This window comes from Ixodes scapularis, unplaced genomic scaffold, assembly GCF_016920785.2.
Source record: "Ixodes scapularis isolate PalLabHiFi unplaced genomic scaffold, ASM1692078v2 PGA_scaffold13__105_contigs__length_92229423, whole genome shotgun sequence".
NCBI lineage: Eukaryota > Metazoa > Arthropoda > Arachnida > Ixodida > Ixodidae > Ixodes > Ixodes scapularis.
Window position 1 is genome coordinate 66,733,634 of NW_024609839.1, and position 288,358 is coordinate 67,021,991.

General features: G+C 46.1%; 2 protein-coding genes, 1 long non-coding RNA gene and 1 other non-coding gene across 4 annotated transcripts; 1 reads left to right on the forward strand and 3 right to left on the reverse strand.

Annotated features, from left to right (window-relative positions):
- Positions 1-9,948: 9,948 nt before the first annotated feature.
- On the forward strand, positions 9,949-10,336 carry LOC120842621. The gene is made up of 3 exons (XR_005715966.1): positions 9,949-9,989; positions 10,104-10,182; positions 10,297-10,336. It is a non-coding gene; the product is annotated as an uncharacterized LOC120842621 (long non-coding RNA).
- A 10,019-nt stretch (positions 10,337-20,355) lies between these two features.
- LOC120849419 (uncharacterized protein K02A2.6-like) lies at positions 20,356-142,681 on the reverse strand. The gene is made up of 2 exons (XM_042289663.1): positions 141,832-142,681; positions 20,356-20,393 (listed from the first exon to the last, which is right to left on the reverse strand). The coding sequence occupies exons 1-2, from the start codon at positions 142,499-142,501 to the stop codon at positions 20,356-20,358; spliced, it is 708 nt and encodes a 235-aa protein (XP_042145597.1). The 5' UTR covers positions 142,502-142,681.
- A 56,798-nt stretch (positions 142,682-199,479) lies between these two features.
- On the reverse strand, positions 199,480-200,264 carry LOC120842655. The gene has a single exon (XM_040213808.1). It carries the CDS (start codon positions 200,262-200,264, stop codon positions 199,728-199,730), a length of 537 nt encoding a protein of 178 aa, XP_040069742.1. The 3' UTR covers positions 199,480-199,727.
- Positions 200,265-205,485: 5,221 nt separating this feature from the next.
- Positions 205,486-205,569, reverse strand: Trnak-cuu. The gene has a single exon. It is a non-coding gene; the product is annotated as a tRNA-Lys (tRNA).
- Between the last annotated feature and the right edge of the window lie 82,789 nt (positions 205,570-288,358).

Here is a 288,358-nt window from a genome sequence, read left to right on the forward strand (position 1 = left end):
TTTGAGCACTCCGCGATGTCCAGTTTATTTTTACGGTGCGGAACACAGGGTTCGGTTTCCTTGCTGACTCCCTGTACATCTTACACCTTGGCCAAAAGACAAGAGAAGACATCGTTTCACGCGTTATACAAAGATAAAAAGAAAAAAAAAAAGCGTGGCGACGCCAGATGTTTTGACGTTACCACCCAGAGTTAGGAGACGCGCACCCTAGCAGTGGTGACATGAGTCACGCACTTTCGATTGCTTTATGGCGTAGAATTGAGTGAAAATCGAAAATCAAGAGGCGTTTTTTTTTTTTTTTTTTGAGTTTTAGTATTACAAAAAAGGAAAAAATCTCAGTGAGAGCGCCGCATTTCGTGCGAAGCCCAATCAGGGGAGTTTGTTCTACCGAAAGAAGGGCGCCACAGTTTGTCCGAAGATTCAGCGCAGGAGGCCCATCGTAAGCGCCGGTCAGCTGCAAATACAGGCGCAGACGCCGCAGAGGCGTTCTTTCAAAATAAGTGTTAGAAATCTCAAACCCCATGTTTCGTTCGCGAAAGCGCGAGCGTTCGTTCCCGCCAGCTGTTACGTCCTCTACTCCGACTCAGCGTTCGTACTGACCGTGCTGAAATGTCCATGCACTCGCGAAGCTCATGAATGACTCAGCAATTTGTGTTCGTGGGAGGCTGGCTCTGTGCAGCTGCTGTTCTTTCGAGAAAACAGCAGAGACGCTCCGAAAGTGCATCGTCATTCGAGCCCAGATGTTTCATTTGGAGATGCGACGGCCAATGGGAATCGAGTGCTTGTTGTATCGCCCGGCATCAAAGCCAGCTCGTTTTTTTTTTCTCAATAGAGTTTCTGGAACGTCGGTCGGTTGTTCCGCTGCATCAGTTGGATACATGGAGCAGTTTAAAGAGCACATCAGCCGTCAGCGTGCAGTGAAACACTTTGACTACGCGGAATAGGCATTGTACTTCGGTTGGAACAACGTTTTTCTTCGTGTTTGTTTGTGACCTCTCGTGAAGACTTGCCAAGTGCCAGAGATTTGGGTTCTAGTGACTCTGAGCTCGATTCTCCGCGTATTCCTTGGTAGGCCTGCACCTTCGGCGGACATCTCGGGTGAGTTACTCCGTGAATCACCGCTAGGAAGCCAGGAAAGTGCCTTCACCGCCGAACCCCCGCGACGATGTTGACGATGCTATCCTCGCAATTACCGGTTGCTCTAGGTTCTTGATTTTGCTTTCTTTCTACGTCGTCTTTTCAGTTATGTTCGTTCGAAGCGGCTAAGATTGGTTGTAGGTTGCAACGACTGTATTTTGTTTCTCTGTAAGAGCGCAGCCGGAAGCTAGGCAGTCAAAAAGCGGACGCACAGAAAAATGACGAACGCCATAACGTAGCAGTTTTGGCGCTTTTCGGTTAACCCTATCGGCTCGCGGTTTCGGCTTCTCTCTTACTTAACAAAAGAAGAAAAAACACAGTATAAATATAATGTAAAGAAAGCGATAAAGAAGATCACGTGATATGTGACGATTTAACCTTATCAAACGTTAAAACTGCTTGTATGCAATGGAAAGCCAGACACTGGTTTTGCGAGGTAGAAAGCCGTTCCAATTGCAGAGACGAGACACGTGCCTTCTTTGTCACTGCCGTCCGTCTGTGATGCTGACCAGAGTTTCGGCAGTGTTTTCGAATGTGCGTATGGAAAGAACAATGCTTTATGTGTGTTGTGAGGCGACTATAGGATAAATTACACGGGGAAACGAAAGTTTCATATTTTCCCCTTTCCAACGGCCGAGTAACAGTGCGCTCCACAAAGACAATACTCCAGATCAGTAGTTCTGAAATGGGGCTCCGCGAAGCCCTGCCTCATCAGTCAAACGCGGCAATAAAAGTTGTCTTTTTTTTTTTTTATTGCGATGGAAAGTTCTATTATTTGGGTGAATTTTCTCGTGTGTATGTAAATAAGAGAAGCCTACTTCACATTAGCCCTTAGTTTTATTAATTTATTAAATTACCATAATTAACCTATTCCTTCCCCTCAACACGCACAGGGTCCTCCATCATTTCCTCCAGTCCACAAGGGGTCCGAGAAACATCTATGGTTGAGATTCACTACTGCAGATGGACGTTCAATTAACGAGCTCCTCGAAGGTAAGTCAAGCGATTACGCAGCTTTCGCTCTCTCTCTCTCTTTTTTTTTTTATACTACACGTCCGCATTGACAATGCGTCCGGCAAGAATATGTAATTTATAAACCGTTAGACTATTTTTGTATTCTCAAAAAGGTGTAGTACCTTCTTAACGCGATAGCGTTTAGGAGCTCGTGAAGCAAAAAATAAATCCGGCGTCGGTGGGACCGAGAAATCGTGATTGGTCGATAAGTAATTCAGTTGCCTTGAAAAGAAAAGTTCGAAGAATTTTAGGGGGAGCGAAATCGGACCCAGGACCCTTCGGTTGCGTGCCAGACCGGCTAGGTCACGCAAACACGCTTGCACGGCTTGGCGACGGACGAGGGTTTATATTTAGCTATCGCGTTCTAGCCTTACACGTATGTTTGTAAATCAATCTGACAAGAAAAAAAATTATTTTCGCGCAATATTTACGCCGTTAGACACAACTTAAGTACAGAAAGTGGAGGTCGCAGCGTTCTAAGCCCCACCACATGCTTACAAGCTGCTTACATATCTCATTGGTTAGAGAGATGATTGACGTGTGAAAGGTTGGCTGCAAATATGTATATCCCTGCCTTAATTATGATTTTAATCGACTATGCTTTATAAGTCTGAGAAGCAAACAATCAAGAAATAATCATTATTCATTTCAGATGTGTTCTGAGATTGCTTCTCTCACTTTGGATTGAAGCGTTAACAAACATGGCGGGCCGGCGACTGCGGAGAGTTGAACGAGCGATGCTCGTTGAGCTCGTCGATCTTTATGAGCGCGAGTGGTTTCGAATTCACAAAGGTGTTAAAAGGAAGATTTCCTCAACCGGCGTAGTTTGCAGCAAACAACAGCCGCAAGTGCGCGCCTTCGAAACCGCTGTGCGGATGTTTGTTCTTGTAGCGGGACTTACCTAAGCCTAGCGTCCCAGATCAAGTGTTTCGATCGATCTGGCTTGATTTCTTACTTTGAGCGTGTTGATGCTAAATAAAGATGTTAGTTCCCGTAAAAGCGGCCCTACTGCTCCATGAATTGTGAAAGCGTCATGATTGTAACCATGTTTCAATACCGAGCAGATACCTACAAAGGCAAGAATTCGCGAGCCATTTGGTCGGAAGTGATTGGAAGTTGGGCTCACATCAAGTTTGTCTAGGAATGTTCCCGTCACTGCGCCTCGAGAGGCAAGCTTTCAAGCTTTCCAGTGCACCTGGCATACCATAGCGAATAATTGTTCGTGGCATTTTAATTGTGCGTCATGACACTCACCCACCTTGCTCGCGGATGCCCCGTTAAAAACAAATAACAATAGCAGTGAAGCTAGCAAGACTGCATATTTATTTTGTTGATTTTTTTAGTTCTCTCTGTCGCTCATTATGCACATCAATATAGGCGCTGACAGACACTTGTATTGGACCGTGGCTCATGCGTGATAGAACGCTGGAACGCCTCTATCATGGTCACGTCTTCTGAGCGTTGCAGAAGTTCTTGCGCAGCGGATGATTAGCAGACGACAGACGGGGCCGAAAACGGACGCCCACGCGCTGCTTTCGTGTCCGCGTCTCACGGCATTTCAGAAGCCGATTGGCGACGAGATCTTTGGGTGGCGCCGCCTCGCGGATGCTTTCTGTAACCTAGTCAGTAGGATGCTAGCAGACGACGCTATATGTAATCGTATGAGACATTTCTGTTAGTTTACAGCAGGGACGATTGATAATTATTTTTAAAATTTTATGACGTGTCATGAGCTTTTGTGGGACTGAACGGCAGCCCCTCCTAAGCTCTCTTGATAGATACCAGCTTTAAGATGTTCGAGAGCAAGCCTAGAACTTGGTAGCGCGCGCGCAGTCCAACGCGGATGCGCGGTTGCGTTGGTAGTGCTTGCTGACTTTCTTTTGTTCTGGATTAAGCGTGTGGCGATTCTTTGTCTGTTAGTCCTGATTAGTTTAATTTAATTTTAATCTAGCAGCGTTAAGTTCGCATTCAGCAGGGCGTGAGGGGACAACTGTGCACGCGCGCGTTGTCGTTGTGGTGGTATGGAGCTCGCCGATACCGACGCTTCCGTCCAAGGTAAGGAATTAGCACGGCACTGGAGTTGTTTCCAAGCATTCGTACGGAACTGCGTGAACCAAGGGTACACGAAGTCACTTTCATCGAAGTGCTTACTACATACGCGAGAGCTTTTCGAGTTCGTCTTGCCCATTTTCAACTTGGTCAGCCACTCCTTTCTGACTTTCCTGTCGCGCGGATAATAATAAAAACTTGCGCCCGTCTCACCGTGGTAGGTGTTGCACTGCGGTACCGAGCAGTACACCACCATCTCGGCGCTTCGACAACGCGTGAAACAACCTTTGTCGCGTCTAGAAAACTTTAAAAGGAACGATCTCAACCACCCGAGCACCGAAGCGTAGCGCGGCCGACCTAGGAGGAGGCATCCACCAGTCCTACTGCTTACGTCACAAACGATGATGATGATAGCTGGAAAGCGCCCCCTATAGTTCGCACACGCCGCCAATATCCCTCTGGGAAGATAACCTCGCCTCTCTCCGCGGAGTGAAGCGAAATGCGGCCATCTTCGCCCGCATCACTGAATCCCTCAACTCGGCGGTGGCAAGCGCCGGCGTTCAGCCAGTCGAGCTTTTCACCGCGAAGCAAGTGAAGCTGAAGATAGAGAATCTTGGCCAAATCTACCGGTAGGTAAAACTTCTGACGCGAGCAAGTAAACTAGCGAGCATTTTAGCTCCTGGAAGGGTAATATTAATTTGTTGTTCCTTTTGCTTTCAGCAAACACGCGCGGGCGCTCACCACCGGCTCTGAGCCTGTCAAGTGTTTTTTTTTTCGCGGCCCTGCACAAGTTCCTGGGGTCACTGCCACTGAACGACGCGAGCCTCGTAGAGGAAAGTCTCGAGGTACGTTCATGTTCAGTTACACGCCGATTGTACGTAGTGCGTTTTTTGACGGCTTCATCTGAAGGTTTGAGGACGCGCGTTCTGCGAACGAAGTAAAATCTAAAGGGCATGCATGGGATTTGGTAAATGCACATTTTTTATTCCTCGATGTTACAAAGAGATGAATATCTTTACAAATGCCCAGTATGCAAATGTCCATACCAGCCAAGCTTGTGTTGCAGATTTCGATAAAACAATATCGAACGTTTTCATCCACTCTGCTCGACAGTGTCGATGAATTTTTCGTCCAGTCCCACAACCTGCAAAAGCACCCTAAAGTCACTTGTTTCCACTTTGGTCGCTTCAGTGATCTTTCCGAGAACCGATGGCAGCTTTCCCCAATAAGTTGCTGTCGCACTTCAGAGTGTTCCAACGGTGTTCCAAGGAACAGATTACTAAATGTATTCTGAACAATATTGGAGACACTTGCACTGGTGTCTGTAGAGGGCGTGATTGCCCACCCAACTATGGGGCACCCTCTAGATTGTAGATAAAAATTATTTGCTGGGAATAAACGGGTGCATTTCTGCCGGGGACTACAAGCGTCCATCTTTGGTCCGCTGCCCACGGGCTTCGTCATGCATCCTTGGCTGCCTCGGTTTGAACCCGCCCACTACATGGTGTCAGAAGTGGGATCCCTTGTTCCTGCCATTCGACATGGCTGCTAAGGATGCTCCAGTTCCTGCCGTTGCTGCTGCCAGTCTCCGGAGCCCAGCCCCGTTCTCCTTCGACGATGTCAGCGAGTGGCTTCCCTGGATGCAGCGATTCGAGGACTACTTCTTCGCTACCGGCATGCACGTGGCGCCGGGTGAGACAAGGGTTAGGACCCTCCTCTATTGCATGGGTCCACGGGCACGCATCGTCCTCAGTTCACTCATGTCCGACGAAGACGGGTACACCGGCGGCTCACAAGCTTCTTCGTGCACCCCATAAACGAGGTGTACGAGAGCTCCCGGTTCCACAAGCGGACACAACAGCCAGGCGAAACCGTCGACAGTTTCTTACGGCCCTTACGTGAAGTTGCCCGCACGCTACGCGGGCAACTTCATGTACACTGTAAAAAATTTACGTCAATTTGACGTGTCTTTCCCTCGTCAAAAAAGACGGGCACGCTCATCATTTCAAAATACGAGGATGCCCTCATTATTTATTTGGCGCGAGAGCCGAGCCTTCCAGAAAAGCCGAAATCCCAGGAGTGCAAGCATGCGCAGATGGCGAGGAGTTGAATGCCCCGCCGCGCAGCGCGCAGCCCCGCAGCTCTTTCGCGGCCCTCCTCTCTCGCAGAATGGCGGTGTTTGTTGGTGCGTTGTTGCGGTTGTTGCAACACCCATCTCTGTTGTTTTGCGGTTTTTCTCCGAGTGTCCGAGTCGTGCGCCCGTGCCGCGCAGGCGCAAGCAGAGGTTGCAGCAGCTATCGCCATGCTATCGCTCTTCGGGCGTTCGTCGAACTCGCCTCGGTGGCTGTTGACATCGTGGTCAGTGTAGTGTTCTGTGATGCGTCAGGGCCTCATCAGCTCATCGACGACTAAATCGCCCACTTCAAGGTATGCAATGTGACTTTATCCTTGCAATGTCTTGCTTACGTATTGTCATCGAATATTTCTCCATGTTCGCGGTTCGAGTGCTTTCGGTTGAAGACGGAAAGTGCTCGAGCGTGTTCGAAATCTGCGGTCTGAGAACACGGGCGTCTACCGACACATCGTGCTTTTGGTGTTTCTTTTTCAGCACGTTATGTTTCCGTTATAATATGCACGTGTTTATTTATCCGTGCTGCAGCGGCGGCGCCTTTACTCAGAGCCCTGCGCCTTATCTCTTTCTTAGAAGAACTCGCGAGTACGAGCTTTTATGGAAGCTTAGTTTCTGTGTTTGTTTTTGCAACAACATTCATGCAGCCAGACAACATAAGCGAGCGGCTAACGTCTTTGTAACGATGCAATGTCATTGAACGACGTTTTAGCGGCTTCGAAAACGGAAGTTTCCAGTGCACTCGATTCACGAGCCTCTAAGACGTGCACAAAATTATTGACCGCCCTCGTAATTTGACGGGAAATTTCTCAAGCAGTTTGGAGGGTTAATTGTTGTAAACATCCACTCCGCAGCTCGCTGCTGGCTCTGACTTTATATTTAACAGTGTGCTTATTTTTTATATCGTATTTTCCGGGCTATAGTCCAAGGTCTATACATCTTTAAAAGCTGAAATTTTAGGCTGTGCGGACTCTCTACGCGTGCGGACTATACACGAATTTTGTTTTTCAAGATCGTTCATTATGAGGAGATGTGACGGATTTTGTGAGTGAAAGAGTATGTTAATGATGATTTATGTATATTATACACAGGCACGTAGCCAGGGGGAGGCCGCCCCCCCCCCCCCCCCCCCCCCCCGAAATTTTGGCTACGTGCCTGATTGTAGGCTTCTTTGTGTGCTAAGAAAGCAGACATGTGTCAAGGTGTGCCGTCTATAGGAAGATTTTCGTGTCGACGAAGCACCAGGTGCCGACTATGCACGGCACGCGGACTATCTAAGTATCTAAGCAAGAACTTTTACTTTAGACCCCCAATTTGCCCCTGCGGACTATAGACCGGGTACGGACTATAGCCCGGAAAATACGGTACATATATTTTAGGTTTTTGCATGTCCTATATTCCGTTCACGCCTACGCTGACAGTGCGGTGCAAGCTACTTGTTCGCCAACTATAATTAAAGCCTCTTATCGCTTGACCTCGCTCTCCCCGCGTGAGTATGCGAGAGGCGGTGACCACGTTGTGCAGAATCGACAGTTGACTGGTCAAACGAACATGCAGCTTCCACCGCACTGTCTGTTTAGGGGTGAACATTTCGCAAAATCGTGATAATTGGCTCAGCATACCCAACGGCTGATCGGCTTCGCAGAAGTTTATATTTTATTTATTTTTCTGCGCTTTCTTGTTTTGTTTCTCATTGATGAGTACTGTTCATTCATTTGCACACCTGAGTCATTAGACAGCTGAAATGGTGTCGAAAGATTCTTGTGATATATCTTTTTTTTTTGTAATCTTTAACGGACTGTAAAGGAAAATGAAGGTGATATATATGTGGATGCCATCCTCACTGTATAATAGTAGGGCTCGGCGGACATTAAACAGGCGGATAAACGTCAAAATATGTTTACTAATTAACCGAAAATTGTAAAGTCACTGTTTAATTACATAGCTTTTTACTTTTCTTATTTCACTGTAGATTACACTTGTGCAGCTTCAGACACCCCGGCCGTGACACTTCCCCTTTGGACTTGGTTTAATGAATTTGTGTTTAGTATAGTTGCGTTATTTGTTTAGTATAGTTACGTTTATTATCATTAGTGCATGATTTTTTTTAACGAGGTTATAATTGCTTCCTCTTTTTTACAGTGGCTATTTTCAAACCTAACGTTGCATTTGCATATGTTGGTGTGCATGTGCATGGTGTGTGTCTGCATCTAACTGTGTCACATGGCACCTGTGACATCCTAATGACGTCTGCATATAGTTGTTTCACTTTGCACTCGGGCTCAAAGTATAGCTATGTTGGACTGTTAATTTCAGGGTGGCATATCCCACAAGCCTCATGTTGGCTGTGATGTGCCCGTCATGCTAACTGATGTGCGCTAGATACAATAAATGTATTATATTATTATTATTATTATTTAGCGGTTTAATGGGCCTCTCCGCAATTGCAATTTTAAAGAGAGTAATGTAACCCCATAACTCTAACCGGCGATTTCCGAAAAACATGGATTACCCAAAACTTGCTGCTTTTTCACAAAATTGTTTCATTTAGGTTGGGCTTTAATAATGTCTCCGTTTAAAATTGCAATCGCAGCATAGCCCATTATACCAATACTTAAGAAGGTAATTAACATATTTTGGTTAGTAAACATAATTTTATGTTTATTCTCTTCTCTAACATTTGTCATTGCTGTGGTATTGCTGGCTACTGCAGTGTGTGAAACAATTGTTATATGTTTGTTATAGGTACTTTGGCCAGATAAACCTCAAAAGAGGTACCAGGTGTGCACCATGCCATACCGCAAAGAGCGGCATTTATCCGAAAGTGCTCAGGCTCATCAAGGAAGGGAAATGAACCCGTAGGTACTATCCAAAGATTGCCAGCCGCTCTCTTCAAGCCGCATGGAGAGCTCTATGAGTTCAGCAAGTGTTCCTAGTGGTCCTTGGGATATTTCATGCTGGAGGCTTATGTAGTATTGGTCTTGTCTTTGTAACTTTGTGGGTATAAGGCAAGCTGTATTAAATTTATTGCAGGTTCCAGTTGCACCAAGCAGGTGCACTCACCCTCAGGTTGCAAGCCGCTCTCTTCAAGTCGCATGGGGTGCTTTATGAGGTGAGCAAGCATTTCTAGCAATCCTTGGGACATGTCGTGCTTTAGGCCTATGTATTACTGGCCTTGTCTTTGTTACATTGTGGTATATGGCAAGCTGTACTAAATTTATTGCAGGTCCCAGCTGCACCAAACAGGTGCATGCACCATTACAGATTGCAAGCCGTTCTCTTTAAGCCACATGGAATGTTCCATGAGGTGAGCGTGCATTTGTAGTGGTCCTTGGGACATGTGCTGTAGGCTTATGTATTATTGGCTTTGTCGTTGTGGTATACGCCAGGCTGTATTAAATATATTGCAGGTCCCAGCAACAAAAATTGCAAGCCGCTCTCTTCAAGCCGCGTGGAGTGCTCTCTGAGGTGAGCAATGATTTCTGGTGGTCCTTGGTACATGCCCTTCTGGGGGTTTATGTAATACTGACCTTGTCTTTGTTATTTTCTGGTATATGGCAAGCTGCATTAACTTTCTCGCAGTTCCCATCTACACCAAGCGGGTTGACCCACCGTCAGACCGCAAGCCGCTGTCTTCAAGCCGCACAAAGTGTTCTATGAGGTGAGCAATCATTTCTGGCTGTCTTTGGTGCATGCCATGCTGGGGGTTTATGTAATACTAGCCTTGTCTTTGTTACTTTCTGGTACATGGCAAGCTGCATTAACTTTCTCGCAGTTCTCATCTACACCAAACGGGTTGACCCACCTTCAGACCGCAAGCTGCTGTCTTCAAGCCGCACAAAGTGTTCTATGAGGTGAGCAATAATTTCTGGCTGTCTTTGGTGCATGCCATGCTGGGGGTTTATGTAATACTGACCTTGTCTTTGTTATTTTCTGGTATATGGCAAGCTGCATTAACTTTTTCGCAGTTCCCATCTACACCAAGCGGGTTGACCCACCGTCAGACCGCAAGCCGCTGTCTTCAAGCCGCACAAAGTGTTCAGTGAGGTGAGCAATCATTTCTGGCGGTCTTTGGTGCATGCCTGCTGGGGGTTTATGTAATACTGGCCTTGTCTTTGTTAGTTTCTGGTATATGGCAAGCTGCGTTAACTTTCTTGCAGGTCCCAGCTGCACCAAGCGGGTAGACCCACCGTCAAAGACTGCAAGCCGCTTTCTTCAAGCCGCACAGAGTGTTCTGAGGTGAGCAATCATTTCTGGCAGCCCTTGGTACATACCATGCTGGGGGTTTATGTAAAACTGGCCTTCTCCAGTTTGATCCAGTTTTACCTAAGGAAAAGGTGGACCTCTATAGTGGGATGGACATGCATTCAATATTTTTATATACATGTATACAAAGCTGTCTATTTTGATTCGAACGAAATTAAAAAAAAAAAAAAAAGAATGGCACGAGTTACTTAAATGATTCCCTCACTGTGTGTTTATGGGGCTCGGAGGACATTAGATAAGGGGATAACCGTTGCAGAATGTTAATCAAAACTAATGAACAAAATTTTTTTAATAATGTTTTTAATTAATTGTTTTATGGGATACATTTCAATTCTAGTTTCAAAGGCAGTAAATATTAGACTAACAGAATTTCTGTATAGCAACAAGGTTCAAGATATGGAATGCTAAAAATTTGCTTTTTTTGTCACCCGATTCGAAAATTGCGTACTCGGGGAAGATCTCGGGATGTTGTGCGGACGTGGTTACTTCGGACGCACCTTTTTTATCTTGGAAGTATGACGCGGATGCATCTACCAAGGACACACTGTCGAGATAGTGACGATGTGCCCAGTACGACTATGTCACTCTCCCACCCACCATTAACGGCACAAATTCTTGAGCTCCTGAGCGCGGTTTTTGCATCCGACATTAAAACACAAAAGTTGGACAATGAATATGTGGAAGCCGCTTGGCATTTCGTGAATTGTTTAAGTCGGGATAGCCTTTAATATTGGCTGGCTTTTAACACTGCTGTTGCAGCATGGCCGATAAAGCCATTAGTTACAAAGCTAACAAATTTTCGTCAATTAGTCAACATACTGCGACGGTTATCCCCTTTACTGATGTCCACAGAGTCCTACGAATGCGCAATGAAGAAGACATTCTGATAACTTTCGCGGCCTTTTTTGAAAATTCTGTTAGCTTTGATATAGAATGATGTGTATACATGTAAAACGACTTGTAGAATGTAATCATGCACATGATTGTGTTACAAGGCTTTGTTTTTCACCCAATTAAGTAGTGCATTTTTTATCGCAACCTTCCAAAAATAAGCAAAGCATCCAGTTTGGTATTCAAATTGTATTCTATTTCGGTAATAAATCAACGGACTACTACTTGGTTCGCCTTTGGCTTCATACTGAGAATAATAGGCATGTGTGAATCATGAATTTTGGGCTTAAAGTGTATAATGACTTGAGCTTATTAACTTTTCAGTTGAATATCACAGTGTCTGCACCTCTCTCCAAGCCTGTTACTTAGTGCCGTCACGCTAGCCTCAGCCATTTTGACAGTGTTGGTATCACTTGTTTAGCTGTAGGCTGCTTTGACTACTTTAGTACATATGTTTTCAAAATGCAGTAATATGTCAGTGAAGGAGCACAGGGGTGGAACGGCTGCGCCATTTGCGCCATTTTGCGCCAGACGCATTTGTCTGCGCCATCCTGCGCCATTTTGCGGAAACTGCGCCACAGCCAATACCTTGCGCCAATATGCACCAAATCGCACAACGTGCGCCAAAAAAAAAAAAAAAAAGAATTGTATTTTGTCTTGGTTTCGGATTATGTATCGACTCAATTGGCAACAATGAGCGCGTTTAGCTTGGTCGGACTTGCAATCCTTTCTTCTCTTTATTCTCCCTGTGTATCCCGAGTCGGAAGCACGCGAAAAAACTCGCCTGCGACTGGATTGTTATTCTTCAACCATAAGCTGTTAAGCAAGTCGGCCGAGGTGAGATCGAGCTCGTTAAGGTGTCGGATAGCCTGAGAATCTGTGGCCCGGGTTCTGGACATCAGCCAATTGAAAACACATCAGCGAAAAATTCCTTCTAGTGCTTCATCGTTGGAAGTTAAAACCGCATTCTTGCAAGATAAGTCATGATTTGATTGAACTGAAACGCTCTCCGATCCGAATCCTTTCCGGCCAGCAGCTCTCACGCGAGCGGTAGATCTGCTCGGCGCACTTTAACCTTGCTCCTGCTTATCGCTTCGAATACGATAACTTTCGATATTGAGTTGCACAATAGGATAAACTCGAAATTTGTTGCCCTGTTGCTCCGCGCAACTGCACGCCCGTTGCTTACGCACGTCACGCGGTTTGCACATGTAATTACTATGTCCAGCACGTCTGAGTTGTGCGATAAGCAGTGCTGGTTTGCATTTCGAGCAGCTGAAAGCCACTCAGAAAATATCGAGGACGCCATCTTCAGAAACATATGGTACTTGCTTTCTGGTTCTCATTAAGGCTCCCAAACTTTCAAGTTTTCGCCTCTGTTACACTGTTATCCCATCTACCTAGGTCCCTAACCACTCATGTTCATTTGTGCTGCTAAACACGATTGAAATTGCTCCCGTGCTCGTCTAAGACACAAGCTGAAGTCCAATGCAAACTGATCTGGGCTGCTCTTAGCCTGCTCCAGAATGGAGTTTTAACTGCTCCCAACCTGCTCCAAAACAGCGGTTTCAGCTGCTCCCGTGGCTGCTCCCAAATACATTTCATGAGTTCCACCCCTGGAGCATGATCGTGCACGAATAGTAACTTTAGGTATGGTACAAAAAAATACCTAATATCAGGGGCAGGTAGTCATCCACTGAAATAAAGTTAGAAGTGAATAATTTTGATTACCAAACTGAATGCTCTCTTAAAATTCTCAAGGATCTGCTTAAGCTGCACAGTTGTAATCGAGGCAGCAAGCAAAGCTTGTCATTTATTTATGCTTGTCAGCAGCATGCTGCATGGGCATATAGATTTATAAGTGTACATAATCAGCATGAGGGCAATACATATACTTTTTAAATGAAATTCTAATTGATCTCGTTATCATCGCCCCATTGCCAAAGCTCTGTTAGTTCTGATCCAAATTATGTATTGGCTCTGGCTATCATCAGGTCAAGGCCCACATAGAGGTTGTGAGTATAAATACACGATTTGATGGCCTAGATAAGCAGAAGGCCTCCGCACCGTCATCACAGCCAGATCGATTGAGGCCTGAGATTGGGCACGAGTGCTGCGTCAGTGTTCGGCCGGGGCTCGTGTTCCATCAGCGCGTCGAAGGTCGGACTCGGGCCCAGTAGCCGAGTTAGCGCCATCCGACTGTGATGACGTTTCATGAAGGGAGAGGAGGCGATGCCCAGGCTTTTATTATTCTATAGGTGGTGTTGGGTGTTGACGCGATTAATGCGATTGCGGAGTTTGCTCCATGGGTTTCGCTTCTCCGCAGCGCAGTGCACATGCGGAGAAGCGCACTGAACAAAGCCAATTCATTGCAATGGTGACTTTACGAGCGCTTTGAAATGGTCGACTGGCGTAAACGACTTTATTTTCGCGAGCTTGATATTTCATACATTTTGTGAAGTGTCAGTTTTGGAAATACTTTGTGGGAACAAAATTTCACAATGAGGAGTAATGTTCAATGTATTCGTAGCCATGGGGTTACTTATTTGCATGACCAATTTGAAGCAATTTCGATAAACTCGCAAACAGTAAGCCTTTGCAAAAATTAAGCCGTTTACAGTAGTACGATTAATGTTGAAACCAATATCAAATACCGTATAATACTAAACTGCTATAAGAAAATTTTAATATTAGCACAGCCCTGAAAAATGGCCATTTGCGGATGTTTTCGCTGTGGCCTTCATCAATTCATATGGGCTTCAAGTGTAGCAGCTGCAACCTTGAATCTGGAAAAGGCTATTGTTTGTCACACATTTTCTTTATGGTGCCTAAGGTTTGATGTAATAAATGTTGTGCCCTGCAGTGAAGACTATTACCTGTAGCATAGCCCTGGGCATGCAAAGAAGGCATACCAGCAATGTCTGACATATCAGACTTTCAGAAATGCTATTGTCCAATTTTCCTCACCCTTTTGTCAGGATGAAGCTGTTACTATCTTTCTTGCTTTCCTCTCATAGTCCTTTGAGCGAGTTATGTGACGTTATATCATAGGGTGGCATAGGGTAATTTTCTCTTCTCTTTTCCCGCAGGATGTAATGGCACACCATCATCACCAAGGAGAGTGTACAGTGAGGAAGCTCGGAAACTTGAATAAAGTGATAAGTAATCTTTCAATTTTTGTCTTTATAATTACGTGAAGAACACTGATCATAATGACTGTATGCTACACATACATACTTTCAGCTGAAAAATGCAATCCACCTTTTCTTTATGTTTTTCTCACACAGTTTCAGAACACGCTGGTACGTCATTTTCACGAGGACTGTTTGGAAATAGAGCTGCCAGAGATTTCCTCGTAATTTTCACGTACAAAGCCGCAAATAAAAATGACGACTTTCCTAGTCAATTTAGAAAAACGACAGTACGTTATTTTCACGGGGGAAGATTTGAAAACGATTCAATCGTCATTTTCACGTCTATGCTCGTAAACTAAGAATGCGGTGCCTCGTTTTTTTGACAACTTTTCCCATATAATTTAAAAAAAATGATTGTACGTTATTTTGACGGGAAATGTTTGGAAATAGAGCTGCCAGAACTTTCCTCGTAAATTTCACGACTCATTTTTAACAGTGTAAGCCTGTGCAGCGTGCACACGGACAGGACCTCAGGCGGGACTGTGGCAAATCTGTGTCACGTGACCTGCACGAGGGTTCTGGAACCAGCAAAAGCAACGTTCGAGAGGCTTCCAGAAGCAGCCAAGGTGGGCAGTGCCTCTTCTACGGTCATGAGATTCATTGACGGTCGGACTGCCCGGGTGTCAAAGCGGTCTGTAACCACTGCAAGAAGCAAGGCTACTTTTCGTTGGTATGTCACTCAAAGAAGCGCCTTGGATCTGTGGAGCTTCACTCTGTTGCGGCGGTGGCTCGGAACAGGTGGCACGTTGAGGTCCAGGTCAACGGGCACCCTTTCGCCTTTAAAGGGATGGTGAACCGAAATTTGGATTTCAGAAAACAACACAGGAGCTGTAGGCGGGACGCTACAATCCCTACAGCATTACTCGTAAGGCGCTATCTCAAATCGACGGCCGTATTTTGAAAAAAAGAAAAAGGCAAGATAAAACAAGGTCGACGAGGCACGTGACGTCAAAATATCTCGTTTCCTTCTCTCTTCGTTTCGCCCCCTGAAGGTGGCGAGGCGGAGAAGACGCAAGGCCGTTCCCTCTCCCTCTCAGAGAAACAAGACGTGAACATATCTGTCAAATGCGCCTCCTTTTTCTGAAAAATACGGTCATACGTTCGATATATCATTGTCTGAGTGATGTTTTGATGTTTGTAGCATCCCGTTGCACGCTTTTGCTGCCGTGCTTTGTGGAATCCAAATTTCGGTTTAGCATCCCTTTAAGGTAGACTCTGGCACCGACGTTTCTGTGGTTCCGCATTTGTTTCCTGGCTGCCCAGCCGTCGTCCACAAGCAGTGTGGCGAGGAATTTTTAGTACCGGCTAAACAATCCCTGAAGCTTCTCAGCACCTTTTCTGCGGCACTGTCCGGAGAGTCAGACACGTCAACAAGCACCTCTACGGCGCTGCAGGACAAGAGCTGCTCCTTCTTCTTGGCTATCCCACCATTGTCGCCCTTGGCGTTGTCAAGTTTGTCGGTGCAGTCACACCGGCTCGGACCGCTGCTCTACCGAACACAACACCTCCGGAAGTCCCTCCAGCCCTTTTCGCCTGCCTGGGCACGTTCCTGGACGAGTATACAATCCGCATCAAGCCTGACACAGTACAGTATTCCATCAACACAGCCCGGCGTATCTGGACATCCCTACGAGACATAGTCAAGAATGAGCTTGACAAGATGGAGCAAGAGGGTGTGATCCGACGCGTTGACGAACCGATGGACTGGTGTGCAGGCCTTGTCGTCGTACCGAAGCCAGCGGGGGGTTACCGCCTTTGCGTAGATTTGACCAAACTCAACCAGGTCGTTCTGCGTGAGCGCCCCATACTACCAACTGTCGACCGAAGTGGGATGCAACTTCAGGCTTCCACCAAGTCCGCTTGGCCTGTGACTCCCAGAAGTATACGACCTTCATCACTCCGTTTGGCGGTACTGCTATAATATGGGCATGGGTTTGGCCAAAGTGACAGTTATCTACGAGCTTCTGGAGTACCATGACACGGTCATTGACAGACAAACTTTTGTCTTTTCTTGGAAACGTATGCAATGATGGGAGTGTTGTGCCATTTGCACCAAATTGCGCCATGATGGGAAGTTTGCTACATCTTGCGCCGAAATGCCATTTTTGCTAAGAATTGCGCCACACTTGTGCCAAGATACGCTTAAAGCAAAAAAAAAAAAAGATTATTATTGGTCGACTCTATTATTTAGAGAGGTAGAAGGAAAGAAACATTTTACAAGTATTAATTTCACAGCATCTACGTGTATAGTTTGTTTCCTCTTAGATCAGAGTCCAGCCGAAGGCTCGAACACATACTACCACAAGCACACATGCTAAAAGTGGAAGTCACGGTACATTCACTTTATTTGACTGGTTTAGCCAATCAAATGAAGCACACCAACTTCAGTGTTTCAGCCTGTTCCATTTTACAAGTTGGGACACCTTTAGCGATGCGGGCAAGATATTGGACGCTGTGCGACACAGCTGATGCAAGCACAACAATATCACTTTATAAACTAAAATGGAAAATTGTGAAGCATAAAATTTTATTGCTTAGGTTGGTTCCCAGAATTACCAATATAACCTTTGAATTCTAAGAGGAAAAAAAAGATTGCACTAACTCGGTTGCGCTGCTGTACATTGCATACAATTTAAGCCGCAGAGTGCCCGCACAATTAAAAAAAAAAAGTATGCCATAGGACATAAATGTGTAACAAAAATTGGGGTCGCATTAATCAGCTTTTGAACCATGGGTCTAGATTGGTACCTTGTGCTCTGTTTAAAAGATGTGACTGCAGCATATATTGTGTTATTTAAGGTGGAGCTTGTGACAGAAGCCGCAGAGGATGCTGTGGTCGTGGCTGCAGCGGCTGAAGAGGCCCCTGGAGCTGCTGAAGAGAGCGAGGAGGAGAATGACCTGCCGTCCCAAAGGGTTAGGCTGCCCAATAGTAGTGGTGCTACCTCTCAGCCTGCCAAGCACTGCAAGCGTAAGAGGGATGGGCCGTCAGTGGCTATGCAACTTTTGCAGCTCCACAAACAAACGGATGAGCGTTGTGCAAAGCTGGCTAAAAAAGAGCTCAAATACACAAGGCGCGCTCTTCGTCTACAGGAAGAGTCAAATGAAATGCAAAGGGAGATGGTAGCTATGATGGCTGACTACTTTAAAAAAAAAAATCAAGCCGAATAGTGTATCTATTGTTTTTATTCCTATGTTACTTCCATCCTGCCCTATGATTGACTACAGTTAAAGCTACGGGTCATTGGGTACAATCACAAGACAGTTAAGAATAATGTTGCATATTTCTCTAGAGTGTGTTTCTTTGTGGGAATGTACAGGTGATGCCAGAATAAAACGGAACAGCAGAGAGGCAGCTGAACTGCATTGAAGTGCTGCCTATCAGCACTGGCTAGAACACAAAGGTACACTCTGCGCATGCACACGTGCCATCCACGATGGCCTCCGTCTTTTCTTTTTCAGTCCTCGCATTATCGGTGGCTTGAGCGTGATGAAACGCTTTTCGGAAGAACTCCGCCTGGTGCTCTGCTTTCAGGGGGCAATAACGCTGATCGCACCGTGGAGTGGACGGAGATGTCGTGCTGTTCAAGAGCGTCTCACTTTTCACTATCACGCGAAACCAAGCTTCGCTTGTCAGTACACGAGCAAAGCCAAAATTTCAATGTGAGAAAGCAAAACATTAAAATAAAACACAATATGAAAAGGGCCCTCCCTTGCTGCGAGGAATACGTTCAGTTGCATTTATGGAAGACGCATTGTGTATGGTTTGTTGTAAACCATATCGTCGCCTTAGAGGGGAATACGGCACCACATCGCCCGTTGACACGGCATCTTTCGTGTGCATGGAGGATTGAGATATGTGCCACCTATCAGTAATTTGAATTTGTGTTCTGGGACAAATAGCCTTACATAAAATGGGCGCCTCCAAATGCTTTCACCTCACAAGGCGAGACGCACGTTGACAATGCGAAATCACCCTTCACTGCGAGTTGTGATTATGATTATCACTTGTGAGAGCAGTGCACCTGGCGGTACCTCTTACAACAGCTTTCCGTTGCACTAGAGCTGCCGATAATGTGAGGAGTGACAAAGGAAAGACTGAGGCTAGTGCGAATAGCACATGCGCATGCGCAGAGAGCGCCTTTGTGTTCCAGCTGGCGCTCATAGGTAGCACGTCAATGTAGTTCAGCTACCGTTCCGCTGTTCCATTTTTTTTCTAGCATTGTCGGTACATTTGCGCTCGTCCCCTCCCATCGATGCCTCTCACTACCCGGCCCTCACATTGGAGTAATCTGTTAGAGGATATCTAACTGGCTCGTGACTGGGCCTAATGCCCTATATCTTTGGCAGTAGTCAATCATTGGACGAGACAAAGTTTAGACCTTTCCGTTCACTTCGTTGTTCTTCTGCTGCACCCCGAGGGTTGGTGTTCCTATGTTTAATTCCAATGAGCTCACATGTGTTGTTACTTTTTTTGTTTTTTAATCATGCTGCAAATGTTCTTGAGCACTCTCTATATATATAAGCACATTTGGGCATTTGTACACATAACCAACACGGCACCTGGCACCAGTGAAGGACCGAGGATTAATTTAGATTAGCTGAGGATCTTTTGACGTACAAACAAAAGCTCAGGTGCACAGTGCCTTCTCTGCAATAAGCCTCCATCATATTGCGGAGCCCCCACCATTTGTCAGTGATTGCTGTGACGTACAACTCTACTAGGGTTTAAAACGGCAGTTTCCAGACCAGATGCATGAAAGTACTGTGTTATTAACATTGAAACTGTGATATTTTTGTGTACTTATTATGTCTGTGATACAACAATGTAGTGAAAAAAAGCAGTGAGTTGAAAACAATGAAAATTGCAGTATCAAGTCTTTCATGCTATTCAATGTAGGCAGGGTATCCGGCATGCCGTTGTGAAGGACTGTGGATTTTTATTCCGTTTCAGGATCTTTATTGTGATACTAAAATGCAAGTTAGCCAGTTATGCCACAAAAATAATTGACACTATGTCCCAAGTGGAAATTGTCACCAAAGCAATAATAAAGCCTGTATTTTATGTGGAACACCTGTGCACACAGACGTTTATATTTAACACTTGCGTATATTAACCTTCCTAGTCCTCTGAAGGTAGAAGATAATATTTTGTGTACGCAGCATTTTGAGGACCCAGCAATTGCAATACCACTATTCTTCCAAATGTTTGTTTCTATCACAATACCTATTATTATGCAGGCCACACTGTCGAGAAGTAAGGTACAAAGTGTGTTTCTGTTTTAGTCGAGCTACATCACAGGTTATCTTGATGGTAACTATTATATTTTCAGTTCCATAGTCTGCGTGCTTATTGCGCGAGATCAGAAATGTTTTGTATTGTGCACCATGGTACTGTTGTGAGCAATATGAAAGAGAACACAGGAGCGCATGCCAAATAGCCTGTAACTCTATTTGTGGCGTTATGCGGCAGCGGCTCCTTGAAAGGTGGAGAAAGCGGCATGGTCCTGGTCACTACACTGCTCCATTCTCTTTCCAGACCGCCACGACATATCGCCACAATTAGGGTTCCAAGTAATTTGCCACGCGCTCCCGTGTTCTTGTTCATGTTGCTCCCGATGGCCTTTGTGTTATGTGAATGTTCAGTGCAAAATATGGGCTGGTGCAATATAAATATTTTTACTGCATTTGTGCATTAGAAGCTGGATTAGCAATATCTGGAGGTTTTGATTTTATGAAATGAGAAAGTAATCAATATTTGTGTTTCACTTCTGTACTTTCCTCATTTTCTGTCACATAATAAAAATGTTTGATCACCCAAATGCTCCGAGCTGGTGTGTGCTAGCCCACTCGGCCACCAATCCCCCCAACAAGATGTAAATAATATCTGTAAAGTGCACTTGCCCGCCGACTGACGATGAAAGAAAAGACGAGTCCTGTTGATATCGAGACCGTAACTTAAGCATGGGCTATATACGAAGGGATTATATGCAACGATTTCTTGCAGCCCCAGCTCCAACACTAAACCAGATGACTCAAGAGAACACCAGACGAGCAGACCTAATGTCAAACTGCCATGGATAGAGCTTGTAGATACGCCAGCTGAACGGAGGGAAGAAAAATGCAAAACAGAGTCGCAAGGAACATGCACACGCACTCCGCTGGACTAACAACCATTTACTGAATACCATCTTTTTCTTCGTCGACTTACATTTAATGGATAACTTCTTCTTCTTCGTCGATTTTAATTATTGCCTATATGAAATATTTGTCCCTCGTCTTCATCACATCAGTTTGAAAAACCTTGCATCCCCAGAGATAACGTCTCCAGTGGGCTCATGCCGGCTATTTTAAACACGGGGTGTTTCCTGCAAATACTTCTTTTCTTTTGCATGTACCACAATGGAGACAGTGCTTACGCAATCTCCCTTCTTCTCCTCAATGGCTAGGGATTCTAGAATTTCCCTTGCAATCTGTTTTTTGTGTCTAGCCATGATGATGTTTGAGAAAAAGGGGGCACATTGGCATTTATATGGAGATATTGAAGATCGGCAAATGTTTTGGGACCAGTTTCCGACTTCGGTTCACTTCTACCCAATCCTGCACCCAGTCGACAAGTTTAGATATTTGAACATGTATTTAGCTGGTAAAGCCGAGAAAAGTAATTTGTGTATCAAATGACACCTATGATGTTGCCTGTTAGCTACTAAAGGAAAGGTCCAGTCAACCCACCCTGATGCGCAGTGACCAGGGCTATGCACCTTGCACTTGAGAGTGATCAATCGACCCATGTAACCTTTTTTGTGCTCTTTTTGAAAGATTTTCGTAGATCTTTTTGAAAAGCCTGCCGACTAACAATGAAGATAATGACTGACGTCGGGTATCAAGGAAATGGAGTAGATTATCACTCCAGAGTATACCGAATTTAATCCGGATGCCCCACCAAACCCCGATATATTTGCTTTGCAAGTATTGTACATACACCCTTTCTTACTTCGCGAACGATTTATCAGAGGGGCCATGCCACGTTTTTCCCACTTTCACTAAATACTTTTTAAAACAAGTTTGTGAGATTCATAATGGTCGAAAATCACCCAAGCTTTCCTCTACACGAAACGAACAGCATTCACTTTTTCTACTTGCTGCCACAACGAGCGGTAGTGTGACCTGGAGCTGGTTTTGTGCCACCAATGTTCGTTGTAGCCAGACACTACGGTTGGCAATGTGGAGGACATACGCTGTGCCGAGGAATAGATCATTCTCGAGCAAAAGCCGAATGAAGATGCAGGGCTCGTGTCCAATACACGAGTTGCATTACGCTGAAGCGCTCGAGGGGTCGCCCTTTTGATTGTCGTATCTATAATCCCCATAACTACTTCAATGAGCTTCACAGAGGCAAGAAAGAAAGAAATAGTCTGCTTTTACTCTTGAAATTACATGGCAGTAGTGAAACTTGTGGCTCGGTAGTGCTACATACGAGCATAGCTTTGTTGCTCCTGTGTCTATGCTTGTTTTAAGCGCATACAGTTTGAACTTAAAATTGTTGCTTGCCCCATTCAGATGCATCTTCAAAATTTTAATAATTCATGCATGTCCACTTAGATTCTGAGGAAAGAACTAAATACTAGGTAAGCCAAACATTTTCGGAGAAACATTGCTAGTAAACCAGCCTCTCATTTATATGTCCAATTTGCCCTCCTTGGTATGCACTCGTGAGCGCACACTCATACCTCATATAGAACATAGCTTTATTTGAAGAAAATACATTTTTGAATGAACAATAGCAAGCCGGTGAAAGCCTCAAGGGCTTGTGGACCTGGCTCGGCAGGTGACGATACAAAAGAAGAAGACATTGTAGTAATCTACGTTCCAAAAAAGTGGAAAGAGTTACTTGACTTCCAAAATTTACATGTTCCCGGAATCACAAAATCAATTTGTGGGGCTAGAGAAAAAAAAAATTCTTGGTACACATGAAAAAAAAGCTTCACCTCAGAGCTCCAAATTCTTTAATGCTTTCCTGAGCTTTTGCCTCGAAGTTGTGGATTGAAAGGATACCGCTAGGCTATTAAATATTTGTGGAATGTAATACACTTACGCGCGCTCACCATACTTTGTTTTGATCCGCGGCCTATATGCTAAGTAACAGTGTCCCAGGTTACGTGGTAAGAACCTACGGTGACTTAAGCCTCAGAATATGCTCAGCAAGTGCCTCACGCACTTGTCCTCCAGAAGCACTTGCTCTATTTGTCACTCTAGCTGGTTGTGGGCGGCTTCTGTCATCCTCTGCCATACCGTCGTACCAATGTGCGCAGCATCTGTCCTGCATGTCCTCACAGATGTTGTGGAGTACGACGCAGGTTCGCACGATCTTGTTGGCATTTTCAATGGAGCATTCCAGGCCCTTGTGCACTATTCGGTAACGAGCCTTCATCCTTCCAAAGGCATTTTCAACTACTCGGCGGGCACCCGACAAACAACTATTGAAGGCCTGCTGCTTTTCGTCAACTGCTGAACTGTATGGGAAGGGCTTCATCAGGTGCGTGTCTAAAGGAAACGCCTGATCACACAGGATGATGGGACCCACGTCACAACCAGCAATCTGCTTGGTTCCGACCCTGAAGAGGTCGCTCGCTATTAATGCTGGCAGCATCGACTTGCGAAACACTGCGGAATCGTGGTTGCGTCCAGGTGATCCAACATTAACGTATAAAAACCTGTAATTGTGGTCGACGACTGCCAGGAGGATCATGCTGTACCAGCCCTTGTAATTGTGGTAGTCGGCTGCATATTCTTTTGGAGGGCATATTTCTATGTGACAACCGTCCAGTGCTCCGACTCCTTGTGGAAATCCGGTGACTGCAGTAAAACGCTGCATATGGTCTTCCAGTTGATCTGGCTTGGGGAATCTGACGAAGCGTGGCTCCAGCTCGCTGAGGATGACGTCGCAAAACTCTCTGAATATCATGCTTACAGACGAGCGGCTCACTCCGAAAAGGTTCCCAACGGTCCTATCTTCCGCAGAGGTAGCCAACCTATACATCCCAATGGCGACACGTTTGTGCAGCGGTATTGCTCGTCGCATGTTCGTGTCTTCCCGCTGCATTCTCGAGCACGCGCTCACGACGTACGAGAATGTCGCTCGTGAGACATGAAAGTTCGCCTTGAAGAAAGACTCCGGTAGGCTGGGAAGAGTGGTCTCATACCAAGAGGATGGTCGTGGGTACTCCCACACTTCTCTCTCGCGAGTCGCCGACAGCACCAGGAGTCTAATCTCGTCACATCTTTCCTCCGCGCGCTTCCTTTTTCGTCTTGCGTTGTCGATCTCCGCACGGACATGTGCCAACTCCAACTTTCGTTGAGCGAGTGTCGTCTGCAGCTGGGCGAAAGCGATCCAAAACTCGCCGTCGTCTTCGTCGCGCAAGGCAGGGTTCCTTGGTCGGCTGAGAGCCATACCGTCCTATTGATCCCCTCCGCAGTGTAAATATAGACGTAAATATAAGCTAATATTTAAATACAAAACAAGAAACATCGGGAACGAGGGAAAAAGTCGAGCGCCAAGCGAGGGAAAAAGTCGAGCATCAAGCGAAGAAACACGAATAGACATAGTTGTCCCCTTCTTAGTTTGAAACAGGCTGTGTGTAGCGCCATCTATACTATTGGGCTCAGACTAAACACAATGTTTTGGGGAGAGTTTCAGATTTCACTGTCTGCGTTGGTCTCGACCTCGTTCGTTTCCAGTTCCACTTTGAAACAAGCTTTTGTAATATTGTTTGCAATTTAAGCTCGCAAATACAATAAAATAGTGTGTTGACACTTTTTCATTTTGTAATACAGTCTTATCTTTCAAAATATGTTTTTATTTCGTGTGGGTCACGTGACGTGTATCCCAACTGGGTTCGGGAAGCCTATCAACGTGTAGCGCCGGACAACTCAGTTGGGTTGAATGACAGTTGAAAAGTTCTAACTGCCATTGACTCAATGACAGTTGAGAGCGCCCGTGTAACTAGGGTATTAGACTCCCAGGACTAGACGCACCGGATAAAGCGAAAGGGAGACATTACGCTTGTTAGCCTGTTCGGTCGAGCAGCCAAGCCAGTCCAGTAGTAATGGGCGAGGTCACTGATCTCTGGCGCGGGGATGAGAGCAGGCTGTGACCTCCACCTAAATTTCGTCCAAGGGCGTAAATATTGCGCAAAAAAGATTGGTTTCCTAAAACAGTTATTAAAGAAAGAAGTGTCTCATTTACGCCTTTTGTAAGAAAAACGTTTTTTGTTGCAGTGTCCGTTTTGTAAGGCTTGGCTTAAGCATCCTCCATTAATTTTTGGTAGTCATTCGCCGACCCAAGATTTTCAGTAAGTGCAGCCGACTTTTTTTAACTATAGTCGGTGACAGGTTAAGAAAGAAGTGGAAGCTCCTCCCACCTCTTTCCACTTTAGCAGAGCGAACGTTAGGGAGGAGGCGACATCCTACCCAGCGCTCGCTCTGCTACAGTGGAAAGAGGTTGGTGGAGCTTCCACTTCCTTCTTGACCTGTCACCGACTATAGTAGGACCAAGATTAAGTTCGACATCCCCAGAAAACGACGACAATGCGTCGAGAAAAATAAGGCAGCTATCTTGAGATACCGAAAGCGAATAATTGAATGCAGAAACAGAAAGGTTAAAAAAAAGGGTTAGTAAGCTCCTTTCTGTCGATGGGACACACCTCAAATAGCAATATTTTATTTGAACGTTTGCGTTTTGCATTTTTCAAATAACTGACCTGCGCTATGAAGCGTGTCAGCATCGGCGTGGTTGTGTCCTGCCCCGAAGCTTGCGTTGGAAGATGGTCCTTTTTTGGCAGCCCGTCGGCGGAAACGGAACCTTCCCTCGCATCACCATCGCGCGGTTGTTTACGATGTAGAACCACGTCGTCGATGAGACAGCAGGAGATTCCTTTTGCGTTGGCGAATCCAGGTTGAGTGCGTGCGTTAGTGGTCATGACGAGGGTCAGGCCACACTCTCGCCCGAGACAGTCGATGAAATCGTGAAGACCAACACCACCTGAGTTGTTGTTAGCAGAGTTTTTCCCCTAATCGTGGTCCACATCTAGCTCGCTTGTACTGTTTGTTATTTCTTATGAAGTAATATCTTTGTTGCTGTTTGAAACTGTAGGGATTCAATTCAGATTCAAGAAGTACCTCACCAATATTTTTCTTCAAATATAAAAAATAAATATTGCTGTCAAAAAAAAGTTATTCCATTAAACAAATATTGCATGCCCTCAAAATCCAACAGTCATGGTTATCTGAAGAAAGTATTCGATATAGTTTTAGTGTGCATCTATATTGCCTATGCAAAACAAAATAGAAAAGTAATGGTTATCTGTTTAGAGTAACTAATGGTTGTAACTTGTGTTGGTCAAAATAAATCACGCATGTCTAATATTTCCGGGGTTTTTTTCTTTACGTGGCGCTCGGCGACTTTCAATAGCGCACCAAATATAGTAACAGATAAAAATAAAGTAAAACGTTAATCGCCAAGTGTGGGATACAGCACCCCCTACCCTATAAAAAAAAAACTTCGTCTCAACTTAAGTCCACGCGCAGCCGTTGTTACAAGCGCGAGCATATGGTCCTGAAAAGTGCTTGCACTTGTAAGAACCCACATGCTTCACAAGGACGCTGAAAGCCCGGAGCGTACTCTCAAAGCTTCTGCTACGCTCACATTTAGTGTAAAACGGAGTGGCAGGCTTTGAACAGAAATGCATAGGCTTTGTGGCGTCATCTAGGATCGCTTTATAAACACCTATAGTCATCTTTTTTACTAAATGTAAGTTCTGTTATATAAAGAAGAAGAAAAGTTCCTTTGGGCTGAAGCATAGCCTCCTTTATTCTACAAAGCCTCTGAAGTCGTGCAAAAAATCGGACCTCTATAAAGAGGAAAGTGGGAGCATGGAAGAGGGAGCTCGCAGTGGCAACACACCGTTTACGACAGGGGGCCCGCTCAGGCGGAGCCAAAACTGCCACTGCTGTAAACTTTGAAAACACAGACGCGCTCCTCAAATTCAAACATTCTGCACCTTTAACGTTCGGCAATTAACGCCCCTCCCCCCCCCCCCCCCCCGCCCCCCGCGCTGTCTGCGCCTAGGGGTAGACTATAATCTCGCAGGCTATGCAAACATTCAAACGCAAGAAGTGTTTCGCGAAGAGGCCGGAGGCCGCCGCGTGGCGCTCAGTGAAGGGACACCCCACATATGGCTCTACGCTACCATATCGGCACTCATGGGCACGTTACCAGTAAGAAGTAAGTGTTGCAGTTACAGTTACCTAGGAGAGAAAATAACTCTGTTACAGTTACCGGCTTCAAAAAGTAACGTGTTACACTTACAGTTACTGCAAAAACAGTAACGCCGTTACTTTCTCGTTACAGTACAAAAATTGGACACTAGAAATCACAAACCAAAACAATATCATTTTATTTGTTTCACCATAGTGAGAAAAAAGGTAAACTGAAAAATCAGAAAAATTTAAACCGAAGGGTGTTTCTTTTTTGCGTCATTCGCCGTTTCAACATTTTGATGAGCCTAATTTATTTACAATAATTGTTACAACTTAGAATCAACCGTTTTTCAAAATCGTCATCATCCGGCGTCAGTGAACGTTTCGTTTATTTTTCACTCCAAAACGAATGAGGACAGAGATGGTCACATAATCACCTTATGCGATATATACTCAGAAGCAGGCCTAAACTTAGCAGGTCTAACAGCTTCCAAAGACACAAAGGGAGAATGAAGACAATTAGCTTCTGGTGCTTTACGAGTGTACGACGACCACCGCGGCGTCACTGTCCAAAACACCAACTGTGGCAGTTGTGTTCACTCGATCGTCTCAGAAGAGAAGAAATAAGCTAAACAAGCGCCGGCTTTCTGCACAATATGGGGGCGGCTTCCTTGAAAACTAATAGGGACGAGGAAACGGCGAAAGGCTGGGTGTAAAAACGACAGCACGGACATATCCCAGACACAGCCCAGACGGAATACTCGGGAGACATCGAACGACCACCGACACCCGGAGATTGTTCCCACGAGAGATGAGTGAGCCAAAGTCGATGAAACAGACATTGCTTGCCGCCCCTAAAACCGCGTGCGCCGCTTCCTTTATATCTCAGTTTCATGCTGACTCGTCTGTAGTCCATTCTCGGTCGTGGGCTAACCCAGGAAATTGTTTTTGTTTGTTTAAAGCGTGGCCACGCTTCTTTTTTTTTTTTTTTTTTTTGTCAGCGAGAAGTTTGGAGGGAAATACTTTGAGAATGGCAATTTCTCCATATCCGCGGCAGTGGGTTCTAATTTATATAGTAAAAAAAAAAGTAACTGTAACGGCGTAAACAGTATCAGTTACCCAATAAAAAGTAACAGTGCTGCAGTTACAAGTTACCAGTATTAAAGGGTAACGCGTTACAGGTAAAAGTTACCGGAAAAAGTAAGTAGTTACCGGTAACGCGTTACTAGTAACTGGTTACTGCCCAAGACTGCATATCGGTAGGATTGCGTTGTTCTGAGTTTATTCGTTGCCGAATTCGGAGGGTGTTTTTCTAAGTTAATTTTTTTTTTTTTAAATTCAGAGTTAATCAGTTGATTTTTTTTAGATTCCCAAGTCTCTAAAATCCGGGGCTGTAATGTTTTTGCATTGTTCTTTGTATTAAAGAAAAACAATATCTAAGTGTAAACGTCTGCTAGATCGAAAAGAACGAGCTTGTATCAATTAATATTTCTTCAGCTGGATTTGGTGTTGGCGCCATTATCATTGGCGATACTGATTTGTCCCACGACAAATGTTGCAGACAAGGGTTGACTGGATAAACATTGAAACGTTAAAATTGATAAACTCCTGGAGGATAAGGAGCTCGTATTCATCCCCCATCCTATCCATCAACCTACCCCGCGGCTTTGCTGGGAGGAGTGCGATTGGTAAAATATAGAAGCTTCAACTGCACGCGTCTTCTTTTCCCCCTTCTGTGAAATCTATATGGTTCACCAGTTTTCACTGTCCCAAAAAACACAGCCCCTCCTTCCTCTATGAAGCAGAAATCGTATGGGTCAAACAAGAAACCGGAAAAGAGACTTTTGTCCTGACTAGAACGACCTGTTATCCTGATGAAACTTGACGAGATAAGCCGTAAGATTACTTTCTTGTCAATGGATGGTTTGAGAGTGGAAAGAAACCTGGGGTGACATTTTCTCAAGACCACTTAACCTGTGCGCTCTTCAAACTTATTCGTGAAAGCATTGGCATTGCTACATCGAAAATTCGGTCGGAGTTTATAGGATAAATCCTAATAGAGAAAGATTTTACCGACGGAGTTTTTTCGGAATCATCCGAAGACGAAACAGAACCTTACATATCGGTATCCGTTCGGCGCTGCTCTTCGCCTTAGATGAGCGGCCGCCACGAGTCGGTCATGCACTGTGAGCACGTATCGGACACGAGCCCTTCAACAGCTTTCGGAGTGTACTCGGATCGAAACACATTGTACACGAGTGCTACGTGAGTTCTTGGCGCGAACAATCACGGGCTTCACGCTGGAAGCGATGCGACCAACTAATGGTGGCTGCGCATAATCTATGAATCATTTCCCGATTTCGGAAAGGGTCGATTATGAATGTTTGAAGCTTAAAGCAGGCTATTGGCGACGCGATCGGTCGAAAGTGTCGCTGTGGTCGGCCTGCCGCGTTTGGACGAATGCTGACTATGACGTCAGCCAAGGATTTCTCATCGACTAGGATAAGGGTAGTGTAAGAAGTTCAACTTTGACGACGTTAGCAGTGTTGATTTTAGAGCGCAATGATTTCAAGCTTCGATCCTGCCAAATACAAACATCATCGAACTAGTTGTTCGCAAGATAATCACGCCAGGAGAGGAAACCGCAGGAAGGCGCCACGAAAACATCAAGCCGCAAAAAGAGCCGAATTCCTGCGAACGCAGAACACGCCAGCCACTTCGTCAGTCACTGAGTTAATTTAATAATTTTATCAGGTCGCCAATTAAGCAAATAGTGCAGCAATAGATCAGTCGCTTGGACTTTTGAGTAATGAGAGCAGTTGAAAAGACGCGCTCTGTTTCAGGAGAAAGTAAACTTATTGTTTCCCGTATCTTGTCCACCTGGGTGACTTCCCCTAAATTACCTTATCTAAGTATTATATATAGCACCGAAAAAATTAATAAGGACGCGTTCTTATTTTGTGTGTGTGTGTGTGTGTGCGTATGTGTGCGTGTGTGTGTGTGTGTGTGTTTGTCCGTGAGAGTGATTTTTTTGTTTGGTTTCACAAGTAATCTTAATTACTTGCTATGAGCTGAACAAACGTCTGAGAAGTTTCCCAAGTTCATCGCTATCAGTGTTCGAGGAGCCAAGATGAACTTATCGGGAAAGACAGTGGTGCTTAAAAAACTCACACCCACACACACACAAAAAAAAAAAGAAACGCTGATAGGAGTTGACGTAATATTGGGGCGAATTAGAACCGCATTCGCAGCGGAGCAATTGAGAATGTAATATCGCCGATGTTGCCCAATAAAGTCATTTCCATATTTTTAATAACTTTTTTTATCAAGCAAGGGGGGGGGGGGAGCTTTGTTACTGCAGTACATGTCGACCATTTCTGAGCACTAGGTCATTGAATTGCTTCAGATCAGGCATAGACGGCATTTGTGAATTGTGTAGACAATTCCTTTTAGGTGCATAATTCTTAAATACGTGTTGCTACGCGCTTCTCCGAGCAAGCGCATCCGTAGCCGAATGGAAATCATGCTTGGCTCCTACGCAAAAGGCCAAGGTTCGATTCTTCGAAGCGAACGTGGCCGAATGGTTATCGTGCTTGGCTCCTCCAATAGGCCAAGGTTCGTCTCGTGGCAGCGAACGCATCTTTTTGTTAATTCAGTAAATGTCGCGTTCTGGTCAATTCAAGAACCATGTTGCTTGCTCGAGGTCCGAAAGTTCTACGCGTCGAAATTTCTACGCCGATTGTTCCAGAAGCCCACGCGTGTACTAAACGTCGAGACGGCCTGCGGGTCGCCACGCGCCCTGCGGCTCCGCGTGGCGAACCGCAGGCCGTCTCGATCTTGCCTTTGAACCTGCTGTTAAGCCGACTTCGACGCCCGCGAGGCTATGTAATCTTCTGTTTCTGTTTTGATTTCGGCAAAAGTTCGCCCCATTAAACGTATAGTTTTCTTCAGTGATTTGTCACCTCATCAATTATCATTCGTGACAATATATAATACCGCCTAACAAAGATCTCCGCCGTGAAAAGTAAGTTACACATCTAGCCGAATTCTTAACCCCCACCCCCCTTCGCACATCCAGGACATTGGAAGCAGCTTTAAACGATCACTAGACAAAAGTCCCATCCAGTAGGTCGTAAAAAAACGTAATATCACCCCAACGCTCGAGGCCATAGAGGAACATCCAATGTTGCTCCTTTTCGGACCAAACGGTCTTAATAGAACCACCTATGCGCGCAATCCCTGAGGTTCAGTGTATCTCTTGAAAGTTTAACGCGGCACTAAAATCCAGAATACCAATACACTGCACGGAATAATAGCTCAAGCTACAAAAAAAAAAATGCCAACCCAGTATAAACATTTAGCGGCTATAGGATCTGCTTTCGCGGCCAGTGCACGGTGTTTCCTTGCTGAATTAATTCCAGATTCGGGGTTAATCGACGAGCCTTTAGAAATTGCGGCGGTACAACCCGCTCAAGTTGGCCACACGGCAGTCATTACGGTCAGGAAATTTCCCAAATCGGTGAAATTACCTTCCACGTTGAAGCGTTATACACCTTTCCGAAAATTGCTCCTATGCCGCCGCCATGTTGCTGATACCGATGCGGATGCGGCTGGTGTGCCTCTCGCGCCCTCTATCAGCTAGAAATTTTCTGCCACTCTCTTGGACTGTGAAGGCCCGCTCAGCGCGGTTTTCTACCCACGTTTTTGCGGTTTTGCATTCGACGTTTTCTCGCCCCTCTTGAAAGTTTCCACTTAATATTTTTATGCGTGCTGCGTACCCTTTCTGTGTTATCTTCTATTGTGAGAAACAAGGCTGGTAAGTGCCTGCTATTCAAGTTTTTCTGCTTTACATTCACGGGAAACGAAGGAGGTGAAGGACGTCAAAATAGGAGCGATTTTGCGAACATTGTTCTCCGCCTTCTTACAGAGAATCCGCGTAAAATCTTCAGTCCTGTCCAAAAATTGTTGTCCGGGTTGGGGTGGGAAACGGGTCAGTCGCGTTCGTTCCTTTGCCTTGGTGCGGTTGTGAAAAAAGGAAGCTCTCCCCAAAACGTGCCCCGAAACGAAGTCATCTCGGATTCCGTCCGATCGTGAAGATATGACTGTCGACTCGGACTGTGTTATTTGAGATCTTTCTCAAATAAATTATTTTCGGATAACGCTGCATCGTGTGGTACGTACGATATGTTTTTCGAATATTAACACTTCATCAATTGTATGTCCGTGTCCTGTCCATCGGTAAACACGTTATTTGTGAGCCTGAAAAATGCATATCTTTCGGCCCTGTACCGTTGCAATTTATTTTTGACAGCAAAGCGCTTTGTCGTTTCAGAAGGCGAATCCCGCGGCGCCGTCAAAACTTATCGTAATAAAAAAAAAAACAAGTAACTAGAACTGTACATTCCAGTCGCATTCGTTCTATCGCGCGCGTACCCAACAAAAATTGTTTAGATTTTTTTTTTTTTTTGCTTTCTTAAATGTAGTACGATGCTTTCTCAATATCCTCGGAAAAAGACATGTACCATGAAACACAAGATATAGCGAGACAAGACGAGAATTTAGCCGCCAGCAGCGTTTGAAACTGCGCCTACGCAGGCTGCGCCTATAGGCAACCTGCAATGCTGTTTGGTTTGGCGCGACTGAAGCGACTGAAGCAAGAAATATTGGGTACCCCTGGGAGTGGCGGCTGCATTGTTCAAACGTGAGCTATTACTCTAATGGCGCCGCTGAGCCTAGTGTTTGAAGCAAGAAATACTGCGTATCCCAGGAAGCCGTGATCGCGTAACGTGCCAGCAGAGCGGAAGCTACGGCCCTGGCGGACCAATCGGAACGTGACTGCGTATCTACGGAGCGCAAGTCAACTCCGTACAAATATCAGGCTTTTCGCCGCGTCATGCTCCAATATGTGTTCGTTGCGCTCGTATACGTCGCACATTTCGAAGCCTTCGGCACGCAATGTGGGGCTTTCGTTTCTTTCGTTTCGTAACTTGGCAAACGGCGAACGAAATCGTTCGCCGTTTGCAAAGTTACAACGAGATAGGGTGTAACCGTGCACTCTCACCCTGCTGGCGCCGCCTGGCCGTTGCCGGCTGCCTATTGAAATCACAGTCCGCTCGGTTAGGGTTAGGAGGGACGCCGGTGAGAGTCTAGCCTCAAACTCAGTGACTGGGCTCGAAAGCGGTTTGTTGCCCCTGGAGTCAAGTGTTTTTTCGAAAGGTGTATACGGAGCGCAAATTCGTCTGCTACTTTTGCAGCGGTTGTGGTGACGTCAGAACGGCGAGCTCTGATTGGCTCTGATTGAAGGATAGTGGGTGGAGCTTACTGGTAGCTGCCTCGGAGTCTGCCCACTATCCTTCAATTCAATCACAGCCAATCGGAGCTCGGCGTTCTGACGTCACCCCAACCCCAGTAAAAGTAGCAGGCGAACTCCGTTCGACCGCGGCCGACGATCCGATGGAGGCAATCAAGCGGTTACCAAAAAGGGCATCGTCACGATGCTCCTTGCCTTCGAGGGGTTGCCATCACCGGCTAATCCCCTCGCGCCCAAGAAATAAGCTTAGGATCCGTCGCTTTTACGGCGCGTGTTTGGTTTATTGAAGAACACCAAATTCACGAAAACGAAGAGCGCGGTTACGGCGCACTTTTGTCCCGGCCTGATTGGCATCCTGGGATCGTAAGGGTGGCTGCGGTCGAAGTTGGAATGAAACGGAGTATAGCGGGTAATATGTAAAACGCGATCTCACCTGGCATTAGTGTCAACCTATGGAGATCATCTATATATATTTTAATTAGAGAATGATTTATGACTGAAAAATTTGTCCGCTCTCGTGTCCGCACATGCCCCTTTGTACCGTGACGTTTAATGCCTTCTAAACCCATTTAAAAAAAAATAGCTACTTAAGTACAGCATTCCATTGCAGCGGGGCTTTGAAGATTAATGTCGCTGTCAGTAGACCACTCTTTAAGCCCCTCGATACTTTTGTTTACAAGTAACGACAACCGATACAAATGAAAAAGCATATTCCTGCTTGAACAAAATGGCGTAATTCCGTTCAATCTTCTGCTGTGCGCGCCGCCATTCGCTTCCTATAGCGCTTCCACCGTCACGCAGTCGGCGCTTCAGAGAATCTCGCCAGTTGTCGAAAGCTCTCATTTAGGAGCTGTAATTATTCTCGGATGTGCGCGCCATCTATTGATAGCTTAACGAGCGCAGGGACTGTTGGGTCCCAGGCGTGTTAACATCGCCCAGCAGCCAATCAGCAGGCGGTATTAGCAGAGAAGAACGCCGAAAAACTAAGTCACGTGACAAGGATCGCGATCGTAGGGAAACGAAAGGCGTGGCGCCTTTTGTTTCCCTTTCTGGGTAACCCGACGGGCCGATGCAACCGATCAGACACCGCCAAACACGCACCCTCACAATGTTCATCGTGTTTCTGTACGGGTTCTATCATCACATGATCCAATCGAAAATAGACAAGACAGAGTGACTTGTGCTTTTGACGCTGCGTCATTGATCCTGTCTGCTCGGAGCGTAGGCTACGTGTGGAATGAAGCAGAAACGAAGTGTAGACCCATCCCCCTCTAATGTGTAAATATGTTTTTTTTTTCGTTTTGTAACATATATTTGCTCCGTCGCTAATGCTCTTTCACCCTTGCTGTCACGTCGGTCGTTGTGCAGCCTTTTAAAATAAGGAATTGTAAAGCACTTATTTTTCCTCAAATTTTCGTCGAGCAATTGTTTTATCATTTCATTATTTTGTATTGTATTGCGGGTGGACTGCTGTCGTTACTTCAATAAAACATTGGATTTAGTTAGTTCATTATAATATAAAAGGCGCAGAAATCGCGATGAAGAGAAGGACAAAGGGAGGTGAACGTACTGACGCGGACAATGTGAGCTGAAACACTTCATTATGCTTCTTTAGCGTACAGTTTTAAAAATAAATATGTGGTCCGAACTAGGAATGGAATGCCAAGTTGAGGTCAAATACTTAGAGCTTTTTTTTGACAAATTTAAAGGTAATAGAGCTTGTGTGGACCGCAGACGCAGAGAGAGAGGATGTTTCAGGTCATAGTGATCGTGATATTAGTACCCGCCAAACCTCTACAGAACACCGACAGGTTTGGCTCTTAAAGGGGTCTTTAAAGTCAAAACGGAGAGCGGGAAGCGTGCACATTTAGCGGAGAGTTTTCTCGACGCGTTCCGCTTCGTCCCCCTCTGTGATGGAGGTCACCCGGGTGGGGCCTTGGAATGCGTGCGTCTCGAAACCACTGGGCGCAACCAATCGGACGAGAGAAGTGGAGAGAAGGTAAAGGCCAAGGAGCAGAAGGACAGAGACATTTTCATTGGTCTGTCATAAGTGACATCTTTCTGGCTACTCCCTCGACGTCACGCTCACCCTCTCTACCCAATGTCCCCTTCTTGAGCTCCGACAAAAATCATGTCCAAACCAAAAAATGGAACGAACCATTACCGCTTCTCGTTTTTCGGCTTTAAGACTGCACGCTTTCTGAAACCAGGACAGTAGTTCTAGTGTCGGAACACGCTGCTTCCATTGCCGAAAAAAAAAAAGGGGGTGTGGGTATGCTTATACAGCATAAACAACACGCGACTTGTTTCTCAGCGGTAAATTATAAATTTAGCCAGTACAACAGAACTGCTAGCCTGGGGTCTTTAACATGCATCACACAGTACACGATCACACGCTAGTACAATGGTCATATAGATTCAAACGGGCAGGGGTGAAGGTTACACCCGGGATGCCTGGGTTCTGCAGCGTGAGCTTTCGCTCCACGTCCTCCGAGCTGGTGTGCGCTAGCCCACTCGGCCGCCGATTACAATCAATCAAGAAATGTGCATGTGATGATGCTAAAGAGTTTGGTCCTATATCCTGGAAGCGGCTGCTTCAAATGGAGTAATGTACGGTGTGAATGATATGATTTCCAAGTTTATAATCAGTACCCCATGAATAATACTCGCAGTAACATACACACCAAAATAAAACTTTCACATGGTGAGAGAAGCGATTACGAAATAAATACCTTTGTACATCTGTGCGAGAGATTACTCTAACATAGCGATAAATTACAATAAAAACACCCTGTTAAGTGCGTGTAGTGAGTATATATATGTATATATATAGTGGAGAAGAAAATGATCCCCGAAAAGGTACAATAAAATGATATAATAAGCCCAACGTATCGAGCGGGGACCACGTTTCGTCAGGGTGGTTAACTTCGTTGTTTGTTTTTTTAGGATTGATCCCGTCGTCTTCCATACTCTTGCTTCCATTGCAGAAAAAGTGTCCTTGGCGCGTTTTCACTTCCATCACCAAAACACTAAGGAAAAAATAATTAAAAATAAAAGATAAAAAAATCAACTGGAATTTAAAAAAAAAAGAAGAAGAAAAAAATAATATAAATGGTTAGCGGGTTTCTGCTGCTCGTTTTAGCCAAGTAAGTATCCGCGGTCTTCCATTAATCTCGTAGGTGATTTGAATTTGTGAATAAAATACGCCTGTCTTAGTTCTCTTTATATTTATTCACAAATTCAAATCACTTTCGGACGGGATTAATGGAAGTCCGGGCATACTTACTTAGCTAAAACGAGCAGCATAAACCCGCCAACCATTTATATATTTATTTTTATTTTTAATGTTTTAATTAATTTTTTATGTTTTATTTTTAATTATTTTGTTCTTAGCGTGTTGGGGATGGAAGTGAAGACGCTCCAAGGAAACTTCTGCAACGGCGGCAAGACTATAGAAGACGGTGGGATCAATCCTAGAGAAACAAAGAAGTTAATCACCCTGATCAAGAGCGGTCCCCGCTCGACACGTTGGGCTTAATATTATTTTATAATGCCCTTTCGTGGATCATTTTCTTCTGCATTATGTATACGTCTTGCCGGCCCGTCCCAACCCCTTTTTACGCAAGCAAGCACGCACACACACACACACACACACGCACGCACACCCACGCCCACGCGCACACGCACGCTCACGCGCACACGCACACGCACACGCACACCCACATACACATACACATACACACATACATACACATACACACATACACACAAATACACACGCATACATATATATATATATATATATATATATATATATATATATATATATATATATATATATATATACACACATACATACGCACATACATATACACACATACACACATACGCATACACACACATATACTCACATACACACACATACACGTACACCCACATGCACACCCACTCACACATACACAGACATACACACATACGCCACACATACACACCCATACACACATACACGTGCACACACGCACGCGCGCACACGCACACGCGCACACGCAACCATACATACACACCTACACACATATACACACATACATACATACAGATACACATGCATACACACATACACATACACATACTCACATACACACACATACATACATACATACATACATATATATGGCGACTATCGTTGTGTCAGTAAGAAAATTCCTTAGTAAAGTTGATGCCCTCTTTCGGCTTTTTAAGTCCGGCCAGGGACCTTTCGCCAAAGAAAACGAGGGATTGTCGAGTATGCTTAATCCCACTCTTAATCGAGTTCGCGACTGGTTGTATCTTGAACAGTCGATTATAATGTGCTCAACGTCCTCCACGGAATGGCCACACGTGCAGCTCCGTGTTTTCATCTGTTGAATAAGGCAAAGAAAGCTGCTGGCGTACGCGACATTCAGTCGATGAATAAATGTGTTTGAGACGTTGTGTTGTGTTTGTCCCCTTCTGTGTTCCTGAGTCTCGAGTTTTATTACCATGAATCATCACCAGCTCGCTTGTTTTTTTTAAGTATTATCTCAATAGGTGTACAAGAGTAATTATGGACTGGACACGGAGGGTCTGGATCAATTAAGGGGAGTAGACTGTCTTCCGAGATGCTCTTGAGCCGCGTGTCGTGGGACATTCTGTTTCGCAGACAGCTAATGTATCGCTTGGCATCGCATTTTGTAAAAGGTGTGAGGTGGACGTTGTTTCTTGTGTGCGCGTCCGGGACCAGTTGGTCAACTTTGGAGTTTCCTGAAACCTTGCACTCTCCAGGAACCCATTGAAGGTGTATCGTATGTACAAATCCTACTGCTTCCCCATTTCTTTACAAATTTTGTACATAAAAGACATTTTTTTCGGGGAATTTTCAGGGCGTTAATGGATTGTAGTGTATTTTTTGAGTCTGTACATACTACAGTGGAATTCACGGTCGAGCTGTTTTTGATGCACATTCCAGCCGCGAGTAAAGCATATAATTTTGCGATAGTTGAAGAAGTGTGATGTAGCAACCGAAAAGATTACCAATGGCTGAAACGGGGTACCACAAACGCTGATGTTGATACTTCATCCCTGGTTGACTTGACGCTATGCACGTAGATGCTGTAGTCATATTTTAGCTCTAGATGTGAAAACGTCAGTGTCCTTGCAACGTTTGTATTGATTGATACTTTTGTTTTCATGCCTGGAATATTCATTTTGATGTCTAGTGATGGTAGCTTCCATGATGGCTTACGAATGTCCTGAACTCAGTGTATTTGCTCAGGGATTAAAAGGAGCACGGAATTTAATGTTTATAGAAAGTTTTCTCCTTGAGAAAAATAATATAATTAAAAAGGGGCCCCAAACAAAACTTTCGACACACTTCCTGGATTCTTAGGTTAGTAACAGGGGTTCCTTGGTGGCAGCGAGTATAAGAGCACTGGATGTTGCTTGCGGAAGAACTAAGCATACTCTTAGACTCCTTGCAAAAATAAAAGTAAGGCGAGATTCGGATGTGTTGAAAAACTCTTGTAACATAGGTATAGAATATGCAATCGCTTGTCGCACTAGCCCGTGTGGAATGAGAGCATTGGGTCTATTGTGGCTCCCCATTTTGCGGCAGCGATGCTTCGGAAAACATTACTTACGCAATTAATTCTGCCCTCCAGCATATATATATATGTATGAACCAAGTCAGGGATTGATCCACTAAGACACCAAGATGTGATCAAACTCGCTGAATTTAGGCTCCATTTACAAAAAGTTCATAACCAGGAAGCTTTTTTCTGGTACATGGCATAAATGTCGATTTCGTGGCAGGTAGCTCCATTCCTCGCTCTCTTAAAAATTGTTCGTGCTGACCAAGTCTTTCTGTAACTGATTATATAAAATACCTGGGGACGAAACAGAGAGCGAGATTCAAATATCGTCCGCATATAAAGATATTCGCAAAGGTGGCTGGAGTTTCTCCGGCAAATGCACCATTACGACATTGAAAAAAGTAGGGCTCAACACGCTACCTTGGGGTACATAATGGTGCAGTTCGTGATGCATTCAGTCTCCATCATTTGTACACATTACAATGTGTCTGCATCGAAGAAACTCTTACATCCAGCAAACCATGAGTCCATGTACGCCAAGAAGCTGAATTGTTTCAAGAACATGAGCCCGACTAAACGTATCGAATGCTCAATCAATGTCTAGGAACACTGTCACTGTAAAGTTTCTGTTTTCTATTTCCTACTCTACACTGGTGGTGAGGTCTAGGATGCCATCCAATGTGCATCTTCGTGGACAAAATCCTGTCATCTCTTCGAGAAACGCTTACTGGTTTCCAACGACCACTGGAGTCGGGGATGTGTGATGTTCGGTCACCGATTTCCCCTTTCATTGCCTGAGACGAAATCGTTGTGTTTCGATCTTTCATTTCCTTTTTAATGGAGAAATTGGCCGCGTATCGTCATGATTTATAGATTTCTTGGATGCTTAGAGCCAGCAGAGTGAGTTATCGCCATATTTAGGCTATCTCAAAAACCTCCTCAGGGCACCTATATTTCGCCACCCCCTGTGTTCTTGAAGCCATCCGTGACAGACATTTTTTTTTTCAGTCGAATACTACACGCGCATATATAACAAAAGAAAAAGAGTATACCTGAAGGCGATTCCCAAAAAGCGGCATTCGATAATCGCTTCGCACTCTGTGTCGAAACAGAGACGAAGTTCATTTCAAATGGCCTTGGGGTTCGAACTCTACGATGATGCTTTTTCGTTAAAAACACGCTTGCTTATTTTTAATGGTTTCTTTTTGTCAGTCTAGCATTTCGTCTTGCGGTATTACGGTCACTAAACTGGAGAATGATTTTATTGCCCAATAGTTCCATTCCCTCTTCTAATCTCAAGTTCACAAAGTGCCCCCCCCCCTTCCTTCAGATTATTGCGAAACTGAGTTTTAAACAGGGTCTATCCCAACACTGGTATTATATTTGTGTCTAGCAAAAGCGGCCGCTCGACCGTGAAATTAAAATGGGACGTTCTTGTTCGGAATCGTAATTTCGTGCCGTGATATCTGCGGTTACTGAGATGCAAGGACTTTGAGTCGATTTAGCCTATTTAGATGTTGATGCCATCACCGAATTCGTTCAAACTTTTCACAAATTGCACTCGAAAAGTTTGGTCAGAAATTCCGGAATCACGTAATGAGGGGTTGTACGAAAACTTTTTGTTTTAGTTCTTCGGTGCTGCTATAACTTTATGTTACACAGCACATTCATGGAAGGGTAACTAGAGCTGCTTGTTTAGGATGGCACTATGATTTTCCGCACGTGGTGGCTCAAATACAAAGCAAAGCGAAGTGAAAACTCGTTTCACATGCGAATAGTTAGAATAAGAACGAAGAAAAACGCGCCGGTTCATTTGACGTCCAGTACAAAATTATGCTAAATTTCCTGGCCCATAGACTGAAAAAAATATAAATGAGTAAATGAACTTCTTTGTATTAATGTATTACTAGGGAAAAACAACCGTCAGAAACGCTGTTATCTGGAACCCAGTTTCGCACATCGTTCCTAAGAACACGCTCCACTTGAATAGTTTGGACGGGGATGCGCCTAGCGACGACAAAAGGAATTTGCACGTCAACACAGTGCCCATTCTTTATTTATTGATGCTGTAATCCCTGAAAGAGATTTTAGCAGGTGGGTACATTTGATTAACAAGACATGCAGGCATACAAAATAGCAAACAAGTCGCAGAAACAAAAGAACAAAAACCGGGCTGACTGAAAAAATTGAAACTCTAACGACGTTTCAATAAAAACAAAGTACCCTCGTTTCGGTACCAGCCCGGTCGCTTGGTCAGGGTAACTATGGGTTGGGCGAATCTTCTTCGTCGTCTTCATCTATATCATCTTAATAATTTTCAATTTCATCCTCATCAAGAATATCGAGCGCTGGAGCCTGGTTTGAACAGTTTAGACGCCACATTGGACGGGGTGTTTTTTTTATGATTATGTGGTTATTTTGGACACTCTTGGTCTTTCGCCTCTTTCAACTAGGCGACTAGTTCGCGACATGGTGTTTCTATATAAGTTGCTCAATTCTGTTTTTGATTCCCTAAGGTTCTTGAGTAGAATCTCAATTCATGGCACCCAGAGACAAAATTGGTCTACTCCTTTTTTTTTACCCATCTTATCTAGAGTCCAATCCTCCGCTGATACGGATGATGCTAATGTACAAGTTTTAGAGCGCAGCTCTTAGGGGCCCGTTTCCGGCTTGAGCGGCGTCGGCGTCGCCGTCGGCGTCGGCGTAACCGCGCGGTGCATCATGGGAAATGTCCCATAATGCACCGCGCGAGCCCCCCACCGGGGTCACGTGACCTCGGGGGGGGGGCACATGACCCCCCGAGGTCACGTGACCCCGGTGCATCATGGGAAATGTCCCATGATGCACCGCGCGAGCCCCCCACCGGGGTCACGTGACCTCGTGGGGGTGGCACGTGACCCCCCCAGGTCACGTGACTCCCCTGAGGTCACGTGACCCCCCGAGGTCACGTGACCCCCGCCGATGTCGCGTGACCCCCGATTACGTCATCGTCACTGATGACGTCACCGGCATCCACATCGTCATCGTCATCATCACTGATGACGTCATCATCAATGATGACGTCACCGGCATCCCCATCGTCATCGTCATCATCACTGATGACGTCACCGGCATCCACATCGTCATCGTCATCATCACTGATGACGTCACCGGCATCCGCATCGTCATCGTCATCATCACTGTGGACGTTACCGACATCCGCATCGTCATCGTCATCATCACTGATGACGTCATCAGTGACGTCACTGATGTCGTCAGCGGCATCCACATCGTCATCGTCATCATCACTGATGACGTCACCGGCATCCGCATCGTCATCGTCATCATCACTGATGACGTTACCGACATCCGCATCGTCATCGTCATCATCACTGATGACGACATCAGCGACGTCACTGATGACGTCACCGACATTCGCATCGTCATCGTCATCATCACTGGTGAAGTCATCAGTGAGGTCACTAATGACGTCATCGGTACCCGCATCGTCACCGTCACTGATGACGTCATCAGTGACGTCAGTGATGACATCATCGGCATTGGGGGTCACGCGACCCCCAAGGTCACGTGACCCCCCCTGGTTAGTTTAACCCCCCCCCCCCCAGTGCCCTTCCCTCCTCCTCCTCAAGAGCTGCGCTCTAATTCGGCGTTACAGGGCTTTCACTTTTTTAACCCTCACGTTGACTCTTTTTACAATTTAAATGTTCAAGAATAGTATAGTGGTCAGGATTGACGTGTAGTTTGTTTACTTCAGTGCTGTTTTATTATGTCGTGTAACCCTAAAAAAGGCCCCTAAAGTTGTTTGGGAAACACAATAAAGCCCTTTGATTGTTGATTAATTGATTGAAAAGTTGCGCCCCTGCTTTTCCGTAAAGCAACGAAGCCCTGAGACGTATACGCTTGGCAGAGTGCCCAATGATCTGTTGACATTTTGTTTTGTTGTTTGGATATACTAGGATTCCAGGTGCAGACGCCTACGCCAGTGTTTTTCCGTGGCCAGAATCTCGCTCTTGTCAAAGGGCACGCTCCGACCCAGTTTTTCGGCGTGTTCAGCGAGGGCACTGGCTTGGACGTCGTTCTTCTTCACGTCGTATTTGTGGCGGCGGTTGCGTTCCGGGAAATTCTTCGTTTCTCGCACGTAAGGAGCAGGGCAGTCCGCGCAGGGGGTGCAATCAATTCCCACATTTGGCGCCCAACGTGGGGAGCCAAATGTTGGATCTGGTAATTTTACCCCTAAAGCCCCTCATTGAGGTAAATACCCACCCCGCAGTCTGTTCTTTGCGCGGCTACGGCCGGGTCCGTCCATTGACTGCTTTTTTGGGCACCGGTGGTCGAGTGACAACACCAACACAGTGAGTCCGTTTTCGATGTGTATATTGACTCAAATGCCAACACGCTTCGCTCTTAGACAGGAAAAGTCTGGGCACTGGCTCAATAGCCATATCACCTGGTCGGTTTCCCGCGCTGCCGCAATAGTCAGATTCACAATGTCGGACGCCCACAAAGAAAAACCGAGCTCCGTAGAGCCAGGACCTCCGCCGACGAGAGTGCCCATATCTGGCCCAGAACCAAAATATGCGTTCTGGACCAGAGATGGGAAAATTACTTTTAAAATGTAATTAAATTGCATTGCTAATTATTTTCCTGAAAGCTGCAAAATATAATTGAATTACATTACCAGTTACCGCAGAGTAAAAGTAATTACATTACATTGCAATTACTTTCCAAAAGTAATGAAATTACTTTGACATTGCTTTTGAATTCTTTAAAGCAGTAATTCATGCCTAATTTATTAACGGTGTAGGTACAAAATCTTAGATCTTCCAGTTTACACCCCAACAGCCTTATGCGTCTCATGGTGAACCATACTGAACAAGGAAGAGAAGGTTAGGGCGCAAACGAGCCTTTCTTTTTCCAGTATCTAGGTGTGTTCACTATGTTTCTATTGAACAGTCGTTTTGCTGCGCACCCGACAACGAGGTGAATAGCTTCATTAGATGTCACTCAAAGGTAGTCGACTCACCGGTTTCACTGTTCATTCAACGGTGAAGGTCCTTACTAAAAGGGTGATATGTTTCCGTTTTTCCGATTTGGAAGAAGTTATAGTCCGTGCCAGCATTCTAGGTCGGGTCATGGGAGCTCTTTCTTACAAGGAGTCGTAGCGTGAAACGTCTACCTTGCGCCTCGGGTGCAATCTAATCCTCTTCTCCCAAGAACACTAGTTAACGTATTTCCCGTCATTCGTCTCTAGGAGCATTGTTCCCAAGCATGCGAAGAGCCCAAGTTTTTGCGCATTGTCACACAAAGGGACTGGATACTTGCTAAGCTGAAGCGTTGCCAGTTGAGGAAAGGAATGGAGCGAGCTTCCTAAATTGTGTTCTTTCCCAACGGAAAGGGTGGTGAAATCTGCTCCAAGGCTTATTCCCGAATAAACTTCCCAAGGGAAATCAGCGAGAAGTACCGCGAGCGGCACCAGCTTTGCTCGTGGACGTACGAAGCGTTCCGGGGCCTGGCATTCGGAATTTACTATTTAGTCAGCTCGTTTGTTGTTCACAATGGGCGAATCTTACGGTTTGACCTTGCTTGACGAAAGAACGACAAGGCTGGGGATCTGTTTGTCCTGTCCTCTCGGGTTTCTAAATTTGCTAACCTAATTGCTGATGAGCACTTCAACTTGTAGCCTATATCCCTAAGCTGATAGCGCGGTGGAAGCTACGTGCTCGTTGGAACATTCACACGTATACCTTTCGCCACGTAATTACACTCTCGTTCACACCCACGCGCAGAGAAGGGACGGGCCAGGTGATTAAAGGGAGGTGTTTGATTGGTTCTGGTTAGCTCGCAGCTCCCACCACGCTATCAGGTTAGGGATGAACGAAGTATAGAGTTGTTGTGATGATGTGACATCTTGAACTTGTCTTGCCTGGAGTTCGTAAGACGTGGCCTTCCAGCGATGTCTACACGTAAGCCTCCCTCCTTCGTCTTTCCAGCCCGCCGTTGTGCGTCTGTTCAGTGCTTCGCACGAGGCTTTGCACTCAGGGGCCGTCATTTATATGCGTTGATGTCTCATTCACAACATTTCACCATGCAAAATAATTTTGCTTTTGTTTAAAGCTTGCAAACGAAATTTGTAATTTGGGACAAGAGTAATTTGAAAAGTAATGAGTAATTTTCTTGAAGTTACTGCCTTAAAGTAATTCATTACATTACTCATTGCGACAAAAGGTAATTTAATTACTGTAATTTCATTAGAGTAATGTCATCACTGCCATCTCTGTTCTGGACACACCTATAGGAAGCGAGGAAGCCGGCCGTGTCGCGGCGGACGCCTATTGTTCGCCGCGACCTGGCGGTAGCCGCCGCAGGAGCATCGGGCAGCAATGGCGACGAACAGCACGGCGGACAGTGTCCCCGTCGTGATTACGACGGAATTTAAGGCAGTTACGAGTTCGGAAAGAATCATCGCGAAGTAATAGCAACGAACAGCACAGAGGATAGTGGGCGACTAAGAATCTGGAAAGCTTCTTTGGTAGCCGGTGCAGAATCATCGGGGGGAAGCAGTGGCGATTAGCAGCACAGCGGACAGTGTTCCCGGGGTGATTACGACGGAGTTTAAGGCGGTTACGAATCCAGAAAGCTTCTTCCATGGTGCCAATATGACGAAGAGAAAACTATTTCATGAATCTGGCCGCGTGTGCGACGTGAAGGAGGTCCGTTTCGACGGACAAGTGGATGTCACGGAGCGCCGTACTCTGCAAACAAAATTAAGCGCGCCCGCAAGAAAAATTTTTTTGGCGTTGAGTGGACTGCGGTAATCACGTACGTTTATTTCTGAATCAGCTTGACAATAACTGGGCGATTTTTTTTCGCGCCGTTCCGCGATTCTCTTTACTATCTGGCTGACGGAAACATCCAACGGTAGGTTTAGGAGGGCGACCGCATTCCGCTTCTCGATTCCGGTGAAGTATTTGCTGCATACTTTAGAGTTTGCCGTCGGTGTCGATGCTGTTCCATCGTCGCTAGAAGAGAAAAAAAGTTAATTGTATTATTCGTCAGCAGCTTAAACAAAACGCGAACTGGAAGGTAAGAAACACCACTAACCTGTATGGACGCACAAGTCGTACCCAGGTCGCGCAGTACTCCGCCTCGTACGGCTTCAAAGGGACGATGTAGGACCAGTAGTACTTCGTGCCGTGCGCGATCTTGCCGACCACGCAGCAATTGTTGCGGTTTTCTTGGTGCGGAATAGCCATCTCAGAAATTACAGCGCTAACCCACTACAACGCAACACCAACGCAGCGACTGGCAGAAGATGCCCGATGCAACGGACCCGTTTGCCGCTAGGGGCGCCCTGGTCGGGGCTTGAATTAGATCCGCACGGTTCCTATGGGGAAAGCTTGCGAAGCGTGGCTGGGACAAAAAATATATAAAAAATATTCTTCCTTGGCGGGCCGAAAACAAAATAAAAGTGTTTGGCTGAATTCGGCCAAAAGTAATTGCACGGCCAGATTGGAGGCGTCGTCACGGTTTTGGCGATCTTAGTAGATAGTTTTGGGGCACCGTTTTTGCAAACCCGATACGGTACGATGGGCCGCCGGTATGAACTGCGCATGCGCTACCGCAGCAGTCTAGCACATGCGCAGTTCGTACTGGAGGGCCCATCGTACCGTATCGGATGTGCAAAGACGGTTCCCTAATACGCCTTAGCGTTTCACGTACGGTTCCGGCCGCGAATGTGCGATGGAGGACGTACACGGTAAATTACAGATAAAGAATCTCTCCGTTCCACGAATGAGGGCAGGTTTCGTAGGCTACAGGTGTTCTCTTTGAGGAAATTAATGCAAGCGTATAAACAGCGCCCAAGATGACCGTCACGGTGTGCACGCATTGTCTGCGACGATTTTTTAAACTTTAATTACCTATGTACTTACTATGTCGGCCGCCAACATCAACACCTTTGTTATATTAAAGAAGACACAGTGAGTCGTTTCTAGGGGCACGTTTGAAATCCCCATGGTGGTATATAGCTACGTCACCAAAGCCGTGCAGATCTATTTATCTACAAATCTATTTTGTTTGAGCCTCTGGCTTGGGGTGATCTATTATTCCCATGACCGCACACTGGAAACGCTGATTTACTGCCCGGGATTCGACCTCAAACCTCGATTTCACTCTTGTTTTATAGGTTCGGGCAGCGCTCTTTGATTGGTTACCTCAATTTGATTTATGATTGATTAATCAAAGATATTTATTTTCTCCCTGGATGACTGACTATGTCTACAATTCCACCGCTAACGGCTGTCTAAAAGTGCCGTGGATTGTGTTAACGCCTAATTAATGGTCATTGTATTTAGTCCCGTGTCACACTTTTGTTTTAATTTGTTTTGCCACAGCTTACCTCGGCAGTAAAAAAACAACTTAATATCCTGATCGTAAATCAAATAAATGATTGAATAAGCCAAGGGCCAATAGTCGCTACCATACATGCCCGCTTGTGTAGAAATCATCCCCGTTGACTGGTTTGTCCTATAGTTTTCTTGGTCGAATTAATAGGTTGAAGAAGAAGAAGAAGCTGCCGTGCTCTACGAACGCTTTTTTTGTTAGTGCTCGGCAATTTTGCAAATAATTTTGCGTTTTGGGGTTTCTGAAAACATTTACCAACGAAAAGGACATCTTAGAAGCCTCCTCTACAGACCAAGGAGCTGTCAGAAGATCCCAAGTCTAAATATTTGGCTTCGAAACATCATCGGCCCCATGGACCCGATCATCTGCATCGTCTAGATTGCCACAACGCCGAATTTCCCTTTTCAAGAGCAACCCAGGGCCTGACCTACCACCCTCAACATTCATGAGTGAGCACCTTTCTAACGAGACGCAAGGACTGATAATGACCTCACCACTTCCACCGGCTACTACATCCCAAAGACAAGATGACCCACAACAAGCTATCGAGAAAAATACAACTTATGAAACAGAAACTGAAATATCAAGTTGCGAAGCTTCAACTGATGATGAAGGCGAATTTCTGCTCCCTAAAAGAAAGAAACGAGTCCGGAAAAGCTCTGGATCTAGTGCGAACACGACCATTCCTAACGGCACAGCACTAGGAAACGTCGTCATATTTACACCGCAAGATCCACAGATCAAAATAAAAACCCTTAATCCTGTCAAGCTAACCAGTGCTCTAAAAGCCAACTGCCCAGAAGGAATCATAAGCATTCGTCCTAACGCAAGACTAAATATCCTCGCCGTGGACGCACGTAACTTTGACACAACCACAACACTTCTGCGCATCACCACATTGTGTGGCATTCAAGTAAGAGCATATGAACCACGCACGAGCAGTATGGCAGTTGGTGTGATTCATGGTGTATCGGTTGACATCACCGAGAAGGAAATTCTCGAATGCGTAAAATCAGAACCCTCCGTCATAAGGGTACGCAGGCTGGGAATATCAGTGTCTGTAGCACTTACATTTTCAACTCCACATGCCCCAGATACTGTTCACATTGGCTTCGTACGCCACAAGGTAAACCAGTACTTAGAGAAGCCAACACAATGCAAGCTATGTGGACGACTAGGGCACGTCGCAGCAGCGTGCATATCACCTTTGTGCATACGATGCGGCACCAAGCACGAGGGTACCGATTGTGACGAGACACCGCATTGCGTCAATTGTGGACTTGAACATCCCTCTACCTCACGCCAGTGTCCTAAATGGCACGAAGAAAAGGCCGTTGCTGAATATCGTCGCTCCAATCATGCAGACTACCGCACGGCGAAGGCCGCTGTCAAAAAAGTGTCATCGTCTACTGCCTCTGAAGCACTTCGGGAAATACCTAGAAAACTACAAAACGTGATGCCACAGTCAACATCCAAAGAAGGCAGCAATAGACAATTGGTTGTTGCCCAGCGCAAGTTAAACCCCAAGAAACCAACCCCGGACAATGAAGTTCCTCTTAACGACACGGCAATGTTTCCTCCCCTCCCTAACAGGGCTGCCAATACAGACAAGGTCACGGAAACACCAACTAATCCCACGGCACCAGCTCCCACTGTCGAGAAATCCCAGCATAATTGCCAAAAACATCATTCGACTGAGTTCGTCAGGAAAGGAAATACTGAACCTGACCTCCATCAAGTCGATGCCGACAAGGAACAAGCGATGGACACGTCGAACGTCGAGAAATCTCCTGAGCCAAAAAGGCAAGCGTTGCCGGAAACCTCATCGAGACCTTCTCCATCGCTGAATATCGGTGACCTTTTACTGGCTGCAATCAATGCTCTCCGAGTCTTCTTTCAACAACTCTCATCACCATTTGCCAGCACTCTTACTAACATTATCGATACAGCCATCCCATTTATCCAAGGATGGTTCTCTCATTGAGGATCAAATTCAACGAGCTACCATCTTTTAATGGAATGCCAGGGGATTGAAAACACGTCTTTCCGACTTTCGTCAATTTATTCAAAAGTACCGTTTTCCTATATTAGCCATATGTGAATCTAAACTGGGTAGTGACTTCCGCCTTTCGGGGTATGAAGTATTTCACTCCGCACGGACATCAGGACCAGCAAGAGTGATGATTGCTGTGCGCAAAGAACTCACATATGTTTCTTACGACGTTCAACACCATCCGGATAATGAATATGTATGTGTAACCATCCAACATGGAAAGTGTAAGGTTTCCGTAATAGCATCATACATTCCACCCGGGGTCAGATTTGAAGAAAAAAGACTCGAAGACATTCTGAACAACTGTCCTCCTCCGCATATATTAACCGGCGATTTTAACGCACATCATCCAGTATGGGGAAGTCTGCACATGAATACACGAGGAAGACGCCTGGCTGACCTCGCTGCTGCACACCACCTATCAGTGTTAAACGACGGGAGCCCTACTTATCTACGCGGTACAACCTGCAGCAGCTGTCTGGACGTGACATTTATGACAAACACCATTCTCTCTTCTGCGGACTGGTTCACTGATATCGAGACGCGCGGAAGCGACCATATTCCTACCTACATAATAATCAAATCGTTCCAAGGCACATCAAATAGAAATACAGTTCAACAAACACACTGGGATACTTATAAAACCTCAATGGAACAGGCTTGCAAGAACACTGCAAGCTTGTCTACGTTCGAGAGCGACATTCTGAAATCGAGGAAAGCTGCTACCAAAACTTACAACCTTTCAAGTAACCAATCCACCATTGATTCAGAATATGAACGCTTGCGCGCAATTCGCCGTCGAGCAGAGCGCAAAGTAAGACGAACCAAAGACCCGAATGATTTGCGAGATGCCCGGAAGGCCCAAAGGCACACGAGGCGGCACCTACAGAAACTTGGTTGTCGACGCTGGAAATCTATATGCGCTTCAATGGACCCCAAAAAGCCATACACCAACATATGGAAAATTGCACGTGGTCTAAAAACACCCCCCCATCAACTGCGTCCATTTAAGGCATTAGCTTTGCATAAGCAATGCTCTGAGAAACGTATCGCCGAAGAATACTGCACTATGCTCACCAGCTCATCAAATAGCCAACAGCTGGGTTCCAAAGATATTGTTGCCATTCCTTCCACAACGAACGGGAAAATGAATGACCCGTTTAGTATGCAAGAAATGGAAGCTGCACTCGGTTCTACAAATGCGAAATCGTCACCCGGCCCTGACGGTGTGAGGTACTCAGACCTAATTTACCTGGGATCAGAGGCGAAGGCGCGGCTTCTAGCGTTTTTCAACATCTCGTGGGAAACCGGTGATGTACCTCTGACGTGGAAAAAAAGCAGGATAGTTCCTCTACTTAAACCAGGCAAGTCAATGCTTGATATATCCTCTTACCGCCCTATAGCTCTTGCGAGTTGTATTGGTAAACTGATGGAAAAAATGATCCTCTTTCGTATCGAATGGTATCTAGAGCAAAACGGGTATTAACCAAATATAATGTCCGGATTTCGGAGAGGCCGAAGCTCTATTGACAGCGTAATTGATCTCGTGACTTCAGTGGAACAATCTAAGTCGGAGGGGCGCATGTGTGCCGCTGTATTCTTAGATATCAAGAGCGCATTCGATTCTATCACTCATAGGGCCATTCTAAAATCCTTAGAAGAACTTGGACTGGGTGGTCATATATACCGCTGGATATCCAGCTATCTCGACAACAGATTTATTTACATCTCCACAAAATCAGGAAATACACGACTCTTTCGCGTAACCAAGGGAGTGCCACAAGGAGGAGTGCTGAGCCCAACACTTTTCCAACTACCGCTCATCAGTTAAGACACTTCCTAACACAGTTCATGCTTCGATTTATGCGGATGATATTTGTATTTGGGCGTCCGGAATTACGCGACTGCATATAAAAGCAAGAATTCAGAGAACATTGGATATCCTGCATCATTACTTAACATACCGGGGACTACATATATCCACATCAAAGTCTGCTGCAATCGCGTTCACACGCCGAAGCATGGACAAATACTCACTAACTATCTGCAAAGAAAAAATACCATTCGTAAAGAAACATCTCTTCTTGGGCGTCGTCGTTGATCGCGGTCTGACATGAACGCCCCATATTCAACATCTTAAGAAGAAGCTCTCGGCGTTTGTCCTACTAGCCCGGTTCATCAGTGGCACAACATGGGGAGCGACAGTTCCTGCTCTGCTACGTCTTTACCAAGCTATTTTTGTGGGCATCTTGCGCTACAGCCTCCCCGCTTTCAACGCCACGTGCAAAACAAATATGAAGATGCTACAGAGCCTACAGGCTCGAGCTCTGCGCTGTTGTCTTGGTCTCCCTCGGTCAGCCTCCACGCCAGGCACTATAGCCGAATCCCGACACTTCCCAGCATGTGTTCTTCAAATTCAAGAAACCTTAAGAATACATTTACGGCATCTAACCAGACATAAAAGACATTATCTAGCCGACATAATGTCGTCTAGACCATCGTCCAACTATGCTCGTGTTTTAGCACTGTACCAACAAGAATTTCCATCAAGGTTTCTAACACCAGAAATTGCAGCTACTCCACCTTGGACCATACCTACGCCGCTAATATCCCTCGACATTCCTGGGATACATACAAAACGCAACACTCCTCAGGCGGTGCTGTACCAACATACAATGACCGAACTCTATGGATCTCATATATCTCGCATACACGTTTTCACCGATGGTTCTACAAGTATAATGAGCTCAACAGCCGCTGCTGTGTTTCCTACCAGAAATATAACTATTAAGCACAAACTAAGTCACAAAACATCTTCAACAACAACCGAACTGATTGCCATTCAAGAAGCGGTGAAGTATATCGAGAAACAACAACCTCAAACATGGACAATCTTCACTGACTCCAAAGTGTCCTTGAAAATTCTACAATCGGCTATGGTACCTAGCGGATACCAAGAACTTGGTTTGAACATCATGCTACTTTTAGACCGCTGCCGAGTTAAAGGACATGATCTGCGCCTCCAGTGGATTCCAAGCCATAGTGGGATTTCTGGCAACGAGGCAGCAGATGCAGCGGCTAAATCTGCCCATAAAAATGTGCGCACCTTGAAAATTCCTTACTTCAAGTCAGAAGCTAACTCAACAGTGCGTAACGTAGCCAAACTCCTGACATCACATCTATGGGCTGATCCCGAATACCATCACTCCCGATTATACGCCCTCGATCCACATATGACATTTAGATATCCGTCTGGACTTCCACGCAGGTCCCAGGCAGTACTACACAGACTCCGACTGGGGGTGGCGTTTACCCGACACTTTCTACATCGAATAAAACGAAGAGACAGCCCTAACTGCCCAGTCTGCGATGTCCAGGAAACTGCAAATCACCTTATCTGTGAATGTGCCATCTACGCCGTGGAAAGAGAAGACCTTCACAGAACAATTCAGAGGCTAGACGACCGACCTTTCTCCTGTGACAAAGTGCTGGGCTCGTGGCAGTCCACGGAACATTCAATGAAAGCCACAAAAGCCCTGGTGCGATTTCTCGAAGACACCCGGTTGATGCAATCCCTGTAGGCAGAGACTGATATTTAACTATTCAACCCTTCATCCTTTCAGCCCTCTCTTCTCATATTCATTAAGCACCTCATCCCACCTTTTCATCCCGTAATCCTATCCCCTGTGCAGAGTAGCCAGCTAGGACAGAAGTCCAGGCTTACCTCTCTGCCTTTCACTCATCACTTTAATAAAAAAAAATAATAGGTTGACCTTTTTGAAAGTTTGTGTTCATCTAGTCTTAGAAAAGTTAAGATTTACGTGGGTTTGTCCTTGTGAGTCATTTGTTTTTTCTCTGTTTGCACTCGTTTTTTTATTTTTTATTTCTATAAAATTAAAGTTTTGTTCGTGGTGTGAATAGCCTTCTTCTCGCTATTTTTTTAGCGATCCTACTCAGACTCGGGGTGTTTGCGTAGACTCATAAGGATTCGGCCTCTTATCACCTCAGCTTCTGTATATAATCAGCTAATCTGAATATGAAGAATTGCCCCATGGCTTTCGCAGCATCTTTCATTGTACAAGGAATAAGAGGTACAGAGGTATCAGAGGTATGAACAATATCACGCCTATGCGATTGATACTGCTGCAAGCGAAGTCAGTGATAAGATAACATGACCAAAAGGGTACTACGCACACTCATTTATATTAAAGGGATTGTCCTGTGATATCCGGAGGTTACTAAGCATTTTGCGCTGGTCGTGTAGAGGTGTCCTGAATATATTCAGATGTAATATCAATAAAAGAGGTCCCAATATTCGTTTAGTCAATTATGAACATCGGTACGAATTCTCCCGCCAAATTTCGTGAGTGTGCATGGTACGTCACGTCAGGCGTGGCCACGTCAGAGTCGCGGGCGTTGGGTTATCCCCGGTTATGATCAACACGGTTCGTGGTGCGTACAAAATGATCGTCCAAGAATTGAGCTTCCTAAAATACCGTAAATCTCGTTTTTGTTAGAACGTAGTTATTTTACTGAGACGGCAGTCAAAAGCTGTCGTGTCTCTCTTCACAAGACGTTACACAGCGTTTTTGTTGTCAGCAGCTTTTGCTCTTGACATCGAACAGCGGATTACAATTTCGGATATTGTGCGAATGATATTCTTACAATTTCGGATATTGTGCGAATGATATTCTAAAAGCAACGACAATATAATTTAATTGTTTTCTGAACGACAAAATGTTACCGGATAATCCCCTAAAGCATCATAAATCAACAAAATGGCTCAAGAAACGCCAGTATCATAGCACGAATCACTCAGCGAAATTAATGTCGTTTTAATTAAGGAAGCGCAAATGTCGGTTTAGGTTTTTTCCACAAGAGTTTAAAACCTTTTTGTTTCTAAGATAATCGCAGATTTTTTTTTTTTTTTTTAAGGAGAGAGGCGGGTCGGAAAAAGGTATTATTTGCAAAAAAAAAACAAAAAACAAATATATATATATATATAATTTTGGGTTTTATGTTTTATTTTATTTGAATCTACATATATTATGCATGAAAATATAAGTGGCGGTAATGATCATAAAATGCGTCAAATAAGCCTTTCAAGGCCTCCTTGCAACGTAAACCGGCATCACTTTGAGCCATTCTTCTGTGCACAATCCTTCAAATTGTGACGTAGCATGCCATCACATATATGTCGAGGAGTAGACCTATCCACCTCCTCTCCATCGCAATCTTCTGTAACTTCGATTTCTCTCAGAAAGTTATTAATGTAATATTCTTTTTTCCTCCGCGAAAATGTATCGCTAACATCTACGGTAACATTCAAACGCGTTTTTTTTTTTTTTTTTTTGTTATTTTGGGGCATCTTCACAATTCGCGCACAAGAGTTTTCCGCAAATGTTCCGACGCCTTCTTCTCCTGGGGAGGAGAACGCCCTTCGTGTTATTTAACGCGATAGCATTAAGGAGCTCGTGTTGCGGAAAGGATTAAGCCCCGCTATCCTGGGAAAAGTGGCGCCATTCATTATTGTCGAAATGCACGAGATACGCGCCGCGCGCCACTTCTGGGAAGTACATGGCGTCAGAAATCTGGCTCAGTGCTACTGCGCTGTGCCGCCATGATCTTTACGAGGGCTGCACGTTGCACGTGCCTCGTGCATCGACGCGCCTCGCGCTACTTTTCAAACATGAAGGGCACCGCAGGTGGTTGGACAGGAGCCACTACCCGAGTGCCCGCCGAGGCATCGATTGTTACGAGCGGAAGTCGAGTCCTCACGCAATTCTCTTGGTCAATCCATGAGCCGCGCTCGACTGTTATCAGTCGTGTGATTTCGATCCCACAATGCGTCATCAAGCTTTGCGAAGGCACAGCCGAAAGAAATAGTCCCCTTTTATCCTCGCAATCTCACCGCGACCAACAACCGTGTGAGTTTGGGCCAGACTAGGGCCAGTACGGCACTGTAAAATCATGAACATTCCAAGTCGATATCGCTTCTGACGCATTTAAGCTTCCTCTAAGATTTTGTTTTTTTTTACTTTTACTCAGTTTCGCCCTTTCCAACTTCTTCGACGTCTTCCGTCATCTGCACAGTTATCAAACGCGGGTCCGTTTCAGAGTTGGGAAGCAATTTTGCTTTTTTGCGGCAGTAATTTGTAATGTGATTTCGTTACTAACGTTGGCAACGGATTACTTTAATTACTGGTTATATTTTTAAAATATGAACATAATCAAGGAATTGGAGCAATATGAGCAGGCAATATTAGAATGAAAATAGCAAGCTCAACAAATTTAAATGGAAAATATCGGGAAGAGATGAATAACCAAAACGAAAACCCGATCAACGAAGAAAATATTGAGTAGGCTCTGCTTCTTTCCATCGCCTTCCATCGTGTGTTCCCTCTTCCCATGGGCAGGAGAAAGCTCTTCGTGTTCATTTGTTTTTGAATTTTTCAATGCTTAAAAGGCCCGCTTCAAAAAAGAACTTTCGTAGATCGGTTCCTCACCTTCTATCTGCTAGCGGCGGCAGACGCTGCTACTGAGCCTGCGCACCGCTAGCTTTGCTTAGAGAATTCCAGGGATCATGGCCGGTCGCCGTAAGCTAGCGGGATGGCGGATATGGTTGCAGCTTTCGCTGATTTGTCAGCTTACGGGTAAACGGAGTGTACCTACAATTATTTTTCCTAAAAACAATATGTATATATATATATATATATATATATATATATATATATATATATATATATATATATATATATATATATTTACAATAAGTCCTACAATGCGGGCGCATGGCAAATGAAGGGAGCGTATGAAAAATGTTCTGCAAAGTGGTGGCAGTACATTTTTCGAAATATAACATTTGTTCCTATTGTTCTCTTGATAAGTGTACGAGAAAAGTAACGGAAAAGTATTTTGTAACGTAATTAGTAAAGTAATCCGTTACTTTTCAGCCTTTCTGAAACGTGGCTTTGCAATAGTTTACCAGACACTAATTACTTCAGTCCGAAATTCAATGTATATCGCCGAGATAGAGACTATTCTTGTACAGGGCAGAAGCTAGGCGGTGGTGTTTTGATTGCCTGTGAAGTCTCTGTTGCCTCGCATAGAAGGATTGACCTTGAATCTTACTCGGAATGTGTATGGGTGGAAATTAAGGCAAGTGACGGTTTTAATTATCTTTTGGGTACGTATTATTTTCCGCCTCTTTCTGACCAGACAGTTTTTATTGAGCATTTTGAGGCAATCAGAAAACAAATTAATTTCGATAAGTATCGTGTGCAAATATATGGAGACTTTAATTTACCAGGTGTTGACTGGGCACTTCAAAATGTGAATAGCAACAGCATCACAACTAACAAAGCATCTTCGTTATTATCTTTTATAAACTTCTGCGGGCTCGAACAGCACAATACGATAAAAAATAGCGTAGGAAATATTCTTGATCTTGCTCTTTCGAATATACCGATTTTAAACTTGAGTCCTGCCTTCGATCCCCTTGTACAGATCGATGTTTCTCATCCACCTTTTATTGTCCAGTTTTATCTTCCCTTCAGGTCACGAGTATCGTGTATGCCATCAAATTATTGCTTTTCGAAAGGTGATTATATGAGTGTTTATAGATCTATCGAGAATTTTGACTGGAGCAATGTTCTTGCTATGTCGGATGTTGATCGCGTTAGCGAGACGCTTACCTCAGTTACTAAAGATGCTATCGATAGCTTTGTGCCTAAAAACATAAACAAAATTTCCATCTATCCTAACTGCTTTTCGCAAGAACTTAAAATATACCTGCGCAAAAAAGAACATTTTCACAGACTCTTCAAAAATACTGGTTATACACTTTGGTACACCAAATTTAGCATATATCGTGCTTTAGCAAAAAAATTGTTCAAGCGTGATAACCGTTTTCACCTCGATAGCGTTGAGAATAGCTTGATTCGTCGACCAAAAGAGTTCTGGCAGTTTGTAAAACACCACACGCGCGATGCAAGTCGAGGCATCTGTTTACGTGATGATGTAGTGCACACACCGGCCTATCATTCGTCGCCTGATGACGTTGCAAATATTTTTGCCGATTATTTTAGCAAATGTTACACTAGCTGCCACGGGTCTTTCCAGCCTGGTGACGATAAGATAAGCTGTCATGACTTCTTGCATTCCGTACAAGTGGATGATGTCGAAATTGCGGAAGCGATAAGAAAATTAAAACCAAAGTTTTCAAGTGGTGTTGATGGTATACCGAGTTTTATAATCAAAGGATGCGGTGATTTGTTTATTCCCGTTTTAAAGCACATATTTAATCTTTCGCTTAGTTCTGGGGTCTTTCCATCTCTTTGGAAGAAATCAGTTATTGTTCCGATTTTAAAGAGTGGTGATGCCTCGGTTGTTACGAATTATCGTCCTGTTTCTCTGCTCTGCGGGTTTTCTAAGGTTTTCGAGATTGTTGTACATAGCCGGATGCTCTTTTATTTCCGTCAAAAATTAACACCTTTGCAGCATGGGTTCCTGAGTGGTAGGTCTGTCCAGACTAATTTGTGTACTTTTCTTGATTTTTGCGCTCCATTTGTTACAAATAGGGGGCAGGTAGACACAATATATACTTTGATATGACTAAAGCTTTTGATAAGGTCAGTCACAAATTACTCTTGCATAAATTATTTTTATATGGTCTATCCCCAGAGTTATGTCAGTGGTTCCAGAGTTACCTGTCACTCCGCTCGAACTCTGTTCGCGTTGTTGATAGTTATTCCCATAGTTACTTTTCAACGTCAGGTGTTCCACAGGGGTCAATCCTGGGCCCTCTCTTGTTTTTAATATTTATAAATGATATAGTATCTTGTGTCCAGAGTTCCCAGTTGTTACTTTTTGCTGATGATATCAAGTTGTTTAGAATGATTCACTCTCCTGCGGACTGCGAGATCCTACAGCGTGATGTGTCCCTCATTTTTCAGTGGTGTGAACAAAATCTATTATTGCTTAATCCTGCAAAAACAAAGGTCCTATCCTTGTGCCGACGCCATGTGCCTTTCAGTTTTACTTATCATCTTGATATCATGCCAATTGAACGTGTACTGTGTGTGAAGGATCTTGGCGTGTACGTTGATAGTGCCTTGTCTTTTAGAAATCATGTATCTTTTGTGGTAGGAAGTTCTATGAGAGTTCTGGGAATCATATCACGTTTGTCGAAGAATTTCAGGAGGCCTCATTGTTTGTTACATCTTTACAAATCTTTAGTTAGGTCACGTTTGGAATTTGCCTCGGTAATATGGAACTCAATATCTAGGGCACAGGCCTTGACCATCGAAAATGTTCAAAAAAGATTGATTCGTATTGTTTACGATAGGTACTTTGAAAGGCGCTGTTATTATGACTATGAATACATACTTAGGTCATTTTCGCTTACACTCTTGTCTGAAAGGCGAACGATTCATGATTTTGTATTTTTGCATAAGGTTGTGAATAGTGTAATTGATTCGCCATCAATGCTCAGCAAAGTTAATTTTCATGTTAACTTACGCCATACTAGACATCCTGTATGCTTTGATGTACGTTCACCTTGTTGTACTTCACCGCTTTCTCGGATTCAGACATTATACAACAGCATTGCTCCTAAGCACCTCGATTTCTGTACATCCATTTCATTGTACCGCCATCAGTTGAATAACCTTGTAATTTACTGATAACATTTTGTTTGTTTATTTGTTTTGGGTGATCGTAATATACCAACGTGTTTCTAGGAGTGAACAGGTGCACCAAAGTGAAGACCGCTGTGGTTGTTTTTGGGCACTGAAAATAAAGTCATTATAAAGTAATTTCTAACGGTAATGTATTACATTTGAGGTTCGGTAATTTGTAAGGGTAATCAATTACATGTTTCAAGTAACAGCTTCAAGTCGTTCTTTGATTCACATGGTGTGATTTACTATTGATTTTGTAGTTGCGGCGTCGCTGGCACCGCAAAAAAGAAGAAAGAAAGTAAAAAAAAAGGAAAGCGATCGGGGAGGCTTCGGTGTTCGACGTCGCAACTACGAATTCACACGCAAAATCGCACCGTGTGAATCGGGCTTGAGTGTGTCGCCATATACCCAACGTGTGCGCAATAACATGTTTTTTTTCTTCGATATGTTCATTGCATACATAACATAACAAAGAATTATATCAAATCTAACACCACGTGCAAAAAAAGAAGAATAAAGTAAATGACCAGTGAAAAATTCATTTAGTTAACAGAAATAATAGAAGAAGAAAAAAAGACTTTCCCCTGCCGCATGTTTCCCTTAAAAAATTTTGAGCAAATAAAAATATCAGTGTGGAAAGGGGAAGTGCCCCCTAGCTAAAACGAGAACCATTGAAACCTCACACAATTGTTCTTGCCATAAAAAGACAAGGGCAAGCGTGTACCGTTTCTATAGAGAGCGCTCAGCTTGATTACTATGTCGGGGATTAGTTCCTGAGTATATAAGCATGGAATGTTCGAACAGGAAGAGGCATTCATAGCGTTGCTTCCAGAGTTGGCTATTTTTAACATCGGGCAATTACCCTTCGGTGCTTGCGCGTTCGTAGAGTGCCGTGGCGGCTAATTGGGTCTTGTGAAAGGCTCTGAATATGAACGCCGTCCCCGGGCTGAACCCTGTCTGAAATGTTCTATTCAAACATGGATGAAATACAGTTTTGATTCAATTACACGCACAACCCAAATAATCGCCCACAATATGAGTCGTTCATAATAAGGAGAGAAAGAATGTATGTAGTCACTCAGTTCGTGCCTGGACATGTTGCTTTCCAGAGTGGGTTATTTTACCGGGATTCATTTTAACGAGGTGTGGTGTACTAATTTAACCCGTCATAGTTGCGGATAATCATCTTAAAAAAATGTAGCACCAATCTTAAGATATAAAATAATTATGGCAAATCGATAGGAGATCCACCCTTTGGCGAATATGTGCTGCCACCTAGACATGCAATTGAATTCGAAACTAAGTGGCTAGAAAACAACACGCGCGAGGCCACTGCCAGCCGTTCGACACCCAAAACGTCAGCCACATCCTGTTCGCCCATTGAGCCACTGTCACCTAGATACGGCTCCCCCAAACTCGGCTTTGTCCCCATCGTGGGTTACCTTCTGCACCGAATTCAACACAGAGGAACCATCTGCCCTCCCTGCTAGGCAAGAAGGAAGAGAGAGGGGGTACTAGAACCATTTATACTGGAACCGATGTTTCTACAAAATGTCCACTGTTCCGCATACGTGAAACGTTCTATTTATCACAAGGGTGATTTCAGATAAGATCGACCCAAAGGGTGGTTGGTCGACATTTTTTAATCAACTGCTGTTTTTTATGCCATTGTCTAGTGTCTTGTATAAACAAAGTCATAATTAGTTTTGACCAGAAAAAAAAAAATTGGAGACAGGAAAAGTCGTAAGGCGTGAAGAGCTGGACAGTTGCATTAACGCGCACTGATAGAGGGGGCGCGTTTGAAAGTGAATAACTAAAACGATAAAATGAGAAGAATTTTAATAGTTTTTAGAAACAAGCTATGAATGCAGCTTGCTTGTAATATATAGTAATTATATTTATTTAAATTATTTGTTTTTCTATAAAAATTGCCAAACATGCCTGCTCGAATGACAAATGGCAACATTTGGAGGCCTGTATCTCATGAAATAATTTAATCGCCATTATATACTTTTCAAACAGTATTGTACCTATATATGGCTATTATTTGAAATATATATCAGGTATCTGAGTGATACTATAGCCGTGATATATTTAGCCAAACATTGGGAAAAATCAAACAACAAAATATGCTAATGCGAATAAAAAATTTTAAAAAAGAAAAACACCTCCTTAGCTTTTTTTTTTAAATATGGGTAGCCTGATATGTTCTATTTCGGCATTCATTTATTTTCAAAAATACGTTTGAATATTTTTTTGAGACAGAAGGCATAACTCCCCAAAGTAGGGCCCTTTTTCAAAGCCTACGCTCAGCAATGCCCTATACAAGAGGTGACTCTGAGTTTCAGCTTCGGGAAACTAACACACATATTTCATATATTTTTATTCAGTTGAGGTCATTGACCACTAGAGCAATCGGTCACACATCAAAAGTGAGGAGAAACTCTATACAGCATTTTACATACAGCGTACCAAGAGGTATCATATTAGGGGCTTGTGATTCGAGAAAAGAGGATGCAGTGTGGAGTTTTACTTTCCGGTATATTTTATATTAAGAATAAAAGAAATAACTTTACTTCCACACAAGAAAAAAAAATAATAAAGATATGATACTAAGATTGTTTAGGTTAGCGATGTATCTCCGGGGACACACCATTTCAGGTGAAGGGTGCCACCGCGCCGGACTGTACCAGCTTCGATACTCTCGGTGTACGAATGGATCGTGGCAAGCCGAGATATTTTATTCTGCGCGAGGATAACCTTTTGTGATCCTGGTATGGTGATCAGATAAAGATTACAGACAATCACCAAGTAAAATAGTGGGTTAAATACCCCGCGAAGGAAACTGTGATAAATAATATGTCTGCATTCTATATTGGCAGTCTTTGGGGATCGAATTCGGCACTTTACGCTAAGGCTTTGCACGCTGTAGCTATTTATTAAAGTTTCTTCTAACCAGATCCGAGTGTCCGTGCTACATGTATGTCACGGGTCCCCTCTGTTGATGACTTGCACAGCCGCCACGCGTGCCAAGACTGAATGACAGGAAAGACGCGCCCGCCAGACAATCTTCTTTTATTGTTGTTGTTGACGATACCGAACATCGATCATTTTAGTCCAGATGCACAAGATGCACGCCTTTCAGTTTCTCGGATAAAACGCTCCCAATTGTCCTGGCCATCTGAATTGCGTTTATTCAACGTTCTCTCAGGTTGTTCAGCGTGGCCTGGTGCTTCACGAGTCTGCCCACTTCGTCGCATGCATTTTCCCATGTCCAGATGCAGAAACTAAACACTGCGCTCGTGGGCAATCGTTATGTGCAAACTGGTGAAGCTGGTAGCGATTCTTAAAATGACTGGCGGCTCAGTCACTTACCTACGTCACATGCGAGTATACCGAAACATCGTCTTCGCCCACTCTTTCACTGTTTCTAGAGCCAAGCACGTGTGAGCGGCGTCGTCACACAGGTCCTCACTGATGATAGCAAAGCTGTTTGTAGATTCTCTTGTGGTCACTTCAGATGTAAATATCGTAACTTTTTTTTGTTCAAGTGCTATGCTTGAACGCTGTCTCGAAGCACGATAGTTCAGTTTTCAGCAAAGTCGAAAAGAAAGACAATGCTCCCGCGTTGCATGTACTGCTTTTCATTGTAGATCGCTTTACCTTGCGTTTGTCGGAGATAGAGACCGAACGAGATCCACATATTATTCGCGTATCGGAAGAAAAAAAAAAAAGACAAGTTAGACGACGAAGGTTAAAAGGATAAGAAACATTGCGAATAAATGGTAAATTGTTCGTAATTTTGTTGTGTTTGAGAGAAAGAAAGATACAACAGATTGGTCTGACGGGCGAACCTGAACTATATATTGTGCCAATCTAAGAATCGGCGCGCTTTTCGAAGGGCAACAACCTATAGCTGAATTCTGCTGGTCGCCTCTCTGCTCTGACCTTAATTCAACAGAGCGCCCCATCCTCGCCGCCAGAGATACTAGGGGTCCTCTTCAGCCGACCAGAAACTGCTGGGCTCAAAGCGCTCTGGCACTCTCGGAGCAGTCACAGAGGTAGAACTTCTTGACGTGGCTAATGAATAGAAAACAATATATTTTACAGCGTACGATGGACGATTAAGCAAAATTTACGCACGCAACGTAATGAAATATCGGCTCTGGCGGACTGTAAACTGTTTACGCATCGGCATGTCAAAAAAAAAAAAAACAATTAGCAGCATGCGCATCGATCTTCGCAGAAGGGAACGAACGCCAATGTTTGGAAATAGTTGTCAACTCACCGCGTTATCGACAGTATGGTGCCTGGATCACGTCTTTGACTGGTGTGTTTACCGCGGCCAAAAAAGTGGTCCCTCGATTTCCGCCTGATGACGTCATAGAAGTGTCATGCTGTCGCCGGTCGCGACCCTGGTGGCGTCTCAACAGCTATGGTGTGTGTAGCAGATGCCTGTTCTGCTGCAGGTCGCTTTCCACTGTGACAGTTCACGGAAGCTAGTCCAGCCGGAAGTTGGGACGCCTAACGGGACGCCGTGACGACAGCGACACTCGCGTTCGCTCGTGCTTTTCGCCAGCAGTTCTACGGCCAACCGCCAGGATCGCGACAGGCAACAGCATGACACTCGCGTCATTTGTTGCCACATCGGGACCACTTTTGATGTATGGGCGGGATAGGACGCTAAACACACCAGTCGAAGACGCGATCCAGGCACCATATCGACAGTAAACGCGATGTGGCAGCGGTCATGCGTACGGCAAAGCAGGAAAATACGAAATGGTTAATAAACCGCATTTTTTCTCGGCGGAATATTGTTCAAGAATTACCCACAGGACATAGCACATATCGCCATGTGATACCAACAACAGTGCATTATATTCGGCTCTCCCTTTACTTTACAGCACAAACCTCTAAACGCACTTTGCTAAACCTGAAAATTCCTTCAAGCGTCCACAAAACCCGGTAAAACAGCGGCGAGCTCTGCGAGCTGTTTCTTTATCGTTTATGCTCGGGGGGTTCACCGCCGTGAGATGAACGATCTCGTAAAAGCACTGGGAATACTTTCCACGTCGAGTTTTCCTGTCATGGTCACAAGCGAATTTCGTCCTGTCCACTGTAGTCCTCACACCGTCGAACGCACAACAATCTTGTAGAACCAGATATACATCGCGGTCATGCCGGACCCCACACACCACCGCAGACCTCTGCCGGCCATCGTCAACAAAACCACGTGATCGTCGCCCAAGAACCACGCAACGCCTGTGCCGCTCCGCACTCCGACGGTTAGAGACGGAGTGCTAGGGAGCGCTCTGAGAGGGGGATGGGCGTCCTCGGAAAGAACCATCCGATCAGGGCACCGCACCGCCGTCCCCCTCCGCCCCTCCCTTCTCCACCACGTGATCTCGCGCGCTCTGAAAAGAGCGTTCAAGAGCGTGCAGAAAGAACCACGCGAATTCGCCAATAGAGAGCATGGCGGGAACGCGCAATAACAAGGCAGCCAAGCGCACTCTCGTGGTTGAAATCAGGGGGAAACAAAAGCACGGGAACGCCTTTGGCGGTTAAAGAAAAAATTCACGAGGTTTACAGAGAGATACCGAACTCGCACACCGTATACCCGAAATGAATCTCTGTGGCAGGGCGCGCCACTGCATTCAGTAGGAAAAAAAAAAAAAACGACTCGGCAAAGGTTTTTTTTTTTTTTTTTGTACGTGGAGAAATTATACGTTATATTGCACTGGCACTATACTCCATTTGTCCCTAAGCTGACTAAGCGGTGGAACCACATTCTCATAGAACCAATCTTGCGTCTCTCTTTTGCCAAGGGACCTAACTCCAACCCGTATCCACACGCAAACAAAGGGTGTTCAGGCGATCAAAAGGGAGGTTGTTGGCGAGTCAACTCATTCCAGACAACAGCACGTTGGCTTCTATGGTCGTCTTGTATTGTTCGGCACAATAATACGTGGCTAAAGATAATAAATACCCGACGAGGACATGCCACCGACTACAGCGGCCTAGGCCTGTAAGAAAAACGAAAGTACATCGGTAGAACGGACGGAAGCAGAACCAAAACAGGAGATAAATCAAAGCACTCGCTCAGATTTATCAAATTTAGTCCCGAAATATACGCGTAAATCTTTTCATTTTGCACAAAATCTGATATTAACATTTACCTTGCAAGGAGTAAAGGTTAAGTTAGCCGGACACCGGACTTAGTCAACTTTCGTTGTTGAGGCTTTTTTTTTTTCGGTGTCCCCGGCACAAATTTGATTATTAAAGTTCTTACTTCTCAGTTCAACTAGAATATATTCCACCTAACTTCTAAATAAGTGCAGTGGTACTGTGTAACATATTTCATATAATGGGGTCATGATTTAATTATTCTGCTAAGTGGAAGCTTCTACCACACTTCCAGATCAATTTCGTGAACGCAATATAACTCGTAGTTCGATTTTCCTTACGGGAATTGCTTTCAAAAGACGCTCCGAGTAAGTTAAGCTCCCGGAAGAAGCCGGGAGAAAGGGTACTGTGTCGGCCAAAAGAAAGCGGAAACTACGAGCCATTCCAGAACCTCGACAGGGAATAGCTCCCAGAATGAACATAGGGACGGGAGGGAAGAGACAAAGAGGATTTTGGCTCAGCAGGTGTATTTCCCGTGGGACGGAATAGACCAGTTGGAAGATATGACTCAGGACATCCTTCTGTTTTCTCGCGAATAACTTTTGTTTGCTTTACACATTGACTTTTTTGTAAGAAAAAGAAAGGAAGATTATTGGTTTGTAGACTACAAACACACGCACACACACACATACACACACACTCCCACGCACACATACGCACACGCGCGCGCGCACACGCACACGCAAACGAACGCGCACACCAGACACACTTGACTGCCAAAATGTGCCTGTGGTCTGCTTTGTTCACGGGTATCTTCTTGTGTCCAGAGGCAATTCTGCTGGTGATTGTGTAATGCTGGGGTGGGTTAAAGCTAAGCTTCGTGGGCCAGGGAGACGAAGACGCTACTGGTGCGTACACGTAAAACAATCTGGCTAAGTAAACGTATACGTGGTCTTTTTTCGTGCTGCGGTGCCATGTCTTCGAGACTTGTTTTTTATGCATCGAATTTCGCGAGATGATGTCGCCGGCATGCGCTTTCCCTCCGTCATCATCCGATTTCGATTAGTTTTCTCCGTGGAGACCTTGTGTATTTTATCGTGTGCGTGTGTGTGTATCTGCGTGCGTGCACATGTGTGTAAATTCGTGTGTGTAATTGTCTGTGTGTCTGCATGTGTGTGTCCGTATGGGGGGGGGGGGGGGGGTTGAGACCTGATTTTACCGCAGTCTTTGAGCTATGGTAAAACACTGCAGCTCAACTAAGGTAACATACCGTGCTGTGCTTAAAACGGTCTACGTGTTATGCCTCAAAAGAGGGAAAATAAATAATCTAAAAAATAAAGCGAGTTTTTTTTTCAGTTGGAGTGCCATCTTAAAAGACCAACACCTCTCCTTCCCTTCTTCCCCCCCCCCCCCCCCCCCAAGAAGAAAAAAGAAGAGAAAAAGATGTTTGGAGGGCAACCACACGACTTTCCCAGCTGCTACAAATCCTCTTGTCAAAAGGGTTGATGGCATTATGGGGCGGACATTTGACTCATCGTTCCAGTATATTCAATTCGATCGGATATCTCCAGGGAAGTTATGTCACCATGGAGTCGCAGTAAAAGAAGAAGCAGGAAAACGGTTGAAATAGGGTTTCGCACAACATTCGCAAAAAGTCAGCTCAAGAGGTATAGACACTAGAATTCAACAGGCGACATGCCAGGCAAAATCTGCAGCGGATCAACTTCGTTTATCTCTCAGTTGCCGGCGTTAATCTAGCCAAAGAGCATCAGTAGTTCTGTGGGTCAGAGAAAGGTCAAATTCCAGTGAAAAACGAATGCGCGACAAGGAAGCCGGAAGGCTCTTTGCCGTGCGATCGCGTATGAAGGAGCTGCTCCATCAGACTAAAAGCGTTAGAGAACGCTACAAGAAAGGGGACAAAAACAGTGAGTCGTGCGAAGTGTTTTGAGTGATACTCAAGTTTCAAGTGTAATAAAACATCAGTCGAAGACAAAAAAAAAAAAATGGGGGGCGAGAAACGTCGCTCTTTTTCTTCGTCTTCGGGTGTGGTGCTCTGCCATTTTTGAAGCGCGAGTGTCATTTAAAAAACATTTCGTACGACTCACTCGCTCTTTCGTCATAGCCTGTCGATTCACTTCAAATATCACTCCAGATTTGGCGAGTTTGGCAGAGAATTACCGCTCGCTCTTCATCCTGGTTTGTGTTGTGGTCCGTGCTAAAAATCGCCGATGTGCTGGTGCACCTGGTGACAAAAACAGGTGTAGCGCCGCTCCAAATGTTCAGAGAACGACGCCCTTCATCAGCTGCGTGTGCATCACCGTGTTGCTTTCTCTTTTTACGCTACAAAACTATTCACGACTCCAGCAAAACGAACGGAACCGAGCGGTAAAACATTGACCTGGGCGGAACAGGTCCTTTCGGAATTTCTGCTCGTGTCTTGGGGCTTCAGTGATGATATGTCGGTGGTCGGCGCGATGGAGTGCGGTTGTCCAGGTGACTCTGTCGTTTCTGTCGTATACCGGCGTGTTGCCCAGGGCGTTCTGAACACAACCTATACGCAACAGCGTAAAACAAACATTGCGCATTTATCAGCGTTCACCAGCAGCACAGAAGGACATTAGGCAGACCTTCCATCGCTTCCCCGAAGAAGCTCGATCCTCTGGAAACTCGCTTACGCCGTCACAGCGCCAACGGTGTGAAACGTGGTGAACAAGACCCTCTTGAGTCTAATATGCTTCATGCTTGCTTCCTGAAACCCGAGCGTTGTGCGTTTGGCTGCCACAAGACACGGCATGACCTGTTTTTGGCCGCCATATTTGCCCGATAGTGGTGACCCCCACGGGTCGCTGGAGGGCGAATAGTCACTGGCTGTATATCCCCGGAACATTTTCTTTTTTTATCGCAGCTTGGTTGCGGAGTGCAAGTTCGGCTGCTTCTTGAGCAAGGGTTGCGGTTACGTTAGAACGCCGAGATCTGACTAATTGACTCCGATTGGAAGGATAGTGGGTAGACCTCAAAGCAGCTATGAGGTCTACCCACTATCTTTTCAATCAAAGCCAATCATAGCTCGGCGTTGTGACGTCACCGCAACCCCCGTTCAAGAAGCAGACGAACTTGCGCTCCGCATAGGCAGGAGCTTCTGAATGTATAAGTTACTTCAGTACTACGGCCCAGTGAATGGCCCTGAACTTGTAGTTAACACGCTTGTATTGTATTGTAGTGCATTGCATTATCATGCATTGACTATAATGTATTGTCACTGGCAGGTTATGAAACGCAGGGCTGAGTGTCAAGCATCATTATTATCGTTTCGCGGCGATAGACCCGTAGCCCTCAAGGTTTGAGCAGCGTCCCTGGCGAGCAAAACTGCATATTATAGGTCGTGTTTTGGTTATGCGACGCGTTGCGTCTTTTCGATTGTCGTTAGTGCCCGTGGACGGACGCTGAGAGTCGCTATGGTCTCACGCCCTTGAATCGTGAAAGATGGGAGGATGTCGCTTTACGTCAGCATTAAATGGTTGCTTCTTGTGGACGGTACACAGCCGCCCCTTAGACGAGAAAAACAGGCCTGTACCAAAATCCGAGCGAATGTCGAAGCTCAGAAAGCAATCATACCGAAGAATGGCAATGTGCGCATGCGACAAGGAACGTGGCACTTTACTTGCTCATGTCTCTAGGCAGATCGCATTTTTCTATTTTTTTTTGTTATTGGTTAGAATAACTCTGGTTTTTGCCGTGATTAACTGCCTCCATGTTGTGCAGAAAAAGAAAAAACAACTCCCTTCGGTGTGGATTTTTGTTTTTTGTTTCCCAGAGTTAAAATATTTCTCAAATAAGAAACGGTGTTCCAATGTAAAAAAAAAAAAAAAAAAAAAGGCAGATGCATTGAAAGGCGTTGAAATCGTCGAGGTTAAAGGGGACATGAAACGATTTTGCTACTTCTTTCTCCTTAGCTTTAATCCTTAACGCAAAAGCGAATTAAGAATTCAGGTCGTCGTGACATGCTTGAGCACCGGTGCGATGACTCCTTGCTTCCACCGAGTGTTTTAAGCACACCATAAACCTTGTCATTCGCAAGTGACGATAAGTTCCGTCAGGGCGCTCGTTGGCCACGAACGCGAATCCAAATATCCGTCGACGGATTGATTGTTGACGAGCGGATACGTCCGAGTGACGCAGTTCTCGTATCCAATGCGTACGCTGGGGTCGGCCGACGTGTTTCTTTTTTTGGGGGTCGGCTAACGTGTTTTGGCATAGCTTCCCTTATACTCACGAAGCCTGGCAGGTCGCTACACGACGCTGCCGCCGAAAGTGAAAAGGTAGTGCGGCAGACAAAAGATGAGAGGAGAGGCATGTAACGGGTTCCCCGCTGCGTCGAGACCAGGGTGTAAGATAGACAGGTGGGGAAACGGCCCATAGAAGCCTACCGCAGCGCCGTGACCGGATTGTGTACTCGTCTGCTTGCGGGTACCGCCGATTTGCGACAGATGGCGCTGCGGCGACAAGAAAAAAATGGGAATCGGATTTGCATGGAACTCTATGGGAGAGTGCCCAAAATAAACCGAGAGCACGACCGTCCTCCATTGAAAATCCACGAAAAACCATCTCCGTCAGTTTAGCCGGACGCCACCGGTCACCCACCCGGAGTGAGAGTTCGCGGTGCTCCACATAGATGGCGCCACAGAAAAAGAGAAAACCGAGAGGGACACAATTCGGTCGCTCATTTGGCTCTCGTTTCCCCACCTGTCTGTCTTACACCCTGGTCGAGACGCCGAAACACACTTCCCCCGAGCGATGGAATGTCCGCTCGTGCTCCTCGCGTTCTTCGCACTACCACACCTTTTCTCGACGCGTTTGAAAACCATGTTTCGGGTTCTCGCCGCTACAGAAGCTATGCGCTGAATATCAGAAATGCTAAAGTAGCGCAATGTTCGTCGATGCACGAGGCACGTGCAACGTGCAGCCCTCGGGAAGATCATGGCGGGACAGCGTGGCACAAATACAGTGTTCTAGGGGGGGTTGTAGTGGCAAGAGCGGCGGCCGCTTTGCGAAGATTTTGCGCGTAGACGACACCATGGCGCTGCTGTTCTGTGCCCTAGGAGCGCGCCCCCGTCAGCCCCACCATCAGCGCTGTTAGGCGCTTATTACTATGGTTTCACTGGAGCTTTTCGCGGTTTGAAACAACTGCTAATGTTGTTCTGTATACTCTGTTTCACCTTATGATGTACCGCAGGAAAGGCTACAAGTGCGAGCTCTTTGCTCTGGGGCACATCTCGGCGGCACACGCTCTCTTGAATTAAGAGCAGCTGCCAACGCTATGAGCTCGCGCTTGTAGCCTTCGCTGCGGTACAACATAAGGTGAAACAAAGTATAGTAAATTGTAGTTCTGCCTTTGGACTAATGCCTCTAGAGTGTGTGCTATCCTCTACTTGAAATATTCCCGTGTTTTGAGGGAGATTATTTAATTAATATCGACTCCCCCCCAGTACTCACACATCGTTCAGCAAGGCTATCACTTGGGCTGCAGGCTTAATAACTGCAAAAGAAGTTCTACGGTGCTACATTTCGGAGAAGCGTACCGCGTCACCCTCGTTGTCTTCTTCGTTCATCGCACACGTGCCATTAATTCTCCTAGGGCACGGAACTCCAGCGCCACTCAAGGTATCTATATCGACCGTCTTCACGCGCTTCATTGTAAGCGGGCGCCGATCTTGCCACTACACCCTCTAGAACACTGTAGCACAAAGCTAGATTTCAAACGCCATGAATTTCCCAGAAGTGGCGCGCGGCACGTGCCTCAAGCATTTCTACAACAATGGCCATGTTCCAAATCTTACCCGGGTAACCTGACTCCTACGTCAGCGGGTAATACCACGTGACATCGCGAGTAAAGGATCCGCGACTCGATTTTGGAACGGCCAGGATAATCACCTGGATACTACGCGGATTGGCTTAGTCTTGGGCGACGGCAAAAAGAAAACACAGCAGCGATGGCAGAAACTAGCCGACAATCCTTTTGATCATGGAGAAAGCACCCGAAGAACGGTAATATTAATGACGACGCGTTGTTTTTTGAGGTGGATCCACCAGCTCCTTTTACTCATTTTCGTTTTGAGCTGTATATTGAGATCGAAATTATTTACTCCTTACAGCTAGACATAAAAAAGTGCGTTTTTATTAATCAGCGCGATCGCTGCAATTCTAGTCACGGTGCCCTAAACGTATATATTCCACGCATTGTAATTTGCACCAACTATGTTTTGCAGAAATATATTCCACACGGTGTAGCGGTCCAGCGCGAGGGTGCTTTCTCCAGAATGATATGAAACTCACGTTCGCTTTGACGCGAATGTGATTAGAGTGAAACTTTCGAAGCCTTCACTGCTTTACAAATGTTATCCTCTCATTACACACACTCTAGAGGAAACAAAAATACTACATTATCATATACTGAGTTCAAACATTTTCGGCATTGAACGTGAGAATACGGCATTCCCCCAACGCCGAGGACGAGGATGCGGAGAAGCTCCTGTTTACGCTCGCACTCAGATAATAACAAGTATACCTTCCCGGGGAAGGTGCACGGTCTGGATGTAATGCAGTCAATTCCTGCGTTGAAAACAGCAAATCACAATAACCACACATGCTGCAGCTAATTCTTTGTCATTTCGAACGTCCGCCACCAAAACCAACGGAGCAAGCGAGCTTTGACGGCTGTCGGCGCAGAAAGCAGACGACGAACAGATCACGTGACGTATTTACTCGATTTGACCCGACTTTACCCCCCGATCGAGGAGGGTAGCGCGAGTAATTACTCCGGAGTAAACAACCCGCTTCTGGAACGCGAGTTTTGTCGTCATCGAGTAAGCTCGAGTAAGTTTTGGAACGCCACGGTACGAAACTTTTACTCCGGAGTCGGATCGAGTAAATTTTGGAACACAGCCAATGTATGGCGCCACTTTTCCCAGGATAGAGGGGCTTTCGAAATGCTGGGGGGATCGGTGGCGGAGTGGTCTAGCGCACACCAGCTCGGAGCCCGCGGAGGTAAGCTCGCGTTGCAGAACCCAGGATCCTGGGCCGGTTTGCTCATCTTGCGGCCGCGGCCGCGGCTGCGGCCAAGAGGGATTTTTATGTCACGTGACCAACTCCATGGGGAGAAGGAAGTACCTAGCGTCCCTGCCTAATGGCGGAGAAATCCGTATCGCTTCAAGCACAAAAGCCTAATTTCGCTCGCAGAAACTGACTGCTGGAAATTTCAACTGGAGTCCCATTGACCTCCCTTTATACTGTAGCAGCGGCAGGCAGGGTTACGGCCAGGGAGGGTAAATATGAGCCAAAAGAAAGAAAAAAACACGAGATAAAAGCGGTGGCGGTATGCTTATATACCTCCACCTGCGCCGGCGGCTCGCACCTTCTGCTGGGGTCGAGAGGTTAGAGCGCCGGTACTTGTTCTCGTGGCGTGAAAGTTCCGGGTTCACGTCGCGCTAGGAACTTTTTTTTTTGTAGTTTGCGCGTGTCTGACTTTTTAACTGTGATCCTTTTTACGAATCATCGCTTGCACTACTGCGCCTTATGCGGTTTTTACCGTTAGTCCCACCTGTACAATCGAAACACCGGGAAAAAAAAGATCCAAGGCAAACTAACATGCTAATACAATCGTTTCATAATGTTCATTAAAAGGAAACCAAGGTAACAGCATTGGTATTGCTTTCACATAAACGGAGCCGAAACAAGCAACCTTTCTCCAGCAACTACAATTTGATGTGCTTTTAAATATACAACGCTCTTGCTACGACTCATTTCAATAACAGGAGACGCCTATTTATACTAATAAAAACTGCAGTTGTGACAATTTAAAAAAGGAAACTTCCACGAAATAAGCAAAAAGAAAAAAAGACTAGCAGCTGTGGATGCACTGATGGAGCGAAATCCTACAGGCAAGGCAGCAAGTCAAACGTCTGAGAAAGTAGTAAAACCGAAATAAAAGAGGTCATACTTTTACTTGCATGGAATGTGATAAAAGGTATATTTTTACTCCTTACATTTGGCTGTGGCAATCGTTTTGTAATATTAACAGATTATTTGTTGAATTTTAGTTACAATAGCAGACGATCACAACCGAATGCAAAAATGAATCAGTCGTCGACATCGCAAACCATTTCTCTAACGCAAACACCTAAAATGTCTTTGGATTAACAAATGGAATTAATTAGAGCAGTTGGAAAACGGAAACAACAAATTCTAGAGAAATTTAGCAGCACAGTTACCTGGCGAACGAAGAGACGGGCATGGGAAGATATTGTCAACTTTCCGCAGAGTGCACGTCAGATGCAGGAGGCGTGGCGGAAGTTGGTAAAGAAAGCCAGAGACATGTATTCGCTCTTCCGAGGTCATGAACAACGAACTGGTGAGTCAGAACTACTCGCCCAATGATTTTATAGAGCTCATAGGGCCTCGCCTACAGTCTTAGTGGGAGTGCAGTCAAATACAAGAAAGAAAAAAAAAGAGTTTTTGGCGCGATTTGAACCCGGGACTTTCACGCCGCGACGTCAAGTACCGGCGTTCTAACCTCTCGACCACAGCAGAAGGCGCGACCCGCCGGCGCTGGCGGATGTATACAAATATACTGACACCAATTTTATCTCGCGTCGTTTTTTCTTTATTTTGGCTCATATTTACCCACCCTGGCCTAACTTTACCTGCCGCTCCTACAGTATAAATGGGGGGTCAATTGGACTCCAGTTGAAAATCCCTGCAGTCAGTTTCTACGGGCAAAATTAGGCTTATGTGCTTGAAGCGATACAGATTTCTCCGCCATTAGGCAGGGACGCTAGGTACTTCCTTCTCCCCATGGAGCTGGTAACGTGACAAAAAAATCCCTTTTGGCCGCAGCCGCGGCCGCGTCCGCAAGATGAGCAAACCGGCCCAGGGCTCGATTCCCACCCCTACCCGTTTCGATCTGGATGAGCGTCATACCGGCGTGAGGTCGTGTATCACTACTGCGTGGTGCACGTGAAAGACCCCGGGTTAGCGGTTGTGCCGCACTGGCTAAATTGCTCATTTGCAGCTGAGACACCAGACGCTCGCTGAGGCAGACTAACTTCCGGCTGTATAAACATACACACAGCAATTTTTGCAGAAATGCTTTCTGCTGGCAGATCCTCGCGCTCAAAATTTGTGACCGGGCACTCTATGGCTCCGTCGTCAAACTGCCAGGCTTTGGGAGTATAGAAGAGGCTATAGCTTCGGGTACCGCGTAAGTATCACGGTGAAAGGGCGTGGAACGTTCGATGGAAATGAGGCACGAAATAGTCCGCAATCAAACGTCCGTACCAAAAAGCTTTTTTTTTTTTTACTTTGTGTCCCTTGTTTTTTTTTTTTTTGTTTTGTTTTGTTTTGTGTTTCCACTGAACGATACGTGGTTAGTGAATTCCCAATCTAAAATCATTTATCCCAGCCCGAAATTGACTTCATGGTCTCCCTTCAAAGGTTGTTTTGAGCATTGGAAGAGACGTCTCGACAAGTGCGTTTCATCATGTGGAGATTGCCTTGCAAGTAACTGTAATTAGAACGCGTACAAATAACCACACAATTTTGTAAATAATCAATTTTGGTTCTTTGTGGGTCACCTCTTCATATGTATGCTTCGAATATGTTTTGCAGACATTTTTGTGTACGACCAATGTGACAGCTGACCGTCATACAAGCAAGAAACACGCCTCAGACAGTAGGTATAGTTTAAGGGAACCGTCTTTGCACGCCCGATACGGTACGATGGGCACCTCCGGTACGAACTGCGCATGCGCGAGTCTTCTGCGGTAGCGCATGCGCAGTCGGTACCGGAGGGTACATCGCACCGTATCGGGTGTGCAAAAACGGTTCCCTAAAACTATGGTGCCTGGAACGCGTCTCCGACTGGTGTGTTTACCGCCCCCAAAAAAGTGGTCCCTCGATTTCCGCCTGATGACGTCATAGAAGTGTCATGCTGTCGCCGATCGCGATCCTGGCGGCGTCTGAACAGTTGTGGTGTAGATGGCAGACGCCTGTTCTGCTGTACATAGCTCTCCACTGTGACAGTCCATGGAAGTTAAAGCAGACGAAAGTTGACGACAGCGACACTCGCGTTCGCTCGTGCTTTCCGCCAACATTTCTAGGGCCAACCGCCAGGATCATTTGTTGCCACTTTGGGATCACTTTTGATATATGGGCGGGATAGGACGCTAAACACACCAGTTGAATACGCGCTCCAGGCACCATACTGAAACTCCCCACTCTCTGCTTACTGTCTTTTGTATGATGTGTTAGCCTATGTGACCGCGAGGTTGAAACAAACTTGCTGCGGACCCCAAAATTTCTTTCCTCACTTCCGAGTGAACGATTGGATAGCTCCGAATGAGAAAAGGTAGGGTATTGGACCAACACGACACAGGAACACGCGTGCGACGACAGCCGCCAGAACTGTGCGAAAAAAAAAGAATAAAACATCCACAGACACACACACACACAAGGGGAAATTCGAGGAAATGGAAGAAGTCCGCACTGCGCACACAGGGATTTACCAAGATACTCTTCCGCAAGAACACCTCCTCATTAAGTGTCCCAATGAGACAACGCTCTTCGTTGGAGAGCGTGCAGCTGTTTGTCGGGATGAAGTCGCAGTTTTGATTAGTTTTTTAAGCGGCGAAATAGAAGCAGTCTCACCGCTGGTTCTTTAGTTTGGCGGCAGTCTCGTGAAAGTACTGACAGCCGCGTAAGCATCCAGCATGCAAATGGTTAGCTTATCTCGCCCGCAGATGCTTTTTTGCTGAAAAAAAGGACATTATAACAAAGAGGAGTAAATAAAAAAAAAAAAACGCGGAAATGAGAAGAAAAAACAGAGTGCAGGCGAGCGAGTGCGCCTTAATTGGGATGCTTAAACCCTGATACTGGGAAGGAAACTTAAAGACAAAGTGAAAGAGACAGAAGAAAGTGGACAGACAGCGTCTCAAAGGACAGCGGAAAATGATTGAGTGGAGAGAAGAAAAAGGAGGAGTTAAGGATGTGAAGGAGGAGTTAAGGATACAACAGACATTTTGGATGTGACATACCGAATTGTGAAGTTCGGTTGGTTTTCCTTTACATGCCATTGACTAAAATCTTGGTCAAAATCAAGGTCTGTTATAAGTAGCTTAGACTATATATATATATATATATATATATATATATACTGTACACGATTTAATTTTCGCGGGCTCAAATTTTTGCGAATCGGACCAAAGCAGAAAATCTGAAATTATTCACGGGTTATAATTTTCGCGAATCGAGTGTAGCTACCGGAGCTTTCACATATTGCCCGAATTGTTCGCGGGACGTATCTTTAGCGAATTGTAGGCGATTCGTGAAATTCGCGAAAATTAGGTCCTCGCGAAAATTAAGTCGTTTACAGTATATAAATATATATAAGAGAGAGAACAAGAGAGAAAGTGAGCGAGAGAGATACCGGGGTTTCAGCAAAGATTTTCATAGTTTTGTATTGTCACGAATGACAATTGATGAGGCGACGAAATTGAAGCACACTGAACGTTTAACGGGGCGAACTTGTGCCCAAAACAAAATAGATAAAGGCTAGGGTCGCAGGCGTCGTTGGTGGCGATACAGGAGGATCGAACGCCGGGCGAGACTGACGCCGGCTCGCCACGCGGAGCACCTTTTGTAACCCCATGGGTTTCTGGAATATTCGGCGTAGAACTTTCGGCGTGTAGAACGTTCGTACCTCGATTAGACAACAATGTTCTCGAACTTACGAGAATGCCAAGTTGAAAGAATAAATAAATGAGAATTCCGCTCCGTGGAATCGAACCTGGAATCGAACCTGAAATCGAACCTGGCACCTCCATGCGACGGCCGTGCGCGATAACCTCCTGGCCACGAACACGCTCGCTCGGCGACGCGCGTGGCATTACTCCCCCTTTAAAAGAGCATCGTCTCGATCCACGGAAACAAAACAGAGGAAGCCAAAGAAAATATTGGGAAACTACGGAGGCTTGCAAAACACGGTCTTATCGAGCGTCGCACGGGATCACAGTTCACAGTCTTATCGTGCGTAGTACGGCTTGAGGTGCACGACGTGGACGACTTCGGGCCGTGTTGGTTGCGTGCTGATATTCTTGTTCCGTCGGGCATCACCGTCGGGTTCCGTCGGACTTCGTAGTGCAGGTCCCCGTGTGGGATCTATTCACCAAGGCGGTGAATAGATGTCAACACCAACACTCTGTCTCCGGGTTGAAAGTGGAAACGCGACGACGAAGGTTGTAGAGGCCAGCGTCGATGCTTTGCTGGTCTTGGATCAGGAGTCGGGCGAGCTGGCGGAGTTCTGCTCGTACGCAACCAGCGAGGCGTCGTCACTTCCGTCGCCAGCCGGCTCGTGAGGTAGCATGGCTCCCAGCATTGTGGTCACTGTGTTGTAGGCAAACGTCACATATGGCAGGACCTCGTCTTGTGTTCTACGTCGACGTAGATCGACACCTTGTCGGCGATGGTCTTGTTTAGGCTTTCCGTCAGCCCATTAGTCTGAGGATGGTACGCTGTGGTTCGCCGGTGGTCGGTGTGGCTGACATGGAGGATCTCTCGCATCAGCTCTGCCACGAACGACGACCCGCGATCTGTAATAAGAACTTCGGGAGCGCCGTGCAGGAGCACGACGCACTCGATGAAAAACTTGGCGACTTGCACAGCAGTTCCTCAACGAAGAGCTTTCGGTTTGGAGTACCGCGTGAGACAATCTGTGGCGACGATTATCCAGTGGTTTCCCGACGTTGATAGCGGAAAAGGGCCAATTAGATCCATTCCGATCTGCTGGAAAGATACAGTTGGTGGAGGAATTGGCTGCAGGAGACCAGCCGGCTTCGTCGGTGGTTTTTTGTGTCGGGACTCATGGCATGATCGTGTGTATATTTTCACGAATACGGGCCAGTGTCCGGCTGTAACCAAAATGTCTGAATGTCGGGTCGTCGTGGCAGGCTTGAAAGATCTCTCGAAGGTCGGTCGGGATTACGAGCAGCCACGGCGAGCTGTCTCCGAAGTTCTCTTTGTGGAGTACACCTTGTCGAATGGCGAAGGTTGGCAGGGCTCGTGAGAAAACAAGTGGCATGGTACTCCCGCGCCCTTCGAGGTGCTCTATTAGTGCACGCAGCTCAGGATCGTCTCTTTGATGTCGTGCCATGTCGTCGGTGTTTACTGTGCCTAGAAAGCACTCGTCGTCATCGTCGTCGCTTCTGCCGGAAGGTGTTTCAACAGGGGCTCTGGACAGGCAATCGGGGTCGCTGTGCTTGCGGCCTGACTTGTAGACCATAGTCATGTTGAACTCCTGCAGTCGGAGGCTCCATCGAGCAGGACGTCCTGAAGGGTCCTTTAAGTTCGCAAGTCAGCAGAGCGAGCGGTGGTCCGCGACAACGCAGAAAGGGTTCTTGTATAAGTACAGGCGAAACTTCGTGATTGCCCAGATGACCGCCAGGCATTCTTTTCCAGCCGTGGAGTGATTTTTTTCCGCTTTGGACAGTGTCCGACTTGCGTAGGCGATGACTCGCTCGGTGCCCTCTTGCACTTGAACCAGTACTGCTCCAAGTCTTGCGTTACTAGCGTCCGTGTGAATCTCGGTTTCCGCATACTAATCGAAGTGTCAAAGATGAGGGGGAATCTGGAGTCGTCGTTTCAGCTCGTCGTATGCCTGCTGCTACTCCTTGGCCCATTCGAACTTCTCGGCGTCCTTCGTGAGGTTTGTGAGCGGTGCGGAAATCCTTGCGAAATCCCGAACAAAGAGTCAATAGTAGGCGCCTAGTTCAAGACATTTTCGCACGGCTTTCTTGTCAGTCGGCGCTGGAAATTCCGCGACGGCGCGAGCTTCTCTGGGTCTGGGCGAACGCCATCATTGCTAGCCACGTGTCCTAGAGACTTCAGTTCGTCCTAGACGAACCGACACTTCGGTGGCTTAAGGGTGAGCCCGGCGGTCTGTATTGCCCGCAGAACAGCTCGGAGTCGTCGCAAGTGCTCGTCGAAGTCGCTTGAAAACACCACGACGTCGTCAAGGTAGACGAGACAGCTCTGCCATTTCAGCCCAGCCCGTACGGTGTCATGACACGCTGGAAAGTTACTGGCGCCGTGCATAGTCCAAAAGGCATCACCTTGGACTCATACAGTCCGTCTGGCGTGACGAAAGCTGTCGTTTTTCGGTACCGTTCGTCGACTTCGATCTGGAAGTAGCCGCTCTTCACGTCCATCGATGAGAAGTATCGAGAGTGGCGCAATCGGCCTACGTGTTGTCGATGCGGGGGAGCGGATAGACCTCTTTCTTTGTCACCGCGTTCAGCTGCCGGTAGACTACGCAGAACCTAAGCGTTTCGTCCTCCTTCTTAACCAGTACGACTGGAGATGCCGACGGAGTGTTCGAAGGCTGAGTTATGTCGTCGTTCAGCATCTCTTGCACTTGCTCCTGCATTACCTCCCCTTCATTTACGGAGACTCTGTACGGCGACCGATGCACAGGGAGCGCGTCCTCCTTGGTAACGTTGCGGTGCTTTGCAAAGGCGGTTTGGCGCACCTTCGACGACGTCGCAAAGCAGTTGCGCTATTCGGCGAGGAAATTAATCCGCTGCCGTCGTTTTTGGCCCGGAAGCTTAGGATCAATGTCGAGCTGCGCTGGCGACGCCTTGCTGAGATGGCGAGGAATCTTCAGCGATCGCGGTGGCCTCGGCGGAGTTCAGGAATTCCTTGGCGTGGCCCACACCTGAACCTTTTGTGAGGTGTTGCGTTTCTTTTCGGAAGTTCCTCACGAGGACCACAGTGCGCCAATCCTGAAACTAAGTTACTGCCCTTGTGGTGCCAATTACTTTTCCCAAGAGCAATTGAACGTTATCTTCCAGAACTAGTTCGCCGCAGGTAGCTGCATCGGTCTTGACGTGTACAAGAACAGTTGATCGTGGCGCCAGACCTACGCGGTCGGCAACGACTAGGACGGCGGCTGACGCTGTTTGGGGTTTTTCGGAAGGCGGAAAGTTGTCCGCAGCGTCAATCTGTTCTCTCCAAGGTCGGTGATGGCGCCGTTTTCACAAATATAGTCCATGCCCAGATTGACATCTGTGGCACAGTCTTGTAGAATGACAAATTTCACAGGATACTTCTCGCCGTGAATATCGACGCGAGCAGTGCACACTCCTACAGGCGTGATGAGGTGTCCTCCAGCGGTTGTGCGTTTCTTTCAGGAGGTCGCTCTACTAATAATCGCCGCCCGATCGGTATGCGCTCCGCCCGTCAACCAGGGAGTGACATAACACAACAAGAAGACAGCGAATGTGTTTACTGTACCTCCCGGTTGCCCGTCGTCGAGAGCCGGTAGTCCGGGCCCGCCGACCTCTGTTGTCGCCCGTCGTTCAGAGCTCGGTGTCGGAGTCCGTGTCCAGGCCTGCGTATCGTCCTTCCCACGCCAGCGCTGCATAGGCTGGCTGTCCAGGGCTATCACTGCCCGAGTCTCGCTGCGGAACCACCCCGGGATCGTCATAACCCAGGTCGGTATGGCCAGGGCTCGCCGTTTCCATCGGTCCGTCTCCAAACCTCGCTGGTAGACCGTTCCGGGGTTCGCCATGGGCCAGGCCAGGCAACCCGGCCCCGACGGTCCTGCCCAGCTCCAGCCTCGCTCAGCACGCACTGTCTTGCGCCAGCTCGTGTCTTCTCCGTCGACCGTCTGGCACGCACCCTCTGCCTCGTCTTTCACCCTCGGCTCCGACACGGTTCGTGTCTGCGGCCCATCCTACGGCGTCGCCACTTTTCGAAGCCGAGAGAGCCTTCACTCAAGACTGCTTCGGTGTTTACAAGTGCCGATGCGTCGGTGCCGTCGATAACAACGTTTAAGTTGTTGGACACCGTTGCAGGAGCGTCGTTGCGATGCGTGGCGTCGGGGGAGTGCGAGCGCTCCGGCGTTCGTGGATGCTCTACGTCGTTCGTCCACGGCAACGTCACCTCCGGGGGTTGCCGCGCTTAGTTTTTCCGATGGGAAATGGGGGGCAAGCCATCTCGACGGGGTCGGTGCATCAGCGAAGCTTGACGTCGTGGTGACGGCAACCGGGACACGCGGCGACCTGCAGACGGGAGGTACTGAGGTTGTCGGAGGTATTATTCGATATCCCGCGGTCGTTCACCGGCGTGGACGTGGGTCGTTCGGGTGGAAGCCACGCAGCCCTATTTGCCGGTAGGGGCAACGGCGGTAGATATGGTCGGCTTCCCCGCAGTGGTAGCACAACCGGCGTGGATCGGCACTCCTCCACACCTCGGTTTTCCTCGGAGAGAATCGTTCCGGGTGGACGTACTGGACTTCTTCTTCCGGGCGTCGAGGATACTGCGGCATCGGTATGTCTCGTCGGGGTGGCGCCGCGGCTTGGCGGTTAGCTTGTGGCGGCCACTGGATCATGGTGGCATAGCTGAACGTCGGTTCTTCCGGCGTCGTCATGTTGATGGGAATTTCAGGTTGGACCGCCCGTTGGACTTCCTCGCGCGCAACCTCGGCGATAGAGAGTGTCGCTGGATGACTCGAGGCTGGCAGCAACCTGCTGAGTTCCTCCTGGACGACGCCCCGGATAATTTCGCGGATGTCCGATTGCAATACTTCGTTTCAGCTTACCTCCAGACGCAAGCGACGCTACGAGGTAATGGGGCCAATCAAGAAGCGTCAAAAGCGCGGGACACCGGACCTTTTCGGTTTATGATTGGTTCAGCGATGATAGAACACGTGCAGAAACAGGACGAAAGCCATGATGGTGCGCTTTTGATACCTTTTGATTAGCCCCATCGGACCGTAGCGTCAGCTGCGTCTGAACTTCAGATGAAACAAGCTATACTTCTAATTTTTGTTTCCTAAAATAGCAACTACAACAACCTAAAATTATAAATCCCGTTTGAATGCGGATGCTGTATTCATATTTCGGCGAGTCTACAAACAAAATTCGCAGGCTGTCATGTTTCCAGCCTGTGTTGTCTGGTCATGATCCGGAATCTTATGCAGAGTTCAACAATCTACATACATTAAAATATTAAAAAAATATATTACAATTTTTTTCTGCTTTAAGCGTCTGAGGTTTTTTTGAACTTGCGTGGGAACAATGAGAATAGATGTGAAAATGTGTGTTTAATCTTCTATTAAGCTTGTGACGTGTCACTCTCTTGCCGAGTATTAAATGGTTAGGGCATTAGTCGCGTGAGGAATCTAAATTGAGACTTGGTTTACCGGCGACAAATCACAGCTAAGAACATAACCGTTTTTGCTTACCCAGCGTAGTCTGCGGTAGAACATGGCTAAAAGTTATATGCAGAGATGCTGCAATAACAATGCCCCGACCGTCCCTTCCAAAATTTTCAGGGTATCGTGACTCATTTCTTCGTCTGATTTCCCTGTATGTTGAAATGTGAAATATGAAAGACCCACTGGGAGCGCGTGGCCAACACGGTGGTTGGCGGGGGCACTGCGAGCGCTCTGGGCAATTCCATTCTGCTTCGAGGGGAGGACGCTCACCACAAACTGATAAGCGCGCGCTTTAGCAGAGCCCCGAGTGAGCGTCCTCCCCTCGAAGCAGAATGGAACTGCCCGGAGCGCTCGCAGCGCACCCGCCAGCCACCACCTCGGCCACGCGCTGCCAGTGGGCCTTTCATATTGCAGCGCACTGTACTTACTACATGTGTATTCCTTAACGGCGCTGACAAAATGTATGTGGGCAAAAAAAAAGTTCACTTGATGAAACAGTCAGATGTGAATAAACATGAGCTTGCTGTCTTAGAAGTACAACTGCCATTCTTTTGTTTCTTCTTTTCTTTTTGTTGTCACGGAGAAATTTTGTGTTGGATAGAGTTCAGCTACCCAAAAACAGTCTACAGGAATTGATCGTAACATGGCAGTCGCTTCAGTGTTCAAATAAAGTGTATAACAGTGCAAAAATTTTGTTCCACTTGTTTTTCGTGCTCTGCTGTTTTTAACATCAAATGCTTGTAAAATTACTTAGAAACGTGTTTTTTTAGAAGTCCGGAGAGAGTTGCATACATAATCCGTATAGGCATCTATAAAAAGCTAGGGGTTTGTTGTCTTTATACATGTATTTTTTTCTTTCTTTCTTAACACTAAAAGCCTTATAGTTTTTTGCAGAAATGAAAATGCATAAATCAACATCGAACGTGATTAATCACATACAGAGTTTCTGTAACGAAACATATAAAGAAAATTATACTCATGTAGAATAGTCGGTGTAAATATACGTATTTATAATATATGGCCACAGCAACAGAAATAAAAGGGGGGCGGGGGGTAAATAAGGCATAAAAATCGCACGTTTTGACTTGTAAATGTGGTTTGATATGCACATCATATAAACAAGCCACAAAGGCCGCAAGAGAATTGTTCGCGTTAAGCAAGCACTCACTCCCCCCCCCCCTCCCCCCCCCCCTCCTTTACCTTGTCTACTTCTGACGCGTAATGCAGGATTCCCTCGGAAACGACGGTTCCCAACCTCCCCCCCCCCATTCCCGCACCCCCCCCCCCCCCCAAAAAAAAAAAAAAAAAGTGCATATTACTATTACTATTACTACGGAAACGGCGGCGGTCAGATTCCAACAGTGAAAGGATGGGAGGCCAGACAGATGCTTAATAGATAGTTAAGATAGCAGTAAACCCGGTCTTCGGTACTTCGTTTTAAAGACCTCATCTTGTTCAAGATTGATACACCGCGTGGCGTGAAAACCTTGAACTAGGTCGCCGTGTCGCGGAAAGCTGACCATGCTCACCTGAAAGGTCGTCGTTCGGAATTTTATTATCAGTGCTATCAGTCAGTCTTGTTTACGTTCCATAGGGAGTGCCGTACAGCGGCTTTTTGACGGCTTTCGTATGGTGCATAACCGGAAGATTATGTACTTAAGCGGTTGGTTAACCTAGTCTTCCCAAAAAGAAAGGACAGGACAGGGAAACGGGGGCGAAGCGAATGGTTTTTTCTTTTTTTTCAAAAAATATCTTATAGTTTTAGTTCTACGGGCATCAAGTATGGAGTCAGCGCAGTATATAGGAATGATATAAAACTAAGTCCTTTAATCCAATTTCGTTCAGAAAAGACTAGTTGTAATAAAAAGCGCGGACAAAAGGAGGTCTATGGTGTATCTGGAGTGGTGTACAAAATTCCGTTTGATTGTGGTATGTGTAACATAGGACAAAAAACGTTGCCTAATTGACTGTATAACAGAACTTTAACGTAGTGTTAAGAACAAAGATTAGTACTGGGAGTTGTAGAAACACTTGAGTATCAGAATTGTGTACACATATGGCAATCCTCGACTGTGGTATTGTCCAAAAAAAGGGGTCATAAACAGTTCTTAAAAGAATCAATCGCGACGTTTTAGCACGGAAACGCGGTAAACAAACCCTCCCTCGGATTAGATATAGAGTTTAAAATGCTTCTGGATATTTAACCCTTTTAGGCTGTTCTGTTTCTCTTTTCTTTTTTTTCTTTTTTTGTAAGATTTGTTTTTGGTCTTTACGTTCCCGTCTTTTCTTACGGAAGTTCCACCCCCCCCCCCCCCCCCCCTTTTATTTTCTAGGACCTGTGGTAGTTATTCGTTCCTGTCATTGTTCGCACACGTAGGTTTGCGGAAAGGAAGTTTCCTTCTTTGCGTGTTTTTACCATCTTTTTTTGTTTGTAAGGTGCCTGAGGCCTTAATACACAGGATTTTTTGGTCCATAAACTTGAGCTGTGTTCCTCCTCACGTTTCCTTCATCGTCCTCTTTCTGCCTAGTCTCAGGGTTATATATAGTTTATCATATTGCTTCAGTTAGGAGCGTGAAAGCGCTATGGAAACCGCCCTAGTCAGTGAATTTTATGCAGACTTGGGGCACGTGTAAAGCGTGGGGGCGCGCTAAAGTTAGCAGTCGTTCAGCAGGCACAAGGCTGGACATGTGGAAATCTGAAGGAAAGGGATATTGATCATCCGTGCTTTCGCATACCCAGCATTACGCCTACTCCACGAGTGAAAACTTTAGCGCGCGCGCACGCTTTACACGTGCTTTAAGTGTTCCCGAAATTGACTGCTTTACGCTTTTCGATAACACCGAGCAAGCTTATTTTCGCTAACTAAAAATGTTAATTAGTAAATTTTAGTTCATCGTCTACCTAGTTCTTTTTTTTTTTTAATTCCTGACTTTCATTTAGATTAACAGTTTCTTCTCAAAAAGAGTATTTTCTTTTCCCCTATACCATTCTTGTATAGGAATTTTCGAGTCTACTTCAATACCCGGTATGTACACATCGCGACACTGTTAGAGCGAACAAGGCATCGTCACAATTTCGCATTTTACTTCTAAATAGTATTAGTGAGCACGAAATATTATCGCTTGCATTATAAAACTAAATGAGTTCTTTCAGTAGCAGTACTGACTTGGGTGACATCCTTTAGTTTCAAAGAGGAAAACTGGAAAAACCGGCGATCGCTTGCTCGCGCTAACAGTGCCGCGCTCTGTACATATGTAGCATAATGGTTCATACAGCGAAGACTCAGATTCCTTAAAGTGGGATGGATGATAGGGGAAAAAGTAACTTTCTCGCCAACAAACAGTCGGCCACAACGGACGTCAAAAATAGGAAAAAAACAAACAAAGATAAGCAACTTAATTAAATATGCTAACCCACCTTATATTTAGGTTGCCTTGTTAGCCAGCTAGTAGCCTAGTTCCAATGGCAAGTTTGTAGCTGCGGACAAAATGATCTCGCGTCTTTCATTAAAACGACAAATTCTCATCCTAAGGGCTCATTCACACTGGAAGCGGATCCGCGTTCGCAAAGCGGTTGCGAACGCGGTTGTATAAGGATTCAGTACAATTGCACGCGCACACGATGACATCAAATGCGCGTGCAATTGCACTGGATCTTTATACAACCGCTTTTGCAACCGCTTCGCGAACGCGGATCCGCTTCCAGTGTGAATGGGGGGTAAGTCAAAAAAAGCAAATAAATCTCAAGCCTTTATTTTTTTTTTGCAGAAAAGGACGCGCAGAAGACGTTGCAAGCGATGCAGAGGTAGCGCTTCTCATCTCCATTTCTGACTTTCTGCAGAAGAATCCTTGAGATTTTATTGCACTGTCGAGTTTAGAGAGAGGACTTTCCTCCGTTTTAAAACGAGTGAGATCGTCTTGCCCGCAGCTACGAAGATGCCATGGCACCGGCCACGAACGTGCGCTAATTAAAACGTGTTTCAGTACATTTTATTTCATTATTTAGTTTACTATAGTTTTGCAATTCCTGACCTCTGCCTTGGCTGGTAGTTTGTTCCCAAAAGAGTACCCTTTCTTTTCAACTACAATATCTTTAGAAATTTGTTTTAAAAGTCTTTCTTTCGCAAGCTGTGCGGTCGCGCCGCACCTTGCGCCAGACTTTAGCGTACGGCCTAGACACAATCCCTCTGCACACAAACTATGGCGCCATGATGTCACATGAAGTCACGTGACATCATGAACCACTTATTTGATAAATTTAGCAGATAAAGATACCCGCTGAACTTGGCGGTTTAATTTTTCGTGGCGTCATACCCCGACTTCCATGTTGATCGGTACAGATCGGTACAGACCGACATTCTATATTATCCGGTAAAGACCGCAGTCTTTACATTCTTGGTTCGTCTTGAGGTTGAACTTGATGGGATTGTCCGGTCGAAACCGGAAGTACTTAAGTTCTTGCGCTCGTTACGTCGAGGGAGCTTTCGGGCGCTCCGACCTTCTCCTTACAACAGGAAAGAAACTTTGAATTTCATACCCGCGTATGTTTACAACAGTCTATATTTTTGTCACCCACTACAGAGACTGAAGTGCTTAACGTAATAAATTCATTAAGAAACAGCGGCGCATGCGGCGATGATGAGTTGAAAGTTAAACCTATAAAAGCAATTGCTGGGGTAATATGTCAACCACTATCAGCAATCTGTGATAAAATATTAAGCACCGGGATATTTCCTGCTCAATTAAAAATCGCCCGAGTATCAGTAATACACAAAGGTGGGCCACTTCATAATTTAAACAACTACAGACCTATATCTGTATTGCCAGTATTTTCAAAAGTAATAGAGAAGATAATAAACTCCAGGATGTCGGACCATTTTATTAAAAATAACCTAATTGTCGAACAACAATATGGATTTCAAAAAGGGAAATCAACCGAGGAAGCTTTACTGAAAATCAAGGACAAAATTTCAACCAATTTTGAGACCAAGCTTTACACATTAGGAATAATTTTAGATTTCAGGAAAGCGGTTGATTCTATTAAGCATGAAATAATTCTGAAGAAGTTGTATAACTATGGTATTAGAGGAGTAGCCCTAGAACTTATTCAAAATTACTTATCAGATCGTGTGCAATATACGACTTTAAGTTGCGAGAAATCAGAAATCGGTAAAATACAATATGGTGTTCCCCAGGGGTCCATCCTTGGACCACTCTTATTTTTGGCGTATATTAATGATATTGTCAACATTCCCCACACACCTGACATTGTGCTATACGCCGATGATACAAACGTATTTTTTTCTGGTGCCAACATAGATGAACTTGAATCACTTGCGAATGATTGAATGTTAGAGTTAAGTGCATGGTTGACATGTAATGAATTAGAGCTAAATACCGAGAAAACAAAGTATATGATATTTCGAGCAAAAAATAAAAGTATTAATCAAGAACGTAACCTACGATTTAGAAATAGTGAAATTCAATATGTAAAAGCTCACAAGTTTTTAGGTGTATACTTTCAAGAAAACCTTAATTGGTCTTATCATATTGATCAGATCCGGCCAAACATCTCCCGGTCAATAGGCATTATAAATAGGCTCAAATATATCATTCCGGTTTGGTTAAAACGACAGTTATACTTTACTCTTGTTCATTCTCGTTTAAATTACTGCAGTTTGGTATGGGGTACGTGCTCACAGACCTGTATATCCAAGCTGCTCATTCTACAGAAAAGAGCAGTACGGTCAATTGCCAATATCTCATATAAGGAACACTCTAGCCCATATTTTATCAAGTATTCTCTTCCTACGGTAGAACAATCATTCATTCAAAAACTGGCAATTTACATGTTTTACAAAATAAAAGCACACCCTCAGTTTGTACAGGAAAATTACATCAACAATGCATCAATATACTCATTTCGCCATACCCACTACACTCAGTCCAGAGTACGCACAAACTACGGTAAACAAAGAATACTTAATCAGATCGCACAGCTATTAAACAACCACCCTGAAATACTGTCCATGATAAATAATTCCAATACAATATACACATTTAAACGAACACTGAAAACGTACCTTTCAGGTATAACATGATTTATTAAAGTTTCCGGCCTCATTTCTTTTGTTATATCAATGTATCTTAGTGTAATCCCACTATTAGTATTTGATTGTTTTTGTTGCTATGTTTCTGTACGTTGTGCTGCTGACTGTACAGGGGGATGGAGCCCTGTCAGGCGATTTAAATCGCCTTTTGCCCCATCCTCCTAGACACTTGTCTGAATAAAGAATATTATAATATAGACAAACGTCATTTTTATTTTGATATATGATCTCCCGTTATTAATTAAACTTTTCATGATCCTATGTACGAAACTGCACCCTGAATTTCGCCAGTGTCAATGGCTGACATCCGTAGGTGCTGCGTGACGTCACAAAACGCAAAGGTTTGTCGGATGGTCGGGATAACAAGCGTTGGTCGATGGATGTTTTGTATTTTGTTCCGAATTATATAGTCTCCTAGGCAGTACCCTACTGAAATACGGTTCTTTTAATGCAGTTCCCAAGCACGTGCAAAAAAAGTCACGCCTTTTAGCAGGATATTACTCGCAGATAAGCTTCGAGCAAACGTATGCCGTTTCGCGCAAACAACTGCGACGGACGCCGATCGAACTAGGGGCACTTGCAAAGCAAAGGATGCAGATTTCGCCTCTGAAGCGGCATTTAGGTACACGAAGCGGCATCTGGGTACACATTTCGGCGGATCCACTGGATCGGTGATGAGGCTGCGGGTCATTCCCTCAGAGGCGACGTCCGCGGGTCGAAGGCAAACGGCGAACCGTTCAAATGCATGTCGGACTCGTCACTTGACTTGGACGAGCTTGGTGAATCGTAGCTACGCTCCATTTTCACACGCGGGTCAAACAGATATCGGGCTGCACGCGTGCTAAATACAACTTATGGTATCATTTCGAGATGGCCAAGCTGTTGGTTTCGGTTTCGCTGCATAATCAAGGTCTGTTCGATTCCGCCAGGAAGTTCTGAACTCTAGTCGGTTACAAGTCAAGAAGGTAGCGGCAAATGCCCCTCAAAGGGAATCTGCATTTCGACGATAGGTTCGCGGCATCAGGAGGATTTTGCGTCGGGAGTCACTGGCGGCAGCGCGCGGTCGGTATACCGGTGACCTCGAACACGAAGGCCTGACGGTAGCGTATTGGCCAAGAAAATTATCGACCGTAACTTTGGCGTCAAGTTGAAGCGAAAATCGGCAAAAAAAATGCCGATTCTCGGTGTTTTTCTCAGGCCCGTTAGTGGGCGTCCACAGATACCAGCGGACAAAGCGTGCAGTATTATGCTCAGCTACAGGGATATGCGATTGCCAACGCACTAAATCCCAGACCTCTACAATGTATCGGAGTCGTCAATATGCATCCAAGAGCAACTGAAGGCGGAGACTATCAAGAGGGCAATACCTTTCCCGTGTCTGTAAGTAAGAATATCAACACTGTGGATCCCCACATAGCATCAAAAAGAAACAATTTACGTGAGCCAATATTTCAACACTCACCACGGGGAGCCAAACCTACGCGAGCAGGTGCCTAAAACGCTTTTAGAATATCATAATCAAGCAAATTCCCACCCTCAGTTAGGATCTCAATTCCGCGTCCACCGCGGGTACGTTATTATAATAAATGAGAGGAAATGCAACCTCCGTATCGGCGTTATTGATAAAGATCGCAGACATTTGAGCAAGCGCTGCGAAAAATGGCACCACGAGCAGAGACGGACGAGGAGTTCTGCTATCGCCGTCTGCTCTCGTCGTCTGCTTCTGCACGGACGCTGAACAGAGTCCGGAGCCGGTGCAAGATTTTGAGGAACTGGGTCTGAACTCGTTTAGAACTGGGATGAATCGTACGAGCCAGTGCAGCGGTCGTGCAACGTACGGTTGAATCGAATGCACCAGTTCCTGCACTGCCGAACTAGTTCAGCCGTCGAACAGACCTAAATTGACTGATCCGATTTGGGCGAGAAGTGGGTGGACGTAGTTTAATATCGTTGGCACAGCATCACACCTCAGCTTACAAGCATTCTGTCCGCTGAGAGCTCAGCTCGTAGCTTTCTTCTGCGAGATGATTGCTGCATAAGCAGGATCTCGATCTGGACGGGAACCCAGTCCCTACGCATGACGACGATGCACTTTGCTCGTCACTGCACGTCTCGCGGAAAAGTGTGGAACGTCATGTCTTGGCTCGCATGTGCTGCCCGGTGGTTGTGGCACCCAACCAACCCAACCGAGCAACAAAAATCTCACCCAACCACGAAACAAGTCGAGCACAACAACAAAAACGAAGCACGCTGAAGCGTTCACTCGCAGGCAAACAACGAGACCAAAATGCTCGCTTTGTGTTTTGTGACGTCAGAGCTTCAATGTTGCCAACGAAAGCAGCGTTTACGCTAGAATGCGATATGAGCAGTATAATTTCAATTACTCACGCAGAGGGGCATATAAAATTTGGATATTGCATGTACGATGCTTCTCGAGGCAATAACAATGATATTCAATTGTTTTCTCAAATACAAAATTTGACCGGACAATCCCTTTAAGTGAAGCCGGCAATTTGCAAGAGGCGAAAATCAAGCATATGTGCACACCACCCCGATTGTACTAGACCAGGACCGGTTTGTTGATGAATTCGGGGTATCTCTCCCGTCCGTTAAAATAACTGCAAGAGTGATCTCGAGCTCACGTAAGAGTTCCGTGGGGAGAAAATGTCCCTAGCGTTCCGTCCGATACCCCGCTCATCAGACTACCATTGCCCTACCGTTTTCTTCAAATCTCGATAACACCAGAAAAAAATATTAATAATAATAATTGTTTTTTTTTTTAAACCCACACGAATGTAATTTATTTCGCTCGCATTTCAAGTCTATTCACCCTCTTTATGCGATCAATTTAGAACTTGAATATTCAAAGCGGGGACGAATCTACGGCAGCCGATTGCCTGGAACGCGGGGAATCCCGGAGAAAAGCTCACCACAAAACCTGCAGGTGCGGAGAAAAACTCACTGATTTTTTTTCTTCTTTTTATATAAAGGCTGATGGATCATGCGTACCATATATCAATTTGTTAGCATTAAAATTCGTCCGCATTGTCAAAAATAAAATGTCCTTTTTTGCAATGTTTACTAAGCCTATTGGGTATATTGCTCCCAAATTAATAATTGCGGGCGAGTTTTTTCTGTCGTATACTCTCTAGGCAGCGAAAGCCTAACTGAAAACTTTATGAGCTTGAAGAACAGGAAAAAGTTCGAAAGCTTAATAATGTTTGCCTCAAACCTAAAATGCAAAACTATAAGTGCCCCTTATCTGCCCCTTATGATATACGACGCTAAATGTGGAGTCCAAAATGTGTCGTGTAATTAAAGTGTCAAGGTATATACTGACGTTACTAGAATAACACTTTATGTCCCGGGGTCACTGCTTGCGCGACATATCCTAGTTTTCATTTCGCTAATGAACGTCTGTCCTTCCTCGAGTAACGATAGTTCGCTTTTTTCTCGTAGAAAATCCACGACGTAATTATGTGTGCACTTGTAACCCTCCCTTCCCCTAATATAAATAGTCCCCTGCGATCCGCCGGTGTTCTCTGATTACGCAAACATGGCGTAATCACGTTTTAAAGACGAGGACGTCCGAGATCGTTAAAAGGATTGCGACACTTCATCCTTTCATTCTCGTTAATTTTTGTTTTCACATGTCATCTCTTTCACATGTCATCTAAGGTTGTCTTTCCAACTGACATCAAAGCGAAAAAAAACATTTCTAATGGCATTAAATCCTCTGTGGCTAGCAATGGCTCTAAGAAAATATTTTTTTTTTTTACCTGATGTTGTGGACGAGGGAAACGTAACAGTGTCTGCCTTGGGCACCACAATTCATTGTCACTCCAACGTCTCAGTATATACTCCCCGGAATGCTGGGCAAATCAATCCCGTAAAAAATACGCATCGCGCGCCAAGAAAACAAAAAAGAAAACAGAATGAAAGTGTAATGTTTTATAGGTCTCTGTCGAAGGGGCATATCTTGAAAAATTCACGAAGTTCGGTATAATGAGTTTATTGACTAATTCTGAGTAATTAAAGCTGCAGTTTATAGAAAATGTTTCGCCTCTTGAAAAGTACCAGACATTGCGTAAACTCACTAAATCAGCCTACTACTAAAAAGTATTACTAAGCTTTTTTTTTTATTAAAAAGCCTAAGAATGTTTATTACCCGAATGTTTTTTTTTTTTATAAATTCTAGAAAAATGATATTAGGTTCGCAGACATGCATAACGGAAACCTAATGTTTAGCGTACTTTTAACTAGTAAATATAATGCGAGAACACACTGGTATGTTGAACTATTTAGATATTTATTTATTATTATTGTTATTAGGAGCACGAAAATAAAAAGTGCTCTCATAAAGAGTTCCTCTTTCCTCATTAATCGATACTTGCTCTGACTCATCAATCGTGTTGACTCAGACATAACTGAACGGCACCGTTTCGTCAGTGCGTCAGATTATTCTTGCGATAGACCGTATCGAGGAGGTTGTGGTGTGCTCGTTTCAATTCGCAAAGAGCTCCTTGCTATACAGATCAATGTTAGTTCGTCTCTGGAATTCGCGCTTGTGTTCTTGAAGTGTGGTGCTGTATGGTGACGTAATTGTTGGCGATTTTTACCATTCTCCTTATATGAACAATACATTCGCGTGCGAATACCAGCAAATCCTGAGTGAAATGTTTACGCGTTTTCCTTCCACTGCGCTAATTATATTAGGTGATTTTATTTTTGCATGCACAAGTTGGACTACGCTATCTGCTGCGGACAGTGATTCCAAGGCGTATGCTTTTCTTCAGTCGTGACCTCTCATTACCTCAACTCATTACCTAACCCACACGGTTCTCCCCTCAGTTCTGCCAGCATTCTTAATCTGTTTTTAGCAAACGATCCTGAAGCTTGTTCTGACATAATTCATCTAGACGGACTTTCCGATCATGAAGTAGTAGTGCCTGACGCTTTGTTCTTTCCTTTAGCAAAATGACTAAGCAGTCACTTTGCTAATATCTGCTGTAGCACCTTATCTTTTTTACTAGTACTTGTAAGAGGATAAGGTGCTACAGCAGAGATAATTTTCTATGTGACCTCCTGATGCGCTGGCGCCAGGTCGCACTCGACCATCTCTTTAAATCATGTGACGTGCTGACTGGCGGGCGTCAGGTCGGATTCGGCTATCTTTCGGACGGGTCCTACGACTCGTGGCCCGTGAGATGACTGGTTATGCATATGTCTTGCACTTCAGTCATCCGTTTGTGTGTGTTTTGTTACTTCAAAGACCGAAGAGAGCATTCAACGAACCGTAACAAAATTACTCGGTTATCATTAAGAATATTGCACTGGCAAATTATTTATTCGGCTGTTATGAATGTGCCGCCGGTTCCCGCATTCCCGGCCATTCGTTGCTGATCAACTCTGAATTTCGCTCTATCCAGTATTCAGCGGTGCTGTGCAAATTGTGTGAGCGGGACCTGCTGGCGTAGCTCATACAATTTCGCGCGTGCTTCTTTCGTGTACGACTTTAATGCACACTGGAGCCTCGTTTTTGTTGCTAGTGGTGTAATTTTTTATTTGTTTGTTCAGAAAAAAAGGCTGTCACTACAAGGCAGTTACCGGAAAAAACGAAAAACTACAAAACTCAAAGCTAAAAACTTTAATAAATACAAATTATTGCCATAACGTTTTATGTAGGAAAAGCTTAAAAGCGAATACGTTCTATCCGTAAATTATTCCGAGCCTGACTGAACAACAAAACAGACGTGCACAACATGACATAATACCTCATTTCTATTACAGACGCATTCCTCAAACGTATATTATTGGTTATTTAACCGTGTCTTAGTATTTATATCTTAGAAAATTGCGCGATGCATTTATTCACTGGCGCCATACACCCCGACAAATGCATGGTTTTGCGCTATCATGAAACTGCAGAGTGAAAAAAGAAAACTGATGCCCGACGCAATAGCACGCCGAAGTGATATACTTCGTTACAGCTTCGGTCTGAGCGCGGCCGATGTTATGAGCCGAAGGGCCAATCAAACAGCAAAAGAGGCACAACGTCATGGCATGCTCTCTGTAGTTGATAGGACCAGCCGGTGTTCGCCGTCTCTCTGTGCCTACTCCTCCGCCGGCTAGACAAGCTCAGAAAGAACGCGAGACGTTCCGCTTTTTACGCTGTTTGATTGGCCTTCGTCTCATAACATCGGCCGCGCTCGGACCGAAGCTGAAACGAAGTATAGCCGATTACTATACTTCGTTTCAGCTTACGGCCAGACGCAAGCAACGCTACGAGCTAATGGGGTCAATCAAGGGGCGTCAAAAGCGCAGGACACTGGACCTTTTCTGTTTGTGATTGCTTCAGCGATGACAGAACACATACAGAAACAGAACGAACACCACGATAGTGCACTTTTGGTGCCTTTTGATTAGCCCCATGAGACCGTAGCCTCAGCTGCGTCTGAACTTAAGGTGAAACAAAGTATACTACTAATTTTTGTTTTCTAAAATAGCAGCTACAACAACCTAAAAAAAATCACGCCTGATTGCGGTGAGTGTTCCTACAAACAATGTTCGCGGGCTGTCATGCTTCCAGCCTCTGTTTTCCGGTCGTGATCTGGTATTTTAGGCAGAGCTAAATAATCTACATACCTTAATATAAAATTTAAAAAAAACATATTAGAATTTTGCTTCCTGCTTTAATCCACGGAGGTATTTGTGAACTTACGTGGGAACAATGAGAATGTATGTGAAAAGTGCGTTTGATCCCCTAGTAAGCTTGTGATGTGTCACGCTCTCACCGTGTCTGAAGTGGTCAGGGCATTGCTTTCGCGGGGAATCCAAATTGAGGCTTGATGGTCTGCCGACCACAAATTACAGCCAAGAACGTTACGGTTTTTGCTGACCCATTCTTGGCTGCGGTAGAACATGGTTAAAAATTATGTGCAAAGATGCTGTAACGACAACGCTCCGCCCCGCAGGGGGCACCTGTAAAAACAGTTGTTTGGAGAGTGGCGTCTCCACGGACCCCGAGCCCCGCAGGGGGCGCCTGCACCTTAAGTGCTAGGTGCTTGCTGAGTAACGTCCCCACGGACACCAGCCGCGTGGGCCGCCATACCCACACGCAAGGGGCACCTACTTTAGTAGCTATTTGGTGTGTGGCGTCACTACGAACCCCGAGCCATGTGATTTCGCCCACCCACGCCTGGCTCTGCGTGGCTTAACTCCGGTCCGGGAAAAGGGGATCCAGGTGGTTCAGATAAGCCCGGGGTATATTTGAACCCTTCCGTGCGCCCCGGGCCAGGCAATATACCGCTTCGGCCCCTGCTTCTCGCAGACGGGTGTCCTGGCTTGGCTCGACTAGGATGATTCAGTTCCCAGTCGCCTTTCTCCACCTCTCCTTTCTTTACCTTTCTTCTCCTTCTCATCGTCCTTCTTATTTCACCTTCTTTGACGGCAAGGGCGAACCTTGGGTGGCGACAGGTACCCTCGTCTAGATCCACACTTGATTATAATTTCCCGGCAGCATTGGTAGCGCAACTGTGTCAGTCAGGCCACTTTTGTTATGAAACATTTCCTACCCCCTTGTTGGGCTCGATGGTGGGCGGCGCACCGCGGATTCTGAACACCCTTGCCTTTTTATGGCTTCCCGAGCCCCGAAACCCCAAGCGGATCGACCCCTCAAAAGGGGCTGCCCTGATTCTCTTACTTTCGAAAATCACACGAACCAAAAAATATCCTCGATTTCGTGTAGTTCACTCTACAAGTGACACTGTGCATTTGGCAAAAGTTCCCCCATTTGTTATTGCGAAGCCCTTAGAACAGGTGATTGGAAAATGTTATAAAGCAAAGAACCTAACTGGAGACCTCTTTCTTGAGGTAGAAAATAAGGCGCAGAGCACGGCACTCTTGAAGATGACAAGCCTGGGAGATTGCCAGGTTACTGTCACCCCCCACCGTACCCTGAATACTGTTTTCGGTGTATTTTCAAAAGATTACCTTCTCGAGTGCATTGAAGAGGAGATTTTCGGAGGTTTGCGCAAGAGTGCTGTTGTGCTGTTCGAAAGATCACCTTAAAACGTGACGGACAAAAAAAAAACAAAAAAAAACAACTAACCTGACATTCGATATTCACACTTGAAGTCCATGCTCTTCCTAATTACTTACAGCGCGACTGGGACAAGGACAGACAGAGGAGAAACACAGAAACACAGGACAAGCGCTGAACTAGCAACTGATTCTATTGAAAAGAAAAGACATGTGATGCTGCTGCTGCTCGTGCAGGCATGCCCCTCCGTGGCCCTGGCGCTTCTTCTTTCACTCAATGCGAAACCGGCCAAGTTATCCGAGATCCAAAAATCCGATCTCGCTCTTCATCAAAGTCACTGTGGGCTGGCTCACACACAAGGATCCGGTTTTTGTTATGTGGTACGTCTCCATCACTTCTCGGGGTAGTTTGTGGTTGTGTCGGAACATCACTGTAGTCTTGTTGAACAGGGGTTGGCATCCGCAATCCCGGCAATGCATCGGGAGATGCGTGTGAGCGGTTCCTTTCATGGAACTGTGGTGTTCTCGTAGCCTTATGTTGAGGCAAGGCCCAGTCTGTCCTATGTAGGCACGCCCGCAGGAAAACGGAATCTTGTAGACCACGCCTTCTATGCAGGCGACAAACTGCATTCCGTGTTTGATGCTGCAGCCGCTGTGAGATTTAGGATCGTTATTTCTCGCGCGTTTGCTGACTGCGGAGCACACAGAGCTGAGCTTGTGGCGGGCGGAAAAAACAACATTTCAGCTTTATTCCTCCTCTCTTTTGTCGTCCTCCTTCCTCCCTAGTCTCAGGGTTATAGGGTTATAGATCATCATATTGTTTCAATTAGGAGCGTGAAGAGCGCCATCCAAAACACTCCAGCCAGTCAGCTTTCAGCAGACTTGAGGCAGGTGTAAAGCGTGGAAGCGCTCTGAAGTTAGCACTCATTCAGCAGGCACAACGTTGGCGATGTGAAAATCTGGAAAGGAAGGGATATCGATCCTCCGTGTCTTCGCATCGCGAGCATTACGCCTACTCCGAGTGTGGAAACTTTAGCGCGCACGCACCCTTCACACGTGCTTTAAGTGTTCATAAAATTTACTGATTTATCACTTTTCGCACACAGAGCAAGCTTATGAATGATTCAGATAAAGATACCTTTCTCGGGAACAAACTGCCAGCCACGGCGGACGTCAGGAATCGAAAAGAAAAAAAAAACGTAAAATTAAGCAACCTCTTATTTGTGTTGCCCTGATGGTCAGCTACTTCCAATGGCAAGTTTGTAGCTGCGGACAAAATAATCTGGTGTCTTTTTTCACAAAAGGACAAATTCCCATCCAAAGTTCAACAGGGCGAATAAATTTCAAGCTCTTTTTTTTTTTTTCCCGCATAAAACAACGCGCAGGAGACGACGCAAGCAACGCGGAAGATGCGCTCCTCATCTGTATTTATGACTTTCTGCAGAAGAATCGTTAAGAATTTCTTCACTGCCGAGTTTAGAGAGACGACTTTCCTCCGTTCTTAAAATGAGTGCGATCCTTTTGCCCGCGGCCGCAAAGATGCCATGGCACCGACCACGAAAGTGCGCTAATTAAAAAGTGTTTCAGTACATTTTATTTCATTGTTTAGCTTACTATATTTTTGCAATTCGTGGCTTCTGTCGTGGCTGGTCGTTTGTTCTCGAAATAGTTGCTTTTATTTTTAAGTACAATATCTATAGAAAGTTTTTTTAAGTCTTCTCATTGCAAGGTGTGCAGTCGCTCCACACCTTTCGTCACACTCTTGCGTACGGCCAATCACTCTCCACACAATCCATGACGCCATGACGTGATGGGTTGTTCCCATGACGTCATGATTCCCGCTGAACTGGGCGGTTCAATGTTTCGTGGCGTCATACCCCGACTTCGATATGAGGGAGTTTTAGCGAGTCGTTTTTTGAGCACACGGTTCAGAAATCACGAACGGTGCAGCTGGTCGCTTCCGTGAAACCGTACGTAAAATTTTACATTTCTTAGCGAATTGTGAAACTGGCGCGACCGTGTAAACGATGATGATGATTTGTTTGACCGGTGGCGCCATCTTCTAGTAATCATGTGAAACATTCTGCAACGTGTAAATCCGTGGCGGCTCCTGTTTCCGGCGTATGACTGATGTAAACAAGACTGCCGACATAACATTTGCCGTTCGTAATTTTAAGAACTGCGAAGCTAGATGGAGTAAAAAGTATATGAACGACATTAAAGGTATGTGGTGTGTCTCTGTCATCTTGAAATTGAACGATCGTTCACGTTGTGCCGTCGAACGAAATTACTTCGTTTGCTCGCGGTCGCCACGGCTGCTAGTCTGCCCGCAGATCGCGAACATTTACTAGTATGCGCAGTTTATAGCATTCACGATCGCTTACCATTGTGAACAGTCCTCGAGATCATATGGTTCAACCTCTCAAATGAAGCAAACTAACAGGATGGCAAGTCTCCTTCCTCTATCCTAAGCCTAACGCTCGGCTGCGTCGGCGAAGTCAGTCGCCGAACCGACCGCTATCTTTTCTTTTTTTTTACCCGAATCTTGAACGGTGCTGGCTGCGTTGCGGTGACGACTCCAGCGCCCGGAATGGGAGAAACGAACTAGAAGAGACTCCCGATGCCCCGAATGACTCGCGCGCGCATGCGCAGTGGCGTCGCCGATGCGTTCGAGGGCGGACCGCTCGTGTGGAAACGATCTGCTAAAACTCCCTATTGATCGGTACAGATCGGTACAGACCGAAATTCGATATTGTCCGGTAAAGACCGCAGTCTTTACATGCTTGGTTCCTCCTCAGGTTGAACTTAAGTGAAGCCTACAATTTGCCAGAGGCGAAAATCAAGCATGTGGGCACACCACCCCCATTGTACTACACCAGGGGCCCTAATCTGGACTCTTGGCGAGAAAGTCGGCGAGAAATCCGGTGGCTATGATTGGCCGGCGCCAAGGTCAAGTGCGGCGTCGGCCAATCACGGCCTCCAGATTTCTCGCCGATTTTTTCGCCAAGTGTCCAGATTAGGGCCCCAGGACAGGTTTGTTGATGAATTCAGGGTATCCCTCCCGGCCGTTAAGATGTCCGCAAGAGACATCCTGAGCTCACGTAAGCAGTTCCGGGGAGAGGAAATACCCCTAGCGTTCTAGCCGATACCCCGCTCAACAGATAATCATTGCTTGTAGTTTTCTTTAAATCTCGCTAACACCAGCAAAAAAAAAAAAAAGAAAGAATCTTTATATGCCTCCCGTAAAACACACGAATGCCGATCGTTTCGCTCACAGTTCAAGCCTACTCGCCTTCGTTCTGCGATCAATACAGAACTTGAATAATCAAAGCTGGGACGAACCGACGGCAGCCGATTGCCTTGAACGCTATAGGTACCTTTAGTCATTTGTCCCCAAGGAGCCATTCAGCCATTCACGTGGCACTGAAATCCCTCTTGCAAACCGGCCCTGAACGCTCCAAATTTAATTAAGGCACGAGGACGAGCCACGTCCTTGTACATTTTGGATCACGTATTCTTCATACTAGGCCGCTTTTAAGTCAGGCGATCTATACGACAAGTTTTCGGAGGACTTCAGTTCGTAGGACCGCAAAACGAAGGACATTCTGCCTCCTATTATATTCGACGCTAAATGTGGAGTTGAGAATGAATCGTGTAATCAAAATGTCAAGGTATATACCGAGCTTACTGGAATAACACTTTATGCTTCGGGGTCACTGTTTGCGCGAAACATTCTAGTTTTCATTTCGCTAATGAACGTCAGAACTTCATCGAATAACGATCCTTTATGGAGCGTAGAATGTGCGTTCGCTTTTTTTCTTTTACAAAACCCACGACATAATTGTGTGTGGACTTGTAAACCTCCCTTCCCCTAATATGGATAGTGTCCTGCGATCTGACGGTGGTCGCTGATTACGTAAACATGGCGTAATCCCATTTTACAGAGAACGACGTCTGAGATCGTTAAGATGATTACGACACTTCATCCCTTCATTCTCCTTAGTTTTTGTTTTTACATGTTACCTCTTATGTCGAAGATCGTCTTTCCAACTGGCATCAAAGCGAAAAAAAAAAAATTTCTACTGGCATTAAATCCTCTGTGGCTAGCAATGGCCCTATAGAAAACATATTTTGGGGTATTTTTTTTTAACCCGATGTTGTGGGTCGAGGGAAACGTACCAGTCTCTGCTTTGCGCACTACAATTCATTGTCACTCCGATGCCTCAATATGTACTCCCCGGTTTGCTGGGCAAATCGTTCCCGTAAAAAATACGCAGCGCGCAAAAAGAAAATGAAAACAGAATAAAAGGTTAATGTTGTATTTTTATTAACTAATTCTGAGTAATTAACTTTATAATTTATAGAAAATGTTTCGTTTTTCGAAAAGTACTACATCAGCTTACTTCTAGAAAGTAGTACTAATATTTTTAATTAAAACCCTAACACTGTTTACTAGCCTTGTATTTTTTTCATAAAGCTTAAGATCATAATATTAGGTTCGTAGACATGCGTAACGGAAACCAGGCGTTTAGCGTAGTTTTAACTAGTAAACATAATCCGAAAGCACAGTGGTATGTGGAAATATTAAGATTTAAAAACAAATTATTATTAGGTATACGAAAATAAAGTGTTGTCATAAAAAGTGTTGCTCTTTCCTCGTTAATTGATTCTTGCTCTTCGTCATCAGTGGTGTTGACAAGACATGACTGAACGACACCATTCCCGATTACAACATTTTTGTCAGTACGTCAGATTATATATTTTTTCGTTGCGATAGACAGTATCGAGGAGGTAATGGTGTGCTCGTTGCAACTCGCAAAGAGCTGCTTGCTAAGCAAAGCAATGTTAGTGCGTCTCTGAAATGCACATTCGTGTTTTTGAAGTGTTGTGCTGTAGTGGTTTGAGATTTCTACCGTTCTCCTTATACAAGCGATACATTGGCGTGCGAATTCCAGCGAATTGTGAGTGAAATGTTTACGCGTTTTTCTAACAGTACGATAATTATATTAGGTGATTTTATTTTTGCAGGTATAAATTGGACTGCGCGATGTGTTGCTAACAGCGATTCAAAGGGGTATGTATGCCTTTCTCCAGTCGTGACTTCTCATTATGTCAACTAATTACTCAACCCACACAATGCTCCCTGAGTTCTGGCAGCATTCTTTGTTTAATTTTAACAAACGATCTTGAAGCTTGTTCTGATATAATTCATCTACACGGACTTTCCGATCATGATGTTGTCGCGGGACGCTTTGTACTTTCGATTAGCAGAGTGACTATGTAGTCACTGCTGTAACACATTATCTTTTTACTAGTACTTGTAAGAAGATAACGGGTTATAGCAGAGATAATTTTGTATGCGAATTCCTGATGCGCTGGCGCCAGGTCGGACTCGACCATCGCTTTAAATCATGTGACGTGCTGACTGGCGGGCGTCAGGTCTTTCTGCCGCGTCCTACGACTCGTGGCCCGTGAGATGACTGGTCATGCCTATGTCTTGCACTTTAGTCATCCGTTTTCGTTTGTTTTGTTACTTCAAGGACGTAAAAAAGCATTAAACAAACTGACTAACATTACTCAGTTATCAATGTGATTTTTTCAGATGCAAATTATTTATTCGTCTGTTATAAATGTGCCGCCTGTCGCGGCTTCCCTGGGCATTCTTGCTGGTCAATTCCGACTTTTGCGCTATCAAGTATTCAGTGCTGCTGTGCAAATTGTGTGAGCAGAATCTGCTGATATAGCTTATAAAATTTCACGTGATCTTTGCTCGTGTACGACTTTAGTGTACACCGGAGCCCCGCATTTTTTTTGTTTTTTGTTGGTGGTGTTCTTTTTTTCTGCTTTATTTGTTCAGAAAAAAGGGTTTGACTACAAGTCAGTCACCGGCGAAACAAAAAACTACAAAACTGAACGCTAAAAGCAAAACACTAGGGTACAGATAAATTATTGCCATAAAGTTCTATGTAGGAAAAGTTTAGGAACGAATACGTTTTATTTGACAATCTTTTTTGCTTGTTTTTTTACATTGAAATGGGACTATGCATATGTAGAAGGGGCTCAGACCCAGTCAAGCCGCACCCTTGCGGCTTTTTGTCTGAGCTTCATAGATCATTTGTTTAGTACTTTGTATTTGGTGATGTTAAATAAACTTTAATTTGATTTTAATTATTCAGAGTAGCACTGAAGAACAAAAACAGACCTCCACGATATGACATATACTTCATAAATAATACACACGCATTCCCCACACGTATGTTGTTGGTTATTTAGCCCTTTCTTAGTATTTACGGCTTAGAAAATTGCGTGATGCATTCATTCACAGACGCCGTATACCCTGACCAATGCATGGCTTTGTGCTATCACGAAACTGCAGAGTGAAAAAAGAAAACTCATGCACGACGCTTTCGCGCACCGAAGGGATGGCCGATTACTATACCTCGTTTCAGCCTACGTCCAGACACAAGGGATCCGCTGCGAGCTAGTGGGGACTATCAAGCAGCGTCAAAATCGCAGGACACTGTACCTTTGCTGCTTATGATTGGTTAAGCGATGATAGAAAACGTGCAGAAAGAATACAAACATCATGATGGTGCACTTTTGATGGCGTCTGAAAAGCCCCATTAGACCGTAGTGTCAGCTGCCTCTGAACTTAAGGTGAAACACAGTATACTACTAATTATTTTCTGCTAAAATATCAACAACAACTGAGAAATATATACCGTTCGATTGCAGATAGTTCGGCGAGTGTTCCTACAAATAAAGTTCGGTCATGATCCGGAATCTTTTGCAGAGTTAAACAATCTACATACCTTAAAAAAATTACCATTTTGCTTCGTGCGTTAATCGACTGAGTTATTTATTTACTTACTTGGGAACAATGTGAATGTATGTGAAAATGTGTGTTTGATCCTCTAGTAAGCTTGTTATGTGTCACGCTCTTACGGTGTCTGAAGTGGTCAGGGCCTTGGTTGCGTGGGGAATCCAAATTTAGGCTTGATGGTTGACCGGGGACAAATCACAGCTAAGAATATTGCGGTTTTTGCTGACCCAATCTTGTCTGCGGTAGAACGCGGTTAAAAATTATATGCAAATATGCTGTGACAACAACGCCCCGCCCCGCAGGGGGCACCTGTGGAAACAGTTGTTTGGAGAGTGGCGTCTCCACGGACCTCGAGCCCCGCAGGGGGCGCCAGCACCTTAGGTGCTAGGTACTTGGTTACTAGTGTCACCACGAACCCCAACCACGTCGGCCGCCATACCCACACGCAAGGGGGCACTACTTTAGTAGGTGCTTGATGTGTGGCGTTACTACGAACCCCGAGTTATATGGGTTCGCCTACCCACGCCTGGCTGTGCGTGACTTAACCCGTATCCGGGGAAAAGGGGAAACTGGTGTCCTGGCTTGGCCCGACCAGGATGATTCAGTTAGTCGCCCTTCTTCAGCTCTCCTTTCTTTACCTTTCTTCTCCTTCTCCTCTTCGATCTTTTTTTCACTTTCTTTGGCTGCAAGGGCTAACCTTGGGTGGTGACAGATACGCTCGTCCAGATCCACACTTGGTTATATTTTCCCGGCAGCACTGGCAGCGTAACTGTGTCATCCAAGCCACTGTTCTTATGACACGTTACCTATCCCCTTGTTGGGCTCGGTGGTGGGCGGTGCACCGCAGATTCTGAACACCCTTGCCTTTTTATGGCTTCCCGTGTCCCTAAACCCCGAGGAGAGCGACCCCTCAAAAGGGGATGGCCTGCTCCTCTTACTTTCGAAAAAGCAAACGAACGAGGAAAATATCCTCGATTTCTTCTAGTTCACCCTACAAATGACACTATGCATTTGCCCAAAGTTTCTCCCCTTTTCATTGCGAAGCACTTAGGACAAGTGGTTGGAAAAAGTTATAAGGCAAAGAAGCTAGCTGGAGACCTCTTTGTTGAGGTAGAAAATAAGCCGCAGAGCACGGCACTCTTGAAGATGACAAGCCTGGGAGATTGCCCGGTTACAGTCACCCCCGCCGTACCCTGAATACTGTTCGCGGTGTCATCTCAGAAGACGACCTTCTCGGATGCAGTGAAGAGGAGATTCTCTAAGGTCTGCGCATGAGTGTTGTTGTTACTGTTCGACAGATCACCTAAAGACGTGATGGTCAGGAAAAAACAACCCGACATCTGCTACTCACATTTAAATTCCATGCTCGTCCGTCCACTATGAAGGCAGGATACTTGAATTGCAGCGTCCACCCTTTCATTTCAAATCCTCAGTGGTGTTTTCGTGGCCAACGTTTTGGGCATGGTTTCCGAAACTGCCGCGACTGAGAAACGTGTGGAAAGTGCGGTGGTACTGACCATGTAGCGGACATCTGTGAAAATGAACCCAAATGTGTGAACTTCAGCGGATCTCACCCTGCTTTCTTTCGCTCATCGCCAAATTGGAAAGAGAAAAAAGAAGTCTCGAATTTTATAGTAAAGCATAACCTTAGCTACCATGCAGCCAAAGAACAGCTTGCCTTTCAGGCAAGGGGTTCATATGCCCAGGCAGTGCGGAGGGAACCCCCACTGTTTACGGCATTCGTGGAGTCCCAGACTTCTTCGTAAGACCTGTACTCTCCACAGGGGCCAACTTCCGAAGCTCTGAAGGTGACGCACACTCTGCCACCTTCATCTTCTAAGGGTGCTGTACCCTCTGAGGAGGGTACCACTCCCTGCAAGGTGCCAGAGGTGCCATAACGGGTACTAGCTGGCCCTTCTGGCAGGGATCAAGGGCTCCCTTTCTGTTCCTCCAGCAGCAACCAGAAGCCCAGGCGGATAGAACAACCTCCACCACCCAAGGGTCCAACGCTCTCGCCGGATGAAAAGATGGACGAGAGCCTACCACTTCTTGAAGATGACCCGTCTCTTCCTGAAACAGAGTCTCTTCCTTTGGTCTCCTCTGCGGTTGTAGGTCGACCAAAGGACACTGCAAAGAAAAAAACAATTCACGCATTGAGGCATCAAAATCCCGTTACATTTATTGTTTTAGCTCTCCCTAATATTTACAGGGTGTTTTACGAAAGGTGGACAAATCTGATATTGCGAAAACTACGCGTCGCAACAAAAAAAGGCTCCTGTCGTTTTGGTCCTGGGCCAGGGGCCTACTAAGGAAAATTATTGAAGTCAGGGATATTTAGACTGGTAATTATTCTTGCCTAATTAACTTTTTTTTTTGATGGGTTTAAGGGCATGTTTGCAATTAGAAAATTTCTCAGAACCATCGAAAAAACACTAAATCTACAAATTGCAAAACGATAGACGGCACGCGAAGCATTTTACGGGTTCCGTTCTACAATTTGTTGATTTAGTGTTTTTGATGATGCTGAGAAATATTCTAATTGCACTACTGTTTCCTCCGCGAATGAACACCAAAATGTAACGGATTACAACCATTTCCTTCTGTAAAAAAGTAACGAAATTATTTGCAATTACTTTCTGTAGTATGTAATTATTCCCGTACAAAATTACTGATAAATGTAAAGGATTGGAAGTATTTTTGTTACTTGTAACGAATTACGATGGCGTCCACCCATCTTGCTAAAAGATCAAAGCCGTGTTGGAACAAAGACTGCCGAGAGGCTAAAAAGAAACAAAACAAAGCGTGGGGAATTTTTCGGCGATATCCTACACTGAGCAACCTTATTAATTTTACAAGAATGAGGGCACAGGCGAGCTACATCCGAAGGCACGCTAAGCGGCAAAGCTTTAGAGGTTATGCTTCCTCTATTAATACCCAGCAGGGGGCACTTGTGAAAGCAGGTGTTTAGAGAATGGCGTCTCCAAGGACCCCGAGCCACGCAGGGGCGCCTGTACCTTAGGCGCTACGTGCTTGGTGAGTAGCGTCACCACGGACCCGAGCCACGTGGGCCTCCATACCCGCACGCAGGGGACACCTGCTTTAGTAGGTACTTGGTGAGTGGCGTCACTACGAACCCCAAGCCATGTGGGTTCGCCTACCCACGTCTGGCTGTGCGTGGCTTAACCCTTGTCCGGGAGAAAGGCGATCTTAGTGGTTGAGCTGAGCCCGGGGTACGTTTGGACCCTTCGGGGCCCCCTGGCCGGCGCAATATACCGCTTCTGCCCTGCTTCTCGTAGACGGGTTTCCTGGCTTGGCCCGACCAGGATGATTCAGTCAGTCGCCTCTTCTACGCTCTTCTATCCTGCACTTTTCCTTCCCCCTCTTTCTCTTTTCTTCTACACTTTCTTACTTCCTTTTCACCTTCTTAGGCGGCAAGGGAGCCAACGTTGAGTGGAAACAGGTACTGTCCCTGCAACCACACTCGGGTATAGTGCCCGGCCAGCACTGGTAGAGTAATTGTGTCAGCCAAGCTCACCTTGCTATGGCACATTACCTACCCCCTTGTTGTGCTCCGTGGTGGGCGGTGCACCCGGGCACTGCATTTCTTCCCCATCTTTATGGGTCTGCAAACTAAAAAAACCTTCTGATCGAGCTTCGAAAAGGCACCGCACCGAAGTACAGTTCCAGTCTCAAACGTCTTCTGTTTCTGAAAAAGTTTCAAGATTTCTAGTTCTTCATTCTGAAAATGAAAAGCCACTGGGCAATTTTTTCCCCTTCCTTGTAGTTAAGGCTCTAGAAGGAGTTGGTGGCAAAACCTTCAATGCAAAGAAAATGGCGTCCGGAGACCTCCTTGTGAAAATCAGTACAAAGCTGCAGTGTGATGCCCTCTTCGGTCTTAACTCCGCGTCAGACCATAAAGTCAGTGTTACCCCTCACCGCAAACTGAACCCCGTCCAAGGAGTAATTTCCGAGGACGACCTGCTAGACACATCTGACGCAGAACTGGCGGAGGGCCTCTCTAGCCAAGGAGTTGTCGATGCACGACGAATCAGAATTCATCGTGGTAACACAGAACACAAGACGAAAGCACATAGACCTAACATTTGAGTCCGCCACGCTTCCAGAGGCCGTGAAAGCTGGCTATCTCCACTGCAGGGTTCGGCCTTATGTGCCTAATTCTCGAAGGTGTTTCAAAAGCCAGAGGTTTGGCCATGGTTCCCAGCATTGCCTTAGAACATTCACGTGTGTAAAATGTGCCAAGATTGATCACCCCACAGACTTTTACACCAATGACGCACAGTGTGTGAACTGCGGTGAATCCCCCCCTGCATATTCTCGATCCTGCAGAAGGAGGTATTTATTCCTAAAGTCAAGGAAAACCTCTCCTACCCGAGGTACGCCGTCTCTTCGGATTCTTGCGTAAAGGCGCAGGTGGTGCAGCGGGGACCTGCACCACTGATCGTAGCAGCGGCCACCCAGACGTCCTTTCTGGACTATGGGAGGCCTCTGCAGTCCCCCACGCCCCAGCTGAAGATCCAACTTCCAGGGCGTGCAGTCTCGGCTGGGCGGTCCACCGACCTTTCCAGCCAGGGTGCGAACCCTTGCGCTTCCACGGGACAACAGCCTTTGCCCTCTTAGGCTGTTTCCCAAACCGAGGATAGACTGGTGGCTAGCGCAACCTTCCCTCCTTTGCAGACTCCTTCCAAGGGGAAGGGTTGACACTCTCGCCCACACTCCCTGGAGAGAGTATCATCTAAGGAGCGGCATGGCTCTAGAGCCGCACCTGCAGCGCCTAAGGGGCAGGTACGGGTGGACTTGGGCGACCCCCCCGTCCAGCAGTGCCTCCTCCGCTCCTTTGGCTTTGTCTGGCCGTGGACGGGGCATTGCGCCCCGTTTCACGAACCTGCCCAAACCCGCAGGAAAAGCCTTGCCTCAGGAAACTGAGGCCATAGATCGAGTGTACAAAAGTCTCCACTAATGCGTCTGACCAAGACGACATAGAGTGGCAGGCTGCTAAGAGTAAACACAAAAACAAAAAAACCTGCCCCCAACGTGACATTACAAACTAATTTTTGTTACATACGGCAGCTTTAAAACTTTTTAGTCTCCCAGTGTTTCTTTTTTATTCTGATTTTAACTCTTTTTTAAAACAATGAAGGAATTCGATTTTATGTAGTGGAACTGCCGTGGCCTAATCAGAACTATTGATGATGTAAATTATTTTTGTTGCCGAGTTGCAAGAAACACATTAACACAACATTCATACACAGATTTTACGTCGCCACCAAGTTTTTAGAAAAGATAGACTCTCCCCTAATATGTCGGGACGAGTAGCGCTAGTGGTGCAGAGTGGTGTTGCTTGTTTGGAGGTCCCCCTTTCTGCGCCCTTAGAAGCTGTAGCTCTTCGCCTTGTTGACCGTTTGATTACAGTAGTTTCTCTTTACCTGCCACCTAACTCTGCACTGCATATCGGCGAACTTGAGTCACTTGTAAAGCAATTACCTCAACCTTTTTTTTTAATTTCAGGCGATTTTGAGGCCCACCATTCTTTGTGGGGTAGTGCTCGCCAGGATTCACGTGGAGGCGTCATAGAGCGTTTATTGTCGTTGGCTTTGAGTCTATTTAATGGGAGGGAACCAAAATTTTCTAGCGCAGCACATCAATCATTTACATCTATCAACCCTTCTATTGCGTCACCAGTTTTACTTCCATGCTTTTCATGGAAAGTTTTAAATAACCCCTTTGGAAGTGATCATTTCCCTCTTGTTCTAGAAAGCTGGATGCCAATTCCTTCTATCCGATACGACTTTCAAGGTGGAAATTGGAAAGGGCTGATTGGTCTCTTTGTTGTTTGGAGGCTTTTATTGATTCGTCTGTTCTTTTAAACATGAGCACTGAAGATGCTACGCTGTATGTTACTGAAGCGATTATAGATGCCGCATCACGCAGTATTCCCCAGACCTCTGGACGACTCCCCAAGAAGTGCAAGCCGTGGTGGAACAATGACTGCACCACATCACGCAAGGCACAAAACAAGGCGTGGTGAATGTTTAGACGATATCCCACTCCTCGGAATTTGCTTGAATTTAAGAAAAAAAAAAGCCAAAACTCGCTGGACACGAAGGCAAGATAAAGGAAGTTCTTGGAAAGAATATGTCACATCTTTGAGTATTTTGTTTCATCAAAGGAAGTGTGGGGTCGTCTTAGGAAGATCGGGGTAGACTATCGGTCTTTCAGGATACCCCTTTTTTCATCAGAAACGTCCTTTAAGGGACAAGCAAATGTACTTGGTGAACACTTCCTAGAAATCTCTAACTCAGCCAACTATAGTGAATCCTTTAGGAGGTTTAGAGCAGCAGCAGAAAAACAAGCTATTTCTTTTTCTGGTGCTCAGGGTGTTCCTAATAACAAGCCATTTACACGGTGTGAGCTTGAATTGGCTCTTGGCATTAAAAATGAATGTGCGGCTGGGCCGGATAGGATTCAATACGAGATGCTAAGGAGACTGTCGCCTGTATCTTTAAACAACTTACTCACCTTCTTTAATCTACTGTGGGATGCTGCCTGTTTTCCTGAGTGTCGGAAAGAGGCACATATAATCCCTCGACTGAAACCTAGCAAAGACCCCTCCTTACCGACGTGCTACCGCCCAATTGCACTGACCAGCTGCATGGGCAAAACCTGAGAGACTCGTTAATCGCTGTTTTGTACATTTTTTAGGAGCAAGGGAATGTCTTCGATAGAAATCAGTGTGGCTTCCGAGGGGGCCGTTCCACAATCGATCACCTTGTCCGCCTGGAAACTACTATTCGGGAAGCATTTGTTCATCGCCAGCACTATGTTTCTGTCTTCTTTGACCTACAAAAGGCTTATGATACGACTTGGAGATATGAGACCCTTCGAGGGTTGGCACTCATATGCTGTCCGAGGTCGCATGTTTCGCTTCATTTAAAGTTTCTTGACAAGTTGGACCTTCCAAGTGCGTTTGCGCTCCATCCTGTCGGATGTTTTTCTCCAGGAGAATGGCGTCCTTCAGGGTGGAGTATTACGCGCTACACTCTTTGCTTTGAAGATTAATAGTCTGGCTAAGGTTATACCACCATTTGTATCCTATTCTATGTATGTGGATGATGTGCAGATATCGGTTTCCTCTTGTAACTTGTCCAGCTTTGAGCGGCAGTTGCAGCTCACAATCAATGAAATGGGCAGGTGGGCGGATCAAAATGGCTTCAGGTTTTCTCCCGAAAAGACAGTCTGTGTTCCCTTTTCACTCAGCCGTGGCCTGTCTCCAGATCCAGTGTTGCACTTGAATGATGTTGCTATATCTGTAAAGGAGGCACACAAGTTTCGAGGGATAGTATTTGATAAAAAGCTTACTTCTTTACCCCACTTGAAAGAGTTTAAACATAAATACCTACGTTCATCAAACATCCTCAAAGTTTTGTCGCATACGTCCTGGGGGTCCGACAGACGGTGCCTCTTGCGACTCTATAACTCCTTGGTGCGGTACCCCTTGGATTATGGCTCGATTTTTTATAGGTCGGCGCGTCCGTCTGCCCTAAAGACGTTGGACCCCGTCCATTATATCGGGCTCTGACCCGCCACGGGGTAGTTTCTAACCTCGCTTGTGCTTAGCCTGTATGCTGATACACGTCAAATGTCCTTAGAAATACGAAGGCAATATTTTAGTTTTTGTTATGCTTACCAAATATTCAGCTATCCTCAGCATCCTTCTTTTGATGCCCTCCAACCCTCTACATCCTTCCGACTCTTTGAAAACAAGCCGAGTATTGTACAGCCCCTGAGTTTCAGAGTTTAAAGCATGGCAAGATCGCTCCACCTTCTCGTTAGTGAGGCTACTTTGCTAGGGAGCAATAAGAGTAGCGCCTTGGGACATTCTGCCAATCTCTTGTGTCTAATCAATATCCAAGTACAGAAAGAGAGCCATTTCTCCACTTGTTCTTCATCGGGAGTTTGCTGATTTGGAACAGAAATACAAGGATTACTCAGATTTTTATACTGATGAATCGAAAACATCAACTTTTGTGGGATGTGCGGTTTATTCCACTGCCTTCAGGGAATTACGACAATCCACACTTTTGCAAATATTTTTACTGCTGAACTGTACGGAATATTAACGGCTGTTGAGCACTTATTGGAGAACAATATCATGAAAGCAATTCTATTTGTCGACTCCCAGAGTGGTCTTCTAGCCATTTCGGCCTTAGCAGACAGCAAGAATCTTCTGGTGCAATATCTTCGGGTACAGTTAAACCGAGCACTACAAGGACACCTGATCAAATTCTGCTGGGTTCCGAGCCACGTGGGTATTTCCGACAATGAGAAAGTAGACTTTCTTGCTGCCTCTGCGAAAGAGTGCCCAAAACGGCCTCTTGTCCTGCCACGCCAAGACCTGAAACAGATCATACAGAAAACGATTACGAAGTCATTGCAGTTGGATTGGGATATGGAGAAAGAGAACAAGCTTCACGTTATCAAGATCCGACTAGGGGTATGTGAGAGTTCTTTCCATAAAAACCGTCCTGCTCCGTCGTGAGGATGTTAAATTTCGTGACAACTGTGGCAAAAGCTATGACTGTTTTGCACATCCTGTGGCATGCAAATCTTTAAACCAAAAGCGCCAATTATGTTTTCCATAACTTTTTCGAGATCACCTTTTCTTTTATCCATATTTTCTGCTTGGCGATCAACCCTTAGTACCTTTTAATCGAGTTTTAAATTTCCTCTATAAAACTGGCTTTTTACACCAGCAGTAGCTTGCAGTTCTTTTAGATTACATTTCTAAGCTCCTTGCAAAAACCCTTGTCTAGCGCAATATGGCCTAAATTGCTCTTGCTTCATAAAACCTTAATCATCATCATATCCTCTATTAATAGCGGTGCATCTCTGAAAGAAATTTGGAACCGAGTGCATACAATCGATGATTCTTACGGGGAATTTTCTATCCCACTCTTAATTAAGTCGAAATGGAATATGCCCTGCGAGTCTGGAAGAGCAGGCAGACATCCTAGGGGAACCCTTCGAATTTGCATCGAGTTCTGAACATTATTCTCAAAATTTCCAGCGATACAAATTGCAGGCAGAAAAAAGACTGTGACCACTTCCGGGGCTATGAGAGATCCGTATAATGCTCCATTCACACTAAATAAATTTCAGTCGGCTCTTTTTTCAACCAAGCGCCTGCCCCTGGACCAGATGGGATTCATTATAAAATGCTTGAGCATCTTCATCCGCCCGTCTTGGAATTAATTTTGAACCTTTTTATAGACTTTGGCTCGAGGGTCACTTCCCATCCTTTTGGAAGGTTGCTATCATCGTACCAGTGCTGAAGCCAGGCAAAATCCCCTCTTGTTCATCAAGCTTTAGACCGATAGCTTTAACTAGCTGTAATTTAAAGACTATGGAGCGGATAATTAATAGGAGACATGTTTTATTTGGAGAGACACAACCAACTTGATAAGTACCAGTGCAGTTTTCGTTAAGTTCGGTCCACAGTCGATCATCTTGTTCGTCTTGAAACTGCTGTGTGGGAGACTTTTGTAGACAGCCATCAATGCCTTTCTGTTTTCTTTGATTTAGAAAAGGCTTAATTATGACACGGTTCGTGTTTTTTTTTTGGTATACTACAACACTTGTTCACTTTCGGTGTTCGAGGTCGCACGTTAGCTGCCATACAAAGTTATATATATATTTGGAGCACCGTATGTTTTGTGTGAAGCTGGGGACACCACTTTCAAGAGAGTTCATGCAGGAAAATGGAGTCCCCCAGGGAGGCGTACTCAGTGTCACTCTTTTCATTCTTAAATTAAATTAAATTACTGGTGTAATACCACCTTTAGTACAATATTCTATATATTCTGACGACTTGCATATCTCTTAACTTGTCGATTTGTGAACGTCGGGTTGAACGTACGGTAAATAACTTGATCAAATGAACTGATACAAGTGGATTTAGATTTTCGCCCGAAAAAAACAGCGTGTGTTTTTTTTTTCTCGTCGGTGTGGAATCTGCCATGATCAATCTTTGAGAATGTATGGTACTCCAGTTTTCATAAAAAGAGAACACAAGTTTCTGGGTCGCATATTTAATTCAAAACTTTTTTTTCGTTCCACATATTAAGAGTCTTAAACTGAATTGACTTAAATCTCTCAACATTCTTAAGGTTTTATCACTTGTGTCGTAAGGCTCGGACCGACCGTGTCGATTACGCATATATCGTTCTGTCGTTGGTTCCCGGCTTGACTATGGTTGCATATAGTGTATAGTTCAGGCCGGGCATCGGCTTTGAAGATGCTGGACCCCATTCACCATCAGGGGCCGCGTTTAGCTACCGGTGCGTTTCGCACCTCTCCAGTACCTAGTATGTATGGTATGCTCAACCTTCTAGTGTAGAAGGTTCGCACTGGGTTTCATGTACTCCATTAGGGTCCGCTTGGTTGCCGAGCACTCTGCTAGAGATAATATAGAAAACATTAGGTTCCTGAGAACATTTCAAAATAAACCCTCCATAGTTCCTCCTTTTTCAAGTAGGAATTGTAGTTCAGCAGATTCTGTTGGGAAGGATGCAAAGGCCCTAATAGTTCAATACCCTCCACATATTGCCCCTTGAGACTACTACAACATTCACTGCGACTTCACACTTACTAAACATAGTAAAAATAATGTTCCAGAGGAAGTCATAAAGCAGGAAGTTTTAGAACTTCCGTTTTTAGATATCAAGAGTATACAAGTTTCTATACGGATGGGACAAAAAAAAACGGCTCCACTGTAGGCTGCGCTATGATCGCACCATCCATTAAGCGAGTAAGGCGGATCAACTCGAACGCCACCATGCTCGCGGCAGAGCTGTATGGTCTGCTATTGGCGGTCGACTACATAAACAAGAAAAGGTTTCCTAGCTCATTAGTATTCACTGATTTTTTTAGTTCTTTAAAACCAGTCTTATTGCTGGAACGTGTCACAAACCCGCTTGTCTCTGAATTGCAGAGCAAGTCTATTTTAGCAGTAAACAGCAACATTTGCTTAACTTCATGCAGGTTGCCTAGCCATGTTGGCATCCCGGGAATTGATACGGCTAATTCTGCGGAAAGTTCTGCTAGCGAGAAACAAGTAGGCTTGAATAAAAAAAAACCTTATAAAGACCATCACATCTCTTTAAAGCGGTGCATTCGATTACAGTAGCAACTTCAGTGGAATACTGAAATGCACAACGAATTACATGCAGTGAAACCCTCCATAAGTGAAGGGTGTAGAGCCCGGCATCGGGAGAGCTTCTACGAATTGGTCCTGTACCGGTTACGAATTGGTCATACGCGTCTTACACGTCGGCACCTGTTGAGTGGGGAGGATGCTCCAGTGTGTACACACTGTAACATAACTTTAAGCATTTTACACATCCTAATTGAATGCCACACATATGATCAATCCCCTCACAAACACTTCGCGCAACTATTTAAAGAACATGTCGCACTGCACCTAGCCCTACTTCTAAGTGATGAACCACTCATTTCACATTTAAGTTTGTCACTGATACCGGCCTTACACACCGACTGTGATCTTATTTTCCACCCCGAACTCACGACCACATCCTTTACACTTATACAAAAGCATGTTCATAGTTTTATCACATCACCAGCTACTATAGCTTTTTCTTCTCTTCAACCCTCTACTGCAATAGTCCAGACACTTGGCGCTTTATAGCTTTAGATGCTGATGTGCCATTAACCCCCAAACAACCAATCAATCAACAACACCCCGGCCGCACCTTCCAGAAGTCTTAGGGTATCATAAGTGAATTCTTCGTCTGATTGCCCTATGTCAAAAAGAAAACAACTAACTACACGGCGCAAAAAAAAAAATGTATACGGGCAAAAAAAAGAAGGTTCACTTGATGAAGCATTTGGACGTCAATGAATATGAGTGTGCTGTCTTAGAAATGCAGCTTCCGTTATTTTCTTCATTTTGTTTTTGTAGTCGTGAAATTTTATGTTAGATGGAGCTCAGCTACCCAACAACTGTCTACAGGAGTTCGTCGTAACACGGCGGTTTTTTAGTGTTCAAGTAAAGTAGATAACAATACAAATATTTCGTCTTACTTCCTCTTTGTGCTCTGCGCTTTTTAACCTTAAACGTTTGTAAAATTACTTTAAAAGGTGTTTTTTTAGTTGCATAAATAATCCGTGTAGGCATCACGAAAGAGCAAGCTGTCTGTTGTGTTTATACATGTATTTCTTTCTTTCGTTCTTAACGCTATAAGCCTTATACTTTTTGCAGAAATGAAAATGCATAACTCAACATCGAACTTGATTAATCACACGCACACTTAACTTTGCAAAAACATGTAAAAGAAACAAATATTCAAGTAGAATAGTCGGTGTAAATATACGTATATATAAGATACGGCCACAACAAATGAAATACAGGGGGGTAACTAAGGCAGGAAGTTCACACGTTTTGACTTGTAAATGTAGCTTGATATACACTTCAGATGAACAAGCCTCAAAGGACGCCAAAGATTTTGTTCGCATAAGCAAGCGCTTACTTCCCCACACCCCCTCCTCCACCTTGTCTACTTCTGACGCGTAATGCAGCATTTCCTCGGAAACGGCGGCGGTCGGATTCCAACGGTGGAAGGATGGGAGGCCAGAAAGATGGGTAATAGATGGAGTTAATATAGCAGTAAACCCGTTCTTTGGTACTTCGTTTTAAAGACCTCATCTTGCTCATGGATGATACGCCGGGTGGCGTGTAAACCTGGAACTACGTAGCCGTGTCCCGGAAAGCTGGCCAAGCTCAACCGAAAGGTCGTTGTTCGGAATTTGATAAGCAATGCAATCAATAAATCTTGTTTACGTTCGGTAGGGAGTGCCCTACAGCGGCCGTTTGACCGCCTTCATATAAATGGATACTCGGATGAGTATTTTAGCACTTGGTTAACCTAGTTTCTCTCAAAAATGAAAGGACAGGACATGAGAAAGTCGGCGAAGCGAGTTCCTCCCCCTTTGTCATAGAATTTCTTATAACCTTAGGTCTATCGGCATCAAGTATGGAGTCCGCACAGTATTTAGGAATGAGTGGTGTACAAAATTTCGTTCATAGTGGTCTGTGTTACATACAAAAAACAAAACGTTGCCTAAACGATTGTATATCAGAACATAAGCGTAGTGTTAAGGACCAAGATCAGTACTGGGAGGTGTCGAAACATTTAATTGAATGTCAGACATGCGTGCCCAGATGGCAGTCTACGGCGGTGGTATTGTCCGAAAGAGGTTATCATAAACGGTTTCTAAAAGAATCCATCACAACTGTTTAGCACGGAACCGCGGTAAACAAACCCTCCCTCGGTTTAGACAGAGTTGAAAAGGATTCTGGATATTTGACCCTTTTAGGCTGTTCTGTATTTTCTTTTGCGTGAGGCTAGACGGGAACATCTATGTTCCCGCCTAGCCTCACGGTGAAGGTCGCTGATAATGTTTAGCAAAAGTTTGCCCCCCCCCCCCCCTTTTCTTATACCTGTGGAACGTATTTGTTCCTGTTTGTGTTTGTACATCTAGGTTTGCCGAAAGGCTACTTCCTTGTTTGTGCTTTTTTCTTTCTTTTTTGTTTGTTGGTGAAGGTGCCTGAAGCCTTCATAAACAGGACTTTTTGTCAATACATTTCAGCTCTGTTCCTCCTCTTTCATCGCCCCCCTTCTCCCTAATCTCTTAGTTCATCATATTGCATCAATTAGAAACGTGAATTGCGCCATCGAAAACACCCAAGTAAGCCAATTTTAACCAAACTTGAGGCTGGTGTAAAGCGTGGGGGGTCGCGCTAAAGTTAGCACTCGTTCAGCAGGCACAAAGTTGGCGATTTGTTAATCTGGAAAGGAAGGGATATCGATCCTCCGTGCTTTCGCATCGCCAGCATTACGCCTACTTCATGAGTGGAAACTTTAGCGTGCCCACACGCTTCACACGTGCCTTAAGTGTTCGTAAAATTGACTGATTTAGCACTTTTCGATAACACCGAGTAAGGTTATTTTCACTTATTAAAATTTTACTACCTATTAATTTTTTTTTTTCAATTCCTGGCGTTCATTGTGACAAACAGTTACTTCTCAAAAAGAGTTTTCCCCGTTATACAACCCTTTTATAGGAATTTTTGAGTCTACTTGAATCCCCGGTATGTACATATGTATAGTATAACGGTTAATACAGCGAAGGCTCAAAGATTCCTTAAAGTAAGATGAATGAGGGAGGAGAAAATAACTTCGACGGAAACTAACTGCCAGCAAAGGCGGACGTCAGGAATAGTAAAGAAAAAAAATAAGCAATCTATGTAACAAGAATATGCGATGTGACCTCTTATTTATGTTGCCCTGGTGGCCATCTAGTTCCAATAGCAAGCTTGTAGTTGCGGGCTAAATAATCTCGTGTCTTTCATTAAAACGGACAAATTCTCATCCTAAGTTCAACAGGGTGAATAAATTTCTAGCTCTTTGTTTTTCGCAGAAAATGACGCGCAGAAGACGACGCAAGCGACGCAGAAGACGCGCTCCTCATCTGCATTTCTGACTTTCTGCAGAAGAATCCTTGATATTTTCTTGCACTGCCAAGTTTAGAGACGGGACTTTCCTCCGTTCTTAAAACGAGTGAGATCGTCTTGCCCACAGCTGCCAAGATGCCATGGCACCGACCACGAACGTGCGCTAATTAAAATGTGCTTCAGTACATTTTATTTCATTATTTAGCTTGCTATATATTTTTGCAATTCCTCACTTTTGTCGTGGCTGGTCGTTTGTTTCCGAAAGAGTTCCTTTTCTTTTCAACTACAATATCTTTAGAATATTTTTCTTAAGGTCTTCCTATCGCAAATTGTGCAGTCGCTCCACACCTTGCGTCAGACTGTTGTGTGAGGCCTAGACACAATCGCTCTCCACACGAAACACCATGACGCCATGATGTCAAGTGATGTCAGGTAACATGATGAAACATTTATTCGATAGATAAAGCACATAAAGATTCCCGATGAACTTGGCAGTTTAATATTTCATGGCGTCATACCCCGACCTCGATATTGATCGGAACAAAATTCGATATTGTCCGGTAAAGACCACAGTCTTGACTTGCTTGGTTCCTCCTCAGGTTGAACTTAAGTGAAGACTACAATTTGCCAGAAGCGAAAATCAAGCATGTGTGCACGCCACTCAAATTGCACTTCACCAGGACCGATTTGTTTATGAATTTAGGGTATCTCTTCCGGCCGTTAAAATATCCGCAAGAGAGATCTCGAGCTCACGTAAGCAATTCTGGGGAGAGAAAATATCCCTAGCATTCCAGCCGCTACCCCGCTGAGCAGATAATCATTGTCCGTCGTTTTTTTTTAATTCTCGCTAACACAAGTAAAAAAAAAAAAAAAATCAAGCCCCTAAAACACACGAATGTAATTCATTTCGCTCACATTTCAAGCCTATTCACACTTTTTCTGCGATAAATATTGAACTGGAATGATGAAAATGGGGACGAATCTACGACAGCCGATTGAATGGAACGCAAGGAATCCCGCAGAAAAGCTCACCGGAGAAAAGCTCACCGCAAAACCGGCAAATGCGGAGAAAAGCTCACCGATATTTTTCTTCTTTTTATATGAAGGCTTTTGGATCGTGCGTAACATATATCAATTTATTATCATTAAAATTCGTCAGCTTTGTAGAAAATAAAATGTCATTTTTTTTGTAATATTTTTAAGACTATTGGGTGTATTTCTTCCAAATTAATAATTGCGGCTGAATTGTTTTTGTGGTATATATACTCTCTGGGAAGAGAAAGCCTAACTGAAAACTTAATGAACTTAAATGACAGGAAAAATATCGAAATCTTAGTAATGTCTGCCTAAAACCTAAAAAGCAAAACTGTAAATGCCGGAAATTCGAGAGTGCAGGCGCAACAACGCGGCGCCTGAAATTCTCTTTGAAGCTTTTTTTAGCATTCGAGAACAGTATAGGACGACCAGTAGGATATAGATGTTTCTCTCTTCCACGGATATGCACGGAGATGCACGTTTTGAAACCGTTCGGGCTCGTATTTCCACACGCTGCCATTATGTGATAGTACGCCTTTACGGCGAGCCACCTATGACCTTAGAGATGCACACTGTCATCGTTGTTACTCGTGACCTTTATAAGCAGTAGACTTCTGTAAGATACCGAATTGGGTGAGTTGGTAAACGTAATACGTGATGAAAACCCCTCAAGCAACGAAGACGGAATGAAGACAACAAGCACGACTGCGCAAAGCTGTTCTCGCACTAATGTTTTATTAATTAAAATAACAGAAAGAAACCAGCTTAGCTATACTGATTACATAAACAATCACCGACTCATCTATCAGGCACCACACAATCTTCGGCGCTGAAAAGTTTCTTACACCGTTATTCATATTAGCTCGCAAAAAAAAAGACCTCTTTATCTGACAGAGCCATCGACGGCACATTGTCAAGCTGTACATTGTTGTCTGTTATGGGGGCCTCCGACGATCTGATAATATACTTGCGGCGTCAATAATATGCGGAATGGGTGATTACTAGTTTTTGAGGAATGAGCACATATGCCATTTGAACTTCAAGAATATTACAAAAAAAAGGACAATTATTTTTAATGAAGCTACAAAGTCTAAATGTGTTAAATTGCCTCGTGTGACGGACAATCCGCCTAAGCTAAAAGAAAAATAATCTGCCGGTTTTGCGGTGAGCTTTTGTCCGGTGAGCTTTTCTCCGGTGAGCTTTTCTCCGCCGCCCAACGCTAGGTACCTTTAGTCATTTGTTCCCAAGGAGCCATCCAGCCATTCACGTGACACTAAAATTCCTCTTGCAAACTGGCCCTTCACGCTCCAAATCTAATGAAGGCTCGAGGACGAGCCACGTCCTTGTACATTTTGGATTACGTATTCCTCGTACTAGGCCGCTTTTAAGTCCAGCGAACTACGACAACTCTTCGGAGGACTTCAGTTCGCTGGACCGCGAAAGGAAGGACATTCTGCCTCCTATTATATTCGACGCTAAATCCGGAGTTCAGAATGAATCGTGTAACTAAAGTGTCAAGGTATATACCAATGTTACTAGAATAACACTTTATGTCCCGGGGTCACTGCTTGCGCGACATATCCTAGTTTTCATTTCGCTAATGAACGTCCGTTCATCGTCGAGTAACGACCCTTTATGGAGCCTAGAATACGCGTTCGCTTTTTTTTCTTTTACAAAATCCACGACATAATTGTGTGTGCACTTGAAACCCTCCCTTCCCCTAATATGGATAGTGTCCTGCGATCCGCCGGTGTTCGCTGATTACGTAAACATGGCGTAATCACATTTTAAAGACGAGGACGTCCGAGTACGTTAAGTTGATTACGACATTTCATCCCATCATTCTTCTTAATTTTGTTTTCACATGTTATCTCTCATGTCGAAGATTTTCTTTCCAACTGACATCAATGGGAAAAAAAAAATCTAATGGTATTAACCCTTTGCCTACCGTAAACTTATTGAATAAAAAAAAACATGAAAATACCGAATTTTTAATGTGCCCTATAAATTTAATATGCAATACAAAAGCCAAAAACAAATGCCAAAATATTTATTATAGGAGAAATATATGAACAGACTGCAAAAGAAAAAGGGACTAAAGTTCCGCTTCACTGCATTGCCGCAGACAGTTAATGTCACCTTGTACATGGACGTTCAGGAATGGCGTAGCAGTACTGCAGACAGTTCACATCACCTTGCACGCAAAGTGAACGCAAAACGTGGAAGGGCTGGATGGGGATTTTCAACATTGATTCCAGTCCAACGCCGACACGCCGACACGATGTCCTCATCGAAATCGGAGTCGTCTGAGCTAAAATCCAATAACTCAGTTGCATCGCTTTCGCTGTTCGATACAAGATTCATTTCCTCGTCATCTGAATCTGAAGAGACGTCACAATATATTCGTTTTCGCCCAAATTTTGAGGCAAGACCGTCACTACGAACTCAGCGACCACAATTTGATGCCGCCATTTTTAAATCCCCTGTCGTCTGCGTTGGAACAATTTTTGTGCCAAATTCAAAACTTTACCAGGCGTTTATTTTCCGTGAAGCGCCATCTATCCACGGCAAAGCTCACCAGAAACACGTGGACTAGCCCAGTTCGTCCATGGTAGGGAAAGGGTTAAATCCTCTGTGGCTAGCAATGGCTCTAAAGAAAACATATTGTGGGGAATTTGTTTCTTTAACCCGATGTTGTGGTCGAGGGTAACGTACCAGTGTCTGGGTTGCGTACCACATTCACTGTCAATCCGACACCTCAATATGTGATCCCCGAAATGCTAGCCATATCGTTCCCGCTAAATAAACATCACACACACAAAAAAAGAACGAAACATTTTATAAGGTTAATGTTGCATAGGTATCTTTCGAAGGGCATATCTTAGAAAATAATTCACGACGTTCGGTATAATCGGTTTATTAACTAATTCTAAGTAAATAACTTTCTCGTTTATAAAATAAAATTACGTTTTTTGAAAAGTATCGGACGTCGCTTAGAATCACTAAATCAGCTTACTCCTAGAAAGTATTACTAAGCTTCTTTTTTTATTAAAATGCCTAAGTCTGTTTATTAGCCTAATATTTTCTTATAAAGCATAGGATCATAATATTAGGCTCGTAGACATATACGACGGAAATCTAGTGTTTAGCATACTTTTAACAAGTAAACATAATGCGAGAGCACAGATGTATGTGGAACTATTCATATATTTTTTTATTATTATTGGGTACACGAATATAAAAAGTGTTGCTCTTTCCTCGTTGATCGATTCTTGCTCTTCGTCATCAATCGTGCTGACTGAGACATGGCTGAACGACACCGTTCCCGATAACAACATTTCTGTGAGTACCTCAGATTATTTTTTTTTTCGTTGTGATAGACAGTATATCGAGGAGGTGGTGGTGTGCTCTTTGCGATTCGTAGAGAGCTCCTTGCTATACAGATCAATGTTAGTTCTTCTCTAGAATGCGCATTTGTGTCCTTGAAGTGGGGGGCTGTAGTGACGTCATCGTTTGCGATTCTAACCGTTCTCCTGGTGTGAACGATACAATCGCGTACGAATTCCAGCGAATTGTGAGTGAAATGTTTACGCGTTTTTCCAACATTGCGATAATTGTATTTGGTGATTTTATCTTTCCAGGCATGAATTGGACTACGCTATCTGTTGCGAACAGTGATTCAGAGGCGCATGCCTCTGTTTAGTCGTGACTACTCATTACCTCAACTCATTACTCAACCCACACGGTCCTCTCTCACTTCTGCCAGCCATTCTTAATTTAATTTTGACAAACGATCCTGGAGCTTGTTCTGACGTGATTTATATATACGGACTTTCCGATCATGACGTTGTTGTCGGTCGCTTTGTCCTTTCGATTTGCAAAGTGACTACTGGTAAGAAGATAAATGTTACAGCGGAGATAATTTTGGCGGCCTCAATGCTGGCTTATCACTTTTTATCAGAACATTTTTCGAATGAGTATTCGTCACACTCACTTGAAGAAAATGGGATTGTGTTTTAAAATACTGTGACTAATATATTCAAGAGGTCTCTTTCTGTCGTATCCATGAAATGCAAGAGCCGTGCAGCGTGGTTTAACAATCTTCGACAGCTTAAAAAAAAAAAAAGCTTTTTAAACGGGTTGACGAGAACAAGCTTACTAGTATGAGTATAAGTACAAGTTCACTAGTAGTTACTAGTATGGATTTGTCATCCATACTAGTAACAAACCCTCGTTGATTTTGGCTTGGAGTCAACCTAAGTACTAATCCTGAATTAGCTCTCACCAACACTAACGGCTTTATGGTTCTCAAGTCGAAGTGCGCTGAGCTCGTAAATTTTTTTTTTTGTCATCTCTATGGACTTGGGAGGGAATTACTTCTACTCCAAATTTAGGTACTTTTTCTGACATTTTCTTGCATGAGAAAGTCATTGAAGAGGCTGGAATTTTTAATGCGTTAGGATTAGAACGCTCATTTTGACGAAAACACGGCGGTGTCTTTCGTTTGCCCGTTGTCGCGTGTGACGCTCCCATTGGTCCGAAGCTCTGGCGTGAGCACGCGTCAAACTCTCTCTCTCTCCCCGGCGCTGTCAAACTTACAGACACCGCCGGGTTTTCGTCAAAACGAGACCTTTCAATTTCGGCAAAGTCACGCGCGCAGCTGGCGCCAAGCCAGAGTGGAGGAGGCGCCGCGCAACATCTCCTAGATAACAAAGGCGTAGCGCTGAATTATATAGATCTATCAGAAAAAGCCAACGCTGGACATAGATTGTAAACGAGTTCTGCGTCGGCGCTCGGCTTCGAATCAAGTTTGAGCCGAACGTCGACGCAATCGGCTTGTCCAACTTGCGTCCGGCGTTGGCCTTCTCTGACGAATCCATATAATTCAGCACTACGGCTTTGTTATCTAGGAGATGTTGCGGCGCGGCGCGGTGGAATGCGGACGAGCACAGTTGCCGATCTGCTGTCGCCGGTTGTTCTTCACTCTGGGTTTCAGTAGTAGCGATGCGTGGGATGTGATGTGTGTGTGTAGAACAATGAATGCGGTTCACTCCATGAATGATATGGATGCGGTTATTCCATGAGTGGTATGAATGCGGTTCTTTCCTCGAGTGATATTGATTACCGTATCCATGGGCATCAACGTAATCCAACAGGCAGAGTACAGAAAAGGGCAGAAAAAAAGACACAGGAAGATCCATTAGTGGATTCTTGGGGAATCCTCTTAGCCTTACCCTTGGGAAACGCCACACACGTCCCGCTTTAGGAAACGTCAATGCTGACGTACCCTGTAACGAGGCCAAAAAGAGGCCGCAAAAAATAGAGGAAACAAAAAAGAAAGCCAAAAGAAAAAGTGAAGGGGTCAGCGTTAGCCTTTCCCAAAGGGGCCTGCTTAGCGTTTTTAAGGTTCATGCTACCGCATTCTTGAAGAATCCAGCAATGAATATTCCGGTAATTTTTTCTTTACTAAATACACGCAAAATTTCTTCTATCTCGGATCACGTTGGTTTCAAGAAGACGATACTTAGAAATACATCTCAAGATATATTTGGGATTGTAAGAGTCATTTTGTTACGATCATAATCAACTCGTTCAATCCTGCAAGACTGGCGTATAGATAAAGTAGTACCCATCGTTAAACCCGGTGATCTCTCCTTCCCTCTAAACAATTGAGCCATCTCACTAAGCAGCACCATTTGTAAGCTCCTGGAACGCGTTATACATTCTGAAGTCATAAACGACCTAGAGGACCATAACACTGTGTTCAAATAGCAAAACAGGCTTCTGCTAAAACTTGGCATACTTAGTATCCACCCACATGTTCTCGCATGGCTAAAAGATACATCTAGACTTCAATTAACTTCCGCTAATAGTTTGAACTCTTCCTCTGTCCATGTGACGTCAGGAGTTCCCCAGGGTAGCTTAATTTTCTTATGTATATTACGACTTACCTACCTGTGTTTCTTCCCTAGTTCGACTGTTTGCAGATGACTGCGCCATTTATCATAACATTTCTAGTAACACCCATAGCCCAGCTCTTGAGTTGAACCTTGACGCAGTGTTGTACGAAACGGCGTTTAATGAAACGACGTTCCTGTAACGCGTGCCTTTTAGAAGAGACGTAGGAACGCCGCCGTTCGATTTTGCGTCCATGAAACTGGAACGAGAACGCGTTATGCTTTCGATAAAGCTGCAAAAGGAACCGCATTCCTTTTTTTGTTTTTGTCTATTTATCTGCAATTTTACTCGAATTTGGCGGACATCTAAGCTTTTTACTATTAACAACTGCAACCTCTGACTTGAAGATATAGTGAAGTGTCCGAGAGACAGTCGAAAACCAAAAACTGGAACAAATGTGATCATGGCGACTTGAGACGTACTTCGATGTGGATTTTTTTACTTTCCTCCTTTATTTATTTACGTAACGTAACGTTATTATAACGTCACTTTCAAATCTCAGAAAAATAACGGGAACACGTTCCTTTCGAACTACTGGAACTTGTTACGGGAATTTGTTACAAAATTGAGAACGAACAAGTAACAAGCTTTCGTTTCTGCTTTGGAGGAACGTGCACCACACTGCCTTGACACAATAACCGCATGGTGTTCAACCTAAATATTGACACTACACCTCTCCAAAACATTGCTCATCTTCAATTATAGCCTCACATCTTCTAAATAACAATGTGGTGGAAGTCTCTTTTACCTACAAGTACCTAGGTATTAATTTTCAGCCTGATTTAAAATGGCACTACTGCATTAATCTCACTTTTTCATCTGCTAATTGTTGACGTGGACTCATCCGGCACAGCCTTAAACAGGCTTCTGCTCACTTGCAGGGACACTGACAGGGTATTTATGCTCTCCAATGTTTTTATTCGTACATGACAAATGAGAGCCCAACTACGCAGAACACAATCTGCGACTCCCAAGTGTCTTCCTTCCGCCCGAAAACCGCCGATAGAGAATTGGCCAGTTTGAGTCGCGCTCACTCTCTTATCTCTGGTCACGCGCCGTTTTTTATGGTTTAGATACAGCCACCAAAGATAATCAAAGTCGCGAATCATCGAAGACCCACACTTAATACTAAAGATTTACAAAAATATGATTCCCGTTTTTTGTGGCTTCTAAAAAGTTGTAAATACGTTGACTCAAAAAAAAAAAAAGTTGCACAGCCACGTGACTTTCTGTATCTTTCTCCTCCGCTATATTTCTTCCTTTTCCACAGTCAAGTTTTGGTTTCGAGCAGTTATGTTTATTCTTTTCTTTTATATAAAAACACGTGACAATGTAGCAAAATATTAATTGGGTAGACTTCTGACAGCATAATAGATTGATTGCCTGACAAAAAGAAATTTGGTTGATGTTAGTGCTTTTTTAAGAAAACTTGCTTACATCACAATAGTACGCCACAAAATTGAATATGCTTCTGGTGTTTGTGATCCTGAGCAGGCCAACATCATTCGGCACATTTAGGATGACTAATGTGCCGAATTACTGAATGATGCTTTTTGTTCCATATTTACACAAGGGAATAGCGAGCCCTCTTCTCCTCTTTCCGCAATTTCTACACCCATGTCTCGATTTGTATTTGAACCCGCAGGCATCGCTAAACTCATTGATAACCGTAAAATATCTTCATCAGCAAGCATAGATAACGTAAATGCAAAAATTCTAAAAAGAAAACATGAAAGACTTGGTTAGCGTTATATTAGCTAAAATGTTTTCACAATCTCTTCCAAGTAGTCTTCTGTCTGATGACTGGAAAGTGGTAAAGATTGTCCAGATTTTCAAAAATGGCGCCAAATACTCCCCATTTAACTATCGACCCATCTCCCTAACAAGCGTCTCATGCAAACTAATGCAGCATATTATCTACGCCAACGTCATTCAATTTCTGTCAGACAACTGTTTCATCAAACCATCCCAGCACTGCTTTCGAAAAGATTTTTCATGTGAAACTCGCATCGTTTACTCATGACATACATGTTAACTTTGATTCAAACATTCAAACTGACGCTATCTTCCTGGATTTAGCGAAAGCATTTGATAAGGTTCCTCATAGACGACTCCAAATACAAGCTTTCTAAACTCAACTTAGATTCCTCGATTCTAAACTGGATTATTCACTTTTTAACTAACAGACAGCAACTTGTTACCGCTAGCCAGTCATCATCTCCTCTTGCTCCAGTCAGTTCAGGGGTTCCTCAAGTATCAGTCCTCTGACCCCTTTTATTTTTAATTTACATTAATTACATGCCTATATCAATAACATCGCATGTCCGTCTTTCCGCTGACGACTATGTCATCTATCGCCAAGTGACTAACCCATCAGATCACCTAGTCATCCAAGGTGACCCCAACCGCGTCCAAGCATGGTGCAAAACACGACAGATGTCTCTCAAAGTCCATAAGTGCAAGCTTGTGTCTTTTATACGTCGCACCAAACCTTCTATCCTTTTTAAATCCCTTAACAATGTTTCCTTCGAAAAAAAAAAAAAAACGACTTCCTACAAGTATCTCGGAGTTCATCTTATATCCGATCTTTCCTGGGCCACTCATATCAGTCACACCATATCCTCTGCTGATCACTCTCTCGGTTTTTTTGAAACGCAACTTGAAACTGGCCCCTCCTCACGTAAAACAACTTGCTTACTCATTCCTTATCCGCCCTAAACTAGAATACGCATCTGCTATCTGGGATTCGCACCAAGCCTACGTCATCAATAACATCGAATCAATTCAGCGTCGAGCATTACGTTGTATTTTCTCAGATTATTATTCTTCTACTAGCGTCACATATTTTCGAACCCGTGCCAACCTCCTCCTCCTCCTCTATGAACGCCGCCATTTAGCTAGATTATCTCTTTTTTACAATTTTTTTTCAGCCCGTTCCTCCGATCATCATAAATCGTTCTTTCTGTACGCCGCAACCGTCGCACGGGTCACAATCTCGATGTACAGCCTCCAAAGGCAAGAACCACCACATAGCCAGCCGGCAACGGCCAGGCGGCGCCAGCAGGGTGAGAGCGCACGGTTATACACTGTCTCGCTGATGCTTGGCAAAGGGTGAACGATAAGCTCACATTGCGTACCGAAGGCTTCGAAATGCGCGACGTATACGAGCGCAACGCACACATATTGGAACATGACGCAGCGAAAAGACTGATACCTCTTCGGAGTTGAGGAGCGCTCCGGTGATACGCAATCACGTTCCGATTGGCCCGCCAGGGCCGTAGCTTCCACTCTGCTGGCACGTTACACGATCACGGCTTTCTGGGATACCCAGTATTTCTTGCTTCCGACACTAGGCTAAGCGGCGCCACCAGAGCAAAAGCTCACGTTTGAACAAGGCAGCCGCTACTCCCAGGGGTACCCAATATTTCTTGCTTCAGTCGCTAGATGGCGCCAAACCAAACAGCATTGCAGGTTCCCTATTGCAGAACTCATTTTTGTCACATACAGCCTTTGATTGGAACGGGCTCTCCCAGAACATTTCTACTGATGACTCATTAGAATTTAAAGAATTATAACGTGCAATCGCATTCTATGTATATTTCGTGTTTTTTTTTGTGTGTGTGTGTTTACATACTTCTTGACGATTTTTGTTTTATTTCACATCCAAATTTGCTTTTGTGACATTGTACCCTTCTTTTGTTGATGTGTGTTGTATGCCACCCGTTATGTAGTACCCCCTATGGGGGTCCTTAAGGTATTTAAATAAAATAATAATAAATAACAGTGAATTCTTGGAAAACCGTGCTGTTCGTTGATTTTTTTTTAGATTGTTTATCGTTTTTAAGTGTAACAGAATTGAAACAAATCGTGCCCAATTCCGAGTCTTATCTTATCGGCGGAAACTTGCTGACCTGCCACTGTTGCATAAGCTTTATCATCATGGCTCGCTTCACGATGAATACTTTCACTCGCCTCACATCATTTTTTCACGCGGGAATCACTCTTATATAACCAAGTGTATCACATGCCACTCATCTCTTCATACGCAATCATATATACCGCAAAAAATAGGCAGTCGAAATATCCTGCCAGCACCCATAGCCACGGAGAATGAACTAACAAATTTTCAAAAAACTCATGTGCACTAACAATAACATATGGTTGTTTTAATTAACTTTTTGTCTTGTTCACTTAATTGTATCTTACTTATATCTCGTGTTAATAGTTTTCGTGTATTCTTGTTAATTTTTTTTTCAGTCCTTCTGACATTGCTTATTTTCTGTATACCTATGTAACCCCCTCCCGCCCTCTCCCCCCATGTAATACCCTCCTCTTGGAGGGCCGTCAGAAATATTCTAAATATATATAAAAAATAGTAAGTACCATAATGATTCCACGTGAAACCTTCCAAAATGGGTGTCATAGTTTAATATTTAATGAATATATATTACTCAAGAATGAGCAACCAGGTTCTAAAGAGGGTCCCAATGAAACGTGTTCCAACGTGATCTGAAAGAAATGTACGTAGATGAATTGTACGTTCTCAAAGTTAATGGTATTTCGCAACATTAATGACTACTTTAAAGTCGCATTAGTTGAGAGGGTCCATATCGGCAAAAAGAAGCACAACTGGATTAAGCTCTTCCGGTTAGAAATATAAAACAACCGCACCTTTCATACGGTGCGGGAAACCATTTATATGTAATTAATGAAAACGTAAAAGTCGGGATATATTTCTTGCTTTCTGTTAGTTTGGGAATGCATAATCAGAGAATTACCAAATGTCTCGGCTTTCATTCATAGAAAGGATCAAATATAGCGACGAATTCTGCAGAATTACTGTCTGTTTTGTTTAGGGTGTAGCACGGAACTCAGACCAAAAACATTTCCTTGGTAAACTACACGTCACATATTATATTTAAACAAATTTGTTAAGTGATAAATATTCAAGAATATTTTTGTCGTTAGACACTTTCCCGAGAATAACCGAAAATAACTAACCACAAGTCACTTTCATACTTATTTGAAGTGAGGGCAGAATTTTACAACGTCACTTGCTCCTCCTCCCTCCCCTCTTCGCCTTCCTTTAAATCAGTCGATGAATCAATATAATTCAATAATTCAATCAATCAATCATTCAATCAACCGATCAGCCTATCAATCGATTTACTCGCGTCAATACAAGTACAGTTGCCAGGGCGCAAACAAAAAGCCTTGGCGTCTTTGCTATTCGAACCTACCGCAGAGGTTTTGGCGCCCTTGTAAGCCGTGTTTAAGGTCCACCAGCCTATATGAATTTGAACCCTCCAGGAGTTGCATCGTTTTGTCGATAGAGTTTTATGCTAGATTGCTAAATTTAATGCATCCATCCTAAACAGCCCCCTTCATCGGGGTCGATGTGGAATAAATACTTCTTTGTGAGCAACAATTTAGTATGCGTTCTGTCGAACTCAATGAATGAACATAACAAGGTAACAGCCCGGAGCTATGCCTCCTTTTGCTTTCGATTAATTTTGAATAAATTATTACGAAAGTAAAGACTGGCGGGGCTCGCATTCTTGCCATTCACGGTGTTTACCCGCTTCAGAGTTTTCCCCGAATTCGCGGGAATGCTGGGGGCATCCCGACAAAGGCTGTAAAGCAAAAGTAAAATTACACAGTTACGGAATAATTCATTACGGACAGGAAAACTGACTTTCTAAGCCTATGTTGAATGAGGTACGTATCAAGGGCTGCCCCTCGTTTTGTGTTTTATAGATTACTAATAAATAATCAGAACTTTCACGAGTTTCCGGGGCTTCAATCAACGCAAACCCCTGTACCGCGGCGAAAATATGAATTGGGTTCATGAATTAGGGCGAAGTGTAAAGTCGTACATTGATTTAAAGCTCTTTCAGCGCAGCTGGGCCTCACTTCCTCCTCAGTATTCTACAGCTTTAATCCTCGTGGTAAATAAATTTTCATTGAGCAAGAGAGAATGTCTTCAACAATGTGCGACTCGCGTTGCATTTTTCGTGGAAAATACATTTATACATCTTTTCGTAGCGAGCTTCACCAGATGACCCGATTTGCGTCTCCAGCTTGTTGCTCGCCCTCCTGCGGCGGAAGCGGAAAGCCCTCTAGTGAGGGTCCCCCGGTTCCCCTGCTCAGTGGGCACGGCGGAACTACCCGCGATCATGGCTCGGGAAATGCCATTTCCGAATGCAAACAACACCCTTCACTGTACCAATGTAGTGCTGCTGCCGGTATAAGATTGTATCTCATAAGAGAGGTTTAGTATTAAGTATAAAAGAAAACGCAAGCGCGGTACGTTTGCGTTAGAGTTGCTTGCTACACGCTACGCATGCGCGCCGCCGCCATGCTCCAAATCAAGACCCCAGTTATGGGCTCCGCGCACGCGCTGTGTGGAGCACGCAAGGCTAACGCAAAAGCAAGTGTGGTTGCGTTCGCTCGTATCCGCAGTACTAAAACTCACTACTGTCTCATTGGTTTCCAGTGTCAACGAAACGCTCTGCAGCGAGCAGACGAGCAAGCGGGCAGGCGTTCCTTCGAACTGGAAAGGCTGAGATTGGCAAAATGGCGGCGCGTAAGAATTAAATAAGCTAAATGTTATGGAACAATGGGTAAATAAAAAACAAAACAACTTTTTTTGCCGATTTCTGGCACCATGTGCTTTACCCATTTTACATGGATTTCTCAGATTAGCTAGACAATTTTCATTTATTTTAGTCTATTTTTATTTTATAACTTGTTAATTAAAAATGCTGCAATTGGCACCAGTGATGATAATTTGTACGCTTTTGGTTTCCGTATTTGTTCGCGCGTTTGAAATTATATCGTAAGCAACGAATTACATTAGAGGTTGAAAAACTACGTAAATAAGATATCTTAATTGTATTATTATTATTATCATACAAATTGCGGCCATGTAGGCCCCTTTTAAACGCCGTGACCACAAAACTACAAATAGTCTTTCCAGAAAGGTATAATCTTGTATTTGTTTTTGGAGTATGGAAAACTCTGACATCAAGAAGACAAACAGTCAAACACTGGATGAAATATAAAGTCCTATGCGTCACGTGTTCCTTTAAAAAATACACACGCTTCAACTGTATGACACGAATTCTGTCTTTCTGCTTTTGTAGTCAGAACAGTGTTTCTTAATTCATGCGTTTTGTGAAAATATTCTGAACTCATCACCCGGGACGACATTTTGTAAAATTTGGATTGATTCTGTTATTCTTGTGCTGGGAATAAGGTTAAAGCAATTAATCATCTAAATATCTCCTAACCCCATTGAAAGGCCTGCAGTTTATTATTTCATTTGACAATTATCTCGACGAGAACGGACAGCAAGAATACACAGATATCAGCACTGATTTTTTTCAAGAAATAAAATATTCTATGTTCCCTCTAAGATGCATGAAAACCCCCGTCTTTATAGGGACATTGAACTCTCCAAGATATTTTGAAGTGCCGGGATCGGACGCGTATGTCGCAAATACAGTTTCCGCGAACAATTTATTTAGCTCAATAATTACGCTGCGGCATCTTGAGTGATGAGACAATAAAAAAATAACACCTATACCTAGAAATTAAGTTGAAAATAGAGGTTAGCTTCAGTTTCGTTTCTGAATTAGAACGTGCCTCCTGGCGTAAATATTATGTTAAACACCGTTTTTATTTTCAGGATAAAGGTATGTCCTGCGCTCATAGAATTCTAGCTTCCTTATATAGACCTTTGCAAAAACAGTTCTCTGGTCGCCACCGTTTTGCGACTCGAGCAACCCCAGTCAACCATAAATTTCTCCCCCCCTCCCCCCCCCCCCCCCCCCCCCCCCTCCTGAGTTGTTGAAACCCGGTCAGCGCGACTCCCGATGTGCATTGTGCACTCCGAGTCTCCGGCGTTTCTCGAGAGTTTTTACTTTATTTTCCTGGTCTAGATGCTTACACTTTCTGTGTTATCTTCCACTGTGAGAACCAGAGAATACCAGGGCTCGTAGCGTGCTCGGCCTTCGCAGAAAACGAACCAAGAAAGCTAACTTCAAGCAGCCCTCGACGCGGGGTGTTCCATGTTCTTCGATGATTATTTCCGCTGGGGGTTTACAGAAAAGCCTTCCCAGCTATGTTCCCGGTCTTAGCGAAAAATAGCTGATAACTGGTCGGGTCCAAGGTAAAGTTCGCTCAATTGCCTTGGTGCCATTAAAAAAAAAACAAAAAAAAACTATTTCTAAAACGTACCCCAAAACAAGCCGGATTCCGTCCGATCGTCGAGAAGTGACTCTCGCCGACACTGTATATGGGATATGCTGTGCGTTTGGAGACCTTTCTCAAACCCTGTACGGATAACACGGCACCGTGGGATACGGACAATATATGTTGTTCGATTGATGAGACTCGTTCAATTTCATGTTGTGGTCATGGGATAATAATGCAGTTTGGCTATCCTGTGTGGTCTAATATTTTTTACAGTTAAAACCTTTGCAAAGTGACACAGCTGAGTGTATGGTGCCGTAACAAAATCAACAGAAAATTAAACAAGCATTCCACTTGTATTTGTTCTGTCGCGCACGTACTCACCAAAAATAGCTTTCATATGCTTGTTCTTATTTTTAACCATATTACAATGCTTTCATAAAAACCTCGGGAAATTATAATCGCCATAAAGCATAAAAGCAAAAATAAAAGGAGGCAATTTAGCCGCCACCAGCGTCCGGAAAAGCGCCTACGCAGGCTGCCACAGCCCACTGACGAGAAAACCCACAGCCCAGCGCAGTCGGGCAACGCTGACGTACTTTCAAGACCAGAGACGCGCGCTGTAAATAGCTTCCTTCGAGACTGCCCCTGGAAAAGCCTATAAGCAGGAATAATTTGAGTCGCTCCGTGAAGCTGGCACACTGACAGGCTAAGTTAAGCAACTGGTGTACCGGCACGCATCTCCGACCCTCACTATAACCGCCACATTGGAAAACGAATGCCGCCACCTATACCGAGTTGGAGTTGCGAATAGACCTATGACCTAGACCCAATTATACTTGGTTTAGTCGGGATTTTGACCCGGTTTAGTCCAATTTAGCCCAGATTGGGAACCGATCTAGACCTGATTATGGTGCGGTTTATAGCTAATTTTGACCTTACCAAGGCCCGATAGAGAGTCGCTTTAGATGGGGCTCAGGCCCAATGCAGACCCCTGTTGAACCCGAGTTTTATTGCTTTCAAAACCGATTGATGTTATGATTTTCAGCAAACCTCCAACAGAATTTAAACCGCATGTTTATTAGATGAGAGGCCAAGCTCCGTGTAATAATCGGCGATACAAGTTTCATAGGAACGTGCGCTTTTACGAAGGTTTTTTTTTTTTTTTTCTTTTTTTGATAAGTGTGTTTCGGCGTCTCGCAGCGGCGAGACGCCGAAACACACTTCTCCCAAGGGATGGAATGTCCGCTCGTGCTTCTAGCGTTCCTCGCGTTACCGCTCTCTTTGTCGTCGGGTTTGAAAGCCATGTCTCGGGTCCTCGCCAATGCAAAAGCTGTGCGCTGACGTCCAGGTTCCACGAGAAATGCTCTGTGCTATCAGACCCCCCGCGCTCCAAATCTGCGACCGGTCACTGTATGGTTCCGTCGTCGAACTGCCAGGCTTCGTGAATATAGAGGAGGCTATAACAGTGCTGACTATGTTTAAGTGAAGCTTGTGCGCGATGGTGGCGGGATAATGTGACGGGTGGATGAAGGCCCAATGTTGTTTACAGAGTTGTTTAGTTGTTTAGGGCCGGTCTTCTGCTCAGATGGTCTCACGAGTGCCTGAACCTTGAGAGGTGTCCGGGAAAGCCCTCCATTGTTTTTTTTTTTTTTTTGTTTAACTAAGTATTTGTTGAGCATATAATTTCAGTTATGCTTAAATAAATTAAAGCTGTGGAAGATTGGCAGCTTTAAAAATGTCGCCGGCTTTCTCTTCAATTGCGCACATGTGTGGGGCTGATTGGGCATTAGTAAATACGCTAATGTGCTTATTTTTTTATTTCCCTAAAAAAATAAAAGGTATGTTCGCCATTTTTATCTTTCTTTAATCATAGATCAAGATGTCTTGTCACTTTTTATTACGGTGTGAATTTGAAATTCCATACGTATAAAAATTTTAATGGCGGTTCGTACCGCAACGTGAGAAAGTGTCAGTCGGTTTATTCTGACCCGGGGGCAGTGTTGTACAGAGCGTCGTTCCAAGGAACGGCGTTCCTGGAACGGGATCCTTTTTGGGAGGAACGAAGAAACGCCGCCGTTACATGTTGCATCGATGGAACTGCGGGGACTAGTTACATTTTTACTGAAACAAAAAGGAATTGCGTTCCTTCTTTTTTAGTCGAGGTAACGTTTTTTTTATTCTTAGGAGGGAAATTCTAACAAAGTATAACAGCAATATCATTCCGAAGAGCAGGGTCTCGTTAACTTTTTTGTTACTCATGTTAGGGTTTATATTGAGGGGCTCTCGCTTGATAACAGTTAAGCGCACGGGGGTTAGTGGACATTAACTCTTTTTTCATTGACCCAGATTGGTAGAAAAAGCAAAACGTTTAGTCGAAGGAAACGACACCGAAAGATGGACGTCTCAAACTCGGCCACTTTCTCTGCTTCTACGAATGATACTACACCCAGTAATCTAAGCCCGACTGCGGCTATCACTGAACCTCCACAAAGAGACCTACAGTAACAACAAAAAAACTGGTTATCAGACATGGACCATACCCTTATAACCCGAACGTTGGTCACCTAAAGGATACAAACCTTTATTCCCTCTCCTCTTGTCCCCCACCTTCAAACTGAACAGCAAATCCAACCTTCACGAAAAAGGACTGGTAGTTTTCAAGACTGCCATTCCAAAAGACCTACCCTCTTCTTCACTTGGTCGTTTTTCGGAAAGCAACATCGAGAAGCAACACTTGTTAAGTTCGAACGAGGGACTTTCTTAGATTGAAACGTGTGAGGTTGTTGTAAAACAATCGTGCAATGGGGGGGGGGGGGGGGGGGGGTAACAGTACTTTTAGCTTGTCTGAATCGCCCATCACAAACATGAAGATGGTCAAAAGGTGAGATTTTTAAAGCGGAGTATATAAACAAGGAGAACCTTGCTTCCGTTTGTTTTCTTTTTCTGGGGCCCTATTCTAGACACTTGACGAAACAGTCGGTGAGAAATCTGGCGGCCGTGATTGGCCGACGCCGCACTTGGCCTTGGCGGCGACAAATCACAGTTACCCGAATTCTCGCCGTCGATTTCCCCGATTGTCCAGATTAGTCCCCCTTGTGCCCTTTCATCACGGCATTCAAATTTGTATGTTGTCATTTGATGGGATAGACAAAGAACAAACTTTGTTTGATCTCATTAAATGCGCTAATCAACAAAATAGAAATGTAACGTATACACCAAATCCGGTTTACAAACAAACCGAAGCGTCCCTAGCGTACGCCACCGGCGCCGCGCATGCGCGATGGAGGGTGGGCCGGAAGGTCGCCGTCGCCCGTAAACAAACAATTGAAATGCGATGTTGTCGGGGTCGGTGGGAGTCCCCGTGCTCTTTTTTTGCGATAGAATTGTTGTTTCTACGTCCTCCTTTCAATGTCCGACTACTTGAGCGGCTTCAGCAAAATTGATGCCGTCTCGATGCACTGCAAAACTTCGCGTGAATAATGTGACGTGTGGCGATTCATTTCACATGGACGCCGCAGAATGGGCGCTAAAGCCCAACTCCCACGATGAGATTCTGCACACTATTTTCAGTCGCGACGTCGCTCTGGCTGCAAAGCGTGGACCGTAGCTGAGATGGTGGACGTCGATACTGAAAATCGCAAGTAGAACCGGAAAATCACAAGTAGAACCAAGTCGGTGATGGCCACATCAACATCTCCTTGTATCTACTGTTTACACTGAGCCTACTTAACCCATTCAGCCTTCAAACTTAAAAGTATTTTGAGGCCTGCACTTACTTATTATCGCAATTACTGGGTCAACGTTTGGTTTAAGGGCCGCTGTCGTTTGAACGAGCAGTCGACAAAAAGCCGACACGTTCAGTGTTGCCAGATTGGGCTATATATAGCCAAATGGGGCTACATTTTTTTCTAGTTGGCGTCAAAATTTCGCCTTTGGCTATGTGGCTATTTTTGGGCTATTTCTAAGGGCGCAGCGAACTCTTGTCGAACCTCAGGTTCGACGTCGAACTTTGAGGTTCGACTAGTTAATTTTCGACCTTCTAGTCAGTTTTGAAAAAAAAATTTTCTTTTTTGGCTATTCGAGAGGAGAGAAAGGAAGGAGAATGGCTTCAAACTTGTACAAACTTCGGAGTTTTCACAATGCGCAGAGAAGCAGTGCTAGCAGAGGTCAAGCGGTCTTCCCACAGCGCAGTGAAGCAAATCAAACAAACAAATTGCACTGTTTTTACAGGTCCGGTAGCGCGTCTTCTACCCGGACGTAGACTGTACTCTCCAAACGCAGCTTTGGTGCCCTTTGCGAAAATTCTTAGGCATCGCCAACTTTAAGAAAAGAAACACAATCAAAAATAGCTTGAACCGGAACGGGGGACGCTCATATTCTACACAAAGAAAAATAGACGGGTGGGTTATTGGTAAGAACCTTAGATATAGGGGGTGCTAGTTTGAAGCTCCCAGTTCTGAGTGTTCTGCTTCTACATTCTGTTCTTTTACTGTATGATTATATCTCCCGGCCCCCGGGCTTCACAATACAGCTGTCCATGTATGTTTTCTATTTCTGAAAACCTACGAAGGATGGGTAATTGTTTCACAAATTTTCATCCTTCTTAAAGGGGCCCTGCAATGACTTTTTTACTAATTTTTAATTTGCACCGAACCTGAGCGCACTGAACGTAGTAACTTAGTGAAACTTTTCTTTTCTCGAAATTCCCTTTATTTTAAAAGTTATAGGCAAATTAAATTACAAAAACAAGCAAAAAATAACCTCCCTCATGACGTCCTTGGTTGTTTGAGAGTGGCCGTGAACTAGAGGAGAAGTAGTGAGCTCATCGAGCGCTCACGGCTGCCGCACTCCGAGTCGACGGCGCGAGAGGGCGCCATTGAAGCGTGTTCTGGATATATGCTGTATGCAGCGGGCAGCCAGAGCGGCTCTCATTGCATTTGCCGCGCGATTAAATACTGATTCGGCATGATACTTCATTGGCCACAAACGAAAGCAAACACGGGGTAAAGATCAGTTCAAAACGGGAGCCACTTAGCGCTGCCATACCGCCAAAGGGCTAAATCGCCAGCCAAGCCCGCGCCGAGAGCCTTGGGAACGCTTGGAACCGGTCGGATCCTCGAGCCGGTATACGACCGCAGCGCCGCCGCGTACATCCGGGACCTTTCCGTGTCGGCGCCTGATATGCGCCGCTTTTTCCACCGCTTGGTGGCGGGTATATCGGCGAGTCATTTCTTGTTTCCGTACTTTGAACTGCATTCGTTTCTTTTTTGATCTAAGATACTCAACAAAAACTACTTTTCTAAATAATTGAAACGGTTCGCGCCACTTATATTTTGTATTCCGACTAAAAAGAAGCTTTGAGCGGCTCTGACCAGTAGTAAGCCCAGGACCAAAGACGTCACATTTTGCGCGCTTTCGGCGAGGCGGGTCGCCCTCGTCGGTGGAGGAGGTTTCCGCGTCGTCCGGTTAAAATATGACGCACTGATATTTACTTACTCTCTTCGTGCCCGCTGGCTTGCCCGAACCCCAGGAGACGTGGAAACCTCAAAAAAGGTGGACGCTTAAATATGATTGCAGGGCCCCTTTAAGCTTTTTTTTTTATATATATATATATCAGGGGACCTAATGTACACAAAACGTGGCGCATCTGAGGGTTGAAAAAGAGAATTTAACGTGTTGTTTTTTGCGCGTATGAAAAATTGTCAATCAAAGGCTTAAAAATCGTGGTTTTTAGTTTTGGCTATTTTGGGCTATATTTATTTTATGGCTTTGGCTATATTTGGGCTATACCTCCCAGCCGTTTGGCGGTTTTTCGTTGGGACCATCTGGCAACACTGGACACGTTTGAAAGAGTAGACGACAGTTCGAAAGCATGCGCAATGGAGTGTCGGCAAGAAGCACCGCGTCCCGCGTCAACAGCCCATTGGAATGTCACGTTGTCGGCGTCTCTGTGTCTCTGCATACTCTTTTTTGAGTTGGAATTGCCGATTCTACGTCCTCATAGTAATCAATGTGTTACCACTTCAGTCGCCTGAGTGAAATTATTAAGGCTCGTTACGCTGCTAACTGTGCGTAAATAGTTTGACGTGCGGCGATTCATCCGCGTGAATGCCGCAGAATGAACGCTAAAACAAAGATGAGATTCTTCTAGCTACTTTCAGTCGTGACGTCGCTCGTGCTGCAAAAGTGCAGACGGTAGTGGCGATAATCGACGTCGATACTGAAAATCGGAAGCGGGAACAGACCAAGTGAATCAGGCGTAACCTGTCAGTGATGGCCACTGGTGCCAATGATCAACATTTTGTATCTATTGTTTGTACGCAGCCTACTTAAAAGTCTTTTGAGACCTGCAATGGCTTTTTATTGCAATCACCGGGCGCCGTTGGTGGCGACCTCTCTTTCGTCGGTGCTGGGCGGCCTTGCTCCCACCTCCGACCGGCCGGCGACTCGACGTGCCTTGTCAGCGCCTTCCGGGGACCCTGAAGCGTCTCGAGGTCGCAGCTGGTCCAGGTGCCGTCTCTGTTGGCCGTCCGGTGTGCGTAGCGTGACCATGCGCCGACCCTCACTGGAGACCACAGTCCCCGGTAGCCATCTCCGCCTCGGCTGGAACTGGCGTGACCAGACCGGCATTCCTGGCGAAAATGGCGGTGGTGTCGTGGCCGGGGCTTGCGGCTCGACCCCGCTGTGCTGCGCTTCCTCGCCCCTCGAGAAGAAGCCGGTTAGCCTTGTCCTGGGCCTGAAGCCTAACAACAACTCGGCTGGCGACTTGCCCTCTTTCATAGGGGTAGATCTGTAACGACACAAGAACCTGGAAATACGATCTTGCAACGAGCCTTCCCTGTTCTTCTTTAGCCCCTCCTTGATCGTGCGTACTGCCCGTTCGGCTAACCCGTTCGACTGAGGGTGGTAGGGCGCAGTGGTGAAATGACGTATATGGTTCCCTTGTAAAAATCGTGCCATCGCTGCACTTGAAAATTGCGGCCCATTATCGGAAACCACTGTTCGTGGCACTCCGAAACGCGCAAACAGTTCTCGGAGCACTCCAATTGTAGTCTCGGCCGAAGCTGTTTTGAGTGGTATGGCTTCAATCCACTTTGTTTCCGAGTCCACCAGTACTAGAACCATGTACCCTTCCAGTGGCCCCGCGAAATCCAAGTGCAAACGGGACCACCGTTGGTGGGTCTCCGGCCACTTGGAAGGAACCTGTGCCGCGGGCATCGTCCAACACTGTATACATGTCGAGCAGTTATTTACCAGCTTTTCGATATCTTTGTCTAGACCAGGATACCAATAGAGGGAGCGAGCCAGACGCTTCATCGCAGTCATTCCCGGGTGGGTATCATGCAGTTCCGTCAGCATGAACGCTCGCGCAGCTTCCGGTAGAACTACGCGATGCCCCCAGTAAACCAGGTCGTGGCTCACTGTGAGTTCATACCTGCGGCTGAAGTACGGTAGGAACTGGTGCTGCTCCGGGCGCAGGTGCGACGGCCATCCGGCGTAAATCCAGGCTTTTACTTGGCGAAGCAGGCTGTCCCGCGTAGTCAGGGTGGCCATCTGCTGGGCGGACATAGGTTGGTCGTCCCACCCCCGCGTGTACAGCACATATTCAGTGAGCACTTCACTGCTGCCCTCCTCCTGCGCCGGCAACGGGAGACGACTAAGAGCGTCTGCATTCCCATTGTGGTTTCCTTTCGGTACTCGAGATCGTACTGGTAGGCTGCGAGTAGTAACGCCCAACGCTGTACTCTAGCCGCCGCCATTTGTGGAATTGCTCTTTCAGGGTGGAACAGCGCTGTCAGCGGCTTGTGGTCTGTGACGAGCGTAAAGCGGTTGCCGAACAGATAATCTCGAAACTTGGTAACTCCAAAAACCAGCGCCAACGCCTCCTTCTCGAGCTGTGAATAATTACGCTCTGCCTTCGTAAGCGTTCTCGACCGGAACGCTATGGGGTAGTCTTTCCCATGCATGCGATGTGACAACACTGCACCCAAGCCGTCTGGCGACGCGTCGCATTCTAGCCGTAACTGTTGCCGGGGGTTGTAGTGAACCAGGAACTTAGCTTCGGCCATAGCCTGCTTAGTCTTCCGGAAAGCCCTTTCCTGATCCCCGTCCCACTGCCATTGCGCTCCTTTTGCCAATAATCTATACAAAGGGGCCAAGGTGGTTGACAAGTTGGGCAAAAATTTGGCGTAATAGGTGACAAACCCAAGAAAAGACTTGAGCTGGCTTACCGAGGTCGGTCTTGGAGCTTCGGTCACTGCCTCGAGGTTGGTCCGCTCCGGATGAAGACCTTGGGCATCGATTCTGTGGCCCAAAAAGGACACTTGCTTCTCCCGGATACGGCACTTGGCTCGGTTTAACTTCAGGCCGTTTTCCCGTAGCCGCTGCAGCACCTGCCGGAGTGTCGACGTGTCGTGTTTCTTTTCTGCGATGACGATGTCATCCAAGTAGACTTGCACCCTAGGGAGCCCTTGCAGGAGGGACTCGATGCGCCGTTGAAACAGAGCCGGTGCGGACGCAATGCCGAAGGCCAGACGATTGTAACAGTACAAGCCTTGGTGCGTGTTCAGCACAGTCATCTTTCGAGCCTCTTCGTCCAGAGGAAGCTGATTGTACGCGTTGCGTAAGTCCAGCGTGGTGAAGAGTTCCCCCCCATATAACGCCGCAAAAATGTCGTCAATTTTAGGCAAGGGGTATCGCTCCAGGTGTGTAGCTGGATTTACCGTCAACTTAAGATCCCCGCACAGTCGTATCTCGCCGTTTTTCTTTGCCACCGGAACAACAGGTGTAGCCCATTCCGACACGCTGACCGGCGAGAGCACGCCGTCCTTCTCCAGGCGGTTGATTTCCGCCGACACCTTGTCGCGAAGCGCGTAGGGCACCGGCCTCGCCTTACAAAAACGGGGTCGCGCATCTTCCTTCCTGTACAGCTTTACTCGTGGGCCCTGGCAGCACCCCAGCTTCTCTTCGAAAACGTCTGCAAATTCTTCCAGTAGGTCCTGCCCCTCTGCGCCGGCCTGCACCATGTTCACCCCAAGCGGTGCCCCAGTTTCTAGAAGCGGTGCCCCTGCGTCGTGAAACGCCCGCAGCGTATTCCTACCGCAAAGCAGCGGCCCTGGGCAGTTCACCACAATCAACGAGCTGCGCACCTGCGTCTGTCCGTACTGTACACTCATGGTGATCTTGCCGACAACGGGCAGCGGCCCCAGGAAGCACGACAAGCGTAGGGGGGTCGTTTCCAGGGCCGGCCACCGTTTACGGTGTCTTTTGAAAGCGCTCTCGGGAATTACGCTGACTGGGGAGCCCGTATCCAGAATCATTCGCAGCTTCCTGCCTTCCCATAGCAAATCCCGCTCTATCGGCGGCGTCGTGTCTTTGTTGGCTGTACTGTGAGCCACCAGGGCGTGAAGCATTTCCTCGCCACTCTCTTCCTCGGTGTTGATGTCCGCCAGCGCGTACGCACCTGGCTGGCTGGGCCGACTGTACTTGCACACCCTCGCCAGATGTCCCTTGGTGCCGCACCTGTGGCATATGGTCTTGCGGTGCCGGCAGTCGTCCTCGGAGTGGTTCGCGTCGCACCTCCAGCACCAGGCGCGTCGATTCGAACCGCTGGTTTCTTGTCTTGGGGGCCTCCGGTTACCCCGCCGACCTTGGACGAAATGCATACCGCCGGCTGAGTCCTGGGGGGCCGTTCCCATTGCCCTGACGTTGTTATCGGCCATCTCAGACGCGATTACGAATTCCTCCGCCTCTTCCCGGCTCAACTTTTTACGCGTCAGCAAAACCCGTCGCGCTTCGTCATCCCGTATGCCGCAGACGATTCGGTCTCGCAGCATCCGGTCCAGGGTGTCGCCGAACTTGCAATGCTTCGCGAGCCGCCGCAACTCTGCCACAAAGTCTTGTACTTTCTCCCCCTCTTCCTGTTTCCGCACGAAGAACGAGTAGCTATCTGCAATCTCGTTGGCTTGCGGGTCGTAGTGTTCTTCTAGGTAGCCAACCACGTCTGCGTAGGACAGGCTGTTGATGGACGCCGATTGACAGCGGCCTTGCAGAATTCTGACCACGTTGTCACTTAGGGAAGACACCAGCAACGCGCGACGTTTCGCCGCGTCCGTGATACCGTGACCCTCGAAGTACGCCTCCAACCGGACCCGGTATGTGCCCCAGGTGCCTGCCGTCTCGTCGAACTGCGGCGGGCGTGCCGCCATATCGGTTTACCCTCGTCGCCACTGAAACGTCGACCAGACTCGCCGGTGGCCGGGACATGAAAAACGTGGTTTATTGGCAAGCGCTCTCTTTTTACCTCCCGCGCCGGTGACGTATGTCCGGCACGGGCATGCGCTGGAACGCGCCGCTCCTGGTTGCGGTGACGCAGCCGTACGGCGATACAGCAAGTTTAATCTACGGGACGCTTTTGTTTAAACGAGCAGGCGACAAAAAGAAGACAAGTTTGAAAGAGCAGACGACAGTTTTAACGATCAGACGGCCGTTTGTACTTGAAGGCACAGTGAACACGTGGGTGGTCCGGACATTTTGGCGGTTTTCCCTCGTTCACGTTGAAACAAAACAAATACATCTGGCGACCACGTGTATCTGTGAATTCAACCCAAAGTCTTGCCCGCACAAGCAATTGATAGTTCGACAGCGTCTGGTTTGCCCTTTTCACGGCCTCTATTTACGTTCTCGGACGAACCTAGCAGGCAGAAGACACACGAAAACTGACCTTCAAATCTTTCCCGACCATTTTGGTACAACCCCCGTCACGGCGTTTTGACAAGAAGGCAGATTTCTTGTCTGGTTTCTTCCAAAAGAACAGAGGAATGCATGTCTCATACGGTGACTTCCGCCCCCCACCCCAGACCGGAACTGCGCCCGACGCGCCACCACTGCGGCGTGATTCAACAGAGTTGAGTTCGTGTATATGTAAAACTACGTTCAATTTTTTAAACTTTAACGGAAACGAGTTTTTTTCTCACAAATGGAACTTGTAACTGGAACTGGTTCCAAAAAACAGAAAGAACGAGGAACGAAGTTTCGTTCCTTTTTTTGAGGAACGTGTACAACAATACCCGGGGGCGAGTGCAGGAGATCGATAGCTAATCCGTCAATCGACCGCCGTACGCTACCTGTTCACTAATTAATTTTTTCTTTCAATTCTTTAACTAATAAACTAGAGTCTCTGAATGTTCCCAGAGTACCGAAACTCCCAAGCTTCGTTTCGGAACCGAATCGCGGCGCAGCCGTCGTATCCCCGACATGGCGCTGCCCTGTGCGGTCGAAGCGAAGCGCGTGCAGTGTAGCCAGAGCCGTATATGTAGAGAGTTTGGCCATTCGTTGTGAAGTATAGGAGACAAATGAGGAGGCGCCATTGGCCGAAAGCGGACTGGGCGTGTTCCAGGGCGTCTTCAGTGATTCGAATGTCGCCAACCAGAAGCCAGAAATAATACCCTGGCGGTTGTCGCGAGAAACAAGCTTGATAAGTGCGTCGGAGTAACTCTCGGAGACTGAGAATATGGTGCACGTGTTGTTTCAATCACGTTTATCCAAAATCATGATGGAAGAGTGCTACTAGCAGAACGATTTGGGGTGTATCTCAAAACGTCCCATTCGCATTTGAACCTTGCACATTTCGTCCCATTCTCATTTGGTCCGCCTTGTTTGAACCTTCTCATAAGATCCAAATTGTATTTTTCGCAACTGGACCCATTCTCATTTCACCCGTTCGCGCTACGACCGAATGGCACTAGTTCGGCATGCTTCTAACATCGTTATGCCTTCGCGACGTTGTTGATGAGCCTTACCTTGCTTGGGCCCCCAACATATATCATCAGATATATGTTATGTATAGAGGTACGCACTGGGAATCATACAATGACGCCTGCTTCCCTTCCTCTAAGCAAACGAGAAAGAAAAGCGATGGACATTTAATTTGGCAAATTCGTTTGAACAAAAATAGCATACATAATAGCAGTGGTTCTCAACCATTGATGTTTCGCGGACCCTTGTAGAAAGGCGGAGATGATGGAGGACCCCGTTCGGGGTGAGGGGATTAGAAAGGTACAGGCTATCATGATAATGATTTAATAAATGAATATAACTAATGGCTAGTGTGAAGTAGACTTATCTTATTGACATACACACGAGAATACTCACCCAAAAATTGGAACGTTTCATCTCAACGTGAAGAAAGACAACTAATATTGCCGTACTTGGCTGATGAGACAGGGCTTCGCGGACCCCTAGGATGCTTTCGCAGACTCCCATTTGAAAACCACTGCATTATAGAAATGGTGGCATTTTCCCAAGCCGAGAGACCCCAAAAAACGTGACATTTCGAAATATGATCTGGCAGCGATAAATAGTTGGTCTGTTTTATTGTCAGCTAGTAGCTTTTCACGACGATCTCGGCGCACTGCTAAAATCCTCAGCAGAGAGAGTATGCCTGTAACGTGGCACACACACACACACACGCATGCACAAAATATATCAATGTATTTATTAATATTACCCCCCAAAAAAAACGATTATGGTATGCAAAGAGTCAAGTACGACGGGTCAAAGCGAGATATTTTTGAGAACCGCTGTTTTGAAAAGGGCAAGGTGAGAAGGGCGAAACGAGAGTGGGCCCAAGTGAGGACGGTCGGAATGCGAAAGACGAAACGGGAAAGGGCCAAATGCGACGGGTCAAAGCGAGAAGATCTTTTTGAGAATGATTGTTTTCAGAAGAGCCAAGTGAGCAGGGCGAAACGAGAACGGACTCAAATGAGGAGGGCTGAAATGCGAAGGATGAAACGGGAAAGGACCAAATACGCAAGGTCCAAGAGAGAAGATCTTTTTGAGAGTGGTTGTTTTCAGAAGGGCCAAGTGAGAAGGGTGAAACGAGAACGGGCTCAAATGATAACCACCCGAACGATTGCCATAATCCGTACGCCAAGTGCCGGGGGCCAGGAGTCTGCCGTCCGAACGGTCACACTCTTTCCGATCAAAACAGTGTTAGAGCGGCGCATTCGTTCCTTGCATCTTTATGTGTGATCATGATCAAAACATCACGTACACCCTATTTTCAACGATGAAGGGTTACTACATTTAACTCTTACGCGCTCAATAAAACTACCAAAACTGTTCCTCGCTACCACCGCTAGGGGATTCTTTTCGGCTTCTGGTTGGCCACCAGAGCATCCCAAGCCTTCTTTCTGCGTCTGGTGCACGCCCTGACTCAGCCCGCGCCTCCCATTGACCAAACTCTCAGAGTCTGTATACACGGCTCTGAATGTAGCGTTCGTTCTCATGTGAGTTCTTCAGGCCACGTTCCTGGCCTGTATCGACACTGTTTTGTTTTGATTAACGTTCTTTCCTTTGTTTCGAGCGGTGCGTGACTTGCTCCTCGCTGTCGTGTCTCTCTCTCTCTCTTTGCGCCCTGTTTTCTTTGTGTCTTTATTGCCCTTCATTTCATTTCATTTATTTCATTTCATTTATTTTTCCCTCAGGGCCCGAGGGCATTACAGAGGGGAGTGGGTTACATAATATAAAGTAAATCTAAGATATGCACATGAAACAGAACAAGAAAAATAACAATAGGTTAGTCAAATTCTGGAATATAAATATTGGCAATACAGTTTTTAAACGCCACACCATCGGAAATCGATACCGCAGAGGCTGGAAGGTGGTTCCAGTCAAGAGTGGTGCGAGGTATGAACGAACTATGAACGAAGTTGTTTTGTTTGCGATTTTTAAATTTTAAAGTCAGAATGAACCAACTCGTCGAAACACTAGTTTTAATCTCTCTCTCTCCCTCTCTCTCCCCGCGAAACACATCGAAGTCGAGTGTTAGATCAGCGTCTGAACCGTAGAGTTTAAAACGCAATACCAGCGCAACCGGAGCGAGCAAGCGAGCCGGCAATCTTCTTCGGCGAACCAGACGAACGGCTTCATAATATAAAAAAAAAATCTAGAAAAAATCAACGCCCTAATTCATCGAGACCCAGAGCGTACCCACCGTAGCCGTTGCAACGCGGAAACGTTTTATATAATTTTTTTTTTTTGCCCCATCCACAAAATGGCCAACTGATACTTCCTCCACGGGCTAAACCAGCCAGTCAGAACTGGATTCTGCGGGAGGTACTTCCGGTAAGCGGATTGAATGGAATTCGCTGCTCTGGGAACATTCATTTACTCGATACGAAACTATAGGGCTGTACTACGAACGCCTTTCCGCCGCGCCGCTTTCGCCATTTGTTTACACGAAGACGCTTAGTTACTGGCGTTGTTTTTTTTTAATCTGGGGAAAGGCTGAAGTATGGTGAGTGCCTCCGCCGACGACGAAATTATGTAAGTTCGATCGGCAGCGACGGATTTGGGCAAAATAAATCGGTCTTCTTTTGATCTGTTTTCTTTCGGGTTCACCCCGCAAGCAGCATCTACCGGGGGCCTTCTTCGCCGCCGACGGGTCGAATTCCCGAACGCCGGCTCGTCTCATCTCCGAATAAAGAAAGGTATGTAGAAACATCGAGTACCAGATGACACTCCTTTGTGTCGCCCACTGCCTCGGGCAAACAAAATCGATCATGACCTAAAAAACCAACAAAAAGAAGAAAAACCCATCCGGCCTGGGGAACAATGCAACCGAGCCTAGAAACACAGACGGCAAAAGTTTTTTTTTTTTGTTTAGAACTGGACGTACGCTACTTTAAACCGCCCTATAGAAAACACAGAAAGGCCTCGGATCAGTACAGTCTTGCGTCTCCTCAAATTTTTTCCGGATAATCAAATGAGACAAATTCACGTAACGAGCCAAGTAACAAAGCCGTCAAAATGTAATAAGACTCGAACAAATCTTGGACTTGTAGCAACTTAAGCGACAGCGTTCCTGACACTACTCCTCCAAAAGCGTGAACAGATACGTCGTTCCTCGTCCCAAATATATCGTGTTGATGTTCAAACGAGCCGTCGTCGACACTAAGCTTCTAACGCTTGCTAACTCACGGGGCTCTTACCAACACCACCTATAAATAGTTGAGGCCTTCCAACGTCCTTCTCCTCTTCCGTGCAACGCCGTCAGAATCGGTTGGCGACAACTGATGGTGAATTCCACTCGTAGATCTGGAGCGCTTTCCAAAATCCGCGAGGGAGGCAAAATTCTGCTCCGTGGGACCCGCTCCGAATCGACGAGGGGAAGATAAACTTGCATTTTTGGAGCGACCGCCCCCACACCCCTTCCCACCCCTTCTCCCTCCGCCGTACAAAATGGCCGCTGCACGTACTTGACCAGCCCACCAACGCCACAGCCGGCTGATCTTTCCGACGACCAGCGACGACTGTCACTGCTTAGCTGCAGAAGTAACACGCGACACAGGCCGGGCGAAATATACGTACTGCGGCGCCCATGTCACAAATAACGAAGACGTCCGCGTTCGGCACCGTCACATACCTTTCGGCCGCCTCGAAGCGGCGGGGCACGGACAGCGATTGCCAGCGGTGGATTTCAGATTTCTGGTACGACTTTAATAAACACAGAGGTAACAAACCATCACTTGCGCGGTCGTTGCCTAACCACTTCTTGCTTTATTTCACGGGAAAACGCCGACGGAATGCAGTGCAAAAAGATAAACAATCACTGGCTGCAGAATGAATAGGCCTAACCTTGCGTCTGCCTCCGGCTTTTCTGTCGTTCCTTTTCTCGTTCTTCCTCTCGCGATCACAGATGTCAGCGCTTACGATTTGCCACGCTCCACATTCCCGGCTTTTTATCCCTGATCTACGCGAAGTAGAAGCGTTCGAGCCGTCACAATCCAGAGTAAACAACCGACGCACCCGAACAGATCCAACTCCACGACCCGACCGGCCGACCGGCCCGCCGATCTCTCCAACCTCGCCGCGCATGCGCACCGCCGATTTAGACGGAAATCACGTGGGCCGCTCTGTCAACTTCCGGAGAGATCTGTGAAACCCCGCAGAGCAAGTTCGGCGGAGTTTGGGGCGCTCCGTGGAGCGGGCGCTGCCAGAGATCTACGAGCGGAAGATGACCAACTTGAGCCAGATCTGCGAGCGGAATATGCGCGCTCCAAATGGAGCGCTTTTGGAGCGCTCGAGATCTGCGAGCGGAATTCACCATGAGAAGTTCGACCCGAGCCCGCTGTCCAGCGTTCTTCGACGCGTTGATTGGACACGAAGACCAGCCGAACGCAGACACAACACTCGGGACCAATCCGCGTCTTCGCTGAGTCTCACTGGGATGGCGTCGAAATTCTGCTGCAGAGGCTTTGACTCTTCTACGTGGTGTTGGGTTTGACATAGAGTAGTAAACGCATTGTTGTTGCATCTTCATCACTCATGGAAACGACGCTCTCGCAACTCCCTAATCTTTACGCAGGGTGAGGAAAAATGAAAGCCGGCGCACCTAGTGAGCCAGCCGTAATAACGCGCGTCCATTTCGTCGACGACTGACCCCCCCCCCCCCCCCCTCATGCACACGAACAAACAGATAACCGGGTACTCTTGACTTGGAAGGAAATGGACACGACACGACGAGAGTACACGACCACCAGGTCGGTATCACTAGGAGTTTCCCCAAACGGCAACACTTTCCGCTTATCTTGCGATGGTTCGCAAACGACGCTACAAGCCACCGCAGCCAATCGAGGGCCGCGAACGTATTTATTTATTTTGCTTATCCATACCTCGAAGGCCCCATCGTGCATTACGCGAGGGATGGGCTGCTGCAAATTGCGATGGTAGACAAGAAAACAAATACACTCACGAATGGCACAAGATATGCACTGAAGAACGATATACGCATACGTAGAAACAAAAAGCTATACATAAAACAAAACAAACAAAGGACACGCTATCCCTCCATCGGTGTTAGAATCACACAGATCCCAAATAATCGCTTACCAGCTCTCTTAATCCGCAACTTTGCTCATACGTCGTACAAAAGACAGTTCTGCAGTCGCACAGTGTGACTGCGGTTTTAAAGTATCGATATTTTTTTCAGCCGTTCGGGGTCAGGCAAAGAGTTTCATTTTGTTTTCATTGTAAGTGTATCGAAAAGTCTGGATAAGATGACGCGCTGGACGCGAAAATGGGCTGTATTTTGCGGGTGTTGCCTAATCTTGGAGGGTTCAGAATGGGAGATATGGTAACAATGCTATTCTAAGTGCTCGATTACGGTGATAAATGTTTGTAAAACAGGGTTAATCGAGATCTTTTGGAGCAATCGTAACTGCTAATATATCTTACAAAATAAAGCATGCAGACACACTGTCCGAGGCGTGCTTATTAGAAAGTTTTAGGGAACCGTTTTTGCACATCCGGTATGGCACGATGGGCCCTCCGGTACGAACTGTGCATGTGCGAATTTTCTGCGGTAGCGCATGCGCAGTTGGTACCGGAAGTCCCATCGTACCCTATTGTGTGAGCAAAAACGGTTCCCTAAAACTCTGCTTCTTGTATGACGGTCCCGTCGCATGGGTCATACACAAACTGTCTGCAAACATGTTGGAAGCCCGTCTATGCATGAAGCAAACGTGCTTCGAACGTGCCTAAGTCGTGTAGTGGTTATCACAACCCGTCATCATTGCGGCCTAGTGGTCATCATCATCGTGGCCTAGTGGCACGGAACGTCCACCTCGGCTGCGGGAGGCGGTTGGTTCGAAGCCCACCGTCGGACACCCACCGGCTAAATAAATACAAACGTCCCCCGACTCCGGCGCTCGGGTTCACGTCCAGTGGATGACGTATGGGAGAGGTTCCGCAAACCCCGCTAAGCCTAGCTGCGGACGCTTAACCGCAACCGTTCGCCGGTTACGGGGATATGTTGCCCTTGGTGGCGTTGTTGCACTCGCGCAGACTCTCATTTTTGGGAAACCAGGTAAAAAGTTGAACGCGAAGGCCCTCAGAAGTCAGAGCAGTTCACAAAGACAGCAAACGCCATACGGAGCCAACTCTACGGTGATGACCTCGTCCCTGGTGTTGATAATCGGTAGGAAGCGAGGGGACTCTGTAAAGATCGATCGAGGCAGCGAACATCATGAATCAAGCCGGAATGCGACTCCACAAGAGGATGTCGAATGACCTCGAACTGGTAGAATTGCTGGAATATGGAGAGAACCAACGCATTTACGCCGACTTTGGACATTCGAGAGCCGATAAGGTCCTGGTAGTTGGCTGAAATCCTCAAACAGACCGGTCTGAGTACAAGGTAAGCTCTCTCATCGATTTCTTGGCATCAAGAATGGACAACAAGAGGCTCGCACTCCTGTCTTCAGGCCCTGAGAGTATAATAAATGAAATTAAATTAAATGAAAAGTGCCGGCGACGATCTTGGATCCATTTGGATTTCTGTCTCCTACAATAACAATCGTCAAGATTATGTTCCAGAGATTCTGGGAGCTCGGAGTCAACTGAGATGACCCCCTGCCGGAGTCTCTGCGGGCTGTGTGGAATCACTGGTGCAGGGAGCTGCCCCGCATTTGAGACGTGCCCGTCCCCAGAATGATAGCCCGAGACTTTAGAAGCGACAAGACGAAGAAGGTTCTACACGTCTTCTGCGACGCAAGTACGAAAGCGTACGGCGCCGTGGCGTACAGTCGGGAGCAAAAGTTTGCTGGCGCGGCACAGCGTGCCGAAATGCATCGCCGCGCCGTCCGACGGCGCGCCGCCGCATTAAGCACCAGCGCTTTGCGCATGCACGCCTTTCGTGTTGGCAATCATGTCTCTTTCGCTCGTTTCTTTCCAACGCACTCCTATTATCGCGTTAACTTCCGCCTGTTATGGCGGAACTTAGCGCTTCGCTGGCTGTCATGCTGCGCGTCTGCTTAAGCCGCCTCAGCCGCCGCGCTTTGTAACAGAGCTCGCAATTTAAAATATTACTATGGTTGCAAAAAATACCTGAGTCTAAAAGAAGGTGTCTTCGTGACCTTTCGAGTATTACGGATTCAACACCCTGTTATCGATCCACGCCGCTATCAGCTTTGCACACCTAATGTAATTAGGTGTGCAAACGTGAGATCATTGACGTCTTCTGTCGGACACTACTGGAACTTCCCGAATATAGTCAGGTTCTTCAGGTTCTTTTTACCGCCGAAAGATGTCATGAGACGCACCATCAGCCTTTTTGCGTTTTGATGGTCTATCGAGATATTCTGATGGTCTCAGCCGGGCAACATAAAAACGTTTCGATAATCCGTCAGTCACCATGCACAAGAAACGTTTTGACGGTCTTTGAGCGACATACAGAAGCCTGGTCCATCGGCCACCATCACGAAATGTCTGATGGTCCATCAGATACAATCAAGTAAGCCCGTCGGACCATCAAAAAATCTGATAGGCCATCAAGAAAGCTTCTTTGGCCATCAAAAAAGGTCTGTTAGACCATCAAAAAGGTACGATGGTCCGTCAACAAGGCGTAATGGGCCGCCAAGAAGGTGCGATGGTCAATCAAAGCGGTCTGATGGGCCACCAAGAAAGTTTGATGGACCATAAAAAATTTCAGATGTTTTTTTTCGATCGGGAAGGGCCCCATCGTACCGTACCGAATGTGCAAAAACAGTTCCCTAAAACTCCCTAATGTTGTCGTGGTTATGCAGCGAAAACCGTGTGTTTCGTACGATGTACAGGAGCGGTGTGACTGTGCCTCAAGAGCTTCGACACTGATCCGTTTACGCGAATGACCTCCTCGTCTTGTACCTCCGCGTGCTTCCGCGACCTTAGGGTGGCGGTTAAATGAGCAGTTATCGTACGCGACGGGTACGACTTCGACGGATGTGGCACCATTATTTTCGTCGTGCTCGCGACGCACTATAAAGTTCAAGTTCCACGAACCTACGGCGCTCGGATCCTCTTGTAATCTTACGACTGACCACCATGGATGGTACGAGCCATCGCATTCAATCCCGTGTGCTGAGTCATTCCGTGCCAAACCAGACGGACCAATCGTTTCTTTTGTCTAAAATATGTACGAAAAATTTTTTTTTTAATGCAGACGTTTTTAAACTTAAAAAAAAAAGATTTTTGTGAAAAAAAAATTTTTTTTTGCTGATATGCTTTAAATTTCGGAAATTTGTATGAAACCTGCAAAGTTCAACACATATTAGTTCTATCAAAATATATTTAGGTTTACTAGAGGAGCGACATCACTGTTATCATTTTGCATCGGTAAAAAGCTATCCGGTCTGAATTTTTTTTTTTTTTTTTATCTGGACATACTACAGACGAGGCTGTCGCGCATTATGCATTCTTAAACTCGGGAAGCAGACGATGAAGGCCTGCGCTCGTAGGCAGTTACCTGGACAGAAGTAGAGTAAAAGTAAGGTGCCGGTATCATTAGGTAGCGTAAAGAGGATGCGGATGCACGGAAGTCAGGATAACTTCCAGTTCAACTGAATAAAACGTGTTTTCAGGAGAGTGTTGAAGACCCTGCGGCGGCGTCTCACACCGTTGCCGCCTCGCTGGCGAACGCCAGTGTGCACGTGCCGCCTATGAGGTTGGGGCCTGGAAGCATGATCGGAGAAACTCATCTTCAAAAAAAAATAATTTCCTAACAAAAACAAAGGGTATTTTTATGTTGTTGTTGTTGATATGTTGAACAATTGAGGTGGATTGAACTTTTGGCCATTTCGAATATTTCGGCCACCGCTGCCCACATTACGTTTTCTAATTCTCAATGGACTGTTTCTGCATAAACGGGGAGATTTTGTCGGTTGATTAAAACGCAACAAACCGAGACTCAAAATTTAACACATCAAATATTAGTTTATGAGAACAAAGGAAGGTAGTATTGTAGCTAATACCCAACTCTAAGTTGACTAAAAAAATAAGTAAATCTCATAATTTTTTTAGCATCTATTTGGACTTAACATCGCTTTTTTCAGTACTCGCATTTCACTGTAAGATAGCCAATGTGATAAAGTAATTAGGTGTCAACCTAAATTGGTGTGGTACGCAACCGCTTTTTTACAAGGTTTTTTTTTAACTACATGGGTCTTGTGCGAATTCTAGAAATTTACAGCATGTTAGCAAAAATCAAATGTATCACGAGAAAAACAACTTTTCTTAGTGTTTCGAGGCTTCTTCATCTGAAATACCTTTTTCGTACGTATCCCAAATAATAATTTACAAAAAAGGCCGCGTCTCCTTTGGCATGGAATGACCCTGCTGTGAGCGTCAAGTGAACTTCGGGATGCGTACGTGGTGACGCGTGGGGAGCGCAGTCACGTGACGTGTTCACGGTGCTTGATTCGCTGGGAAGACTTGTAGCTCTGGCAGCGCGGTTCATTGTAAAGTGAAACGAAGAACTGTAATTTATTCCTCCCTTTTCCTCTTTCTCTCTCTCTCTTTCTTGTTAATGTAGGTTGCAAAGTGCACCACGTTCCGCGTCCGCGTGCTCCTTCCATTACTGGCTTCCGCGTCCTTTCCATTAATTACGCAACCTTTCTCTGACGAAGCAGTTTCGTTCGGGATTATCAGTATTTAATTAAACCATCACCAAGCCGCGCGCGCGTCCTGCCCTTAGATGCGCACGTTTTCGACGCGTCGGCGTTTTATTTTTTCGCGTAATAATGGGGTTTGTGGAGAAGGGCCCGGCGTATGCAAATATCAACTTGGGCATCTATAGTGAGTGGCTTTTGGTAAACAACGTAACAAGTAAATAGCTCGACACAAAACGTTGGGCGCCTTTCTGAGTAACACGCCGTCTTAAATATCTCTTCACATGGGCGTGTGCGAGATTTTTCTCGTCATTTCTGCGAGGCAGTCCTCGTACACGGTCAAAACCAGTACCACATATAAAAAACAAGCTCTGCACTTTCCCCTTCCCCCACCTCGAGTTGCAGCAAACGTCCGTTCGGGCGTCGCCTAGTGCTAGCGTCTCACGAGCGCGGCGCTAGTATACGCATCAACGGACCTGTCTGCTCAGTTGCGCCCATAGAGTTATATTAATGTACGCTAGAGGTTGAACTGGCGCTGATCTATGGGTGACTTCCGGGATGCAAATTGAAGCACACAACAACCAGTGTACTCTTCCGGTGTTCCTGTGTATTCCCATGGGAAAGTTGGCGTTTATTTGTCTTTTTGCCGCCAAATAGCGTGTATTTAAATTTTCTTATTGGGGTCGTACCGAATAGCTTGTGCTCCTATTATCTCTGTAAAAGTGGAATCACTTTAGTTACAGCATTAATATTTTGACATCAGTAAGCGATGTTTAATTTCGCTATATATCACGCCATAACCTGCGTTCCACAGAAATTGTGTAAACACGAGCTTCGAATCCAAGCAAAACAAAAATCGAAAGATATGTAGAGTGGTGTTCAAGGTTCGGTAGCATTCCGGTCGTGATAATAATATGATAATATTCCAGTCGTGTCACATATATGAAAATGACCCCGTAGTTAATACTTACGAGTGGTTGAAGACATTCAAAACGTAACGAATCAAATATGTGTACTACGAAAGGTGTTTCTTTTTTATTATTTCCTATGCCGGGCATCTTTCATCGGGCACCTGTTTTCTGGATTCTCCCTAGTTTCAAAGAGTTCGAGCCTGCGGGTGATGTTTTCAAAGCAGAACAAGCATCTTCACACATATGCACGAGCAGACAGAGTAAAGCAATACCCATTTATTGCAAATCGGAAGATATTAGCTTGGCCTCCACAGTTTCGCCGTAGTTTGTTCGTCTAGATATACAGCGAGCTACTGATCCTGTGTTACTGCGTAGTTCTTGCCGTCTCTCTTGGGTTTCCTTGTGTCCTTCGTTCGCTTGGTACGCAAATCCACCATGCTGAGGAGCGCCGGTGCCGTGCTCGCTCTAATGGTGCCCGACAGTGCACATAAATGCGTGTACGAAGCCGTTCTAGCACTATTTAATCACATAAATTAAACAAAACAAAAACGCTGCAATTGATTAATATTTTTAATTTCGTGATTGAGAAATGTTCCAGACTATTTACTACGTTATAATAAATCATAATATATTCTCTACGTGCAGAAGCGGAAAAAAAAAAAAAAAAAAAGATGCGCTCCTTTTTTTTACATAAAAATGCATAACCGGAAGTCAATTTTCGACTTTGCAAGATTATACTAGCGCCAAATGAGCCCCTAGCGGACATTTTAGTAACTCCATGGTTGCGCCTCTGCACGAACTCAGCTCTGCGTCGGGCGCACTTCCGGTCTTGGGCTGGGCGCGGAAGACACCATGCGGGACATGCATTCATGTGTTGTTTTAGAACAAACAAGACAAAAAGCTGCTTTTGTCGTCACAACGCCAAGACTGGGACTGTACCGAAAGAGTCGGGAAAGGTTCGAAGGTCAGTTTGCATGTGTTTTCTGACTGCTCGGTTCGTCCAAGAATGCGGATAAGGGCCATGAAAAAGGAAAACAAGACGCCGTCGGACCACGATTGCTTGTGCGGGCAGCAGTGTGGGTTGAATTCACGGATACTTGTGGTCATTAAATTTATTTATTATGTTCCAACATGAACGCTGAAAAAACATCGAGCTGCACGGACAACCGGTGGATTGCGTTCAGTGCGTCTTCAAGTTCAAACGTCCGCCTGATCGCGCTTTTAAACTTTTCACTTTGCCGTCTGCTCGTTCAAACGACAGTGGCCCGTAGACCAAACGCTGACTGTGTAATTGCGATAAGAAGTATTTTTAGGCCTCAAACGACTTTTAAGTCTGAAGGTTGTTTTTGATAAGATGGCTCGTTATAAACAGAAGATACAAGGAGAGGTTGATAATCGTTACCAGTGGCCATCCCCTACTTGATATGTATGATTCACTTGGTCCGATTCTGCTTGCGACTTTTAGTATCGATGTCAATTATCTCAGCTACGGTTCACGATTTTGCAGCCCGAGCGACTTCATGACTGAAACTAGTGAGCAGAATCTCATCAAGCGAATCGGGCTTTAGGGTCCATTCTGCGGTGTCCGCACGGAATGAATCGCTGTGTGCCATATTATTAGGGAGTTTTATCAGACCGTTTCCGCGGCCCGCTAAGCACCCGGATAGCGCTACGTAATCCGCCACAAGACCTTGAACTATGCAGACAAGGCAGGCGGCGGAGATGCGCAGCTGCGGCGCTTTCTTCACGGATACCCAAGCGTAGGAGAAAAACGATCTACTACAACCCCCTATTCACGCGAAGTTTTGCGGTGTAACGAGCATCGTTAATTTCTCTGAGGCCGCTAAAGTAGTCAGACATTGCCAGGAAGATGTAGAATCAACAATTTCAACGCGAAAAAAGAGCACAGAAACGCTCATCGACGCCGACAACATCGCATTCCAATGACTTGCTTCTGGGCGACGGCGAGTTCCTTGCCGACACTCCATCGCGCATGCGCGGCGCCGGTGGCGTCCGCCAAGGGCCCTCCGATTTGTTTGTAAACATGAGTTAGTCTACAGACCAACTCACGTAACCCAGCTGAGTTCGTGTAGACTCCTGCCTAGCTTGAGCCTGTTTTCCGCCGCTTGCGGCGGCTGGCGGATCCACGAACGATGACATCATGCGCAGGCCTTAATCTTACAGGTTGTATTGGTCAAACGCGGAATAAAGGCTCGTCCAGTTTTGGCGCCATGTATAACTGAACTTCGGGTGTTGCGCGTAGCCTCTAATTCAAAAATGCTCGCTGGGACAACACAGGCTTGAAACGCGAGCCCCCTTAAAGCCTTGTCCCTCTGCTCATGTATATCGTACAAAAGACGACGGTGTTCGCTGTAGACATGATGTGACGGACTGCGGACACACCTAAAGCATGTTTCGAAACACGTCTGCTTTGTATACGTACAAAGAATGGGAAGCATATGAAGCGCGAGAGTATAAAAAAAAATCTGTAGGTGAGCATCAATAAAAGCCAAACGTAAACATAAACGTATTGAACATGAGTATTGCGGATTCTTGGACGAGCTGGTACTGAAACTCGGAGAACATAATAGCGCTTCACGACGGAGACGAAGAGTAGGAACGAGACAACACAATGCGCTAACTTTAACTGGTTTAATCGTCAGAGAAACAAGGGTATAAATACTCTGCATCGTCGCGCCATTCGACCAATCCCATGCCACGCCAATGCTCGCAAGAACTGTGTCTCTTTTTCGCCAAAATCGATCGACGCCACGCTGACACATCGATCCCCGTAGTTTTTTTGTCAGGTCTGCCTCTATAATTTCCCTCACCGTCTTATCTCTATGTTTTCTAATAACAGTACACAAATTAAAGTCAGGTTTGCACCCACAGTCATGGAAATGCATTGACAAATGACCGCCGTCACGCTGTCCGCTCACTTTTTGGTTGTGTTCGCGCAATCTATCATTTAGACATCTTCCCGTCTGTCCAACGTACTTTTTACCCCACGTCAGCGAGATCTGATAGACGACTCTCTCTGCGCATTTTACAGACGGGCTGCGACGCTTTTCCACGCAGCCAACCGGTCATTTGCGGTAAGGGTCTATCAGTTTGCACAACTTGGGAAGTTTTTCCGGTGCAGGAAAAACCACCTGAGAATTTACGCAACTGAGAAAAATGCATTCATAAAGTAAACTCCTTTACGTTGTTACTGCCTCACCATGTGTTAAAAAAGTTCATATCAAAGTAACAATTGGCATATGTTTATCAAATTTTGTGTAAGGGTGTATAATTATTTTCTAAAACTGAAAACCTCACAATTAAAGAAATTAACTTTTTTTAAAATTTATATTTAGGCTTATGTCTTCCCTTAACCTCCCAATCTCAAGGCTCTAACACCAGTATTATAAACTGCACAAACAACCACCCACAAATATTATGAGAGCCTTTACTTGTACTTTACAAGTGACTGATCTTCAGCGGCGCTGGAACCAGGGTGAAGACAAAGTTTACTGCTCTTTTGATCGACAGTTGCACGGGAACTATACCTTGAGCGTCTATGCAAATATAGGCCCGGATGTTTTTTCTTCTTTCTCAGTGCAGCTTTTCCTGATTAGAGATTAACCTAAAATCAAAACCAAAGATGGAAGACCTGTACTAGTACTGAGCTTAGTTTCCGAGCCTATCGCGCTAACTCAGGCGCTCACCCACGTCAGCCGCTCCTCGGAAGCGATGCGAGACGGCACAGCGGCATCCAGCAGAGTTGATCAACAAGTGATCTCAGCACCAGTACAAGACCCTGGTTCTTTCTTATCACATTAGCCGCCATCCAACTGTTTTGCGACGTTTATTAGCGACTTTCAGCTCCTAAGATCGCCGACATCGTCTGTAAATTTAGAGGATGTCGGTGATGAAGCCGCCGGTGCATCGATCGGCCAGCGCGGTTGACGAGGAATCTCTGTTCTTAATCGTGTCAGCCTCATTTAAGGCTCATCTGACGCTACGTGCCAATGGGACTAATCAAACAGCGTCAAAGCACAACATCATGGCATTCGCTTGTTCATCTTTCTGTACGTGTTATATATCATCGACTATGTCAATCAAGCGCTGTGAATGTCCCGTGAATTGCGCTTTTAGTATGTGCGTCTCTGGTTGTGTGTTCGAGTCTTCGACTGTGCTCTGACCTAAGATCAAACTAACCACATGGTGAGTAGAGACGCAGTAATAAAGCTGTTTGTACCATTGTTTTTTACTTTTCCTTCTACTTCTTTAAATATTAAGCAATAAAATATTCTTATTTTTTTGCTTTAGCTTATCTCGATTTGAGTGTGGTGCGGTTGTTAGCGAAAATCGCACTTCGGCGCAAGATAACAGACCTTCGTTCATGGCCTAACATTTCCCAAATTTGGGGAAAAAAGGTATACGTTAACTGCACGATTTTACCGGACAAGCACCCGTGTCTAGACTAACCCAGTCTTCAGTGAAAATGGGCTAGCAGTGGCGGAACGCGATGATAATCTAATCATCCGCGTTCCGCCACTGCAAGCTTTGCGCCTGCTGCACCAGTGGTAACTTTGGTGCACCCCCGAGTTTCCCACGAGCTTCAAATCGTTCTAAAAATAATTGATTTAGTGGTTCTCCATAACGCTCTTAAAGTTTCTAATTGAAACCATATGTCTCTTTTCACTAAGTGAAAAGTTAAGGAATTTTACTTAATCAGCCGACGCATCCCAAAGATTAGCCACCCACATAATGTCCCCCTGGCCGTATAACTCACCTGCACAAACCGCATAAGTGTAGCTTTCAAGCCTTTTTTTAAGCAAATCTGTAAATCTACAAAAAATGCCAGTATATATATATATATATATATAAATGTTGAAAATCCCAAGTCAGAGACACAAAAACACGGAAGGTTTATTTCAACGTTTCGGCAAGAGTCTTGCCTTCGTCAGGAATGGCGACACAGTTCATGTGTGACGCCTTTTATCCAAATCCTTAACAAAAGAGAGAGGGGGAGGGGAGGGGACAACATTTGGAGGTCACGAGAAAGCATGACCAAGCATGGGGACAATACAAAAAAAAAAGGAGGGGGGGAGAAGCAACTAGACCGGACAAGATGACGAGGGTTTCACCAGATAAACATACAAAGGGCGTATAAGTCAACAGTACTACAGTAGAAAGAAAGTGGTAACAATGCATGACCTAAATATTGTTCTCAATGCAATATGAGGAGTTAGCGAGCGGAAGCTCTTCGAATGGGCCAGAATACAGAAATTAAAAAGAGGGGAGGGGGGGGGGGGGGGAGAGAGAGAGACGCGGACACTGGTTATACCCTGTTTCTAGCCTCAAGTATGGCACCACTATATAATAGAGTCTGTAGAAGTTTGTGTTCAACACTCTATTACGCCTGGCACTTATTGTTTCGGTTTTGATAGCAATTCGATTGATGCGAGCGTTCCGGGGCTTTCGTTTATGCCTTTTTCAATTGTGTTGAAACGATAAATAAGATAGGACTCGCGTTGTTCACGTTCTCGGTTTGACTTGAATCCTGTCTCTAAGAGCGTAACCGTTAGTTTATCGAAGGAGTGTTTTGGCAGGCACACATGTTTTGAAAGAGGAAGATTTGGGAGAGATACTGCGTGCGCTCTATGGTTGTTAAAGCGCAATCTAAAAGCTGTTTCGGTTTGTCCTACATATTGCATGTCGCATACGCTACACTGAAGCAGGTAAATAACGTTTGATGAATCGCACGAGAGCTGACTTCGGATCTTGATATTGAATTGCGAACCGGTGCTGCTGGCTGTGCTGGTTTCTCGCATTTGTTTGCATATTAGACATATGCAGGGTTTGCATCCATTATTAGACTGTGACAGATTTAGTTTGGATTTCACTAGGGTATCTTTGAGGTTGCGCGATCGTCGATAAATTACGCCAGGTGCTGATGGAAACGCGCGCTTAAGACGTTCACTTTGTTCGAGGATATTATAATGTCGTCTCAAGATGTTATTCACTTGAGGATAATTGCAGCTATAGGTTAGTGCGTTGTGTGTCACGTTGCTTTGTGCGGTTCTCCAAGAGATCAGCGCGGTTCAATTCGGAAGCTTTCTTAATTGCGTCGTCAATCACGCGGGGGGGATATTTCTGATGCCTGAGTACGGTTCTTAGTTTTTCTGCGTTTATATCAAAGTCATCCTTTTTCGCGCATATACGTTTAAAGCGATGGGCTTGGCTATAAGATATGCCATTTTTGCAATGACGTGGGTGGTCGCTCCTATAGTGAAGGTACTGCTGTCGGTCTGATGGTTTGCGGTACAGTTTTGTTGTCAGTTTGCCATTGTCTATCGTTACAGTGACATCCAGGAAGTTGACACTGGTACTGGAGTAGACGGGGGTGAACTTGATGGTAGGGTGAGCTTGATTGTATTTGTTTATAAAATAACGCAACTCATCTTCGCCATGTGTCCAGATAATAAAAATATCGTCAATAAATCTTTTGTAAACAAGTGGTTGGAAAGGTTAGTCAGCTAGAAATTTTGATTCTAGCATTCCCATAAATATGTTAGCATAACTCGGTGACATTTTGGTGCCCATTGCAGTACCGCTAACTTGCCTAAAATGTTTGTCGTTAAATTCGAATGCATTTAGTTCTAGCACAAGCCGCGTTAAGGTCGCAACGACGTGACTATCCGGAGTCCCTGTTTTTCTGTGGAGCTCATACATATCAATTAAAGCAATTATTCCGTCATCGTGTGGGATGTTTGTGTATAAAGATGAAACGTCTAGGGTGACTAGAAGAGACCCTTTCGGTACGTCGAGTCCTGATATTTCTCTCAGAAAGTGTGTGGTGTCTTTAATGTAAGAGGAAAGACTTAAAGGTATGTGGCGGATTAGTTCATCTACATAGCCCGAAATCGGTTCAGTTATTGTGCCTACACCAGATATAATCGGGCGGCCAGGGTTCCCTGTTTTGTGGATTTTCGGGAGCATATAAAAGCGACCAAGAGAAGGATGTGCTAGTTTTAAGAGTTTGTGTTCGTTCGCTGTGATCTTGCCGCCTTTCAAGAGTTCCTCGAGTGTTGATGATACGATTTTTGCATAGCGTGGCGTAGGGTCACGAGTAAGGTGTTCATAGAAGTTTGGATCATTTAACTGGCGATTCCCCTCTTGAATATAGTCATTTGTATTGAGTATCACGATTGCACCACCTTTATCTGCTGGCTTTATCACGATGTCGCTTCTTGTGCTTAAAGATTTCAGCGATTCTCTCTCAGACTTCGTTAGGTTGTGGCTCTTCTTTCCGCCCTTGCGGTATTGTTTTAAAATATCTTTCTGTACAGCAGCTATATATAGGTCTAGGCAATTATCACGGCGAGTGTTTGGTGTCCAGTCATGTTTCGGTCGGGGTCGGGCATCGTCAGAGTTGGAGGGCTTGTCTAAAAAGTATTCGCGTAACCGCAAATTTCTGGAAAAGTCAAATAGGTCTTTGAGGATTTGAAACTCATCAAAAAGTCCGGTGGAAGGACAGAAGTTTAATCCTTTCGACAGAAGATTTTCTTCATCAGCTGATAAAGGTATACCTGAAAGGTTCACAATAACGGGACCACCCACTCCATTGATATCCGACGGGTTTACCTCGGCGCGTCGCGTTCTCTCTGCCGCGTTACTAGGCATGTGGGTATCCACATTTTCATTAAGAAATGTGGTTGGAACTAATACGGTGTTCGAAACCTTGTCCCGCTTAAGCTTGCGTAGTTTGATAATCTCAAGTTCGCGGCGCTTTTTTTGTTCAAACTCAGTTAGGGCGGTTTGTTCGTCCTTTGACAGCGGGTCACTCAAGCGGAGTAGGTTAGTGATTGAGGTGTTTACTTTATTTAACTGCTTCTCACTATTATTGATAACTACTTTTACGAGTTTCAGTGATGCATCTAGAAGAATACTATTCCATTCCGATTGATCGTTTTGCTCGAGGTTTGCAATAGCAGAGGGGAGAGAAAGCAACATGCCCTTAGGGGCGACGCTTGCATTGAGATATACTTCCAATGTTATTTTATGTAATTCATGTCTGACCCGTTTATCGGCGAGTTTTCGTAATTTAAGAAAAGTGGTGCTATAGCTTGAGGCTAGAGAGTTGGGCTTACTATTCTTGAGTCAATCCTTCCTTGGACGAGGATCCTGGGTGGCTGTCTTGCGAAGGTTGTAGCCCCTTTCCGCGGCGGATCTTGTAACCGGTGGCGGCCGCGTAACACGGACAGCCCCTCCGGGTGTCCTGGGTGCAGCGGGGGGTGTTGGCAGGAGGGGCGTCCTAGCCCCTTGTTCGGGGGTCCTGCTTTCTTGTCCGGGGGGGGGGGGGGGTCTTGGCTCCTTGTCTGGGCGTCCTGGCTCCTTGTTCGTTGGCTTCGGCGGGTGTCGGGAACTGGATCACGTCGAGGCTGTGGTCGTTGGCGTCGGGTGCTGGCTGGGGTGCTTGACGGTGTCGAGCAGAGTTGGTGAGGCTCACTGACTGGCCATCGTTGCGATTGACCCCGCTATCTTGGTGCGGAGGAGCGGCCACCGTGTCCGCTGCTGGAGTGGAGACAACCGGGATTTCCGAAGTCCATCCGGACGTCGCCGTACTTGCTCCTCGCAAAAGGAGGCCCTTCAAGTGTTGTGCTAGAAGGGCGACTCCGGAGAAGCTTGGGTGGAGTCCGTCTGCGGCCAGGAATCGGGTCGATGGGAGCGACTCAAAGTCATGTTCCAGGAAGGCAACTTTGCCTGGCTTGCGACAGTACGCCTTCACAGTCTCGTTGAAGACAAACGCGTCCCGGTTAAACCACTGGACGAAGCGGTCGTTGGGTTCGTCGAGGCGGCGGTTTGTGTGTCGAGGTAGCAGGAGGGAAACTACCAGTTTCTCGATCTCCGGGCGAGCTCGCAGTGTGTTGTTGACGAGTCGTCGGCACCGTCGCAGGGTCTCGTCGGTGCCAAAGTTTGCAAGTTCGCTCGTTCCAACATGGAAGACCAACGTCGTAACGGTCCGAGGGACGTTGGTCAGTTCTCTCTAGCTCTATGTCGAAGGTGGAGGCTCCTCGAATGGTGATGAAGGCTGGGGATCTTCGATCGTGCGGATTGAAATGCTCGAACATACATATATATATATATATATACAGCCGCAGACTTGTGCTCATTACTGAACAAATGTAATGGAATACCGTTTCAAATTACTTTAGCTGAAATGTAACAGATTACTTCACTCGTTGCGTTACAAATCAATTTCATATTACTTTTTTCGTTCACTTATCCAGAAAACAATAGGAACAATTTTGATATTTTTCAAAAATGTGCTGCAACTGTACTTTTCATTTCTCATACACCTGTATTATGGTAGTCTTTGTAAAAATAAAATATTTTATTGAAGAGAAAACGTGTAGGTGCACCCCGTTCACCTGTAAGCTGACAAGGCACCGAAAGCTGCAACCACACCCGCCATCCCGCTAGCTTACGGCCTCGGGAAACGATCCCTGGAATTCTAAAGACAAAGCTAGCGGTGCGCATGCTCAGTAGCAGCGTTTACATCCGCTGCAAGATTCGGAGCGAAAGAAGCGATCGAAAGCTCCCTTTTGACTCGGGTGTTTCGCCTGCTATTCACAAGGAAAGAACCTTGGTTCTAACGTTACGATGTAAAGCTGATGCAGAATGCAGGTGTCCCAGCTTACCTTGATGCGTTTCTGTAAATTAAGCCCCCCCCCCCCCTCCCCCCCCGCCCCCCCCCCCCCCCCTAGAGTTCGTTGTTCTTGCTGATGACAAGGTGTGTTTTTTCTTAAAAGGAAAGTATGCACTAAAACTCTAGGTTTCCGTTCTCCTTAATGGCCTGAATTTTGAACATCTTATTAGGAGATGGCCATGGAGATGACGGACACCAAAAACTCGACCAGTCAGTAAAAAAGTGGCGGTTAAGGGTTATCGATCGTTTCATCGGTTCTCACATTCAGACCAATATTAGTGGAGGCCAGGGGAGAGGAGGGCATAGAGAGCGAGAGAAGTGGTGGCCATCGGTCTCTCAAAAACAATAGAGGATCCTACCACTTTTACGCGTTCTCTCTCTCTCTCTAGACCAGGGAGACGTTGAAGAAGTTGGGAAGTGTGAAACGGTGTAAAATACAAAAACAAATAAACACGAAGAGCTTTCTCCTGCACGGGACAAGAAAAACAGGATAGAAGGCGACGTAGAGCCTATTTGACTTTGTAGTACTTGATCTTTGCCTTTCGTATATTTGTACACGCCTTGCCCGTTTTTCTAGTGATTCTAGTGAGCGGTCATACAAAACTGTTTTCTTTTCGGCTATTCTCCCCTTCCTGATGTTCTCTATTTTGTTGAACTTGCTCTCTTTAAGCTACCGTATTATGCTCATATTTTTATAAAGTAACGAGCGATTAAAGTATAATCAATTACGAATATTTTGTAGCGAAATTACATCACAAATTATTTCCGAAAAAAAGTAACCTGTCAATTACAAAACTAACTGAAAAAGTAACAGATTACAAGTGATACGTTAATTGTAACGGACTACTTCCCAAGTCTGAATACTGGGTATTCCACGTAAATTGAGCCAAGGTTTAAACATATTTTGGTGCATTTTAGGAACACGAAACGAAATAAATATGTTTGTGCATTGTTTGGAGCAAGTCAGGCTATTTTTTATATGTTGCCCAATTAACTAAATAATTAGGTTTAATTAAAGAACTTTTAAAATATTCAAGTTAGAGCAAACGTTACAATGCCAAAGTTGTAGAGCCTCCTCAGAAACGTCAAATTCTGTGGTTTTTATCAAGAAACCTCAAACACAATTCGTTCTTGCGGGCTCAAAAAAAGAAAATCCCCAAACTCTAAAAAAAAAAAAAACGAATTTGTTAACAGCGTTTAGACAACAGTGCACTATTAAGCATGCATGCCTAGTTCATTCAAGCCACGACTGCGAGCGCTGCAATACATGGTGTCTATGCGCAAAGTCAATCGTTTTTTTTTTGTTTTTTTTTCATGATTCGCAAACGTTTTTCGAAGCCCATAAAAATAAAAGTATTAAGGTTTGTCAACAAACACCACTGAATTTGATATTTCTGAGGATGCTAAACAACCTTGTCTTTAGAACTTTTGCTCTAAATTGAATATTTCTAAAGGTAATGATTTAATCTGAATTAATTAGTTAATTGTGCAAAATACAAAAACATAACCTGACTTGCTCCAAACAATGAAGAAACTTATTCGCTTGGTTTCGTCTTCCTCAAAACGAAACCGAGCGAAACAGAGCGAAAGAGACACCGGTGTTCTCAAAGCCAAGACACCTTTTTGAGCAGAAATAAGTCCTGACGTAGGCGAGCAGCACGTTTGCTGTTGTCCCGAATATTGTCTTTCTGTTTTGTTTTGTTTAGAGGCCTATCTTTTTATCAAAATTTTAACGGGAAGTCTTTTTTTTTTAAGTTTGGATATTATTACACTTTCGGCGCTTATTTCTCGACGAGCCTTGTTACGTGAGATCGTCGTCGTTTTTTTTTCGATTGCGATTGTTTGTTGGTCCTCTTGTTGACGTTCCTGTTTGCGGGCAATGTTTACCGAAAAACGACACTCGGCACCGAGGATTGAAACGTATTTGCTGACGTTAAAGGGCGACCTCTTTTATAGCTTTTTGTCGACGTGCGGGTGTTTGTTCCCGGAAAGTCGCCTACGTAGGCGCTTTAGCACCCTGCATGACGTCAATACGGATACCTTGTTTGATGGCCTTTCTTCACTTTGAAATCGATCAACGCGCCTGGAAGCGACTTTCTAGCTGAGGCTTTCTCGTTATGAAAGTACGATATACCTACCTTGGGATAATGGTGTTCACGGCATTGCACTCTTTCATGACGTAATCGACGTCACTCGTGGATGCCTCGAGTCTCTTGTATAGTGGACCAAAAATAAATTTAACCTTGTGTGTTCTCTTTGTCCATCTGAAAGTTTCATTTTAGTGCTCCAGTTTCAGGGAGCTTACAGTAGAGTGATATTAATAAACAATACGTGTTCGGCGCGATTGGTTGCGAGAAGTGTTCGTAAGTCCTCAGGGGTATGCCACATACACTTTTAGGTATGCTCGATACTACCTATAAACAGTGTTCTAAAACGTTAACTATATCGGATCCTGAAAATTGTGAATAATTGCCTAACTATAGCAAGTAACATCACAGGTGTCAAGGGCAGTTGAAGCCTATCTCATTCGTGTTTTTTTGGGCTGTTGCGCGCGTGTGACGTAGAAGGCGTATTCCTGCGAAGTTTGTGTCCTGGTGCAAGAGAGCCGTTTTTCTCACATACTTTTCACGAAAAGGAGTCTGCTGAAGCCCAGAAATAAAATATATAAAGAATAAACGAGTTGCTTATGTAGGCAAGAGCTTTGAACTCCCTTAAAGGGCAACTCCGCTCAATTCCGAACATTTCGGGATAAAGAGTGATTTCGAATTAAAAAGCCCTAGCAAAAGACACTACGTCGTTTGCTTCGCGAAAAATGGGATATATATGTTTAAATCTAATTTTAAATACGAGCGGAAATCGAAACCGAAACTTCGGCTCCGTCCGGCAACATTGGCCTCGGGCCGCCAAGTACATGGCCATCACGTGGTACGAGATGTCATGTGATCCTCGGCCGAACGACGGGCGGGATGGGGGCGGGCGTGCGGCAGGCGCGATCGCGAGTGTCGTCTGCACCGCACTCTTCGCCACGTTTTGGTGTCTACGGCATTCGAATTTCGACGACGTCTGCACAACTGCGGCATAAGCGTGCGACTCTGCGCACGTGGTGTCCACGGTGTGGACGAAACTCCGAGTGGCAATAATCACAAACGGTGAGACGACGACGGAGGTTGTGACGCGGAAGACGGTGGAAACGGCGGGACCACGGCGGGCGGTTGGTCTGCTCCCAAGAAGCGCGCTGCGCCAGGCGCGTACGCCAATCACGTGGACACCGCTGAGCGCCGAGAGGCAACGTTGCTGACGTCATGCGCTACGCTCGATCGGAGAAGTAAAAACAAGCAAAAGGGGGCCATGATGATGACGTTTAGCTCAATGTTGGCTCCGCCCATGCCGTCGCCTTGATTCTGCTGTTGGTTGCGCCTGAATTTGCCCGCTCGAGTCAGCCGATTTCGGCAACTTGGCGAGTAGCAAAGTTTGCCGGACCGTTTAAGAAACATTTAGACAGAACTGCGTCGTAATATTTGACGTGTGGTCTTCCTAGGCGTTACTGAAGAGGACTGCATTGTTTTTTTTCAAAACCAAAAAAAAGCGGAGTTGCCCTTTAAGGACAGCTGCCAACGCTATGAGCTCGCGCTTCTAGCCTTCCCTGCGGTACAACGTAAGGGGAAATGGTGTATAGTGTGCACTAGCCCACTCGGCCACCGACATGTCCCAACTGTAAATCCGGGGTCACATTGCTTATGCATCATACAAAACACGGTCCGAAAAAAAAAAATTCGAACACATGTTACGCGTTTCAAATGCAGCATGGCAACGAGCTCAAGGAGAAAGTTCGCACGCGGCATTTGAACCACAAATATTGCGGTGAATCGTGTCTGCCAACTGTATTTTGTAGGAGATATGAGCAGTGTGACCCCGGCTTAAGGCGGAAGGCTGCAAGCTGCTTAAAAAAACTCATTGCAATGTCGTGCAAAAAACACCCTACCCATGAACGAATAATTATCTTTAATATCTCACGAACCGTGAAATCGCTCCTTCTGGTGTTCGTGACTATCTTGCGACTTTCAAAACCTGGTCTTGTTAGCTCAAAATAAATAAGAAGCACTGCTTCGAGACATGTCAAGTGCGTCTTGTGATCAATATATATTTTTTTGAAGCGCAAGCCTAAGAAATCATCCAGGAAAACAAATGGCTATGAAGTTTGTAAAAAGTTGTCCGGTTCGCCAAAAAAAGTTTTTTTTTTTTGCTCTTGTGGCGGTTTTCTTTTTATTTTACTTTTAGGATTTGGCTTTAACTTATTTGAACGATCGTGTTTGCTGGAGCAAGGAGGCCTCGGAAGGTTCAAGAATTATAGACATTCCTTTTCCTTCGCAGGTACGTGCCTCCTAAAATTCGATAAAATAAAACGCACGAAAAATTAAAGCAGCAAATTATAATGACATACAGCTTAGGAAACGGAAGGCGTGGGGAGACCCAAGCCGACTAATAGAGAGTTTTAGCAGGTCGTTTAGTCACACCCACTATGCTATCCGCAATCCGCTACGACCTCAACTATATGTATCGTATAGGGAGCCACGCTTTCGTGATTTAGTAGAATGTATGCAACCCGCTACAGATTACAGCGTTCGAGAGCTAACTCGCCGCCCCTAGCGACTCTTTTAGACACTATGGCTCACGTAAAATATTCTTCAAGTTGTTCTTAGCATTTTTTCTTACCGCAACTTTCTAATTACAATATTTATTTTTTAGTGATTAAAGTGTTCATCTTTGCTTCTTTTATAAGTAATTGTTTTTGTAATTGAATATCGCTGGCGGCCAAGCCGGTCGATCCGATCCGATTTGAGTCAAGGGTCAAGACGTCAAGGAAAAACTGTCGGAAACAACAACAACCGTAGCTGTTCTCATGTCCTTGTGATTGCGCTTTTTTTTTTCTTTTTTTCTTTTTCACTGTCCACCACAAATTAAACGCCAAGTACCGCGAAAAACTTTCGGATCCGCTTGCTTGTTCGCTTCTTAGGAAGGTTGTGTCCTCGCAACTCAAGTTGCCGAGCAGAAAGTCGGATCTTTCGCGCACAACACAAGTTAATAAAGGTTTTTCTTTTCTTTTTTTTTTTTTTTCGTGGTTTTATCTAGCACGTTTGCGATAAATTGTCACCTGCGGCATTGCTGGAATGGTTTTGTCGCGGCTTCCTCTCGCAGCAGCACGCTGCCATCCGCCTCAAAAAACGATCAGTCGCGAAGCGGGAGGAGCGAGCACATGCGACGGGGCGGACATCCTGGATTGCATCCTCTTCCCCGACCTTTCCCTAATCTCGCGAAGGGTCGTTCTCGCGAGACCCACGCCGCGCTACGCTTCTCGCAATTTCGGTCGCATAGCGCGCCTCTGCTTAGCTTCCGCAGCTCCGTAGTATTTCCGCTTGCAGCGCGCATGCCCAGTAGCGACGTCGCACTAGCGTACAGCGTAGCGGGACATCCAGAACGACCAACTAAAACTCTCTATTATCGCAAGCGAGATCCCGACATCAGAAAGTTTTAGTATTGCGTATGGGAGCGAAAGCAAGCGCTGTGAGCACGCGTGAGCGTTGCGTGCTCCAAGCTGCGCATGCGCATGGTCGCTGTGCGCCAATCAAAGGCCGCGGTTTCGGTTCTGCGCACGCGCAGCGTACAACATGCAATGCTAACGCAAACGCACAGTGCTTACATTGACTCGTATATGCAATATTAAAACTTACTACGGTTAAGAAGGCCCCTTCCCCCCTCCCCCCCCCCCCCTCCCCCCCAAAAGAAAAAATAAATAAAAAAAGCGAGTCACGGAACAACAAGCGCCATCATTGTGAGTCACGTTTCGTGTTTCTTATGCTGGCACTGACTGGAGGAGAACCCGTATTTCATTTAAACTCATTGTGATTTTCGGGAATAAATAAATACCAAAAACACAAATACTCGCAATTTTGAATAAGGATTATTTATGCACATCACATATATGCGGCAATTATATGAAATGCTCTCTGGTCGTCGTAGAGTAATCCGCTTTCTATTAAGACGACAAAAACATTTTTATAAAATTTAAAAAAAAGGCGAAAAACGTGTTCCTCTTTTTCTTTTCTTTTTTTTCACTGGCGCCCGTTCTTTTCTTTTTACGTATTTTTATACAAGGTGGAGAAAATAACTCGAGAAGAGCATGCAAGAGCATGTTGTCCTGAACTATGCTAGTGCTGCATGAGCGCGCGCGCTTGGAAGGAACGATGAAAATTACATGCGAGGGGAATTGTGTTCTTTGCGTATGCGGGGACAAGCTGGAGCACAGCCCAGATAATCCACAGATCTGCATTCTAGCTTACTGTTTGGATACTTGTTCATTATTCTTGTTTAAAAAGAACTAATCAGGAAAGGACCCAGAAACGCCTCCCGCTTTGCTCCGGGGTGGGCCACCACTCTGACCTGTGGTCAATCATGTATCACGCCAATCTGAAGGCCGACCCGAACACGGCCTAAGATGTCAACCTGAGCTCCAACAAAGACGGCACTTCCTGTCAGTCAGGTGCGAAGGACAATTCTGACATCGTAGGACTCTTTGAATCGCCGGACACCGAGATTCTTGACATGGAAGCAGCACCTGACGGTGACATCGATTGGCAATCTACAAATTCTCGCAAACGTCGATATCAGAAACGCTCATGTTTAAACTCCGAGACAGAGTGTGCCCGTACGCAAAGCCTCACTGTAATATTTGTGGCTGCAAATCAAGGTGATCGTATTACCAGCCTCAGCAGCATGAAGCTCTCAGACGCTTTGGAACGGACGTGTCCTGAGTGCATCATTCAAATCAGACCAAATAAACGTCTCAATATAAATTGCCGTGGACATCTGCAATAGATTCACCACAAGACAGCTTCTCAAGTGTTCAAGCAGTTGTGGATTTTCGGTGAAAACGTACGAGGGCCTTTCAGGTCCCACGGTCGACAGAGTGACCAAGAATGGCGACACTACACCTTCCGAGGAGTTCATCTCTCAACGGCAGCAATCTGAAACTGAAGTCGCTTGGATTCGTCGTTTCGGGTCCTCCGACATTGTGTGGATCACATTTTGTGGCGGCAAGCTGCCAAACTATGTGCTCTTGGGTCGGGTACGACATCCAGTACTGGAATTCCGCCACCGACCGACTCAGTGCTTCCACTCCGTAGGCGTTGGACACTACGCCGCCGCGTGCAAGCGTCAGGTTGTCTGCAACCGCTGCGGTCAGCAGCATTCAACACCTGGTGCCTAAACAAGCTAGAAGTGCTCCTTATTGGCTATAAAATGCGTCAATTGCGGACAAGAACATGAAGCGACCTCTCCTGAATGCCAGAAGTGGGAGCACGAAAGGGACGTTTTACGTTACTCAAAGGCAAACACGTCGATCTTCGGACCGCTCGAGTAGCCATCCAGAAAACAACAGATCATTCTGCGCAAGGCGACAGAAAGATTACAAACGGAGAAGACTCAGTGGTCAACAGGAAAAATTTTACGGCTGATAAAACCTCCCTGGAAGATCAAGCAGTTGCCCCACCCCCATGTGTTTCTGCATCAGCTACTGGAACTAGCTATGCAACGATTACAAAAGGAGCAAAACAAACACCTCCTCCGTCCTCGCAGCCCCCCCCCCCCCCCCCCCCCCCCCCCAACCAGAGAAACGGGTCGTTGCGTCCAAGGACGACCAGCAACAGAAGAGAAACAATACAGGACAGGGGTCCTCTCAGGAGAGTGTCTCTAAGGTAGTGATTCCAACTGCGAACGTTGCAAACCCCACCTCATCAGCGTCAACGGCTCCAGAGAAGAATTGGACTTCCTCCATCCAAAATGCTACACATACGGCGGGGTTATTTCTTGAACCCCTGCAAGCATCGTGGGCGCGTGGCCTACACTGGATGTTTCACTCTGCCATTGCTCAGTTGGACCGCTGGTCCAAAAAGCAACAGTGAGCTCTAACGGACGATGCAGGAAGCTCCAAAGTAGGAAACCTTGGCTCCCAACTGTGAATAAATCTACGTGGCCTCCGAATTGGTCTTCCTGACCTGCGGCAGCGTATTCGTCAGTACGAAAATAGCCGTTGTACCAAAATGTATATTCTGGCTCTACAAGGGCCAGGTATTTGTCTTGGAGACTGTCGACTTTCACCATAAGTAATGTATCTAAGTGAATCGAGGCGAGACGATGATCACACTCGAGCGGCACTCTTTTTCCATGCGAAGATTCGTCAGGTACCTCTAGACCTGTCCATGATTGGAAACGGAAAAGCGGAATACGTCAATTTCTGATACCGAAATTTAACAACATGTTAGATCACCAGAAGGTCAAGTGCGACGGCTTGGACAAAGCTCCCCGGTGAAGATATCGTTTAGCAAAACAACGTTGCCATGTTTTGTTTATCTCGGTCATGTCCGCCATTCGGTGTCCCCGTTCAATGAGCGCCCCATTCAGTGCGGCAGATGCCGCGGATATGAACATCGCGAAGTCGCTTGCAAGCGCCCACCTATCTGCAGTCGCTGCGGAGATGCCCACGAGGGCAACGACACGTGTTTTGCTAAAAACAAATGCGCAAACTGCAGTCATTTCTTAAGCTGCCACGTCCTCTTCCTGCCCAAAACAACACAAAAAAAATTACACCCGCAACAACGCACGCAAACACGCAGTTGACTCTCGCGCCGCAAGGTCCGCCGTCTCACTACACAGGGATACAAAACAAGCAGCTGAAGTTGAGCAGCGACGTGAACCCACAGAAAACAATGGATGAGACATCTAAAAGGGGAATCCAAGCGCCCATGGTGGTGCTGTAGCTTTGAAGAAGGATCAACAGAAGCTCACAAAGGGGGCCCCTCCCTCAAATCACCGCAAAACTCAAGCTCCAGAACTCAAGAAATAAAGGTAGAGGCCGTCCCCGTAAACGGCTGCCACTCCTGATTCAATGCTGAAGGCTACTTCAAATTGTGGCGCTCCGCCAACTGACGAAAATGCTTGGGAGAGTTGGATTCCTCCATTTCAGTGAAATGAAGGAACGGGTGCGATTTCCTCCCTTCCATTGGCGACAGGGAGGAACATCGCTTCTTCCTCCATCTCTCCTTCCTTTTTTTAGAGTGTACAGCCTATTATCTCCTGCAGACGCCCAATGGGCACAAAACATCACATCATTGTTCAGTATGATTCTTCCGCTTATAGGATAATTATAAACGCGGTAAGGGTATCAACAAGGCGAATACACCCATCCGTAATCTGATATATTTCAACGTATTATCAGGGTTATTTACTATCACCCTGAAAAAATACAGGCCTACGATTACCACCTAAGCCTTCCAGGTTCTTTCCGAGGAGCCAGGATCCGAGTCATCACCGATCCGGCCTACTGAGCAAACCGAACTTACCCCTCACGTACTTTTTGCCGCTGATCTTTCAAGCTACAAATACCATTTCCAGCACCATGCAAGACACAGCTTTCAAAGGCATTATGCTTACACTTTTAACTATTGTTGAACCTACTTTCTTCCCAGGCCCCAGCTGTTAACCTGGACATGCTATAAATGATGAGATTCGGTACCAAGAAACCATTTTCTAGTGGAATGCAAGGGGCCTTCGCAGCCGTCTTTCCGTCCTTCGTCTATTTGTGTAAAAGCAACAATTTTCGGTTATAGCATTATCAGGAACGAACATTACCAACAATTTTCGTCTATCGGGTTATGAGGTTTTTCGATCGCTGCGAGGTAGATCTCCGAAAGATTTTTTGGGGCAATTCGTAAAGACCTTACCTACATCTCAAACAGCCTTACTCCTGATGCCACCAATGGTATACTCCGCTTTAACTGCCAAACAAGGCCGCAACATGTTCACCCTAATCGCAGGATATATTGTGCCAAAGACGCAGTTTGACTCCCCGTATATTAGCTCTATTATTAGAAACAACCCCTCTCTAAGCATCTCAGCGGGGGACATTAATGCCCATCACCCCTCATGGGGAAGCACGAAAACAACCGCCCGAGGTACCTCAGTTGTGACCCTCACCTATCAGCATGGTCTTTTTACACTGATTGGCAGAAGTCCGACCTTCTTCCGGAGCACTACTACAAGCAGCTGCTTCGATTTGACATTTGCATGCTCGAGTCTCTCGAATTCTCTTACATGGTTTACAAATGTTGAATGCCATAGCATTGACCGTATGCCTACGTATATTCTTTTTAGCGGGTTTACATCCAATACCATATCGTGAACAATCAAACGGACTGATTGGCGCCTTTTCAAAGTTACTCTCGAAGACGCATCTGAATGATTTAGCAGCGACGTTGAATTCTACCATGGTATCGGAAAACTTGTGGAAAAACAGGCGAAGAAATAAATCTACCCCGAAGGTTTGTTATGATTGATGCAGATTACAAACGTCTTCGTGCGTTACTCCGGAGATACGAACAAAAGGCACGGAAAACACATGATCTTGAAAATATTCGGAAAGTGAGACACCAACAAAAGCGCATTAAACACCAACTAGATGAACTGGCTCCGCGTCATTGGAGATATCATTGTGCAACATTAGATTTGTAATCCTTCTTCTAATATATACAGTCTTGCTCGTGGTCTAAGGACGACTCCACAACTGCGTCACCATTTTCGCGCAATTTCCCTCCGACCAGACCTTTTGGAACTAGTTGTGGATGAAGAATGCTGTAAAAAAAACTCATAGAAAACGTCGGAAATCCGACCACTCCACTTTTTAAATCCAACTACCCATTTCGTGCGGGTCCGTACACAGACACACCGTTCGATTTCAGCGAACTAGGGAGGCCGTTTTACGCTTCTCACCCTATCACGGTCCAGACGCTATAATTTGCGCAGCCTTAGTTCACCTGGCTACCAAGGGCAAAGTGAAACATCTGAAACTCTACAACAGATCGTGGGAAACGTGCCGAGTGCCCGGGAACGAAAAACATCACGCATCATACTCACCCTTAAGCAAGGAAAATCTCACCTACACCCCTCATCGTTCCATCTAATTGCCTTATACTCTTGTGTCGGAAAAATCATGGAAAGGATGATACATACCAGACCTGAAAGCATACAAAACAATATGACATATACCGAGGTCATGGCCGGTTTCCGACGTGGGCGCAACTCCCTTGATAATGTCATTGATCTCACAACTAGCATCGAAAAACGAAAGGAATTCCGAAGAATTGCCATAGCAGTGTTTCTTGATTTAAGCGTGCTTTTGACTCAGTAAGCCACAAGGCTATATGCGACGCACTCTGCTATGACGGGATGGGAGGACATCTTTATGCATGGATTTTAAACTATCTAGAAAACAGAACAGTACATTTGGTGATGACAGCAGGGAAAACAGCTGGGTATATTGTTGATCGTAAAGTGCCACACAGGGGTGTTTTCAGTCCAACACTTTTCAATATCACCCTCATAGGACTTCTAAACAAACTTCCCAGAAATGTCAGAATAACTTAGTTGCGGATGATATCGGCATATGGAACTCATGAATCGCGCAGCAATTTAATGCAATTCACTTACAAAAAACGCTTGAGATAATTTCAAATTGTTTAAAATGCCGTGGATTGATGCTACGTCCATCGATGTCCGCGGTCATGACTTTTACACGATATAGTACCCCTAGGTATCGGCTCACTGTTGGTGCACCCTGTATCTTATGTCCACACTTACAAATGTATTGGTCTTATCCTAGGCAAATGTTTAATCTGGACACAAGAAGTTAAGCAACTGAAATAAAAGCTTATTAGCATGGCCCACCTCGAACGATTTATAAGTGGAACTACGTGGGGTGCATCTGTAGCTTCATTTATCCAACTATACAAAGCTCTAGTTGTCGGCTTCATTTAATACAGTCTCCCCGTACTTCATTAGATGTGTTGCCTAAATATAAGACTGCTTGAGACTATGGAGGCCCAAGCCGTACGTGCCTGTTAAGGACTCCCAGAAGTTACTTCCAATGTATGAACTATAGCTGAGGTACGCGCTTGTCCCATCGGTGTCAGACTGCAAGAGACCCTTCGAACGCACCTCCGTCATCTTACCAGGCATAGTGATCACTACCTTGCAAATATAGCAGATAGCAGAAGTGCGTCTGGATTTGCTCAAATTAATCATTCTGGCAGCGTGTACGCGCCACGAGATATCGAACCAGCAGAGTTCTTTTTACCGCCTCTATGCACCTATCCAATAATTACCATAAGGACAAATCTTTCAGGTTTTCATTCGAAAAAAAAAGTAAAAAAACATTCCGTTGATTTTATTTAGTCAACATTCTATGGAAATAATTTGTGGTCATCACAGTTTGCGTACGTATGTCTATACCGACAGGTCCTGTACTGGTGAAAGCTCCAGTTATAGCTTCGTATTACCGTCAATTAATGAGAGACTTCATGGAAAACTAGGTCCCACGACATCCCCAACAGTTGCAAAATAACGTGCGATTCGGAAAGAACTTCGCTTTATTTCTGTAAGTGATTCACATAGTAGGCCGATCTCACCAGCCAGTTCGACTACGCCACCGCTGCCACAATGCATCGAGGGAGTTTTAGTTTTTCTATACATGCGACAACCCCGCTGGAGCTCTGCGCTTGTGGGGCACGTGACGGCACGAACCCTCGTATGCACCACCGTCTCCGTCCTGTGAACTAAAGTTAGGGCAGCGTCACGCAAGCGCCAAACGCTTAGTGGGATCGGCCCATTGGTCAATTTTTACAAATTCTGGGGCAGCTCTTCACAACCTCAAATCCACTAAAAGCAAGAGCGTCAATGCACAGCTCGTTCATCATGTTCTGAAACTTCACTAGGAGGCTATTGAAAATGGGACTACTCTGATATTACACAATTCCCAAGCATTTGTGGTATTCAAAGCAATAAAAATGCTGATTTCGCAGCCAAGGATGCTCACCGACGTAATTCTGATTTAACAATCCCATTCACACGAACATATGCTAGGCCAGAACCAACCGTGTTTTTAGGACTATGATAGGTTCCCTCTGGACGAATTTGCTTTATTATTGCAGACATCGGCGAAACATTGACCCTTTCCTTGTATTTCGTTCACCCCGCGGACTTAAACGCCGGACCGAAGCTACTTTCCGCCGAATACGACTCAACGTAGCGTCAACTGGATTCTCTCTTAACCTCATCGGCCAACTGGACTTTACCCTCTGTGAGAACTGCGCCGCCACAAACACACTCGGACATGTCCTCTGCCAGTGTAGCCTATGCACAAGTCACCGAAATGAACCGGCAAATGTATTCTCTCTGTCTCCCCATGGGAGAAGCTCTCCCATGGGGAGACACCTTTTCCCCTTTTCGGACCATGGGACTCAACATCGGAAAGGGTCTAATCAACGACATACTTCGTCCGCCTTCTTCAGAAAACAAAACTGGACCGAATACTTTCAATCCAGAACAAACTTTTAAATGAACAAACAGCTGCTTACGAATTGTTTAAATTTTTATGTATGTATGTGTATGTACGTAGATATATATGTATGTATGTATATGCATGCATGCGTGAAAACAAAAGGAAAACGCATATATATGTATGTGCGTTTGTGTGTGTTTGTGTAATTCACCGAAAGGGCCAAAAAATTGTATAAACGCAAACGTGAACTAGGAAGTTTTAGAAATGGAGCGTGAGGCTTGTGTACATGATAGATTAGGCTCCGGAGCCTATTATTTACACTGTCGTTCAAGCCCCCCCCCCCCTTTTTTTGCCAAGAAAAAATGTATAGAAAAAATTGAACCTCGCAGAACCCCTATCTGGAAGATGGATAAATTGGGAAACTGGTATGACAACCTACGTCTTGAGATTCCGGTAATCTAAAGGATTCAGAAAAATCACACAAGAAAAAAAAAAGCTGTGAATGCTCGGGGCATTCAATCTTGTCGAATGTCTCTGCCTGTTTTTCGCTTTAAGAATTCCTCGAGGAGCCCATTTTCTTCGAAATAAAAGCTTTTTTCCCCCTTTTTTTAGGTGTAACGTTGTGTAATTTCTGCCCTACAGTATTCAAAAATTCGAATTTACATTACAGTATCTGTCTCACTTTTTCAAAATTTTGTTATTTCCCATCAACAGAGTGTGCAGATGTTCTTTTCTACCAATAATTGTTTGACCTGCTTTGTTTACTTTTCATTTCGTGTTTATCCCTGACACCATCATTTATGTTTTCTGTTCATAACGAGTTTTATTTCGTTACAGCGGTTATTTTGTTCATTTGGTTGTAACTTTTGTTGTTCCTATGTTGAATTGTACGGATTAGGGGGGGAGGGGGGGCAGAGGCTGTCATCAGGCATTGTGCCCTTTATCTCTGCCCCCTCTGCAAAACAATCCTGCAAAACAGATAAAAAAAAAATCTTTTTTTCGGTTTCGCAGTGGGCTTAGTGGAGAAAAACGAACGCCTTAAAAAATACAAAAATGTTCTGCTTTTTTATGTTAACTTGTGTGCTTGCTCCTTCATGGATTTGTTCGAGACGGAGGCGAAACGGCCTGATCGATGTATATACAACTTGTACACTGCGCAGGAAAAAGGTCCACGTCCACAAGGTTGCCAGTCCTTTCTCACGTTCCAATAAACAAAAAGCAGTTGTTCTAACTCTTTCCTGTCGAGTAGGGCATGCACTTCTCGAGTATACAGCCAGCCAGAAAGACACTTGGTTTTAGGAAAGTATTCCTAAACATTTTCACTAAAAGCAGGCAGACAAAGCTTCGCACGTTTTGTTGTCAGGTTTCTAGCTCGTTACCAAACTTCGTATAGGAGAGAAGAAAAAATAGACCTCCGTAATTTTACATGTATTACTGCGAAAACAACGTTTCTGGCTTCTCGCCTCAAAGATTGGGTCACTCATTTGCATTTAAATGTATTCCATCGGTTTTCAACCACCCGTGACCGGTTTACTGACCTCTACTCTAGCAGGCTGGGTCGTGGATCGACGCTTCTTTTGCTGGGGTCGAGTGGAACCACCGGCAGCTTGACACCAGCTAATGCATGAGACTCTAGGGTAAAAACAAGAAAAAAGCGCCGTTTCCCCCGTTTATAAGCTGAAGTCAGCACCGAAGGTTTTGGCTGCTTTTCGGGAAGCCCGTTAAAGAGCTTGTGCAGAAAGACTAAAACTGGCAGCCCTCACAGTTCTCATAAATAAATCTTCTGTGGTCGACAGTGTCTTCGCTTGATTTAAAATGTAGTGCAGCTCAATGAAACAATGCTTGCCTAGAGTTAGAGCGGAGTCGGTGGCGGTTTCGGTGACTTGGGTTTAGCAGACGAAAAGCTCGAAGACTTTGCTTCGCGGAATTCGCTCACTCCCGTAAAGCCGCTCTAAATTAAGATAAAACGTTTTCGACTTTCTTCATTCTCTAGGCTTCCCCCGAGGACGATCTTAATGACAGCAGGTTCCTTTGTTTACTCCACTACGAGAGCAAGCTTGCCAACTTAGCCGTGGGTGCTCTGGCACGTTTGATTGTTTTTAATTGGCGTTAGAACGCACGGCAGATACCGAATCGGTCTCCAAACACCCGCGTAGAATCTTCAATAATTCCTACTTTTGTGTGTTCCTTTCATAGACTGGCGTGTATAGCCATGGTGTCGAGCCATGGCCGCCGGTGGTGCCACCGACAGGCTCCCGATCCGCGATCTAGCCTACTACAGTTGAGATCAGTGGACTGCTTAGGACGAGAGAACATACCGGCACACTGGCGCCATCTGTAGGGTAACCCTAGAAGCACGTCTGATCTGCGACTAACTAGACTGAAGGTTTCGCAGTGTTGTCGAGATCCTGCCCACGCACTATCTGCGAGAACGCTTACACCGTAATCACAGTTATTTCGACCACATGGTGGCAGAATGATGCCTAAAACACGTCTCTGCCTCGTATGTAGGCCGCCTCATGACGCCTCGTGACGTCATAGAGGTGTCGTATGCTGTCGCCGACCGCCGTCCTGGCGGTAACACAGTAGGAGTGGTAGATGTGGCAGACGCCTTTTCGCTGCAGGTGGCTCCAGGGACGCTGAACCGAAATTCGAAGTTCGCAAAATGAGGCCGCAGAAGCGTTAAACGGGAAGCTACGAACTCCAAAACATCCCTAATACATCGATATCTAAAAACGTTGGCCGTATTTTTTGGAAAAGAAGGGCGCCACCAAGCGAGGATTGTGACGTCACAGTTCTCTTCGAACAGTTGAGAATGAGGGGAAGCGGCTTCCCTTCTTTCCTTCTCAATTCGGTTCACCTGCACGGGGGGACAAAGTGAAGGGGAGAGGAAATCCGAATAGCGACGTCACTTATGTCTCGTCGGACACGTCGGCCGTGTTCAATCGCTCCCTTCTTTTCCAAAAATACGGCCATCCATTAGAGATGTCGCTGTGTGAGTGATGGTCTTTTGTGTTTTTCAGCATCATGCCTATAGTTCCAGGTTTGTTTTGTGAGCCCCAAATTTCGGTTTAGCGTCGCTTTAACGAAAACCTTGGTGGGCACTTAAGCTTAACCTTTAAGAGTGGGACGCGGAAGCGTTATGGGATACCTTCTTAAAGCCTTCTTATGTGAACCCGCGCGCTAGTTCCCAGGACGTGCAAGCGTGTGTGCGTGGTCTAATCGGTAGCGTCACGTGTCACGTGATGTCACACGACGTTACGTGTGACGCAATGCCACGTGACGCATTACGTCAAACGTATTTGTGACGTCATGACCCGAGAAAGAGAGAGAAAAAAGTCTTGCAAAAGTGGATATACTAAAGTCTATGGCGTAGCCAGAGGCCTGACGGTCATCATTTTAGTTGGGGAAGGGCAGGAGGAAAAAACAGCCGATAGAAGGATATATCAACCCTCTGAATTTAGCAGTAAATTTTCCACTAAATTTAGTGGGGAAAAATATGCAAAATTTTGCGGGAAAGATTTCGCTACATTTTGCGGAAAAGATTTCGCTACATTTTGCGAAAAAAATTTGCGGAAAATATTTGGAAAAATTTTTGCAAACTTTTTGCAGGAAAACGTTTCGCTAAATTTGGCAGAAATTGTTTCTGCTAAAGCTAGCGTAAAATCTTTCCGCTGAATTTAACGAAAACGTATCTCGCAAAATTTAGCGTAAAAATTTCATGCTAAATTTGGCGTGAACCGTGTTCCCTAAATTCGGAACATTTTACCACAAAATTAACCGGGTCGATAAGAGTGTTGCGAAGCTATCACTCCAGAGTTGGAATGACTCCGGAATCATTCCGCACTTTCGCGACCCTGGAATAGAATGGGAATGGAACGGCGGCAGCGCTGGGGAGAATAGAATGGGAATGTAATTAAATCCCTTCTTCCCGGAATAGAGTGTTAAACGGAATGGGCTCGTTTCTTGCGCGAGGTGCGTCGATTGTGACATCCTATCGGGCATAACGGGCCGATGGTGGAATTCGCTAGAGAATTGTGACTCTGGAACAGTGGCGGATCCAAGCGGGGGGCGGTGGGGGCGATGGCCCCCGCCCCCCCAAACGCCTCGCCAGGCAACCCCCCCCCCCCCCCCCCCCCCCCGGGGATCTTCGTCAGCTCGGAGAAAAAACGTAAGCAATCGACGCCAGAAACAAAAGATTAAAACAGCGGTGGGTGGACGCACCTGCGGGGCGCTTCCAAAGTAGGGTTTATCTCCGTCAAGGTCACGGTTCGTCTTCCCGACAGGGACGGCGCCAGGAGTTTCGAAGTGGGGAGACAGTGGGGAGGCGCACCAAATATCATGGTCCTCGACTGCAGGCACACTTCCAAACAAGGCCAGCACGTCGAGCACGAGGGGAAAATACCTTCAACATTTCTAGTCCCCTTTCTCTCTCTCTCTCTGTCCCCTCTCTCTCTTTGCGGGTTGTCTGCGAAATATTTGTGCCCTGAAAGCTCCCAAACGCAGACGTCAAGCAGCCTTCCTCAAGGGTAGCGGATTATCCTTCCTCTCTAGCGGCCGCCTTTACATCACTTTTCGTTTGATGGTTTCTTCGTGGTTCTGGGCTTGTCTTTTGGCATGTCTTTTTTGGCTTGCTTTGAGGTGGTGTCGCCCACGGGCTCACTAAAGGTATCTTATTGGCACGGTGTGCTCATTGCCGAGGGAAGCGCGGAGGGGACGTACCGGGAGGAGACGTTCCTGGGGGGGGGGGGGGGGATGCTGCTTGTACAACCAAGTGTCAAATTGCTTTTCTTCTCAACTGAGGGAGGAAGCGAATACTTTGGGTCCAGTGTGGTCTGGGTCTGAGCTTCTCCTGAAGACGCTCCGGACTTCCCCACGACCTTGGCTTAAACATAAGCCCGCTTTCGTCCTCGCCTCCAACTTTCACTGAGGATCAGCGCCGCAGCGCGGCATACAGAAAGAAGCCGACGAGCGCCAAAAGGGGGAGATGTTTCCTCTAATGTGCTTCATACTGCCTGCGGTACGACTTCTCGTGGCGGGAAGCTAATAAAAGAAAGATAAACGGTACGAGCACTCTAAAGGCTGGAGGCTGCTTAAACGGGGTCCTCAAGCCGACGCCGTAGGCATTTATTTGTATACAATGCCGTTTCAACTTAGATTGGCGGGACATATTTTAGGAAAGGCGCCCGCTACCCCTTGTCTCCCCTTGGCGCTGTCTTTTCGAGTTACACGCGGCTTCTGTGGATTGACGGCAGAGCTTTCGCGCGGCTTTGCCGGAGCGAATATGTGTGTGTCGAACGGACTTGGGGAAAACGAGCCCTTTCAAAGATGCGGCTATACATAAATTAAATAGACAGTGCCTGTGCCCGTTCGAGTGAACAAGGACTCCCAAACATCCATGCTGCAGTCGTGATCGGCCTTTAGCCCAGTTGAGATTCGCCAACCTTACAACCGCTCTGCCCTATCATATCTCTGCACCTGTCCTCTCGACCCTGACGAATAAGCTAAATACCCAGAAACAAGTAAGTGTTCCTTTCACACTGAAAATATCCAGACAAAGTGCAATTGAATATAATTTGGAAGGATCCATTGGTGGTTTAAGGTCGTGTCTAAGTTCAAAAGTTATAGTTGCCGAACTGCAACATGCTTTCAAAAATATTCAACAATTATTCGCTTTCGTTCACTCGAGTTGCATCCAGAACACGTGAAAACACGAGTTCGTATTGGCAATGCCGCATGTGCTGCGCTCTGGACATTCCAAATATACGGCGAACAACCAACGAACTTACCTGGCAGCTTTTGTTTCGCTCGCTGCGTCAACAGTGTTTGACGCCGCGAGCAGCGTCGAAGCCGCCGGGCCATTTTTGTCGCTTGTTTGCAACGTACTCGCTCCGCTGATTTAAGCCGCTCTTCCCGTTGCCGCCGCAGTTGAGCACTAGCTCCAACCAGAATGTCTGCCAAGGCAATGTCTTTAAGCTGCCCTAAATCGACTGCTCACGCAGTGTCGGTCTGAAACCCAAATTTCAGAAAGGATAGTGTCACCACAATTTTCGAGATACTTACCTCTAGCGTGGTCACCCGAAAGGTTTTAATTCAAAGAGTTCATCCCCGACAGGTAAACCGATACAAAAGCTCTCAAGATCTGTATTATGTTATCAAAGTTTAGTAAAAACGATAACTCCACAAAAAATATAAACACTCCCCCTCTCCCCCCCCCCCCCCCCCCCCCCCGCCGTTTTACACCGAGGAACCGCCCCCCCTAAAATGGAGGTCTGGATCCGCCCCTGCTCTGGAAACAGCATCATTCCACTGGAGGTGACTGAGGGCCTGATTGTCCCACTGGCTTATCCACCTTCGTGAATGAAAATGACGTGCCCTAACTGAAGCAACCAAAACTGAAGACCGTAATATTCTGAGAGGTATAGTCCACCAATAATCAAAAGCGAACAAGGTGAAACTAAGGAGAGAGCTAACTTTCGGTGTGCGATAAAAAAAAAAAAAAAAAGAACTGTAAAAAATGCTTGTTCTAGATTTTGTGACTTACGAAACTTGTGATTGCAGGGATGAACCGAAGATGACTGTCCTTCCCAATCAGCAATGTTCGCTTATTTCCCGTCGGGGTTAAGTAACACCACTTGTGCTGAGGTCAGCATTCTCTGGGGCCCTGCATTTACTAGAAGTGGGCTGTCTTCCGGTGTTTTTAAAGCTAAAAATAGCAAATCGTGCCTCTCTCGGGATATTACTCTGGTTGTAGACCCACAAAATATCGTTCCTGGCGTCATCATGCAGGCGCGTCAAAGCGGCTGTTGTTATCATGCCCGATTACAATGTAGCTTTTAATCAGGCTGTCTAACCCTCAAAAAACCCTAACCGAAATCAAACATTTGATACTGAACCCGAACCGGAACGGAACCTTAATATTACGGTTACGAGGTTCATTGGGAACGGTTCGGCAGAATAAAACGTGAGCCGCGTCTTCATACTGGTGGCGGTACAAAGTAAAGCAACGACATGAAGGCACCTGAATAATAATGAAACAAATGAATATATTCAACGTCTATTTGTAGCACGAAGCACGTATTTTCTTTTATTGCTGCTTAGTGATATTCGTGAAGGGAAGAAAAAGGAAACAAACATCAAAATCAAAGCAACATGCAGTTATACGGCCGTCGGCGCGTTTGTTCCGCAGTGGCGAAACTTGGAGGCGCCAAGAGGCGATGTCGCGACGAGTGCGACACTGCGGCTACGGTCGGGAGGCTTCTTGAAGAAAATATTTTTGTGTGTGCGTTCTCTAGACACAGCAAGTCCTCCATTGTCTCTTTTTTTTTTTCTTTCTTTTTAAATCGTTTTTCGATCGGCCTTCGCTCTCTTTCTCCTCTTCAACTCAGTCGTTCGAGTAAGTCGTTCTGGCTTGCGGTGTGGGTAGTATGCCATTTCGATATGTATGAGCATCATACCGGCGTGCGGTCCTGCATTAGTACTGCGTGACGCCCGTTAAAACCACAGGCTAGCAGTCGTAGCGCACTTGCTAAATTTCTCATATACAGTGGGTAAGATTGACGCCACACTCTCGCAGACAAAACACCTGCTGTCTAAACAGCTAAGTAGTAATTTATTTTTGTCAGTAGTGCCTGAGTACGGTGCATGCTACCGTCACGGCTGTGGGGATTTTGGACACTGAGAACTTCGGTGACGATGCGGACGGCGCGCGAGAAACGAGCGCGGTGCCAAAACACAGGGCGCGAGGCGCGTGGCGGCGACACGGAACAGTACGGAGATGGCGGCGTAAGCCGCCGAACACCGGGCTCGATGACTAAAGGTATCTCCACCAGGACTTGGCTCCTTCCTCGTGACAAGCGGTAAGCGAGAATACCACATATGGCGCACCGACGTGGAGCTCGCCGCTTCTCTGGGGCCCGGGACAGCAGAGTCATGATGGACGAGAAGAACATCATCGGCGACGGACGCCTGCTCTGATGCCGCCCCCAGGCCAAGGGCAAGTTCTAGGGGACCCTGCTGGAAAGGCCTACGCCAGATACCTTGGCTCCTACGAGCAGCAGCAGTTATGGAGCCCGTCGAATACATTGGCAAACCTGTCTGGGGGAGCGGCGGATGCTTTCGAGCTGTCCGCGGGCGGCTACGCGAGGGACCCCTGACTGTGAGTTGCTCTGATCTCGAAGATGATGGCCCCGGTGGACGTCCACTTCCTACTGTGCTACGTCACACCAGTGGAGCACTCTTAAGAGCAACGCTGAACAGATAAGAGACGCTAAGGAGAATCTTCGAGAGAGCCAAGACCCAGCTGTCCAGTTCTCCCGCTTTGGTTCTCCTGTCATGCATGTGGCACATCAGCCAAGGAGGGTGGAAAGAGTATAGAAAGCAGGACGTATTGCTGGAGCCTAATTTAGTTTAAAGCGACAGTGCCGGCGTTTCTGTTTGTTCTCCATCCCCCCCCCCCCCCCCCCCCCCAATCTACGCGTGGTGCAAGCTGGAAGACATTTTAAGTTAAACGGTGCTAGTGATGATGCTCGGTTGGGGGAGGGGGACCGGTGAGAAGACAGTCAAGTCGTTTGTTATTCTTAGTTTTCCCCTTAATTTTATATCAGCGTTTAATTGAAAGCGAAAGTGACTGCTTTGATATGCGTTCTCTTTTTTCACCCGAGCTAGTCGGGGTGTCAGCTGGAAGGAGATTTCGAGTTAAGCGGTGCTACGAAGATGCTCGGTTGAGGGGAGAGACAGTTGGAAAGCGGACACATACTTTGTTATTCTCACTTTTTCGTTATTGGCTACATGAAGTTAATAATTTTTGTGAGGTGTTCAGCCCGCGAAGTAGGGTTGGTGCGAACGTCTGAAGTAATGAACTGCCTGCTGATTTTGTGGAACATGAGCAATCCAGAAATGGGGTGGAAGGGGGGGGGGGGGAGAGATGTGGGGATTTTAGACACAGCACTTCGGCAACGATGCGGTAGGTGCGTGCGAAACTAGGGCGGGACCAAGGCACAGGGCGCGAGGCGCGTGGCGGTGACGCGGGACAGTACAGACATGGCAGCGTAAGCCGCTGAACGCCGAGCTTGATGATTAAATATCTCCATCAGGACTTGGCTCCTTTCTCCGGATAAGCGCTGAGCGAGAATACTACACGGTGCACTGTGAGCAATAACTGATTTATTTTCAATGTGAATACTGTAGTTTGGTACTCTCTTAAAGCGTCTGCATAACCACGTAATATTCACAACGGTGTTTGCGTTAAAAATTCAAAATCACAAAACGAAATTAAGCATTTATTTTATTTGCTGTCCTCTTTTCCATAGCGCGGCTTCTAATGACCTGACTTTCAACATATGACGTCGTGTTTAACTTACTTTTTTCTTGTAACGACTTTTTTAATGCGTTAGGATTAGAACGCTCGCTTTGACGAAAACCCGGCGCTGTCTTTCGTTTGTCAACGCCGGGGAGAGGGAGAAGTAGGGGGAGAGGGTAACGTGTCCGACGCTCCCATTGATCCGAACTGACAGGCACCAGTGCTGACAAACTGACAGACACCACCGCGTTTTCCCCAAAACGAGCCCTTTCGCTTTCGTCAAAGTCACGCGCACAGCTGTCGCGGAGCCAGAAAGCAGGAGGCGCCGCACATCGGCGCGGCGTAAAGCCCTTCGATATGTTTTCGTTTCGCGCGGCGCGGTGGAATTTTAGGCGTGCTCAGTTGCCGCTCTGTCGTCTCGCCTGCTGTTCTTCCATCTACGTTCCCGTAGTAGCGGTGCGCGGGCTGTTATGTGTGTGTGTAGTTAAAACGACAGATGCGGTTCCCTTAAAGACTGACATGGATGAGGTTCCTTTCACGAGTGGTATGAATGAGGTTCTGTTCCACAAGTGATATAAATGACCGTGTCCAAGGGCGTCGACGTGCTCTGACAAGAGGAGTACGAAAAAGGGGCGAAAAAAAATTACAGGAAGATGGGGATTCCCCAAATGGGGATCCCCTAAGAATCCCAATTTGGGAATCTTAGGGAATCTATTAGCATGACCCTTGTGGAACGCCATACACGTCACCCTTTGTGAAATACTAACACTGACCGCTTACCGAGGGGAAAAAGAGGCAGCAAAAAATAGAGGAAGCAAAAGAGAAAGATAAAAGAGAAAAGTGAAGGGGTCAGCGTTAACGTTTCCCAAAGGAAAACATGTGTGGCATTTCAAATCGTCATGCTAAAGCATTCCCTAAGTATCTAACAATGAATCTTCCTGTATTTATTTTTTTTAAGAACCGGTTTGAACTGGTTTGCGCTCGGTGGAACCTGTAACCGGATAGTTATTTCAAATGCGTCACTGAATTAGAACCGAACAGGAATATAATGCAAAGATACTAAACCCGAACCCGAACCGAGCTGTAATAATGACTGATTCGACTCCCTGCTTTTAACCCAGCCGATCTTCTAGTGCTTGCGCGGAACACAAATAAAGAATTGAATTGAAATCGTTAAGAAATTGTAAGAATCCTACAGCAAACATAAAAAAGTTATGTTTTAAAGCATGTTTCATAATATGGTGTTACAGACCCTTGTGCGACAGTCCCTTGTCGCAGCGCATGGTGATTTTGGGCAGGTATACACGTTTGCAAGTACGGTCGCAGGGCGCCGCCATCTTGCTCCGTTGGTGTGCGCTTGGGCGCGTCATAAACAATTACAACGCCTTGCTAAGGGTGAGCAAGATGGCGGCTCCCTGATGACGTGTACTTACAAACGAGTAAACGCGGCGTCGCTTCTAACGGCGCCCTAGCAGTGCTGTTGTGCAAGCTAGTACTCGAAGCAGAGAGCAAGATAGATTTTTTTTCTAGCGCCCTGTACGAATTAGACATTTTTAAGGGCTTATAAAACAAACAGCATGCTAACCATGCGTCTGTGGAGTGTGTACGGTTCGTTTGCAGAGAAAATGGATGGTTTTAATTTTTGACGTTTGTTTTTCCGACTTCAGGCCTTTTGCGCTTGATCGCGCGATCGATGCTTGCAGTGACAGCAAGTGCCACGAAGCACTTTGTGCGACCACCTTTCGGCTTAGGAAAATGGGTGCTTTGAAGAATCTTTTGCTTTCTTTTGCAGTCGTCTCCACGTTTGATAACGACAACAGATTTATGCTGCTTTTTTTCAGTAACACAATGTGGCTCTCAATGGCCATTTTGTTCACATTTAAAAGTTAGAGGAATGGAATTGTGGAGTTCATTCATTGCAGGAGTTGGAATAGATTCAGTGTTTCCACGCGGAGGAGTTTAAAGAAATGAAATTGTCGGAAGCTCCGATTCCCCGGAATGGAATGGAAAGGACCTTTTCCGAGAAGCGTTCTGCGCACGCGCGAGCACCCGATGCCAAGCGGCGGAAGTCGGCACGAAAAATCGAGGAAATTCGGAAGGAGGCTGCGGATCAGCGAGTAGAATACGTAATTGCAGCATGTATATAATTGTGTTACACCAAAAAAGAAAGTGGACGGAAAGAAAAACACGACTTTTGGGTGGACGCCACGTATGCCCCTATTTAAAGTCGCGTTGGGCACGCGCTGCAGCTCAGTGAGCGAAGAAACCGGTAGCGTAGCTCCCATTATCGACTGGTAGCACAGGCAGGTCACTTCCTCGATTTTTAGTTCGTGCAGCCACCGCCTGGTGCCGTCGGTATGTGGAAAAGGTCCATTGGGATGGAATGGGGGTGCCTATTCCGAAACACTGGACGCGAAAGCGACAGACCCATGTCTGCTTGTTGTTGCTCGACAGCGACAGACCCACATCGGGACCACTTCGGATGCACGGGCAGAATAGGACGCCAAACTCACCACTTGAAAACACGTTCCAGGCACCGTAGTAGAGCATACGGAGATCGGAAGCGTTCCGGGTTACCTGGTAGATGGCGCGAGAGCGCCCTGTAATCTTAAGTGGTCAGGTATGGATAGATGTTAATGGCTATACTCTTCGTGACGGGCGGTAGCGTGCGCCACCTATAGCCCAAGTCTAAATAGACAAACATATGATTCCTCCCGCCCTTTTAAGCCGATTATCTCCCCCTAACTGTCACCAGGCGATGTGGGATATCACCACGATGACTTTCGGGGGATCGGTCGGTTCCACTCAACCTAAATCTGTGAACCAAATTTAAGGGGCAAATTCTCTCTCGCCTCCCTAAGCGATGTGCACCTAGTTTCGACCACAGTGTCGTAAATATTTTTAGTTGGATTTCATTAGGAACACTGTCCATAGGCGGCGCGAACCCACGCCCTACTTTAGGAATCAGTGGCCGCATCCATCCATCAATTCAAGTTAACTCGGCGCTCTGCGCGAGGTCACGTCGCCGCTATCGTGATCCTGTTTCAAGATATTCATATGTGCACATAGTGGCTCACGCGCGCCTTGTTTACGGTGTTCATCTCACGTGGCTCCTCTATGAGCTGCGGTCATCGCAAATGAAGACGAAGTAGGGAGCGTCGCCCGAATCCTACACGAATTTTCTGGTTACCTTCTTTTCGCCGTTGAATTTATACAGGCGACCGACGTTTAAGCCAATTACTACTTTTAACCCGACACCTTAGTTTTCACGAGGTGCCAGGCGGTTTGCGTCGTTTTTGACTTAATGAAATTACACTAGAGTGAAAAGCAAGAAAGTAATCTCATACTATAATTTGTAGAATAATCGCATCGCAACTTACACAATTTATACGAGGCGCATGTAAGTTCTTTTAGTAGCTGTAGTAAATAATTAAATTGGTTTGGAGAGCCCCGGCACCGTGTGTAATAGTGTTGTAACGAGATAGTGTACAGCAGTGTTGAGCAGTTGCCACTCCGGGATTGGAATGGTTCCGTAATCTTTCCGCATTTTCGCGACACCGGAATAGAACGGGAATGGAAGGCCGGCAGCGCTGGGAGGAATGGGGTGGGAATGGAATTAGACACATTTTGTCCGGAATGCAGTGGGGATGGAAGTGGCTCGGTTCTTATGTGAGCTGTGTCGATTATCATCAAGGGTCTACGGGCTCATGGCGCAATTCGCTAGGGCATGGTAAGTGGCTCCTGAAACAGCATCATTGCGCTTGAGGCGACTGACGGCTTGATTGTCTCACTATACTTGGTGTCACTAGTTCTAAGCCGTGTAGGCGAAGGTGACGCCAGGCGAAGAGAGAAAGGGTGACCAATAGGAAGGCGGGCAATGGAGGACGAGCTAGGGGAGAAAGAAAGAACGCTGGGAGCGTTAGAGAGAAAAGGGGGTTTCCCTTCTCCCCTCCAGCCTTCCTAGTGCCTGCCCCTTTTTCCTCTCACCTGGCGTTGCCTTCACCTGTACTGCACACAGCTAGTGACATGGAGTATAGCCGCGTTTAAATGACTGCTACTTAGTCGCATCCAATCCAGTTGTCGCATTCAATTTGATCATGTAAACGGCATAATGCGCTAGGGAAACGTATCTCATTCACGTCGCTAAACAGAGGTGGATTGGTTCAGCCCGTGTAAACAGAGGTCGCTTCGCATTTTGGGAGAGAGAGGATTATGGGAAGGTGCTCGCTGCGCGAGCAGCTGAGAACATGGCGGCGGCGGATAGCGGTGCCGTGTGGTCGCGCACAGTTTTCTCCCGAAAAGAAACGAAAGCTTTTATTGCCAGAACCAAATAAGCGGAATATCCCTTGGCTGCTCAGAGGAGGTGGCCCCATGTCAAAGCCTTGCGAAATACGACCTACGCGTCTGAGGAAGCACCCTAGAGGCTTCGGCGCAAGCACGAACGACGCCGAGAGCTCCGAGCACTGCATGGTAGCGCAGAACGACCAGCTTCTACCTCGGTGGCGTTCCTGGCTGCACCGGAGAGTTTCGCGCTCGGGGTCCGGCCGCGGTTGGCAAGGTTTGGCGAGGCGAAGCGCGGTGGCGTCCTCAGAGCGGTTCGAAACGGATCTCGCTCGACAGGCCGTGCGCACGCACGTCGCCTCTGGTCCAATATGGCCCAGCGGCCCAACCCGGAACCCAAAACGCTTGGGTTTTGAGTTTTCTTCCGTCTCGTAACTTCTTGTACAGCATCGAAAACAGCAGGCACGATCTTTACACTCGCCGAAAACGTCGAAAGGCCTCCACGCCTTCACGTGCAATGCACCGGAAAATGCAGACACGTGGTGCGGTCGGAGTCGGAAACGCAGCTTTAACTTTGAGCTTTGACACGGCGTGGCGCTATTTTCGCGCAGGGCTTGGTGCCCATTCTTGTAAACGTTGCCGCGTCGGCTTCTTTCGGAGGACGATTGGAGTCGATGCGCTCAAGTCGTATTTATGTAAACGAGGCTGGTGAGAAGGCGGACACTCCTATACTTTTTATTTCACCTTACCGTGGACCGCGAAGGACGCTACGAGGCACCGAAGTCAATTCAAAGCTCGAAGGGTGTCACGTGTCCTTCCGGCTTTACGGAGAGATGCGGGGACCGCGAAGTCACAAGACAAGCATCAAGCTATCGATTGGCTTGTGTAGGTCGCGGCGTCCATCGCAGTGAAACGGAATATATCTGCCTATGCCGACAGTCTAACGAGCTCTTCCTCGTGTGCGTGTGTGTATTTTCATTTCCTGCTGCTAAGCAATATTCCTCAGGGAAGGAGAAAGCGAAAATGAACATCAAACTAAAATGAAAGAGTTGACGGCTGTGTACGCTTTTGTTCCGCAGTGGCGAGGTTCGGAGGCGCCTAGAGTCACTAAATAACCGCCGAATTCAGAAACCTCACTCAAATTACACTCAAACTGAAGGGCCCCTCCGCTTCCTCGAGGAAGGCGCGAGGGCCGGCGCTGGCCAATCGCGAGGACGGATCCGCCGTCGCGATTGGCCAGCGCCGGCCCTCGCGCCTTCCTCGAGGAAGTGGAGCGGCCCTTCAGTTTGAGTGTAGTTTGAGCAACGAGGTAGAGGGACTTAGAGTGATAAACCGGAAGTTCGAAAGTGGCACCCTCCCGGTTGCCGCCATCTTGTACGCAAATGTGACCACTCGTAACGTGACCTCCCAAGAGCCATGACGTCACCGGTAAGATGGCAGCGCCCAGAGCTGGCGGATGCGCGTTTTTTCGGTGCGCGGTAGCCGTGATGTGACACTGCTTTCCGACGACTTCGAGCTTCTTCGTGCTCGCTGACGCAGGTATAATGTGAAAATATGAAGGAATGAGACTGTATACTCTTTTTGCGCAAGTTCGCTCTGGATCATCTGGATATTAGCACCTATGAGACAGCATCAGCCGCATCACCGTACCGGTGCTCGGATTCCCAGATGTGTTCGAGAATCGATAAAAATTTGAGTACTTTTAGCATGAAGTTTTCGCATTCTCTTAGCTTTGTTTGAACGCTGGAATGTCTGAGAATCGACGCGAAATGTATGCCTTGGACTTAGGGCCCAGGGAAATTTGTTTCAGCCCTAGGCAACTGCATAATCGCAGCAACTTTTAGCGAGGAAGCTCCTGATAAAGTTGAAAAATGTTGACTACCATCCCTTTCAATCTCTTCATAGACTTTTTTCAAAAGTGTGGCCCGCCTATATTTTGTTTCACCGTAACTTGGAAAAGGGCAACCGCCACAGCCCCCTCAACCCAATCGGAGAGGCGGAGTGAAGGTATGTGACAAATCTGTGCAGATGAGTACTGTGAGGGTATGTTGTCATGTGCTCTCTCCAACGTACATAGTGATTGACCGAGACTGTAGCCTTCGCTGTTTGCCAAATTGTGATGAAATGGATTACAGTAACTACTACTTTAATTACCCAAGGCCTTCATACTTTGGGCATTTGTTCGAGAAGAATGTTATGTCACCCATCACTGTGAACTTGGCTCAGCGCCTATTGGACTCGGATGCTGCATTAGCCTTCGACGTGAACATGGGGCCCATTCGTGTGCTTTACGCCGAAAAAAATTAGTGACAGTCGTATTGCTTGATGGGGTTTTGCAAAGGGTCTATTGTGTCATACGTATAGGAAGTGTCCTGCTATATAAAAATGCATCCATACTATTAAAACTAGATGATCAGAGGTGTGTTTGTTTTTGCACCCAACAAGTTGCAGCAATAATTGTTTCTTACGAGTGTAATATTTATTTTAGGCAGGTGGGCCCGGTTTGTGCTCATTAATGTCCGTGTGCTTTGATGTTATCATGTGTTTAGCTTTAAGTATCCTCTCTGCAATGCCTACAGAGGCCCTTGGAGGGAATAAATTGATAAACAACTTTTTTCGCATCACTGGAGTTGGTTTTCGGATGCGGTACATGTTCAGGAGAAGTGGAACGAGTGCAGCTCAATGCAACCAGTCTGGTATGTCCCATCAATTAATATTGAGGGGTCAGAGATGCGGCTGCCCTTAAAATGTCCAGCACGTGCGGTGAACATAATTCTTTGTTTAGAGACTGTGAAGGCGTAAAGGCGAGCGGAAATATGTTTATCTAGTTAGTTCATCAAATATTTTTATTTCCACTTCAGTCTAGTGTCAGGCGTTCAGTCGTGGTACCTGTGCTCCTTGTTGTCGGATGACGCTTCTGGCGCGTCGGTGTTCAGTTTGGTCGAGTGGCAACTGTAACCGACAGATGCCCTCTAGTAATCTTACGTCATGTGTGGCCACTGACATTTGATCCACTGAAGCTGCGGAGCTGGCTTCTAATCCGCAAATTTTTCTGGTAGTTCGCTGCACCAGTGTAGCAAGCTCGGGCATGTAGTGCTTACGTGGCTGTGCCTTTTTGCTGTAGTGTTCACTTGATGACTGGCAACAGGCAACAGTATTTGTTTGCTATCCAAGCCATTTCACTTCCATTTCGTAATGGTGATCTTTTCTGCATCCCGCGACCACTGCAACTTGTGTAAGTCTCGTGTGGCAAAGGGAAGTTGGGTGATGCTTGGTCTCCACTTTTGAGAACAACCAACCATTCTATTTCTTAATTTCACTCAGCGGCATTCTCCGTCAAAGTTGGAAATTGTGTGCTTCATGGCGTGGACACAGATAATTGGTGTCAGCGAATTATTAGGTATTGTCATTGGACGACAACCGACACCAAATAAACTGTCCTTGCATTGCCGCTCACCTGCTTTGTCGTGCTTACATCCCGTCGAGGTGATGGGGATCAGGAGCTTCGGGGTAATGTCAGCATCAGGGGCAAAGGCCACCGAAGACAATCATCAATGTCCCGCGGACACTTCTCGAGGCGTGGTCGAAGGTCGTTCCGCACAAACTCTTGCAGGCCAATTTATTGGTACGGGTACCTCCAGTAGACATGGTCAGCCTCATGCAGTGGTAGCAGAGTGGTTTTCGGTCGACCATTCGCAGTACCTTCGTTTTCCTCGATGAACTTTGTTCAGCGAGAACCTACACTGGCTCTTTCCGATGCCGGGAATGCTTCGGCGTTGGGGTATTTCGTTGAATTGGCATTGAATACTAACGGATAGCCGGTGGCGGACGTCGTGTCATTGTGGCATAAGGCGCCCTCGGTTTGTCAGATGCCGCTTTGCTCGAAGAAGTCTTCAGTTGAAATGCCTGTCGAACTTGTTCTGAAACAATCTTGGCAATCAAAATAAAAGCTGGGCTACTGATGGCAGAAAGCAGCTTCCTGATCTCCTCCCGAACAACAATGTGGATGCCTGGGAGTCTAGCGTTGAAGTTGCAACTGAATGACTCGAGTGTCGAGACGCTGGGGAGTTGTTGATAGTGACAAGCTCGGGCCTGCAGTGTACATTCAATGTTGGAAGCCTCGGTGATATGAACCCTTCGACTGTTGTCGTGGGGTTGCGGACAAGGCTGCCGAAGGTGCTGTCCCTCACATGGGATTCTTAGCTTCTCGTCTTCTGCAGCACTAGGGTTGGCGTGGGTGCTCGATCAGGCGCAAAACGTCCTCCACGAAGGCAGCGACGCTCTTGTTGGGGCCGTGTACCGGACAGAATCAAGAATTCGACCTTTTCTCGTCAATGTTGGCTAATGAATGTGCACTTCAGCTCGATCTTGCAAACTTCTTATGACGTTGAGGAGGATTCGTGGTTCTCAAACCAGTGCCTGACAGTTTCTTCCACGAGAAGTATAGGTTCTGCAGGAGCTAGTTGTCTGTCCACCCACTGTGGCGGGCAACACGGTCATATTGTTCAATCCAGCCCTCGACGTCTTTATATACCATGCGTAAAAGGGCGTCGGAGTGTGAGGTGCGACTGGCATACAAACAATGGTGGGAGTGGACGTGGTTTGCTGCTACAGTTTGTCATTGTTGGCTTAGTCAGCTTCGGGTTTTCTGGCAAAAGACCGAATTCCAGTGGTTCCTGCTGGTAGCAGCGACCGACTCGGATTTCAGGTTCTTCGTGGTGTATTTTCGAGGTTCGTCCTTGTGGAACTTGCTCGACTTGCGGCCTTTCTGCTGGGCTCGGGATAAAACTTGGTTCACGGCTCGCCGGGGGTTTAAGACGCGGGATAGTCCGCCACCCGTGTCCCGTTATCGGGCAGCTCGGCTGAGGAGCTGCCAAGGTTCACACAGAGTGAAGGGCTATGGGTAAAGTACCCAGCACCTCCCCCAGAACATACGATGACAGCTGAGCATGGCCTGGAACTTTCCAGAATAGTAAATACTGATAGAAGATAGGACTGGAGCAAGCATCCGTGACAATATAACAAAACTGACAGAAGAGAGGCTACCCTGACCACTAAAGAAGCTGCATTGCTTTAGTGGCATTCTGTCCGAATAAATTCTCTCCCTCAGGGTTTGGCGACTGCCGTGGGTGAACTGAACTGAAATGGATGTGGGACCACTTTTCTGGTAATGAGCCGCTGCAGACTGTCGTCACAAAGCGGCGTGAACGGGTGGAGTGGGTAGGTAACACGGGCAATGAAATGTTTAAACGGCTTGCAATTCGCGTAACGAGTGTTGATGAAACATTTGTGTCGACGAAGCGTGCGACAGACCAGTGTAATCAGTACCAACTGCAACACCTGTGCTCCGTGAAAGTGCACGTCTACGCCGGAACAATTTGGGAAGCAGCACAGCATCACTTAAAGCATGGCACAGGAACTACCAGCTTGAAGGCAGCTCATCGGTGCACCGCACACCTGTGCTCCGTGAAAGTGCACGTCTACGCCGGAACAATTTGGGAAGCAGCACAGCATCATTTAGCACGGCACGGGAACTACCAGCTTCAAGGCAGCTCTCTGGTGCGCCGCACAACCAAAGCGAGCCTTCGGTCATTAGGACGAAGCGGCACCACGATTGCCCACTGCCAAGCACGACTCACGCAATTTCCGTCGCTAAACTGTGTATCCAAATATGTTGCACACGCGTCACTGCAGACCCCGAAGATTGCGATGGTCAATGAGAGAACAGAAACGTCGCCTTAAATTTGATCTTAGTGGTATCCAAATCAATCCGAGTTCCGAGCAACGTAGGGCAGATTGTCTTTTCCGTGGCAATATCTCCGTCGGTCACCAGCGAAATGCACACCGTTCGTCCGTATTTTCACGTTATACCTACGTCAGACACCACGCTGAACTCTGAAGTCACTTTTTACCGGCCTCCTATGATGGCTTTCGCGTCTGAAATCAACTCGCCGAGACGAACGACAACCAACAAAGCATCGGACAAGCTCCGGCCCAGCTGGGGCCAGCCGCTGCATGGGCGCTGCCATCTTTCTTGTGACGTCACGTATTTGGTTTGGTCATGTGACGAGTGGTCAAATTTGCGTACAATGGCAGCCGCCTTATGGCGGTCAGTTTCGAGTGCAGACCGGAACCCCGGTTTATCGCTCTAAGCCCCTCTACCTCGTTGAGTTTGAGTGAGGTTTCTGAATCCGGCGGTAAGCCACGCTTTCAGAGTACCGCATTCCTTTTCTTTGGCATTTTGCCGACAATACAGTCTCTCTATTCAACAATATTCTGGTTCGCTGCGACATCATTGGACAGCGGCAGTCACGTGAGTCGCTTTCATCATCGCGTTTTCAACGCCACCATCTTGGGTCCAGCGATCCTCTGCATGCTGCTGTTTGCTGTTTACTGCCCTCGCACGCTGAAGTCCGCCGCTCAGCACGCGCGTTTTCCGCGTTACGTCGAGATACAAAGACCACGACTTTGATTCGCTGCCAGTTGCGACCGCGGCAGCTGTAGCAGTCGACGGCTACAGCTCGGCTTGGCTCAGCTACAGTCACTCCTCCATCTGCGCGCGGACCCAAGGTGGAGGCTCCTGACGTGCTTCAGACGAGTATTTAGGAAGTTTCGGTACTCTGAAGGCGTAGCTTTATTTAGTGACTCTAGAGGCGCCAAGGGGCGAAGCCGCGACGAGCTCGACACTACGGCGCCGTTCGCCTGTCGCCCAGTGCACTGGACGCTGCTTGAATGAATTTTTTTTTTGTGTGTTTGTGTTCATTTTCTGGGAACAGCAAGTCGCCCCTTGTAATTTTTGTCCTTTTTTGTTTTTTTCTAATTGTTTTTCTCTTGGCCTACCCGACGAGTACGAATAAGATGGCGTCGCCACCGACGATGGAGGTGTGCGACAGCCCGGCAACCAAAGGCCTGCAGGCAACGATAGTCGGCAACGATGAAGGGAAGATGTACGTTCAAGTAGGAGGCCGCGACGCGACACCCGGCGAGTCGAGCGGATGGACCACGACGAGTAGAAGAATGCGCAAGGCCAAGGAGCTACAAGGTGAGAGACCATCTTTAACCGCGGAACGGCAGTCGAGACCCAAGGAGAGAGTTAACTTTGTCAAGCGAGTTACCGAGAATATCAAGAAAGCAGCCCGTATGCCGGCGGCTATCCCCAGAGACGACCATAAGATCGTGATTAGGCCCAGGGGCGGCCTGAACGTAGCTCGAATCGAGACGCCGGTCGTCACGGACGCCATTATGGCGGCCGCGGGGACAGCGAAAGAATACCAGGGCGAAGACATGGTGTGCATCAATGCGGCGCAGAACATCTTAGTCGTGAGCACGCCGAGCGAGCAGAGAGCCCAAATTTACACTAAGATCAGGACCGTCGAATTCGGCAACATGGAATTTGAGGTTTCCGCCTACCGAACCGCGCCCGAAGGGACGGCGAAGGGAATCATCAGAGGTATCGCAATTGACGACTCGCCCGAAGACATAAATGAGGCGGTCGTGACAAAGTATAACCCAACGGCGCTAGAGGCGCACAGGATTGGAAATTCTACAGCGGTCATCGTCCTCTTTGAAGGACAGAGAGTGCCCCGGTACGTAATATACCGAGCGGCACTGCTCAAGTGCGGGCTTTACAGGAAACATCATGAAGTGTGTAGATGTTGCGGAAAAGTCGGACACCGCATCGACGTATGTCCAACCCCGGAGACCAGAGTATGCTTCGCGTGCGGGGAGGCCAACCCCGACGCGGACCACGAGAAGGCATGCAAGCCAAGTTGCAAGCTATGTGGAGGAGCGCATCCGACGGCAGATAGAATTTGCAAGAACAAGTTCAAGGTCCCCTTCGTCGTCACGAAAAGACAATGGGAGCGCCGAGAGGAACGCGAACAGCAACAGCTCCAGAAGACAAGACCACCAATGACGTCATCGGACTTTCCACAGCTGCCGAGCAGGGAGAAAAACGAGTGCAGCGAAAGCCAACAGCGCACCGGCAGCCGCGAAAGACACAAGAGCCAGCAAAAACACCTGCCGCCGTCGCAGCAGGAAGACGGGAAGCTTAAGTGGTTGGCTGCAGTTAAGGGAAGCAAGTCGAAAGAAACGCCCCGCAGCAAGCAGCAGCCACCATGCCAACACCATAACACCGGAGAACCGCCCGTGACAAGGCGAGAAATATACGACATGATTAGCGAAAACAACGAAAGGCTACTACAGAAGATGGAAGAGAAGATGGACGCAAGGATCGACAAACTACTAGAAGCAATAAGGGCGAGTCAAGCGCCACTGTCACTGCCGACCCCGCAACAGGAGCAAGAGGTGGAGCAGATACCCCGCCCATCCTCGAAGAAGAAAACCCCAGCAAAGCCACCTAAGAGGAAGGAGGAACCAGCCATCGCCGAAGAGGAGGCTACCAAAAGCAGCATCGAAAGCGACGAGGAACAGCCAAAGGAGCCCAGCAACAAAAAGAGGATTATCGAGAATACCAAAGAGAGAAAGCTCATGGCCAGGCTCGACCGCATGGACAAAGAGCGGGAACAAATTGCACATTCGATGAAGGAAAAATTCAACAAGGTAGAGATGACGCTGGGAGAAATACAAAGCGGAATGCTACAACTACAAACGCAGATGCAAACGTTCCTGCAGAGTATGGAAGCCAAGATGCAGACATTCGTGCAGAACGCCCAAACCCAGATCACCACCCAAATACAGCAATTATGAACCCAACAGCGAAATCGAACGCCAAGCCAGACAAAAGGGCAGTAACAGACCAGCAGCCGGTCAGGGACCTCCTGATTTGGCAGTGGAATTGTAACGGCTATCACAATAAGAGGGCAACGCTAACACGGCACCTACAGGGAATGGAGAGGAAACCGGACGTCATTATGATTCAGGAAACACTATGCACTGACACACCCCAACTTCAAGGATACAGAGCACACGCCAAGGCGGCCAAGCCCCTAAACAAAAACAAGAAAAAGTTTGGAATACGCAAACCAACAGGCGGGGTGTGCACATTCGTCCGCAAGGGCATCGTATTCCTCGAGCACGAGCTGACCACCGGCGGCTGGACCGATAGCAGCGCGGTGGAGATGATCGTTGGGAAGAAGAAGAGGAAAACCAGCGTGCTCGCGGTCAACGTGTACAGCAGCCCCAGACATAGAAAGCAAAAGTTCCGCACGCTCATGCAAAGGGCACTGCGTGCGACGAAGAAAGGCACGATCGTAATAGGGGGTGACTTTAACGCACCACACTACGACTGGGGATACGATAAGACAACCGAAAAGGGGAGAGACCTATTGCAAGACGCCACGGACGCGGGGCTAACGCTAATCACGAACCCGGAGACCCCCACAAGAACGGGTACTTCGGTCGCCAGGGACACCACCCCGGACCTGACGTTCGTCGAAATAAATGGGAACGACACCGCAACGTGGAAAAACACCAAACACGACTTCGGCAGCGACCACATGGTCATAGAGATCCGGGTCCCGCTGGGGAACGGTGCAAGCCAAGAGAAACGAACACACAGATACACGAACTGGGAGGAGTTTCGGCGTCAGCTCCCAAGCCAGCATGGTAACATTGAAGATATAGAAGCGTGGTCGAAGGCGATAGTAGAAACGACCGAGGAGGTGACGACAGAGATAGAAACGGACGAAGACATACACGAAATGGACAGCAGATTGGCCCACCTCATCGAGGCGAAGACTGCCCTCAAGAGAAGGTGGAACCAACAACGAACAAACAGAAGGCTCCGCAAAAAGATCGCGGAAATCAACAGGGAAATAGAGAAACACAGCAAGGAGCTCGGCCGGCAGCAGTGGGAGCAAACGTGCAGAGAGGCGGACGGCCAACTCCATCTGGGCAAGACGTGGCGACTGCTCCGGCACCTCCTCGACGACACCCAGACCAAGGGAGAACAACAGTACAAGCTCAGCAGAATTATACACAAGGCGGTAGCGGAGCACGGGGAAGCGGAGGTGAAGAGGAGACTCGACGCCAAATACCTCCCGGTTTCCCCAAAGGAAAAGCACCCAGAATACCAGGGGGCAGAGAACATCGAGGTTGACCAAGACATCGAGGAATGGGAGGTCCGAAATGCGATGCAAGACCTGAACAGGCGTTCGGCGTCGGGCCCGGACCGCGTCAGCAACAAAGCGCTCAGAAACTTGAACGACGCGGCCGTGACGGCACTGACGGCGTACTTCAATAAATGCTGGAGGGCCGGCAAGCTACCACGCCAGTGGAAGGAAGCCAAAACCATCCTCATTCCGAAACCAGGCAAGTCGCCCGACATCGAGAATCTACGCCCAATATCCTTAACATCGTGCGTGGGTAAACTGCTAGAGCACATCTTAATGACCAGATGGCAACAGTACCTCGAAGAGGCAGAGCTCTACCCGGATTCTCTCGTCGGCTTTCGAAGCAAGCTTGGAACGCAAGACGCCATGCTCCAACTCAAGAAGGAGATAGTAGACTACGAAACTCACACCAGCGACAACAGGGCAATACTGGGCCTGGACCTGCAGAGCGCCTTCGACAAAGTCCGGCACTCTGCGATCCTCGCCCAAGTGTCGCACCTGAACATGGGACAGAGATCTTACAATTACATTCGGGATTTCCTGACCGACCGCACGACTCACATCTGCGCCGGGGATCTCCAACTACCAGAGAAAACGCTCGGCAGCGAGGGGACACCACAAGGCGCGGTAATCTCTCCGCTGCTCTTCAACTTGGTCATGATCGAAGTCGCCAACCGGCTGCGGAGCGTCGATGGGGTACGCCACACGGTTTATGCCGACGATGTGACGCTGTGGGTCACCGGCGGCAGCGACGGCCACATAGAGAATACACTACAAGAAGCTGTAAAAACGATAGAGGACCAACTGAAGGGATCGGGGCTGGTGTGTTCCCCCGCAAAGTCGGAGCTGATGGTGATTTCACCCAGGGGAGCGAGCCGCAAGAAGCAAACTATCCGAGACTGCGATAAAATCCGCATACGAACGCAAGGGGGGCACATCATCCCCGAGGTAGCCAAGATTAGAGTGCTGGGCATGATCATCGAACGCAGCAAAGTCAACGGGGCAACGGTCTCCAAGCTCGAAGCTAAGACCGGCACGGCACTGCGTCTCATACGCCGCGTCGCCAATAGAAGAAGCGGGATGAAGGAAGCAAGGCTCGTCAGACTGATTCAAGCCTTCGTGATGAGCCATATCACCTACGTCGCCGCCTTCCATAATTGGCGGCAGTGCGAGCGGAAGAAGATCGACGCGATGATCCGCAAAGCTTACAAATCAGCATTAGGACTCCTAGGATGCACGAGCACGCAGAAGCTCGAAGCCCTGGGACTCCACAATAGCCTGGAAGAGATCGCCGAGGCACAGCAGACGGCGCAGCTCACCAGACTGTCGGGAACCAGGACCGGCAGATCTATCCTCAAACAACTAGGCATCGGAGCCAAGGAAGACGACCACCGGATGCAGGAGCAGATACCGCGGGAGCTGGGCAAGCACATCGTCGTGAGCCCAATCCCGCGGAACATGACTCCCACATTCCATCAAGAAAGAAGAGAGGCGAGAGCCAAGGCGCTGATCGCGCTACACGCCGGCGATGAGGGAGCCGTGTTCGTGGACGCGGCCAGTTACAAGAACATCGGCGACGCCTTCAGCGTCAGCGTGATCGGAGCCAAAACGGGTGAGATCAGGATGGCGGCCAGCGTGCGGACCACTGTGCCCAGCCAGGCAGAAGAAGTGGCGGTAGCCCTCGCCATCGCGGACCCCAGAACGAAGACGGTGTTGTGCGACTCGCGAACGGCAGTGCGCAACTTTGCGAAACAGCGAGTGTGCAGTGCGGCAGCGCGCATCCTGCGAAAGGCCGAAGTCAACGGAGTCATCACCAGTGCGGTGATAAAGTGGTTTCCCGCCCACGCGGGCGCGGAAGTGGCGGGCTCGCTGGGGCTCACCAACCACAACGAGACGGCCAACTCCGTGGCGCGTGGACTCGCCGGCCGCGCCCCGGTAACGGCCGCCGCCGACGTGGTGGATCGCCCCGAGAAGGACACCATGGACGCTTACAACGAGGTAACCCTGTGGTACCGGTTAGCCAGAAGAACGATGGCCCTGCCCCACCCCCGTCTGACGCGGGAGGAGGCGGTGGTATTCCGCCAGTTACAGACTAACTCCGTGATAACCCCAGTGTTAGCAAAGCACCTGTGGCCGGAGGTATACGTAACAGACTTATGCAGACTGTGCGGGAAGGAAAGGGCCACGTTGGCCCACATCCTGGAAGACTGCGAATGCGCGAACGCGGACAACAGTGCAGACGTTCTCCCGCCCCTCATGGAGGAGGCGAAGAGATCCGAAGACTACGACGTCCAACACACGGCCGTCCAGCAGATCCTAGCGGCACTCGAGAAGCAGCGACCGGACGGGATGGAAGCAGAAAGGGTTAACCCGAGTACGCTGAAGCCCGCCGCGAGCGGCTCTCCCCGCTAAGAAGACGTCCGGCCACGTCACCCCAAGAACCCACCTGAGAGGGTGGGATGATAGGGGTTACTGCAGGAGACCCATTAAAGTTGCTCTCTCTCTCTCTCTCTCTCTTGGCCTTCGCTTTCTTTCTCCAACTCAACACAGGCCGCCTCGGTGGCTCCGAGGCGAGAGCGTTGGCCTACGGATCCCCTTGTGGCGGGTTCGAATCCCGGCCGAGGTGCCCGCAATCTGACGGAGGCTTATTGCGGTGAAGGCGCCGTGTAACCGAGCTTTCGGTTGCACGTCAAAAGATCCCCAGGTGGTCCAAAGTAATCCTCAGTCCTCCGCTGGGGCGTGCCAGATGCCCGTCGTTGGTTTGGCACGTAAAACCCCCAAATTTGACTTTCCTCCTCAACACAGTCGTTCGGGCAAGTCGTGATTTGGGTGTGCGGCGTGGGCAGTTTGCCGTTTTGATCTGGATGAGCATCGTACCGGCGTGCGGTCGTGTAACGTGTATCAGAACTGCGTGAGCCAGTAGGGACCCCAGACCAGCGGTCGTACTCCACTCGCTGAATTTCTCATATATCCTGGGTAACAATTGTCACTGCGCGTGCTGGCTGATTGACTTCATATGTGAGTACTGTACTTTCGTAGTTTCCAAGCACCTCCATAACCACGTAATTTAAAAAAAAAACAGTGTTTCAGTTAGAAAGTCAAGATCACAAAACGAAATTAAGCGTTTATTTGTTTTGCTGTCCTCGCTTCCGCAGCACAACTTCTGATGACCTATTCTTGCTTTAAATTGTGGGGATTGAAAAGGACGACAATAAAGGTGGCTCGTGAGGTGGGTCAAGCTAGCGCGCGCTCAGGACGAGCACGGGTAGAACGGGCGTAGACACCAGTGAAGCGGCTGTCTTTTCTTCAGTCTCCACATTGGCGCCCAACGTGGGGCCCGAACCCACGACCCTGAGATTAAGAGTCTCATGCTCTACCGACTGAGCTAGTCAATATTTTGTCGAGCCACTCGCACGCTGTGCGAGTGGCTCGACAAAATATTGAGTTAGCGCAGCTCGATCAGAGGAACCAATATGACCAAGGCAGGAGATCCCTAGAATTTTCAATAGGCGACTGCGTTCTCCGGCGCGTGCACCCGCTTAGTAATGCAGCAAAGGGATTCGCGGCATCACTAGCTCCTCGTTGGGAAGGTCCCTTGGAAGTTGTTTCACGGGTATCACATTTGGTGTATAGGTTACGACATGTCGAAGACGGGTCGTTAACTGGACCCGTTAACATTTGTGATCTGAAGCCGTTTGTTTCTAGACATGTCACCCTTTAGGGATGTCCTAAGAAACACAGTCCCCCGTCAATTTTTGCCACACGAAAGATTGTTGCTCATGGTTATTCTCTATCCAGGCATGCCACCTCGACGCAGCAACACCCATTCCTTCCGACGCTCTCGGAGCCGCTCCCGATCCCCCCTACGCCCCCAATTCAACCCACGGGGCCACTCACGCCGCGCCAGGCGACATAACCGCCGTCAGCAACCGCCACGCACTGCCGAGGCTGCCACCTGGTGCGTGATGGAGGCCGGTCGAATGGTCACATTCGCGTCCCGGATGGCCTGGGAACACCAACCTCAAGTGCCACAAGGGACTGCACCAGAAGACGTTCCCCATCCCTTCCGGCGACGGACACTGACGGAGCGCTGTGCTGCAGATCTACCCGCCGCCTACGACGAGGAAGAATATGCCGACATCTGTGAACTTTGCCGCGTCCCACTCATTTCATGCGAACAACATCATCAAGGAGCACTTCACCACGACCGAGAAGACCGCCAGCGGGCGCTGGTGCGAGCTGAATCACGGGCCCTTACACCTGCCGACATCGAGGCCGCCCTCCTTATCGTTGGCCGTGCCTGCCCCGAACGCCTGCGCCGAACACTACCCTTACCACCAGAACTGGCGAACATCAGACTTAGCGACGATGAAATTTAACTACCACATCAAACTCTATAGCCTCACAAGCAAAATAATACCTAAACCGTCGAGCTACGTTCACATACAAGAGATCTTTCGCCACATAGAAGCCATCTCTTGGGGAGGCCACCGCCCATCACCACGACCTCACCAACCACCCCCCACCGACGAGTCGTGACCAGGAAAGCACGTCTGTCCTGGCCACCCTTGCATCGCTTGCCGAGGCACAGCTCCCAACGCAACCCTATCGTCGACGGAGGCTGTGCAGTGACTGGAATCACGGCATCACTATGCCCCCTGCCAAAAACTCCACAATCATGGCGTGTGCTCGGGGAGGGGACCAACGAAAACCACCTGATGAACAAAACTCTCCGCCCCCCCCCCCCCCCCCCCCCCGAGAGGGGGAATGATGTGGGGATTGAAAAGGACGACAATAAAGGTGGCTCGTGAGGTGGGTCAAGCTAGCGCGCGCTCAGGACGAGCACGGGTAGAACGGGCGTAGACACCAGTGAAGCGGCTGTCTTTTCTTCAGTCTCCACAAAATGCAGATGACGGCGTGTTGAACTCGACTTTTTTTAGTAGGATAGGGCCAGCTTGAACTTGGGAGACGAAAAAATGTTAAAAACAAAGATAGAAGGAAGAGGCAGGGATCGAGATACTGCTGGACTACCAACTATGGATTTAATGCTTCTTCCTCATCTTGAACCTTAACTATCTGCTTCTTTCCTGCTCATCCTGAGAGCGCCATACATTCCAAGGATAAAATTAAATGAATTGAAATGAAATGACAGCCACATACATTTTTCAATCTGACAATTAGGTTTGTCAATCTGGGATTGTATGTGGAATGTATGTGGCTGTCATTTGCTTTCAATTTATTTTATTTCATCTTTGAATTGTATGGCGCTCTCAGGATGAGCAGGAAAGAAGAGGCGGATAGTTAAGGTTCAAGAAGAAGAGGAAGAAGCATTAAATCCATAGTTGGTTGTCCAGGAGTATTTCTATCTCTGTCTTTTTCTTCTGTCTTTGTTTTTCACGCTTTTACGTTTCCAAGTTCAAGCTGGCCCTATCCTTGTCATGCACCGACTAGCCCAACTCAAGCCCGTAACGACCTTTCTTGTTAAAGACTGGAAGGCAGCTAGGTGCTGACGATGTTTAAATGGAGTTTGTGGTTGCGGATGTGGGTAGTGACGACCCGAGTGTGTTTACTGGGCCGCTCGCTGGGCCGGTCTTCTGTACAGCTGCTCTCACGGGTCTCTCAAGATATACGAACATACGATAAAATATGACCTTATGTGTTCTGATATGCTTGTTGAACGTATTTATATATGTTTTAATCTTGGAAGAAAAATAGTATCGCGAAGGATGCAAAGCAAATCGAGATGGAAATCATTTAACCAGAAGAGATGCTAAGGTCGGCTGGGCTCCAACAGCTAGACCGCGTGGGACCCAAGTCATGGCGCCTGGTTAACGTTCCAGTCACCGTTCTAGAAAAGAAACAATACTGCGCAATCTGCTATCTTGGCTTTCTGAGCCCTAAAGTATCACATTGGAACGTCTCATGGGGTGAGTTTTCTGTTGCGCGAGTATTTTTCCCAGCCTGAGCCTCACTCCTTCTTCCCGCAGCCGCAACCGCCGTTTGGGCGTAAAAGTATTGACAAAATGTGCAACCGCCAAAAATATCGCGTACCACGGTGAGAACGCAACGGTCTTCTCAGCTCAAAAAAATGCTCAATTTATTTTTAAACAATTGACCACTTTTTTTAATATTATAGTAGTAGTTTACTCAAGTGCATCGCCTTGATGTACCCCTGCGAGCACAAAGAGCTGACAGCCGATCCGGCAATGTATGTCTGCGAACCTCAAAAGTTATAATATCTTTCATGTTTTGCCAAATAGTCCGATTACAACTTAAAAGCAGGGAGCCGAACGAGTCAGCATTATGGTTCGGTTCGGGTTCATGTTCAGTAGCTTTGCATTTTCTTCTGGTTTGGTTCTGCAGGTTCAGTAAGGCTTTTGAACTAACGGTTCGGTTACCCGTTTCACCTCAACTTTGCATACGATTCCTATAGTTCGGACCAAAAATCCCTCGAAAACTGGCAGGCAGCCCAAGAAACACGAGGGACTGTTTCAGCTCACACTCTCCGCGACAGAACCTCGGCTCTGATCACGTGCCCGACTCCGGAACTCCTATACTGGCTCACCGGTACTCTAGCTTTTGCAATCCGCCGAGTCGACCCGCACATGGAGGGCAGAGTTAAACCAACCTTGGCATCTCACTGTCCAGGTCACGCAATCCAGACCTTGGTCATGGCCGTCCACAAAGAGAGCGGGGTGGAATGAATTAAATCTCGAGGACCACGGGGATCGCGCATCGCGAAGCCACTTCCCGGAGCAGCCGGCCATGGCCCAATTACTGCTCTTCTGGAAAAAGGTTTCCCTACGAGGCCTATCGATTGTGAGTCGGCGAAAGTGGCATCCGACCGTGGTCGCCGCCATATTAAGTTTGGCACGCTCTCCGTCTCATGCCAAGGAAGGCTCGGCCCATGGGCTCGCCTGGCTTCTAGCTTGCAGATCGCAGTCGCACAATTTTTGTAACAGCTGTGGCAAACTTTCTTTTTTTTTTTCATTTTTATGTTGAATTATCTTTGTTATTTTAGTATAAATGCAGGGATTCGCCTCGTGATCGAACTATATCGCCACCGTGCGGCCGAAATCGGAAACATGCGAAAGCGGGGGTATCGGCATGCGTCGTCTGCTACGGGCGCACGTTCACAAGCATAGATCTCGACGACGCAAGCCCGCATCAGGCTGAGCTGAGCCCTCCTTATTAAACGCTTGTAGTTTTTGTTCTTGTTTCTTCCTACCAAAGATTGTGTTGTATCGTTTAACATGCGTGGGAATTCAGCAAAGCGATTATTATTAAGTCGGATGCTTTCATAATCTTAGTGTTGTGGTTTGTATACAACCGCTGGTCCCACATAGTTTTGTTAACTCGCACAAACCATGGCTGTTATAAAACATTAAATGTTGATTAAAGCTGTGGTTTGATTAAAAAGTTAATCCGACTGATCGCTACCCTTTCATAGACTATAATCACTTGATAAATACGTTAGTTCATTTTTCACCGGTCATATTGCATAAAAGACGTTAAAACTACTTTTGTTTGTACTATGTTATAAACTGCATATTACATTCCCCTTTAAAACCTCACGTTGTGACGCCTAAAGAAATATGAGCACGGGAAGCCTTTTAAAGCGAAGTAATTTTTAAGTTATTATTTAAGCAGCATAATCACCAACTGATGACAATCACAAGCATGCTGAAGCGGTTTACCGTGCAAGCCTAGCTGTGTCCTGAAAGAAAAAAAAGACGTCAAAAATATTAATGCAGGCATTTTTTTACTTTTTCCTGGCTTTCTCCAGCAAAAGATTCCAATTAAGCTGCAAAAAAAAAGCGAAAAAAAAAACGATTAAAGCATCATTTTGAGTGAGGGTCACAAAACTAAGTTAAGTTTTTTTCATCTAAACGTGCAATCTGCGAGGAATAAAGGAGACAGCCTAATGTTGCTTTTTGATTCTTTTCAAACTTCATTTAATATTATTATGCTAACGGAAACATGGTATATTGATGACTGTGATTTTTATGTACTACCTGGATATAATCATTTTTATTTAAATCGAGATTACGGACGAGGTGGAGGTGTCTCGTTACAAAGTAATTTTTCTGACCTTGAGGTTGTTCCGGATTACACCATCATGACTCGCGACTATGAGATACTCTGTGCTAGAAGAAAAAACTGCATTTACTCTGTTTCTTATCGTCCACCAGGTAGAAATGTTTCAATCTTTTTTAATTTTTAGAAGAACTTTTTTGTTTTGCAAATGAGGAGAGATGTAAACTTTTTCTTGGTGGAGACCTAAATATAAACATACTCGAAGAATCGCGTGTCAAAGACGACTTGCTTATTCTACTTACATCAAATAACTTTTGTAATTTTATAAATTCTCTCACTCGTGTCACATCCTCATCGTCCACATTGCTTGATTTTTTTGTGACTAATCAAGAAGTAAGCTCGGTTAGTGCTGGCGTTCTGGAATATAGTTTAAGTGATCATCTACCCATATTCATGTTGATAAATAATATAACGTACCAGAAAATTGAGAGTGAGAATGAAAACAGAAGGACTATTAGGATCCGAAGCATAAATTCCGCCACTTTAGAAAAATTTCGTGAAACTATTTCAAATACAAATTGGGACCCGGTTTTTTCCGCTACATCTGTTGATGAAGCGTATAATGAATTTTTAGATATTTTTAAGAAGATATATGAAAACTCTTTTCCTTATAGGCAATTGAAACAAGCTAAAAAGAACCGCAAGCCATGGGTAACTAAAAAATGCCTAAAATTGATTAATAAAAAAAATAAACTGTATAGTACGTTTCTTAAAACAAGAACTCCAGAAGATCTTGCTCTTTTCAAAAAATGCAGAAATACAGTGAATAAGGTTCTTCACCAGTCTAAACAAACATATTTTCATAATTTATTTAATGAGACATGTATGAAGAGAACAGATCTTGTATGGAAACAGCTAAACCAAGTGTTAAAACATAGCCCCTTTGAGTCAGCTCTACAAGAAGTAACTAAAGAAGGTGTAACATTACAAGGAAAAGCTCTCGCAGAAGCTTTTAATACGTATCTAATAAATCTTGTAAGTAGCATACATAGTCCGTTATCAATGGCCTTTATGAAACCTAGAAATCAACACAATGCCTTTTTCTTTCCAACAGACGAACAAGAAGTATTTTCCACAATGTTATCATTTAAAAACAGTAACTCCTCTGATATAGATGATTTCCAGATCAAACCAATTAAGTATGTATTAGATGTCTTGGCACCAGTTTTAACACATATTGTGAATGCCTCATTGTATAGTGGTGTATTTCCTACAAAAATGCAGATTGCAAAAGTTATTGTTTTGTTTAAAGGTGGAAACAAAAACGATTTTTCAAATTATAGACCTATATCAATATTACCTGTGTTTTCTAAATGCCTTGAAAAAATCATTCATAATAGATTAACAAGTTTCTGTAAAAAATTTCCAATAATTACAGACTCTCAGTTCGGTTTTCGCAAAGGCCGATCAACGGAATTGGCATTGTTACAACAGAAGGAGCTAATTTTGAAGTCTTTCGAAGAAAAAAAAAATTAATTTTGGGTATTTTTATAGATTATTCTAAAGCGTTTGATCGTATCGATCATATTACTCTCATAAAAAAACTCGAATGTTATGGAGTCCGTGGTGTAACACTTGATATTATAAAATCATATCTTAATTTTCGGCGGCAATGTGTTGTAATAAATGGTCAAAGTTCTACCGTTCAACCTATCAGATCAGGAGTACCACAAGGTAGCATCTTGGGTCCTCTTTTATTTAACTTGTATATAAATGATATTGTTAACATCAGTAGAACCCCCTCTTTCATCATTTACGCTGATGATACTAGCTTATTTTTTTCAGGCACTGAAATACAGGAACTGGTGTATGAAACTAACACCACACTACAGAAGCTATATGAATGGAGTGTAGTAAACTCGTTAGAAATTAATATGAGTAAAAGCAAGGCGGTCCTTTTCAGACCTAAGAATAGAAATGTTAGTTCCAATTTTAATATTGTTCTTGGCCTCTCTCAAATTGAACTCGTTCAAAATGTGAAAACGCTTGGAGTTTATTTTAACAACCACCTGTCTTGGAATGATCATATTATCAATATAGCTAAAAAACTTTCAAAAGTGCTGGGAAAATTGTACCAGTTTAAAAATATACTGCCTTGTCGTTTAAAATTGCTCATATATAAAGCTCTTTTTGAACCTATTTTAAATTACTGTAGCTTGGTGTGGAGCACTACAAGCCAGTCCAGCCTAAATAAATTACATATTCTTCAAAAATAGGCTGTCCGCATTATACGAAATGTGTCTTTTGACACACACACTCCTCCTCTATTTAAAGAGCTTTATCTAACATCTATTCTTGATTCATATGAATTTACTCTCCTCACACGATATAGATCCACCCTCCGATGTAATGAACCATTTTTGACTTGTATTTCAAATTTAACTCCCATTTCTAAACCTTATGACGTTAGGGAAAGGGAGCGCTGGAAAATTCCATTTAATCGCACGAACTACGGGTTTCAAATGTTAAGCTATAATCTTCCACTTGTCTTAAATAAAGTTGCAAAACAAAATTTGCCAAACATTGAAAACCTACATCTCAATGAAATTCGAGAACTTTGTTTTCACAAATAAAAAATAAATTGTCTTTCTGAGCTGTAAATGCATCCGGTTTATATATTTTTGTTTCCTGTATACACCCAGTCCCTAGATGCTGTCGTTTCTTTTCGTTCTTTGTGTAAGAGGTCAAATCCTTCCTCTAACAGCAAATAGAGTATATAAGTGTTTTATTTTTTTTCCCCCATGTCGCTGTCTGCTTGTTTTCCCCGGTTGCTATTGTTTGTTACCGTATGCCAATTGTAAGGCTGCAGAGGCCTTGTCAAGTCAAAACTGTTTTGACTTTTTGCCTCTGCAGCCCACATCACTATTTGATGATGATGTAAATAAAATTGATTGATTGATTGATTGATTGATTGATTGATTGAATAGTCTGAAGGTTAATCTATGAACTCTCCAGTCCCGATATGCGTTAGGTGAGGGCGGAGGGGGATCGGGAAGTCTCGCGAGAACCGCTAGCCCTCACCAGCAAAAAAGTGTCGCTGCGGCCAGTGCTGTCTCTGTCGCGTTGCGGCTCGTTTGTTAGAGTTAGAGAGTCTACTATGCTCGAATAAAAGATTATTTAGCCCCAGAAAAGCCTCAGCGAGAAAATTTAAGCGAATGAACAAGCCCTACCGAGAAAAACATCTAATAACACGCACGCTATTGCGTTGCTCGGTTACACCCACCTGTTCTACTCGCGGCAGATATATTATGACAGTTTAACCTGTTTCAGTTGCCCTGCCAACTTACAGTCTGCGGATCATAACGAGAATATTCACTCTTTCCTCATCGCAACGTAGTAAAACTGTTCCGACTTCGAGAAACTTACCCGCATCATGGCAGAGTAAATGGAAACGTTTGCTGCAGTGGAACTCAGTAGCGCGGTAATTTCCAATACAGCACTAACTCCTGTTCATGCGAAATGTTTATGTTACCGCAAAAGCTAAAAGCTGCAAAACAGAAATGCATAGAACCTGCGATTTCACAGCCGACAGTACCCGTATTATGTTATCCGCGTTGGAATTTATTGTTTTGTTGAATTCCCACGCTGGTAAACCGATGCATCTATTTTAAAATAAACAAATATTTAACATAAATAGTGCATTTCACCCGGGGACAAGCATCCGTCGTGGTGATCCATGCTTCCCAACGTCTGCCTAGAGCAGACGACGCATCCACACGAGCAATTATTTAAATTTAGGCCCTACACTGGCACCACGATTCGATTTTCACCGAAGCACCGAACAATACCGCACCATTTTCCACTTAAATTGTTTTCCCGCAGATACTATGCGACAAAATAAACGCAAGAATCTACACTGTCTCGCGCGCGATGCTTCTATCCCCGCTTTGATGATGATGATAGCGCGACAGTAGCGCCACCTCTAGGTCGATCTTGAGGCCAATAGCATGTCTATAAAATATAGTATTCTTTTTGTTTCTTTTCTTTTTACTTAAAAAAAGAAAAAAAAACTACGCATCGTTGAACGCTCATTTTCTGCACAAATGAAGCACTAACGGTCCGAACCAGTTAAAAGAAAAAAAGGTTCGGGACTGACCGTTGCCTAATTCAAAAGTAAAAGAAAAGTGATTTTCTGAGAGATATATATGGTAACATGGGGCCCGTTTTCAGCCGTTTTCGGTAAATGGTGCCATTCAGCTCCATGTATATTCCACAGCTCTGTCCGCCGCCATTTTCCCGTTTAAACTTTCAGAATATCACCTAAAACTGTTGATTCAGATAACGGTTAAATCAGAAACTTCGGTATCTGGTTTCGACCGCTGGCGCTAAATTTGGACAGAGGATGTGAGTTCGGCGAGGCGTAGTTCATTTTGGCGGCAAAAAAAAAAATAAACACTGTAAATTGATCTCTTCATACTGCCTTGGATGTTTGGGCATTGTCCGAATAAAGGACTCTTCGCAGTGCTCAGCGGTAAACAAATCGTCGGAATGTCATGATTAATTCTCGAGCGGACACACTTGACACACGCTCCAAGGGAATGGACTGAGTTGAAGCACAGGGGGTAAGCAAAGTTGTGTAAGCTCTTCCCGCCTTCTCGACTTTCGTGTACCCTGCAAAAGTAATCCCAGCTACCTCGAAGGTACAGGCTTCTTCGGTGCGATTGGTAGGCCATGAGCTGAAAGTGCGGACGCTGCTTTTAATCTAAACCTTTTGCATGTTGCGCAGGTATGCAGCACTTTCCTTACCAGTTGTCAACCTCGTATAATCCAGAATCGCTCTCAGAGCTGTGTCAACGCGTTGGCGACTCCAACGAGAAGTAATCGTTGATGCAAAGTGAGTTCAACTGAATTGATAGGTATGTGGTCGTTGGGCAAGATATTCGGATACATATTATTCACCGTTGAGTCGAGTTCAGAGCTGGCAAATTTATTTTTTAAAAAGTAAATCAATTAAATTATTAATAACTTATCTGAAAACTGCAAAAATGTAATTAAATTACATTATAAATTACCGCAGACTGAAGATAATGACGTTACATTACAATAACTTTGACATTACTTTTCAATACTCGGAGGCAGCAATTCGTGCGTATTTTATTTACAGTATATGTACCAAAACTAAGGTCTTCCTGTCTACACCGCAACAGCCTTATGGCCATCAAAGCGAGCCATACTGAAACTCGTTTTGCTGACGCACAGGACAGAAGTGTTAAACATGATCAATAGTTTTCTCTTTAGATGTGGCTCAAGACAGTCCACTCACCGGTTTCGCTGTTCATTCAACGGCAAATGCACTTAGTTAAAGGGTGGTATGTTTTCGTTTTTCAGGATTAGAAGCTATAGTCCGTGTCAGAATGTTAAGTCGGGCCATAGCCACTCGTTCTTAAGAAGAGTCGTCACGTGAAACGCTTTCCTTCCGTCTTGGACACAATCTAATTCTATTCTCCCAAGAGCACTATAGTTGACGCATTCCCAGTCATTCCTTTCAAGAGTATTGTTTCCAAATACCCGAAGAGCCCAAGTTATTGCGCCTTGTCACACAAGGGGACGATATTTGCTAAGCAGAAGCGTCGCCCGTCCGGGCGACGCTTCTGCGAGTCGAGATGGTCCACGAACCAAAGGCGTTTTGGCGCTTCTGGTGCGAGCTTCCTAAAATGTGTGCTTTCCCAGCAAACGGGTGGCGATATCTGCTCGTACTTTTATTCTTCGGCAGCGAGGCCTAGCGCGAGCGACCGAAGAACAAGCTTTGCTCGATTCCCGTCTTTTCCGATTACAAAAAGCACCCCTACTTCGCAAGGCCGAGGGTATGCATTAAACTTTCTGGGGCCTTCACAAGGCAATTGGGAGTACCTTTTCATTAGGGTCGTTTGTTATTCAAAGCGGTCAAAGCTTACGGTTTGCCATTGCTTGACGAAAAAGCAAGAAGGCTGGGGATGAGATCCTTGTTTTCTCTCATGTTTTAAAATACGTTGACCTCACTGGTGACCCTTCGCGTTGTAGCCTGTATGCTGCTCATCCCTAGGCTGACATTGCGGTGGAAGCTACGTGCTCGATGGAACAGCCACACGTCTATCTTGCCGCCACGTAACCACCCTCTCGTTCATACCCACGCGCAGAAAAAGGGACGGGTCAGGTAATCGAAGGAAGATGGTTGGTTGGCTCTGATGAGCTCGTAGCTCCCTCCGCACTGTGAACTTAGGGATGGACCAAGTACAGCATCGTCGTGATGAAGTGGCGCCGTGAGTCTGTCTTGCCTGGAGTTCGTGATCTGTGGCCTTTCAGTGATGTCTTCAGACGCAAGATTTCTCCTACGCCTGTCTGGCCCTTCCAGCCTGCCTTTGTGCTTCTGTCGGGTTCTTCGTAGGAGGCTTTGCCCTCAGATGACGGTCGTTTATTTGCTCTGATGTCCTTTTCACATTTCATGAGACAAAATGAGTGTTCTTTTTTTACACGCAACCGCAATCGAACTTCCTTGTTTAGGACAAAAGTAATTTAAAAAAGTAATGAGTAATTTCTTCAAATTACTGCCTGATGCAGTAATTAATTATATTAATATATTTCCAGCCTAAGAAAGTAGTTTATTACTTATTAATTACCATAAAAAGTAATTTAATTACTGTAATTTTATTACATTGGTGTCATTACTGCCATCTATGATTTTGTTCTTGTAACCGACTTCCAGCTCGCAAAACTCCAGCTTTATTCAGGAACGGTCTCAAATTTGTCATCTTGGACCCCTGACAGAACCATTCTCTTGTATTGGCTCGATTTTAGCCTGAAACGTGTCTTGTTTGACCATTTTCATGCAATTTACGTTCCGCTTGAAGAATGTCTTCAGCTGACAACAAAGGGTTGGATCTTCCGCGATGGCTTCCTTTGCAGTTACTCGCGAAACGGAAGATTCATTCTGTAACTCCTAAGATGGTTCAGAAGTTACTTTAGCGCTTTCAGTCCAAAATAGGTTTTTCTGTAGGTGCAAGGGTTGGTACTACACTTGTACTGACATTTTGTTAAACTTGCGTTAACATCAAGTTTTGGTGTTTGATGTGGTCATTTAGATGCCGTTCTTTGTGCCATTCAAGAGCTTCACACCAGAGATGATTTCTCTGAAGATGTGCAACTAAAATTCCTCTGGTAAGTAGATAGACTGGATTTCCTTTTCCAGGACAGAAGTTCCACCGAGACCCTTCAGCATTATTTTGGATTTATACTAGTCTGTTGTCAACACACACGTTTCATCTGTTGGCTGACTGATCCTTGAAACCACTTTAATGCAATCGTAGAATCTGTTCACAAATATTAGGTGTACTACTTATCTTCGAATGTTTTGATGACATTCTGGAGCAGTCAGCTGCCGACAACTGCCATTAAATCTGAGTGGGGGCGAGTAAGTCTGGTTATTGGTGCTACTCGGGCTATGGCTAACAAGGGGAGCGTGTATACTCTTTCGGTAGCGTCCGACGTGCGCAATTATAAGGCTGCACCATAAGCTTGTAGACTCGAATCAGCAAATGCATTAATCTGGTAGTTGGGGAGTTCATGTCGCTGACCAAGTTGAATATGACGCAAGGCACACCTCTCTCATTTCATTGCACCAGATGTCCCATTCGCATAAAATCTTCGTATGTATAGTGTCTCGTCTCGGTCTATTTTTTTCCCCACAGTGTCTGCAACAACATCTTGAATCGAATCATAAATTGTGCAAAAAAGCCCGTAAAAAAAAAAGAAAAAAAAAACAAAAATCTGGGTTGATGGCTGCAGGAGATAGCGTTTAGTTTTCACTTTGAATTTCATAAACTTCAAAATCGAGTCTAGCGATAATTTAAACACGTCTTCCGCAGTGTCCCAGATTATTCCGAAAACCTTGGTGCATGGCTTTTTTTTTTTTTATTTTTTGTCTGATTTTTGTTATCTTGATTTGAAACGGTTTATATGGCTTGAAATTAAACGCTCATTTCTTCAGTTTTATTCCCGCTTTCTGCCTAGTGGAACATGTTTCGATATACTATAGTAGGTGGCAGGTCAAGAACGAAGTGGAAGCTCCTCCCACCCCTTTCCACTTAAGCTTAGCGAACGGTGGAGAGGAGGTCGCCTCCCCTCCAGCGTTCGCACTGCTAAAGTGGAAAGAGGTGGGAGGAGCTTCCACTTCGTTCTTGACCCGTCACCGACTATAGATCTGTGTTGCCTCTTCGATAGTCAACGCCCCCGTAAGGAGTTCATCTACGTAAAATTACCGCGCTAGGATAGCCGCCGTGTCTTTTTACTTGGTGAAAGTCTTGAGACGATGCTGGAGTGTTGCTGTAAGTAGGAAGGGGCTCGAAGGGTCTCTAAATGGAGACACTGGTCAGTCTCCACGCCTCGATGGGTGGCAGTGGGCATGTAATACGCGAAGTTTCATAAAACAAAACAAAAATCGTAATGCATTGCGGTCTTCCTGCCTAACTGATATTTGTAGGAAGGCTTTCTCTATGCCAGCTATCATTGCTACTTCGTTTACGCGGACTCGCAGCAAGACTTTCAGCGCCTCGTCTGTCAGGTTTGTATGAGTCTCCAGGTGTGTGCTCAGCCTGTCTTGTTATTTCCAGGGTGACGAACTGTAGAAAACAATGCGTTTTTTTAGTTCTGAGAGAGCGTTCTCGTATTACTGCGTGATGTGGCAGGTAACGAAGATACTGTGCTGTTTCCTCGCTCTCGTGTTTTGGCACAACCTCTGCGTGTTCGTCTCTTAGGTTGTGTCGAATGAAGTTTTTTTTGTATTTTTAAAATACAGATTTTTTACGCAGTTTTCTTAGTAGTCCATGAAGTTTCACGTTTCCTAAATCTTGATCACTGTGAAGGTGTCCTTTGTGCTCTATCCAGGTAATTCCCACCTCGTACCTTCCGCCGTGTATCCTAATGCTTTTCTTGAAACTCGTCCAACATACCTGTGTTTATATCTTTCTTCTCTGAGTTGTAGATTTTAATATGATCTGGATCCCCAAAAGCCTGGATTTGATCGCGAGGAGAGGATATGAGGTGGCCCGTGGGATTTTTGAATGCCTTACGTACATTTAGACTCATACCTCGTCATATGATAAATACATGCACCGTAAACAAGGAATGTCTACAAGCCGCATGATCATGCCCTGTAGACATTCACTACTAAGACGATGGTAGTTATCCAATAACGTGGATGAAATATTTACTATAGTCCGCTGCAACTCAAGAAGGTAGGGCGAGGGTAAGAAGGGCCGGGGAGGAGGAAGCAGGCGGAACTCTGAAGAGGAAAGGGGGAAGCTCCTTCTCTTCTCCAGCGTTCCGTCTGCTTCCTCGTTCCCGCCCCGTCTTACCCTCGCCCTACCTTCTTGAGTCGCAACGGACTATCGGAGGTGTTGCCACAATAATCCAGCCTGGCAGTTGTTCGTCCCTGCGAAAAGCTAGAAAAGTACGGGTAAGTTACGCTTACGGCATCAGCACTGAATACTCTGAATTTCTTGAGAGCGCCGCCATCTTGCGGCTTGTGTACGACGGGCAGATTTCGTGATCGTTGCGATTTGAAAATGCGACTTTCTTGGCTTTACAAACGTTTCCAGCTACTGATTGCACGTGGCGCAACAGCTTGCGCGTCATCAACCAATGAGACATTTTGGAACCCTTCGCGAGTTCAAAATAGGCAAAACGTTGTTGAGAACTTCTCACCAACATACGAACAGCGAGAGATGTCTCGCAGCCACTGACCTGCTTGTTCTTAGTACACCCTCCTCCAACGCTCGGTGTCAGCTTGTGTACGCCAGCAGAACAACCTGGGATTTGCGAACGAAGCAAAAGTGGTAAACGGCTTCCAAGGGAAGATAGCAGACGATCACAATTTTTACCGGTTTCCGATCCGCTGGTCTCTATCGTAGTAGGCAGTATCGCGGATCGGGAGCCCGACGGTAGCACCACCGGCGGCCATTGCTTCACGCGAGGCAATACAGGCAAGTTCACAGGAGGAATAAGAGGAAAGATTTAAAAGCACCTTTTCGAAGCGTGTGATTACTCTTGTATTAAAAACAAAGAAACAAACACGTCGGAGGTTTCGCAGGAAAAGTAAGACAGACAAATAAGTACGACAAATTAGACGCATCTCACTTTTCACATTTTTTCAAAGGGTTCAATGCATTCGAGGGTCTCACGCAATGGCCGCCGGTGGTGCCACTCGGCCCATGTAAAAGAAGCCTCGATCCGCGGTCCAACCTACTACAATAGACAATAGCGTTAGCAGACGAACCGCCTCCGAACGCTATCTTCGGTTGTTCCGCGAGAGGCCAACATAGATCTCGCTCTTACTCTCGCGATGACCAACACCGGACTCCAGGAAACTCAAGCTATGTCGTACAGCCGTATCGTGGCCCGTTTGAAATTTCTGGAAAACAAAGATGCGGTTTGCACACTTTCAGATAAAGTGGCTACAATAATTTGAAGTATAGTATGAGGGCTGAAGCGTCGCTCACTCTGAAGCGTACAATTGGGGGGATCTAGCTCGGGTCACGCGCATAAATTCGGAAGGTGACATGTGCCAGAAGGTCTGCATTGAAGCTGTCTCAATAATACGAGGAGCTTAGGTCGACCTGTCGACAAAGTCGCTTATCGCCTGCCAGAAACCTGCGTGCTAGAGCGCGCAGCTGTCGTGGCCATGGGCTAGGACCCCACTCTACACTTGAGCAATATTTAAAGTAGCGGCAGATTCGGGGAGGCGCGGTTTTTTCAAGCCTAATGTCAGAGGTCCCCGTCTCGGGAGACTAAATATAGCGGACGCTGACAACGCCCCGTTTCACCTAAAAGGGCCACTGCGACTTATCCGTGCCCGGCCAGAAAATGATCGATACTGCCGACAAAGTGGCTGAGTCTTGCAAAAATATGATGGATTACTTTTCTCTATCATATATCTTCTTTCATATTTCAAAGACTGTTTACTTACTTCCTGCCGTCATATATTACGTCTCATTAATATACGCGGTGCTCGCTATATAGGGAAACACAGTGTACGAACACCGCGTGTTCAATGGTAAAACCCTTGCGTCTCTTGGAGGCGAGTTGACTGCGTCAAACTCCCCAAAGGTTTGGCTTTTCGAAGAGCTGCTTGTTTTTTTAAGCGATAGCTTTTATGTACTCTACACCCCCGTATAAGTGGTGTAGGCCGTCTGTCGTCGATATCACTAAGTGCTTCAGAAAGAAAATCCCCAAATCCCGCCGCAGTCTTCTCAAGATTCGATCCAGGTTTCGTTGCCCGCGAAGCGAACGCTGTACCGCAGAGCCGCGCCAGCTGCCTCAACGTGCCGCCCAATAAGCCGGATGTGTTGAGGACAGCTGCACATATTAGTCTCGCGCAGCGCCCGCTCGGTGGCCGTATATTGCGGGGATGACGTAGGCATCGCGCCACCCGAGTCTAACGTCGCGTCCCCTAGAGGGCCTCCGTGGGCATAAAATAAGCGTACCTGCTAACTGCGTATGTAATAAGGTCGTCACGGGTTTACTGCGAGGTGCGTAAGGGCACATTAGCGACCGAAGAGGTGTTGCAGCTATAAAGGTGGGACTATACTTACAGTGGATTCACACAGGACTGGTGTTTTGCGTGCTTACAGCGAGCGCGGCCATTGCCATCTTAGAATAATTCACAAAGATAGAATCACACGTAGGATTACTCGTTTTAATGAGCACGTATGGCTCTATTCAGTATCGTGTTCCGAAGCTGAGGGTCGCGACAGATTCAGCGGGGGGTCGCGAAGCGTCTGGGGAATAACTAAAAAGAAGATACGGACTTGGCTTTCCTGTGGTGGCGTCGATGAAAAACAAAGGGCTGCCGCGCAGCTCAACGTGGAGCCGGAATTGAGAGTTGTGGCGTCCAATATCCGTCCCTCGTTCTAAGAAACTGCTTCAACAAACAAAAATCGCTTTAGTAAATAGTAATTCCTGTCAGGTCGTTTTCTTTCTCATTCACTCTGGTTGCTTAATACTCTCAAACATATCTTCCGCGTGAATTTTGTTACGTGCTCTGTAATGAAAAAGGTTTGTGGCACCGCGAAAGGCCCAATACAGAGAAAGGGGGATCACGACGCGATATTTTATATGTTTGATAGACTGAAAGTGTTTGTACGTAAAAATAATAATCTTCATTTAGACTCCTTGAGTCTCAGGTGGAGGGGCAGAAGGTAAACAGATTTGCCTGGCGAGGCGCCACCACCCTTATACACTGCTCAGCACGGAATCAAAACAAACTAGAAATGAACAATTGAACACAAGTAAAGCGGCAATAAATCTTATCAAAACATGCCTCACTGCGCGAAGTAGGCACGTAACAAGACTTCTACAGAATTGTGAATTAATTAAACCGTTGCAAGAAGCGAAATCATTTGTAATCCTTTACATTTATCAGTAATTTTGTAACGTAAGAAATGTATTAGCTGGAATAATTGTAAAGTAATTTCTTTTTATATTTACCTAACGGTTTCATTATTGTAAAGCGTCACGTTTTCTCGCAACACTCCCCCCCCCCCCCCCCCCCCCCCGGTCCTTTCCCCCTAGACAGATAATAAAATGTGTTCATTTTGGTAAAATCGACCGCGGTCACGCTTCAAAACCTAATGCCAGAGTTGGGAAATTAGGGAAGAACATTAGCGAACTGTTACTATGTGTGTCCGCTCTAAGTGGGATGACGAAATTTGCCAGAAACAGACGCAGCGTGAACGCTCACCGTCCGATTGTTCATTCGATTCGAACGGAACGGCCTCGAATAAATTGAAAGGGAAACAGCGCGAAAATAAACGAGGGACCAGCAGAAGAGGTAACGACAGAACGGAGCTGTGTCTGTCATTACCTCTTCTCTACTCGTCCCTCGTTTATTTTCGCGCTGTTCCCCTTTCATGATGTCAAACCAACTCGCGCAACTTTATGCGTTGTTGCGCTTGAATGATTGTTTGTCAAACTCGCCTGAGGGCTGAAAATGATTGTATTCAACACGTGAGCGCCTCCTGGTGAGATTTAACCTGTGGACTCGTTCGTAACAAGGTTAGGGATCTCGAAACCTCATTAAACGCGTTTTCTCTTCATGCTTGTTTTGTTTTGTTTTGTTGTTGTTGTTTTTTACGCGATAAATTGAGCATAATTGTGCGCCAACACGGCGGCCCGTACGTCGTGACGCTGCGGTGGAGCAGTGGTTGGCACGGCGCATGCGTAGACGGTGCTCTTCGCGAGAATCTGGGTTCTGCGCACGCCACTCGCCCACACCGCCCACAGCGTCTGCCCACAGCGTTTGCCCACACCTCATGTGGTCAAACGCTGACTTGTTTGTATATACAGCGTGTCTGTCTATATGATTTTTGTGTATTGATAATATAGTGTCGGACGCAATATATGTTTGTACAAACCCTGGAGAAAACTTGATAGGGTGAAGAGAATAGATAATTTGACATTCGAAGAAACTTTTAGTGAATAACGTAACTGCTTCCGGGATCCTCCGGTTTACCGTAAATAACGAACCGGCGCTCCGTTAATCGTCTTCACGTTATAATATGTGTATCACTAGCGTTTTGTTGTTTTCTGTAGCTACGGGACTCGCAAATATCTGGTCGAGGTTTTCTTGTTTGTTTGTCTTCGAGAGAAAGGCGCACTTCTCTCGGTAACAAGCTAGCGGTTCAGTCCGCATCGCCGGGAGGGTAGATTGCCCAAGAAATATTGCCTTTCTAGAAACGGGAGTCTCGTTCCAACCTCCGAGCAGAGCAGTCGACTTCCCCCGGGCTCCGAGAACTCCGCAAGAACGAGAACGTGATTCAAACATTAACATCAAGCCGGCGCTCGGCGCGGCTGGATCCAAGGATAAACATTATTGATGGGCCGAACTTTTGCCGAATCGAAAATTCGGCGCCGAATCTTGGGACTCGGCAAAACCAAACTTTCGCCGAACTTTTCTAAAGATTCGGCAAAGATGCGGCAAAAATACAATGTTACCAGACTTAGAGTTGATTGTTTGTTTTTCCTAGCGGAAAAAAAAAGGTTTTATATTTTTTTTTTTTCTTAGCTTAAATGCAAAGTACTTCTGAGCCGAAAACAGTATTGTTATAATTGCGAGGAGTGCTTTAAAGTAATTGTCAGTCAATGTTTCAACTACCTCGTCGCATCACTGGAAAAGTCAAGTGAAGATCACGTTATCCAGAATGCGCCGCATCATTTGTCCATTGCGCAGTGGACTGTGTAAATTACTGGTGGATCTTCTGTTCTTGAGGCATAAAATATTGAAGAAAACTACACTCACGAACGCAGTTACCGTGTTTTCTACTCCACACCTCGCCGTAACTGCTGGTTATACTACACTGTACGACAGTATCAGCACGACCGCACGGCGTCCATTTGCAATCCATGGCCCCGTCGCGTTCTCGCGCGTGCGCAGACTTGCCGAATATTTGCCGAATCTTTGCCGAACTTTCCTTCAAAAGTTCGGCTTGTGCCGAACTTTGCCGAATCTGAAGTTCGGCAGATTCGGTCCATCACTGATAAACATCGAGCCGGCGCTCGGCGCGACCGGCCGACCACCCGGCTTGGCGCGAGGCACGCCCTGGTCCCCGATTTCGCCTCGCCAAGGAGCTTGAAAACTCCGAGAACCTTGCCAGGTCTGGATTTTCTCGGTACTGTGGAAACCCAAAACATGGACGTCATCGAAGTGGAGGGCGAAGACATCTCGCCAAAAACCCTGCAGGAGCCGGGATGGCTCACTGCGCACGAGCGAAAAAATAAAACGAGGAAAGCCGCCGCTGGGGATGCCATGAAAGCCGCCAACGCAGCGATGATGCAACCCCCAGGAACACCATGCGCGCACGCCGGCCGGCGAAAGCACCAAGACAGCCACGGGTGTATCTCAAAACGTCCCATTCGCATTTGAACCTTGCAAATTTCGTCCCATTCTCATTTGGCCCTTCTCGTTTGAACCTTCTCATTAGATCCGAATCGTGTTTTTCGCAACTGGACCCATTCTCATTTTGTCCGTTCGCGCTACGACTGAATGGCACTAGTTCGGCATGCTTCTAACATTGTTATGCCTTCGCGACTTTGTTGATGAGCGTTACCCTGCTTGGGCGCCCAACAGAGCATCAGATATATGTTATGTACAGAGGTACGCACTGAGAATCGTATAACGACGCCTGCTTCCCTTGCTCTAAGCAAATGAGAAAAAAAAGCGATGAACATTTAATTTGGAAACTCCGTTTGAACAGAAATAGCATACATAATAGCAGTGGTTCTTAACCATTGATGTTTCGCGGACCCCTTGTAGGAAGGCGGAGATGATGGAGGACCCCGTTCGGGGTGAGGGGAATAGAAAGGTATAGGCTATCATGATAATGGTTTAATTAATGAATATAACTAATTTAATTAATGGATATAACTAGTAGACTTATCACATTGACATACACACGAGAGTACTCACCCGAAAATTGGGAACTTTCTTCTCAACGTGAAAAAAGACAAACTAATATTGCCGTGCTTGACTGATGAGACAGGGCTTCGCGGACCCCTAGGATGCCTTCGCAGACCCCCATTTGAGAACCACTGCATTTTAGAAGTGGTGGCATTGCCCCAAGTCGAGAGACCCCAAAAAACGTGTCATTTCGGAATATGATCTGGCTGCGATAAATAGTAGATCTGTTTTATTGTCAGCTAGTAGCTTTTCACGAAGATCTCGACACACTGCTAAAATCCTTAGCAGAGAAAGTATGCCTGTAGCGTGGCACACACACACATGCACGCACAAAATATATCAATGTATTTATTAATATTACCTCCCAAAAAAGCAATTTTTGTATGGAAAGAGTCAAGTGCGACGGGTCAAAGCGAGATATTTTTGAGAATGGCTGTTTTCAAAAAGGGCCAGGGGAGAAGGGCGAAACGAGAACGGGCCTCAATGAGGAGGGTTGGAATGCGAAAGACAAAAGGGGAAAGGGCCAAATGCGACGGGTCAAAGCGAGAAGATGTTTTTGAGAATGGTTGTTTTGAGAAGGGCCAAGTGAGAAGGGCGAAACGAGAACGGACTCAAATGAGTAGGGTTGAACTGCGAAGGACGAAACGGGAAAGGACCAAATGCGCCAGATCCAAGCGAGAAGATCGTTTTGAGAATGGTTGTTTTGAGAAGGGCCAAGTGAGAAGGGCGAAACGAGAACGGGCTCAAATGACAACCACCCGACAGCCACAGCTGCCGGCAGAGGACCTCAAGGTAATCCTTCGCCTGCGCAGCGGCTTCGACGCGGCCCAGCTGAGGACCGTCGTCGTGCGTGACGGCGTGCTGGGCGACGCGGAGATCAGTTACGACGAAGTGTGCAGCGATACGCTGCGTATGAACATCATGCAAAACACTCTCACCATGAGCACGCCCAGCAGGGAAAACGCCATGAAATACAGCAAAATCATTAACATCCGTATAAGCGCGAACGACTACGAGGCGGCTGCGTACATAACGGCACCCGAAGACACCAGCCAGGGAGTCATCCATGGTGTACCCGAGGAAGAAACACCAGAGGACATAGAGCGAAGCCTAGTCAACGTGCGCAGCCCCGGCATCCTCCATGCGTGAAGGATGGGCAACACAAGCACAATAATCATTGCATTCGAGGGGGAACACGTCCCCCACTACGTATTCTACCGAGGTGCCGAATACCGATGCCTGCTTTATAAGAAAAAAGATGAAGTTTGCCAGCAGTGCGGGCGTCTCGGACACAGTAGAGACGTGTGCCCGAACCCCAAGAAACGTAAAATGCCGGGGTTGCGGAGTTGCAAACCCGAACGGCGACCACAAATGCACACCCTGTTGCCAGCTCTGCGGCAAAGAACATCCAACTGGAGACAAGAAGTGCCGAGAGCTGTTCCGGACTCCTTACATAATCAGAAAACGGCAAAGGGAGAGGCTCCACGCACAGCGACAAGGCCCCCCAGCCCAGGACCCGCCGAGCCGCTCGAGGGAGCGACCTGGCGCCGCCAACGACAACAACGGCAGCAGAGGGGGCCGCTCCCGCTCCTTTCTGATGCTGCCCCAGGGTGAAGGCATAGGAGCAGGCGGGTCATCCCAGTCCCGCTCTCGGCCCTGGTCCAGATCCAGGCCCGGTCCGGTTCAAAGGAGCCGCCTCCGCCGCCGCCGCCACCACAGCCACGGCATAACCACGACCAACAGCAGCCGGGACCAGGCCCGTAGCTATAGCAACAACAGGTGAGCTGGGCAGATAGGGTCTCCCTACCCACTAAGCCTCAACATAAAGTGGCAGATCTGCCCTAGAACTACAGCTAGCCCAAATACAGTCCGTGTTGAATCAAGTGTTACAAGCGAGCAGATCGCTGAACTAAAGACAGAGAAAGTAAAAGTCAGAAGCCACACACCGTCAATTACCAGCGGGAGGACACCAACACCCCACCCCCCCCCCCTCCCCCTCCACATGCGCAAATAGCCTCGGTTGCTGGTGACGGCACCGCCGCAAAAGCGGAAAGCCGAGGAAAACCCGCAACCAAGAGACGAACTACTTGAAACTCTAACGGAGCTCATAAAAGCGCAATTCGATGCACTTAACTCAAAGAAAGAACTACTCGGACAGCGCACAGACAGAATTGAACTTAGAACTACAGCCATCGAAAGTACACTAGCGGAGAGCCGACCCGCAGCGGCGGGACCAATTAACAGCACAAAACCTTACCAAAGGCCCGCCGCTGCGGAGAGTAGCAGTGACAACCGCAAGGCCACAGGGGGACCAGCACATTGCAACTAGATGTGGCCCCGAACAGCAAAAATACAGAGTACACAATTTGGCAATGGAACTGCCGCGTGTTTCGCTGGAAATGGGGAAACCTTCAACAGTTCCTCCAGAATTCGTACAGTAACGACAAAAAGGAGGAGGTACCAGATGGTCATCGCCTTGCAGGAGACGATGAGACTTGCAAAATTAACGCCGTACAAATCATATGCCGCACCCTACCTCTGACGGAGGCGAAAGCGAAACGCTAGTTGTAACCCTTGTGAGGAGAAATTTAGCGGTCATACAGCACAAAACCACGGTAGCGAACGTTGAGCACGTCCTCTTAGAAATTATACCACCCCGCAAAAAAGAAGGCAGCCTCTTTGTCCTAAATCTATACAGCTCTCCCAAAATGCGACAGCGGTTAGGGCCCCTGCTTCGCAAAACACTCGATGTTGCCAAGGAAAACACGGTGGTGGTCGTTGGGGACTTCAACGCGCCGCACCCCGCATGGGGCTACCGAAGGGGCTCCGTTAAAGGACTGAGCCTTCAGGCGGACGCGCAGCACGTTGGACTAACCCTTGTCACCGATCCCCAACAGCCCACGCGCACGGGTAACAGCGTGAGCATAGACACGCCACCGGACCTCACTTTCACGAAGAACGCACCGGACTCTAAGTGGGTCAGCACGCAGAAGGACCTGGGCAGCGATCACTTTATTATTGCCACGACACTCTATAGGGACCCACAAAGAAACGGGGGAGGAATCTCACAATGGTAGAATGGGACACTTTCAGACAGATACAAGGGAGCGAGCGCGAAAGCCAGCACGAAGACGAACACGAATAAGCATGCAACACTACCACAGACGCTACTACGTTTACAGACATAAAGCAATGCACAGCGCAGTTACGCAGAGCTGTCAAACAGGCAACGAAAGAAACCCCTGAGGAAGCTGGACTAGAGACAGTCGACAGCAAACTCCTCCATTTGTGGGAGGCTCGTAACAGCCTGCAGGAAAAGTGGAGACGCCCTACGCTGAATCGAAACCTGCGGAGGAAAATAGCAAGGCTCGACAGAGAGATCGAGGGCCACACCAACCGCCTAGCCCAGCAACAATGGGAGTCCACATGCAGCAGCATGGAAGGCCAGCTCGAGCTGCGCAAGACGTGGAACCTACTTCGCTGTCTCTTAGGCACCGACAGTAGCAAGATATTACAGACGCAGAATCTCAACAAGATCACACACACGTACAACGGCACAGACAAGGAACTCTTACACGAGATGCAGAACAGGTACATTGGCTCTACAACGAGGGAAACTCAAGAAGACTACACGGGTAGGGACAACCCCACGCTAGATGAGGAGATCACGGAAGCCGAGGTGAGGGCTGAGATACTCCGACTAGCACAAAGTCAGCGCCGGGCCCAGATGGCATCACCAACAAGATACTCAGAAACCTGAACGACGAATCAATTTAAGCAATTACGAGATACATGAACGAATGCTGGGAGCGGGGCGAACTACCGCAGCAGTGGAAAACTGCGCAAGGGGTAATGATCCCCAAACCCGGCAAGTAACTACAGATCGAGAACCTCCGGCCCATCTCCATGACTTCCTGCGTAGGGAAACTGCTGGAGCACGTCGGTTCTCACGAGACAAAACAACCATATGGAGGACTAGGGACTGTATCCACTCACAATTATTGGGTTCAGACCGCATCTCTCGACGCAGGACGTAATGCTCCAAATCAAACACCAAATACTCGACGCCCGGAGCAGGGCAGCAGGGCTGAAAGCCATCCTGGGCTCGGACCTCACCAAGGCCTTAGACAACGTCACACACAAGGTGGTTCTGGAGAACCTCCGGGACTTGGGGGGTAGGCCGCAAAGCCTACACCTACGTTCGGGACTTTCTCTCGAACCGCACGGCTAAACTCACGATAGGAGACTTAAAATCCGAAGAGATAGAGCTAGGCAGCAGGGGTACACCGCAGGGTTCGGTGCTGTCCCCCTTTATGTTCAACATAGCGGTGATCGGCTTGGCGAAAATCTTAGATAATATCAAGGGCCTCAACCACAGTCTCTACGCCGACGATGTTACCCTATGGGTGGCAAGCGACAGTAAGGCTCAAATAGAAGAAACGCTACAGCGAGCAACGGAGGCAGTCGATTGCTACGCGACGGAGAGGGGGCTCAATTTCTCGCCGCAGAAATCAGAACTCCTCTTGGTGTATCCCACAACTAGAAAAGAGTACGAAGGGGCACCAAGCATTACCATAAAAGCGAACGGGGGTCCGATCCCCATCGTGGAGCAAATCAAGGTGCTAGGACTCCGGGTTCATGCGGAGGGCAGAAACGACACACTAAATGCGCTGGAAAACAGCACACAACAAACAATTAGGCTGATCAAAAGAATTGACAATAGGCGTTGTGGCATGAGGGAGGCCGGCCTAATTAGCTTATTGCAGGCCTTCATCATTGGCCGAGTCGTCTATGTGGCGCCGTATCTAGTATTCGGGGTCGCCGAAAAGCGCAAAATGGAAGGACTGATACGAAGGGCTTACAAGCAAGTAATCGGCGTCCCCCATCCAGTGCCCCCTATATAAGTTACACTATGCCTGTCAGCTTCTCTCCAAGAGGTGTCCAGGCCCGATTCGTCACCTCATAACACGCACGTACGGCTAGGTAACGCCGCGTAACGGGTGTACTTTTTTTCTATTTTTCTAGCATGGTGTATTTACATTATTACTGAAGATATATCATATATACGCTTTTCTAACAACATGTGGAACACTGTTCTTGTTGTGACCGCCCTTATTCAAACGAGTTTCGCTGAGACAAAATACGAAACAAGAACGGCCAGGCTTCGCTTTTGCAGCGCGAACGCGGACAACGCTTGGCCGCTTGACCGTCTGCTTTGGCGGAAGTTTGGGGCACGGGTTTGGGGCTTTGGCGGTCACCTTGAATCGCGCGCATAGAAGTAGTTGGCGCCGGGTCGTGTGCGGGTAAAAAAGGTGGGAAAATAAGAAGTAATATTCCGTTGAAATCGGCGAGCTGGTTCCGAGCTGTCAGTCAAAAACATTTAGATTTCTTGCTGTCAGTGCTGCTAGGGCGACATCATTGAACTTCCTAGGGAAGAGATGGTTGGCTTCACTACACGGCAGGTTTGTACGCCTAGGTGGCTCCACCGCACGGCAACCGCACGTACTATTTGCCCTCTCCCTTCTGCTTGCCAGTGCTGTTAGCTGACAGGCATAGTGTAGCTTATATAGGAGGCACTGCCCCATCGCAACACCCAACAACACGCTCTTACAGATAGGGCTGCATAACACTTTAGATGAACTCGTAGAAGCGCTCACCATTGCACAATATGACAGACTAACGCAGAGCCCCACGGGGCGACACGTTCTAAAGAAACTTAACATCCGCTACGAACCACAATAAGGGAGACATTTCAAAGAGTATCAGGGGGACCTCAAAATCCCACCACTGCCCCAAAACATGCACCAGGAATACCATAAGGAGAGACGGGAGGCAAGAGTTTGCAACATTCAACGAAGATACCAAGACGTCCAGGACGGGGTTTATGTAGATGAACGACGAAAATAAACCCTGGAGGAGGGGAAAAGGGGGACAAAGGACAAACATAAATCTCCAAAAACAGCTAGGTGACTGGTGCGCGACCGAAAAAATCCGCCTGGTCCGGGTATTGAACCCGGGACCTCTCCATTACAAGTGGAGCGCTCTACCAACTGAGCTAACCAGGGGTTAGACGTTAGTAGAGCAAACGGGTTTTATCAGCTGCCACCAGTCGTACACCAACAAGGGTGAAGCTTGCAATTTAATGTTATGATTATACGCTTGCACCTTTGCATTTCATTGCCTTATAATCATAGTTTATGTAGATGCCGCGGAATATCGAAATTGCAAGGGCATGTCCGTCGTAGCGGTAGACTCGGACAGGGAGCCCCTCGTAAGCGGTACCGTGGCGACGGACAATCCCGAGACAGTGGAGGAGGCGGCCGTCGCACTAGCGGTGGCCTCCACAAAAGCTAAAATTATTACTAAGCGACTCAAAAATCGCCATCCAAAATTTCGCAAAGTGGCGCATCTCATCAGAGGCGCTCAAAATTTTAAGAACGTACGGTGACTATCACAAACAGCGGCAACGCGGGACGATCCAAATTATTTGGGCACCCGCGCGCTCCTCGCTTCCAGGCAACGAGGCGGCTCACACAGTAACTCGAGGCCTTACACGCCGAGCCAGTGAGCCCGCCCAACCGGGAACGCGAGGAGACCGCATGTTCACCTATCGGAAATTACGAATCACTGTCGGCTGGGACGGGCCCGGTACCCACCGGCTCAACTTGAACTAACTAAGAAGCTGACAGTGGCTTGGCGCCTCCTCCAAACCAACATGTATTCGAATTCGGTGGCCTGTAGCCGGTTCTACCCGGGACAATGTGAAAATACGTGTAAAATCTGTAGGAAGAAGGCGGATCTGCCACTCATGTTATGGGCATGCTGTCGGGCGGCACCGACCATTGATGGCCGCAAAATCCAAGACCGCGAACATTGCGAGGCCCTACTGCTCAGCCCAGACCCACGGGATCAAGTCTGGGCTAGCCGAAGAAGCCGCCGAGGTCCAGGGGTTCTCGGCCGCCTTCTAGGACAGCGGTGGATGAGACGGCTGCACCCGTCACCCCGCTGGGACAGTAAAGTTTTCTTCTTCTTCTTTCTAGAAACGACAGAATTTTGCACAAAGCACCGAGGTAACCATCCGCAGAACGGTGGCGGACATTCCGAGCCGCCAGGTACTGAACAAAGCCCTCCTCGGGACTGGACACGTACGGTGATTCTTAAAGCTTTCAGCAACCCTAGGATGAACTATCTTGTCATTATTAATGAACGTAAACAAAACCCGGGATTATGCCAAGTCGAGCCACGCTCCCGAAGTCTGAGCTTACTTACACCAAAGTGTAATTCTTAATTGAAACTTTTTTTTAAGGCTCCATTATTGCGATAATGTCACCCGAGTCGGGAGCGGTAGCAAGCAAGCTGTGACATTAGCCGATGCGACTATAAGCGTAGAAACTTTAGACGGAAACTGTCGGCTGCTGGGAAAGTAATTGCTTTCCCTAAAACTTTACTTTGACAAGCTCTTTATTTCGTTACTATTTTCTGATAGAGTGTCATCCTAGATGCCCCATGATAACGTCGGCATTGATTAGTTTCGTCTTTCCGGTTCTGAACCACCCCTAGAAAACGAGACAGGCGACAAATCTGTAAAGACTAAAAAACACAAAACAAAATCGATGCTTTCAAACTGGCAAGTTACTTCCCTGACGACAACGCCTGCGCAACACCTGACTGCTCTTGTAAGCCACACCACTTGACAACCTGCCAATTAGCGCACACTTAAAAACAACGCACATAAACAAATTTAAAAAAAAATCATCAAAGCCCCGATAGCATACACTTGCAGCGCACCTTGAATGACAGCATTTTTGAGTCAACGTAGGGGACTTATAATATTTAAAGCGGAAACTTCACCAACTTGCCTCGCCAAATTCGCTCTTTCTGGCGGATAGCCCTCAAGTTGCGCCCGAATAGAGTCCTTTACGATAGGCGGAGCCACAGTCGCTTTGCATGTTTAGGTAAGTGTCATGTGCCGATGCGATCAATCAAGCCACGTCAAAAGCGGAAGCTTCTGGTGTTTGTCATACTCTTGCGCGTGTCCTATAATTTCTAAACCAATCATGTACAGGGAAAGCCCAGTGACTTGAGCTTTCAGGATGTGTGTTCGTAATTGTATGGTGTTTGCGCCTTCGATTTGTTTCTGACATTTGATGCATCATCGTTAAAAGGGAGTGTCTGGTTGCTAGTAGGTATTAATGAAAACCTGAATTAAGAAAAAAATGCTGATTTTTTTTAACTCATTTTTTTACGTTAGAGCCGTGTATTGGGAGTTTGAATAGACGAGCACCTCAGTGGCCAACCACAAGCCGCGAAACAGCCTCTAGCGGTGCTCGTCAGCTCTAAAAATGCGACTCGACTAATTTCAGTTGTTTTAGCGTCAATATAAAGTAAAAAGGTATAACTCTTGGTGACTGGAACTTGGCGCATGTGAGGTTTTCGTCACGTCCATATTGAACGGTAGAATAAACGAACGTGCGCTCCAAACTAGAGCAGACTGCGTAGTTACGATCGTTGCTGCTGGTTTGCCAATGACGCCACTGTCACCATGACGCCGAAATTGAGCGCTTCTGTTCCACGCTTTAAATGACGTTTCCAGTATTGCGACGTCACGGCCTGCTGATTGGTCGACGCTGTGTCGCACTTTTAGTTTACGCTCCAACCGCGGGGGGAATATTCGGCACTGGTGGCCGAATATTCTTTAGACTTTAGACTTTTGTCTAAAGCAATAAACGAAACTCGAACTACTTTAGACCTATCCGAGTCAAAAGTAGTCCAACTGTACGTAAGGTAGCAGTAGAACAAGACTAAACCGCTACCTATCTTTCGATTTAAACCGCGCTCCTTATCTCTTTTTGGGACGTTGCAAATCTCTTTTTGCTCGTGTGACCGGGAGGGCGGTGGGCGGGGCACGGGAGGGAGCCGCGAGCCGCACTTCAACACGCGAAGAGCCGCATGCGGCTCGCGAGCCACAGCTTGGCCACCCCTGCTCTATAGGAACGAGTGCAATCATTAATAACTTGACGCCTATACCTTCTTTCAGTTTAACTCCAGACGCAGCCGACGCTACGAGCTAATGGAACCAATCAGGCAGAGTCAACAGTGCAAGTCACTGGGCCTTTTTTTTTTGTTCACGATTGGTTCAGCGAGGATAGAACACGTACTGAGACGTGACGAACGCCACGATGGCGCCCTTTTGACGCTCTCTGGTTGGTCTCATTAGCACGTGGCGTCACCTCCGTCTGTACTTAAAGGGGCACTGACACCCCAAAGGTCGTATTTATTTTTATTGTCTAAAACGATGCAAGTTGCAGTCATAGACACGCAAAAAAAACCGCATCGCGAAAACAAATTTTCCCGCGCGCGCGCGCGCCTTTTTATTTTTGGCGTTTGACTTTCCCGCCTCTCGCCTCCTCGCTTCTTTTGATCGGTGACGTCAAAAATCAGGAAATTTAGAAGCTTTGTAGGCGACATCTCTATAACATTTAATAACGGCAATCGTAAAACATGTTTTTTAACGCAATTGCGAACGCACTACGGCCCTTCTTTTTGAAATACCAAAAATCGGGAGTTCGTTGTGGTGCCGTCTCCTGGATTTGTATCCTCCAACGGTAAACAGGCGACACCGCTCAAAACCGGTCCGCCGTAACGCCGCCGCTCACTCCTTTCCTCCTCGCTTTGGGTCGCCATGGCAACAGCAGGGAGTGGTGAAAGAAAGTCGACTCTCAGGTCTCCGCGATTTTTGACGTCAAGGCACCGGCGCCGATCGCGCGGGAACTTCGAATTCGGCATTTGGAAATTGTTTTTTTACTTCACAAATACTGAATTCCCAAATCTCAAATTTTGAGGGTAATGTCCCGGCACCGTTTTCAATCGTTTCGGATAATAAAAAAAAAATATGATTTTGATGTGTCAGTGCCCCTTTAAGGTAAAACAAAACATGGAAACCCTAAGAAAAGTTAAGTGCACTTATTTCTCGGATTTTGGGAACAAGATGTAACAAGTAACGTAACTACGTTACCCGTTACTTGAAATAAGTAACGTAAATACGTTACACGTTACTGTTCTGGAAATGTAACGAGTAGGCTACTGCGTTACCGAAAAAAGAAACGCGTTACCGTACTTGTGGCGCGTTACCGCCACCACTGGTTCAGGGCGCACTCGGCAACACGCTGATACAACGGTAACGACAGAGACATCCGGACGTCTGTCTCATCGCGCCAACCGCTGACAACAGGTAATCACGGAAGCCACGAGCGACTGGCATAAATTCCAAAAGGGCCTGTTGCGTCAGTTGATTATTTTTCCGCCAGGTGACATCCGATTAGCTGGAGTCGCGAATACAAGCTATTCAGATATATCTGAGTGAACCGACTACAATTATGCATCCAATATTTCAGTCAATCAATTACTCGGGTTGGAGCCTTTCCCGAATCAAGGCCGTCCGATGTGCACTACGCCAAAACTTAGTTAAAACGCACTCAAGACCAACGCATGAGCTCATTTACACGGTCCATTTCGGCTTCCCACTAACAGCGTGTGCTATGAGTTTTCATTACCAAAGGTGGTTCCCATTTTACTCCTTTTATATACTGCCGCCCGCAGAGCCGAGAAGGCAACGCTTGGTCACGGTCTTCTAGAAGATTCCCGGTCATCCTCGCAGCAGACGTAACTTTCCCTCTGCTTTGTTATTCTCGAAAGTGCCAGTTCATCCTCGCCCCGAGCGCGCGACGCTCGAACCTTCTTTGCCGAACTTTCGAGATAGTGACGCACGGTAGATAAGCAGCTGCCCGCGACCTTGTCGAGTCAGTCCCAGTTTCGCTAGCGCTCTGTAGTGCCGCCGAACCGCCGCCCGCTTTTCTGCTACCTCGACGCTCTTTCGTTATTTATTTTTGGTTGGCACAAGTTCGCCCATTAAATCTTCATTTTCAGTTCACTGTTCGGCTTTTCGTCACCTTCATTCGTGACATTTCTGGTGGAGGTGCGGGGTAACGCATGTCCCTGCACCGTACTCCTCCGAGGGCCCGCAGTGCAAGTCCAACACCAAGCCCACGAAGACCCAACGAAGACACAAGCAAGACCCGATAAAGTCGCCGCAACCAAGAGCTAACCCGGAACTCGGATTTCTGCCAACCAAGATCAAGCAACCAACGAGGTCAACGATAGACCCCCAGTCGTCGCAGACCTCGACCACCGCCGGACCACGGCATACCACCTGCAGATTGACGGGCTGACGGAGAGACTAAACAAGACCATCGCCGACATGATCTCGATGTATGTGGACGTGGAACACAAGACGTGGGATGAGGTGGTGCCCTGCATCACGTTTGCGTACAACACGGCGGTTCAAGGAATCACTGGGATTACACCTTTTCAGTTGGTACACGGCTGAAAGGTGACGACGATGCTCGACGCCGTGATGCCTCACGACCCAACGAACGACGGCACCGACGAACGACGGCACCGACGAACGACGGCACCGACGAACGACGGCACCGACGAACGACGGCACCGACGAACGACGGCACCGACGAACGACGGCACCGACGAACGACGGCACCGACGAACGACGGCACCGACGAACGACGGCACCGACGAACGACGGCACCGACGAACGACGGCACCGACGAACGACAGCACCGACAAATGATGGCACCGACGATGCTTAGTTGGTCACCCAACGAGCAGAAGTACGCCAGCTAGCCCGCCTTCGCATAAAAGACCAGCAACGTGTCAAAGCTGGCCGGTACAACTTTCGTTGCCGAGACGGGGAGTTCCAGCCCGGAGACAGGGTGTGGGTGTGGATGCCCATTCGTTACCCCGGCCTTAGTGAGAAACTGTTAAAACGCTGCTTTGGACCCTACAAGGTTATTCGCCGCCTTGGGGACTTGAACTACGAGGTGCTCCCCGACGGAACTCGCCCATCAGGACGCCGCCAGCCACGACCCGAGGTCGTCCACGTAGTTCGACTCAAGCCGTTCTACGCGCGTTAGGATTGTGACACTGCATGTTTGTTTTGTTTCGCCGTAATTGTTTTAGCCATTTCCGTTTTCCTTTCGTTTTGCATCGGGGCGATGCACTTTTAAAGGGGGGGGATAATGCCGCCCGCAGAGCCGAGAAGGCAACGCTTGGTCACGGTCTTCTAGAAGATTCCCGGTCATCCTCGCAGCAGACGTAACTTTCCCTCTGCTTTGTTATTCTCGAAAGTGCCAGTTCATCCTCGCCCCGAGCGCGCGACGCTCGAACCTTCTTTGCCGAACTTTCGAGATAGTGACGCACGGTAGATAAGCAGCTGCCCGCGACCTTGTCGAGTCAGTCCCAGTTTCGCTAGCGCTCTGTAGTGCCGCCGAACCGCCGCCCGCTTTTCTGCTACCTCGACGCTCTTTCGTTATTTATTTTTGGTTGGCACAAGTTCGCCCATTAAATCTTCATTTTCAGTTCACTGTTCGGCTTTTCGTCACCTTCATTCGTGACAATACATACACATTTTTCAGGGTTAGACGTGACATCTGTTCTGAACACCTCCTCATTACACGCGAGACCCTTATTTTTCTTTTCACTAGGTGCGAATTGAGAACGGAAGTGTCTGATGACTAGGAAGTCCAATTCTCTATCCTGTCTACCGGGTCTCCCGCTTCCGGGTTTCTTACGAAGGGCGCTCGCCTTCCTTCGATTTGGCAGAATTGGCAGCGGCGTGTCCAAATGGAGTCGCTCGATAGAACGCTAGAGTCTGTTCACTTCCTCCTCCCACCCGCGGGCGCGGCAATAGAGTCGCTCAATAGAACACAGAGTCTCGTCACTTCCACTTCCAACCCGAGTGCGATGTCGTGGGAGTTGAATATTGCAAGGCGGCGCAAAGTACACATCGCAAAAAGAAGTTAGGACGAAAAATCCCTCGACATCGTTTTGTGTTTTTTTTTTCCTTTCCTCCTCATAAAACTAGAACAACGTCATAAAAACTATGGCCAGTCACAGGTTAAGAGCTAGGAGCAGATTCTTCCCACAGAGCCCTCTCCCCTTTCCACTTTAGCAGAGCGAACGCCAAAGAGAAGGCGATCGAGATCTTCCTTGGCTCCTCTCCGCGTCCCCGCTGCGGTAGTGAAAAGAGGCGAGGACTTTGTGGGAGAAGCAAAGTGGTCATTCGGGGCTTCCATTACAGACATGTACAAGTTACTCAAAAAAAGTAATTGAGTTAAGTTACTGAGTATTGACCTCAGAAGTAATTTGGGTAGAGTAGCAATTAGTCAAATGGAAAGTAATTGAGAAATTTACTAATTACCGCGAAAAAGTATGCGAATTACTTTTGAAGTTACTTTGAAGTTACTTTTATATGTTGTTTTTTTCTTTATGGAAAAAATAAAGTACATAGGTTTTGATCCGTTAGCGAACCTGTGCTAGCAAAATATGGATTGGATTGTCATCTCGAAAAAATTCTTTAATTGCTGGTGCTGCTTCTGCGTGCCTAATTGATTTGTATTTTTTTTTTTTGTTTGGTCAATGATGTACTGCAAATGTGTTATTTCTACTATGAGGTTTAGCACTGCCTGAGCTTGATTTTTAGACAGTGATTGCTTGTTTACAGTGTTGCGTTGAAAACAATCCAATCCATATTAAAGTAAAGTACAGCGTAAAGTACATCTAAAAAGAACTTGAAATAAAGTAAAAGAAAATTAGTGGTTATGTACTTCAAGTAAAGTAGCAAGTATACCGGGTGCAATGTACTTGAAGTAACAAAATATAAATACACTATATTTCAAGGTATTGTACAGCACTTTTAACAGAATCATTCATGATGCCCTTTCATTTCCTATACACCAACTCATGTTTACAAACACACCGGAGCGCCCCTAGCGGACGCCACCGGCGCCGCGCATGCGCGATCGGGGTGTGGGCTAGAAGCTCGCCGTCGCCCGTAAACAAACCATTGGAACGCGGTGTCGTCGGCGTCGGTGTGAGTCCCTCTGCCCTTCTTCGCGTTCGAATTGTGGATTCTACGTCTTCCTGGCGATGTCTGACTACTTGAGCGGCGTCAGCGAAATTACCGAGGCTCGTTACACCGCAAAACTTTGCGTGATAATGTGACAAGTGGCGATTCATTCCGCGTGGACGCCGCAGTATGTACGCGCCTGATTCGCATGATGCGATTTCGCTCGCAATTTTCAGTCGCGACGCCGCTCGGGCTGCAAAAGCGTGAACCGTAGCTGAGATAGTCGACGTTGATACTGAAAATCGCAAGCCGAATCGGACCAAGTGAATTAGGCCTAGTAAGTCGGCGATGGTTACTGGTAACAATGATCAACATCTTGTATCTACTGGTTACATCGAGCCTGCTTACCGACCTTCAGTCTTTTGTCTTTTGTCAGTCTTTTTGGGCCTGCACTTACTTCTTATCGCAAGCACTGGGCCAACAATTGGTCTACGGGCCGGCGTCGTCTAAGAGAGCAGACGACAAGCAGAAACGTTTGAAAGAGCAGACGACAGCACGAACGATCAGGCTGCCGTTTGAACTTGAAGGCGCTCTAAACGTAGTCTGCAGGTGGTCCGCACAACTTGACGGTTTTCTGGCGTTCATGTTGGAACAAAACAAATAAATCTGATGACCATAAATATCCATGAATTCAACCCAAAGTGCTTCCCGCCCAAGCAATCGTTGTCCGACGGCGTCTGCTTTCCCCTTTTCACAGCACATATCCAGATTCTCGGACGAACCGAGCACGTGAAAACTGACCTTCAAACCTTTCTCGACACTTTTGGTACAGCCCCAGTCGCGGCGTTTTGACGAGAAGGCAGGTTTTTCTCTGGTTCCTTTCAAAACAACGCAGGAATACACGTCTGGCATGGGGACTTCTGCCCACAGTTCCAGACCGGAAGTGCGACCGACGCGCCACCACCGCGCCGTGACGTAACAGAGATGAGTTCGTGTATACAGTGTTTTTTTTTTACTGGTACACATTGCTCCACAGGTAATCGGAGGTGCATCAGGTTTTTACGGAAATGGCAGCAAATATTGTACAAAGTCGCCACAAAGTAGTTGTTTTACTCTCACCGACGAGCTAGTTGACACAATCAGCTTATAAGTCAGTTATTTTGGTCGGTTTTATTGAAGTCGAGAGTTCTACTCTCCTCGGAAAGTACAAGTTCAGAGCGCGACACTGTTAGCGCGAACAAGCAATCGCCGGTTTTTCCAACTTTTCTCTTTGAAACCAAGGGATGTCATCCAAGTTATTATTGCCACGGAAAGAGCTCATTTAGTTCTATAATGTAAGCGATAAAATTTCGTGCTCGCTAATATTATTTAGAAGTAAAATGTGAAAATGCGTCGATGTTGTGTTCGCTCTAACAGTGTCGCGACGTGTACATGCCCAGATAATGTACTTCAAGTAAATTTCAAGATTTCTAAACAGTAGTACCTTAAGTACCATGTACTTAGAGTACTTCCCAAAGCTGCTTGTTTATTATTATTTATATAAAAAACGTTGGAGCAATTACTAAGGTTTCTAGAACGATCTTCAAATCTTTGAAGATCTGCATATTCTATGTTTTGGGTGGGAAGAAAGGCAAAGCAAGAAGGTCCCCTTTGCGTTGCCCTTTAGCACGCGATTCTTTGAGTACAGCACAACCAGATGAGCTCCCGAGCAGATGCTGCATTTTGTTGCCTCCTTTGAGTGAGGATGCAGTGTGCGCACCTTCTGTAGTGGGCGAGAGTTTCTACGTTGGAGAGAAGCGGGAACCAGCCCTTTCATTTGAATTGGTCAAGTCTCCTTGAGCTTCGGAACACAAAGAAACGCCAGTCTTCGGCGCTAATCCCGCTGTTGCTCGGTTTCTCTTGCGTCGTGCCTGTTCGCACCCCGCGCTTCGTAGCAGTGTTGTTGCAGAGGGGGGGGGGGGGGGGGGGTGGCTTGGGAAAATTATGGGGGGTTTGGGACTCTCCAACTCATTTTATTCTCCCCCCCCCCCCTTTCCTACGCCACATGCTTCCCCTCTTTGCAAATATCAGCTGATCTTCCAACATCTAATCTCTTTTGTGCAGGAATGTTTGCTGATAGGCAAGACAACCACTATTCGCAAGTAATTTGTAATTTGAGTAGAAGTTACTCAAAAAAGTAATTAAAGTAAACTACAAATTACCGAAATAAAAATGTAATTGAAAGTTACTAAACTACTCAGAAAAGTAGTTAAACTACAATAACTTGAGTAGAGTAGTTGAACTACGTACAAGTCTTGCATGTACGCGGTAAAGTTCGACGCTCTTCGAGAAATAATTGTGGTGTGCGTTCATTTAGGGTGCGTGAAGTTTGCCCCCATTTGGTGCATCGCAAACCGTTGCGATGCGCATCCATGGTGCTCTACAGGGTGATTCAAGGAGACGCCAGTCTCTTTAAATCGACCGCATAATTCCGTTTCTTAACCTATCGCGCTACGACTTTGTGCAGCGTTGCCCACAGATGGTGCATTTTTTTTGTAAAATTTGCAAAGAGTTAACTTACCTGACGAAAAAGTAAAGAAAGAAAAAGGCTTAGCTCCTCTGGAAACGCAACGATGCCACCGGTCTTCAAACAACACGCCGCCGTTTCGCACGGGAGACAAGAGATGGCGCAACGAACGCCGCCAACGAAACGAGCATACGGCGCCGAGAGCCGGCGTATTTAGCAGACAATCTTTTCGACTCAAAAGCGGCGTGCGTTCCGCAGGCGGCGACAGTCGCAGAAAAAAAAACAGGCTCGGTAACAACAAGGAACTGCAGTTCCTTGTCCGCTAAAGACGCCGGCTCTCGGCGTCGTATGCTCGTTCGTTGGCGGCAGTTGGCGTCGCGACCGCTTGCGCCATCTCTTGGCTCCCGTGCGAAACGGCGCCGTGTTGTTTGAAGACCGGTGGCTTCGCTGCGTTTCCATAGGCGCTAAGCCTTTTTCTTTCTTTACTTTTTCCTCAGGTAAGTTCGCTCTTTGCAAATTTTACAAAAAAAAAAAAGATGCACCATCTGTGGGCAACGCTCCACAAAGTCATAGCGCGACAGGTTAAAAACTGAATTTTGTGGTCGATTTATAGAGCGTGGCGTCTCCTTGAATCACCCTGTATAGGTTGGACACTCGGCGAGAAAGTCGGCGCAATCGCGTCGACCGCGGCGATTTGCTAGCGATCGTGCTTGACAATTAGCGCTGGCCAATCACGCGAATTCCTGGCCAAGCGCTGTGGGCGTCGAACTGGACGACTTTCTCGCCGAGTGTCCAAAGTAGAGGCTCAGGTCGAAACAAGCAGGGGGCGTAGAGTGTACCTGGCGAGCAAGTTTGTCTGCTCCTTGTGTGCGCTTGGTTGCCTCGTCAACGCGCGGCTATGGGACCTCCTCTATATTGCCCTTTGATTGCTGTGCACCTCCCGGTTTTCCGTAGGGCCTTAGACACATCCTGACCGTTTTGTTTTCCATACTGAGTTTTTATTTTTTCTCGGTTTTAATTTTTTTTCAAAAAGGGTGCGTCACTAGGTTAGCATAATAAAACTGATGTCAAAGTTGCATTTTTTTTTACCCTTTTCTAAAATTAATATTGTGGTTGTGGATGCGAGCGAGTATTGATTGGCGCCCGTTCTAAATATCGAATTTCCGCAGAAGTAGAACACAGAAAATTGGGCTCGATTTTTTTTCGGGGGCCTCTAACGAACGCGCTTCGCGGTGCCAGCGTCTCGTTATTTATTCAAATTGGAAGAAGGCTGTCGTTGGTCTGCCTAACGTAATGTTGATTTCTGAGATTAGGAAAAAGGCTTTAGCGGCTTTACATATCGCAGCTCGATGAAATTCAAGGCGGTAAAAAAAAAAAAAAAAGATGTTACGAAACTATAGGCAAACGACAGCTAAACCCTTTAATGCCCACATCTTTAATTGGAATACTGAAACCTAACGTAATTTTAAAACGCAAAAAAAGAGGATCTCGGAATAAAATTACTTTTTTCATGAACATGTTATTAAAATGTTGCCCGTGAACAACATTGGGCATTAGCAGCCCAACTCCAGGTCGTACGAATGAAAGTAGTTACAACCTGGAAAAATGCACATATGCATTTTGGAATTTTCCAGAGTAGTAAAAGATGGTAACCGGATTTGGAATATATATATATATATTTTTTTTTTTTATTTCAATACACCTCAGGACTTGAAAGTAAACATCTTCAACAGAAATCTGTCTGGTTTGGGGAACAATTCGAAAAAACAAACAAAAAAAACTCATACCAAAAGTTTAGAAACAAAGAGTTCCCAACTTGTAGTGCATTCCAGAAATTGGAGGGCATACAACTTCAAGCTGACAAAAAAAAAAAAAAAATTATCACAACAAGGATACCAAGCAAGAAATTTTATTAGAAAATAATTAGTCCGGCGTGTTAGCAAAGGTGGTTAGTTAATGCCTCTTTAAATAGTTGAACCGATGGAATGTTGACCAGATGTGCTGGAAAGCGCTCATAAGCAGATGATATTCTTGTTATGGAAGCGTCTATCTATGCCGACGTTTCACAATGAGGTACGCCGCGTTTATTCGCCTGGTTTTGTTGTCGCAGTTGCGAAGCCGGTGGTGCGGGCGCCATCATATCCCTCACATCCCCTGTCGGCTTTGGACTTAAAGAACGAGCGATCTGTTTTAAAGATGCCACCCAATGCTCATTCAACCCCCCCCCCCCCCCCCCCCCCCCCCAGGCACATGTATCTGCACCATTGCGAAAGAGGGCGCTATATTTATCGAGGCGCACGTGGTGCGAGTGAGAAAAAAAATAATTATTCAGTTGTTGATCCTGACAAACACTGCCATCGGTGAGGTAACCCCCTATTTCATGATTTATTATTTTGTACTAAAATAATTTCTTCCTCATTTGCAGCGTTAATAAAACAACAAAAAAATTATTATAATAATCTAAAAAAAAAAAAACACGACTGTTCACACGAGTTGCTAGCTGACTTGAGGTATGTAGCAAGGATGCTACATCGTCCTGCTAGGGTTCAACGTTTGGTCGAAATACCACGAATATTTAGCATGAAATAAACATTGTTTTTTTGATAATAAAAAAATATTAGTAGACACAAAAATATAAAGATATATGAACGGGAAAGTCTGCTCGTCGTCCTCTGTATTTCGCTTAATTTCTCACTCAGGTGGTTGAGGAGGGGCCCGATTTTCGGCGACCAGTCTCTTTAATTTATTCACCTCTGCGTCGTCACCGAAGTAGATGAAGCGTTTGATTCCTTAAATGCTGTTCACACTCCTCACGCCAGCAGCCTTCCTGAAGCCCAACGTAGGGAGCCTGTGTTTCGCGTCTCGATTAAATACAATCGTAGCAATTATCCCCGCGATTTCTTTTCAATTAATTTTCAGATCTATTTTAAAAGGTCGTCATGGCGACTGTGTGCAGAATACAAGAGTCTCTCGCGCTATGTGTTCGTCAATAATAATTTAAAAAAAGAACATTCGTAAATCTGGTGTGGGCATATACTGCGGTAACATATTAACGTCATGCTTGTCGGTCCTGCACATCTTGTTTCATCCGAGACCATTCTTGGTGACCGAACAACGAGGACCATGGATATGAATGGAAAGTGGCGTTTCATCTCCGCTTCAGAGGTATATTCAGAGCCGAGTCATAATTGGGTGCCTGTGGTACTATCTCATGGAAGATGCTTGTCACCAAAAAAGGTTCTGCTTTTTAATATAAAATGTTTGCAAGAAATAAAAGTCTAAATATGACCTATATTTCTTTTATTCCCCCTTAGATTCCTAATCATCATCTGAAAAAGAGCTGACCTGTCTATCACTGGGAACCCGACACAGGTATGACCGATTGTATGACTTCGAATCTGCGTTTCATCTTTTGCAATAAAAACAAAACAAAAAAAAAAAAAAGAGCGATAATTATGAATCTAGAAAATGGTATACTTTAAGCGCCACACGCTAAAGCGAATGCATGTGAATAAGGCGAAACAAATGCGCTCTTGGCCAACGTGCCACAGAATTACCTCGTTCCCCGCTTATAAATGTAACCTTCTCCCTCACCCCTCACCCTTCCTATACACTGTTCCTGAGGCTTCTGAATAGACTTGTTGCTATATTGCCCAAGCATCAAGGAGAATGCAGGGATTGGTGTTCCACGCGCCACACTCGCACGCCTTCCCCGTGTAAAAGATTCGAAGCAAATAACCAAAATAAGTCGTTGACGAACGCGCGTGCAAGATGCCATTCGTTTGAGGTATTTTCTTTAGAAACGTTACTGCTGAGGGCTGAGGCCAGCACGTGCGGTGCGTGGATCACCTTTTCCTGCACTCTCCTTGATGCCCTAGTCATTTAGCACTAGGTCCATTCACTGTACGGCTTGCGATCTCCATAGCCAGCAGGCACGTGTTCGTGCATTTAAAAAGTGATAAAAGCGGGCGTCGTTAGCGCGAACGGTGAGTGTGGCGCCTGCCACGGAAGCTCTTTTGGAAATGAGTTCCGACACTGCATGATGGGGCCACCCGTGCTACGTAGCGAAATTCAACCATTGTAGCTGAACTACAGGTCCGATCTTTTGAAATCTTGTTCAGGAGAAATGTATCTCGTTATTTACTTTAAAAAAAAAGAAAAAACTTATTACAAATTAAGTGTACGAAACGTTAGCTATTAAAGGGGCCCTCCGGAGCGTTCTGCGATGGTCTATTTATGGCGGTAACTCAATCTACAGGCCCTAGGGATCCTAAACATCATAAAATTACGGTCATGCGCGGCGGATTTCCATATTAAAATTGCTATCAAAGTCTCCGGCAAGCCCCCCCTTCTGAGATGACCCCGGAAAACGGGAGGGGCATCTCTTTACGCGTCAGCCAATAGCAAGCGAAGGATTCCGGCGTCACTGCGCGTCGCCAACGCGGCCGACCGCCGAACCACGGAGGAACCTCTCGAAGACGCGCGGACCGTCGTCAAGGAGCCCGGACTGCCCGGACTTTGTGCTCGACAGTCGTCGTTCGTCGCACCGCGCCGTCGCGCTGCTACTGCAATACGCAGTCGCATTCCACAGATGACAAGGAAAAGTTTGACTTGTTACCGTAGAAGGATCGCAAAGCTGGCTTCGGAGTCGGGATCCACGGGAAGAAGGAACATGTGTCCCGCAAACGCACGCCTGCAGACGCCCCGGGAAGCAGACGCGCCGACGCGCCGACGCATCTCTCCCTAGCAACACGTTTGCGGGGAGAAAACATAGTTCGCTTGTTTTGGAGCGATAATTGCGGACTATGTTTCCCGCACCACGATCAGTTTACGTTTTTCTCAAACTCTAATTAATAACAAGCTTAAAAAGTGTTGCAATAATAACGTTCGCATTCACCGCGAGAGGCAGCATTTCCATTGGTCACGTTTTAGCGATGGGCGGGGAATGAGGGATTGTCTTCCAAGAGAAAATAGTCCCTACATATTTGTTCTGCCATCTACTTAATAAACGGTTTTGTAATCTAAAACTTTGTATAAATATTAACTTGCACCTACTACGCAATATAACAACATAAACAGACGATCGCAGAAAGCTTCGGAGGGCCCCTTTAAATAAAATGCCAACACATAAAAGAAATACTGACCCCGCCCTGGGCGTCTTAAGTTGTTGGGGATTATGATTTGAATAAAATTGAATTGAAATGAATTGAACTTTATTTACCACCGCAATGAGGATGGAGGGAGGGGGTGGAAGCCACAATGGTGCGTCTTAAAGGGTAACTGCAAAGAAAAAAAAGTTTTTTTTAAATAGCCTAATTGGGACAAGCATGTCAAAAAACAATTTTTCCGCGAGAAAAAACATTTTTTACAGCAATATTTATTGCGTGAGACTCATTTTAGTTTGCGGCTATTTCGTCCGTTTTAAATCGCGCGCCACGAAGTTGTGATTATGTGACGTCAATCCCAAAAGGTTCTCATTGGCTAAGAGTTTGATTGACAGCTTAGATCTTGGTTGTTAAACCTTTGTTATATGTTGCAATTTCCTTTTGAGCGGCATATTTTTACGTTTAAAGAATAACCCATGTGATGAGAGTTATTATTCTTTACAAAAGGTTTACAAGACGGGCACTTCCGTTTGGATTCATACAAACAAAAGCTTCGCCATTCTTTCATGGCCGCCGAAGTCTCTGCTCCCGCCTGTCTCGCCTACCTCGACTAATCGTTTCGCCGAAGTGATCAGTGTTTCGTCGTTTCGTGCTGACCCAGGTGCTTGAGTGAGACTTCTTGAAGTGAAGTAGTGTGTGTTTAGCAGCTGTCGCAGGTGTTAGTGATAGGAAGCGACGCGCGGTTTTAGCTTTCATAGCGCGGTTCTTTCGTTTTCCTCTTTGCTTGCTTAGCGTGATTTTTTTTTTTTTTTTTTTTTTTTTTTTTGTTTTGCTTGTTTGCGCCTGCAAATGCTGACTTTTCGGAGATGTCAGATGCGTGACCCCGACAGTGAGCCTTCCAGCAGCCACGTCGCCCCGAAAGGAATGCCATTTGGCTGGAGGCAATCGGGCGTTCGCGTAGCGACCAACGTGTCTAGTTACGTTCTCGTCATATCGCTCTGGAGGCCGTCGAGATTCGCCCCGTGTGCACCTAACGTCCGCGACTAGACAGAAAATAAAAAATCACTATGTACACTACGTAAAAATGGTCTCAGTTCATGCATATGTAGGCAGGTGCGAAATCGTGACCCAAATTTGTTCACACCGCACGATGCAACACGTCGCTGTGCAAACGCAGTCCAACACGAAGCATGAAAACGGCAGATTTAGGACAACAATTCGGAGTCCATTGTTCAATTAAAACGACGTAATTTTGTTGAAAACACCCGCAGCTTTTTACTCACGGTATGCGTCGGGAAACTTCCACATTTTGAAACAGAACGAGGCAGATTTACTTTTAAAAACGCTCCCAGCGTCCTCCCGGACCAGTTTGACTGGATCAGCTGACGACGATTAACTGGTTGAACGTCAACCCCACAACAACCAATTTGCGCTCCGTGTTAGCACCGCATTACACACACCACGAACGTTTCAGCTCTGTCGCATCGCCGTATTGCACCAAACAGAACGAGATCGCCGAAACCAACGCAGCGCTGTCGTGAACCTTGGCTTGCGGTTGCGCACTCGAGGATTCTGCGACTCCCTTCGCTTTCAAAGCGCACACGACGATTACGAACGATACTTTCCGTCTTCCGGGAACATCACAGGGGCACTTCTCCGATCACGTCTTCGCCGTCTTCGCTACATGTGCTCGGAAACCGCGTCAAACTCACGGTCAAACCAAAACAATACCGCGGCCTGGCGTAGTTGCCAGATCTTGCCGGAAGTCGAGACGCTGCGTCGTTCAACTCCGCAACGTCCGCAACGCAAGGAGAGTGAGGGGCGGGGCGTACTGCTCTTCCGCGGGGGTCGAAAGAGCGGGAGTTTCAAATGTGGAGAGGTTCCGACTCTACTAAATTACGTCCTGTGGCGTAAATATTGATAAAAAAAAATCATTTTTTTCGCGGAACATTTGTTTTGTGACATGCTTGTCCCAATTAGGCTGTTTAAAAAAAACTTTTTTTTTTTGCAGTTACCCTTTAACAAAGTGCCCCCCCCCCCCCCCCCCCCCCCCCCCCCCCCCCCGCGGCGTATGGATCCGCCAGGCGATGCTCCTGGTTCGCGCTCAGACGACTAGCGCTGACTCGGTGCTTTTCCGACAATCCCCTAACATGCTCCTCAACGTCTACGTCACTACACTTATATTTATCAGCGTATGACGAGGACAAACACCTGTCGTGTGTGTGAGTGTGTGGGTGTGCGCGTGCGCGCGCGCATATGTGTGTGTGTGTGTGCGTATGCGCGTGTGTGTGCGTGTGCGTCTGTCTGTGTGCGCGCGTATGCACGTGTGCGTGCGTGCGTGTGTGTGTGTGTGTTTTATTTATCTTTGCGAAAACGCCTATTCATTTCAAAAATTCCCAGACAGGTTTCCCCGCCTTCTCAAGTGCCTTCACATGTTTAAACGCTTAAAAAGAAAAGTATATATATATATATATATATATATATATATATATATATATATACTTTTCTTTTTAAGCGTTTTTAAGCGACAGTTTCGCCGAGAGGCTCGGCTTCGTCAGGAGATAGCATACATGTATGCCATCTCCTGACGAAGCCGAGCCTCTCGGCGAAACTGTCGAAATACATGCAATAAACTCCTAGCATAGCAACTCCGCAAGTACGGATCTCTGACTTATTACATTTTCCCGGTCCATTGTTCTCAAGCTACTCTGCCTCACCTATATATATATATATATATATATATATATATATATATATATATATATATATATATATATATATATATATATATATAGCCGTTGTTTTATGATGTGCTTGTTTGTTTATTTACTTTCATCGACTCTGGCGCAGCACCGTGATGTCAAGACCTTTGTATGTCTATACACTATATCGCCTTCCCTGAAAAGCTCGTTTCATCCGAAATACCCACCCGCGTTAAAAAGCGCATGCTTTTTTTTTAATAACTAATATAGCATGTGATGGAGTGCCGGGTCATATTCCTATAGCGGATTTTAGTTACAAGATATTTGCATAAGAAGCTTTCGAGGTCGCTGAAGTTCCCTTCTCATGCAAAAACGCAAACAGTATTTAATATATATATATATATATATATATATATATATATATATGTGTGTGTGTGTATGGGTTTAAGCTATTCGCAACTCAAACGTCTTGCATTTAATATCCTTCCCCTCCGTTTAATGTTTCGATCGTCAGGCCACGCCTGTTTGTCGCCGCTTTCCTCGTTCACGTTGTCTCCGCTGGGTGGCGTCACCTTCTCAAGTTTTGCGTAGAGAGCCTATGTAAGAGAGAGGGTGCATCTCAAACCAAGAAGGCGCCTTTGCAAGTTTAATGGCGGACACCTCCTGCGGCGATCGGCCGCAAGGGCGCATTCGCTGCGTCTTCGTGTGGTGAGGTGGAAATCGGGCGGAAGGTGGAGGCGTTTGCAGACGGTGAACGGTTTCGTCACCTCTTCGCAGCTCTTATTGCAAATGCGGCCCATTAAATCAAATCACTTTTATTTCGCCACAAACTCTACATTTATGACAACGACAGCTCAAAGAGTAAAGACACGTCAAAAATTTCGCAGGGAGGTTTCTGTAAACAAAGTAAATTATTGGCATTGAAAAGAAAAATTTCGTACCTCTCGGTCCGGGTGGGAGTCGAAACCGGACTTCCGGGGAGCCAGACGAGCAGGCTTCCCCGAGGCCACGGCGTCTCCACGGTTCCGGCTGACTAAAGCTGTACCTCGTGCGTGCATCATTCCTTTCGCATTCCCACAAGTAAGCACTCTTAAGTGTCTCCGCCCAGCTAGCAATCTTGATATCTTTCTTAAGGCTGAACTCCCTGGAGCGAATTATGTGACGAATTATTGACGAACACCGCCCGACGGCACGCTCGCTTTGCGCGCGACATAACAGCCACTCTGGTGATTCCACGCGCAGAGCAAAAGCCGTCGGGCAAAATTCGTCTATTTTTCGCAGCATATTCGTCCCATGGAGTTCAGCTTTTAGGCAGCTAAAGGTTTCATGAGTAAGAAAGGCACCGGATGGGAACTATTCGGAGGAGTGATGTCATTATTTAATGCAGAAGCCAAAGAAAACACAACTTTCATTTACTTCTCCTCTCTTATATTTTCCCCCTTTTGAGACCGATAAATACGCTCGAAAAGGTTCGTACAAATTTTCTATTGTTAATTGCTTAGAAGATTTTGTTTCTTTTTTTTTGCTTCAGAACTTATGGAGCTTTTACACACACCTTGGAAAGCAAGCCGACTTGTTTATTTCTTAGCAAGATCGAGTTGAACCCCAATTCCAAATTCCCTGTCTTTGCGTTGTGCGATTTTTTCTTTTATTTTAGTTTTTCCTGTTTTAAAGTTTTAAGTACGCTCCTTTACTTCTTCTCCCTGCATTCACGCACTTCTTTGATCCCCTAATTTTAAGATAATTTTACCGAGAAGTACCCGGAAAAAAATTATAACTGGCAATTACCACACTCAGGGCCAGTGTGTGGAAGTTTCAAGGCTTTTGTGTCGTGGTTCGTCCGTTTCTTCGGAGCGCTCGTAAATCTTTGTTTCTGTTGGCGTGCTGTCCTATCCGCCTATGGTAACACGTTTTGGACATTTCAGGAGTCATAATAAATACGTTCTGTACATTCCATACTTTGTATAAATGAACATGTGAGTCGGACGGCCTAAAAGTTCCAAAATATTTCAAGTTTTAGTTATCAAAACGTTGTTACAAATTGGTGGCATGTTAAACTCTGTTGTTATGCCTTACGGATAAACGTCAATTTAATTATTTCTAATTGCTGGTTTCATTTCCACCTAAATTAGAAGCATTTATATTAGGGCACGATCACTTCAGCAAGTTAAAAAAAATGCATTTGTTCCAGTAAAAAAAAAAGGGGTAAAGGTCATAGGCAATATCGCATTTGAGTGCCATACATCAGACTTATTAAAAGTTCCGCATCATCAACCTTTGCTGTTTTAATTACTATAGACATAGTACTTACTGGCTTAGTGATGAAGGATAGGAATACAAAGTTTCCAATAACCCTGTGTCATTTGTTAAGAAGAAAAATATTAATTTCTATCTCATGGACACTCAAACAACAAATTATGGCGCACAAACGCTAAAATAAAATATCCTTAATTCACTATGTCTTTAAGAGACTAAAAATTTGGATTAGAACAAAATGTAAAAAAAAAAGAAATTACATCGCTATCTTTTTATGGGTGGCAATGATCAATAGTTGCATTTGATGTCCTTGTGTTTGATCTTTAATGAATCTTTTATGGTGACTTGAGTATATTGTTTATTTCGTATATTTTTATTTCCCGCTGTGCGTCCGCACAGCAGCGTTTGTTTGATGCTGTGCATCGAACACACGCTGCTTTGTAGTATTTGTTTTCCTTTACCGCCGCCAGCAAGTCGTGATAGCCGGTTCGCTGCGCCAACCAGCTATCACCACCCCGCCAGTCACAGCGTCCATCTTGGAATCTCAAGGCTTTTTTCTCCCCACCACTGCTGAGAAGCCTGGACCTTCCATGTGCGCACCTTCCGCTCCCAGCCGATGGAAGACATCGCTGTGCCAAGCGTTATCAATCTCAGAAAGCGTGTGCACCCTGTTCGTAAGACTTCCGATTCGGTTTTCTATTGCTTACTGCTGAGAGGGTTTTCATCTGGGTTCTAACACCAGAGCTTTCACCATCCACGATTTTAACCACGCCAACAGTAGACACAAACAGCTCACCGTATGCACTTTTCTCAAGCTAGATTGATTTTGCCCAAGCGCTTGGAACTCTTTCTTTCCATAGAGTCTTCTTTTTTATTCCTTTTTTTCATTGTAACGTTTCGATACTGTGGTGGCAGATCTTACTGTCTGTGGCGCTTGTTCGGGCCCTCTACCGAATGACGGCAGGTGCATGAAGTGCTGCGATTGGTGTCGCATGTACAGAGCGCGAAACTGTTAGCGCGAACAAGCGATCCCCGGTTTTTCTAGTTTTTCTCTTCGAAACCAAGGGATGTCATCGAAGTTATTATTACTATGGAAAGAGCTAATTTAGTTCTATAATGTAAGCGAAAACATTTCGTGCTTGCTAATACTATTAAGAAGTAAAATGCGAAAATGCGTCGATGTCGTTTTCGCGCTAACAGTGTCGCGATGTGTACCATTGAGAAAAAAAGTGCTCTGGGGTTGCTGACAGCACGTTTAAGAGTATGATCACTGACAAACATGGGAAGTAGCGATGCATTGGGTACCGCGAAGGGTTCATAAAATCTAATATAAGCGGTGACCTCCCTTATTCTCAAACTGAGTCCACGGCATTCTTGGAACAACTCTACACGGGGCATGAGAAACTCGACCTCCTGCTTTCTCTGAAAGCCACTGTGGATAACCTCCAAGAAAGGCATCAGAAGATTGATTCTTTGTTGACAACAATGAAACTCACCGTCGATACTATGCGTAACACCATGACGGAGATGCGAGAGTCTTCGAACTTTGTTTCATCTCAGTATGATTCACAAATGAAGTCGACAAAAGCCCAAGACAATGCTTTCAAGGAGCTTCAAACAGAAACTATAGTGCCTTGCGGTCAATAATATTTGAGGAAATCGTTGAAATCTAACAACTGAAAGCTGCCCGGCATCCCCTTTACAAGAAAGAACCTTGGAGGCATGCTCACTGTCCTGGCAGGGCAGCTGAACATTGAGGACGTCCAGCCAGCCCTAGTGGAGAGAGCACATCGCCTGGCTGCTAGGCGTAAGGTCGTGCCTCCCACTTTTGTTTCGTTTTGAATCGGTGTCACTAAAAGAACGCTGGATGAAGCGTCTCAGCCACTTGAATTCTCTACCCCGTGGAGACTCTTAGCCTCAAATCTACTTTAATAGCAATCTAACAGACGCCAATAAGAAGCTCTTCTAGTTGGCCAGGACCAATGGAAAGGAAAATGGGTGTAAGTATTTGTGGGTTCGGCATTCTCACATTTTCATGAAATGAGAAAAAGAATCTTCTTTGCTTCTCATCACTAGCACTGTTGCTCTTGAGTTAATTGTATAGGTTCCAATGACAACGGCCGTTGTTGCGTAGAGCGCAGACCTTAGGCTCTCGTTCCCGTGTTTCGCGGCGTCGCCGTCGGCGTAACCACGCGTGTTGCATTATGGGACGTACAGACCTATACACCAATACAATTGCCCGCTAAATATAGCGAAGAAACTGGATCGGTGTGTAGGTCTGTGACGTCCCATACTCCAACCTTTGCGCATTCAGTGTCCCGCTACATTTAGCGGTAAAACTGACGTCACACGACCTCAACACCAATTCAGTTTCCCCGCTAAATTTAGAGGGGAACTGGATTGGTGTTCAGGTTCCGTGACGTCAATTTTCCCGCTATATCTACCAAAGAAACTGAATTTGTTCATAGCTGAGGTTACACGAAGTCATGTGACATCATTTTCCCCGCAAAATTTAGCGGGAAAACTGTAGGAGGAGGGTAGGTCATAGAGGAGGAGGAAGGGGCGGGGAGAAGGGGCCGGGGATGGGAGGAGGAACAGTGTTGCAGAATTGGCGCCCCCCGTACCATTGCAATTCCATTCCGGGATATTAGAGCTCCCAACAATTGCATTCCTTTCAACTCCTCGCAATGAAAACATCGGGTCCATTCCCACTGCTGGAATGGCTGAACTCTAACGTTCCAGTCCTCTAATTCTTCAACGTAAAAAAAAAAAAAAAAAGAAATTGACAGCCACAATGTGTTACTGGAAAAAAGCAGCATAAAGCTTCTGACGTTATCAAACGCGGAGACGAGTGAAAAATGTGCAAAAGCTTCTTCAAATCATTCATCTTACTAAGCCGAAGGGTGGTGGCATAAAACGCTTCATGGCATTTGGTATCACTGCGGACATCTATCGCGCTATCAAACGCAAAAAGCTTGTGAGTCACAACAGAGGCCAGCAATTAAACCCACCCATTTTCTTCGCAAACAGACCGCATACCCATTACAGATGCATGGTTAGCGCATTGTTTGTTTAATGATATTTTAAAAATGTCGAGTTCGTGCGTGGCGGAAGTAGACGCTACTTTGCTTTCTGCCACTTACAGAACAGCACCTCTAGTGCGCTGTGAGAAACGACGCCGCGTGTACCTGCCCCAAATGTCCACACACTGCGGCAAGAACAGAAAACCGCTGACAACGTGCGATCGGTATGCGGCGCCAGCACAAGGAAGTGTAGCAGCATGTTATGGAAACCTGCTTTAAAACGTAAACGTAAACGTGGGTTAAAAGCAGGAAGTCGAACTGATCATTATTCCCGTTCTGTTCGGGTTCAGTAGCGTGGGGTTTTGTTCTGGTTCGGTTCTATAGTTCAGTGATGTTTGAAATAACGGTTAGGTTACCGGTTCTATCAAGCGCAAACCAGTATAAATCGGGTTAAAAAAAAAAACGAAACTCCTAGCTATTAAAAAGAGGAAAAGGTTACCTAGTGTCATCTACTGGGTGTATCAAGGAGTGGTCAGGCTCTTTAAATCGACCGCAAAATTCCGTTTAACCTATCGCGCTACGACTTTGCGCAGCGTTGCACACAAATGGTGCTTTTTTTTTTTTGTAAAATTTGCGAAGAGTGAGCTTACCTGAGGAAAAAGTAAAGAAAGAAAAAGGCTTAGCTCCTATGGAAATGCGGCAAAACCAAAGATCTTCAAACAATACGGCGCCGTCTTGCACGGGAGACAAGAGATGGCGCAAGCGGTCGCGATGCTAACTGCGCCAACGAACGAGCATACGGTGCCGAAAGCCGGCGTCTTTAGCAGACAACCTTTTCGACTCAAAAGCGGAGCGCGTTCCGCAGGCGGCGACAGTCGCAGAAACAAAAACAGGCGCGGTAAGAAGGAACTGCAGACAATGAAACAGCGCACGCACAAAGGAACTGCAACACAGACGACATCGGCGCCCCGAAAAACAAAAACAGTCAAAATACCCCAACAAACCATTTTTCTAATCGATTATGTGTCTTTCAATATGTTTTATCTGTTAGGATGATAAAATAAATAATGCATCGGCAACTGATATCAGAAAAGTTCGCGCCGCTTTTGACGTCGGCTTTCGGCGCCGTATGCTCGTTCTTTGCCGCAGCTGGCGTCGCGACCGCTTTCGCCATCTTTTGTCTCCCGTGCGAAACGGAGCCGTATTGTTTGAAGACCTTTGGCTTCGCCGCATTTCCATTGGAACTAAGCCTTTTTCTTTCTTTGCTTTTTCCTCGGGTAAGTTCGCTCTTTGCAAATTTTACAAAAAAGAAAAAAAGCACCATCTGTGTGCAACGCTGCACAAAGTCGTAGCGCGATAGGTTAAGAAACCGAATTTTGCGGTCGATTTATAGACCCTGGCTACTCCTTGATACACCCAGTACATTAAAACAATAATTAGGTCATTAAGAGCCGTGCTGCGGAAACGACGAGAACAAAACAAGTATATGCTTATTTGTGACCTTGAATTTTGAACGCGAACACCGTTCAATGAAAATTGCGTGGTTATACAGACGTGTGGAAACAGTGACGATGTGCAGTGCTCACATGTGAACTCAATCAGAAAGCACGCACAGTGACAGCCGTGACGGTAGCACCGTACTCGCAAGCTACCCGCAAAAAAAAAAGAAAAAAGAATTAATCTTTAGTTGTTTAGACAGGAGTCTAGTCTGCAAGGGCATGGTGACATTGTTACCCACTGTAGATCATATATTTATCTAGTGCAGTACGACTGCTAGCGTGGAGTCTTTAACCCATATCACGCAGTACTGATACACGACCGCACGCTGGTAGGATGCTCATTCAGATCGAAACGGCAAACTATTCGCACCGCACGACCAAACGGCTTGCACGAATGACTGAGTTGAAGAAGAGAAATACTGCGATGGGTCCATCGAAAGACGATTAAAGCAAAAAAAAAAGGACAAAAACTACAACGCACGACTTGCTGTTTCTAGAAAACACACACACACACATGCACACACACACACACACACACATAGAGAGGCAGACACAGACAGAATTACTTCAAGAAGCGTCGTCTCTGGGCGACTGGCGTCCCGGCGACGGCGCCGCAGTGTCGCGCTCGTCGCGGCTTCGAATCTTCGCTTCTACAGATTTCGCCACCGCGGAACATACGCGCCGATAGCCGCCAACTTTTTAATGCGAAAGCTTTAACTGGGGGTCCCATAAAGCGAATTGGCGTTATCAGCTCTTGAAGCCACGCCAAACGGCACCTAAAGTCTCCTGTCCCGTGGTGCGAAGCCTGTAGTCTGTAGCAGCGAAACGGAGAATAAACTCCTGGTGCTCCTAGCTTCAAGGAACGCCACTCCATGGCGCTGTGGGCCCCGCGCCGGATACGGCTCTGCGCGCCGGTAAAAGGAACACGGTGGCGCGCGCTCGGTCAATTCTGCTCCTCTGGGCGTCGACGAACATGGCACCGCCTAGAGCATCTACATCGTCGGCGGCCGCAAAACTCCGCGGAACACTCCGCGGCGTTCAATTGGACGTCATGGTTTCGCAATCACAACTTATAAGAAGGGCTTAGGTGTCCTCGGGTTTTTGTTTTTAAGGCGAAAGCCTTATATGTTTCATCGTTCAGTCGACCTTCCAAGTCCTGGAGCGAAAACACGTCGACGACACGAAAAGTACGAAAGCGCGTCGGCGACACGTAAGGTACCAAAACGAAAGGTACCAATGAAACGGCGCCACAAGTGCGTCGTCAGAGTGCGCGCTGTCTTCGGAGGTTCCCTATCACGTTGGCATCGGCGCTTCAGCTCTCGGCTTCAAGTCGTCTTAAGGATAACTTAAGACACTCTGTGACTTTTTATTTTCGCATTTATGTTTGCTGTTAACCTTCCTTCAGGAATATTGCTGAGCAGCAAGAAAAGAACACAGGTTCACACACACACACCCAAGCACACGCACACACAGACACACATGCGCGCGCGCACGCGCACACACATGCGCGCGCGCACGCGCACACACACGCACACACAGACACACACAGAGAATACGTCTTTAGCCTCTGGGCCTCCGTGCTACTGGCATAGTCAGGCATACTTCGATTGTCACCTTAATATAAGTGTATGCCTCGAAACCGAGTTGCCGACGCCAATTCGTGCTGTACATAGACGTGAAACATACTTATTTGTTGCATTATTATTGAGCTGTCTCCGTGTCGTCGCTGCCGTCTGTTTAGAGGGCACGCGGCTCACATTTCATTACACCGAACGGTTTCCAATGGATCGGTAACCGCCACATGAAATTACGGCTCTGTTCCGGTTTGGGTTCAATATCAAATGTTTGATTTCTCTTACAGTCTTGTTCCGGTTCAATGAAAAATAACGGATTTGCTCCGGTTTTCCGTTCAGTTCGATACCCTGGGTAACAGCCACATGCTAATCGCGCATGATTACAACAGCCGCTTTGTAGCTTCTCGCGGCGCCAGAAGAGACACCTTGTCCGTCTACAACTGTTCAGTTTTGGTTGCCTCACAGAGGGCGAGCCATTTTCATCCTCGGCGGAGCATACACTAGTGGGAAAATCAAGCCATCAGACACCTCCAGTGGAATTATGCTGATTCAAGAGCCACTTACCACGCCCTAACTAATTGCACCATTATCCCGTAGGCCCTAAATGAAAATCAACACAGCTTGCAGAAGAATGGAGCCCACTTCATTCCCACTCCATTCCGAGCAAAAGGCATCTAATTCCATTTTCATTTTATTTTTTTATTGTCCTAAGGCATCTCGCGATGCATTACATGAGAGGAGATAGCAAAAATTGGGAAAAAGTCGCGATATACACATTACATGAGTAAAGAATGAACTTGGACTAGTTTTCACATAGAAGAACACAGCAAACGCCATACACACAGAATGCAAACCAACAGTTGAACATAAGCAAATTTCGTACTCTAAAATACAACAAAAATAACAACGGGATAAAAGGGGATTATTATGAATACAAAAGGACATCAGGAAGCAACAAATTAACAAAACAGTTGTTCACACCTCTGCTTAAATCGATTCGGGTCAGATAAAATTACAACGTCTTTAGGAAGACTATTTCAGTCTCTTATAGATAATGCGAGTGGAGAAAACATGAACAAGTGTCCGTGATTTAATAGGTTTCACTTTGCACGAGTGATCAAGCCTAGCAGACGTGAACTGTGCAGGTGAACATAAGAATTTGCTAAATAGTGTTTCGTCGTAATATAGTTGTTGAAAAAAACACAAACGAGCAATTTTTCGCCGCGTTTCTAACAGGTATAAACCAAAATTTCTTTTAGAGCGCAGCTCTTAGGCGCCCGTTTCCGGCTTGAGCGGCGTCGCCGTCGCCGTCGGCGTAACCGAGGTCACCCCAAGGTCACCCCAAGGCCACGTGACCCCCAAGGTCAATTGACCCCTCCCAAGGTCGCGTGACTCCCCCCGAGGTCACGTGACTCCCTCCCCGAGGTCACGTGACCCCCCGAAGTCACGTGACTCCCCTGAGGTCAGGTGACCCCCAAGGTCACGTGACCCCGATGACGTCATCGTCACTGATGACGTCACCGGCATCCGCATCGTCATCGTCATCATCACTGATGACGTCATCGTCACTGAAGACGTCAACGGCATCCACATTGTCATCGTTATCATCACCGATGACGCACCAGTGACGTCACTGATGACGTCACCGGCATCCGCATCGTCATCGTCATCATCACTGATGACGTCACCGACATCGACATCGTCATCGTCATCACTGATGTCGTCACCGGCATCCGCATCGTCATCGTCATCATCACTGATGACGTCACCGACATCCTCATCGTCATTATCATCATCACTGGACGTCATCAGTGACGTCACTAATGACATCATAGGTATCCGCATCGTCATCGTCACTGATGACGTCATCAGTGACGTCACTGATGACATTATCGGCATTGTCATCGTCACGTGACCCGGTCACGTGACCCCCGTTCTCCGGTCAGTTGACCCCTCCCCAGTACCCTTCCCTCCTCCTCCTCAAGAGCTGCGCTCTAATTCGGCGTTACAGGGAGTTATAAACGGCTTTCACTTTTTGGACCGGTGACACTTGTTAGGGGCGAACACTCATGACTGATAAAGCGTGGCTTTATTCTGCAGACCTACACTCTAAAAAAAGTCTGTGCGTCTACTTTCACGCACACCACTCGGAGAGCCAATCACCGCAACTTACGGAGGCAACTCAACGAATGACGATGCCGAAACATACGCTTTAGACCAAAAAACGCAGTCTGAGTTGTGACATTAAGCTATGCAAGCGTGACGTTTTGCATTGCTTAATGTCACAACTCAGACTGCGTTTTCTGGTCTAAACATAGTTTCCGCCTCGTCATTAGCTGAGCTGCCTCCGTAAGTTGCGGAGATTGGCTCTCCGAGTGTTGTGCGTGAAAGTAGACTTACAGACATTTTTAGAGTGTATTATTTGTAGCGTTAAGTAGTTTTGGTGATGATTCCATATTACACTAGCATATTCTAGCTTCGGAAGGATAATGGTTTTGTAAGCAAGAAGTTTTGTCGATTGTGGGGCGGAATGAATGTGGCGTTTCAAGAAACCCAGTTTCCTTGCTGCATTGGCGTCCGTGCTGTCTATATGTGTTTTCCAAGACAAATTGTTAGTGAAATGGACACCTAAGTACTTATATAGTGGTACATTTTCAATATCCTGGTTCAAAATTGAACATTGGAAATGCGATATGTTTTTCTTATTTGTCACTGTTAATACGCGACATTTACTGGAGTTTATTTTCATTTGCCAGCTAGTACACCCCTCACTGATTTTGTTCAGGTCGTTTTGAAGAATTGCATGATCAACTGGGGCGGAAATTTTTCGATAGACAGCACAATCGTCAGCAAAACGTCTGATCGTTGACTCGATATTCGCAGGGAGATTATTGATATAGACTAAGAAAAGCAAAGGCCCAAGAACACTTCCTTGAGGTACTCCAGAACCCATGGGCACCTGTGAAGAGACACTATGGTTTACCATTACTGACTGAGTTTTGTCGATGAGAAAATCCGATATCCAGTCAAGAATGTAGGGGTCGATTTGGAGATGACAAAGTCTTGAAATTAAACGATTGTGGGGTATGTGTCAAACGCTTTCGCGAAGTCAATGAACGTAATATCGGTTTGTGTTTCAGCGTGAGTATTTAAATGCGAATCATGTACAAATTCAATGAGCTGAGTGTTACAAGAGTAGTTTTTTCTGAAGTCATGCTGATTAGGAAAAAAAAAGTCGATTTGATCCAAGTGTGCCATGATGTGCGTAAAAATTCCCATTCCACTCCCTAAGCGCTGCCGCCATTCCATCCCTGTTCCATTCTGGGCTCGCGAAAGTGCAGAATGATTCCGGAACCATTGCAGTTCCGGAGTGGCAACTCCGCAACGCTGAGGAGGGGAGGAGGAGGGGGAGGGGAGGATAAGGAGGGGAGAGGAGTAGAAAAAGGGGGGAGGAGGGTGGAGTAGGGGAGGGTCCTCCCCTTTTTTTCCTCTTCCTCCTCTTTCTCTTCCTCCTCCTCCGTACCTTTAAACCTTGCTCGCAATATTTTGAGTCTAACACACTCCTCCTCCACTTTCTCTTCCTCCTCCTCCGTACCTTTAAACCTTGCTCGCAATATTTTGAGTCTAACACATATTTATTTTGCTTTGTTCCATACTAGCCTACGAAGCCTGCGAAAGCACTGGGACGAATTTAGTTTAACTGTTGATTGCGTCCTTCCAGTGACTCATGTACTTGTTCTCACATAAATTAATATCCACAGTGAAGACACTAGTCAACATCTACTGCCCGGGTTCAACAGTTTCTTTTTGACAACCCGCGATAAAAACGCGGTGGCGGCATCGCTGTTTTCCTAAAATCTACATTGTTTTGCTCTAAAATATCAGTTTCCTTCAACTTTCGTGGCTCCCTGTCACTGCGTATTTATGCTTCTGGGTATGAGCTTTACTTATCGGCATTTTACAGACCCCGTCAGGCAGCGTTTCTGATTTTCTCTTAGAACTGTGCAACTGTCGGCGATCTTTACCAGCAACTACAAACCTTTTCCTTACCGGGGACATTAACAACGACCTCATGAAGCCCTCACGATCACTAGTTTGCGAGTGCCTAACTATACTGGCCGACTGTGGTGTGGAACCTACCACTCTCGTCGCAAGAAGATAAGAAATTTTATAAATGAAACTTGTACGCTCGTTCATTGATCATATTAATGTAAAAGCCGGCACCTTCTTCAAAACTCAAATCTGCTATTATAACAGACGAAAATATCAGATCACTACTTTGTCGCATGCTCCCTGGAACTTCCTGTTGACGTCGGTGCTCAACCTTATAGTCACTTCCGCAAGGTTGAATTCATAGACTACCAGACACTAGATAATCTGGTCTACAGTTAGTACTTGGTCCAGGGCTCTGTGAGCCCTTCCTATCTCTGTACCTCCTTTGTTCATCTGTTTCGGTAATTTTATAATGCCTCGCAAAAAAAAAGAAAAAAAGAAAGCTTTTTTTTTTTAAATAGGAAAATTGCATTCTCGCTGGATGACCAATGGCATATTATATGCGATTAAATGAAAATAGCTATAGCCTGGCAGCGTTGCCGCCACTCACCATACAACACAAGCCTTCACGACAAATTAGGTTCCATCCGCAACAAGGTTAGCGCACTCATTCGATCAGTCAAGCAAATTTATTTACGAAAGCAGTTCTCCGGATCTTCGGCTAACCCAACTAAAACCTGATCATTAATTGATTAATGAATTGTGCGGTGTCTCCCACGTGCCCAGGAAAGCCTTTTAGAAGATGCTTTTGGTCCTAATTTTCTTGTTACCGCCAATCTATTTAGCGATTTCTTTACTTCTTTTAGCGGGAAAGCAAGTAAAAGCACTCAATCTGTTTCTCTTACATACCTTAATTATGTTTCTCTATTTCTGCTTGCGATGACAGCACTTAAGCATAATGTATCTGAAACTCAACAAAACCCCAGGATTTTATGATATAAGACTTGGAGATCTCCGAACACATTTTAATTATATATCATGACACGCTCCTTCCGATGTTCAACCATATATTAGAGTCTGGTATCATACCTAATCTGTTAAAAACTGCAGTTGTCAAACCTCTTCATAGAGGAGGTCACCGAAGTAAAGTATAGGAAATTCGCCCAATATGCATATTGGCATGTCTTGTGCAAGTATTAGAAAATTCCATGTATATAGCTATGTGTTCCTTTATTGATAAACACTACACAATATCTCCGAATAAGCACGGCCTTATTTCCGTCCGAGGCACTCAATTTCTCTTATGTCGAATTCCCCTGGTCGTTTTGGAGCGCGCAGGGATCCAGATCCGAGATGGAGCACGTGATCCAAACCGAGTCGCTCCGCCTCCGCGGCATCCCCAGTGGAACATGACCACTCCTCTGGGATGCGCGGATGTCTTCCCGCCATTCACTTTCCCTGGAGTCCCCTTCCCGCGGTCCCGGATCTTGAGGCGAGATGCCCGGCGAGGAAGGAAGCCACGTGTGCGCCCCGAGGGCCGATTCCGTACGAATCCGCCGAAATGGGGGGAGCAACTTTTCTCGGATCCGGATTGAAATTTGGAGTGGGAGCTGATCTAAAGCGACGAATAGAACACGTCCGTCCTGACCTTGAGCGCCCTGTAAAATAGGCGCGCTCTAGAAAAGTCGATCCCGGCGTGCTCCGAAACGACCTGTGGAATTCGCCATTAGATGCACTGCTACCGACGACTTGAAATATGGCTTTCGACACAGTTAGCCACTCAATTCTTCTCGGGAAGCTATTCGCCATTGGATTCTGTGAACCTTTCCTGTTGATTTTGAAAATTTCTTTTACTTGAGCGCTCACAACTGGTAACGGTAAAAAATATTCGTAGCAACGAAATTACCTTAAAAGCTGGCGTTCCGCAAGATTTCATTTTTTCTCCACTATGGCTTAACATCTATGCCAACGATATGTACACCGCGGTTTTCAACTATATTTTTCCCAGTACGCTGACGACATTCGTTTGTCAACTCGTCATGTTTCCTATCCAAAAGCAATGAACATTCTCCAACACTGTTCCAATTACCTTGTGGATTGGTTTTCTGGCAATCTAATTGATATAACTCTATTTAAAACAAAACTCATCTCCTTTCACAATCTTCTAAAAGCCGTTTCCTTAAACATTATTTTTTGTTGTTGTTTTCTGTACACATCAGATTTCACTTTATGCCACTGCCATAATAACCCGTATTTAGACACCGTCAAGTATCTTAGAATACTCCTTGATTCCGATCTCGCATGGAATTCATATCTTACAAAAACCTGCGCTAATTAAAGGAGTGTCTTTTGCTTGCTTTACCATATAAATTAAGACATTTTTACCGCTGAATTTACGCGAGCTTGTTGAATATTTATTAGCCTACAGCCAATTGCCGTCTACTCTCTCGGATATCAGCTCCAAGAAAGAAAAATAACTGAAAAGGCTCTCCGCCATTTCTTTGTAGTTGAAGAAGCTGCGTGATCCTCATGACATTGCTGGACATATCTTCTTTCAAGATTCTGGTTTCGCTTGCATTTGCGGAGAAATATAACACCTGTCGCATCCATATTATTTTTTCATGAAAGAGGATGCGTGTGTGTATGGGCTTGCGGCATTTGTCAAAGGCAAATCTTGAATCTATGAGTGCTTTTGTTTTGCATTTATGTGTTATGTTTAAGTATTTCCTTGCACTACTTGACAGAAAAATATTCTATGTCTTTCTTTTCTTCTGACTTTTGAAGGAGACTTTTGGATTGTATTTTAATGTGTCTTCCACATCTCAACGGTTCCGACAAACAGTCTTCTACTCTTTGTATGTGTGTGTATGAGCGCGCGCGCGTGCGCGCGTGTCTGTGTGTGTGTGTCTTGTTTGATAGAATTTTCCTGCAAAAACTAAAACTCTTGGTTCATCTCCACAAACCCTTATTGGCTTTGACGAACCAGCCTTGCTTCGTCTTGATTTGATCTTGCCTAAAATAAATATGATAGATATTATTATATAAACATTTTATATATAAACATTGTTATTAATGTTACAATTATTAATATTATTATTATTATTATCATTGTTATCATGTTTCCCTCTCAGTGCATTTTCAAAGGTTTTTGAGAAGCTGGTGTACAATCGTTTGTATAATTATTTTAAAAGAAATTTTGTTCTTGTACAGCACGGTTTCGTCAAAGGCAGATCCGGCGAGACAAATCTGCGCACATTTTTAAAGTTTGATTTTCCAATTATTCAGACTCGGGGTCAAGTAGACGCAATATATCTGGATAGGTCCAAAGCCTTTGATAAGGTCAAGCATGAGCTGTTATTGCTGAAACTTAGAGACTATGTATGGCCCGAGTCCTGAGTACAATACCTGGTTTAGGAGTTATCTTCATAAAAGGCAGAACTGTGTAAGGGTGTCTGGCTTCTTGTCTCGTCCATTCATTTCTATGTCAGGAGTGCCTCAAGGCTCAAACCTTGGACCTTTGTTGTTTCTTATTTTTATAAATGATTTGGTGTCGTCCGTAAAACACTCTCAATTACTTATGTTCGCAGATGACGTGAAGTTGTTTCGGGAGGTCGCCTCAGTCACTGACTGTACTTTGCTGCTGGACGATCTTCGTTCAGTGGTGGAATGGTGCAGTTCTAACTATCTTTTCTTAAATCCGCGCAAAACAAAAGTCATGTCGCTGTCGAGAAGGCGTCACAATTTATCCTATGTATATGTTTTGAAAATGAAACGATCTGTCGGACCACGCCGATGCGGGACCTAGGTGCTCTTGTGGACGACCACCTTTTTTTCCTTTCTCATGTAAACTCTATTATTATCCAGTCATTGCGCACGCTAGGAATAATGTCTCGCTTAACTAGACCATTTATCACTCATCAATGTCTTTTGAGATTATATAGTACCCATGTGCGTTCGAAACTAGAATTTGCATCTGTAGTCTGAAACTGCTTATCTATAACAGCAAGTGAAAGTATAGAACACGTACAAAAGTGATTTGTGCGCATCATTTACGACAGATATTCTCGAAGAAAGTGTTTTTATGAATATAATTCGATTTTAGCAAAATTAACATTGGGCACCTTAGGTAAAAGAAGGTCTATTCGGGATGTACAGTTTTTACATAAGCTAATTCATAATGCAATAGACAGCCCTACTCTCCTCACCTGTGTTCAATTTCGCATTCCACTTAGAACGAACTCTAAAAATCCTTCAGTCTTTTACCCAGACCTCATTCGAAACGCATCACCGGTTTCGCGTATACAACATGTTTTAAACACGCAATTTATTGACGTCGATATTTTTAGTACAAACCTGTCTTTTGGAGAACGATCATTTTGATGCATGTGTTTTTAATTGCCATATAGACACGTTTGTGTGATTGCATTTTTTTTTCACAACTCTTTAATTTGTCCACTCTGTATTTTGTGTGTATTTCAATTGTGTGTGCTTAACCCAGTAGGCTTTCGAGCTGTTGGTTAGCACAAGAGAAAAAAAAATAAACATTGAAACAAACATTGAAACATTGAAACATTATTATGATGATCATCATCATTTCGTTTCCTTCTCTTATCGATACCAGGGCGATTCCAAATATTTCTATCACACGCACGTTGGCCGAAGGTTGCGGGATACCAGACCCGTCTAATATCTTTTAGGGGATCGGTGGCCGAGTAGACTAGCGCTCGCCCGCTCGGAGCGAAAGCTCGCGCTGCAAAAACCCAAGGATGCTGGCTTCAATCCCCACCCCTGCCATCTCGATCAGGATGAGCATCGTACCGGCGTGCGGTCGTGTATCACTACTCCGTGGTGCTCGCGAAAGACACCAGGCCAGTGGTTGCACTGCACGGGCTAATTTTCTCATTTACAGCTGAGAGGCAGGTCGCCCGCTGAGGCAGCCTAAGTTCAGGCTGTAAAACATACCCACACCTCCATTTGTTTATGTTTTCTTTACTACAAGCCCTGATAAGACGCCAATTGTTTCGTTCAACACCAAGAATTCACATGGTAACACAGCAAATCTAAAAAAAAAAAAAATCTTTAGAAGTATATCTTGAATTCGAAGCAAAATTAAAAAAGCGCAAACTTTGCTTATAAACAAAATACAAAACAAAACAAAAATATTTCTGTCGCCGTGATTTTTTTTTTGCATTAGCTTTGCGAAGAACCTTCTTTTCTTAATATTCTTATTACTTGTGAACTTAAGCCCCATCAGCATCGCAATGAAATTACTCAGAAGTGAACTATAGCCTCACATGGGTACGTTGCGAAAGTTGGGGATTACCTAGCGTTACCCCATGTCGGCGTAAAGACAGCTTAAAGACACCAGACAGGAGGGACACTGCGTGCGGATCAAGCAATTTCTCTCGTCGTTTTTTTTTTTTTTTTTTTTTTTTTTTTTGTTGTTTCTGGATTTAAGCTGCGTCGTTTCTCAAGCAGTTCGTCTGCACACTTTGTTGCGACAAACGACGTCTGTCGTCCGTTTCTTCATTTTTTTTTTTTTTGGAATTTGAGGATGTTGTTTATTATTTCAAAGGCGTGCGTTCTGTACTTCTAAACGGCTTTTTTTTTTTTATTAGTTTATAACGAGCCGATCGTTTTCGGTTCTGCGCGCTTTGCAGCGGCGCATGAGGACCGTCGTGGCGTTCGTTTTGTTATTTTGTAGCGACAAACGGCGTCTGTTGTCCGTTTATTTTCATTTTGTAAGTCTAAAGGATGTTGATTATCACTTCGAAAGCAGCCCTCCCACGTACATTCTCTACTTTAAAGATTTTTCTTTTCTCCTTGTTCGTTTACAACGAGGTGATATTTTTTTCGGTCTGCGCCCCTTGTTGCGGCGAATGAGAGCTGTCGTCCATTTCTGTCAATGGGGAGAGCAAGTCGTCTGCTTCTTTTGCTTGGGTTGTGGTGACGTCACAAAGACGCCGAGCTCAGAATGGCTCCGATTGAAGGATAGTGGGTAGACTCCAAAGCAAGCTACCTTGAGGTCTACCCACTATCCTCCATCTAGAACGACCTTGAAGACAAGGCCTCGCATGTGAAGTGAGACGCTGCCAGGCGTGCTGCCGGCGACGAGGCGTGTATTCACTAGTGACGACATTTGGGGAAGGAGGGAGGGGGGGGGGGGGCGAGCTAAGAACTTTTCTTCGAGGGTCTACTGGGTTTTGTTGCTCTCATTTTTATTGTCTGAAGATGTAGTCCGTGTGACTTCAAAAGAATGATTCCTGCAAACGCGGTTTGTAATTGACATCATGCATATTTTTTATTGATGTAGAACAAGCTGGTGCTTATAGCGGTATGTGCCGGTATCAATATTCACATGCAGTTGAAAAGTTACGAACTCCCAACTCAAACTGCATTTCGGTAATAGGCTTGAAATGGGCATTGACAATATTCATTTATTAGGCAACTGCCTAGAGACGCCGAATCTTGAGGCGGCAAAATCTTCTGAGGGTGGCTATAATGGCCTCCATTCTTTGCCGTCCTAACCTCGTACACATATTACGATTAAAAAGGAACTGTTCATTTTATTTCTCTGTCGTCACCGGACATCACCGAATATCTATATAAACTGGGTAGCGTGGTTGACTAGAAAAAGAAGGGAAAATACGCCATAACATTTTCGCACTCCAAGCGCCGTCAGAGGCGTCGGTACTAAAGTAGCGCCACCTAGCCTTTTTCGGGTAAGGAACACCGTCCGTGGAGTTGTCTGAGAACTATAAATGAAGGGCAGCCCAACATATGCCCCCGTCTATCGTAGTGCCACATCGGCGTCGTCCCGTCGTGTCAGTCTTAATTGATTTTTGTTTCCCATAGTACCGATCGAAAAGGCCGAAATACGCGAGAAGATAGGTGCTGAATATGTTGGTCGTGCGTGACGATGCCTTCCGAAAATGGCGGCCGCAGGAAGCAAGGTTACGGGAGAGGATATACACACGCGGAAAAACTTACTTTAAAAAAAGGTCCATTACATAATTTAGGAGAAAAAAACCCGAGACCGGGGCAAAGACGAAGGACAACACAACACACAAAGTCTCAAACACAGCTGAATTTTATTTCACAGGAGTTCGTGCTTATATGGTTTTGGTTCCCCCACAAAAAAAAAAAAATAAGAAAGTGCGAACACTCCTCACATTAAAAGATAAGAAGAATCGAACCCAAAAGACAACCTCCACAGGACTTGGTACAAATCCGAAACAAGATGCAAAATAAGTTGGGTTGAATCTTTATTGTTTCACGCGAACATCCAAATAAGACACGCAAAGAAAACTAGGTCCGAACTCTGCCGGAACAAATTAACTGGACCGTGGGCGAACTCTTCGAACATCAAACACCCAAACGAACGCAAAAACAAAAATGACACAAAAAGAAAGACAGCTAGGGCTAACAGAGAAGGAACATACCCTACTATTAGGTTGCAGGGTGATCTTGCTCGAGAACAAAACAAAACGATCAGCTTTTTAGAAATCTTCTTAACTAGATCTGTATCTAAACTGAAGGATGAAGTATTTACTGCATTACCATGATTAATTGTAGTGACGGACTCCTTTACTAACCGTTTGTGAAAATTTCTCTCGGTTAAGGTAACCGAGGAGGACTGCCAAAGCGGTACGCAATTATTGCACTCAATAACACTTCTTGACATTTCTGAGTAGGGATCTTTGTTCTTAATGCAACGTTTATGTTCAGTTAATCGGTCATTGAGGCAACGCTTGGTTTGCCCTATGTAGCACAAACCACAGACAAAAGGAGTAAGTGGACTACACCGACACGCAATGGACATTCTTTTCTCCGTGTTGTTTTCTACATGCAGTCTTCGTGGAAACAAACGGGGTCAATCGGTTTAGTTTATAATCATTCTTAAACACTGTGCCGATACTGTAACGGTTACCAACTGGTTTGAGATTGTGGGAGATATGATGGAAAAAACATAACTATGTGTTTGGTTGGTTGGGAAACCCCCTGACTATTCTTTTTAAAGAAACAAGGTACAACACCTGCTTTTGAAAACATAATCTTTCGGGTAGCCAGGCGCACCAAAACGGTAAAAAAAATGTTGTAGGGGCAATTTAATGAAATGCAAACATGATTTCTTTAGGCCACTGCTCACGAGGTTTTAGATAATGCCAGGCTTCCCATTTTTTGTGTGGCAGCTACTAAAAGGCAGGTGGTTTCTTCTTTTTTTTTAATGTAGTTTTGCCATACTATCAACACAAACTAGACAGAGCTTCAAGTGAATATCTAAAAACTGCAGGTGATTATTTTTTGGCCTTTTCACTGAAAAATTGTAGATCTTAGGCACCTTCATGCACGGAGTTCTCTAGCGACGCGGACAGAGAAGGATCAATACTACAAACCAAGATGTCGTCCACATAAAGCCTTATAAGGACGTCATCCCTAAGGGTAACCGTACAAAAGCTCACCGGACAAAAGCTCACCGGACAGAAGCTCGCCGGACAAAAGCTCGCCGTACAAAAGCTCGCCCGTTTTTCACAGGCCCAGACAAAAGCTTTCCTCATTTTTTTTGTGCTACCCGGGCGAAATACGGGCTGAGATAAAGTGCGGACACGATCGACATTGCAACATTTTTAGGGGAACTGGTACCCCATTCCATGCAAAGGTGTCGACAGACAGATAAGCCATAACAGGCAGAGAAGCAACGATTTGGGAGCAAAATATAGGTCACCGAAACTAAGTAGAGCTAATAAGCTCAAGCGTGCTTGACTCAAGGCATGCCGGAGCACTCTTGTGCCGCGCCCAAGAAACTTTGTGAACCGAAGTTTCTTAACCGGAAGGGTGAGTGAAAAAGGGAAGTCACCCTTCGGTAACCTCGCTTTTTCATTGTGCTTATGTCACGCTAAACGCGCACTTAAAGGATAGTCACATTATATCTTCATTACTAATGAATGAGTTCTCTTGGGGTTCAGAGGAATATTTGAAGTGAATGGCTAAGAAAATTAAATAGTTTCCGTCATTGTAAGTCGTAAATGTATTTGAAATCAAGGATTGCCTCAGGGTGATGTGCAAGGGAAAATGAATAAAAAAGTGAAAGCCGTTTACAACTCCCTGTAACGCCGAATTGGAGCGTAGCTCTTGAGAAGGAGGAGGGAAGGGTACTGAGGGTAGGGTAGACCTCTCCTCCTCCTCCTCCTCCATCTCCTCCTCCCCTCATTTTTTAATATGCTCCGGGGGGGTCACCTGACCTCGGGGGGAGGGGGTCACGTGACCTCGGAGGGGGCCACGTGACCTCGGGAGGTCACGTGACCTTGGGGTGACCTTGGGGGTCACGTGGGGGTCACCCTGGGGGGGTCACATGATCTTGAGGTGACCTTGGCAGGGGTCACGTGACCTCGGGGGGTCACGTGACCTGGGGGGTCCTGCGACCTTGGGGGGACCTTGGGGGTCACGTGACCTTGGGGTGGTTTTAGGAGGGGTCACGGTACCTCGGGGGGTCATGTGGCCTTGGGGTGACCTTGGGGGTCATGTGGGGGTCACCTTGGGGGGTCACGTGACCTTGAGGTGACCTTGGGAGGGGTGACGTGACCTCGGGGGGTTACGTGACCTCGGGGTCACGTGACCTTGGGGTGACTTTGGTTACGCCGACGGCGACGGCGACGCCGACGCCACTCAAGACGGAAACGGGCGCCTAAGAGCTGCGCTCTAAAAACTGTAATATAAAAACCATTGAGGTGCGAATTTTAAAAATATTTTGAAGGAACGGGAGTTGACAGATGACCAATTTAGAAAGCTGTGCGGGATTGTGGATACGCTGGCGTTCCTTCCACCACAGCTTGTGCCCGAAGTACAAACTTACACCAGGGAAAGTTTTACCGGTGACATCGGCGACCTGCTGGACTACTTTGATACCACGTATGTCAACGGCCTCTTCCGCGCACCTTCTGCACCTTTCGCGGAGGCACCCAGAGAGTGTTCTTCACTTTGCCTGACTGTACCCCGACGACGACCGGAGTGTCCCTCAGAACGGTAGAATATGTACGACGTCACTCTTCAAGATAAAGACCGGGCGAACAACACCTGCGAAGGATGGAATACCGGATTCCAGAAGTTTGCCGTCCTCGCCCATTCAAGAGTCTGGAGGCTGATTGAATGCCAACAGCAAAACCAGACGCTCGTTGTCACGACATTGACACAAGCCCGGAGAGGTGAGCCCCCAGAGAAGCGCGTGCGATAAAGCGCGATCCAAATCAACGCGTTTTTGTGCGCACGTAGGCCGTGAGCTTCCTGTAAATTGCGTATTCCGTGACGTTTTTGCTCTTTCCGATGCGCTCTCTGAGTCACAACCATGCGCGTTGGTTAGGACGGTGTGGTTTCGGGCGGGCGGAGAGCACCAGACGGCGAAGAAACGCGGAGCCGGAACTGGTGCCCTCCACCGATTGGCCGGGAAAGGAGCGCCCTACTACGTCACAACGCGTTTTGGTGTGCGCTAAGAAGTTGAAATCATCCGACTTTCTTATGCGCGCCCATAAGGTGCAAGGAATCAGCGCGATGTCACGAAATACGCAATATCCGGGAAGCGCACGGCCTACGCGCACAAAAACGCGTTGGTTTGGATCGCGCTTCAACCACTCTGCGCCCCCAGAATCGTCTGAAAATATTTGCGAGGGGTTCGGGTTATACCAAGATCTACCAAGACTGCTGGGCTAGTAGGGGACTGCATTCGCTTCAAACCAATCGATAAATAAGCTTGTTTCTATTCTAATCACCCAACCATGCGCCATTCAGATTTAATTTGTCTTTGCATTTTACAGTCGCACTCATGCATCCAAGCAGTCTGCTCTAGTGTTAAGACTAACATTTAATTTTCTCCTGGGGAACTTTGGTCCGGGTCTGTGAAAAAATTGGTGAGCTTTTCTCTGGTGAGCGTCTGTCCGGTAAGTTTTTTGTCTGGTTAGCTTTTGTCCAGGATTCATCAGGAGGCGCGTTCTTAATAGAACATGTAGTATGATATCTGGAGAACCTGGGTACATCGCCGAATGAACTGGATCTACTGCCGAACCAATACAGACTCATTATATCTGATCAAAAATGTGTATCCCCGTACTTTATTACCATTGCCTGTAGGTATAATTTTAAAATTGTGAGGAAATCCGATAGAGGATTCCAGACTGTGAATTAAACCTGACAAGATAGTTTTCCAAAAATTGACAAACCCGACTGAGTAAAGTTTTAGGTTTAGACGAGAACTGTAGAGCTCGATCCTTTATGTCTATCGTAAAAAGAGAGCAAGGCCTGCCATGAAATCGTTCTAACTCTGTAACCAAATCATCTGAGCGCCGCAGAGACAACAAACTTCTTACCTCCAAAACTCTGACTGCACCCTGAGAAAAGAAGATACAACTTTTTCCCACTTACTATTTTCGTTGACTACTACACGGAGAGGAAAGTATACCTTATGATCCTTTAGGAGAAACTTAAATCCAATGGTGTCAAAAGAGATACCATTCAGCTTGGAGACCAATAACGGAAATTCCCACTTTTTAAGCACGCCAACCACTTTCCTCGTAAAATGTTACAAGCTTTCGTCGAACTGTTTGAACGCAAGGATGACATTTGAGTCTCGAGAGTAGTCTACAGCATTTATTTTTATTGTAGCTTATGCTACATAGGGCAAACCAAGTATTGCCTCAATGACCGATTAGCCGAGCACAAACGTTGCTTTAAGAACGAAGACTCCTACTCAAAATTGTCAAAACATGTTCTTGAGTGCAATAATTGTGTACCGCTTTGGCAGTTCTCATGAGTTACCTTAACCGGGAGAAATTATCACAAATGATTAGTAAAGGAGTTTCTCACTATCATTAGTCAAGGTAATGCAGTAAATACTCCAGATCCCTTAGTTTAGATACAGAGTTATGATTACTACAAATCTGATCGCTTTGTTTTGTTTTCGAGCAAGGTCGCCCTCCAACCTAAGGAAACCAGGACAAAAACTCGCCGGAGAAAAGCTCACAGGACAGAAGCTCACCCACCTTTGTGTAGGTGAGCTTTTCTTCGCGTGGCAGTTTTGCTGTGAGCTTTTTTCCGGTGAAATTTTCTTCGGCGAGCTTGTCTCCAAAGAACTCTTCTCCGGTGAGCTTTTCTCTGCCGCCCCAACCAAAGTGCCCGTAGGCTAATTCGTTGTTAGCCCTCGTCGTCTTTCTTTTCGTGTCCTGTCTTTAGTTTTGTGTTTGTCTGGGTGTTTGATGTTCTAGGATTTTGTTCGCGGTCCTGTTTGTTTGTTCCGGGAAAGGGTGGACTTAGTTTTCTTTTGTGTTTTTTCCGGATGTGCATGTGAAACGCTAAAGGTTATATCCAACTTCTTTTGTTACTTGTTGTTTCGGACTTGAACCAAGTCATGTGGAGGTCTTCGGCTTCAATCCTTTTTATGTCTTTCTGTGAAGGCTGGTTATAACTTTCTTTCTCTTTTCTTTTGATTTGTGGGGCACAGAAACCATATAAACACACAAATTTCAGTGAAATAAAGTTCAGGGTTGTTTGAGACTTTGTGTGTTGTGTTGTCCTTCGTCTTTTCCCCAGTCTCGGGGTTTTGCCTTAAATTATATTAAACCTTCACCAGCTCGTTGGCGCCCTAACGTTTTGTTCGTCCATTACAAATGAATTCAAAGGAGTGTATTTTGGTTTCGCATGTTTTCGATATTTGGAGCGACTGAAAAGTTTGGCTTCGTTGCACGTTGCAATTAATCAACACTCAGGAGTTTACGTAAATATTATTATTATTATTATTATTATTATTATTATTAAGTTTTACTGCTTTAAGCGAGGGCGCGAATGCAACTAAAGTAGTTGGAACGAAGCAAGTGCACAAGGCAAGTGATCATTCTATAGTCGCAGTCAACTTAAGAAAGGCAAGATGGGGCTTTGATGTCCGCAATCCCCGCTTTTAGACGCGCTGTCCGGCGTTGTTTACGTCGAACGCCGCTCCAAATTAATTGCTCATTAGCGATAGTAAGTCGCTCGGGACTGACGTTTTCCATACAGGGACTTAAACAAACATTTCTCTCTATCACTTTTTTTTCATCATCACTTTCAGTTGTTTCGAAGAATTTAATCTAAAGTATTGTTGGTCCTTTTTTTTTTTTTTAACATTACAAAAGTGATCGGCAACCCCCCTGAACAACCGCCGTCAGGATGACTTGCGGCGTACAGTGCCGTTTGATATTTGACGCGCGAAGCCTCGCTTCCTCTCCGTTGCAAAACGGGTGCTTCCGTGACCTTTAAAGCCGCGACCACACCGCTTATAGACCTTTTCTGTGTATTCTCGTCCCCAGCCACCTAATAGGCGTGTCCGGTATGCGCGACGAAAAAACAATCCAACGTTTCAACCTGCAAATAGTAAAAAAAATAAAGGGGAGGCGAAACGAAAAAGTGTGACGGTTACGCTTATATCCTAAATGCCTCCTATTGGCGTGGCAAAGGCAAAACAATGTTTTCGCCCATACTGGAAGTGACGTCAATTCAAGATGGCGGCGCACTTGCGGAAAAGGTCTATACATCGTCCAAGAGAAAGTCTGCAGAGAGTATGTTTAGGGAACCGTTTTTGCACTTGCGGTACGGTACCATGGGCGCCCCTGCACGCACTGAGCGTATATGGGAGTCTTCTGCGGCAGCGCATGCGCAGTTCGATCCGGAGGGTCCGTCGCACCGCATCGGATGTGCAAAAACGGTTCCCTAAAATTCCCTATTGTCTGAAGCGTGCTCATTCCCTGTAAGACGGTCGACTGTCGCAGTGGTCGCACCCAACACTGTAGACATGTTCGAAGTACGAAAGTGTATCAGGCGGACATGCTGCGAACAGGTTTGTGGCGTGTCCGGAAATAAGTCGGTCATAGTGTCTGCGGCTGTCAACGACTGCTTCTGAGCGCTCATCGAAACATGGTGGTACAGACAAGCGCCGGACTAAAAGAGTTGAGCTCCAATCATCCATCCATCTATCCGGGTGTCCATTGAAACAGACACCATGCAACCAGTGGCGTAGCCAGGGGGGCTAATCCAAGTGTCGATACAGGGATTTCCCAATAATTTTTTCTTTGTAGAGGGCTTTTCTGAAAGCTTAAAAAAGTGGACAACCAAGTGCGCTCCCCTGGCTTTGTATGCTCGGCGTCCGCATGCTGCCCATATATACATGTTCCTTGTTGTCTGCGAAATGAAGGATCGAATGGTTGGGAAAATGGGGTGCCTGAAATGAGTTTGCGTGAGTTTGCGACCCGCACGACCAGTGTCCTGAAGCATGACGAAAGAAAGAACTGTGTGGAGAGTGTGTACAGCGGATAACATTTCCGGCTTCGCAAGAACGTCGTCTACCGGATCAATCTTTGGGAAGGCTCAGTTGGTAAATAAGGGAAGGGATTTTCGGTAAACCTTGAAATCAATTTTCAATATATATATATATATATATATATATATATATATATATATACATTCGGAGGTACATTGTTGACACTACGACAAAAAAAAATTTAAAATTGCTAATTCTGATACTAAACTCCTGGCCTGCAAACGTTTTGTCAGACCTGGGGCCCTAACTCGTCAAACACAAAGTTGGGAGCCAAAAGTTCGCGGAAAGCGCCGATTGGACGTCGGCTGCAAAAAGGGCAAAGTATTCTTCGCGATAGTCCAATCGGTGCGCTCCGTCAACTTCGGCCCCAACTTTGTGTTTGATGAGTTTAGAGGACCCGGGGCTTTAATCTACATTGCGGGATCGGGTGGGATCAACCTAACCTAACCTAAACTAATAACAACAATCTGGTCCCGCCGTGTAGATCACAGCCCCTGTTGAAAATTACGCGAGCTCGCGTGGTGCTCTTTCACCAAGGTTGATATTAACAAAGTTGAAGCTTTCCAAAAATTTAGCTGCTCGGCTTAGTTTTGACTTTTATAATACGAGATCATCTTCCACCGAATCACCAAAAAGATCTCAACTTCCGACATTGAAGACAAAAGCTATAATTAACCATTAGAAACTTTTTTATAATACAAGGACCGGCTACATTCACATGAAAAGCGCTGATGATTTAAAACCACTATACTATCTGGATCCTCACGAATAAATCATTGTTAAGCTTTAAAACAATGGGGATCTCAAAACGAACGTTTTACATTTTCTTTCTCCCTCGGAAAATTCAAGAATGACACAATTCAACAAATGACATCGCGACTTCATCTAATTTGAATTACTTCATAGGGGCTATTGCGTTTCTCTTTGAATAGTTATACCCTTGGTATATCATTTTGTTTTGTAGCTTTTACAATAGCTCCCCTTCAGTGGATCTGTACTTCCAAATAAATTTTGAATTTACACAGAAACAGAAAAAGGGGGGGGGGGACATTTTTAAAGTTAAACTCCGGTCAATATTTTCTAATTTAGGATAACGACTGTTTTTTGAGCTCAGTCAGTATTCCTGAATTATGAAGTATTTGTTTTCGCTCCTCAATATTGAATGTACTTTTGTAAAGACCATGGCTCAAAGTTTAGTTTCGGGCGTCTACAGTGAAACCGAAACCATCTGTGGAGGGTAACAGCACTGATCATAGACGCCACGCATGCACGCTGTGCGACATGCAGCTGACCTATCCAGGTTATCAATATTAAAGGGGCCCTCCGGAACGTTCTGGGATGGTCTATTTATGGCGGTATAACTCAATCTACAGGTCCTAAGGATCCTAAAAATCATAAAATTACGGTCATGTGCGGCGGATTTCCCTACTAAAATTGCTCTCAAAGTCCCCAGCACGCCCCACCTTTCTGAGATGACCCCGGAAAACGGGAGGGACATCTCTTTACGCGTCAGCCAATAGAAAGCGACGGATTCCGGCGTCACTGCTCGTCACCAACGCGGCCGACCGCCAACCTGCGGAGGAATCTCTCGAACACGCGCGGACCGTCGTCAAGGGACCCGGACTTTGTGCTCGGCAGTCGTCGTTCGTCGCACCGCACCGTCGCGCTGCTACTGCAATACCCAGTCGCATCCCACAGATGACAAGGAAAAGTTTGACTCGTTACGTGGAAGGATCGCAAAGCTGGCTTTGGAGTCGGGATCCACGGGAAGAAGGAACATGTGTCCCGCAAACGCACGCCTGCAGACGCCCCGGGAAGCAGACGAGCCGACGCGCCGACGCATCACCCCCTAGCAACAAGCTTGCGGGGAAAAAAACATAGTTCGCTGGTTTTGGAGCGATAATTGCGGACTATGTTTCCCGCACCACAATCAGTTTACGTTTTTCTCAAACTCTAATTTACAACAAGCTTAAAAAGTGTTGTAATAATAACGTTCGCATTCCCTGCGAGATGCAGCATTTCCATTAGTCAAGTTTTAGCGATCGGCAGGGAATGGGGGATTGTCTTGAAAGAGAAAATAGTCCCTATATATTTGTTCTGCCATCTGCTTAATAAACGGTTTTATAATCTAAAACTTTGTATACATATTAACTTGCATCTACTACGCAGTATAACAACATAAACAGACGATCGCAGAAAGCTCCGGAGGGCCCCTTTAAGAAGTAAGGCGAGCTGTTTCTTTTCTAGTCCTTTCCGTCGTGTACACGTATACAATGCATGTAGGAATGGTCAGAGCGTATTCATAGAGCTAGCGGCTAAAGAACGAATTCCACTCGCAGCGTGCGTGCTTGAAGGAAAGAGCGCGTTTGGTGCCGGCGACTGGGTGCCGGGGCGAGACGTGCAGCGTGGCTGCATCGCAATATTTTTTTTTTTTATTTTGCTCGCGGAAATGAAATTTAAGGGTGTACTTAAAGACCCGTCTGCAATCTTGTGTTTGACTACTACCGACTAAGGCGAGACCCGGTTGTTAAGGTTTAGAGTAGGAAGTTATTAACGCAGCATTATACGACTGAAGGGGTATGCAAAACGGCGCCGTGGTCCGCGTGCGTTTCACCGCTCCGTAAGAAACAACCGGGGAGACATCACTCCTCGCCACGACACATAACGGCAAGCCACGGCGCCCCGCCCCGTGACGTGTTCCAGGACGAAACCACTGGGTGCTACCAATCATGATCACGATGGTCACGTATGGTGAGGAGAGGAGGATAAGGTTTCTTTCGGCAAGGCTTGCGTAGAGACGGTCGCGGTGGGGCGACCGGCCCAACTCCCGGATGCAGCGATACGCACCGGGCACGTGGACAGAGCTTGGGTGGGCCAGTTAAGGGGTGTCCAAACAGGACCCGCTTCGATTTTCACGATTTGTCGGAGTCGTGCGTTTTGCATACCCTGTTTGGACACCCCTTCACATCGCTTTCCCCCTCCGACTCACCACGGATTGCCACGGCTCACTGTCGTACTCAAAGGGAAAAGCGGAGAGAGAGAGTCCAGTTTTTTTGACGGAGCGGTGAAACGTTCACTGACCGCGGGGCCAGTTTGCATATACAGGGTGAAACAAGGAGACGCCAGGCTTTTTAAATCGACCGGAAAATTTGGTTTCTTAACCTATCGCGCTACGACTTTGTGCAGCGTTGCCCACAGATGGTGCATTTTTTTTTTTGTAAAATTTGCCAAGAGCGAACTTACCTGAGAAAAAGGTAAAGAGGGAAAAAGGCTTAGCTCCTATGGAAACGCAGCGACGCCACCGGTCTGCAAACAACACGGCGCCGTTTCGCACGGGAGACAAGAGATGGCGCAAGCGGTCACGACGCCAACTGCCGCCAACGAACGAGCAGACGACGCCGAGAGCCGGCGTATTTAGCAGACAAGGAACTGCAGTTCCTTGTTGTTACCGCGCCTGTTTTTGTTGCTGTGACTGTCGCCGCCTGCGGAACGCGTGCCGCTTTTGAGTCGAAAAGATTGTCTGCTAAAGACGCTGGCTCTCGACGCCGTATGCTCGTTCGTTGGCGGCGTTCGTTGCGCCATCTCTTGTGTCCCGTGCGAAACGGCGCCGTGCTCTTTGAAGACCGGTGGCATCGCTGCGTTTCCATAGAAGCTAAGCCTCTTTTCTTTCTTTACTTTTTCCTCAGGTAAGTTCGCTCTTCGCAAATTTTACAAAAAAAAAAATTGCACCGTCTGTGGGCAACGCTGCACAAAGTCGTAGCGCGATAGGTTAAGAAACCGAATTTTCCGGTGGATTTAAAGAGCCTGGCGTCTCCTTGTTTCACCCTGTATATATAGGCCGATGTACAACTTGGGTTTTCTGCAGGGCAGATAATCCTCTTTGCGCACGCCTCCTCTAAGCTGCGAGGGGAACCACGTGGAGAGGATATAAAAAAGAGGACGTGGAAAAAAGTGGAAAGGGCGAAGTGTGCGTCGGCCATTGAGCGACGTGAGTTTCACACGCTGTACCACCGTTTGCAGGTAGGCGCTCCTGGACTTGAGCACTATGCACAAGAGCTTTCGCGGTGTTATCGTTAGCTATATTCGTAGGTTGATTTGAACGCGGAGAACCTACGGTGGACGTCCTTGCACGTTGCGTGGTGTAGAGCATTCAATCCCCGCTCAGGAGACGCTACTTTGTGACGCTAGCATTTGGCACTCTCGTGAGGTGGCGCAGTGCAGGACAACACAGCTTGATTGCATATGTAGTCTAAGCACAGGAGCACCGACATACAGGAAAGGATACATTCGAGGCTCACGCACGGACACCGATAAAACGTAACAAAAATTTAAAAAATACACGCAGGAAGCAGTTTTAATCACTACTTCACACGACAAAGGAAAGGCATGGGAAAGAAACTAAAGCACCAACGTTACGTCATAGACCAGTGTTGCTTGACTAACAGCGAACCCGCTGACCGTCTGCTAAAGAGCAGCTGGTCGCGCCGTTAATATTTGGTTTTAGTGAAGTACACTGCTTCATTTTGACGTAACGTTTTAAGTGCGATCATAATTCGTGCCACTAAAGCGGTAACAGTCATTTAGTTTAGTTCCATTTTTGAACAGGCTTTGAACATGCTTGAGCAGAAACAGTTCAGGTCATTCTGTCATTAGGGAGTTTTAAGGAACCGTGTTTGCCCGTCCGATACGGTACGATGGGCCCTCTGGTGGGAACTGCGGATGCGCTACTACAGAAGACATTAGAGAGTTTTAGTAGGTCGTTTTGGCTCTCCCGCTACGCTGTACGCTAGAGCGACGACGCTACTGCGCATGCGCGCTGCTAGCGGAAACATTGCGGAGCTGCGGAGGCTAGCGGAGGCGCGCTAGCGGGCGAAAATAGCGAGGGGCGTAGCGCGGCGTGCTAGCGTGGCTCTCGCTAGAACGAGTCTTGGCGAGATGAGGAAGACCCAGCGAGGGACGCTGTTCAAGATGGCCGCCACGCCGCGTCTACTCGGTCTGTGCGTTTCGCGATCGTGGTTCTAAGGGGTGGATTGTACCTTGCTGCTGCGAGAAGTACCCGCGACAAAGCCGTTCCACGACTGCACAAACAGGTAGCGATTCATGGCGGATATACTAAACGCGGCCACGGAAAAGAGAAAAAAAAAAAAAAAAAAGCTTCGCAGTTTTTGGTGCTGTGAGCGAAAGGTGCAGCCCCCTGCTCGGCCGCTTTGTCGTGAAGACAAAACCGACTAAGGAAGCGGAGCGAGCAGGCGGATATGAGGGATTTCTGTGGCGCTTCATTTTTGGTGAACAACGACGCAACAGATGAGCTACAGTGGTTGTCCTTTATTTTTGAAGATTTTTCTCGGTGGCTTTGGCACTTGACTCATATCGGATTGGCTTGGACAGCTTGGCCGACAGTTAAACATAATAGTCACCTACTTACAAAAGAAGCAACGATTAGCACGTTATTCAATAAAAAAAACAATATTTTATTAAGATAACGATGTTAATAAAAACAATTGCGAAGGATTGCTTTACAAATCTGTTTTACGCGAGCCCTAGTGTCCGAAAGAGCCGCTAGTGGCGTTGCGTTAGCTCTCGTAACGTTGTAATCCGTAGCGGGTTGCGAACGTTCTACTAAAACTTAAAATGGTAGTTCCGCTACGCTACATATAGCGGAGGTCGTAGCGGCTAGCGGATAGCACAGCGGGAGTGACTGAACGATCTACTAAAACACTTTATTGATATGCGCAGATCGTACTGAGGGACCATCATACCCTATCGAATGTGCGGAAAAGGATCCCTAAAACTCCCTATTGGAAAATTTTAGGGAACCGTTTTGGCATTTCCGATACGGTACGATGGGCCCTACGGTATGAACTGCGCATGCGCCTCCAGGAAAGACTCGCAGGGGCGCAGTTTGTACCGTAGGACCCATAGTACCGTATCGGATGTGCGAAAACAGCTCCCTAAAATTCCCTATTGGAGGGTTTTAGGGAATCGTTTTTGCATTTCCGATATGGTACGATAGGCCCTCCGGTACGCACTGCGCATACGCTACCGCAGAGGACTCGCATATGCGCAGTTTGTACCGGAGGACCCATTGTACCGTATCTGAACTGCAAAAACGGTTCTCTAAAAGTTAAAACCCTCCTATAGGGAGTTTTAGGGAACCGTTTTTGCACGTCAGATACGGTACGATGGACCCTCGGGGTCGAACTGCGCATATGTTGCCGCTTAAGACTTGCGCAGGCGCAGTTCGTACCGGAGGGCCTATCGTATATCGTACCGGATGTGCAAAAACGGTTCCCTAAAACTCTAACATGTCTGCAGCAAACACCGTGTCTATCGTGTGATGTATGAGCATTGCGACTGCTGCTTTGTACTTCGTGGTTCTTGGGTGGCTCCAAGTAATGGCATTTTCTTTCGCTTGTTTGCGCTGCGCAGAGCGTGGCTTGAACAAATTCTTCTTTTTTTCTTTTTGCGTTTTTCAGACGCTTTGCGTCTAGTTTATTTTCAAGTTTGACATTGGGGAGATATACGTTAGCTTATGTGCATAAATTTACTAAGCGGGCGGCCAAGCTTTTCCCTCCGGGGATTTGAAGACACATCTGACAGGAGTCCTCTTTGACGAAGTTCCGTGTTATGAGGCGTAGCGAGATAACTCCTATATTTGTTTGTGTTTTATGATCTTATCCAATCTACCGATACGGTACCATCTGCGGCAATAAATCCGAATTGAACTTTTATGGCAGGATCGATTGCTTAAAAATATATAAATACATATATATCAAATCAAGTCAAATCCGTTTATTTTCTGCCACAAAAATACATCCGTGACAAGCGCTTTGAAAAAAAAAAAAAAGCTTCACGTTTACCGCTTGACGGGTCCCAGCGCCTTGATGTCAATATGTATATATATTTTTAAGCAATTGACGGTGTTATAAAAGTGCAATTGGTATTTATTGTCACAGATGGTACGGTATCGGTAGAATGGTAAGATATTGTCACGAATGACAATTGATGAGGTGACGAAAGCTGACACAAACTAAACGTCTAATGGGGCGAACCTGTGCTCAAAACAAAGGGGAAACAGGAGCTAACAATACAGCGTCGCGGACGTCGAACGCTGGGGCGAGATTGACTCCGGTTCGCCACGCGGAGCCCCTTTTGTAGACACGTGGGCTTCTGGAACAATAGGTGTAGGAGATTCCGTGCGTAGGACATTCTAACCTCGAGTAAGCAACAGGGTTCTTGAATTTACCAGAACGCGACATTACAGAAACAAAAAAAAGGTGTATCCGCGACCAGGCATCGAACCTCGGCTCTTTGCGTGGGAACCAAAAACGATAACCGTTCGGCCACGGAAGCTCTGCCTACCTGGCTTGCTTCACGCGCGGCAGTATATATAAATATACATTGGATACGGGTATCAGGTCACTTCCGCAAGGGTAAACTTTAGTTTCCTACTCTTTCTTTCTTTTTTTTTTTTTGATTCAGTGAGCCGGTTTTAGGGTCACTAAAGGCCAGTGATAGCACATATAAATGTGTGCTCCGGCGATTTCTTTTTTTAGCTACCCCGATTAGTTATATTTTTCGAATCACTGGCCTTTACCTTTTCCGGTATGGTGTTGAGTATCGCGGAATTCAGAATAGTTATGAAATCGGCAAGCATCAATGATGCCCAAGACAATCATTCAAATACACCCGCGCCTCTTAGTGCTGTGACGTCAGTGGAAGGCAGGCTTGCAGGTCGAGCGGGCAGTCCACAAATGGACTATGGCGAACATTTCTTTCGTGCTGCTCGGGCACTGGAGCGAGCTTTTAAAGTATTCATTTGACATTATACAACTGTTTGTAATCAGCTGGGAACAAAGTCTAGAGTCTAAAGAGTGAACCCGCGCTTTCTGCCGACGTCAGTTCGTTATTGTTCCCAGTAGACTTCCACTTTGAAAAACACGGTGACGACCAAAATTGTAAATTCAATAATTTCACGAAAACATTTTGATCCGATATTTCCGCCACTATTTTATCCATGTTTGCTGGTGTGTTAAGCAAATTTTCAGGCAAATCAACGACTGTGAAGAAAACGCAGGAGTACCCTTTTAAAGGGACCGTGCAACGATATTGGGTTGGAGTGTTTCTCACCTTACACCACCTTATCTGTACTCGTGGGATCAAGCAAAGTTGGGCAGTATCGCGATGCAAATGTTTCGCGATAGTATTTTAGAAATACATTATGTATGTATAGTTTTGTATGGTGATACAATTTTTCATCTGTATTTTGTATTTCTGTATCGAAACACATTTTCGGGTGTATTCTTGATATCGCGATACTATTATGGCCGATGTATTGATTTACAATTTAAAAGAAGTGTTGACCTCTTCATTGCGGGTCAAAACCATGTTTAGTCGGGAATTTAGTGTGCCACTGACTGCACCTGACTCTCTTCTCTATTGTTTAACATTTAACAAATTAATTTCCCACACTTTAGGTGATCGACAATCCCAGCCGATTCTACAAGTTGGAGGCTCTGTCGGCGCGCCCAACTAACAGGTAAAATGATATGGGTTCATTGAACTTCATTCCATGGTGACATTATAAGGTCACTGCTGAAAGGTGCGTCCGGATTAGACATAATAATAGTGACCTCTCATGGTTATTTGGGAGAAAGACAAGAGATGCCGAAATAAAACCGCGCTTGAGCCGCGGTGTAGCAATCGCTTGCTTACCGTACTACTTCCCGAAATACAAGTTGTTAATTCTGCGGTAAATTTGATACGAGCCTAATCCAGGCACGAACATGTAGTGACAGCTCTCTTGCCGGTTTAAAAACAAAATATTGTAGTCTAGAACATGCTTCTTTTTTGTTCTTGGTGTGTTCCAAAGACTCATGCTCATGCATCATACAAAAGACAGCCTGAAAACACGAGTCTCAGCAATATCCGTGGTTCGAATGCCGCGTGCCAAGTTATCTCCTTGAGCTCATTGCCATGCGGCATGCGGATCTGCATGCAGGTTGTCTTTTGTGTGACGTAAAAGCAGTGTGACTCGGCTTAAGGGGTGCACCAAAACATCCAAAACAATGTTTTAAACAACGTATTTCAGTGTCTGTATTTCAGCCCCACCAAAATGTATTCCTGTATTTGTATCTCCAAATACATTCCTATTTTTTAAACTTGTTTATGGTACTTATCGCGGTATATTTTTCATAAATGTTTCAGTATCACTACTTTAGCTGCTTTGTCAGGTATCCCAGTATTTGCATACCTAAATACTTTTGAGAGTATTTCTGCCCAACCCTGGACCCAAGTGTGCACGTATACGTGACGCCACTGATCAAGAAGCTTCTTGATCGCGGTCACGGTGGAAGAAACGCATTTAGGTGACGACTCTCCGCCCGACGCGGCGGCCACAAAGTGTTCGGGCACTGAGCGCGCTTCAATCGCACGGGGATAGATGGCGCCCAAGTATAGTCTCCCTCCCAAACCGTGTTTCTTCCACCACTCCACCAATGCTTCAGGCGAGTGTCATTCGATGGAGCTTTAAACAAGGACACTCGCTCTGCACAGTTCAGGTACCCCGAATTGCAGTTGGGAACCACGCGCAATTCTTTCCCATCCTTATAGCATGGCTTTTTCTTCTCCGGGTTAAGGCTCATTTTCGTGCACGATGGTGGCACCTGTGATCGACACAGCACCAAAAGCAAAACACGAGGCCAGCCACTGGTCACACACCACCACCACACTACCACACAGCGAAAAAGGCGAGCACATTACGGCGCCGACACCGTGGCCGACGAGGAGAGACCCTATACCACAGCGCCGTCCGCGGCAGCACGGAACTAACTACTACTGGTTCGAGGCTATAATCAGTTACAGGTTAAGAATTTTTTTGGGGGGAAAGGAGGGCTGGGGAGGGGCAAGCAAACGGAATGCTGAAGAAGAGGAGGAAACCCTCTCCTCTCTCCAGCGTTCCGTCTGCTTCCTCCTTTTCTTAACCAGTAACTGACTACAGCTCCGAACACGATATTTTCGCTTGCTCCCCGCGGGAAGAGCTAAGAGTGGCATCACCTAAATGTGTTTCTTCCACCGTGATCGCGGTGCAATTTTAAGGATCAAAGCGCACGGTCTCTTTCAGTCTTTCCTTCGCAAATGTTTATGGTGGAGTAGTGAGTCGCATTGTTGACGCGGGGCACGCGAGGTGACGGTATATTTAAATGCGTCTTATACAGTGGACGCGTGCACTTCGTGAGCATTGGACTTGGGCTCGTGACAATCGGTGCCTCGACGAGCAGTCGGATAGTTGCCCGAGGCCAATAGGGAGTATTCACTGGCGGCCATATCTGTGTGCGCGGCTGCTGAGCGCGTGCTGACGGCGAGCTTCCGCAGTCTTTTTGGAGCATGCATTTAGCACCATCAAAGTTGCTGGTCTTAGCTGGCTATTAATGTGAGCTCGTTCTGGGCATGCGCTCTAAACATCGCCCTCAAATATGGCGTCCAGTGAATACCCCCTATAGCTGCAATGACGGCAATAGCCGAACCATAACATTGTCTGGAACTCAGCGCGTGCCCTGTGTTTTACCAACCCCATCTCGTGGCTATTGTGAACATCATCGGCATGTAATTGGCTCGAGACCGCGTGGTTACTTGTTCTGGCTGCGAGTTGAAGGGTTGAAGATTATCTGCAACTTACGAAGCGTTGAAAAAAAAAAAAAAAAAAACAGAAAAACTGACGCGTGTTTTGTACATTATGAACTTCAAGAAGCAATCCTAAAGTCGGGTTCACACTGCTCGTGCGTCATACAAAAGACAGTCTACAAACCGGAGTCCACGCAATATTCTTGGTTCAAATGACCCGGGCCAAGCTTTTTCCTTTCACTACTTGCCATGCGGCATACAAGCACGGATCTCGCGGGTGACTCGCGTTCGAATCTGTACGCAGACTGTCTTTTGTATCATGTATAAGCAGTGTGACCTCGGCTTAAAGAGGCCATGAAACAATTTTTTTAATTCTATCTCATTAGCTTTGATCCTCAACTCAAAGGCGAATTGTGAAATCCCGTCGTCGTTACACGCCGGGGCACTGGTGCGATGACTCCACACTTCCACCGTGCTTTTTAAGCACACCATAGAACTTGTCATTCGCAAATGAAGATGCGTTCTGTCAGGGCGCTCATTGGCCACGAACGCGAATCTAAATATTGGTCCACGGATCGATTGTGGATCGATTGTATTGGTCCACGGATTGTAGGTGCATGCAAATATTGGTCTAGGAATCGATTGTGGATCGATTGTATTGGTCCACGGATTGTAGGCGCATCCAAGTATTGGTCCACGGATCGATTGTGGATCGATTGTATTGGTCCACGGATTGTATGTGCATGCAAATATTGGTTTAGGAATCGATTGTGGATCGATTGTATTGGTCCACGGATTGTAGGCGCATCCAAGTATTGATTCACGGATCGATTGTGGATCGATTGTATTGGTCCACGGATTGTAGGCACATCCAAATATTGGTCCACGGATCGGTTGTGGATCGATTGTATTGGTCCACGGATTGTAGGCGCACCCAAGTATTGGTCCACGGATCGATTGTGGATCGATTGTATTGGTCCACGGATTGTAGGTGCATGCAAATATTGGTTCACGAATCGATTGTGGATCGATTGTATTGGTCCACGGATTGTAGGCGCATCCAAGTATTGGTTCACGGATCGATTGTGGATCGATTGTATTGGTCCACGGATTGTAGGCACATCCAAATATTGG

Coding starts and splice junctions, on each gene's coding strand:
- LOC120849419 (XM_042289663.1), bottom strand. CDS start 142,501: ATGCTTCACGCCCTGGTGGCTCACAGTACAGCCAACAAAGACACGACG. Junction 20,394..141,831: donor AAACGGCGAGATACGACTGT/GCGGGGATCTTA, acceptor CAAAACCTCCAG/ATATTGCTAATCCAGCTTCT.
- LOC120842655 (XM_040213808.1), bottom strand. CDS start 200,264: ATGTCGTATATTTCTCGCCTTGTCACGGGCGGTTCTCCGGTGTTATGG.